The 264,105-nt window shown below is 45.1% G+C and overlaps 7 protein-coding genes and 3 pseudogenes across 11 annotated transcripts; 6 read left to right on the top strand and 4 right to left on the bottom strand.

Annotated features, from left to right (window-relative positions):
• The first annotated feature begins 27,615 nt into the window (after positions 1-27,615).
• On the top strand, positions 27,616-27,713 carry LOC121163827 (annotated as a pseudogene).
• A 47,583-nt stretch (positions 27,714-75,296) lies between these two features.
• On the bottom strand, positions 75,297-97,372 carry LOC121163729 (thrombospondin type-1 domain-containing protein 1-like). Of its 2 annotated transcripts, XM_040991471.1 has the most exons (4): positions 96,959-97,372; positions 92,324-93,292; positions 80,029-80,187; positions 75,297-77,970 (listed from the first exon to the last, which is right to left on the bottom strand). In XM_040991471.1, exons 1-4 carry the CDS (start codon positions 97,014-97,016, stop codon positions 76,598-76,600), a joined length of 2,559 nt encoding a protein of 852 aa, XP_040847405.1. In that variant the 5' UTR covers positions 97,017-97,372; the 3' UTR covers positions 75,297-76,597. The 2 variants fall into 2 exon arrangements, with proteins under 2 accessions (XP_040847405.1, XP_040847406.1); XM_040991472.1 differs by lacking the exon at positions 80,029-80,187.
• Positions 97,373-101,484: 4,112 nt separating this feature from the next.
• LOC121163726 (vacuolar protein-sorting-associated protein 36) lies at positions 101,485-132,311 on the bottom strand. Of its 3 annotated transcripts, none has more exons than XM_040991468.1 (14): positions 132,186-132,311; positions 124,028-124,096; positions 120,267-120,337; positions 115,569-115,683; positions 113,100-113,189; positions 112,478-112,564; positions 109,678-109,710; positions 109,489-109,566; positions 108,717-108,851; positions 107,733-107,798; positions 106,673-106,737; positions 106,170-106,254; positions 105,224-105,300; positions 101,485-105,135 (listed from the first exon to the last, which is right to left on the bottom strand). In XM_040991468.1, the coding sequence occupies exons 1-14, from the start codon at positions 132,279-132,281 to the stop codon at positions 105,042-105,044; spliced, it is 1,161 nt and encodes a 386-aa protein (XP_040847402.1). In that variant the 5' UTR covers positions 132,282-132,311; the 3' UTR covers positions 101,485-105,041. The 3 variants fall into 3 exon arrangements, with proteins under 3 accessions (XP_040847402.1, XP_040847403.1, XP_040847404.1); XM_040991469.1 differs by having other exon boundaries at positions 132,213-132,308; XM_040991470.1 differs by lacking the exon at positions 109,678-109,710 and having other exon boundaries at positions 132,186-132,308.
• On the top strand, positions 118,088-118,223 carry LOC121163728 (annotated as a pseudogene).
• Positions 132,312-137,128: 4,817 nt separating the features above from the next.
• LOC121163725 (cytoskeleton-associated protein 2-like) lies at positions 137,129-148,993 on the top strand. Its single transcript, XM_040991467.1, has 9 exons — positions 137,129-137,198; positions 138,169-138,253; positions 139,334-139,412; positions 139,517-140,355; positions 140,769-140,973; positions 143,791-143,961; positions 145,289-145,355; positions 147,428-147,683; positions 148,500-148,993. Exons 1-9 carry the CDS (start codon positions 137,129-137,131, stop codon positions 148,750-148,752), a joined length of 2,025 nt encoding a protein of 674 aa, XP_040847401.1. The 3' UTR covers positions 148,753-148,993.
• LOC121163808 lies at positions 137,691-137,809 on the top strand (annotated as a pseudogene).
• A 4,906-nt stretch (positions 148,994-153,899) lies between the features above and the next one.
• LOC121163526 (serine/threonine-protein kinase Nek3-like) lies at positions 153,900-173,814 on the top strand. Its single transcript, XM_040991058.1, has 15 exons — positions 153,900-154,051; positions 155,850-155,943; positions 156,023-156,120; positions 157,666-157,749; positions 158,539-158,606; positions 158,710-158,796; positions 160,491-160,545; positions 164,579-164,779; positions 165,556-165,625; positions 166,574-166,620; positions 168,602-168,704; positions 169,943-170,092; positions 170,619-170,764; positions 172,945-173,072; positions 173,514-173,814. Exons 1-15 carry the CDS (start codon positions 153,935-153,937, stop codon positions 173,638-173,640), a joined length of 1,575 nt encoding a protein of 524 aa, XP_040846992.1. The 5' UTR covers positions 153,900-153,934; the 3' UTR covers positions 173,641-173,814.
• A 3,597-nt stretch (positions 173,815-177,411) lies between these two features.
• ALG11 (ALG11 alpha-1,2-mannosyltransferase) lies at positions 177,412-188,252 on the bottom strand. Of its 2 annotated transcripts, none has more exons than XM_040991465.1 (4): positions 188,183-188,252; positions 185,390-185,617; positions 182,165-183,096; positions 177,412-177,795 (listed from the first exon to the last, which is right to left on the bottom strand). In XM_040991465.1, the coding sequence occupies exons 1-4, from the start codon at positions 188,224-188,226 to the stop codon at positions 177,524-177,526; spliced, it is 1,476 nt and encodes a 491-aa protein (XP_040847399.1). In that variant the 5' UTR covers positions 188,227-188,252; the 3' UTR covers positions 177,412-177,523. The 2 variants fall into 2 exon arrangements, with proteins under 2 accessions (XP_040847399.1, XP_040847400.1); XM_040991466.1 differs by having other exon boundaries at positions 182,165-182,970.
• A 237-nt stretch (positions 188,253-188,489) lies between these two features.
• Positions 188,490-249,843, top strand: ATP7B (ATPase copper transporting beta). Its single transcript, XM_040991082.1, has 22 exons — positions 188,490-188,937; positions 189,159-189,265; positions 209,045-210,290; positions 219,383-219,628; positions 221,584-221,747; positions 226,601-226,762; positions 227,631-227,707; positions 229,102-229,276; positions 230,411-230,644; positions 231,104-231,195; positions 234,995-235,122; positions 235,233-235,387; positions 235,579-235,713; positions 238,400-238,594; positions 240,245-240,427; positions 241,475-241,643; positions 242,758-242,901; positions 245,276-245,418; positions 246,587-246,790; positions 246,875-246,992; positions 248,881-248,983; positions 249,478-249,843. The coding sequence occupies exons 1-22, from the start codon at positions 188,490-188,492 to the stop codon at positions 249,752-249,754; spliced, it is 4,905 nt and encodes a 1,634-aa protein (XP_040847016.1). The 3' UTR covers positions 249,755-249,843.
• Positions 249,844-259,447: 9,604 nt separating this feature from the next.
• On the bottom strand, positions 259,448-260,300 carry CCDC70 (coiled-coil domain containing 70). The gene has a single exon (XM_040991057.1). The coding sequence runs from the start codon at positions 260,277-260,279 to the stop codon at positions 259,566-259,568; it is 714 nt and encodes a 237-aa protein (XP_040846991.1). The 5' UTR covers positions 260,280-260,300; the 3' UTR covers positions 259,448-259,565.
• Positions 260,301-264,105: the final 3,805 nt, after the last annotated feature.

Raw genomic sequence — 264,105 nt, 5'->3', positions numbered from 1 at the left:
ATATAGATGAATATATATTGCTTCTAACTCACATTTTATTGATGGATTCCACATAAGTTTCGGATATCATTTCATTTGGTTGTAAACTAAGGGAATATAAACACATACATTACATCACTGTTTGAACATAGTGTGTATTTTTACTAGAAATGGAACTATGGGGCTGATGTTGTGGCCTATCAGATTAAGCTGCTATTTGGCACACTGGCATCTCATATGGCACTGGCTCTTGTCACAGCTGTTTCTCCTCTTATTCCTGCTCCCTGTTAATGTGCCAGGGAAGGCAGTGAAAGACGGCCAAGAGCTTGGGCCGCTGTACCCACATAGGAGATCTTGATGAAGCTCTTGGCCCCTAGCTCTTGATTTCAGCCCAACCCAATCCCATTTGTTGCAGCCATTTGCGGAGTGAGTCAGCAGGTACAGATCTCTCTCTCTCTCTCTCACATTGCCTTTGAAGTAAACAAACAAAAAAGGAACAAAAATGAAACTTTATATTCTACCAAGGGGTATCTAAATCCTGTGGAAACAATTATGCTTCCAGATTGGATAAAGCTCTTGATTATCATCTAAGTCTTAAAGAGTGACTCCTATCTTAAATATTTTTTAAAAGATTAATTTGAAATGCATAATTAGAGAAGGAGACAGAAAAATCTCCCATCTACTATTTTACTTTCCATATAGCTGCAGTGGCTGGGGCTGGGCTAGGCCAGAGCCAGAACCTTGAAACTCCATCTGGGTCTTCCATGTGGGTAGTAGGGATTCAAGTAATTGGGCAATTTCTGCTTCTTTCCCAGGTGCTTTGGGAGAGAATTGGATCGGAAAAGGAGCAGCAGAGACTCAAATTGGAACTCTGATATGGCATGCTAGTGTTACAAGTAGTGGCTCAACCCACTATACAACATCAACCTCAATAGTTCTGTTTTTGTTTGTTTCAGTATTTACTTTTTGAAAAAAGGTTTATTTTTTATTGTGAAAAGTCAGATTTACAGAGAAGGAGAAACAGAGACAAAGATCTTCCTTTCACTGGTTCACTCCCCAAGTGGCGACAACAACTAGAGATGAGCCAATCTTAAGCCAGGAGCCTGCAGCTTCTTCCGGGTCTCCCACACAGGTACAGGGTCCCAAGGCTTTAGACCATCATCCACTGCCTTCTCAGGCCACAAGGGAGCCAGAAGGGAAGTGAAGCAGCCAGGATATGAGCAGCACCCTTTGGGGATTCCAGCACATATAAATCAAGACTTTAGCCACTAGGCCACCACACCATGCACAGCATTTACTTTTAATTCAAATTTAATCAGCTATACATCATTCCACCCCAAACCCAGATTTCCCATGATGAAATCTCTCCATCACCTTACTATTTTTACCCATATTTGACTTTCCATCTCATAAGAAACAGGCAAGTAGCTGCAGGCCTGAACCATGAGCACCCTTCAAAGTTCTGGGTTTGGGGAGCCAGCCTCAAATAGTGGCAGAACCCTGGAAGATGAGACACATCCAAGTTTCATTAGTTTGGATCATTTCTGCTGAGGGACTCATTGTTGCTTCTCTGTCTCTTCCTCCTTTTCTTCCCCATAGATTTCTCTCTTTTCTGGGCTCACATTAGTATAACCGGATTGGAAACAGAGTAGCTGAGACTTGAACCTGCACTAGAGAGTGGGTTGTGAGTGTCCCCTAAGGGTGAACTAATCTGTTGCACAACACTTGCTCCTATCTAAATATTTTTACTGGTATTTTTATATCTTACCTTTCATTGTTAGTTTCATCCCAGGCAACTGATGTGTAACCATGTGGGACACTGATATAAAATGAAAAATGCAAATAGTCAAATACCACTGTGATGTTATAAATTTCACTTTCAGTTCAAATTCTTCTGTAGTTTGTAGACTAGTTGACGTCTATTAACACATATAAGTCAGTTATTTGGAAACATTATGTGTCACTTTTGTGTAGAAATGGACCTTGTATAGTTAATGAGTATCTTCAGCCTGTGAAAAAGCTAAATGAACCCAGATACGTGCTTTTGTTTTTGTGTATGTGGGGTTTTTGTTGTTATTGTGACCATTTTAACAACAACAATAAACCAAGGCTCCCATCCTTGAGTTCACTCTTCCAGTGCCCACAAGAAGCCAGAATTGACCTGTGCCAGACCCTGGAACCAGAAACTCAATATGAATCTCCAAGATGGGTGGCAGGGATCCATTTCTAGGCTTTCACCCGCTGCCTTCCAGCATGCGCATTAGCAGGAAGCTAAAATCAGGGGCGGGGCCAAGACTCTGATATCATCGGGGGATGGTACCCCAGCTGACATTTGAACCACTGCGTCTAATGCCAATTATCCATAAACCTGTTTCTCAATTTTATTTGAAGGCAGAAACAGAAACAGAGAAGGATCTTCGATCAGCTAAACCTTTCCTCTAATGCCTGCAATAGACATAGTTCAGTCAAGTCACTGAAATCAATCCACGTCTTCCACTTGGGTACCAAAACCTCATCTTCTACCTTCAAGGGTGTGTATTAGCAGGAAGCTGAACTGAAAGTAGAGAAGCCAGGACTCAAACTAGGCAATCTGTTAAGTGACACGAGCATCTCAAGTGGTGACTTCATCACGAAGCCAAACATTCAACCACTTGTGACCTTTTTAGAGTGTGTGTGTGTGTGTGTATGCTTGCTTTTAATGTAGCATTTTAAAAATATTTGTTTATTAGAAAGGCTGAGTTTACAGAGAAAGAAAGAGAGACAGAAAGACAAATGGGCAAAATACCTTAGTAGACATTTCTCAAAAGGAGAAATACAAATGGCCAGTAAATATATTTTAAGATGCTCATCATGGGCAGAGTTCAGGTAGGTCTGCTCGGAGTTGTGGGTGTCTGAATCTCCCAGCCATGTGCTTGTGGCTGGGAGGACCAGTGCCAAGCCAAGCTTCCTGCTGGGGATCCTAGCTCCTGGTTCACCGCTTCACAGCAGTGGACAAATCCTGGGTTTGCAGCATCCAGAGTGACAGCCGAGCTGGGCTTCACCCACTTGCTGCCTGGTGGAGACCTCTGGGGTCTCGGGGCTGTGGAATTACTGCCTTGGGACATCCCTGAATAAGGCCACAGTATGTGTATGCGAGGAATGAATCCTGAGGCACATTCAATGACAGGGCCACTGTACTTGCAGGTAAGTGAGGGGACTGAGAACTGGTGGTTTGAAGGGGAGAGATCGGAAGATCTTAATGGGTCAGACTCACACATCAGCCCACATAGAAGTCCAGAGTTGGGTTTGTTAGCATGGAACATTGCTGACCACCACATGTCAGTCCACATGAAATCTGGCTGGAGACCTGTCTAGCAAGGCTGGATTCCAGTACCTGACTGAATGTTGGAACACAGGATGGGTCACATTAGGCAGGGTGATGACACTAACCAGCATGCAAGAGAATCAGATCTAGGGGGTAGATGCTGTGGGGAATATGTGGGCCAAACACTGCTGGGTTTCAAGTCCTGCTGGTTAGCTCAAGAGTAGGGAAGGATATGGGCTAGCTAGATGTGACCATGGAACCTGCCAAAACTCATGAATACAAAGATCAAGGGTAATCTTGGCAGATCCAGGCTGCAGCATTTGCATGTGCGTCCTAAAACAGGGTGTGAGGCAGGCCTGGCTGCAGCATTTACCAGCTCATACAAAGGCCAAGATGGAGAAGGAGACTATGCCGGGCAAGGGCCTAGCACCTGCTGGCATGCATGAGATCTGGGTGTGGGAGTGGCCCTAGTGGGGGAACATGGGCATCTCCCTTAGTGGGTCACAGCTCCCACCGATGAGCACCTGGTCCAGGCCAGGGAGTCAGGCAGGCTGGGCAAGGTAGTTCCAACTGTTGGCTAATATGGGGGTTGGTTTTGGAAAGGGATGACCCGGGCAGGGCCAAGCAAACCTTAGCACACCAGCAAGTGCAGAAACCAGGGTGGAGTGCAGGTCATGCTAGGCTAGGTTGTCACACCTATGGTTTGCATGAGCCAGGAATGGGAGCAGACTGAGCAGGCCAGGTTACAGCACACACCAACAAGAGTTGCCAACTAAGGCAAAACCCTAAGACAGATGAGGGGCTATGCCAAGCTGAATCAGAACAACCACTGGCACACGTGAGACGTATGGCTGAGAATAGACCTGGTTGGGGAGCAAAGGATGCTATGGCTAGGTTGTGCTTTCCATTGATGAGTGCAAAGGCCAGGGTGGGGGCTGCTTTCTAGTCTGGACATGGCTGCAGTGTCCCTCAGTATAAGCATGGGCTGGGTCTGCAGTATGCCAGACTGGGATAGACTCTAGCACTCACTGGTGCTCGTGAGAACCAGGGTAAGTATAAGACAGGCTAGGTCTTTGCCTCTGCTGAGCCAGGTGTGAATGTGTCTGGGTGTAGACAAGGCTTGGCTGGGCTGTGACAACAGTAAAAACCGGAATGCATAAAGGCCATTCAGGAAAGGTACTGTTCCTACTAAGAAAGGAGGTGACTAAGTAGGGCTGGTGTGCAAGATCTGACATTGGGAGTGGTTTTGATGGAGTAGCTTGGCAACTCCTCTGTCAGGACACAGTCCCAAAAGAGTGCAAGAACCAAGAGAGGGAGCAGACACAACCAGTTCAGGGAACAGTATCCACTGGCACATATTTGGCTCAGATCTGTGGCAAGATATGTAGGGCCAATTCATATCACCCGCTGGTGAATCTGAGCACCAAAATGGAGTGTGGGTCATGCTGGGTTGAGCCAGTTCATACAACATAAGCCAGTTGACACTAGGGCCAGGACTGGGGGCCGGCTGAGCAGGGCTAGGCTGTAGCCCTGACCAGCACAAGTTGGAACTGGGGGAGGGCCAGGCCCAGCCAGGCTACAACACCCACTGGCAAATGTTGATGTTAGGCAGGCTGTGCCAGACTAGGCCATAGCACCCAACCAGCACATGCAAGACCCAGCAGAGGAGGCGACAAAGTCAATAAGGGGGATGTCCACTACTCCCACTGGAGAGCGTGAATTGGCATGGGGGCAGACCAGGCCAGGCAAGGCTACAACACCTGTCGCCCTCATGTGAGCTGGATCAGGGGAATGTCAGGCTGGGTTGACTTTTCCTACTGGTACATACATAAGTTAGAATGAGTGTGGGTTGGTTGGGCTTTGCTGCAGCATCAACTGGCAGATTCTGGTATGGGGAGCAAATTCTGTCAAGTTATACTGCAGAACCACCTAGAGAGTGCAAGATCTGGGAGTGGGAGTGGACCCAATAGGGAAACAGTGGGTATCTTCCTCTTAAGTTACTACTCCCACTGGTGAGCATGTGAACCAGGACTGGGGCAGGCATGACTAGTCAGAGAGTGGCATCCACCAGCCCATGTGTGGGCTGGATAATGGGGCTGGTTGAATTGAACTAGGCTTCAGTGACCACTGACAGGTATGAGAGCTGAATGGAATGTGGGACAGACTGGACCACCTCCTGTACATACTGGCAGGCACAGAACCAGTGCAGGAGGTGGGCCTGGTGGGGGTTACTGCAGGTCGCTCGGACTAGGCTGCAGCTCCCACTGGTTTGTGTGAAGGCCGAGTATGTGGTGAACATGATCAGGTTGGACTGCAACACCCGTTGGTTTGTGTAGAAGACAGGGCTGGAGACGAAACTGACCCAGCAATTGAATGTGCAGAAGCCGACTGGGGTGATGGACTATGCTGAACCCTGTATTAGCAAGCACACACAAGAATCAGGTCTGGAATCACTTCAGACAAAGTTTCTCTGGGATCCCCCAAATGAATTGCTGGACTCAGAACCCTAACCATGAAGACAATCGTACGTCCCACAGTCTGAGCGTGGAGTGCATGTGTCAAAGCTGAGCCTCCTCAGTGACTCAAACGGAGCAGTGGACAGCATATCCAGGTGCACATGGAGGATACAGTAGTGCATGGAGCCTGCACAGGACACCTGGTACCATAACAGAGGACAGAACAAATTGATCAACTACCCCAGCCACATGTTAGCAGTGAAAATCTGGGTAAGTGGAGACACTAAGGTAGACTGTATCAATCAGTGGATTTTGAAGAGATTTCATCATGCTTGGAGAGGCGAGATTGGCAGTAATTGGGAACTGTTGAACTACTGAAACCTCATGAACAGGGCCCTCAGAGCATGTCCCACTTCGGCGACCCTGGAGTGGTGTTGGGTGGCTGTCCTGCATTCCAAGGTGCAGAGGAGTTTGGGAGGCAACGTGTGGCTATTCTCCTTTTTTCCCCTTTCCCCAGATACAGGAAAAAACAAAAAAAGAGAGAGAGAATGTGGAAATGTTGGTTTCACCCTCCTTCCTTAAGCCCTTGACCCCAATCACCCTAATCAACTATGTAAAAATCATCAAAAATTTAAAAAATTAATAATTTAAAAAAAGATGCTCACCATCGCTAGCTACCAGGGAAACACAAATCAAAGACCACAATGATATACATCTTACTCTAGTTAGTATGGTTATGATTAAAAAGACAAGAAAGAACAAATGCCAGCGAGGATGTAGAAAAAAATAAATCTCAAATACTTTTGGTGGGAATGAAGATTAGTCTAGTTATTAAGGGGATCAATTTTCTTTGTCTTTATGTGTTGTATTTGTGTGTACATGTACGTTTGCTACATGTGTGGTATTGAAAGAAGTATGTATGCTTGTCTATAAATAAATAAATATAAATATATATATGGATCCATACATGAGGGTATTTTAAAAGCTGTGGAAAATATAACATATATATATATATATATACATACACACATATTTATATAAATTTGTTGATTAATTTGAAAGGCAGAGTTACAGAGAGAGGGAGAAACAGAGTTATCTTCTATCTACTAATTCACTTCCTTAAACGATCAGAACAGCCAGGTCTGGGGAAATTCAAAGCCAGGAGCTACACTCTCACGGGTGGAGGGGTATAAATCACATGGGTGACAGGGTTGCAAGTACCCTGGTTATTTATTCCTGTCTTCTCATAAGTTAAGTAGCTAGGCCTTGAACCAGCACAATAGAATGGATGTCAGGGTGGCAAGAGGTAGTTTAATTCACTGTGGCACAATGTCAATTACTTATCATACCATTTAATAACATTTTCTACAAACTTTTTAAAGTCTCATTGAAAAAAGTATATCTACACACACACACGCAAATACAGATACATGAAGGAATTTTGAAAAGGTCATGGAAGGGGAATAAAGATAAATTTTAGTGCAAAACTTGAAATCCATGTGTAACAAGGATTCTTTTAAAATTACCAACAGTATGTATTATGAAAAGCAGCCAGAACTTGAATGGTCACTCTGACGTTGGATGTCCATGTTGCAAATGACACATTAACCCACTGCCCCACAACACTTTGTCACCTTCATCAAACTTTTTGAACTATCTTTCTTTTCCATTGATTTATAATTTACGTTTTACAATTGGTTCTCCATAGATTTCTGATGTAGATTTATTCAAGTGTGTTTAAATAATTAAAGTATACTGTAGAAGCAAAACATTTTTGAATACAGCTTATTTTTTAGTCAGGTGATCATATTTTAAAAGTTGAATTTTAATGTACATCTATATGTGACTAACTTCAATCTGGCTTTTAAAAGAAAGGAAGCTAATGTTCCTGCTGCACTGGCAGCCCACATGGGAACAAGTTCAAATCCCAGCTCTCTGCTTATGATCTAGCTCTCTGCACATGCCCTGGAAAGCAGTGGAGGATGGCCCAAAGTCTTGGGACCCTGTACCTGAGTGGGAGACCAGAGGAAGTTTTTTGATTTTTTTTTAAAGGTTCATTTGTTTTTACTTAAAAGGGAAATTTACAGAGAAAAGAAGAAACAGAAAGAGCTTTCATCTGCTGCTTCTCTCCCCAAATGGCCAAAATGACCAGAGCTGAGCTGATCTGAAGCCAGGAGACAGGAGCTTCTTCAGGGTCTCCCACAAGAGTGCAGGGTCCCAAGTACTTGGGCCACTCTCCATTGCTTTCTCAGGCCACAAGCAATGAGCTGGATGGGAAGTGGAGCAGCTGGGACAAAAACCCATACCCACCTGAGATCCCAGCACAGAGAGGTGGAGGACCAGCCAGTTGAGCCAATGCCCTGGCCCCAAAATAAATGTATCTTAAAATAATAATAGCAGTCTTTTCCTTTTCAATACAGTAAAGTTTAATATGCAGGTATACTGAAAATTCCTTTAGAGCTCAATCTCAATCTTCACTTTTCTCCACATATATGTATGGGTGCACGTGTCTGTGACTGTATTGTGTATGTATACATATAATTAGTATATATCTATATCTGTTTGATAATATGTATTTATTAATATCCTTATTGGCTTATTTGCATCATATCTTTCTTTGGACACTTCATTCTAGGCCACAGTTCTGAATTCATAGGGACTTGTACTCAAGAATTTAAAATACAAACACAAAAGTTAATTCAAAATTACTACTTTTTGAATACAATAGTTATAATTATGTTACAACCTATGAACTGTTCATTTTTGAAGCATCTGTATATATCATTAATTTGAACTTGTTGGTTCTTTTTAATTTTGTCCTGAGAAAAGCAACTTGTTTTAACCTCTAGATTTAAAAGCCTTATAGAGTTGGAGCTATTTCATAGGTTTCAGGATACAATTCTCTTATCCTGTCTAAAGTCTTGCCTCTCAATTCCTTTTGTCATCTCTTGCCCATGTCATCCATTACTGTCTTTTCCGACCATGATATGATTGAATAGCTAACAGCTTGAGCAGGATCTTCCTTCAGGCACCAGAGTCACATGGTGACAGAGCTTGGAAGCGGAGGCACACTTCCAATCCCAGTAGATCAAATAATTTTTCAGAGGGTCCTGTTGCTTCCTGTTCACTATTTCTTTCTTTTTGCTCCAAATAGAATTCTCTCCTTTACTGGATGAGTCAAGTGGCAACTAGTACGTGGGACACCTGACACTTGCTAAAAAATTCACTGCCACAAAGGGGCACAAATGCACTGACTGGAAGAGGCGTGCCTTTCATGACCAACGTCTGTCAGGAACAATTCAATCTCAGAAAAAGAAAGTCCTCCACAGACCATACAGTAGTTTCAATTTATAAAGTAGTAAAGGCATGCTGTATTCCTATCCTAGGAATAAGTTTCATAAATTCCAACATCTTTCATTCTGTTTTGCTTGGGTGGGTGTTGACAGAACTATCTATGTGCATGTAGAATTGTATATTTAAATATATTTACATGTGCACATTCATAGCCTCTTAATTTGTTTGAACTCACACTTCATTGAGGTTTTCCACATAGGTAACTGCTCCAAAATTATTCTGTTGTCGGCTAACTGATTAAAGAATACAGTCAGAAAGAATGCATCATATTTTTAACCTTTTTGTTTCAGCTACAGCAGAAACCATTTGATCTACATTCACGTGCTTGAGAATTCTTCAAAAAGCTTATGGAAATGAAACACAAAAGGTTAACTATGGTGCAAAATTGCTTTCTTAATGCATTTTCTTTAAACTTTTAATGACTTGTTTTATACAAAGATTTCAAGACTTTCAAAATACATTTCCCAGGTTCTTTGGTTTGTCATTATTTGAGCAGGATGTATTGTTTCCTATTAAAAATGAGGATTCATGTAATGAATAGCTTAGTCTTAAGAAAATTGTCTTCCCAATTTATATAAAACTCCTTAGTACCTTGGCCCCAGGGAATGGAAGACTGTTATTTACAATCTGTTTTTAATTCAAAGTTAGTTATGCGCTATACATTATTCCTGCTCCACCTAAGTTGTGATTTTCAAGTTCTATCTTCTCACTGCTTTCACCCACCACTGCCTATTTTGTCTATGAGATAGGGTCAAACAGCTGTAGGCCTAAGCAGGGGCTCCCTGCAAAATAATACTGGGGTGTGTCGCCTCGCATAGTGGCACAGCTTGGAAGGCGAGGCACACACCCAGGTTCCATTTGAGCATATCACTTCTGGGGGCCCCACAGTCCTCTTGCTACCACTTTCTCCTCTTTCCGCCAAACAGGATTCTCTTTCTTGTTGGACTATTCTAGTGAAAACTAATAAATGGAACACCTGGCAATTTCCTAAGTGACTGTCTGCTATGAGGAGTGCTATGACTGGAACAGGTATGCCTTCACAACCAGGGTTTCCTGTATAATTTGATCTCAAGAAAACAAAGTTCTCCACAATCCTATGCTGAGGAATTTACAGAGTGTAAAGACAATATCCTGTGTTCGCAGGAAATCCTTAAGAGTAAATTTTACTAACTCCAACCATTCTCTTTCTTCCACTGTTATGTTTCTGCCAGTGTTGATAAAATCGTCTATGTATGCATACAGTCACATATCTATGTGTTTTCATATATTAAAATATTTTGTTTGCACTCACCCCTCATTGAAGTTTTCAACACAGGTTATTGTTTCCAAGTCATCCTGATAGGTGCTATGAGATTATAAAATAAAAGTAGATAGAAAGGATGCATGATTTTAACAACTTTCTTGTATGATCACTATAGTAATTCTAGATGCAAAGAGAGCTTAATTCACATATTTTAAGGTCCTTCCGAAGTTTGTGGAAATGAAATAAAAAATTAATTTAATGTAGTGAGAGTTGCAGACTAAGAGGAACAAGTCTACTTGTTGAAGAGGCAAACCTCTCAAAACCAGTGATTCTCACATGCAGTTTGATCTCAGGAAAACGGAAGGGTCTCTACAGCTCCCACTGTGAGAAGACGCAGAATATGTCTAAGACACCCTGTGCTCTTGACACTCCCAAGAGGAAATTTTTACTAATCCCAAACTTTTTCTGCATATTATGTTTCAGCAGATGTTGACATATTATTGTATGTCTATAATTAATCGGTGCAATTACTTGTGTATGTTAATATATTTTAAAATATGCTTTGAACCAACTTTTCACTGTAACTGTTGACACTAATTGAATGCAAATAACCCTTGTCAGGGCTAAGAGAATATAAAAGTCCATAGTCCAGGGCCCGGCGCAATGGCCTAGTGACTAAAGTCCTTGCCTTAAATGCCAGGATCCCATATGGGCGCCGGTTCTAATCCCAACAGCTCCGCTTCCCATCCAGCTCCCTGCCTGTGGCCTGGGAAAGTAGTCGAGGACAGCCCAAAGCTTTGGGGCCCTGCACCCGTGTGGGAGACCTGGAAGAAGTTCCTGGCTCCTGGCTTCAGATCGGCATAGCATCGGCTGTTGCGCTCACTTAGGGAGCGAACCATCGGATGGAAGATCTTCCCCTCTGTCTCCCCTCCTCTCTGTATATCTGACTTTGTAATAAAAAATAAATAAATCTTTAAAAAAAAGTTTATAGTCCAAATAATCAATGATTTTAACTTTATTAGCTCAAATCACTTCACTAATTCTATACTCAAAATGTTCTTTTTTCATAAGTCTAAAACTCCTTCAGAAGATTTGTGGAAATGAAATGAAAAGGTAACTTAGTTCAGTGCAAAATAATTTTGAAATTTATGTATAATTATTAACTAATTGATTGTGGTAACAATTGAAAACTACTTTTACGTATAAAGTTTAAAATATTAAAAAACCACCTTATTCGAATCTCTGAAATCTCATGCTACATCACTATTTCATTATTTTTTCTTTTTTTTTTTAAAGATTTATTTACTTTTATTACAAAATCAGATATACAGAGAGGAGCGACAGAGAGGAAGATCTTCCGTCCGATGATTCACTCCCCAAGTGAGTGCAACAGCTGGTGCTGTGCCAGTGCGGAGCCAGGAGCCAGGAACTTCCTCCAGGTCTCCCACACGGGTGAAGGGTCCCCAATGCTTTTGGCGCCATCCTCAACTGCTCCCCAGGTCACAAGCAGGGAGCTGGATGGGAAGTGGAGCTGCCAGGATTAGAACTGGCACCCTTATGGGATCCTGGCATGTTCAAGGCGAGGACTTTAGCTCTTAGGCCACCACGCCAGGCCCTATTTCAGTATATTTCAATTCTTTAAAAAAAAATTTTTTTTAATAATCTTACTTAGTAGGTTAGGGTAAAAAGGGTCAGGGGCTACAGGAAAGTGGGTAATACCATTGTTTCCATACTATTAATCATCATTTTTCGCCTGTATCTGGGGCTAGGGGAGAAACAAAGGGAAAAGCCCCACCCCAGGTCCCTGATGCAAGTGAGGCATGATCCGAGGGTCCTGCCCAAGTAGTTTTGATAGTTTAACAGGTCTGAATTGCTACCAATCTCGCCGTCCCAATCGCAATGAAACCTATTTAGAATCCACTGGCTGACATAGACGCTTCATGGTTGGGGTTCTGAGACCAGCAGTTCAGTTGGAGGGATCTCCAAAGAAACTTCATCTGAGATGATCCCAAACCTGATTCTTGTGTGAGTTTTCCAGTATATTTCAATTCTTACTAGAAGGGAGGATTTACATGCTAAAAATAAATATCTTAGTTCAAGAACCTGCTTTCTGGCTTATCCATGGTAACATTATTATCTTAGTCAAAGTAAATGATAGACCTATACTTAGAATTTATATCAACTATAGCTAAGTTTACAAGAACACATCACTCTCAATCCAACTAAACTCCAGATTTCCAAACCCTGCCTCTCTATGCTACCTTCACCCTTCATTGCCTTTCCTGCCAATGAGACAGGTTGACCGGTTGCAGGCCAGAGTGCAGCTTCCTGCATGATGACACAGATTTGTGGCACCACCTTCCCATGCTAGCACAACTCTGGAAGCTGAGGCACATGGCCATGCTCCAATACATTAGATCATCTCTGGCAGGGACCCCTGTTTCCTGTTCACTGCTTCATCCAATTTTCTTCCAATGTCAGGCTTCTCCTCAGTGGATTTCTCAGATGGATGCTAATAATTGGGACACCTGACAACTTCCTAAGAGACTGTCAGCTACTAACTGACAATTCTACTGACTGCAAGAGGCATGCCTCGCAAGACCAGTATGTCTCACATACACTTCCATCTCAGGAAAATGCCAAGCTTTCCATAGTGTCAGGACAACATTCTGTGTTCTAAGGATACTCCCAAGAGCAAAGTTCAAAAATCTAACACCTTTTCTTTCATGGTGTTAAGTTTCTTTCAGTGTTGACAGACATGTATGTGTATGTGTTAATTACATTATATTCATATCTTTTAAACTCACCTTTCAGTGAGGTTTTCCACATAGGTCACTGGTTCCAATTCACCCTGAGAAAGGCTAGGAAAAATAAAAGCACATAGTTAGAAAAAATGTACAATTCTCAACTTTCTTGAATCAAATCACTGGTTAATTAAGACACAATCTGATCTTGACTCATACATGTGAAGTACCTTCTCCAAAAGTGTGTGGAAATGAAATGATAAAGTAAGCTAATTGAGTGTAAAATAATTTTGAAATATACATTGTTTTTTCCATTTTATTATTATTTAAAGATTTATTTTGTTATTGCAACATCATATATATATACATATATATATATATATATATATATATATATATATAGAGAGAGAGAGAGAGAGAGAGAGAGAGAGAGAGAGAGAGGAGAGATAGAGAGGAAGATCTTCTGCCCAATGGTTCATTCCCCAAGTGACCGCAATGCCTGGAGCTGCAGCAATCCATAGCCAGGAACCAGGAGCTCTTCCAGGTCTCCCACGTGGGTGCAGGGTCCGAGTGCTTTGAACTGCTCAACTGCTTTCCCAGGCCACAGGCAGGGGTCTGCATGGGAAGCGGGGCTGCCAGGATTAGAACCAGCACCCAAATGGGATCCCAGTGCGTTCAAGGTGAGGACATTAGCCACTAGATCACCACGCCGGAGCCATTATCATCATTATCATCATCATCATCATTATCATTATTATTATTTTGTGACACACTTCCATATGCTTGGGATTTCCCTCACTTCTTGCCTAAATTCCTCCACCCACCAATTTGCCCAAAATTATAATAGTATAGTTCTTCACAAGTAGTCATAAGTTCATTTTTGTGGGCATGAATAATGGCAGAGAGCCTGCATCCTATTGTCATGATATATTTAACAGTTTCAGTGCGAGTCCATCTTTGATCTGGAAATACAGATGCATACTGCCTTGTATCCTCATATCTGGTTATGATAGTCTCATTGCGCAGTTAACTGTATATCCCCTTGAATGAAAATCCAGAAGACAAAATCGCCGACTGCCATTGGAGTATCTGGTCACTGAACACACCACTGTCTCTGTTGCTCCATGTCCATCAGTCTCCAGGTACCGCTCTGCAGTCAGTCTGTCCTCTCCTATTTGCTGCAAATTGCCATCTCTGCTTCAGCCTGGCTAATGACTCTCCATCTGTTTTCATGTGTCCTTTCCCTATTCTGCCATATTGATTCTCTCTCTACATTGTTTCTAATTGCATATTCTATATTAACTTTATAAACTACTTGTATGCCTGTATTTTAATCTTTAAATGTCACTGTCCACAAATCTCTAGTTCCTGCTAGATCACTACTTCAATGTGCTGTTTCACTCCTTACCAGAAGGGAAACTTTATGCCAATAATGAATGTCCTAGTGAAAGAAAACCTGCTTTGAGACTTACACAGCAATCTTTATTATTACCTTAGTCCCTTTAGAATTTATTTCAACACAATCTCAGTTTGTAAGTCCGTATCAATCTCATCTCACCTAAACTCCATATATCCAAACCCTGCCTCTCTTTGCTGCTTTCACCCTTCATTGCTTTCTCCTGCCCATGACAGGTTGAATAGCTGCAGAACTCAGCCAGGGCATCCTGAATGAGGATTCAAATTTAAAGTTCCACACTCCCATGCTTGCAAACTCGGAGTTGAGGCACACAGTCACCCTAAATTAGATCAGATCATATCTGGAAGGGTGCCTGTATCCTGTCCAATGCGTCATCCTTTGTGCTCCAAATGACAGCCTACTCTCTGGCTATTATAGAGAACACTAACAAATAAGACACCTAACAACTTCCTAAGAGACTGTTAACTAGAGTGACAACCCACTACCTAGATGAGGCATGCCACAAACAAACAGTTGTCTCATGGATAGTTCCATCACGGGGAGGTAAGAAGTTTTACACAGTTGTATCATGAGAAATGTTTGACACCATCAGGACAACACCCTGTGTTCTAAGCAAACTCCCAAGATAAAGTTTAATAATCTCAAACCCTTTTTCTACTCTTACGGTATTAAGTTAACTTTAGTGTGGACTGACATGTTTATATACATGTTAATTACATTATATATGTATATATATATGAACTGCCGTATACACATATCATTTAACTCTGAACTCACCATTCATTGATGTTTTCAACATGGGTCACTGACTCCAATTTGTGCTGAGAAGGGCTAGGAAAGATTTTTTTAAAAAGTACATAGTTAGAAAGGATGCACAAGTCATAACAAACTTTCTTGGATTAAATGACTGGTTAATCAAGATGCAAACTGATCTTGAGTCATACGTGTAAAGTGCCTTCCAAACGTTTGTGGAAATGTGAAGATATGTTAAGTTAAATGAAAGCAAAAAATTTTGAAATCCATACATTGATTTGAATTGAATTGCCTATACTGATTTTCCAGGGCTTCTCTATGCTTGGATTTTCTTTTTTTTTTTTTTGTCACTTTCCAAAAGACTCGGGAAATTCTTGCTACATCACTATTTCACAGTCATCTAGAGAGTGACATTTTAAGGGCTAATGATGATATCAGGCTTCAAGAACCTGCTTTTCGTACTTGGTATGAATTCAATGTCTAATTATTCAGCTTCCATACATACATCATCATCCGATATTGGAAATGGTGCATGAACCACCTGATCTACTTTTAATCCAGCTCCCTGCTTATGGTGTTGGAGAGCAGAAGAAGATGGTGCAAAGCCTTGGGACCCAGTACACTATTGGATGTCCCAGAAGAAGTTCCTACTCCTGCCTACAGATTGGCTCAACGTTGGCTGTTGCAAGCAGTTAAGGAGTGAGCCAGTGCACAGATATCATTCTCTCTCTGTCTCATTCTCTCCATAAATCTCAATTATCTTTCTAATAAAAATTAATATATATTTTTAAAAAGACACTTGTTTTCCAACTTGCAAAACATTCTTTAGTATTACCTTAGACCAGTAAATGATAGACCTATATTTAGATCTTATTTCAACTGATATTCAGTTCACAAATACACAACACTCTTCACCTCACCAAAACTACTGATTTCCAAACCCTGCCCCTCCAGGCTACTTTCACCCTTCTTTGCCTTTCCTGCCCATGAGACAACACGCAATAGCTGCAGGTCTGAGTGGGATTTCTCCAAAATGCTATGGGCCTAAGGCATCACCCTCACCTGGTGACACACTCTGGCAGCTGAGGCACATGGCATGCTCCATTACATCAGATCATGTAATCACCCCATTACATCAGGGGTGGAAGGTCCACCCCTTTCCTGCCCACTGCTTCATCCTTAGTGCCCCTTGTAGGGGTCTCCTCCACAGTAGAATGCTCAGGTAGACACTAAATGCATGGGACACCTGACAACATCCTGAGAGACTGTTGGCTACTAACCAACAGTGACAAATCTACTCACTGGAAGAGGCATGGCTTGCAAGACCAGTGTGTCTCATGGATAGTCTCTTCTCAGGAAAATACCCACTTTTCCAAGGTGTGGAGAAAACACCCTGTGTTCTAAGGAGACTCCCAAGAGTAAAGTTCAAAAATCTCAACTGCTTTTCCTTCTCTGGTGGCATTATGTTTCTTTCAGTGTCGACAGACATGTCTATGGATGTGCTAATTCTATTAGGAACTCACCATTCAGTGAAGTTTTCGACATAAGTCACTGGCTCCAATTTCTCCAGAGAAGGGCTAAGTAAAAAAAAAAAATACATAGTTAGAAAGGATGCACAGTTCTCAGTAGATCTTCTTGGATCAAATCTCTGGTTACTCTACACATGAACAGATTCTGATTCATATGTCTGATGTGCCATTCCCAAAGTTTGTGGAATGATAATGTACATTATTTGAGTGTAAGACAATTTTGAAACCCATACATTGATTCAAATTGAATTTTCTATACTGACTTTCCAAGATTTCTCTGGAAATTTATGCCTGGATTTCCAATCTTTAAATGTCACTTTCCAAAAATCTCTGCAAGGGCTTGAACATCACTATTTCAAAGCCAACCAGAATGTGGCATTTTACATGCTAACAATGAAAATCTAGGTTCAAGCATGAAGGCCCAATGGCTACATATTCAGCTTCCATGCACCAGCATCTGATATGGGCAACAGCGTATGTTCCAGTTGCTCTACCTCCCATCCAGCTCCCTGCTTGTGGTGTTGGAGAGCAGAAGAAGATGGTGCAAAGCCTTGGGACCCAGTACACTATTGGATGTCCCAGAAGAAGTTCCTACTCTTGCCTACAGATTGGCTCAACTCTGGCTGTTGCGAGCAGTTAAGGAGTGAGCCAGTGCACAGATATCCTTCTCTCTCTGTCTCATTCTCTCCATAAATCTCAAATATCTTTCTAATAAAAATTAATATATATTTTTAAAAAGACACTTGTTTTCCAACTTGCAAAACATTCTTTAGTATTACCTTAGACCAGTAAATGATAGACCTATATTTAGATCTTATTTCAACTGATATTCAGTTCACAAATACACAACACTCTTCACCTCACCAAAACTACCGATTTTCAAACCCTGCCCCTCCAGGCTACTTTCACCCTTCTTTGCCTTTCCTGCGCATGAGACAACACACAATAAGCTGCAGGTCTGAGTGGGATTTCTCCAAAATGCTATGGGCCTAAGGCATCACCCTCCCATGGTGACACACTCTGGCAGCTGAGGCACATGGCATGCTCCATTACATCAGATCATCTCTGGGGTGGAAGGTCCACCCCTTTCCTGCCCACTGCTTCATCCTTAGTGCCCCTTGTAGGGGTCTCCTCCACAGTAGAATGCTCAGGTAGACACTAATGCATGGGACACCTGACAACATCCTGAGAGACTGTTGGCTACTAACCAACAGTGACAAATCTACTCACTGAAAGAGGCATGGCTTGCAAGACCAGTGTGTCTCATGGATAGTCCCTTCTCAGGAAAATACCCACTTTTCCAAGGTGTGGAGAAAACACCCTGTGTTCTAAGGAGACTCCCAAGAGTAAAGTTCAAAAATCTCAACTGCTTTTCCTTCTCTGGTGGCATTATGTTTCTTTCAGTGTCGACAGACATGTCTATGGATGTGCTAATTCTATTAGGAACTCACCATTCAGTGAAGTTTTCGACATAAGTCACTGGCTCCAATTTCTCCAGAGAAGGGCTAAGTAAAAAAAAAAAAATACATTGTTAGAAAGGATGCACAATTCTCAGTAGATCTTCTTGGTACAAATGTCCAGTTACTCTACACATGAACAGATTGGCTCATATGTCTGAGATGCTTTCGCAAAGGGTAATGACAAGATAAGTTAATTGAATGTTAGATAGTTTTGAAATGCATACATTGTTCTAATTGAATATACTGTTCTCACTTTATAATCTACTTTATGCCTGTATTTGTTAAACATCTCTGCACAAATCTCTGGATGTTCTTGCTAGATCATAATTCAGTTCTTTCTTTTACTCCTTATCAGAGGGGAGAGTTTATGCCAATAATGAATGTCTCAGTTCAGGAAAACCTGATTTCAGATTTACATTCAATGTCTTATTACTATTGCTTTTAATTTTATATTTTTGGATAATCTTTACATAGTTGATAGGGCACAAAGAGTCAAGGGCTATATTAAAGTGTGTAAGACAATTGTTTCCACTTATTATTTTTTTCTGTATCTGTGGTATGGAGAGACATAAAGAGAGAGAGAAGCCCCACCCATCCTCACCCTCATCCGAGGTCCCCAATATGAGGCATGCTCTGAGGGTCCTGTTCAAATTGTTTTAATAGTTCAACTGTTCTGATTTGCTGCCAATCTCACTATATCAAGCACAATGAAATCTCTCCAGAAGCCACTGGTTGACATAGTGCACCTTAGAGTCTCCATTTGCACAGATTTTCACTGCCAACACACAGCTGGGTTAGTTGATTGATTTGTTCTGTTCTCCGTCCTCTATTGTGGGACCAGGTGTTCTCTTCAGGTTTCGATAGACTGCCATATCCTCCACGTGCAACTGGACATGCTGTTCACTGCTCCGACTAAGCATCTGAGGTGGCTCAGCTTTGACACATGCATTTAATGGTCAGACCACAGAACCTCAACTTCTCTTCATGGTTGGTATTCTGAGATCAGCAGTTTAGTTGGAGGGATCCAAAGACACTTCATCTGAGATGATCCCTACCTGATTCTTGTGTGTGCTTGCCAGTACAGGGTCTGGCACAGTCTGTTGCCCCAGTCAGCCTTTGCACATGCAGATGGTTATAATTGCTAGATCAGTTCTGTTTCCAGTTGTGTCTTCCACATGAACCAATGGGTGTTGCAGTCCAGCCCGATTCTGCCCAGCATACACTTGGTCCTCACACAAACCAGTTGGAGCTGCAGCCTAGTCAGCGTGACCTGTAATAACCCCCACTGTGCCCTTTTTTCTTTAGAATTTATTTGAACTCAAATTCAGTGCACAAGTGCATATCTCTCTCATGCCACCAAAACTCCAGATTTCCAAGTCTGTCTCTTCTTGCTACTTGTACCCTTCATTGGCTTTCCTGCCTGTGATACAAGGTGGAATATCTACAGGCCTGCATGGGGCTTCCTGCGTAATGACACAGGTTTACGGCACCACCCTCCTATGGTGACACCACTCTGTAGGCTAAGGCACACAGCCACGCTATATTAGATCAAATCATCTCTGGGAGGGGAAAACTGTTTCTCGTGCGGTGCTTCATAATTTTTGTCCCAAATGGGGAGGTCTCCTCCTCTTTTGGTTATTATAGTGAATACTAAAATAAATGGGACTCCTGACTGCTTCCTAAGCCATTGTCGGCTATTAAGAGTGACAAATCAATTGACTGGAAGAGGCAATCCGTGCATGACCAGTTTCATCTCAGAAAGTACAAAGTCTTCCACAGATCCTAGAGCAACAAGATTTATAACTTTTCAGACATCCTGTGTTCCTAAGATACTCCTCTCAAGAGTAAATTTTATTCATCCCAGATTCTGTCCTTCATTCTTTGTATCTCGTTTCAGTGTGTTTTGATAGCAATATCTATATGTGTGTAGAATTACCTCTATGTATATACTTGTGTATATTTATCATATAGCATTTACTTGAACTCATGCTTTATGAAGGTTGCTCACAATTACAGACTCCAATTCACCCTTATAAGAGCTTAGAGATTACGAAACAGAAACATACAGTCAGAAAACACATAGGATTTTAAATTTTTACGATCAAGTCACTACAGCTATTCTAGATACAAATTGATTTTTTAAAATGTATTTGATGGTCTCATGAAAATTTGTTGAAATGAAAATGAAAGTTAATTTAGTACAAAGTAACTTTGAAATCCACCCATTATTTTTAATGGGTTATAGTTTGCATCACAGCTTTGCAAGACCTAAATAGATATGCATTAAGTAAGTTGTATTTATTTGAAATGCTGAATTACACACAAAGAGAAAGAGAGAAGGATGGGGAGAGACAGAGATGATCTTCTATATGCTGATTCACTCCTCAGACGGCCAAAACAACCAGATCTAGGTCAGGCTGAGCCAGGAGCCAGACTTTCATCTAGGTCTCCCTCAGTGGAGGCAAGGCCCAAAGATATGGGTCATCGCCTAAATGGATAAGAACTGGAGCAAACGGGACACAGACCAGTGCCTGTAGACATGATAGTGTTGCAGGTGGTGGTTTAGCCCACTATACCATGTAGAAATACTGTCCCTGGATTTCTACATATTTAATTACCACTTTCCAAACATTTTTTTGGAATTTCCTTAGTATGATAACAACTGAATGTGAATTGTTAATTCATATTAGCTTTATATACCAACATCTCAGTTCTGAAAAAGAATGCTTCCAGACTTACGTAAAACTATTGTCTTGGTACCAATGATGACAGGCTTTTACTTAGAATTTATTTAAAAATTTTCAGTTTATAGAGACACGTCATTATTACCTTACCAATATCCTGATTTTCATTCTCTCCTCCATCTTCTCACTACTTTAACTCACCACTGTCTTTTCTGTGCCTGAGGTATCACTAAGAAGCTGCACGGCTTCAGCTGGGGCTGCCTGCATAATGCCACAGGTTCATGCCACTATCTTTGGTGGCGCACTCTGGGAGCTGAGGCATATGGTCACTTTGCACGTGATCAGATCATGTCTGGGAGGAGAGTCCCCTGTATCCCATCCAATGCTTCATTCTTTGTGCTAAATGGGAGTCTCCTTATCATTGGGCTATTACAGTGATACTAATAAATGTGACTCCTGACAAGATCCTAAGAGACTGTTGACTATTAACAGTAATGAAAGCTTTCTTTGATCCTATCTTGAGAAACTTTAGCACAGTCAGGACAACACCCTGTATTCTAAGGATAATCCCAAGATAAAGTTTAGTACTCTTGACCCCTTTTTCTTCTGTTGCAGTATTAGGTTTCCTACAGTGTGGACAGACAAGTTTATATATATATATAAAATACATATGTATGTGTATATATATAAAATATGCATATCTACTGAACTCACCATTCATGGAGGTTTTCAACATAAGTCACTGGCTCCAATTTCTCCAGAGAAGGGCTAAGTAAAATAAAAGCACATAGTTAGAAAGGATGCACAGTTCTCAGTAGACTTTCTTGCATTAAACCTGTAGTTACTTTAGACACTAGCTGAACTCAATTCATATGTCTGATGTGCCATTCCCAAAGTTTGTGAAAATCAAATGATTAAGTAAGTTAAGTACAAAACAATTTTGAAACCCATACATTGATTCAAATTGAATTTTCTATACTGACTTTCCAAGATTTCTCTGGAAATTTATGCCTGGATTTCCAATCTTTAAATGTCACTTTCCAAAAATCTCTGCAAGGGCTTGAACATCACTATTTCAAAGCCAACCAGAATGTGGCATTTTACATGCTAACAATGAAAATCTAGGTTCAAGCATGAAGGCCCAATGGCTACATATTCAGTTTCCATGCACCAGCATCTGATATGGGCAACAGTGTATGTTCCAGTTGCTCTACCTCCCATCCAGCTCCCTGCTTATGGTGTTGGAGAGTAGAAGAAGATGGTGCAAAGCCTTGGGACCCAGTACACTATTGGATGTCCCAGAAGAAGTTCCTGGCTCCTGGCTACAGATTGGCTCAACGATGGCTGTTGCAAGCAGTTAAGGAGTGAGCCAGTGCACAGATATCCTTCTCTCTCTGTCTCATTCTCTCCATAAATCTCAACTATCTTTCTAATAAAAATTAATATATATTTTTAAAAAGACACTTGTTTTCCAACTTGCATAACATTCTTTTAGTATTACCTTAGACCAGTAAATGATAGACCTATATTTAGATCTTATTTCAACTGATATTCAGTTCACAAATACTCTTCACCTCACCAAAACTACCGATTTCCAAACCCTGCCCCTCCAGGCTACTTTCACCCTTCTTTGCCTTTCCTGCCCATGAGACAACACGCAATAGCTGCAGGTCTGAGTGGGATTTCTCCAAAATGCTATGGGCCTAAGGCATCACCCTCCCATGGTGACACACTCTGGCAGCTGAGGCACATGGCATGCTCCATTACATCAGATCATCTCTGGGAAGGTCCACCCCTTTCCTGCCCACTGCTTCATCCTTAGTGCCCCCTGTAGGGGTCTCCTCCACAGTAGAATGCTCAGGTAGACACCAATGCATGGGACACCTGACAACATCCTGAGAGACTGTTGGCTACTAACCAACAGTGACAAATCTACTCACTGGAAGAGGCATGGCTTGCAAGACCAGTGTGTCTCATGGATAGTCCCTTCTCAGGAAAATACCCACTTTTCCAAGGTGTGGAGAAAACACCCTGTGTTCTAAGGAGACTCCCAAGAGTAAAGTTCAAAAATCTCAACTGCTTTTCCTTCTCTGGTGGTATTGTTTCTGTCAGTGTCAGCAGACATGTCTGTGGATGTGCTAATTCTATTAGGAACTCACCATTCAGTGAAGTTTTCAACATAAGTCACTGGCTCCAATTTCTCCAGAGAAGGGCTAAGTAAAAAAAAAAAATACATAGTTAGAAAGGATGCACAATTCTCTATACTAAGAGTGACAAATGTACTGACTAGAAGAGGCATGCCTCAGAGGACCAATGTGTCTCATGGGTAGTTGTATCTCCGAAAATGCAAGTTTTCCAAAGTGTAGGGAAAACATCCTGTGTTCTAAGCATACTCCCAAGAGTTAAGTCTAAATATCCCAACTGCTTCTGTTTCCCTCATGGCATTACATTTCTTTCAGTGTCTGCAGACATGTCTATGTATGTGTTAATTACATTTTATAGGCTTATATATGTTATTTATATGTATCAATACACACATATATGTTCTATTGTATATTCATATCTTTTAAATTCTGAACTCACCGTACATTGGCATTTTTCACGTTGGCCTTTGGCTCCAATTTGCCCAGAGAAGGGCTAAGTATAATAAAAACACACAGTTAGAAAGAATGCACAATTCTCAGTAGATTTTCTTGGATAAAATACAGTTACTCTAGCTACAAATTTATCTTGACTCATACGTCTGAGGCGCCTTTCCAAGATTTGTGCAAATGTAATGATAAGGTGAGTTAATTGAGTGTAATATTTTTTGAAATGCACACATTGTTTCAAATTGAATATTATATACTAACTTTATAAACTACTCTATGCCTGGATTTCTTTAAATATCACTTTCCACAAATCTCTGGAAGTTCTTGCCAGATCACTATTTTAAAGTGTTGTTTTACTCTCTACCAGAAAGGAGACCACCCCTGTTTTTTTTTTCTTTTTGCCAATAATGAATGTCTTAGTTCAAAAAAACCTGCTTTGATATTTACATAAAATTCTTTATCATTATCTTAGTGTCTTTACAATTTGTTTGAACTCAAATTCAGTGCACAAGTACACATCACTCTCACACCACCAAAACTCCAGTTCCAATTCTGCCTTCCTTCTTGCTGCTTCTACCCTTCATTGGTTTTTCCCACCTATGGGGCAAAATGTCATAGCTACAGGCCTGAGAGGGTCTTCCTGTGTCCACTAATGGGTCCATGGCCTACTGCCTACCCAGGAACATTATCAAGAAGCTGTATTGAAAGCAGATCAAATGGGATTGGAACTGGCAGGCCAAACTTGTGACAGGCCGGTGTCACAAGATACACTTTAACCTGCTATGCCACATTGTTGATTCCCAGTATCATTTCATCTGTTTTTAGCTCTCATTTCATTGTTTTGTACAGATAAGTTAAATGATGAGGATTAATTCATGTGTGACCTAGTAGATTATAAACTTACCATTTTTGTGTCAGAAAGCCATAGGTACTTATAAACTAGGTGTCTTTGGTCACTGCTTAAACCTAGTGTTACTTTTTAGTAGCTAGACTTTGTTTGTTATAAAACTCCCAGTTATGTGAATATAATAATGCTCTTGATTTAAGTAATCCTATCATTAACTGAGTCCCAACAAGTGATAGCCTTTTCTGCTGGCATTTACACACCACTCCCACCCCACCTAATTCCTTGATCTTGAATTCTTCTTTTGCTTCTTTTCTTTCACCCTTCTTTGTCTTTCCTGTCCTTGAGATGTGGTGAGAAAAGTGTTGGCCGAAGTCAGGGGTTTAATCAATCCAATAGCAAGTTTGGCATTGATCATGGGTCTCTTGAGGATATGAGGACACATCTAGGGTCTATTAGTTTCATTTTTTTCTAGGGCTCATCTGTTTCATGTTCAAGTTTCACTTTGTTTTTTTTACAGAGTGAATATCATCTCCTCCCTGCCCATTTGAATGTTTATATCCTAATCCCTGTAACTCAGAATTAGACCTCATTTGGAAATAGTTATAGCAAGTGTAAGTAGTTAAGATATGGTCCTACTGGAGGACAGTGAGCTCCTAATCCAGTATGACTGATGTCCTCATAAAAAGAAAAAAAGTGTGGACACAGTCACACACAGAAAGTGTGCCTTGTGCAGATGAAGGCAGAGACCTGTGTGGTGAGTCTAATGAAGGAATGCTATGGATTGCAGCAACTGATCAAAGCTAGGAGAGAGGTATAGAACAGATTCATTGTTACAGATCTGGAAAGCAACCAACCTGCATAAGAACCTACACAATTCCATTTACAACTCTAACTTCAGGACTGTTACATAATACATATAAGACACTCAGTTTGTCAAATTTTGTTACAGTAGCTTTAGCAAATGAGTACTGCTCAACCTGCTAGAGTTGCATACATAAGTGATCTGATAGTTTTCCAAGAGTCTTGGCTACCAGTCACCAAGAGGAAGCCTGACTCTTCTGACTGTTCCTCTTTTATTCAATTAGGTGAAAAAAAAAACACATACAAAAGTGGTATTGCCAACATTTTAGAGACAGTTCCCAATACGTATTCATTTGCATATGTTTATATAAGGATATATCTGACCTTTTACTGCTGACTCTGCTGTACTGTGGTAGCTCTTCAATTGGAGCTGGGCTAATGATTAAATTCTATATAACCAAAAACCATGGGAACTCATAGACTTAATTATTTATTTAAAATTATTTATAATTGACCTACAATTTGAAAACTCTAAAAAAATTTGTAAATTCTAAAAAAATTTCACAATTATTTATATATTTGCAAACAAATGTTTCCCCTTTTTGCCCTAAGAAAATAAATTTAATACAGTGGAAATTAAATTCTTAGACCTATAAAATAAACCTTATTACAACAATATATTTTTAATTAACCGTAATAAAATTTTAGTTTCTAAAGTTTACACTCTATGAGCATTTTTTTCTCTACGTGGTTCACTTTTTACATCTAGATCCACAACACAAAAGATTAAATACAGACTCAAGTTATAAATTAACTGTGCGTTGTCATAACCATTTGAAAATGCTCTCCTTCTCAGATGGCAGAAAATAAACTCACCTATTGACATTCTGGCCAGGAATCACCAAAACGTCTGTTAAAGGATTATCATCCCTGCAAAGAAGAAACACACACACAAAGAATAAAATCACATAATTTGGAAAAAAAAAACCAAGTCATCCATAAGAAAGCCTGAATGCGCATGAAGGGAATTAAAGCGACAGATTACAGCCGGGAACTTGCAAGTGTGCTTTCCAGAGTCAGCCTGTGTGTGTGTGTGTGTGTGTGTGTGTGTGTGTGTGTGTGTGTGTGTGTGCTTGCATATGTGTGCGTCCATGTGCATACAAGTAGTTACCAGAAGTAGAGAGGCACAAGAGGATGCAGCAAAATTATGACTATGCACCTTTCCTTTTCTCTCCAGTCTATCATTTTGGTCAATGTTAGATACGTTTGGTAACTAAGAGGGACATGAGTGTGTAGGAATGGGGAGGTCCAGTTGCATAAAAGTTGATAGAAGGTTACAAAGAAAGGAGTGGGTGAAATGCTGGAACAATTACGGTTTAAATGGCAAACATTGATCCCTGGTGGCTATTTAGTTATAGTTAGAAACCAGGAAGTAGATCAGAACCTGCCTAAACTATCTGCATAAGATTTTTTTTATTTCATGATTTTGTAACTTTTTAAATTATTATTAATTACATTGCATTATGTGACACAGTTTCATAGGCTCTGGGATTCTCCCAACCCTTCCCCAAGCCCTCCTCCCATGGTAGATTCCTCCACCTTGTTGCAGGATTATAGTTCAAATTCAGTTGAGATTCTTTCATTGCAAGCATATACCAAGCAAAGAGTCTAGCATCTTATTGTCCAGATACATTCAACAGTTACTTGGGGAGACCATCTCTGGTCTGAAGGCAGAGCTGGCAGAATATCATCCCGATCAATTTAAAGCCACAATATAACATCAACAGCAATTTACAACATTATGGAATTAATTGTCATGGTATTGAGTAACCAATATGTTAAAAAATACAAGTTCTTAACCACATCCTGTGACTACTTCATTGACATTTCGATTTTAGTTTATATACAACCAGCTTTTACACACCTTTAAATGCCTATAGGGTGCTATTCAGCTGTCTCGTGTCTATCCTCATTTTAGTATTTAACAGTCTATAGTGTTGAAGCATAATTCTAATGAACTTGGCATATTTTAGGATAGTCCAAACTGGCTTATAACTCTAGCAAGGCATATGTCAACAGTTGAGGTGTAGAACTGCTTTAGGAGGGGTGTGCAGAGAAATCTTCCATTCCCCAGTGAGGAGTAACCAATCTCTGTGTCCTACCTAGTAAGGTATATGTGAATTCACGCTGACCGTATCCTGTCTGGTTCTAAGCTTTCATTGTTGTTCTCTGTCTGTCTATTCTAATTTTGTTTGTTTGTTTGTTTGTTTGTTTGTTTTGGGGGGGAGGCTCCAGAGCGACCCTGATGGTCATTGCAAGAGAGGATGGGGATCCAAAGTTGGAACTAAGTAAGGACCAGAGAAAGTGCATAAGATTTTATAAATCAAAAACACATTAAGATCAGAATGATTTTCCCTTACTTTTTTCCTAGCATACGTGATTTTTTTTTGAGAGTGCTCGCAGCATATTTACTAAAATTAGAACGATACAGAGATCAGCATGGCCCCTGTGCAAAGATGACACAAATTTGCAGGAAAATTAAATAGTAAATACTTAAAGGTCCAATATAGTCTTTATATTCTTTCTGTATCAGTTGATTCTATAACCAACACCTTGTATTCTTGTGGTACACTTGCTACAACTAATATTGACATATTATCTAAAACCCATATTTGGGGTTCACTCTGTGTTGCATAGTCCTATGGATTTTTCCAGATGCATCATATCAATGTTCTTCATTACAGTATCATACAGAATAATTTCCCTGCCCTTGAAATCCTCCGTCTTCTACCTATTCATCCCTCTACTTGGTCACAAATACCTGGTAATTGCTGATCATTTTTCCTTTTTCTGTACTTCAGCTTTTCCAGAATGTCATATAGTTAGAGTCATATAGTAAGTTAACTTTTTCAGGTTGCCTTCTTTAACTCAGCCATTCGAAGTTTCTCCATATCTTTTCTTGGCTAGATAGCTCATTTATTTTAGTACTGGATAATATTCCCTTGTATGTGCATACCAGTTTTTACATTATTGGAGGATGTGCTGGTTGTTTCCAATTCTTAGCAATTGTGAATAAAGTCACTAGGAATACTTGCGTGTAGGCTTTCATGCAGACACAACTTTTCAACCCAACTGGGTAAATACTTGCGAGTGCAATTGCTGGGTTTTATGGAAAGACTATGGCTTTATAAGAAACAGTAAAAACTGTTTCACAAAGTGCTTGTACTAATTTGCCTTCCAATCTGCAATGAATGAGAATTTCCACTCCTCCACATCTTTGACAACTTGATATTGTCCATGTTTTAGATTTTAGCCATACTAATAGGCAAGGATTAGTATTTGATTGTTGTGTTAATTTGTAATTCTCTATCAATATATGATGTTGTACATCTTTTGATATGCTTACTGGCTATCTGTATGTCTTTTGGGTGAGGTGTCCAAACTGTCTTGGAAAGATGATTCCTTTATCATTACTTAGTGGCCCTGTTATAATTGACAATTTCCTTACTCTAAACTTTGTTTTCTGAAATTAATATAACCATTCTTGCTTTTTCAAAGTTAGTGTTAGCATAAAATACTCTTCTTCCACTCTTTTTTTATTCCATTTGTGTCTTTTACTGAAGCTAGGTTTCTTACAGACAATATATGGTAGGATATTGTTTTGTTATCAATTTTGTCTTACCTTGTACTTTACTTGCTATATTAGATCATACATATTAAAGTGACTATTAATACAGTTCTATTTATAGATCATTCTTCCCACTTCTACGAGGTCATACAAAGGCATTTTGGTATACTAATGAAAATCAAGCCTTCTCAGAAACCAAGTCAGGGTGATTTTCTCTCTTCACAATTTAATTTCCTCATCTTTAAACAAAGACACTTGCAAAATATACTTAGCACCTGCCAACTTCATAAAATCATGTCAAATACCATTTCCCACACAACCTGCCCTCTTCACCAAATGTCATATAATATAAATTAGTAAGTGACAATAGTATAAATGTATCAATACATATTTTCGGTTTTAAATACACAGAAATCCTCATCAAAGTAATATAATCCATTCCCATGATGTCCTGGGAAATCATAGATTCCAATCAACATGACCAATACACAGTGCACTTGTATCCTTCACTAAAAACCAGGAAGGCACTTGGCAATACTGCCTCCGAGGATGGACTTCACTCACAAGCTGCCCTGACTGCAACCAGGCTGACAGAGGTTTTCTGAACCACTTTGGGAAGGCAAGCCCAACTGAAAGAAGAGTCCTTGATAACTCAGTGGCCTTTGTTCTTGTGCACAGATCATGTACAGATCATGACTTATTTCCCAGGTAATATTCTAAATGCTTCACATATAATCATTCTTACAATAATCCTGTAGTCTATAGTATTATTATCCCCACTTGCCAGATGAAAGCCATCAGCCTCGTAGAAGGTGAACAACTTGCCCATTGTCACCAGGCTACAAGAAGTAGACATGAGATTGGAAAATTCTTTTCCATAATACTTTCCTGACTTCCAATGTTTATGTAAGTCTGGGAAATTGATTATACATCTGTTTTTTAAAGATGCTTATTTGTAAGGCAGAATATGTCTGTGAGAGAGAAACAAAGAGAGAGGTCTTAGATCTGCCCGTTTACTGCTCAAAAGTCCACAATAGCCAGGCGCTGTCCAGGCCAGAGCCAGGAGCTTCATCCGAATCTCTCATGGTGGATTCAAGGATCAAGTACTTGGGCTATCCTCTGCTGCTTTCTGTGCTTTAGCAGGAAGCCAGATCAGAAGTGGAGCAGCCAACTCTTGAACTCATATCCAAATGGGTTCATGAGCTGCAGGAGGTGAATTAGCCCACTACACCACAAAACCAGGACATATTTATTTTGTAAATACTATGAATTTCTAAGAGAAAACCAGAATATGCTGGGGCTTTTGACTTATTTGACCACAAACCTGTTTCTGACAAAAGTGCAAGAAACACATTTCAGAAACATCCTATTAAATTGTATTTATTTGTCCTTGGGCCCGGCGCAGTGGCCTAGTGGCTAAAGTCCTCGCCTTGAACATGCTGGGACCCCATATGGGTGCCGGTTCTAATCCTGGCAGCTCCACTTCCCATCCAGTTCCCTGCTTGTGTTCAGTTGAGGGTGGCCCAAAGCCTTGGGACCCTGCAACCATGTGGGAGACCTGGAAGAGGTTCCTGGTTCCCAGCTTCGGATAAACACAGAACTGGCCGCTGTGGTCGCTTGGGGAGTGAATCATCGGACGGAAGATCTTCCTCTTTGTCTCTCCTCCTCTCTGTATATCTGACTTTGTAATAAAATAAATAAATAAAACAAACCAAAAAATTGTATTTATTTGTCCTAACAAACCAGTTTTGAACTTCAAAATCAGGCTCCAAAGCCTGACAGATATGACTATTATATCATCCTTTCAGCCTGTTTGGAAAGCAAGACTGCAGTTTGGATTGCCAAATGCTTTTTGACTGGATTGAGAATCCATAAAATGAATCTTTCAAAGTTTCAAGTTGGTCTTCTGCTATCTTTGAGGCATGGCTTATAGGTCTTAGGAAAAAAATATGACCCTTTACAAAAAGAAAAGTAGCTATAAGATATCTTCTATTTCTCAATAGGAAGAACAACAGGATTGATTGTACATTGATAAATCACGTTAGAGGAAAATGCTCTGACAACCAAATAGATGAGAATATGACTGACTGACACATGCAGCCTCACTGAGTGATTACCAGATTTTCCTGATGTGTCAGGAAGAAGACTGGTCAATATTCACATGTCCCCTCAGATCCAGCTGACATGCCAGGATAGCTTGGGACACCAATCTGCATGGACATAAGACATCCACACACGTTACCTAACCTGCTTTCAGGCAGAACAATATATGAAGCCTCAAATACTAAAAAACGAGAAGCTGCATAGGAGCACAGATGCGACTGTCTCTCTCTCCTATGATACCTGAATAAGTAGGTAATCAGATGCTTTCAAAGGAAGGCTGAGTGTTGTTAACTGTCCCAGACTTACTTACCAGACCCAGTTCTTGAAAAATTTTTTTGGTAACTAGAGTGGCTATAATAGAAGTAGGTGAAGGTTAACTACACCTTTATAGTCATACTGGTAGTCATACTAACCAGATTATAAAGAAAGTAACTTCCAGACCAAATCTACCACACTTATTAGATGTACTACATTTAACAAAGCGTCCAGTAGCATGTAGCCACACACAGTTCATAAGCCCTGATAAACACTGAGTCAGCTTAGGTGTTCCAAGCATCACCTGCCATTCAAAGTTCATTTCCAACACATTTCCAGTATTCAAGAGGCAGACATTATCTTAGCCAGTGGCTCTCCAGCACACAAGGAGCACACAAGGGACAGTCTCTGCTGTCCCTAACGGCAACGCTGTCAGGCCTCAGGTTCATATCCTAGTTCTGCAAGGGTAGGCTGCCTATGTAATACATCCAATTCACAGATTTTGAATTTTTATCCAATTATAACATTTTCACACTAATTTGTAAGCCACTAGTCTCACTAATAAAAAACTATTTGTGACCTTCACTGTGGTCATTGACAACATTTCAGGTTTCAAGACGATTGAAACTCTTGTGGTGTCACCTCTGTGGAATGGCTTCTTGAGGTGAACACGAGCTGACATTCCTTCACGGAGTACCCACCAGTAGGACAGCCACACACCCCAAAGGAAAAGCACGAAGCTAACAGTACATCATATCACACATCTAAACTAATCTTTTTTTAAGGACATTCTAAGCGTAAACTAACAAAATCTTTATAAGGTGAGTTTGACAAATTTCATTTGTATGCAATTTACATTTAGTGAGAAAGAATGCATGTCTTCCATAACACATTAACTAAAGTCAGAAGTTATGTTTAAAATTCAGTACATGTGAATAGTGTTACTTACTTATCATCATTTTGTTGAGATAACCAGCGATACAAAATCTTATTTTTGAATTTCCTCATGATATCGCCATCCGGTTAAATCCAAACAATCCACGGTCTAACAAAAGAAAAAGCACTTGCTTATATCATACTCAACATGGTCTGACATCTGTCATATCTCTCAAATTATAAATTCCAACACAGAAAATATTAGGTATAGATCAGCATTTCTGAATCCATGATCATAGGAAATCTACACTACCGTGCAATTCCATCAATCCTGTAAAACATGTGTTTTGTATTTGCCCTTGGTGTTTCAGTTCAAAAAGTAGAAGAAAACATTTTTTTGAGTACAGATATTTTATTATTTTTAAAAAGATTTATTTTTTTATTTCAAAGTCAGATATACAGAGAACAGAGAGAGTAAGATCTTCCGTCCTATGATTGACTCCCCAAGTGACTACAACAGCCAGCGCTGCACCGATCTGAAGCCAGAAGCCAGGAACTTCCTCCATGTCTCCCATGCAGGTGCAGGGTCCCAAGGCTTTGGGTCATCCTTGACTGCTTTCCCAGCCCACAAGTTGGAAGCTAGATGGGAAGTCGAGCTGCTGGGATTAGAACCGGCGCCCATATAGGATCCTGGAGCATTCAAGGCGAGGACTTTAGCTACTAGGCCACTGCGCCGGACCCGACTACAGATATTTTAAAGATTATCCCCTTACTATACAGATTCCAGAAAGTGAAACAAAACCTGTTTTAATTCAGCATTGGTATCATCATAGTGACCTATGATATCTCTGTCCTGAAATAGACCGTAGAATAAATCAAAGAAGTGGGAGAAAAAGAGATTGACAATTCTTGGAGAGAATTTATTGCATGCAAAAAAATTGGAAGTCACTGGAAAACATGACATTGCCAATCGTGGTGCCAGGTAAAAACAGCACAACATCTACACTGAGGTATCCAAGATGTCCCATAAGCCCATGAACTCTTAGCAAGAAAAGAAAAAAATAATTAGAAGAAATTATTCTATTTTTTAAAGATTTATTTATTTTTATTGCAAAGTCAGAGATATACAGAGAGGAGGAGACAGAGAGGAAGATCTTCTATCAGATGATTCACTCCCCAAGTGAGCACAACAGCCTGAGCTGAGCCAATCCAAAGACAGGAGCCAGGAGCTTCTTCTGGGTCTCCCATGTGGGTGCAGGGTCCCAAGTCTTTGGGCTGTCCTCAACTGCTTTCCCAGGTCACAAGTAGGGAGCTGGATGGGAAGCAGGGCTGTTGGGATTAGAACCGGCGCCCATAAGGGATCCTGATACATGCAAGACTAGGACTTCAGCTACTGGGCCACCATGCCGGGCCCAGGAACAAGTCTTGAAAGGGAAAGTCCAATTTGAGCATAAATGTTGGCTTTGAGTTTTGACCCATGCTACAGCAACTGTAAATTTCATATCACTGAGGGGTGCGAGTACTAGGCAGTCGGAGTGGAGATCCCAAAGCTGTCAGTGTGCTGCCTGGTACTCCAGAGCTCGGAATCGTGGTGAGCCAGGGCGGAGCAGGATTTCCAGACCACCCCCTCCCACCCCTCTGCCAGGGCTCCAAAGAGGCTGGAGACAACAGAACGCTGTACCTCTGTCCTACGTACCCCTACAGGCTTTTCTAAAATAAGTTAAATTTAAGATTTTGATAGAAGTTTTCTGTTCTACTACCTTTCAGAACAATGGCTTCTTTGTATATGTGTGTTTATGTCAGAATTTTCCTTTTCTTATTTTAATACTCTAAAACCCAAGCTTGTTAAGCCAAATCTTTATTCAACTCTTTGAAAGTAAAAATGGTCACTGCTACCTAACCCATATCCATTTAGTTGTTCAGTGGTCCCAAAGGGAAATATTAAGGAGTTTCCCCAGATGATAGAGGAATAAAAAAGTAATGTTCTTCCCACCACTGGCAGAAGGGTCACAAGGCTATCTTACCATCTATGAGCCCAAGTCTCCCAACCAGCCCCTCCTCTCTCCCACCCTTCCTCCCAATCATCACTATAAAGCCTTCATTCCTTTCATTCTTTTGGTAAAGATGAGAGGGTAATATTATCCAATGAAGAAGTAAGGGGTAGAAAGGGGGGGCCCTTACTCAGAGACCCTTACCGCCAAGTCCTTTGCTTGTTGCTGTGAACAGGCAAATGTGGGACTAAGAATTCCGTGGCCATAGCAACACCAAACATTCTTGAGATCATTATGAGGGAGAGACACAATGAGCCTGGTCCCTGCAGAGCTACTCTTACAGATACAGTGGGGGACTATGCCAACACCGAGGACTCCCGAATGATCATCTCAAAGCAGAGACTTGTCTTCTCTGTTCTTCTATGCGTTTCATAAAGAGGATTCCTAAATACATAGGCACTTTTAAAATTAGCTTTATCTGCTTTATGAGTTGGAAAACTCAATTTTGACTATTTTCCCACAAAATGGTCTATAGACTTAATGAAATTTCAATAAAAAATTAAAGTAGGCTTTAAAAATTTGTTTGATACAAATTGACAAATTGTTTCTAAAATTCATGTGGAAATACAAAGGAATTAGAATAAACCAAACAACTTTAAATAAAAACACAACGAACAAAGTTGGAATGGCAAACGTGAATTGATCTGAACACTTTTTACCAAAACAATATAGGACAGACATAAGTAAAAACAAATCAATAAAACATGGGCCTGGGGAAATGACTCAATTGGCTAATCCTTCCTTTAATCTTTCCCTTCCACTAGGATTTTTTTTTTATGGAAGTCAGTCCCTGCTGCTCCACTTCCCATTCAGCTCATGGCATGGGAAAAGCAGCAGAGGCTGCTCCAAAGCCTTGGAACCCTACACCCTCATGGGAGAACCAGAAGCAGCTCTTGGCTCCTGGCTTCAGATCAACTCAGATATGACCATTGCGGCCATTTGGAGAGTGAACCAGAGGATCACAGATCTTTTTGTCTCTCCTCTCTCTGTAAATCTGCCTCTCCATTAAAAATAAACAAATAAATAAATAATAAAACAATCAGAAGGATAACATAGAAAGGTCCAGTGCTATGACAAAGCGGGTGGAGCCACCATTTGTGATGCCAGCATCTCATTGAACAACCAACTCATGCTCTGGCTGTCCCACTTGTGACCTAGCTCCCTGCTGATGACCTGCAAAGGCAGCAAAGGGTGGCTTGCTACCTATGTTGAGGGTCGAGGAGGTTCCCTGGGTCCTGGATCTTGGCTCTTGGCTCCTCGATATGGCCAGGATCAGCACTGACTGTGCAACTATCTAGGGAGCAAATCAGTGGATGAAAAATCTCTCTCTCTAACTCTGATTTTAAAGTAAGTGGATAACATCTTTAAAAAAAAAAAAAAAGAATAACATAAAATATCAAGGAATATACCCACACCAGCAGACAACAAAGATGGAAAGAGAATTAAGCCACACAGGATAGTCTATTCAACAAATGGTGCTTGATTGATTTGAAAATTAACTTTAATACATAATTCTCACCAAACCAAAAACTAACTGATAGTGAACATATAAATAAATATAAGACTTAAAACCAACAAAATGGGGCCTAGCATGATAGTCTAGTGGCTATATACTTATTTTGCATATGCCAGGATCCCATATGGGCATTTGTGTCTTGGCTGCTCCACCTCACTTTCAGCTCCTGCTTGTCACCTGGGCAAGCAGCAGAGGACGGCCCAAAGGCTTGGGACCCTGCACCCACGTGGGAGAGCTGGAAGAGGCTCCTGGCTCCTGGCTTCAGATCAGCTCAGCTCTGACCATTGTAGCCACTTGGGAGTGAATCAATGCATGGAAGCTCTTTCTCTCTTTCTGTAAATTTGATTTTCCAATAAAAATAATTTTTTAATAAATAATAAAATGTCAAAAGAAAAGTGTGGCTTGTCTTAAGCAAAGTTCATCTAGACACAATCCCAAAAACACAATCTATAAAAGAAAATAAATGGGTCAATTGGGTTTCATAAGAATATAAAGCATATATATATATATATATATATATATACACACACACACATATATATATACACATATATGTTTTTAAATTTTTTTTTCTTTCTAAGCAGTTCTAATTTATTGGGGAAATTCAATTTCTTATATAGGATAAGAGATAGCGTCAGGCCAGGAATTTCAGGAATTCCAGGAGGGGAGAAACTAGGAGCCAATTACTAGGAGCATGAGTGCAGAAGCCACCTCCCATAGGCCAGGGGTAGGTGACTGAAATGGCCCTGGCCAATCAGTCTTTCTTTGAAACAATGTGACCCCTGCCCTGGTTCACGTTCAGGGCTCTGTCCTTGGCAACCATCTTGCTCGCCACATGCAACCCAGTGACCTTGACTGTTGGTCGCCATCTTATTGACTTAGTGACCTCTTTGCCTCTGAGCCCTTCAAGAAACTTCACCTGGGGTGACCTCGACTTGACTCATGCATGTCAGCCAGTGCTGAGTCGAGTTTGATCTGTGACCTGCACCAGCCAATGTACGTAAAGGTGGATGCAGCTTGGTCAGTTCTACCACAGCCACATATCTCACACGAATTGATGGTTGCTGTGGCTCAGCTCAGCCAGACCACCTGGTCCTCATGCATATCAGTGGGTGATCTAGTGCAGACTACCCCCAGTAATCCCCACCAGGCCCACCCCCAGCCCTGATTTTTGTGTGTGCTGGCCTCTGCTGTCTCTCAGCTGTCTCTTATAGGCACCAGAGGGTGCTGGAGTCCAGCCCAGTTTGGCCCACTCACAGACCCAACCTACATGAATGTCAATGAGTGCTGGAGCCTTGTCTAGCCTGGTCTGCCCACAACCTGGGTTCTTATACTCACCAGTGGGAGTTGCAATCCATCAGGGAAGTCTCCATAGCTCTCCCACTGGACCCGGTCCCAGCCCTGGGTCTTGCACTTGCTAGCAGATGCTTCAATGCAGTCTGGCATGGTTTACCAGCTGTCTCAGCTCTTGCAACCCAACCCAGCCAGGCGTGGCTCTTACCCTGTCGTAGCTCTTGTGCATGCCAGTGAGTGCTAAGGCTTGCCCTAGCCCAGCCTGTCCCTATATCCAGCCCTCAGAAATGCTGATGAGTGCTGCAGACTTGCCTGGCCTGGCTCGCCCTCAGCCCTAGCTCCCAGATCCCCAAAGAGAGCTGTAGACTAGTAGGGGAGTTCCCCAAGTTCCCTTACCAGGCCTTCTCCCAGCCCTAGATCCCACACATGCTAATTAGGGCAGTAGACCTGCTTGGCACTGTCTGCCTTCAGTCCTGGCCCTTGCAAGCACTGGTGGGTGCTGCAGCCTGGCCCAGCCGGACCACCTCCCAGCCCCAGCCCCTGAGAGTGTTAGATGGGTTTCTGTCAGGTGAGTTTTGTGATCTGACATAGCAGGGCCTGTCAACCCCCCCACCCCAGGCTCTCCTTATAAACCTTCAGGTGCTACAGTCCCACAGAGGTGAGTCCACAAGTCCCCTACAGAATCTGCCCCACCCCCAGGTCCAGCCTGACATGGCTAACCCCTGCCCTGATAGTACCTGCACTCTCAGGCAGGTACTGTGGCCTAGACCAGCCAGGTACACCCCCATCCCCAGATTTTGCAATCACCAGCAGGTGGCAGGTAAGATGTTATTTAGCCTAGCCCAGGTCTCCTACATTGGCAGGGTGCCTTAGCCTGATCCAGACACACACTCCAGTTCCCCCAGCATCACCCCACCAAACCACTTTATCTTAGCTCCCTTGCCTACCTGTGAGTGCAGTAGCTCAAGCCAAACATTCCCTGCCAAACATGCGCTCAGCTGCTCCCACTCCAATACATCCCCGGACCCTTTCCCTACAATCTGTAGCACTCCTACAATCTGAGGGCCAGGGTGGCCTGACCTGGCCTGGAGTCTGTTACTCCCCCACTTATTAAAAGAGAAACAGAAACTGAGAGAGAAAGAGAGAGAGAAGCAACTTTGCTAGCACACCAGAACAGTTAACACAAATTTGTTTTTTTTTTAAGATTTATTTTTATTATTTTTTTATTGGGAAGGTGGATGTACAGAGAGGAGAGACAGAGAGGAAGATCTTCCGTCCGATGATTCACTCCCCAAGTGAGCGCCACGGGTCGATACTATGCCGATCCGAAGCCAGGAGCCTCTGGAAATAACCAGGCCTAGAATCCCCAACAATTTTTGGCTGGTTGTTCTCCCAGTGGTATAACACTTGCCCAGGTACAAAACAAACTAGGCAGTTGTCTACAGCTGTGGGTAACCCAACTTTCTAAACACAAAAAATGTTTAAAAATATATTTCATCAATAAATATTCTTATAGGGCTGGTACTGTGGCATAGCAGGCTGAACCTCTACTCAAGGAGCCAGTATTCCATTTTGGTGCCAGTTCAAGTCTCAGTTGCTCTGCTTCTTATCCAGCTCCTTCTTATGGCCTAGGAAGGCAGCAGAAAATGGCCAAGGCCTTGGGTCCCTGTACACATGTGGGAGACCCAGAGGAATCTTTGTCTCCCAGGTTCGAATCAGTCCAACTCTGGTCATTGCAATCATTTGGAGAGTGAACCAGCAGATGCAAAATCATTCTGTCTCTCCATAACTCTGACTTTCAAGTAAAATAAACTTCATAAGTCATGAGAGAAATGCACATTAAAACCACTATGATAAATCAATACAGAGCTGTTCAAATGTTAACGTTTAAAAAGATTGATCATACCAAATGTTGACAAAGGATAGAGAAGCATTTCTCTATCCTTTGAAAGGAAGACTTATAGAGAGGAGAGAGAAAGATATAGAAACACATATCTTCCATCTACCAGTTCACTCCCCAAATGGCTACAACAAAGCTGAGCTGATATGAAACCAGGGGCCTGGAGCTTCTTCTTAGTCTCCCTCATGGGTTCAGGGGCCCAAGAACTTGAGCCATCCTCCACTGTTTTCCCAGGGCAAAAACAAGGGGCTGGACTGGACTTAAACCAGCACACATATTGGGAACCAGCACTGTAAATGGAAGCTTAGCCTACTAGGCTGGATTGATCAATCTATGTATACATGTATGTATCCATCTACCTTTACTGTTACATTTCTATATTTTAATGTAAATAGACAATTTTTTCTTTTTTGTTTTTTAAAATTGTTTTTTATTCTTTTATTTTGATAATCTATGCATAGTTGATTCGGGCACAAGGAGTCAAAGACTACAGGAAAGTGGGTAACCACTGTTTCCACATTATTGTTATTATTATTTCTTTCTGTATCTGGGGTAAGGAGGGAGATAAAGGGAGAAGCCCCACCCAGCCTCCCACCCCATCCTAGGGTCCCCAATGTGGGGCATGCTCCCAGGGCACTGCTCAAGTGGTTTCGACAGGTCAACAGATCTGAATTGCTGCCAATCTCACCATTCCAAGCACAGCGAAATCTCTCCAGAATCCACTGGCTGACATTGTCCACCTTAGAGTCTCCATTTGCCCAATTTTCACTGCCAACACACGGCTGGGGCAGATGATCCAATTATTCTGTCTTCCATCCTCTATTGTGGTACCAAGTGTCCTACACAGGCTCTGATGGACCGTCATTTTCTCCATGTGCACTTGGATATGCTGTCCAGTGCTCCATCTAGTCTCTTAGGAGGTTCAGCTTTGACATATGCACTTAATGGTCAGACCATGGAACCTGCAGTTCTCTTCATGATCTCACAAGAGATCAGCAGTTCAGCTGGAAGGATTCCCATAGAGGTGTTCCCAGACCTGATTCTTGTGTGTGAATGCCAGTACAGGATCCAGCACAGTCTGTCGCCCAATCAGCTTATGCATATGCAGGTGGTTGCATTTGCTGGGTCAGTTCTGTTTCCACACCTGTCTTCCACATGAAACAATGGGTGTAGCAGTCAAGCCTGATTCACCCAGCACACACTTGGTCCTCTCTCAAACCAGTGGGAGCTGCAGCGCAGTTGGGGTGATTCCCAATAATCCCCACCAGGCCTGCCCCCTACCCTGGTTCCCGTGCTTGCCAGTATGTACAGCAGACTGGTCCAGTTTGTCCCACATCCCATTCAGCTCTTATACATGTCGATGGTCCCTGAAGCCTAGTTCAACCCAACCAGCCCTACTTTCCAGCCTAGCCCATCCCAGCTGGCACCCCGTCCTAGCTGTAACGTGTACTGGTATGTGTTGCAATCGAACCTGAGCTGACCCACACTCTGTTCTGGCGCTTGGATTCACCAGTGGGTGATGTGAACCAGTTTAGCCTGGTCTTCCCCCGACCTATGCCAAATGTATGCTGGTGAGTACCTTTCCCTGGCCTGGTTTGGGTTGCTCTCTATTGCGGTTCTTGTGCTCACCTTCAGGGATTGTGACCTATCAGAGGAGTTGCCCAGGCTCCTCCATCAGGGCCTCTCCCATTGCCAGATCTCGTGCATACCAGTGGGTCCATGAGCCAGCCCTACTTAGTCCACTTCCTGTCCTGGCAGTAAGAATGGCATTTCCTGACTGACCTTCACCCAATTCCAGTTCTTACTGCTGGATGTTTCAGCCCAGCCAAGACTTGTCCATACCCAGACACAGCTCATACATGGCTCAGCAGGGGCAGAGACCTAGTCTAGTCCATCCTACATCTACCCTGGTTCTCCAGAGCAGCAGATGGTGCTGGAGTTTAGCCCAGTTCAGAGCACCCAGCCCCAGTCCACACTTGTCAAGGGATACTGCAGCCATATCCAGACCTGGAATGCAGGCCTCAGTCCAGCCCCCACACTCACCAGTGGGAATCCCAACCCAACCAGGATGTTCTCTTAGCTCCCCAACCAGGCTTGTTCCCAGCCATAGATTACACAAATGCCAGTAGTTGGTCTGACCCAGCTTGGCATAGCCCCTCACCTATCTTAGCTTTTGCCTTAGATGCTGTGGCCTGTCATCCCTGGCTCATGCAAACCAGATAGTGTAAAAGTCTAGCTCAGCATGACCTGTGCTTCATCCTGATTTCTGTTCTTGCTTGTGAGCTAAGATTTGCTTGGCCGTGCCCCATCCACCCACTTCCATAACCAATCCACACATTAGCCAGCCATTGGAGCTACTTTGCCCAGCTTGTCCGACCCCCAGGCCTGGATCATGTGATCATCAGTGAGAGCTGTGACCCACTAAGGGAGTTTCCCAAGTTCCCCCATTTGACCCACTCCCAGACCCAGATCTCATACATGCCAGTGGGTGTTAGGCCAGTGCCCCATATAGGCTGCCTTTCCATTTTGGCCTTGTATGAGCTGGTGAATGTTGCAGCCCGGCCCACCCCACACCCTGTTTTAGGATGCACATTCCCTTGCTGTTGCCTTGACCTGCCCAGACTGTTGATTCCTTTACCCATGAGTGATGGCCAGTTCCATGGTCACACCTAGCTCAGCCCATCACCATTCCAACTCTCGAGTTAACCAGCAGGACTCGTTTTTCCATAGGGTTTGGCCCACACATCTCCCACAGAATCTACCCCTGGATCTGGTTAGCATCATTGACCCTGCCTGATGTGATCCATCCTCTGTTCCAACACTCAGTCAGGTATTGGTACCTAGCACAGCCAGACAGGCCCCCAGCCATAGCTTTTGTGTGGATGGGTGTGTGGTGGTCAGTGATGTTCTGCACAAACAAGCCCATCTCAGGACTCAGGGCTAGTGAATCAGTCTGACCCATACAGATGTTCCAGTTTCTCCCCTCCAAACCACCAGATCTCAAGCCCTTTGCTTACCTGCAAGTACAGTGGCCCTGTTGTTGAATGTCCCTCAGGATTCATTCCTCACCGACCAGCTCTGACATCTCCAGAGCACCTGATCCTTCAGAGCCACACGAAAAGGCCATTCACCCACGCAGTGCCCAGGCCACAGCCTTAGCACCCCACCCTGGCACGACTCAGAGCTCCAAATTCATCCTAGTCTCTCTCCAGCTCGGCCAGAATGGGTCCGAATAGGTCCTCCAGGAAGGACAGGGCATCAGGGCTTGGGGGGCCTACACTCGCCTAAGCCCTGAGAGCCAGGACCCAGCAGAGGGTCAGGGGTGTTGCTACCTGGGCTTGCTGGCACCACCTCGGTGTGGGTTCTGCACGTGAGGTAAGCTTCCGGGCTCCCTCTGACACGGGGTCACGCCAGGGCCCGCGTGGCCCTTAAAAGGCTCTGGTCTTTATGGTGGTCGCAGCGGGCAGCGCTCAGTAGGGGCAAAAGTCGCCCAGGCAGCCTGCGCAGGCCGAGAGCTCCCTCCACAATCATTAAGTCCCCTTGACCCTTAAGACGACAGGGTAGAAGCACAGCTCTCTTTCTGGAGAACCACTGGAAGTATGACTGGAATGCCATAGGATAACTGCTGGAAGCTACTTCCTGGGAATCCTCCGCCTGGTGGCCGGAAGTGGGAGTGCCCCTGGTTCTGGCCTGCTTTGGTCCCGCCCCTGCCATGGCCCCGCCCTGCTGTGCCCCACCCCCGCCGTCTCCGCCCCGCGGGCCCCTCCCCTGGCCCCGCCCCGCCCCTGGCCGTCTCTGCCCCTTGAGCCCCTCCTCTGACCGGCCCCGCCCCTGGCAATCTCCTCCCCGCGAGCCCCTCCCGTGGCCCCGCCCCGCCCCTGGCCGGCCCCGCCCCCGCCGTCTCCGCCCCGTGGCCCCGCCCCTCTCCCCGCCCTGCCCCTGGCCGGCCCCGCCCCACTGTGGCCCCGCCCCTGGCACGCTGCCCGCAGTAGGGGTAGGGGCGGGGCTGGGGAGTGGGCAACTCCTTCCAATCGGTGATGGGCGTTAACCGCCTGCTAAGCTCCAGGCGTTGCAGCGAGCTCCATGGACAAGGTCTGGCCTCTCAGAGAGGCTTTGGTGACCAAGTCACAAGTTACCTCAATGTAAAGACTGCTGGCATGGAGGACCACAGCGCTTTCTACACAGAAGGACAAAAAGTTTCCTAGAAGGTTTCATGATGAGAAGTTTCCATGAGATGGCTCTGGACCCTCTGTGAAGGGCGACTACAGCCCATTTGCTAAAGTCGCATGAGCGATTTCTACGCAGCAGACTTCCAGAAAGAACTTAAAAGGAACAACACCGATGGGTCATGGGTCAGTTAGGAGGCTACTGTGCAGCCGAGCAGACTGATGTCCAGGACCTGAGAACCAGCATGGCAGGAAGGTTCAGCACCAACACAGACTCAGAAGCAACAAAGAAACAAAATCTGGGAACCACTAGCTGGGTGGAGAAGGACACGACGGAGAAAACATGTGTCCTGGGAGTCTTCCTGGCATCGCTGAGTGCTGGGTGCTGACCCTGGAAATAAAGGAGAGTCAGGTGGGGGCAGAAGGAGACATCAGTGGAAGTTTGGAAGATTCTGGGTTTAGGGAACCAAGATAGGAATTTTAGCAAGCCATCCAGTGTATCAACCGGAAGCTCAGAGAAGAAAAAAAAAGAAAAAAGGAGCAGATGCTTGAATGAGTAACTCAGCTATGAGTATCTCAGCTAGTAGACTTGTGAGAGAAGAGAGCAAGAGCCCAAGGGCACAACCACCTGGACTGAGAGACCTAGAGTGTTACATGCTCACGGGACAGCCATGTCTCACAGGATCCTAACTGGGTGGGCATTTGGCACAGTGCTTAGTTGCCACTTGGTTGCCCACATCCCTTCTCGAGAGTGCTTGGGTTAGAGTCTCGCCTCTGCTTCCGATCCCAGGTTCCTACTCATGCACATCCCAACAGCAGGAAAGTGCTCAAATACTTGGGTCCCTGTCACCCATGGAGGAAATTCCTATAGGATACTCGGCACCTGTGATTCTGGTCTGGCTCAACCCTGGCTGCTGCAGCATTTGGAAGGTCTGTGTGTCTCTCTTTCACAATCTGTGCCTTTCACATAAGACACTAAAAAATACATAAAATAAGCCTCATCTGTTGTCTGGAGGCAGTGGAAGAGGCCGTCACGTGGGAAAACAGATAGTTTTGCCTTGCAGGGGATACAGATGCTTGGGGAATCTTTACCTTGAATCTGGTTGAGTATGAAGCAATGGCGAACAGCTGGCACCTGTCATTCTGACTAGCTCTGACATCTCCAGAGCACTGGAGCCTTCCGGGCCACATGAACAGACTGTTCACCCAGTTGCCCCACCCTGGCACGACCTTGGGTGCCGAATTCCGTGGCTCATCCTTGTCCCCCTCCAGCTCTACCAAAATGGGTCTGAATAGGCCTTCAAGGAGGACAGAGAACTGGGCGTTGGGGGGCCTACGCATGCCCAAGCCCTGAGAGCCAGGACCTAACAGAGCACCAGTGAGCGGTGGTCCAGGTGTTGCTGTCTGACCTCACTGCCTTTATGTGGACTCTACACGCGAAGCAGGTTTCTGTAACCCAGGCAGCCAGCTCAGGCTGAGAGTTCTCTACACGTGCACAAAATGCTCTTGACCCTTAAGACGACAGGGTTGAGCTGCAACTCTTTTCCTGGGAAACCTATGGAAGCTCTGGGCAGGTACAGGGCCTTGGAGGAGGAGAGGGCAGTGCCCACTGACTGAACGCCAAGACAACCAAAGGGAGGGAAGTGTCCCTTTGCTTCTCTGCCCAGATCCAGGGAGCAGACTGCAGGCTGTGCTCCCAGAAAAGAACAAGACAGCTGCTTGGAAACCCGGTGAAGACACCTCTTTATCAGCCAGGCATCTGGGGCCCTTATGCCCCTCCCTACATTCATGACTGTGAGAAAAAAAAAAAAATCCTGAAGAAGCCCAAGCCACTTCCCCTAAATGCAGTGGGACACTCTACTTCCTTACTTTTTCATGGGGCATTGCTTTCCTGTCACTTCGCCTCCAGTGAAGATTGTTAAGTTTTGCTTGCTGGCTGGCTGGCTGCTTATTTCTATGCTAAGCTAAGGAAAAGACCCCACAGGGCTTCATCAATCACTTACCTAGCATCTGAAATAGGGCGACACTGCTTGTCCTATCCAGATGAAAGAAGACTTCATGCCATCTGTATTCCTTTCCTCATGTAGAGCCACACCCCTGCAAGGGACCCTTAGCCCTCTGTGGCTCTGCACAAATGGAGGCCCTGTGGCCAGGGCCATTCTGCGGTCCAACCTCCAGAGGGATTATATTATTTAGGTTGGTGATTTTAGGAAACGTGCTTGTTTGGGGCAGCGGAGGCTGTGATCCCCCAACAAGCTGTCTTTACTATCACCTCCCTCTTCTTTTTTAGAGCATGGGCATGAATGCCTCTGTTGAAATGAAACCTGGTGGAGGACTGTCTCTATAAAGAGGCTACCAGATGTGTGTGATCTGAAACTCCCCAACATTGTCAACAATAATGGATTCCAATTCTCCCACTTCCAGCCTATTCCTCCTTGGTGGAGGAAGACTGAGAAGGCTGGGCACGCCCGTGAGTATTCTTCTTGGATCTGAACTGACTCATGTGGCCCCTTGGATGACCCCTCTACATTTCCTAGATGACTCTGTCTCCTGCTTCAGAATCCTAGCATTCAAATGACTCCTCGACCCCCTGCCGCTGAGACCAGAGCAGCCCAGGAGAGGCGAGGGCGCCCTTGGAGCTGTCCTCAGAAGCTCCAGCAATCAGAGAGTTTCAGGCTCTGTCCCCCAATCCCCCCGTTGTCACCAGCACTGGAACTCCTTCCTCTCTATCACTTGGGAGGAAGAGAATCCAAAATCGCCAGAGAGAGGACCCGGAGTGTGCACCCTTGAAGAGCTCCTTGTCTGTAGCTGTCAGGACTTTCCTGTGTGCCCTTGGGAAGAGATCCGCAACCCTCCCAGGGATGTCCCTCTCTTCTCCCACATATCACTGAACAGGTTCCCACCAGCGTGCTCTCCACTTTGATTTGGAACATCAGGAGAGGAATTTGTGTGCCTTTTGCTCTCTTTTCAAGGCATGTACTTGTGAAGAGATAGTTTGGGACCTGCCACTTAAATGTGTAGCATTATATGTGTAGGGATTATAAAAATATGATTTTATGCTACAAGAGGAGGTACTTAGAGATAAGTTTCTGGTTCAGTTTGCCCCAGATAGAAGGAAAAAAAAAAAAAACCCTCCTCAAACCCACGATGACACTTCCCGACGCATGTGAAACATTACAAGTTCTGCCTGGATCAGTTCATCCAGGCGGCTAACACTGTCTATTGCAACCAAGACCTAGAAAAGGAGAGGCAGAAAAGTAAATCTCTGCAGAGAGATTCTGACTGCCTTGAATGCAGCTGCTTTAGGCACAACCCAATGCCAATGGGCTTGCTTTAGCTGTGGAAGCCAAGATACTTCAGATACAAGTGCCCAAAGTTAAATGCAGACTCTTCCAGGACCATGCCCCATCTGCAAAATGGGATCATTGAAAACCACAATGCCCCCAGTAGTGAAAAGAGCTAGGGTCCACAGACCAGATCTTCCCATGCCAGTCTCAGGGCCACTCCAGGTTCCCAACAGCTGGGTTCATCCTGAGAGGTTCTGGGTTTCCCCAATTGGAGGCTCACAGGCAAGTTTCTGCTCGACACTGGGTGATGGGTTTTCTGCCATGTCCTCTTCACCTGGACCTAGGTCCTCAAGAAATGAGACCATGTGGGGCATTATCAGGTCAACTTCTAGAGCTAGCCTCTGGCCTGCTCCTGGGCTGATCTCCACTTTCACCAATCTTTTAAAAAATAACCTCTAAACCCCCTATCTCTCTTTTGAAAAGGGGCATTTTAGCCAAGGTTTGTGCGAGTCCTGCCCGCTGGTGTCCGTGGTTATGTTCCTCTGACTAGAGTAGATGGCACTCTTGCTGAGCAACAACAAATTTGGTTATCGCACCTTTCACAAAAACAGAAAGGGAAAGATGCCAGAAGCAGTTTATTTAAAAAAAAAAAAAGTTAGCAGCACGACTTGATAATGAAGAACAAGTCTGTATCTACAACCTTTTTGCACAGACCACTGGTGCTGGAGACCAAGGTGAAGCTCTGTGGACTAGGGTCCACAGATGGGCAATAGTCCAAGCCCACAGATGTGTGGGCTTCAAAGATACCCTTGAGACTGAACTTGGGTCTCATTATTGCTTCCTGATCATCAAGCATTGGCAGGTTAACATAAATGAGAGTCCAGCTTTCAGCAAATATCATAGTGGATTGAAACTGTTACTTAAAGGAAACGGAATTAAAGTTATGAAAAAGCTTAATAAAATGTTTTATTATTCTTGGGTATAACCTTTGTTTTCCTAAACACAGTATATGTTTTTGAGTGGGCTAAAGTAGGGATAATGTTAAAAAAAAATAAGTCACCAGCAGGGTGAGAAGTTGCCTTCTTTTACCTTTTCCTGATGGATTCATATAAAACAGGTCCAAGAGGCTTGCAGTAAGAAAAGGGCTTCTGTGGGAGAATGGCCACCAACCCCACCCCAATTCTCCCAGAGGGCTCTTAAGTTTAGGGGTTCACGTTTTCTCATTTGTTAAATTACAAAAGTTTACTTTGACTTAAACTTTTGCATGGTCTTTTAAAAGATTTTCTCTGTTAATTTGGAGACATTGAGATTGTGGAATGAACTGAAGCAACTACTGTGTAGGAAAGAGAGTTGTAGAAAACGCTAATGGCATGAGACTTTGTTCTTACAAATGAAAGGCTAAAAAAAAAAAAAAAAAAAACCCCACCCATTTTGACAGAAAAAAAATTGACAGAGAAACTGAAACAATAAGTATGTGGCAAAAGGTTTGTGAAAGTCAAATGCTGTACAAAATTAGTTTGGATGAGACTAAAGGGAAATTTGAAAAGTCAACTCTTCTTAAAAAATAAGATTGCTGGATTCAGTCACATGACGTATGTGACTGTTCTACAAAATAAGTTTGTATTCTGATATCACGTGCTAAGTCTTCCAGCTAAAATTTTTCTGTGTTTTGCAACTTACCTAGGTAACAAAATTTAATACATTTCAAAAATGCTTTATATTTTCTTTTACATTTATTAAGTTTGACTGATTTACATATTTAAGTCTTACAGGCGTTAACTTTATAATCCATAGATTTGATTAAAATACTCAGGTGTAACTTGATTTGGCCAGATGACTTAAACCTGCAATGAGTGTTTTACATCTGATGTTCTAAGCTTTTGACCTTAAGGCTTGCAGATAGAAAACTAAAACTCTGAAAAGATAAGGCTCTCACTTAGAAAGTGTAATTGCTTCATGCCCTGTGTCATACAGAGTGCTCTAAGATGGTCCCTTCCCTGTTATCATTTCTACCCCTGTTGCTATCGAAGTGCCTGGAACAGACACCCTGACACACCACACCAAGGTGGAAAGCTAGATTGCTATCACCAAGACTTCTGAGAGCAACGCACCTACCGATTTACTTCTCTGGAGTCCACTTGCTTCCAGCCTGCAAGCCACTGGAAGGCTTAAGGCTACTCTTTAAGAAAACACCTAATGGAGAAACATTTTCTTATGTGGGCCACATCTTGTCACTTCCTGCAATTGTCTGTGTTCGCAGTTGTGGTTCTTATAACCCTTGCTGTAGGCTTAATCGCAGTCTTCCCAAATGACTGGCAGTGAAAAACTTATTAGCACTTTTTTTGATCTCTTCTGGATAGGATCTTTCTCTGAAATCGCAGTGTCTAACCTTGCTCCCCTTCCATGGAGTCTCCCATACAGCCCATCATGACTCCTTCTAGAACAATAACTTGCTCTGTACCTGTAGCTCAGTGTTGGTAATGCTATGGCCAATCTAATGCAATAGAGGTGATCGTCATCACAACCAGACTCTCAACTGGCTTTGCCCTGGAAAGACTGGAGCATTCTGCCTGCTCATCTCTAGTCTCATTTAGGGCTTTACATAGTTACCTTAAATTTTAAAGGAACTGACATAATTCCTCTTGGATAACCTGCTTCTGCCCCTTGATAGGATTTCTAATAATAATTTGTTGTGTGGTTATATTTGGCCCTTGTATATTAAATTGTCAAGTTTGCTTCTCAGAGAATTAAGTCCATCAAGCATGCAGATAATGCTCCATATGGCAGCCCAAATAAACACGACTTCCACCATGGCAGCCTGGACGGCCTGGACCACGGCTCTCAAGATTCCACATCCCAAGGGCCTCTTTCCTGATGTTGCCCCATGACAGCAGGAAGTAGCCAGACAATGTCGTCGCTCTTACGCCCTATAGCAGTAGGATGTGGGATTAGAAGAAGGGGGACTGAGTCTGGCTTCATGGCCTTGGAAGAGGAGAAGGAAGTGCCCACTGACTAAACACCATCTCACAATTCACTGTGCAAAGCAAGACCTTGGAATTGCCAAGAGAACCAAGGGGAAGGGAGTGTCCCTTCTGCTTCTCTGCCCAGATCTAGGGAGCAACACTCACCAGTTGTGGGGGTCAGGTCTGGGGACAGGTCAGACATAATCATGGAATCCATCCCGTCACCCCCCGCCCCACCCTCCCAATACTCATAGTACTCAGGTTGGGAACAGGCTGGGCTGTTCCCAACTGGAAGATGTGAGAACCAGGACAGGATTTAACACAGACTGAATTGGACCACAACACCAGCCAGTTCACATTAGGGCCTGAATTATGGGCAGGACAGGCTGGACCAGGCTGCAGCCCCCACTGGCAAATGTCAAGATGAGGCAGGCCATGCCAGGCTGGGCCACACCACCCACTAGCACACATAATACTCAGTGGGGGGGGAGGAGTGAGCCCAGTATAGGGGCAGTTCTGGCTCCTCTATCCTGCTGGGGCACTACTCCTGCTGGTAAGCATGAGAACTGGAACCAGGGACAGACCAGGCTGGGCAGGGCTACAACATCCATTGGCCTGCATGTGAGCTGGGTAATGAGGAAAGCCAGGTTGGGCTAAGCAACAATATATATCCACTGGTGCATGAATGAGCCAGAGTTAAGTGCACGCTGGTAGGATTTTTCTGGAAATAGCATCAACTGGCAAGTGCTGGAGCTGGTGATTAGTCCTGTCAAGCTAAATTGCAGAATCACCTGGAAAGTATAAGATCCAGGGCTGGGAGTGGGCCTATTAAGGAAATTGTGGGCATCCCTTTCATGGGCGGTAGCTCCCTTGGTGAACATGAAAACCAATACTGGGGGTGAACCTGGCTGGACAGACAATAGTACCCACCAGCATAAATGTGGCCTGGAAAGTGGAATCAGATGAGCTGAGGTAGGCTGTAGCATGCATTGCTGCATACAAATGCTGAGTGGAATGTGGGACAGGCTGGATCAGTCTGTTGCACACACCATCATATGCAGGAACCAGGATTGGGGTAGACCTGGTAAGGGTTATTGGGGTCACTCTGACTAGGCTGTAGTTCTTGCTGGTACATGTGAGAACTTAGTGTGTGGTGGGAAAGTTTGGTCTGATCACAGTATTCATTGGTTTGCATAGAAATGGGGCTAGAGACAGAAGTGACCCAGCAACTACAAACACCAGTGTGTGTGTGTTTGTGTGTGTAGGTTAGTGTGGGTGACAGATTGAGCTAGACCCTCTACTGGCTGGCACACAGAAGACTCAGGTCTGGGGTCACCTCAGATGAGGTTTTTTTTGGGGACTCCCCTCCAAATGAACCACTGGACTCAGACCTCCAACCATGGGAAAAATCATAGCATCTGTGGTCTGACCATGGAGCGCAAGTGTCAGAACTGGGCCTCCTCAAATACTGATGATGGAGCAGTGGATGGCATGCCTAGATGCACATAGGGGACATGACAACCAGTTCACTGAGGCCTGCAGAGGATGTCTAGTACCGTGTAAGAATAAATCGGACAATTCTCCCAGCCAAGTGTTGACAGCAAGAATCTGGGCAAATGGAGACTCTGCGGTGGACTATGTCATCCAATAAACCTTGGGAAGATTTCCTCATCCTTGGAGCAATGAAATCAATAGCATTTCAGCATTATCAAAACCACTTGAGCAGCACCCTTGGAGCATGCTCCATACAGGGGACCCTGGAATGACATTGGGCGGCCATCTCCCACCCGCAGGTATTAATACAGTTGGGTTGCTGGGTGAGGTTTCTCCCCTTCTCCCCTTCTCTGCCTCCTTCCACCAGGTACAGGAAGAAGAAAAAGAAAATTGGGTACAATGGTCTCATCCACTTTCTCCTATTCCTTAATCCTTTCCACTGTAATCAGTGGTCCACACGGGCATGCATTCCTCTCAATTATTTAAACATCATCAAAAATAAAATTAAAAAAATTAAAAATTTTAAAAAAGAAAGAAGAGACCCTGACAATGCATGGGCACCTGCTCAAAGTCTATAAATATGGTTAATTCTCACTATTAATCACTGCCATTAACAACTGATGATTAACTCACTTCTATTACTAGGATATTTTACAGGTTTTAGGATATATGTGCCAGAAACTGGGGGAAAAAAGGCCACATATTTATTTTACAACACAATACAGATAACTAAGGCTACTAGCACCCTCTATTTTCTTTTGTAATTATTTTATTTTGATAATCTTTACATAGTTGATTAGGGCACAAAGGTTCAAGGACTACAGGAAAGTGGGTAACCATCATTTCCACATTATTGTTATTTTTTTTCCTGTATCTGGGGTAAGGAGGGAGATAAGGGGAGAAGCTCCACCCAGCCTCCCACCCCATCCCAGGGTCCCCAATATGGGGCATGTTCCGAGGGCATTGCTCAAGTGGTTTCCACAGGTCAACAGATCTGAATTGCTGCCAATCTCACCATTCCAAGCACGATGAAATCTCTCCAGAATCCACTGGCTGACATTGTCCACCTTAGAGTCTCCGTTTGCCCAGATTTTCCCTGCCAACACACGGCTGGGTTAGTTGATCAATTTATTCTGTCCTCTGTAGTGGTACCTAGTTTCCTCTGCAGGTTCTGATGTAACAACCTCTATTGAATACTCCAATATTCTACTACTGAATCCTTATGCTATACCTACCATATATATTTTTATACATTAATGAAGCACTTTCTAGGCTCTCCACTTCATTTAGAAGGTTTATTCACATCTCTCTGCACCAAAACCACAATGTTTAACTTAAAATTATAATACTCATGTTTTTAAACTATTTTTTAAAAGATGTGTTTATATAAAGGCAAAGTGTGTGTGTGTGTGTGTGTGTGTGTGTGAGAGAGAGAGAGAGAGAGAGAGAGAGAGAATCTTCTATCCACTGATTCACTCCCCTGATAGGCACAAAAGCCAGATCTTAACCAAGTTAGAGCCAAATCGGGAACTTCATCTGGGTCTCCCACAAGGGTGGCAGGAACACCACTCAGATCATCATTTGCTGTCTTCCTGGTCACATCAGCAGAAAGCTGCATTAGAAGAGGAGATCTGACTGGCACTCCAGCATGCAATGTCTATCTTGCAAACAGCAACATAACCTGCTATTCCACAATATCAGCTCCTGTAATATTTAAGGGTTTTGTAATCCAGAAGGATAGCTCCCCTATTTGGGTGTTATAGTCTCAAATTTCTCTTCCTCCTCATGGATTGTAAGATCAGCTTGCCCAGTATCATAAAACAATCCTCACAAAGTCTTCATTGGAATTGCATTATAATCGTGCATTAATATTGACAAAACTGACATCATTATGATCCCATAAAAACAATGTTGCTATTGGGAAATCACGATGGACACACATTATGAACCTAGAGGGGAGAACAGAGTGGAGGGGAGGGAATGTGGGGAGGGGGAGAGGAGAGCCCACTGCCAACTAAATTGTATCAAAAAACAATAAAAAAATAACGTTACTATTTTAAATAATATCTCTGAAAATCATCTTTTCTAAGTGGTTGTTTTGTTTCTGTACATGGATTCTATATTTGGGAAATTTATCATACTCCTTTACTAATTTTAATTACAAGGGGACATAGAAAATTATGTGAAGGACAATTAAACTATAAGCTAATTTTATTTTTTTATTTGAGAGACAGAAGGAAAAGGCAGGGAGAGAGAAAGAGAGGGATCTCAAATGCCCACAGTAGTGGTTTTCTCCTGAAATCCACCAGTAATTGTTCATAACATACATTTTCATAAATTTTCTGAAGTATACATAGTATCTTATTGTATTACCACCTTGCTTCACTAGATGGAGATATGAGGCATAATAACTACACATACCCTCTAAGAGGAAAAATAATGTGGTATTTTCAATTGATTTGCAGAAAAGTTAATATTTGTATGATATTATCTTCAAAGAGATGATCCTTTATGACATAAATGATTTCCCAGGTAAAACAGTTGCTGGGGACAGTTGATGAGTAGTTCACTAGTTAGCAGTTCAGTGGGCTGGGTGAGTGGACTCTCATTTATTCACTCGCTCATTTACTCATTTTTTTGTTTTTACTACTTATTAACCAAGCACTTTTGTGGCATTTCACGTGCCTGAGGACATCTTCAAGGGCCTGGGGACACAAAGCTAAAGAACACACGATCCCACTTCTCAATGAGCTCATAGCATCCCTCAGTTTGGGGGGAAGGATAGAAACTGAACTGAAATATATTTGAGGTAGAACTATAGAGCAGGTTAACACAAGGTTTAATGGTGATCCCAGTAAAGAAATGGCTATCCATTACTATTGGGAAGCTATGTTTTACATAAATGTTAAGGGATAAATGACTCAGAGACAATCAAGGATGCACAGAATCCAGTAAGCAATGGTTAGGCAAAATGTGTTTGAAACCTGAACCAAGTGAATTGATATGGGGATGGAAAGAAGGAGATAAAAGCAGAAGTTGAGGAGGCAAAACAGGTCCGACTTAACAACTACATGGAACAGAAGGTAAGAGGATGTCTTCTGGGTGATTTGAAACATTGCAAGGTCAGGAAAGAGATTCAACATGGCAAAGGGAGGGTGAACATGATTTTAACAAAGCACCTCTACTCATATCAATTGTAAACTGCCTTCCCACTCTTCCCGTCTTCTTGAGGTCACTCCATTCTCTGTTGACTCTGGCAGGTGAAATTGCTCTTCCTGCCAAATGAGTCAGTCTCAGTCTAGATTTGTGCTGACATGTATGAACTTCCTGTAAAAGAAAGAAACTAACATGGCATATCTCTCTCTTCTTCTTGGAAACAAAACAATTGTTACCTTGAGTGTTCTTAAATTCTGGGATGGAGTACAGCCCTTACTGTAGGCATTTAAACCATTCTACATGTTAATTGCTTAAAAATGGTTTCTATTTTTTTCAATTATTACTTTCACGAAACATTAAGAGGGATGGACGTTTGTTCATATCGGTCAAGACTCCACTTGGGACACCCACATTCTGCGTCAGAGTGCCTGGGTGTCCCATATCTGCTTCAAATTCCATCTTCCTCTGATATGCACCCTAGAAGGCAGCAAGTGATGGCTCAGGTACCTGGGTCGCTGCCACCCACCTGAAGGTGTGCTCTAAGTTCTGACTTATGGCTTCAGCCTGGTCTAGTCCAGGCATTGCAGGTGATCTGGAAGCCACCCAGCAAATGGAAGAGATTTTCTCCTGCCCCATCCCAACCCTCACCTTTAAGATAAATTTTTGAGAATACTTTAGGGTACATTTAAACAAGATGGAAAATCATTAGCAAGGGTGAAGCAGAGAGGTCATAACCCCAGGAAATAGGAGAGGACAGGCCAATGGCAGAGGGATACCTGGAAATCTTTGGATATGGAGAAGCAGCAGAGAATAGAGCAGTGTTGCAGTGACCAGATAACACCAGCGGTGGTTGGCAATTGGCGATAAGAGCTACATCAGTGGCCAGTCAGGAAGCGGAGCTCATTGGGAGCTCAGGAGGTAAACCCAGGCATAGACCTGGCTGTCCTGCTGATTTGCTTGATTCGGCCACAAACAGAAGCAAAGTGGCAGAGCCCAAGCAGGCAGGTGCAGGAACAGGGTAGACTTAACGATGTACCCCACCACTGCCACACTGAATGCCATTTTGTTTACTGAGGAAAAGCCTGTGAAGTGGGCTGGAGGAACAATAGTGAGCTCCACATGCTCTAAGCTGGGAGAGAACCGCATTTGGCTTAACACATTGCATTGGTCCCACAGAGAAAATAGTACTGACTTGGCATCCTACAGGACCACTCACAATAGGTCCACGTAACCCCCAGACCTAACGGCCAACAGGCTCAGGCCAGGCCTCCACAAGTGCCACATTGGAGGCCATTTTGTGTACTAAGGAGCAAGCAGTGGAGAAGAAAAAGGCTATGTGAAGAAACATCAATGAGCTGCACAGGCACTAAGCCAGAAGAGTACTCACTCCCAGCTTAACATATTGCACTGAACTCACAAGGAAAATAGTGTCAATTTAGCATCTTATGGGTTCCACCCAAAATAGGTCCAGGTGATCTTCAGACCCAATGACCAGCAGGTTCCAGTAAGACCAGCACTGTTGACAACCCAATGATTTAGGACAGCTGGTGTCTCCCTAATCCCGGGCACTGCTTGAACCGAGAGCAAGGAAAAGACTGTGCAAGCAATGGTACAGCCACATCACAGGATCACAGGGGTGAAAAGTAGTGATCCAGGAGCTGGGGCAATGGAGACTGTGGTGGAAGCCTGGCACAAGGGCCTAGACCTGAAACTCGCTAGAGGGAATGGTACAAGTGACTGAAAGCAAAGAACCAGACACTAAATGCAATCAGTAATATTGATCTGTAGATCAGTGGCCAACACAGCTTAGAAACCTTCATTAAGGAGAAGAATCTGCTAACCAGAAATACAATGACCAAGAGCAAAAGAAGAGACAGAGGCACAATGAATATTACTGAAGACTCTCCTGCAAAGCAGCAAAATCCTTTGCCAACCTCGGAGTTAATTGAGCAAATGGGGGATAAAGATTTTAAAAACTTGTTATAAAGTTTGTTAACAACAATGAATACATTATAGGAGTTCAAGAAATTTAAGGATATGTCACACAGGAAATAGCAACACTGAAATCAAGCAGAATTATTGGAAATGAAGGACACATGAAAGTCTCCATAATAGAATGAATGAGGCACAAGAGAAGAATCTCAGAGTTGGAATCTACTTCCTTCAACAATGGGGAAACAGCCAAAAAGCTGGAAGAGGAACTGAGTCAAGCTAAGAAAGTAGTCAAGAATTGAGGGTCACTAATAAGAACAGAATATCAGAGTTATGGGAGTTCCAGAAGGTGCAGAAAGATAAGCTAGATTTAAAAATGAATAATAGGGGAAAACTTGCCTAATTTGAAGAAAGAATTGGAAAATAAAATTCAGGAGGGGCACAGAACTCCCAACAGGGCTGATCAAAAGCAATCTTTGCTATGACACATGATAAACTGAGCTCTCTTCAGTTGAACACAGGGAAAAGGTCCTCAAATAGCATGTGGAAAAATCAATTAACATATAGAAGAGCCCCAGTCAGACTCACTCCTGAGCTCTCAGAGGAAATTCTACAGGCCAGATTCTAGGAGAAAAAAAAGTCAGCTGAAAATAACGTACCCAGCAAAGTTTTCCTTTGTTTTTGAAAATGAAATAAAATTCTTCCACAGCAAGAAAAGCTCAAAGAATATGCGTCTTCCCGACCTTCCCTACAGATGATACTTACAAATGTTCTATTGACAGAGAAAAGTAATAGCACTCACCAAAACCAAAGGCAAACATGGAGAATGTCCCAGTAAAACACTAAATCAGAAAATTAACAGCCCCTTGCTAAAATGACAGGAACAAATTACTACCCATCAATATTAACCCTAAATGCAAATGGCTTAAACGCATCAATAAAGTGTCATAGAAAAGCAAACTGGATCAAAAAGCAAAATCTATCTATCTGTTGCCTACAGGGACACATCTCACCAACAAAATAAGGCAGAAACTGAAAGTAAAATGATGGAAAAAGATATTCCAGGCTAATGGAAAAGAAAAATGAATTGGTTGTAGCCATTCTTATATCAGATAATACAGACTTTACCATGAAAAATATTTTAAAAGATGGAGAAGATCTGTTTATTTTCTTCTCTCATTTCTTCATGTTTTTCAAAAGAACAAATTCAAGTGGTTAATAGACTTATGAAAAAAAGTTCTCAGGTTCCCTAGCTGTCAGGGAGTTACAAGTGAAAACCACCTTGAAGTTCCACCTAACTCTGAGATTTGCCTACATTCAGAACTCTATAAATAACACCTCCTGGCATGAATGTTGAAAGAAAGGAACTTTCCTTCACTGTTGGTAGGAGTATAGCCTAGTACAACCACTATAGAAGTTAGTATGGGGCGGGCCCGGTGGCGCAGTGGCACAGTGGTTAAGGTCCTCGCCTTGCACACCTGGGATCCCATGTGGGTGCCGGTTCTAATCCTGGCAGCCCCGCTTCCCATCCAGCTCCCTGCCTGTGACCCGGAAAGGCAGTCAAGGACGGCCCAAAGCTTTGGGACCCTGCACCCGTGTGGGAGACCCAGAAGAGGCTCCTGGCTTCGGATCGGCATAGCATCGACCGTTGCGCTCACTTGGGGAGTGAATCATCGGACGGAAGATCTTCCTCTCTGTCTCTCCTCTCTGTATATCTGCCTTTCCAATAAAAATAAAATAAATCTTTAAAAAAAAAGTTAGTATGGAGAGTACTAAGAGAACTGAAAATAGACCTGCCATATGACCCAGCTCTCCCACTTCTGGAAATATATCTATAGGAAATGAGAAAGAGATCTGTAAGCCTATATTTACAGCAGCACAATCTACAATAGCAAAATCATGGAAGCAATCCAGATGCCCATCAAAAGAGCAGTAGGTAAACTGTGTTACATGACTCCATGGAATACTACCCAGCCATTAAAAAGAATGAAATTCTACCATTTGTAACCAAATGGGCCCAACTAAAAACCACTATGCTCAGTGAAATAAGTCAATCCCAAAAGCACAAACATCATATGTTCTCTCTAATAGATCAATAGCCCTTTCAATACTGTTTTTGCTGCATCTCATAGGTTTTGATGTTTTTGTTTTTATTTTCATTTCTTCAAAATAGTTTCTTTTCTCTTATTAAATTCTTCATTGATCCATAGCTCATAGAGTAGCATTGATTTCTCCAAGAAGGTTTTTTATTTCCTTTTCCATTTCTTTAGCGACACATTGACCATTCAGTAGCACATTATTTAAATTCATGGTGTCGTAGATGTTCTATTTTCTTCCTGTTGTTGATTTTGTTTTATGGCTTTTCATTTAAGGGTATATATAGTAACAGTATCATACAAATGACCATATCCAGATCTAAAGATACAATGCAGTGTGCATCTCTACTCCAAATCAAAGATGAACTTCCAATGAAACTGTTAAGTATATTTTGACAATAGGATGCTGGACTGTCTGTCATTGTCCATATCCACAGTGTCAGAATACACTTAAATAGCAGAATGATGGACTTATGACTGTTTATGTAGAACTATACTAACCAGAGCAGGTTTGCCATGATCCAGTAAATCAGCCCAGACAGTTGCTGCAGGCAGTCAGAGAGCGGCAGAGAGAGAAGAAAAGCTGACATCACCCAGAGCATTTTCCTATAAGCAGAGTAGGGAAATATCACAAAAAAATAAACTTCAAATATCTTGACTTGTTTTTGAAACTCCTGTGTTTTTTAAGGCTATTTTTTGCATGAACTATTTGTTATTTTATATATAATTTAGATATAAGTTATCACTCATATAGTGGCAAAAAAGCCAGAAAGAATTTGTGTATATCTGAGTGTGATCGAGGAATTTTTCCCAACCTCCCTATCCATGCCTTCACTGACCCACATGTCATCTCTGTCTATGTTCTGTATACGTAAATCTGCTTCCAAGTGCTCATATTCCTGCTCCCTGTGTCCAGATTATCTAGCAGCATACAGCGGATAGAGAAGCACTGGGAGTAACTACAGGTAAAATTTGAGGATTAGGATGAATCCAGCAAGCACAGATCACCTACATTTATGGTGCATATCTGAAAAAAATTCAAAAGGTCTAGTCAAAATTGTTTAAAATGTAATGTGAGTATAACAGGTTTATATAGAAAGATCCTTTTCATTTTAATTTTTATTTTTCATGATACAGTTCCACAGGCTAAGAGATTTCCCCTCCCACCCTTCCCCAGCCCCACATCCTTGCCCCTGTTTTCGCCCGTATTGTAACGGTAGTCCAGTCCCTCAGAAGCAGTCACAAACCCCTGCTTCTGCTCTGTAAGCGGATCATGGCACTGTAGGTGTAGATAACGGTAGAAAGTCGCGTATCCCGTTGTTAAGATATGTTTAACAGTTTCATTGTGAGTCCATCTATATCAAAAGGTCTTATTCACAAGGTTCCTTAGAAAATTGGTTGATTCTAGGCCTGGGCATGGAAATTTTAATTGAGCCTGAAGATTGGGTGGCATCAGAAAATAGAGAATTTTTTCAAAACAACATTAGACCCACAATGAGAGAGTATGTTAAAAGGGTTTAAAACCCCACCCAAAGGAACTTCTAAAGGCCAAAGTTGGAACAAGCTGGAAACAAAATGATATTGGATTGTAAGCCAGTAGAACAAAACAAACACTCAAAGCCCACTCACTACACCCTAACACCCAGTCCCAGCTGTGTTTGGCTTAATGGTTTAGTAGTGAAGATGCTCCCATCCCATATCAGGGTAACTGTGTTTGATTCCCAGCTCTGGCTCCCAACTCCAGCTTCCTGCTGCTGCAGAACCTCGGAGGCGGTAGGTGACAGCTGAAGTAGCTGGGCTCTTGCCACCCATGAGGGAGATCCGATTGGGTTGACAACCTCCAGCTTCAGTGAGTCCCAGCCAATGAGGACTGGTTTCGGAAGTAGGGTAGCACATGAGAGCATTCTGACTGGCTGTCCCTACTTCCTCTCCTTTCTTACTCAAAAACTATTGGCTAGCATCACAATAATTGTTGTAGGCAGGATCCACTAGTAAGTCCCCTGGGGTGTTTGGGAGGTGGAGGTGAGTTCAAGGCAAAACAGAATATTAGCACAGACTCAGTGTAACGCCTCCAAGACATAGTTCAGTTACAAAGGGAGATAATAAGCTTGACAGATGGCACCTTAACTAAACAGTCAATGTTAACATCACCAGTGATAAAGTATAACAACATCATGTGCTCCCTGCTATGGTTAGCAGGAAAGGGTACATGACCTCTGTGGCATTCATGCCAACGATCTATGAGCCCCAATCCTAACCATGAAAGAGCTTCTGGAGGTCAGCTTACAAAATACTTACTCGGCTCCGCAATGTTAAGGTCACGAAAGGTAAAAAACGGATCAATTATCTCAGATGGAAGGAGACCAAGGATTTATAACACCTAAATGCAATTGGGATTCTGGATTGCATACAGTACAGATATCCAACAAGAGGGAAAAAAAAAAAAAAACACTGGGAGAAAACTTTCACAATTCAAACAAGGTCTCTAATTTAGTGTTAATCATAATGGCCTCTATCTTACCAGTGTTCCTTGGTTACCAAGGTTTCAGGTTGTTAAACTAGGGTAACATTAGGGAAAGCTGTGTAAACGGGACATTCGAACTTGCTTCGTAAGTTGACATCCTCTCTATCAGCCCAATAGCATTTAAAGTTAAACATCTTTGACTCAAATACTGGCTCTAGCATTTATTGGCTCTGTGAGCTTGTGTGCCTCGGTTTCCTTACGAAACCATGATTGGGACAGTCAATGCTTCAGCCCATCCTGAGAACTGAGGAGTGGCTTGTTTAACCTTCATGTTTGCAAATGACCACTAATCCGCAGCTGTTGAAACAGAGAACCTGAAAAGCAGTCAGAACGTTGTACTTGAGGCATCCGTTTCTTCAGTTCAACGTTCTGACTGAATGCAAAATAATACAGGACTGGAGAACTGTTTCCAGCTTGTGTGGGGTTCCGGGGCTTTTTTCATGGGTATCACACCAAGACGAAAATTACTCACCCAAAAGTGTTGCTGAAGACAGAGAATTCTGAGGCTAGAAGAAAGCTTGACGCCGCAACCTTACCTGTTAGAGGAATCGATAGGAATCATTTTTATTCCAATGCTTCCATAACATCCCCACTGTCTTTTCAGGATTAAAAATATGTCTACCCCATTTCCAAAAAAAAAAAAAAAATTCCTTGTAATAGAGAAATGTATTGTTGAAATTCTCCACCTCTCTCTCTCTAATCCTAGCAACCAGAGAGAATATCCCTGGAATGCTTTGGCAGTTACCAAACAAATCAGCTTGGCAGTCATCATTTCCCTGGATACCCTCCCACGCACCCACACAGGCATTGCTCCTGACCACTGCGGATGTTCCAGGCTCTCTCCGACAGGATCCACGCCTCCTCTCCTCATTGTTGCCTCAGCCCTTCATGGACGCACTGCAGCTAATTAACCAAAGCAGGAATTGAGGTCAGGGAGCCACACCCACAACTCCAACAGCCCCCACCTCTCATGAAGCTCCCCAAGTTCAGCAAGACTTTCCAGAACTCACAGCTCTTGAACATTCCAACTTTTCCCTCTTTTCAAAGTCTTGTTCATCAGAGCCTCCTTAGCAAAACATCTTGCTTTTTGTTTTGTTTTTTAATTTTTCATCCCACCTGGTACAGTTATTAAGTGTTACAGGGAAGTGGAGGCATTTTTTTTTCCCCCCAGACTGGAAATTTTTTCTATAGCTCAAACTCCTGTGGAGTCAAAATTATCCAGAAAACATTCTGGGAGCCCACACAGAGTGGTTTGCTTCCAAAACTACTAGCAGGGCCTGACCACCACATGGTCCAAGGACATTGCATGCTTTCTGTCTCCCTCAGCACTGGTGGCAAGAGAGCTAGGTCAGTGCTTGGTAGGATTATCTGACCCTTTTCTATTGCCTAGAGCTTCACCTAGTTGTTTCAGGCTAAGCCATTTACTGGAAGGTGGCCCCTTAAACACCAAGCTAGAGCCTACCTTGCAGTGACTTTCTTCTCTACCTGGATGAATTCAGCCATCTAAAGTGTTACTCCTATGAGCAGCAACAGAAAAATATGACTTAAATTGTTCCCTGTGGAATTTTCATGTCCACACTTTAAATAGGGTGTCCCACATAGTTTAATGTTTCCTGATGAAGCTTGTTACAAAATTTGAAATGCTCTATGTCTAGAGACTCACCTAGCAGCGTCTGACTCTGTCTCAGCCATCCCAAGCCCACGCTCGTTGGAGTTCTGAGGTCATTCCTTTCTCTCCTTCTCCATTGGTGTGTCTGCCCACTCACTATTACTGATGTGCCTGCCTGTGTACTTTTCAACTACTCTAATCTGATCTAGGCCTGGGAATGAGCTACGTGAGATCATAAACCGTACATAAAACCAGAGTCCATAGCCCCAGTGGGAGGCATGTGAGGTAACCACTCATGTTATTAATATACATGAGCTTTGCATTTGATCCAGAAGAAGTGAAGAAATCTAGAGAGAAATTAAGATGACTCATTGGATGGGGTTCTTGAAAACATCATTTTGTCTGAATGTACATTTTACAATTGGTTCAATATTTGTATAAGCTGTGTAATATTCTAAGAAGGATAAGTCTATCTCTCCACACGTTTCTTATCCTTTCTTTCATCATTTTAAGAAATTATTTATTTATTTTGAAAGTCGAGGTTCCAGAGAGGAAAGGTGGATATAGAGAGATCTTCCATCTGCTGGCTCAGTCTCTAGGTGGCTGTAATGGTTAGCACCTGGCGAGGGTAAAGATGGGAACCAGGAATATTGCGCTGATCTCTCACATGGGAGGCAGGGACACAAACACTTGGGTCACTTTCCGAGGTGACCCAGGGTCTTTTGCAGTGAGCTGGATCAGAAGTGGGGCGTTTAGTGCACCAGGTTGGGCTGCAGCTCCAGCCAGCATGAGCTGGAATGAGAACAGGCTGGGCTGGGCAAAGGCTACAGTACCCACCAGCAAATGCTGAGGTGAGATGGGCCACACCAGACTGGACCACTACACCCACCAGCACACACAAGACTGGACCAGGGTGGAGTGAGCCTGGTAGAGGAGTAGTACGGATTCCCCTGCTGGGCCACTGCTCAGGCTGATGAGTGTGAGAGCTAGAACTGGGGGCAGACCAGGCTGGGCAGGGCTACAACACCTGTTGGCCTACATGTGAATTGGGTTACAGGGAGAGCTAGGCTGGGAAAACTGGTTGTATCCACTGGTACAGGCATGAGGCAGAACAACGGTGGGTGGGTTGGGCTTTGCCACAGCATCAGCTGGCAAGTGCTGGGACTGGGGACAAGTTCTGTTGAGCTAGACTGCAGAAGCACCTGGAGAGAGTGAATGCAATATCTGGGTAAGGGAGTGGATCCAGTGGGGAGGTTGTGGGTTTCTCTTTGATGTGTTGCAACTCCCACTGGTGAACATGAGAACCAGAACTGGGAGCAGGCCTGTCTAGACAGGTAGTGGCACCCGCTGGCATGAGAGTGGAGTCAGTTGGGTTGAGTTAGGCTTCAATGCCCAATGATGTATATGAGATCTCAAGGGAATTTGAGGCAGACTGGACCAGTCCACTGTTGATACTGGCAGGCACAGAAACCAACCAGAGATGGTGAGCTAGTCCAGTGGGGGCTATTGGGGGGTCGCTATGACTGGGCTGCAACTTCCCCTGTGGTATGTGAGGGTTGAGCGTGCATTGGGCAGGGGTGGGCTGCGCCACAGCACCTGTTGGTTTGCTGCATCTGGAAGGCTCTAGAAGAAACTGAGCAACTACTCCAGTGAATTTTGATAGCAAATTTCTGGACCAATGGAAATTTGGAGGTAGACCATGACAGTCAATCAGCCACGGAAGGATTTCCTCATCTTTGGAGCAAAAACATCAGCAGCATCTCAGAACTATCGATACTACGTGAACAGAACCTCACAAAATGCTCCACAATGGAGACCCTGGGATGATACGAGGAGGCAGTTCCTCATCCCCCAGGTAATGCGGTAGTTGGGAGACTGGGCGTGGGTTTCTTCTCTTTTATCACCTCCCTATATGGGGACAAGAGAAAAAGAAAATGTATAAACGATGGTCTGACACACTATTCCCTGATACTTGACCCTTCTCACCCTGATCAACTATGTAAACATCATCAAAAATTAAAACTAATTTAAAATAAAAAGTTAAAAATAAATTTTTTTTAAAAAGTTGAGCAGTCAGGACACCAAGTGATTCCCATACAAGATGCCACTGATTTAGGAGACTACACTGCAACACTGACCCCCCTCTTCTATCATGTTTTTGGAAATATACATCATCATATCTCTTAGTAGGGTCCCTGTTATGCAATGGAACACTTGAACTAATTTCTCCAACTGTAACTTAGTCTTACTCTCTTTTGAGAAGCCAAAGCATAAGATTATACTGTTCTTAAACTGAGCTATATTTCACACAGAATAAATGTACACATCTTCATAGTTTTGACAAATGTATTTACCTTTAGGACCATTACCTAAAGCAAGATACAGAGCACTGAGAGTTCCCTTACGAACTGTCACTCCACCCCACATACCCAAAAACAACAGATGTTCTGATGTCTACCACTTTGGATTCACTTGACCTTGAACTTTATATAAATGGTAACATGCAGTATATACTCTTTCATGTTTTGCTTCTTTTGTTCAGTATAATGTCTGGGAGGTGCAAGCTGTTATGTGTATTAGTGCTTTGCTTATTTTATTGTTGAGTCCGCTGTACAAGTGCATCATGGTTTAACCATTTTTCTGTTGGAATTTGAGTTGTTCAAAGCTCAGGGCCATCGTGAATAATATCCTATGAATATTTGAGTGGTAGGATGAGTCACACAACTGAAGCCATGTAATAGAGCTTGGCACCGTACATATATCTTACATCTATTAATTACTCACTGATGTCATAAGCAGAAAGCAAGACCCCAAAGTGAAAAATGGTGCTAGGAATCTTGGACATCTTTTTGTTTTTCTTCAAAAGCTTCTTTCACTCTTTTTTTTAAAAGATGTATTCATTTTTATTACAAAGTCAGTTATACAGAGAGGAGGAGAGACAGAGAGGAAAATCTTCTGTCCAATGATTCACTCCCCAAGTGAGCGCAACAGCCAGTAATGTGCCGATCCGAAGCCGGGAACCAGGAACCTCTTCCGGGTCTCCCACGCGGGTGCTGGGTCCCAAGGCTTTGGGTCGTCCTCGACTGCTTTCCCGGGCCAAAGGCAGGGAGCTGGATGGGAAGTGGAGCTGCTGGGATTAGAACCAGCGCCCATATGGGATCCTGGCGCGTTCAAGGCGAGGACTTTAGTCGCTAGGCCACAACGCCAGGCCCCGCTTCTTTCACTCTTAAACAACATTTCTTTAAAGATTTATGTTTATTGGAAAGGCAGATATGTAGAGAAGAAATACACAGAGGAAAGTCTTCCATCTGCTGGCTCACTCCTCAAGTAGCTTCAATGGCTGGAGCTGTACCGATCCAAAGCTAGGAACCAGGAGCCTCTTCTGGGAATGAGATTGTGCCAGCATAACATGGCATACTGATTTATATTAAACTTTTTTATTAGTAGGACAAATACAATTTAAGGTAGTGATTAAAAGTATAGTATGTTCGGCCCGGCAAGGTGGCGCAAGTGGTTAAGGTCCTCGCCTTGCACGCCCGGGATCCCATATGGGCGCCGGTTCTATCCCGGCGGCCCTGCTTCCCTTCCAGCTCCCTGCCTGTGGCCCGGGAAAGCAGTCAAGGACGGCCCAAAGCTTTGGGACCCTGCACCCGTGTGGGACACCCAGAAGAGGCTCCTGGCTTCGGATCGGCATAGCATCGGCCGTTGCGCTCACTTAGGGAGTGAATCATGGGACGGAAGGTCTTCCTCTCTGTCTCTCCTCCTCTCTGTCTCTCCGCCTTTCCAATTAAAAAAATAATAATAATACTAAAAAATAAATCTTTTTAAAAAAGTATAGTATGTAAATATATGTATCAGGTAACCTAGTCATTTATCAACTATTTTAACAATACTATTACAAACTATATGTAAAACTATTATAATAATTGTAGGTATTATTTGTTTTTCAATGGTGGATAGTACAGTGTGTATATATTTGATCACCACAAACATTACTCACACATTACACTATGATATTAAGACAGCTCCCATGTCCCTAGGCAACAAGAAGTTGTCATTTCTGTTATAGTTTTATGGGACCACCATTATAAATGCAGACTACTGTGGGTAAAATATTTTGCCAAACATGAATATACTCATGAAGACTGTCTTCTGTGGATATATATTTAGCATAGCAGTTAAGACTGAGACAACTAAATCCCATTGAATTTATGGGTTCTAGGCCCAGCTCTGCTCTTGAATGCCCTGGCAAGCAGCAGGCAATGGTTCAAGCACCTGTGTCCTGTCTCCCACATGAGTGACCCAGAGGGAGTCCCTGATTCCTGATTTCAGTCTGGCTCAGCCCTAGCAGGCTCAAGACTCTGTGTGTGTTTTTCCTAACCCCTCTTCTCTCTGTCTCTCTGCCCTTTAAATAAATAAAACTTAAAGACTATCTTCTTTTTAATTCATGTATCATTATCTATAAATATGAATCATTATGTTTAAATATGAATCCTCAAAATCCCATTGTTATCTTTTAAAAAGTCAAGAAGAAAATTCTTGTGATAGTGCAATATTTAAAACTGTCAGCAGGGAACCCATAGCAAGTTCCCAATGCCCCTCCTATTCGAGAAAACATTTTTGTACTGCTCTAATAAAATTTTAATCCCCCCCTCCAGGTATAAAAACTAAGCTGAATTTAATGAGTGATGATGCTGTGCTTCAGATTGAGAAAGCAAGAGAATTGCCTTACAAGTCTCTTAACAATGGATGGCTTCAAACAGCCAAAGTCCAACCAACATGAGACATAGTTTTGCTAGGACTTCCTTGGGCAACAAGTTATAGCAAAGATGAGAACATCTGGACTGAGCAATGGTAGAGCAGAAACAGATGGAGGCCCCTGGGAGCAGAGCTCTGAGCTGTGGCTCTGATGTTGAGAGCTGCCTTTTCCATAGTACTTTTCTTGTTTTCCCAGTAAAAACAGTCTGTCTCTATCTAATTACTTTACAACATAGTTGTTGTAGAGTGGTCCAAGAAAAACGAATATTTGTCTCATGGGATGCTACAGTAATAAAATGTTCGATGTCACTATAAATATCAGTAAGGATTATATCATTGACATTTTGCCAGAAACTCTTTTGTTGGATTTTGAGTGCAGTGTAGTATTTGGCTTACTATTTCCTACTTGCTCTCTTCAACCGCTACTCCATCAGTTGTCCACACATCATTGGAGAGTGCCTTGTTCAAGGCCTGCCTACTTCTTGCTTCTTGTTTTAATGTCCTGTGAGGCAGCAAATGATGGCCCAAGGACTTGGGTTCCTGCCACCCATTTGGGGGACCCAGATGCAAATCCCTGGCTCTAGACTTCTGCCTGGCCCTCCTTCAGTTGGAAGGAAACTCACTACAATAGAACTCATATGTACAATAGAGCTTGGGTTGAAATTGTGGCTCAGCTGTTCACTAAATGTGCCCAGGAGACAACAAGTTATTTAACTTCTCTTTTAGCTCATTTTCCTTATCTGTAAAATGAGACTCATATCTTAAAAGGCTTGAGCTGAGAGTTGAGTTCATACATGTTCATACATATTCCAAACCACATCAGCACATAATAGGCACTGAGTGTTAGCTGTTTTCACTGTAGTCTTGTGGCAAATCTCTGTTCAGACTGATCCTTCCTAGATCATGAAGTTTTTGTCTTTCCTTTAGATGGGCAGTAGGCTAGGATATTGTCTGTGGCTCACACACCAGTGGATAGGATGTGGGATGAGTTGAGGCCAACAAGTGCATGAGTCCTTCCTCTGCCACAGTGACTGTTGGGTACCCTTGAGCAAATCCTTACTCTTTAGGCCTTCAATGGTTCTGCAAATTCCATAAAGTACCACGTGCCTATGCATCAGAGAAGATGCATAGAAAGCTCATAGTGAATGTTCTTATTATCAAGGGGGCACCCACAAATATTTAAAAGCTCTGGATAACTCATCTTAGTGAGTCCTTCTTTCTAAAATCTTTCCCAGGTTTAGCTGTAAATGAAGTCCATGACATAGTCTAGGTAGAGAAGCATACCCACCAGCTCTGAAAGCTTGATTAAAGCTTTGAAGGCTGCATCCCACGTTCTCCCTTCTGGTCTGCTTCATCTAAAGCAATGTCTCTGCTCCAGCGGTTCTCACAGATTTGGGGAATGAATGAAGCCGAATAATAGGAAGTCCTTTGGACTGTGGACAACCATATTGCATAGACCATGTCAGGAAAAGAATTCAGGGGCAGGTGTTGTGAAGCAGTGGGTTAGGCTGCCCCTGGAACTGCCAGACTCCTGAGTCCCTGGTTTAAGTCTTGGTTACTCCATGCTTCCTGCTGAGGTCCCTGGGAGGCAGCAAATCGTGGATCAGGTACTTAGGTTTCTGGAACCCACGTGGGAGACCCAGATGAAGCTCCTTATTCTCAGCTTCTGCCTGGCACAGCTCTAGTTACCACAGGCATTTAGGGAGAGATACAGCAGATGGAAGATTTCATTCCCTGTCATTTTGCCTTTCAAATAAATCAAACTTTTGCTTGTAACAATTAGTCAGGCTAGTAGAGTTTTTGTCTAAAACTCTTCTGCAAGCTGGAATTGGTGCTCAAACAACTGAACATATTGTTTTAAAATGGTTATCTCCAAGAGGATGAGGTTTACGTTAGTAGATATTCAGTCTTTTTGTATGCTTCAAGTACAGATCTTTGTTAAACTTCCCTCACTGAGTAAATTCCTAGATGCTTACTCAGGACTGACGTTTTTCTTACACCATCATCTGGCACCCATGCTAACACCACTTACACCTTTCAGCTGTCAACAGTACAAAGTGCGATGCCCAGCTGGCCTGAGGAACTAATTAAAGCTGTATCTGATGGAGTAGCTGGAGCCATTTGACATTCACCGAATAGGTATGTACAGAGCACCTACAGTGAGTATAATGAGCAATACCAAAATGTCTCAAACAGATGTTTCCTTTTTCTTTTCAGTCCTTATTTTACAAAGAGAATCTGGGCATAGCAAATAAGACATCATTTTTTTTTTAACCTTTTACTACTTAGGTAAACTTTTTGGATGCTACAGCACCCAAATGCAAAGGCCAAGTCAGGTGAGGGACTATGCCAAACCGGGTCAGAACAGCCACTGGCAAGTGTAAGATCTGTGATTGGGAACAGGCTTGGTTGTAGAGCAAAGGGGACACCCTGGCTGGGTTGTGGTTTCCCACTGGTGAGCACTAGGGCCAGAGTGGGGACTGTGATCTGATCTGGACATGGCTGCATTGTCGCTTGCCACAAGTGTGGACTGGGTCTGGGGTGCCAGACTGGGCTAGACTCCAGCACCCACTGGTGCTTGTGATAACCAGGGTGGGTGTAGGATGGGCTAAATCTTTGCCCCTGCTGAGCCAGGAATGAGCTGTGTCTCTGTGTGGACCAGGCTTGGCTGGGCTGTGACACCCAACAATAAAAACTGGAATGGTTTGAAGGCCAGTCAGAAAAGGCCACTGTTCCTGCTAGGACCAAAGGTGGACTAAGTAGGGCTGGTCATTGGACCCACCAGAGGGTGCACGATCTGGCATTGGGAGAGGATCTGATGGAGTAGCTTGGGGAACTGCTGTGTCAGGACACAGTCCCTGCAGGTAAGCGCAAGAACCAAGAGAGGGAGCAGACCAGACCTGGCCAGGTAATGGTACCCACCGGCATACATTTGGCACCGGTCTGGGGCGAGCCAGCCTAGGCCAGTTTACATCACCCACTGGTAAATCTGCATGCCAGAATGGAGTGTGCTTTGGGCTGGGATCAGTAGCAACACATGCCAGTTCACGTGAGGGCCAGGACGGGGGCTAGCTGGGCTGGCTGGGATGGGCTAGCCTGTATCCCCATGAGTGTAAGCTGGAACTGGGTGATGGGCCAGGCCTGGCCAGGCCAAGCTCCAGCACCAGTAGTAAATGCCAAGGTGAGGCAGGCCATGTTGCACTGGGCCGCAGCACCCAGCCAGCATACATGGAACCCAGAGGGAAGGGGATGAACATGGTAGGGATGCTGCATGGGGCTTCCCTGCTGGACTGACACTCCCACTGGGGAGCAAGCAGACCAGGCTGAAAAGGGCTACAACACCTGTTAGCTTGCATGTGAACTGGATCAGGGGAAAGTCAGGCTGGCTTGCCTCTTCTACTGGTGCATGCATGAGCCAGAGTGGGTGGGGGTGGTTGGGCTTTGCCATAGCATCAGCTGGCAGATGCTGGCATGATTGGCTAATTCTGTTAAGCTAAACTGCAGAACCACCTGGAGAGTGCAAGATCCAGGAGTGGGAGTGGGCCCATTAGGGAAGCAGTGGTTGCTTCCTTCTTGGGTTGCCACTCTGTCTGGTGAGCATAAGAACCAGTATTAGGGGCAGGCATGGCTAGTCAGAGAGTGGCACACACTGGCACATGTGTGGGCTGGATAGTGAGGCTGGTTGGATTGAACTAGGCTTCAGTGACCATCAACATTTATGAGAGCTGAATGGGATGTGGAACAGACTGGACTAGTCTACCGTACATACTGGCAACCATGGGGAGCAGGGTGGGGGTGGAACCAGTGGGGATTATTGTGGGTTGCTCTGACGAGGCTGTAACTCCCCCTGGTTAGTATGAGGGCCGACTATGTGTTGGGCAGGATTGGGCTGGGCTCCAAAACCCATTGGATTGTGTAAAAGATGGGATTAGAGGCAGAACTGACCTAGCAATTGCATAAGGTCATAAGCCAATTGCATAAGGTACATAAGCCAATTGAGGCAACAGATTATGCTGAACCCTGTATTGGCAAGCACACACAAGCATCAAGTGTGGGATCACCTCAGATGAAGTTTCTATGAGGATCCCCCCCCCAACTGAGCTGCTGGACTCAGAACCCCAAACATAGAATTTCAGGTTCTATGGTCTGACTATGGAGTGCTTGTGTCAGAGCTGGGCCTGCTCTGTGGCTCAGATGGAGCAGTGGACAGCATATCCAGGTGCACATGGAGGATATGGCAGCACACTGGAACCTGCAGAGGACAACTGATACCATAACAGAGGACGGAGTGCAGAACAAATTGATCGACTACTCCAGCCAAGCGTCAGCAGTGAATATCTGGGCAAATAGAGACTCTAAGTTGGACTGTGTCAGCCAGTGGATTTGGGACAGATTTCATCGTGCTTGGAGTGGCGAGACTGGCAGTAATTCAGGACTGGCAAACTATCAAAAGCACGTGTCCTGGACCCTTGGAGCATGGTGTCTTATGATACTAATTCTACACCTCATCCTAATTGAATAAATTTTAAGCTCTACTTTGACAATCTGCAAAATATGTGGCAAGGATATGGCACAGCAGTTAATACGCCACTTGACTCTGTTTGCCTTTGTAGCACAGTGGATTAAGCTGCTACCTGCAACACCTGCATTCTATATGGGTGCCAGTTTGAGTCCCCGCTGCTTTAGCTCTGATCCAGATTCAAAAAGAAGATGTTCCTTGTGATACCCGCAGCCTAGGTTGGGGCTGCCTGGGCTCGAGTCTCAGCTTTATTTACTTATTTTTTAAGATTTATTTATTTTCGGGCCCGGCAAGGTGGCGCAAGTGGTTAAGGTCTTCGCCTTGCACGCCAGGATCCCATATGGGCGCCGGTTCTATCCATCCAGCTCCCTGCCTGTGGCCCGGGAGAGCAGTCAAGGACGGTCCAAAGCTTTGGGACCCTGCACCGGCGTGGGAGACCCAGAAGAGGCTCCTGGCTTCGGATCGGCATAGCATCAGCTGTTGCGCTCACTTGGGGAGTGAATCATCGGACAGAAGATCTTCCTCTCTGTCTCTCCTCCTCTCTGTATATCCGCCTTTCCAATAAAAAAATAATAAAAATAAATCTTAAAAAAATCTTTTTAAAAGAATGGACATGAGCAAGGCTGACCAAGAACTAAGAATATCCACGTAGAACCGATTAAAAAGAAGGCTTCATGTTAGACTGATGACCCCCGTAATCTTCATTTGGGCCTTTGAGGACGTCCAACGAAGCAAGCAAACAAATCAACCAACAGATGATCACAGGAGACTTCCATGCAGGCCTTGATGGCTCCTCTGGCCAATTATTGCTTTTTTGTTTTATTTTGGTTTGGTTTTTTTTTTTTTTTTTTTTGTCTGAGGTTAACCACCTTGCTAGCAGTGCAGCTGAGGACTGCAGTGGAAGAGAACTACCTCACACTCCTCCGTCTTCTCTTCCTTCCAACAGTTTGAGTCCTCACTATCTGTGATCTTACGCTGGGGTTAAGGCTCCTCTCATTCAGCATTCTCCCAAAGACCGTGCCTTCCAAGAAGTATCAAAACCATTTATCTCCTTGTTCTCCATTTTTACCCTTCCCCTGGGTAATAGCCCCTAAACATGGAAGTGTTACACCTTCCATGTTCATTAACACTCATTTTAATTGAGTGCTAGGAGAGGAAATGAATAAGTGTTCTCAGCTACGCCTTAAAACTTTAGCAAAAGTATTGTGCTAGTCCCATTTTACCTTCAGAAAGCAGAGGCTCAAGCGATTAAGCAACTCACTTAAAATGACACAGCCAGAAAGGGAAGGGCCAATATTAAATTAGATTCCTTCCACCACACGAAATTACTCCTTTTTGTCTAACCCATGACTCAGTGTGATGTGGAGAAACGAGAAACACAGCACACAAAAACTCAGAGTATTACATAGGTATGTTGTCCTTTGTGTTTAAAAAGGAGAATGCAACGTTATTTTATGGAGCAATGCATCCAATACAAAATAAGAAATTAATATATAATTAATTAATATATTTAATTAATATATAATTAAATATAATAAGACAGCAGCTTGTCAGTTCAGTTGGGTGGAGTAGAGCTCGAGGAGGGAAAAGTGTTAAGAAGAGCAGGGTTATTACTGGATAATCATGGCTAGGGCGCGGCGCCCCAAGCATTCCAGCTCTAACAAATCCACTTAGGGAGCACTTTAACCTCAAAGAGGAAGGACAGACTCAGGAGGGTAGGGGATGTGATGGAGACTGTCAGGAGGATAAAGCACCTTGTCTACTGGGAGGTGATATATATGTGCAGTAATTAAGTGACCATTGTGTATCAGATTACATAACCTCAAGACATTTTCACCCTTCTCCCGGGTAATAGCCCCTAAAAAATTAGCAGCAAGGTGGATTAGAAGTGGAGCAACCAGGACTTGAACCAGTAACCATATGGGATGCAGGCAGCAGCTTTACCTGCTATGCGAGTCCTGAAAAGGTAGAAATTAAAATCTCCTAGGAACACATCCTCATCATTTCTTTAGGATTTATTTTAATTGGAAGGATAGATTAAATTTATGAAGAAAAGGAGAGACCAAGATCTTCATCCACTGGTTCACTCTCCAAATGGTCACAACAGCTGGAGCTGGGCTGATCTGAATCCAGGAGCCAGGAGCTTCTGAGTCTTCCATGTGGGTGTAAGGTTCCAAGATTTTAGGCCATACTCTACTGCTTTCCTAGGCCATAAGTAGGAAGCTGGATGGGAAGTGGAGCAGCCAGGACCAAACTGGCAATCGTAGAATCCCAGCACTTACAAGGTGAGGATTTAGCCATTAAGCCATTGTGCCAGACCCTCATCATCATGTTTTAACAGCTAAAGTGTTAGGTAGAATTATTCTAATATAACAGATGGTCATTTATTCCACAAATTGTTATTGAGTTCCTAGCCTTTGTCAGTGCTGGGGCTAGAACCTAGGGACATATGTTGAAAAATACAATTGTTGGGGTTGTCACATTGGCTCAATTAGCTAATCCTTCATCTCCAAATAACAGCATTCCATATGAGCTCCGGTTTGTGACCCAGTTACTCCACTTCCCATTCAGCTCCCTGCTTGTGGCCTGGAAAAGCAGTGGAGGATGGCCCAATGCATTGTGACCTTGCATCTATAAGGGAGACCCAGAGGAGGCTTCTGGCTCCTGGCTTTGGATCAGCCCAGTTTCAGCCATTGAGGCCATTTGAGGATTGAAGTGGCAGATGGAATATCTTCTCTGTCTCTTCTTGTCTTTGCAAAATTTGCATTCCTTTCCAATAATAATAATTTTTTTAGAAAAAGGAATATACAATTGTGTCTACTGCTTATTTTCCAAAGACAATGCTGACATATTTCCGTTTTCTAAGGATATGGGCTAAATTAGCCTAACTTTAACATGTAAAGATTAACCCTGGGTTAGAGCCCTGGAAAACTGGGGCTCTAGGCAGATGGTGACTGAGTTCAGTGGTGCTCTTAGTTCCTTTGATATCCACTGAAATGCATAATATACTAGGGAACATAACTATATAGAAAATCTCTCTACATCCCTCTACATTTCCCTCTAAATCCCACCTTTCCATAGCTGCGTTGGTCTCAGTCTAACATTGAAACCTGGAATGAGTGAGCACATACTCAAACGCTGGCACAAAAGCCTGTGAACTTGGAGAGAGAACAAAGCTTTTTCATATGATAAACAATGAGCATGAGATTAAAAAGCTTCGTTTCCTCTTCTTCGCATCAGCAAATACCAGTTGTCAGCACTGAGTAACCTACCCCTCCTGTTCCTGAGAGATAGGGCTATTCTTACAGCCTCTCATTGGTGTCATAGCTTTCACATGAAATGGTAGAAATGAAATGGCAATGCAAGAAAGGTTTTTTTTTAAGGATTTGTTTTATTTGAAAGGCAGAGGTACAGAAAGGAGAGAGAGATCATCCACTTTCTGATTCACTCCCCAAATAGCTGAATGGCTGGAGCTGAACCAATCTGAAGCCAGGATCCAGGAAATTTTTTCTGGGACTCCCATATAGGTACAGGGACCTAGTGACTTGAGTCACCCTATGTTGTTTTTCCAGGCTGTGAGCAGGGAGCTGGATCAGAATGGAGCAGCCAGGACATGAGATGCCACATGGGATGCTGGTGCCATAGGCATATGCTTTTCTACTATGCCATAGCACCACCCCACAAGAAACTTCTACAAGTATGACTTTTGTATTTGTGAGTTCCACCCCACCCCTACATATTTAATTCTGCTATCTCCAACAGTCTCTGAAACCTCACCATGTCTGATATCCTAAAAAATTCTCAAAGAAGAAAAAATACAATGCAAAAGACAGGGCTAGAGTGGTAGATAGTGAGGTCATCATGAGAACGAAGGGGAAATGCATGTATCCAAAGCCATGGAGGTGATTCATCAAGGGAAGGACCCGAAGGAGGTACGCAAGAATGTATAGTGCCCACATGGGCCATGATGTTAGACTTCTGGGGAAAGAGCCCAGTCTCTAGGCAAAGCATCACACAAGACCAGGCCTCACAGATCATCCATCAGTGGGAAGCTTCCTTTGGGAAAAGCCAAGAGACCTTTCTTTTTGTCTTTTTTTTCTTTTTGATTTCTTGCTGCAAGAGGAGCCAGCTTTCTCCTGGAGTTGCTGCTTTTGAGAGCCTCACACAGGCTACAGCAGGGTGCACCAGCCCACGTCCCACGCCAGCGTCTGCTGGGGTCCTTTGAGCCCCTAAGCCCTTCCTGCAGAACAGGGAAGGCGGAGTCAGCAAACAGATGGGATCCTATGTTTCTAGGAAGACCTTTCTTCTCCTCTTCTCCCCTCTTCATCTCTTTGTTCTAATTAAATCATGTATCAAAGAGAAATTCCCACATTGTGTAAATAATGCGATGAAGGCCTGTTTGCAAACACACAGGCATGAATGTTGGGACAGCAATCACCACGCTGCTGGTCCAGGGACCCACAGTGGCTTCCTGGGGCTGGGCTGTGTCCCAGTCAGCACCCACCTCCCATGTCCCAACTGGATCCTTTCACAAAACATTTTCACTACCACGATGGCTAAGGCCTTCATTTGATTCATTACCAGAAAAACCAGCTTTTTTATGCTATTTATCCAAAGCCAAATTAACTCACACAATTAAAGTCACCTAGACTTTGTGTTTCACTAAAAGCATTGATGCGATCAGAGCCAACTCTGGGCTGAAAAAGCTCAAAGCTTTTCTGGAATATTCTGCAGCATCATCATTTCTAGGTAGTTTAGTAGTCAAATGGATATTGTTCATTTATCAGCCAAATAGAATACCTGTTCAATACTGCAACTATAAGTGTTAAGTCCTAAATATGTATAACTCGATAAATTATAATTCATAATTGTGATACCAACTTAACACTAGCTGATGCTCTCGGATTTCTGCTTCAAATTGGAAACTTCATGCAATCTTCAAAGCATATCCCACTCACCAAGTCCTATCTTGGTCATCTCTCATAGCCACCCTGCATACCACACCCTCCATTTGTTTTTGTTTAACTTTTATTATCATTGTTATTAGTAGTAAGTCAATAAAAACAGGATAACAAAGCGAAAAGTTCAGGATAAATAACCACTTCCTCACAAATTAAAACACACGGGCATGCACACACACACACGCACACAGACACACACACACCCTCCTGCACGTAGGCTACTTCCTCCCCACCTTTCGTCTGATTGTCCCAACAGGTACACAAAGCTGTCCACAGGACAGTGTGTGTTTGTGGCGGACACTGAGCCGTGGGCCTTCAGCTGTGCAGGGTCCTGGGTTATTTCTTACTCTAGATCACCAGCTTCTCCACACTCAACGTGCTGGTGGTTTCATCCTCTTCGTTGGATCCAAAGTAACCTGGGAGGTCCAGCATCCTCTGCTCAGCCTCGGTGAGGCCAAAGGATGTGTTGTCATAGAAGGCAAACTCAGGCTGAGTTGGGAAGCTCTGACACTTGTCCTTCCTGCACTGTGAAGGGCTCAGTGGGCTGACCCTCTGGTAGCCATCTCTGGGGCGGGTGGGGGAGGACTGCTTCCTTGAGAGACTCCTGTGACTGGGGGATGGTCCTCTCCGGGCCCTGTGTGGCTCTGTTCTCTCAACCCCTGTCTGGCGGTGGTCACCCAGCTCTGGTTTCCTTGAAGGCTGGCCCATGGCATAGCATTTAGGAAGTGGACTTAAGGGGCCACTGCTGCCTCCTGCACCTTGCAGAGCATCCTGTTTCTCAGGAAGTGGGTGGGCCCCTCGACTCTGAGGCCGGGATCTGTCCTCTGCCTGGTCCCAGGGCCGCATCCTAGAACCGTAGGCACTGGGGACCTGGCGTGGGGTGAGCGTGGACATGCTCCTCTCCCTGAACGGCCGGGCCTGCTTGGCTTCGTGAAAACTAGCTGTCCTTCGGAAGTGAGAATTCCTGGGATGGCTCCTGTCTGCGGGTGGCCCTCTGACACCCACATGCCTGATCTGGGACTTGCGGATCAAGGTCTGGCTGGGGCTTATGGCACAAGCGGTCTGGGACACGCCTCGATCCAGCCTGGAGGGAGGTCTCTCCCCAGTACTGACCGCAGGCTGCTCAGCAAAGGGGGATTTGATGCGGAACTTGTTGGCAGCAGCTTCTTCCGGGCTTTCTAAGTCTAAGGGGGTGCCAGCAGCAGCCTCAACAGCCGTGTCCGTCAAGGGACTCTGAGATACATGGTACACTTTGGTGGTCTCTGTCAGCCCTTTCTTCTTCATCTCCTTCAACTGCTGCTGGGCCAGACGGTAACTAAACAGAGGCGGGATGATCTTCTGGGCGTTGGATTGGAAGCTCTCGCTGCCAGAGGCGTCATCCTCGGGAGATGCGGGCACGCTGCGCCGGTAGGTCAGGGGGATACCCATGTCACCAGGGCTCCCCGCGTGCCCATCGCCCCCATCCGAGAAGCTGCCCCGTGTCTCGCTTAACTCGCAGATGTTCTCTTCGTCCGAATTCTTCCGGAAGCCAGCAGAGCGGAGGGAGTTGTGTCGGGCAGGGGTGCTGCACTTGGCCGGGCGGCCGAATCTCCTCCACAGCGTGATGAGCACGGTGGCCACAATGATGAACATGCATAGCGAGATGCCCGTGACGGTCACCACGTTGTTAGACTTCACTGGACCCTGGGGCTGAAGAGGAGATGAGCTGGAAGGCCGGAGCGCTACAGAGGAAGAAAGGACATGGGATCTCAAGCGTTGCTGAGCTCAGGCGGGAAGAGGAGGGAGGGAAGATGAACTCCTTTGCTAAGTGCCCAAGTCCCTGCATCTCACCCTATTGTCAGCTCTCCTCCCCATCTTACTTTGTGTGTGTCGATGGCTTTCTGCATCCCCTTACCCCTCATCTCTAAGGCAGATAACTTTCATCTTTCCATGCCAATAACACTCCAGCAAACATGGTAAACTCTCCTAAAACCTGCCTAACCATCTGTAAAAAGTGTGGTGAGCAGCAACCTCACGCAGTAACATGCTACAAGAGGAGCCAAATCTTGATATTCCTGGCGGGGAAGGAGTGTGTTGTTGTTCTAATGGGAAGCAGAGCAGCTACAACGAGCAGACTATGCCAATTTTCCATAGGAAAGCTAAAATGGCAGAGATTGTGATGAGGCCTGAGGTCATGGAGCCCAACTGCGGGTTTAAGAGAAGGTGGGTGAACTGAAAAGACATGGAAACATTTCCAACAGGGAGGCTGTCAGGAAAGAAAGGAACTCCAGAGAACCAGTTCTAAGCTTCACCTGCAGAGTTCTTGCTCTTTCTTTTGTTTCATTGCTGCTGGTCTTTGGGAAGATAATAAATGAGTCAGGAATAAAATTCCCCTTGTTGGGTAAATTTAAGCTTAAAAACCAAAAAAGGTGGGTAGCTTAGTACAGAGTCATATCTAGTCCCCTTCCAGGGATAACCACATTAACTGACCTATTTACCCTCCCTCTGCTCCAGAAGTTATCTTTAAAGAGAAAATTGTAATATACCTATAACACAACAATGTCGTGCAGCAGATGAGGGCAGCATCCTATATGGATAAGGAAGGAACAGTAAAGAGCGATGAGGATTCATGAAGATAAGAGAGACTCAGAAACCAGCATGGGACAGAACTAAAGAAAGTGATTCAGAGTAGGGCCCAGGCCTAGGAAAGAAAACAAGCAGGCAGACTGAGGGCTTGGTGAAGAGCCTGGGTCTGAAGCTCCAAGAAGGAAAGGAAGGGAGAACCATCTCCGCAAGAGGATGGAAGGCAGTGAGCCGGGCCAGTGATCCAGCTGGGAAGACAAAACAGAAGAGGAGTTCTCTAAGGCCCCGGCTCAGACAGCCAGGGGCCTGCACTTCAGGCTTAAAGGTACTCTGAGATCGAAACTCAGAAGAACACCTAAGCCTCCGAGATCTCAAAGGAACAGGAAACTGAGGGTGATTGTCTCATCTGAAATTATAAAGCAAAAGTGGCAGGACCTGAAAGAAAGACAATCTACAAACCAGGGTCAGAGAAAAGTCAGGGAGGTGAGATGCTGCGTGGGAACAGCCAGGATTACTCATTATCATAACCTACAGGAAATAAACACGACTCAACCCCATGAACTGGAGCAAACCTTACAAAGCCCATGAGTGTCACATCCATAGACCACTCACATCCAACACCCAGGGAGCACTTTTCGCTTCTCCCCTTGCAGCTGCTTAGCAAATCCCAGGAATGGCAGTCCCCAGGAGATAGCATGAAGAAATGTCCCCACCACCTCCTCCTGCTGGACAGGAATGGTAAAATATTAAGGTCTCTCAAAGGGTAAAAAAACGTGTCTGGTCCTCACTTTGACAAATAATGTGGTCCCCTTGGGCTTCAGTGAGACGGCTAGAAGAAAAATTAAGGACAACTTTTTTTCCCCCCAACTTTTGGTGAGGGAAACTAGCAGGAGAAATAACAACCTGAAAACCTTAGGAAGACAGGATCATCTCACTCCATTTTTGCATCTCAAAAAAAATGTTTATGGCTAACTTTAATTTGCATTTATTTCTTGTCACTTCCCCATCTTCTCCAGTTTTAAATATAATCCTTTCAATGACAAGATACTCTCTCAGCTACACCCATCTTAGAAATTCTAACAAGCTTAAGGGCAATGCAGCCAGCAATCATCAAAAGGCATGAATGAGCCCACTGGACTCAGACTGGTGATGGGTTCATTGGTCCTTCAGCTGGGGGCCTCGAAGTGCAGACTGCTGAAGGAAGCAAGGATACCTACCAGCACACTCCTCCAGGGAGCACAGAGAAGTCTCCAAGGACGGTCCAGGACAGCCGGGTCTGGAGGGGAAGGAGGTGAGACACACCCGACGACGCTCTCTGACACCATCCCCACATGTGGTGCTACACTGGCTCCATGGCTGCCACAGTCCCCAAGTCTCTGCAAGGACACAAGTCACGTTTTTAGTGCTACTTCATTTGAGAAAATCTAACTTCCCCCAAATGAAGCAGCAAAACTCAAAGCTCAGGCTGTGAATAGTCAGAAAGTAACAGCAGCTCCCAGATGCAGATGGCTGGAAAGAGCATTACTCTCAGTCTTAAAGCAGTGCTACAAAATCTACAAAATTTCAACCTTCTTAGCACCCGTTAGCAAGATGAGGAAAGAGGGCAACTGACTAGTTTGGAATATAAAGACGGGCTTCTCTGAGGAAAGATGGTATGTGACACGGTTCATCTGGAGCACATAACACGTTGCTAAGAATCTACCTACAGCTATAATTGTAAGGAGTTATTCAAATATCCCACCCTGCCTGGCGCTATTGCTTCTTCCTCACAGCTCACGAAATTCGTGCCAATCTAGTCGTCCACCAAGCAGATGTAACCTGGCATTTCACCTGAGAATCCCACCCACAATCTCCCAACCCCGCCCACTCACCAATCATCCCTAGACATTCTCCCCACCTCCTTGCTGTTCTCCCATCACCTCCATCCTGTTGCTGCCCCCATTGCATCTGGTGTTTTCAGCTCAGGATGAAGAACCAGGTTGCGGGAATTAGCTGTGCGTAACAATGTAAAAACTAGAACTCTTTAAAAAAAATTATTTATTGGAAAGTCAGATATACAGAGAGGAGGATCTTCCATCTGATGATTCACTCCCCAAGTGAGCGCAACAGCCGATGCTATGCTGATCCAAAGCCAGGATCCAGGAGCTTCTTCCAGGTCTCCCACACGGGTACAGAGTCCCAAGGCTTTGGTCTGTGTTTGACTGCTTTTCCAGGCCACAAGCAGGGAGCTGGATGGGAAGTGGAGCTGCTGGGATTAGAACCGGCGCCCAAATGGGATCCCGGGGTGTTCAAGGCAAGGACTTTAGCTGCTAGGCCACGCTGCCGGGCCCTAGAACTCTGTTTTAAAGAACTAACAGTAATGGATTGTTAAAATCCTCACATAAACTAAAATGGGGATGTAGAACCCAGAGGAGCAACACATATCCATGGAATTTGCACAGACCTGCAGATTCTCCTCTGGGGATCTCTTCAAAGGCTCAAAAGACAGCCTAAGGGCACGTGCAAAACCAGACAAAGTCTCCTCATGGCAGAAACCTGAGCAGGGAAGGCACAGCACTAAGGACCAGACTCAGCCAAACCCTCCTCCCCATCTCTTCTACGGGCAAAAGCCTTAATCTCCAGGGAAAAAACAGAAAATCCAGATACCAGTTATTGCCAGGGAGTAGAAAAAAGGAAAAACTTCGTCACCCTTGAACCAAAAATTCCCTATGCCCAGACTAGTTGAGATCATCTACCCTTAGGGAAAGGCAAAATCATTCTGAGACTGAGGGACCTAGACTGAAGCTGAGCCAGGAAGAAAAAATGCTCGCCTTCTACTCCAGACTAGCAAATAACAAATAATAAATAATAACATACTACTGTTACGGGAGCAGTCATAGATGGGCTGAAAACTCTGTCATGCAAGCTTAAGTCCAAAGCAAAGGGGGGGACAGAGCAAGGGGAAAAGAGAAACCTATCCATCCAATGGCTTCCCTAAACACAAAGCAACACCTGATTTTTATTTTTTTTTAAAGATTTATTTATTTCTATTGGAAAGGTAGATACAGAAAGAGGAGAGACAGAAAGATGTTCCACCCAATGATTCACTCCCCAAGTGACCACAACGGCTGGTGCTGTACCGATCCAAAGCCAGGAGCCAGGAACTTCCTCCAGGTCTCCCAGGCAGGTACAGGGGCCCAAGGCTTTGGGCCATCCTCAACTGCTTTCCCAGGTTACAAGCAGGGAGCTAGATGAGAAGTGGAGTGGCCGGGGTTAGAACCGGTGCCCATAAGGGATCCTGGCACGTTCAAGGCGAGGACTTTTAGCTGCTGGGCCACGCCACCAGGCCCAACACCTGATTTTTAAATCTTCAATGCACTGAGGGCAGCCATAGCAATGGGAAAAATCCAAATATGGCTCAGTTCCTTATTATACTATCCCATTACTCACAGAAAAGATCAACAGAAAACAAGAGTATGCCCACTGCTAGGTATAAACCATAAGACTGCTAGGTATAAACCATAAGACCTCTGTGTCTGTAATTCTAAGCAGGATGTCTAACTCTCAACTGAAAATTATGAGACACATGCAGAAACAAAGAATAAACAGCACATCATCAAAAGATAAAGCAATCAAGATAACCAGTCCCAGACATTAGAATTATTAGACAATTTCAAGAATTATAGTTAATATGTTAAAGATTTTAGTAGAAAAAGGTCAACAGGATGCATAAAGAGATAAGCGATTGCATCAGAGAGCTGTAATCTAAACAGCTGAATGGAAATGTTAGAATTTTTAAAATATAATAGCATTCCTGAAGAATATCTTTTACAGGCTCATTAACAGACTTGACACAGGCACAAAGATAAAGAAGACGCTGGCCCAGTGCAGTAGCCTAGCAGCTAAAAGTCCTTGCCTTGCATGCACCGGGATCCCATATGGGCATCAGTTCTAATCCCAGCAGCCCCACATCCATCCAGCTCCCTGCCTGTGGCCTAGGGAAGCAGTCGAGGACGGCCCAAAGCCTTGGAACCCTGCAACCACGTGGGAGACCCGGAAGAAGCTCCTGGCTTCAGATAGGCTCAGTTCCAGTCATTGTGGCTGCTTGGGGGAATCACAGACAAAAGATCTTCCTCTCTGTATATCCTACTCTCTGTATATCTAACTTTGCAATAAAAAAACAAAATAAATCTTAAAAAAAAAGAAGACCCAAGAGCTGTGGGAGAATATTAAATAGCATCTCATATTATAGCTGGAATCTCTGGAGAAAAAGAGAAAAAGAAAAAATATCTGATCAGATACCCAGCAACTCTCTACAATTAATGAGAGAAACCAAACTACAGATCCAAGATGCGCAGAAAACTCCAAGAAGGATAAATACAAAAAAAGCAAACAACGTGGACTCATCATTTACAAAAGGCAAACAGAACATCTTGAAGGGTGTACCAGGAGGATGGATGTAGAAATGGAGCATATGTCGGGGAACAAAGGTGAGAATGACAACTGACTTCTCATTAGAGACTATGGGAAAGGCTGCAATTGTAGCACAGTGGGTTAGGCAACTTGTTAAGCCACCACTTGCAATGCCAGCATCCCATACTGAAATGCTGGTTTGAGTCCCAGCTGCTCTGCTCCCATCCAGTTCCCTGCTAATGTGCCTGGGAAGGCAGCAGATGTACTTGGGCCTGTGCCACCCATATGGGAGCTCCAGACAGTTTCTGGACCCCAGCTTCTGTCTGGCTAGATTGTATTGCTGCTGTCTTTTGTGAGAGTAAGCCAAAATATCAATGACCTCTTCTGGTATTTTCCTCTCTCTGTCATTCAGACATTCAAATAAATAAACAAATCTTTTTCTAAAATCTACATAAGAAACCCAGTGCAACAGCTTAGTGGCTAAGAGTCCTTAACTTGCATGCATCTGGATCCCACAACAGCATTGGTACTTATCCCAACTGCCCCACTTCCCTTCGTGTTCTCTGCTTGTGGCCTGGGAAAGTAGTAGAGGATGATCCAAAGCCTTGGGACCCTGCACCTGCATGGGAGACCCTGAAAAATTTCCTGGATACTGGCTTTGGATCAGCTCACTCTAGCCATTGCGGCCACCTGGGGGGTGAACCAGCAGACAAAAGACCTTTCTTTCTGTCTCTCATTCCCTCTGTATATCTGTCTTTCCAGTATAAATAATCTTTCAAAAATAATAATAAAATAATTTTTAAAACCTATGCAAGCATATCTCAAGTGCTGCAGAAAATCTTCCAACCCAGAATTCCACATTAAAAAAAATACCTTTCAAAAATGAGTAAAGAAGAAATACGTTTCCAACCAAAACTGTGAGAATTACCATGAAAGTCTTCACAACAAAGAATGTAATGTTTAAAGAATTCCCTCATTGAGAAGGCATACGATGCCAGACACAAAACTGTATCTAATCAAAGAAATAAGGAGTGTTACAAACAGTACATCTAAAAGTAAATGTAATTGTCACTTTTTAAAATGCTGGTAACATATTAGGTTGTGCATTTGCATGGCGCAGAGTGCAGTGTTTCAGCACACCAGCATGCCCAGTTCCCAATCCTGCATCCATGTCTGGATCCTGTGAGCTCCTTTCCTCCAACTCTTTATGCAGTAAAATGTATTACTATAAACCATATTCACTTCACTGGTTTTGCATCACTAGGACCCCTGTCTCAGTGTTTTTTTAGTTTTAAGTGCTCTAAAATATAACTGACAATCTAAAGCAGAACTATCACTATGTATTATCTGTTTAATCATATGTATAATAATTATATAAAGGAGGAATAAACAAGAGCATGTTATTCAAAATTCCTTATGTAAAGTAGTATACCGGCTGAAAGCACCAAACAGCATCATGTATATAACTTGGGATCTTGGGAGGAAAAAAAGAAAAGGACAGAAAAAAATCCCTAAAACACATATGTTATACATTCCAGGAAGACCATTAAAGATGTATTTTATAATAAACTAGCAGTATTGACAAAATAAATCCTAAAGATATTCACTAGCTCTAAAGAATATGGAAAAACAAGCAAAGAATAGAATGGCACAAATATAAATCCATAAAAATAAATCTTGATCCAACTAAATATAATTAATCTAAACATACCAATTAAAAGAGATTGTCAGAGTAGCTAGAAAGCATGATTTAACTGCATCCTGGGTTTTTTTAAATTTTTTTTTAGATTTACTTATTTATTTTTATTAGAAAGGCAGATATACAGAGAGGAGGAGAGACAGAGAAGAAGATCCTCCGTCTGTTGATTTACTCCCCAAGCAGTCACAATGGCTGGAGCTGAGCCAATCCGAAGCCAGGAGCCAAGAGGTTCTTCCAGGTCTCCCACATGGGTTCAGGGTCCCAAGGCTTTCAGCTGTCCTTGACTGCCTTCCCAAGTCTTAAGCAGGGAGCTGGAAGGGAAGCAAGGCTCCTGGTATATGAACTAGTGCCCACATTGGATCCCAGCATGTGCAAGGTGAGGACTTTAGTCACTAGGCTACCATGCAGGGTCCATTCTGGTTTTGTTTGTTTGTTTCTGTTTTTTTTTTTTTTAATCGCTTCTGTATAAAAAAACTTTTGTAATTTAAATATTCATTTCTCTGAATTCAGGAGTTTAGTTCCTAAAGCCTTATGTTAATGATACCAAGATGGTGCAAACAACCTAATTATGCTGTTTAAAAGTGGAGCCTTTTGGGCCTGGTGCAACAGACTAGTGGCTAAGGTCTTCACCTTGCACTTGCCAGGATCCCATATGGGCACTGGTTCTAATCCCAGCAGCACCACTTCCCATCCAGCTCCCTGCTTGTGGCCTAGGGAAGCAGTCGAGGAGGCCCAAAGCCTTGGAACCCTGCACCCACGTGGGAGACCTGAAAGCAGCTCCGAGTTCCTGGCTTCTGATTCGCTCAGCTCTGGCAGTTGTGACTGCTTGGGTAATGAATCATCAGATGGAGGATCATCCTGTCGGTCTCTCTTCTTCTCTGAATATCTGACTTTCCAATAAAACTTTTTTTTTAAAGTGGGGCCTTTCAAAGAATTTACATTGCATTAGGTTACAAGGTTGGGAACCTGATGATTAGTTCCTGGTGGTTTCATTAGAGACTGCACAGATATGGATATGAACATATATGAACATGACAAGGGGGAGCAATCCAGCGAGGACAGCGACAATTCTAAATGTAGATACACCTGATACCAGAACTCCAAAATACATGCAAATCCCTCCTAGAACAGCTAATGCTATTGTTAAATGCACGTGTCTATTCCAAACAGATATGCAACTATCACCAAATAGAACTGAACAGTCCCCTATTTAAAAAAGAATTATAGTTTTTATCAGCACCTGTTCAACCTCAAGACCCATCAGGACCTGCCAATTACAGGTATCAAAATATCTTCTGCAGAAAAGTCTCTCTTCTCATGCTGCTAAGGAAATAACAGAGCTCTACAAACAGGGAAAGTGGGTAGAGGAGATGCATTCTCTAGTGAGCCAAGTGGTGCAATCTTTGGAGTGAGTCATGGAATATGAGTCCTTTATAGCAATTAAAATTCTCCAGGGATTTTCTCAAGCATAGGATCATTACAAGCCAGGATCCTGGAGCAGCATCAACTGAGGTGTGGTAACTATGTTCCATCCGGAGGTCCAACTGAACACAATATTGGTTCTGTGCCTCCCGGATCACACTGCAGCTCCTCATGAGGCAGAACAATGGGCTGGCTTTGTCCTCATGGCTTCCAAACTGTGCAGACATTCAGCCCTCAGCGTTTGAAAAGCTCTGGGGTTCTCATGTTAAAAACTCTTTGAGTTAAAGTATCCTGATTTATTTCTGGAAAATCTACTGGGAATTACACATTAAGTCAATGTACAATTCAACCTTCTCTTATACTCATAATTAAGACTATAAAAGGTAGGACTGTAAAAGAATTGTTTTGTTATTCTTTCTGAACTACTCTTTTGTTTTACATAAATATAAATATGATTTATTTAAATACATGAAACCACCTGCCAAACTAAAAACAGAGATTCTATCAGCAGGGACCAGAAAACAAATTCAATTTTTGATAAAAATATGAATCCTAATATCCCCCAAAATTTCATTTTAAAATGCTAAGTGTGTTTGTGCCTTGAAAGTAAACCTCATAGCTTGCAGGATAATTAATAATAAGAGCATTTAAATTAATGTTTTCTTTCTCATTGTTTCTAAATCAAATTAACCATACAGGAAGTCACTCAAATGAAGCAATGATCAAATTTAATGGGGAACAAAGAAGTCCTTAGGTGATCCCTGATGAGATCTGACCCCTGAAGATCTCTGCTGGTAACTCTGAAACACTTGGCACCCATGAGAACTCCTTAAGCAATTCTATGTGTTAAGAGATGAGGGGCAAAACGACCAATGTGAGTACTTGTTGAGTCTTTTGTTTGGTCCTGTTCAGGAGTCCATGCATGCACCCACACCAACGGAACAAACCTGTCTGGCCAGGTCAAAAGTCTCTCAGGCCACTCACTACAGAACTCATTAATGCTGAGAGAGCAAGCTTCACCTGGAATGTGGAAAGGGAGATTTGTTTCTGCCCCAAGACTTCATTAGACATCTCCTGAAGACCAAGATACGTTCATGAACACAGAAGAAAATCCACCATGCCCAGACTGTAATAGTACGGAGATCTGGGATAAGCAGTTCAGATATTCTTTGCACAAAGCAAAGCTCATCACTGAATAAATTGTGTTCATGCCTGGAGTAGTGGACTCTCAGGTGGTTACAGAAGCACAAAGTGAACGAATACGTCAAGAAGGAAAATAACAGAATCTTTTTTATGGAATTTAAAATCATTAGAGGCCAGTACCATAATGCAGCACATTGAGCCACCACTTGAAATGCCAACACCCCTTACAGGCACCTGTTCATGTCTCGGCTGCTCCATTTCCAATCCAGCTTCCTGCTAATAGCCCAGGAAAAGCAGCAGATTTGGCTCCACTGCCACCCACATGACAGACCTGCAGGAAGTTCCTGGATTCAGCCTGGCCAGGCCCCAGCCGTTGTAGCTATCTTGGAAGAGAACTAGCAGAAAGACAACTCATCTATCTCTTTTTTGCCTCTTTCACCCCCCTTCTCTCTAATTCTGATTTTCAAATACATGATTGTATATATATATATATATATATTTTTTTTTTGCAAATGCCTCATATATATTTTTTCAAAAGCATTATATTGTTAATTACATGGGTTACCAGTGAACTGTGTTCTAGAACTGCGGTAAAAGCAAAGGTCAAGTTAGTCTACTTGTGTTCTGGATCTACACTTCAACATCACTGATACTGGATAAGTTACTCATCTTTTCGTCCCTCTATTTCTTCACCATAAAACTGACAACCTACTATCATTAGAGCTAAGGGACTGAACACTGATAAACCACGCAGGACAGTGCCTGGTGCAAAACGATCACTGTGTAAGTATTTACCCCACTAGGTGGGATAAGCATCCAGATCATTATGCACGTGCTCCAAGTTACTCTTCATGTAATATCCTAAGATCCTGAGACAAGTTTGAAGAAAAGCACAAATATATAAAATACACTCATTCCATTTTTTAAAGAAACTAATCAGAGATCCCCTGGCTCATGCTAGCCGTGCGAGGTTTCTGAATGACATCAATTTGCAAAAAGAGACCATTTTTACTGGTCAGAGCTATCCATGTACACAGTAAAGAACTCAATTCAGTGATAAATTTAAATACAGGCTTAGTCTGTCTTATCTGGAATGCTTGGGACCAAAGAAGTGCTTAGCATTTCCAATTTTTAAAATATTTGTGGATACCGGAGGAGACATCTTGTGGAAGGGACCCAAGTTTCAACACAAAACGCATGTGAGTTGCAATTACAACACACATGCATACTTTCTGGTTCTATGCAATAGTTTTAGTGTGTTTACATTCAGTCACACAAGGTCAGGCGTGGAATTCTCCAATGGTGATGTCACACTAGCATGTGCCAGTTTTGGAGCATTCTGGATTTCTGGATTAGGGATATTAAACTGAGTCTAACAAAGCAAAGGAAGGCAGAGTTGGAGCCGCTGTCTCCCTGCCACATGGAGGCTCTGTGGTCTCCAGGCAAGTGCAATTTCTCTGGTTCTTGCTCCTTGCCCTGCTGTGTGGCTGCGTGCATGAGGAAGCCATATGGGAAGCCCTCAGCCATTCCACAGTGTGAACATGCAGAGGACCACTCCCCTTCTGCTCCTTTCCACAGCTCCTGCCGCTGCCACAGGAGCTGCTAAGGGAAAACCCCTGGATTTATAGACACCGGATGGAAAGAAGGGCCAGCTTGGGGAACCAAGAAGGTGGCTCCCTGGCCTTCAAACATCTTTACACTGAACGGCCTGGCATTCTGGGCTTCCTTTGGGTCATTTCCAATAAATCTGGTCAGATGGTTTCTCCCTGAACAAGTGCCTTCTTTTGAAAAGTCAAGAATATACTGGATGATATTTAAATCCTTTTTGTTGTTGTTATTGTTTGAGAGAAAGAAAATTTCCCCCAAAACTGATCCACTCTGCAAATGACTGCAACATCCTGGACTGAGCCATGCTTTAAGCCAGGAGCCAGGAATTCAATCTGGGTCTCCCTTGTGGGTGGCAGGAAGCCAGTGACTCGTGCCACCACTTCCTGCCTCCCAGGGTGACATTAGCAGGAAGATAGAATCAGTAACTGGGCTGGTCCTGAAACCCAAGCACTCAGATATGAGGTACGAACATCCGAAGTATCGTGTTACTGCTATACCAAAGGCCTCCTTCAATCTTGGATAAGTAAATTAGTTCCATCTAATTGTTCTCCTACTAATAAATGCTTGAGATTAGCAAGACGTGAGTTTCTAACTTTCATAAACAAGTAGTGAGCACCCACTGATTTAACAGCCATAGTAGGTAGACCAAACAAAGCCTATATAAAGCTCTGAGGCAACATGAACAGGGTTTTGCTGCCAAATAAGCTTTCTCAATTTGCATAGGTGGAAGGGAGTGGGGAGACATTCATTAAACAAACAACAACAGAAGTGAGAAAATACCATGAAAAGGAATTCAAGATGCTGCACTGGCTTACAGCACAGAAAGTTAACCAGAGAGTTAAGGGAGAGCAACTCAAAAGAAGACATGGTGGTCACATTAACATTACTGGGGGCAAGGCAGGAGGTGGGTGTCCTGGGCCCTAGAGCAGAGCTGAAGATAGTAGAGAGGCAGCCCAGGCTGACCATGAAGGGCCCACAACTTCACACCCTCACACCCAGAGAAGTGGCAGAAAGCTGTTAAGCAGGGGAGTAGCCTCAGCCAGCCTGCATTTTCAACATTCCCTCTGATTGTGCACCCAAGGGACAAGGAAAAACCATCCCACAGTGTGACCATAGAGCTCTGGTAAGGGATGATGGAGGACACAAATCAAGTGTTGTCAGTGGAACCAGGGAGGAACAGAGAGACTCCAGCATGGAAGAGGTCGGAAGGAAGAGACTCCTGGGATTCTGGTTTGAATGTTGATTTTGGTGGTGAAGTCCTATACCAAGGAAGCTTAGGGGTAGAGATTATGAGTTCTATTCTGGACCTGTTGCTTCGGAGGTGCTTGGGAGACACAGGAGAGATGCCAGCTATTGAATAGGGCTTGGATGCAGGGGAAGACTGGGGCAGAGATGCCTTTCTGGAGTCTGCATCAAGACAGTCATCAGCATGAGTCGGGGTATGCAAAGAGCTCGAATTACAGACAACCAACACTTCAGAGATGTGTGGAGGCAAGAAGCATAGTAGACAGTGAAGGGGCAGCCAAGGGAGTTGGGAGGTAAACCCAGAGCCAAGGTCAGCGACGCCACAACCTGAGAAGGGGCCCTGGATTTGGGGGAAGCTGAGACTCATTCACTAGCTGCTCTAGTGAGAGTATTTGTAAGCTGGGTGGGAGCCAGCTTGCGGTAGGCTGAGGTGACTGTGATGCAAGGAAATGAACCCCACCCAAAGCATAAGCAAGGACTTCAAGCCACTGTGCTAAAAAAGGAAAAAGAGAACAAGTACAGGGAAATCTCAGAGAAACTATGTTTGGGTGTGGTTTTTTCTTTTGCTTTTACATAGAATTAAGCACATTTCAAAGCTGATGAGAATGTGCTGGAAGCAGGGGTCAGACCAAAAGCTGAGAGGGCGGATACTGATGAACAGCTTCCTGAACTGAGCAGAGGGGCCAAGTGTCACAGTGCAGGGAACAGGTTATCACATATCAGAGGAATGGCACAGCTCTCCTGGACACAGGAAAGGAGTGGGATAGCATGGCTCTAATGCCCGGAAGCTCAGTGATCTGGTGGGCGAGACTCTCCTCCCAAATGGCTTCCAGCTGCTCCACTGGGTGGGTGGCAAGAGCAACTTTGAGACTAAGTAGATAGCAGCAGATGGATGAGAGAGGGGCAAGAACTGCGGTTAAGAGGAGCATGAACCTGCACACTGGGAAGCATGCAGGCCCAGCTGAGAACCAAAACATGATCTGTTCTCAGTGGTGCAAGTGAGTGTGCCTGGGTGTGACCTCGCCGTGCAGACTCAGCAGCAGGGGTGAAGTGGGTGGCTGGCAGATGACTGGATCCATGAGGAGCAGCGGTGTGGCCTGGCAAGTGCACTGAACGGACAAGATGGCAAAGGAGTTTAGGATGTGAGTAGGAGGCTGGTTACAAGGGACAGGTCATGGAATCTAGGCTGGAGAGAGCAGTGAGTGTAGGCAGGGCAGTGAACACTGGAGGGCAGAAGGGAGAAGCTGAAACAAAAGGCCCTCTAGGGAAAGGAAGTGGGTACATTTGCAACAAGGAATTCTGGCGATTACAGACAACAGTGACAGGTTGGGGCTGCCAAGAGGCTGTGGACTTTGTGAAGATCAGACCGGCAGGTGGTACAGACCATCTTGGTCAAGTTAGAATGCTTGCTAAAGGTAGCCCACACTGCGGCAAAGGGAAATGCGAGGAGCTGCAGAATCATCAGATCCAACAAGGCAGGACACAAATGCAGAATCGCAAAACATCAGAAAGCCTGCTATGACATCTCACGAGCACAGCTTCATTCCTGTCATGAACAACTTAAGAGAAAAATCATCATGCTCAGCTAAGAGCAGGTAGAAGTTACTAAGCACAAGTCAGGATTTAGCTTTGACTTCCCAAGTCACTACCTTATGATGTCCTACTGGGATGTTTATCCTACACTAACAGCTGCTACTTCCTGGGTACCAGGACACCATGCGAATAAGGTGACATTTTCTTCTAGTCCATCTCCACAGCTCTCTGAGGGAGTTCCTTTCATTATTCCTATTTTACTGATGGGGAAACTGAGGCTTGAAGAAATTCAGTAAGTGGATCTCTTTCACAATATGTTTACTTTTTTCAGACAGAGACAATAATGCTAAATTAGTACATCATGGGCAATGACTATCAAAAGGACAGCAGAGTTCACCTAAGTTCTAAAACAACTGGTGACATGAGGACATCCACTTGATTTTTAAATGCTGAAAAATCTCAGTACTCACCTATATTTCTCTGAATGAGCATGCACTCCTTTTCCTTTGCAGAAAGCTGGCTTTTTCTTGATGCGCCAAACTCAAAGCAGTATTTGTTTTTCCCCACATCAAACAACGTGCAATTGAACGCGGTTCTCCTCTCTCCCAGTGGCAGGCTGTTCTGAGCCAGCTGGACGGTCCCCTCCCCTGGGCGCCTGGGGGCCTCCTTGAACACAGCCATCACTCCTTGGACAAAGATGCACGGTGGCGGCAGCACCATGACCTCCACCACAGACTCGCATGTGAGTTCTGGCGCCATGACTAGGTTGTATCCAAACTTCTGGGCCAGGTCAATGGGCCCTGTGGTGGCCATGACCGAGTCCCTGCCAAGCAGTTTCAGCACCACGGTAACATATGCTTCTGGCCCCACTGGTGCACAGCCAAACTCAACCCACTGGCCCTGTGCGAGTCCCGTCCTTTTGCTGGTTTTTATCTCCAGTGGCTGTCCGGGACCCGTTCTTGTCTCAGGAAGGCTATTGGCGAAGGTTACATCCACCAAGACATTGGGCTGGTCCACAGGAAAGGGGCACAGGGGCTGACTGGTAGAGAAGCCCACCTGGAAGGTGCCTTCTGCTGCCCAGGATGTCCTGTTTAAGTCAATGTGAAAGATGGGCCACTCCACCTTCAGCAAGGCACCTCTCTCCCACCACGGGAAGGGAGTGCTGTTGTCTGTCACTTCTGGAGCCATTGTCAGGAACCAGTAGTCACCAGCCTCCTTGAAGCAGAAGCATTCAAACTCCAGCGTTCCCTGGGACTGGTTGGTCAGGAGGGACTTGGTAGTAACAGTCTGATTGGTGCTGGCTTCCCAAAGCAGGACAGACACATTCCTTAGGGTGCCATTACCCTCATCAAAGTACCGGAAATCCACAGACACCGTGCTGTTGCTCAGGGCTACATGGCCTGGTTCTCTCAAGAAGAGATATTCAGCTTCACCAAGAACTGAAATGAGATAGTCAGGGTTGGCTTTGAAAGTTGCACTGGAAGAGCACTACCCATGACATCGATTTTTTTAAAGATCTACTTACTTATTTGAAAGTTACAGAAGGAGAGGGAGAGAGATATTTTTATCTGCCAAGTCACTCCCCAGATGGGCACAAAGGCCAGCAGTAGGGAAGGCTGAAGCTTATCCTGGTTTTTCCCATGGATAGCAGGTATCCGTACTCTTAGGCCATCTTTCTCTGCTTTTCCCAAGCCGTTAGCAGGGAGATGCATCAGAAGCAGAGCAGCTGCGACACCAACAGACACCACATGGGGTGCCAGCATTGCAGGTGGCAGCCTTACGTGCTATGCCGCAATGCCGACCCCATTTCAGACATGTGAGAAGTTGGAATTGGGATAAGAATGACATAAAATGATATACAGGTCCTGGGAACTGGACATTACTCTTTTCTTTGTTTTCTCACAATCACTCTTGCTTCTGGCTGAAATATTCAAGTGATAAGCACTGCTGTGAAGTCACAGTGTTCAACAGTGTAATCCATCTGTAATGAAAATCTACAAAGATGGAGCAATTGATAATTTTCAGAGTTAAAAATTTAAGACCTGGTCTGGCCTTGTGGCATAGCAGGTAAAGTTGTGTTATTTGGCACCAGCATCCCATATGGGCACCAGTTCATGTCCTGGTTGCTCTGCTAACAGCCTGGGAAAAGGAGATGGCCCAAGTGTTTGTGCCCCTGACACCAACATGGGAGACCTGCACGACGGGATGGCTTGGCCCAGCTCTGACTGATACAGCCTTCTAGTGAGTGAACTATCTCCCTTTCTTTGTAAATATGATTTTCAAATAAATTAATAAATCTTTAAGAAAAAATGCAATACTTTCCATTTCTTATTTTAATCATACTTTGGTGTTTAGGTATTTAGAGGAAATGGATACATGGAGTAAAGGCTGAGAAATCTCGTTTTGAATAACACAAATTGGTCTAGGTTATTTAAAATCCAAAACTCTAAATTGTCTCAAAGTTTTTTCTTTAATATTTGGGATAAGCTTTTAGGAGTTTTGAGCAATAATGGAGCCAATATCCTCAGTTTATGTGAGGCAGACATTTTTAGATGGATAAGAAATGTTGATACTCTGCTTTGAGAGGCTCACCCAGGGTCCACAGTGGACACTTTGGGCTTGGTTTATTTTAAGGGCATTACAGCAACCAGCACTGTCCTAGACACAACAGATGACTGCTAGCCTCCCAAGTATCATTCAGCTGGGATCAATCACATCTTTTCAAGCGAGAGCCTGCACAGCAGCTGAAGTGAATAGTGCAGATCCAGACACACAAGAACCCTTGTTTCTATTTTGAACCCTGTCCAGACACATATCAAAGGAAGCAGAATTTGGCAAGGCAACAGTCAGCTGGCCCACAGCTAGGGTAAGAACTATTCTAGATTTAAAGAACTGTAGCATCCTTTTGGCTTGAAGAATAATGTCAAGTATCTACCGTTCTTGTTAGATATACCACACGCAAAGATGACACACACATCACATATGTTCAAAGGTTCTGGCAGTCATGCTTGCTTATGCTAAATCAATGATTATTAGACTCAACACATGCATATATTGGCACATGTATGTTCTCAATCAGTAAAGCAGTTTACCTATTTCATATGAAGGCGAGGTGAAACAAAACATAAAATTTAGATAAACCCAAATGCCCAATCACCATTTGCTTGGAATCCATAATAGCAAGAGGCTGTTTTTCTCCCCACCTAGGACGAATGCAAATCTCGAGATAATTCCCTTTTGGATGAAGACAACTCGAGGTTGGGGAAGGTCCCAATGCTGGGGGAGTCTGTGGGCTGGCTCAGGGCTGACCTGATACTGTTCATGGCTAAAGAGACTCCAGTGGTCACCACAGCCCATGGAAGCAGTTATAACTGAGTACAAAGTCACAGCTGTTCAATTCTGAAGGAGGGCAGAGTGACCACGTGGCACATCTTAAGATAAACCACTTAATTATCCAAAGATCTAGTATGAATGACAGGGACTGTCACTGAGGCAGATGAGATTCAGATTTGGTGGAGAGTCAATCCATAAGCACCCCATTTCTAGTTGGAAATAGAGAACAAAGATGTGGTGAAAAATGGGCTCTAGCAGCAGACAGGAGGTGCGTGCTGAAGGTCGATGTTGTCACTTTAACCTAGAGCCCTTATCGCCACAGACGAGATCACGTCCTCACACAGAGAACTACCATTTGGCCCCACGAACCTGATGACTTGCATAAAATTTTCTTTCCCTTTATATGTCTGCTATCCCCTTTCTTTTAAAATTTTATTTATCTGAGAGGAGAGCATAGAGAGAAAGTTACTGGGTAAAAGGTATGGAAGATGCTGCTTCATTTAGCTGGCTCTTCCACTGGTATTCATCAGTAGTTTATGTATTGCGTTATAACAGTCCATCAGTTTTGAAAAAAATTTCTACTACCATATCATTAACTGCTTAAATAACTACAAAAGATATGCAAATTGTAAAAGATGGTTCATTTTGCATGTTATTTTAGCATAAGGATTAAGAGAGTAGTCTGAAAACACACAACCAGTAGGTATTACAGGCAGACTGGTTTAAAAGATATCCTAGCAGCAAAACTTTCTGATCAAGCAAAATCATATATAGAACTCCATCATTTAAAATGTCATTATGGGACCCCGGGTGATAGCCTAGTGGCTAAATCCTTGCCTTCAACTGCTAGGATCCCATATAGGTCTTAGTGTGTATTCTGGCTGCTCCACTTCCCATCCAGCTCCCTGCTTGTGCTCTGGGAAGGCAATAGAGGACAGCCCAAAGCCTCAGGACCTTGCACCTGCATGGGAGACCTGGAAGAAGCTTCTGGCTTCGGGTCAGCTCAGCTCCAGCCACTGCATCCTCTTGGGGAGTTAACCAGGGGAGGAAAGATGTTTCTCTCTGTATATCTGCCTTTCCAATAAAAATATAAAATAAATATTTTTAAAAATATCATTGTGTGTGTGAGTGTTTAATACAGAATTATTGGGAAATCAATAAAAGATAACTCTGGATAACATGCTTCTCTGCACTTTGCTAAAATCAGAGTAAGGTTTGCTTTTAATTTTTAAGAGTAAAAAAAATATTTAGGACCCACTGCAATGACTCAATTGGCTAATCCTCTCCCTTCAAGTACCAGGATCCCATATTGGCACTGGTTCATGTCATAATTGCTCCACTTCCCATCCAGCTCCCTGCCTGTGGCCTGCGAAAGCAGGAAAGGATGGATCAAAGTCTTGGGACCCTGCACCCACATGCAAGACCCAGAAGAAGCCCCTGGCTCCTGGCTTTGGATCAGCTTAGGTCCAGCTGTTGTAGCCACTTGGGGAGTGAACCAGCAGACAGATCTTTCTCTCTGTCTCTCCTCTTTATAAATCTGTCTTCCCAGTAAAAATAAGTCAATCTTTGAAAAGAAAAAATAAATTGAAATTTGAATGAAACATACAAAACTGGGGAAGCACATTAGGCTTACAAAGACCACAGTGTCAATGCCCCGCACCGCAGACCCTGCCCTGAAGCTGCCTGTAGGGTCCTGGAGTTCAGTGCATGGAAACTTCCCTTGTAGGTTTCACTGCCAAAACCCACTGCCAACCTACACTCAGGATACTCACCGTAGTCACAGAGCACCACCAACAGCAGATTGGAAAAATCTTGCAACATTGGTTTCATTCTGATCAGCAAAATCCCAGGTCTTTAGTCTCCTCATGTCCTTCTTCTCACATCCAAATTGTGATTTTCTTCTTGATCTCCAAAACACCTGAAAGCAGAACTTCAGACATGATGATGCTGTTCAATGCGATTCATAAAATCATGAAATGACAAAGCCATTCTGGGAACTCAGACTTCCCAGGAGACACTGAAAGGAAATTCTTCAGAACATGAACTTTCCCTGTGGGTGAACAAGTTTCTCTTGCTCCATTCCAGCTTACCTGTCGAGAACATTCAGGTGTGCCCAACCTGGAGCTAATCTTTGCATAATGCCAAGGTTTATCTGTACAACACACCCTTAAGTGAATTTATTGTTATTTACTTAATTGCATCAAAACTAGTAGTTAATACGGATGAAACATTTTCACACATTCAGCTGCTCAGCACTTTGCATGATGAGTCAGGCCAACTCTCACTTAGCATCACGCAGTATGTAGACCAAACCCTCACTGCTTCCCATCTTCCACAAACGGGCTATTACCACTTCCTTGCACAATTGGTGCATTATCTAGATGTCTTTGACATTCTGAGGAGCCACATCCAAATGATGAAATCTTTGGGGAAAAAATACCCGGAATATTATACTAAACATTAACTCCATGTGGTCCTGACTTTCATGACAGATTAACAGCAACTGTCACCTTCTATCAGTCTTCCACTAGTTGCAGCTAGCATTCATGGGGAGACAGGGTCTTCCTGCAGCCATCTCCCCAGGGCGCCTGGGAGGGCAGGAAGGCTTTGTTAGCTTTAAGTTCAAAATGACTTGCGGGAAGAGACCTCTGCTTTGATATAAATAGAATAACACGCAAGGAATTTGAGCCAGTTTTTAAAAACTAGAGTCCGCAAAAAGACATGAAGTTGCTGCTCCCAACACCTGAACCCCCCCCCCCATGGAAGTGTCCGGTTTCAGTCCCAGTGACTCTGCATCCAATCCAGTTTCCCCGCTAACGTGCTTCCCACTGCGAAACAGATGACAGCTCAAGCCGCTGGGTGGCTGCCTCGTAGGTGGGAGACTCAGCTCGAAGTTCAGGCTCTAGGCTTTAGCCTGGCCCAGTCCCGGGTGTTGATGGCATCTAGGGAGTCAATCAGTGGACAGTAGAACTCTGTCTCCCAGTTTTTCAAATAAAGTGAGAAATATTTCTTCAAAAAGACAACTATAATACATTTTCTTAATGTTTACAGTTCCCTGTACTGTTCATTCTTAATGTAGTTTTAACAAGCAACTATACTGTTTTCCAAATACATGTTACATTCTCTACACGAGAACAGAAATTCATGAAATTAAGAGGATTGGTTGAAATAAGCCACAATATACTGGGAAGGAAACTGGTGTGTCTCTATTAACTCTCCTTGGGTCAGTAAGAGTTGGTTCCACAAAGGAAACACTGTATTTCCTGAAAGGAAGACAGGGATTTGAAGTAATCAGGCAGGTGATTAGGGATCCTCTGCTGAACAAATGAAAAAGAAAACTCTTGTTTGGGGAGAAACAGCCCCCTGCACCTGAATGGCATAAGTCAGCCAGAGCCAACAGGTGAAGCCCTGGCATCAACCCATCCTCACAGGTAAGCATGACCACTTCCTTTAAGTCACTGATACACAGTGGCGCAAGGAGAAGCCAGCTCCCCACCTGCTTCCCCATGATAACCATGTATTTTTTTTTAAGTTGATCTACTGGCCCACACTCCAGTTGCCTAAGATGACTGGAACTGGACAGAAGCCAGGCACTCCATGCAGGTCTCCCATGATGGTGACAGACACCCAACTGAGTTATGCCAGGGCCAGGGATCGAACCCAGGCACTCGAAAGTAGGAGGCAGGCATTTCACCCACTATGCCAAGGCCCACGCCAACAAATCTGATTCCCTCAACCACAGTGGATTTTGTAACTTTAACACAGTCTTCTCATGAAAATGAGCAGTAAAATGGACTTGAACTATCATCTATATTCTAAGCTGGATAGCAACAGAATTACAGAATAAATCAGACTATAAATTATTATCCTAATTTGAATACCATAATCTTAACATTTCGCTTTAATTCGATTGTCTACCTTGCTTGTGAATTTTCTTTCAACAAGTTGTACCCAATGCCCTGCCTATCTATACACAATGCATCACAGAGTATCATTTTAAACAGTCAAGAACTTACACACACTGAAAGATACCTGTGCTTTGGCTCGGCCTTGGTTGAGGCATCCCAAGTGCTCGCAGCCCTTCTTCAACGCTTGCCAACTCCGGCCCTGGCACACAGCTCCCTTCCCCACACCGCTTGTATCCCAATGTAATACTTCGTCTTTCAAGCAACAACGCCTGGTATTCGCGGTCCCAAAACTTTGGTTCAGTGCCGCTCACGGCCCACTCAGCCTCCTGGCAACACCTGCTCCCGGACAGCCGGTGGCGCAGACGGGGAGTCCGCAGCGCGCCCTCGGGCTGCGGAGAGGTGGCAGGGACCCGCGGCGGCAGAAGGCTCTCCTTACCTCTCGAGACGCCGGGCCGGGTGACGGGACCCAACGCCCAGTGCCAGGCGCAGCGGAGGCCTCAGGGCCGGCGAGGCTGCGCGCCCAGCATCCCGCGTCCGCGGACTGCGCGCCCCGCCCGAGCCCGCCTCCGCCTCCGCTGGCTGCGCGGCGAGGGCGGGGGTCATTCCGGACCCGCCCCCGCCCCTTCGGGGCCGCGCATCCTTTCCTGCCCGCCTCCAGAGCACTGGGCCGGGAAGCCCGCAGGAAACGCGGCGGCCGGCGGTGGGGAGACCCGAGCGGGCGGTGCGGGGTGCGCTAGCGACCTCCGGCGCGCCCCAGCCCGACCTCACTTCCCCAGGGTCGCTTTCTGATCTAGACCCCGCAAAGTGGCCTAATGCGTTAGGAACTGTAAACTTGTCTTCCGCAGAGCCACGGAAATTTCAGTAGGAACAGGTAAAAATGTTTCTTCCTCTTTTTTTATTTTTTTCTTTTCTTTCCTAGGAGCCAGAAATAGGTCCATTGAGTCAATCACAAGGAAGCATGTGAAAACTGCTCCGCAAGTGTGAAAGCTGCCCTCCTCAAAGACTGCGGGAGGAGCGAGTTCCGCCGGGCTCCACAGCCTGTTCTTGCCGCAGGGAGGTGCTGTCAGGTTCGCCCCAGCCGTCGGGCGACAGACCCCACGAAGAGACAGCTCCTGTGCTGTAAGGGACACTGGAGCCGAGGGCCTCCCGCGAGGCGGCCACCGGAGCACTTTGGAGAGTCCTGTCGGCTGGCATGTGAGTTACTTCTGCGGTTTACACTTGTCAAGGCTCAGGAAGCTCACTGCCTTTCACTGTGATTTTCAACTTTTTTCACTCACTTAACAACATGCTGTTGGCAGGTGCCTTAAACCCGTCACTTTATCTTTTAAAAGATAACCCAAGTGTTCGATTCTAACTATTAAAGACACCTTATTTTCCTAAGTTCCCATTTTGTCAGATAGGAACTAAGTAAATTCATCTAATGTTCCAAAGAAGCTTTAAGGCTATTATCCAGTTTTATTGCCAGCATAATTGTCTGGCACTAACCATTCATCAACGTAAGTCGGGATTTCTTGACAAACGCCTGCCACGGGGCTACCTCCCTGACGTTTTCAGTTTTGAGTGAGCCTGGAGCTGATTCAGATCTGCACAGATGCAGGGCAGTCTGTGTTGTCTGTGGCAAAGCCCCTGTGGGACCTAGCCCTGCCCTGGGTGGCCTGCTTTCCCCCCGGTTTCCCCCAGTGTGGTAACCAAGTGCACCGACCTTTCAGACACACTTGTTCCTTCCAAAGTCTCCAGGGGTGAAAGGACTCAAGTCCATTTCCAAGTGGTTATATCCATATGCCTGGCCGTTTTCAAAATAACTTTATTGAGCTGCTTGGTCACTTTTGTCTGAATTAGAATTCTTGCCAAACTGTATCATTAATGTCTTTATTGATACAATTTAACCTTTTCTAATAAAACCAAGAAAAAATCCAAAAGAGGAGTGACATGCCTTTGTCAGTACTGAACTATCGCGAATCCGGCTTTCAGACACCTTGCATTCTTTCTGGGTCAGATCCTCTGTCTTTGCATAGATCTTTTCAAAAGATCTTTTACTATTGCCCTCACAAAGTCTCTGAGATGAGTTATAAGGGCTCAGGATAGCGTTATCAGGAAACAAGGAAAATGAGTGACCTAGTCTTCCTCTACAGAACAGAACAGACTCTTGTGTGTGTGTGTGTTTGATCTAGTTGTCCTGGAGTGATTCCCTGAGCACAGATAAGGCAGGGGGCCTGGAACTCCAGTAAGACGAGCCCATGGTTGAGGGTGTCTCTTGAGAGGGGGGGAGAGGACAGACAGGTTTGCCTATCAGTCCTGACACTATGCAGTGCTAGCATCCAAACTCTCAGTTCAATCACCTCCCACGTGGCACAAGAAACCTTCCACATGGGCAGAGCTGAGAATTCAAAAAAAGCATTACAGGACAGTCTTTGAACTTAAAAGAAATCCACTTTCTCTGTTTTCTTTGGGCTTCAAAATGATCATTAAAGCAATCAAGTATATAGGATGACAGACAGTAACTCCTACAGACTGTGGAAACAGCTGTGTACTGGACACATTCTTTTCTAGAGCAAGTGAATCTGATTTGGGTTAGTTGGGGTGAGGTGGGTAAGAATGTGAGAAGCAGTGAAAGGAAGTCTGGACAGCCAAGGGCAGATGTGTCCAGGAACAGGAAGTCTCTCTTAGACTCTTCCGTGACCCCATGCCTTCCACTGTCTCTCGGTCCTTGTGTGCCCAGTTTATAAGGCTCTTGCTGTCCACCACACCTTTCCAGAACTCTCCAGCAGAACTGAAAGCTCCTCTCTCCTTTTCACAGCATGGCACCTGGAACCCTTCTACGTGCACACTTCTTTCCATCTTCAGTACAGGTTGCTCACGTGGCTGTTTCCCCGACCACGTCAACCCTGCAAAGTCTACATTATGCAAAAAAGTGTGTTTTCCCTTCGTAAACGGAATTGAATGTGAGCTAAGGTGGGATCAAGTGGAGCCAGGTTGTAAATAGGCATATATACTGGAATTTGCTAATTCAGTACACACTGATTGAACGCCGACTGTGTGCCAGGCCCTGTTCCATGCTCCAAGAATGCATCCAACACACCCAACAAAAATCTCTGCCCTTGTGGAGGCTTACTTCACATTGATCATAAGGGATGAAGTCAGGAACAGATTCACAAAAATTCAACCCTCACTCCAACATACACTTACATATGTAATTATGAATACTGGATTTATTGTATGTACAATGTATTCATGCCTATGTTTCATCCCATGAAGATACAAACAGTAAGACTATGAAAAGAACTTCACTGGCAACTTTGTAAGAGATTGTCAAAGATCATTTTTGCATGTGCTCGAGTTTGTCCCTGGACAGTCTTTAAGCTGTGAGTCCACTATTCCAAAATGAAGCTCTGAGACGCTGGGCAGGAGGAGCCACTGTGGTTATCCAAGCATGAGGGTGAGGTGAGTCCACAGTCTGTCAGGCTGGTGACAGGGAACAAGACACAGCACATTCACACGAGCACATGAAGTCACAGCAAGAATTAACACAGAAAGCAGGGCATGACTCATTTCACATCCTTTAAAGATAATGAAAATAGAACCTGACACCATAAATATTTATAAGCAACTCTTAGTATAAAATCTAAAAGTTCTTAATGTATATGCCGAGTGTGGCTATCACTTTCATAGGTGTTTCAGAGTGTTTAAAAAGAACACTAAGTCAAGAAAAACCACTTTAAAACTTTGTAATTATTTTATTCTATAGACATTAACCAATCATTTAACCCTGAAAACAATCTTCACTTTACACAATGTAAAAAATTTTCTCTTATCAGCAAATGAATAGAAATATTCCATACCATAAAGCTACCAAGAGATTCATATTTCTAAGAATAAAGTTAGGGAAACAAAAATAATAATTATAGCAGTGATAAGCACCAAGACAGAACTTTTTTGCATTTAGGGCCTGATTGGTTGCATCTGAACATAACTCTACTAATAGAGGACCAAAATAACACCTTTAGTTAGCAAAGAAAAAGAAGGACAAAAATTCATTAAGACACCTGGAAATAGTGAGGAATGTTTACTTTAAGCATAAAATTTTTTAAAAAGAATAAAATAATAAAGTGAATCGTACTTGTTTTTAAATCAATGTGACATTTGCAAAATAAATTCATGTGCCACATTTCTGTATGTTTAATTTATTTTACACAGTTCTGACTGCTGTTTCTATGTTACATAAACAAGTACAAGAACACGTTATGTATGCCTGCTGCAGTGAATCCACGCCATCAGAGCCAGATCGGCAGCTCCAACAGTCCTACTCACCATATTCCCAATTGGTGAAATGTTTATTTTTCTAGTGTTTAAAGCCTTAACCAGATGAGATAGGACATACGAGGGCAGTGTGCACGTGTGTGCAGGTTTTCCAGGGCAGGGAGAGTAAGGAACCTGGACAAAGACAAGACAGACAGGTTTGTGCAACTCTCACCCCTCAAAAACTTGAGCAGCCAGATGCTGGTTACCCACAAAATAAACCAGAGGCTAAACTGAATAGTCAGAGATGGGTGTGGGAAATGAGGACTAAAGCAGGATGCCTGGGAACACCAGAGGGCATGGTGCAGCAACAGACGCTTTCCCGGCCAGGATCAGGGACTGGCATGCCCTGGGTGGGTGGCTGAGGGCCCTGGTGCTTCTGCAGTGGCCATCTGTGGGAGTGAGACCATCTGGGGAACCGGGAATGCAAGCCTGGGCTGTCTGTGCCAGGTCCTGGTGGCTCTCCTAGCATGGATACTGCCCGTTCCACAGGCTCGGCTAAAACCACCACTTCCCTTCCGCTTCCAAAGGGGTGTCCTCTTCCATTCCACAGGTCCCCGCTTTGTTCCCTGAGTTTGAGTTGACGCCGACCTGGAACACGCCACACAGCAAGTCACACATGAAGTCGGATGGGCCACCCAAACAGTACACAGGCAACATGAGTTGTGTGCTGTCATCTCAAGAACACTTCACTGAGGTGTTTTATCCACACAATCTCTAATGTGGAGGGCAAAGAAGAAAAAATACTACTGGAATATGACAGAAAGATTTTTTTTAAAAAATTTAAGTGCTGAAACTCCTTAAGGGAGGAGGAAAGGAGTCATATTATTTTTCATATTCTATTTCTCATCCTTGGCTTTGAGGTAAAAGAACGCTGTGGTTGCCTGGGACCCAGTACATGTAGAACAGTCCTAGGGCATTCCTGAGCTGCCCACCTCCCAAATTTGTAATCCTAACTTTGGGCATGTTGATGCAGCTCTTTAACTCAGTTTCAAAATCCACAGCATTTTTTAAAAACATGACAACAGTTGCATTCTTCAAATGCCAACCGTGAAATCAGCATTTTTCTTAAAAAATGAAAAACTAGTTGGAATAAAAATATGAAATTCAAATAAAATTCTCTTTTTAAAAGGCGTTTTAGTTGGTCTGGTGAAGACATGCTATGACTGCCTCTGAAATACAGCCCTAGGAGGAACCCCTGTGGCAATCGGCAGGTGGGCATTCTGGTCAGGTTTTTAACCTGTAGTAGATATGACTTGTTTCATAAAAATCCCCCCAATTGGGCACAACAGACACAGAGAAAAACTTCATTTACATTTCAGTGAATTTTAGTCACACTGGAATAATAACCTGTCTAAGCATGCAGCTTCTCTTTTTCTTTACCCAAGGTCAAGATAAAATCCATCATCTTTCAAGTCTGAGGATTCTGCACAACTACAGTATAATTTTAAGTCCATGTTGGCATTCCTACTCTGTATTTTATTATGTGCATCTTCCTGGGCCATACGAGTCAAGGAGAAATTTAAAAAGTTATAGATTAGATTATGAAACTCTAAGAAATCCTCAGCCCATGGGTGCCTATCTTAGCTAACTTCATACAACCTCTACATGATGCAAGTACATGAAGAAAGGTGTTTCAGACACACAGCCCTTAGCTCTGAGTCATGAACAAATTTGGGTAAAATCGCAAGCCTTCCACTGAGTCATCTCGGCAAAGATGGCCCATTTTTTCTGCAAGCAGCAACCTGGGAACAAGAAGAAACAAAGGCAGTTACCTCATTGTCCAGGGACACGGACCCCAATGTAATGATGCAGGGCGAGCAGCTAACCCACCTTTCCTTGGCCAGGAGCACAGACATCCCCACGAGCTTAGCAAACTCTTCTGAGGTGAGGGATCCCTTTTCTGAGACCTGACGGGAACACAGGTGAAGTGTGAGTGAGGAGACCTAACCGGCTTCTGGCCTTAGGCCGCATGTCTTTCAGCAGATGCCAGAAATGATGTATTGCATTTTCCACTAAAATTCCACAGTCACTGTACAACTTAAGTCTTAATCAATGTTTAAATCTACAAATCTGAAGGACCTAGAACCAAGGTAGTGAGGTCTAAAATATCAAAATACAACTCCTGTGTGAAGCCTACAAAGTATCATTCAATACCCTGAAAAGAACATGTAATCAACTCTGACTGCATCTCACACGCCCCAGGGAAGGGAGCAAACGCAGGGCTAGCATAAGATACATCATAGAAGCTATAACATAGTCTTGAGGCTTGCATCCAACTTCAAATGAGTTATTCAAATTACATACTTTCATCATGGGACTATTTCAAGTATCCCAACGATTAATATTGGCTGTTTGGGCAATATTCTGTTGGGCAGAAAACTGATGCTTTTCATATTTTCTGAGCAATTATTTCACAGAACAACTTGTGCTGTTTAAAAATGCTACTTATGTAGGTGTTACTAAAATTGAAAGTTCAATTGTGTATCATTTCTAATTAATAAAGTTATAAATCTGTTCTCAACACTGAGCTTCAACAGAAAAGAAAACACCTCACCAATTTAGCTGTCCTGACTTAGGTTAATTAAAACTACCAATAAGTTTCACAAAACTTTGAATGTACAATTTTGCTGAATACACCTTCATCGCTAGTGCCAGCCCATATTTAATTGGGCCTCTGAATGTTAACTTTTTAGTGACGGGGAAGGCAAAAGGAAATCCTGTTTCTCAAGTTGCTAAGCTCTGATGACTTCACGGCAAGGAAGCGGGGCTCACATACCGTCTCCAGGGCTGAGGCCAGCATTTCCTCCTCCTTGTGGGACTGGAGCTCGATGACCATGACGCCACTGTCAAAAACTCGGAGCCTGAAAACCGCAGATACCAAAGCCGGTCAGCTGGGATGTCTGCTGCCGAAGAGAGGCACTTAGTTCTTACTTTCTTCTATGCTCACGTTTGGGAGCAACAGGGACACAAGACATAGCAACCACAAGCAACTACACAAAACCAAAAAGCTCGAGAGTAAATGAGAAACTAGAATCTGCACAATGAAAAGAGTACAGCTTGCTACTCTCTTGTCAGTAAAAGGAAGATAGAAGTCACAGCCGAACCCCATGCTTCCAAGTCCTCCGAGACCAACACGGAAGGCCGTAGGGAGCCCGATCACTCTGGCCTCCAGAGAGGAGTCCCCTGCTGTCCTCTCCAAAGGGTGAATCTGGCTGTGCTCCCCTGCCTGTCCAATGTGGGAGTGTAGCTAAGAGGGCTAACCTCGGGCGCTTCCTTTACCTGAGAGGTAATTTCAGCGATTCCAGCATCTTGCAGGCATTCACTAAATCTTCTGGTGACAGCAACTAATGGGGGAAAAAAAGTTCCACTGCAAATCAATAAAGCAATTCTACAAAGCTGTCAAAACCACTAAAACAAAAAGAGGAAATCAAAACACCATCCATGAAGGAAGCGTTATACAGAAATGACCCAATTACTACAGGATCCTAAGATTTGTATTCATGAAAGCAGTGCCATCCAAAGGAATATAATAAAGTCACATTTTTTTAACAAGTGAAATTAATTTGAACATTTTTCAATTAATTCAATAAAATCAGTGTAAGAATCATATAATTAGTATAAAATGAGCCATGAGATATGAAGCATTGCTTTGGACAACGTCTTCTAAGGCAGTGTGCATTCTACACTTCCAGCACATCTCAGTCTGGATTCACCACATTAAATCTGGCTGGCGGGTACCTTTTGGCAGCACAGCTCAAGGAATCAGATCAGGGCAGTGGTGGGGAACACGGCATGGAATCACAGAGGACGGTCCCAAGCCCTGTCTTTTGCCTGGCCTTGGTCAAGTTGCTGAATCTAAGCATCTACTGCCTCACCCCCCAATTATTCTCCAGAAGAGAATAGGCAAAGCAGCCATCTCGCCCAGTTACTGGCAGGATAAATGAAGTATCACATGAGGGGTGTGAAGGGGGCCAGAGCACTCCGTTCACTCTGCAGGATCTACAGGGTCACGTGCATACAGGGCTTTGTGTCTGAGCTCATGCATCACAGTGCATACACACAGCAGAAAAGCCTGGGGTCTCGATCTGAGCGCTTCTTTCCAGATAAGGGAGGGTAAGTGAGCCACTCAGGGTCACTCTGCGAGGCACCGACAGAAGGAGGACACCACCCATCTCCCAGATCCCAGGGCCCTGTTCTTTTCCCCTGCACCACACGGTGTCTCAAAGTAGCATCACATTCATAACCCCTTCTCAGACTGCAACTAGCCACTACAGGAGAATTTCCATGACACTGCAAGGAAGTCTAGATTTAGTTTAAAAAGCAATGATTCTAAGCTTACTTCCATTCCTCGAGCCCGGTTCACTAAGCAGTACACCTCCGTGAGTGACATTATTCCCCCTCGTTCCTAATAAAATATAAAATTTGCAAATAGTGTTAGAATTAGAAACAGCATTTTTTTTTAAAAGTTTTATATACATACACAGTGTTTCCATCCATTGGTTCACCCCTCAAATGCCGCAACAGCCAGGCACGGATCAGGCCGAAGCCAGGAACCTGGAGCTGGACTGGGGTCTCCCACGGGGGTGGCAGGGATTTAAGCTCCTGGCTCATCTGCTGCTTCCCCTCAGGGTGTGATCAGCAGCAGGCTGAGTGGGAAACACAGGCAGGACTTCATCCCAGGCACCCTTACACAGGGTGCAGGCCTCCTAAACCAGCCCTACGATACCTGCCCCTATTTTTAGTGTTTTGGGTGTGAAACGGGCTTATGGTTGTGTTTAAACCAGTCTTTATTATAGTTGCTGAAATATTTGCAGCTAAAATGATGGAATGTGTTCTAAAAATGATTTTGAGTGGAGACTGATTTATAGGTAAAACTAGATGATGGGCACATGGATTCATTATATTATTTATTTTGGTATATGTTTGAAATTTGTCTTTAATGCCAGAGCCTTAATAAAGTTTTGACTGGTGGGATGCTGAAAGGCTAGATGAATCTGTATTCTGAAATTATTAACAGTATGCTATATTAAAGACTAGCTGCAGCATGAAAATACAGCTACAGAAAGAACATACATACACAACTTTTTGAAGACAAGAAAAAGTTCACATTAAATAGAGTTAGAAAGCTATAAATATCAGAAATGGAAACTAGAATTCACTTAGAAGATTACAAAGATTCACTGATATGACTATACTGAACTAATTTATTATTCTTAAAACATGTTGTTTGATAATAACCACATCAGGCAGAGTTCCGCTGCTGAGATTTCTGAGGACTCAGCCATGACTGCAGTTTCCAAGTGCACTGAAGTTTGGTTCTCACCTCCAAAGGTGCCTGCAGTATCCCGGCCAGCTGTTTAGCCAGCTGCATGTGGTACTGTGTGCCGGAGCCGTAAGTTTCCCTGGTCACTGGGTTAGCTATTCCCATGCTCAGTAAATAGGATTTAAACCTGATGGTCTAAAAGAAGAAAGAAGAAAATTCACCAAAAAATTGTCACAATTTATCTCTCCACCTACACATATGAAATCCTTCCATCATGAATTCAAATCTGCTCATTCATTTTTACATACACTCATTTCTTCTATTGTATTTCTGTACCGTGAGCTATAAGGGACCCAATTTCCAGAAGTTCCTTGCAAAAATAGTTCTTGCTTCTTCTGTCTTGGTCTCTTATTTTGTAAGTTGGATGGGAAAAGAGATTAGATACTACCTAAGCTAAAATTACTGCCAGTCATATGACAAAATCAAAAACTTAGAAAGCAAAAGGGCTCTGACCACAGTATAAACAAATTTAATGAGACACAGTCATACAGATATATGAAACATCCAGTCTTTTTACATTCGATCTCTCTCTTTTTACACTCCAAGGAAAGCCAATGAAATAACCTTTAACCCTACTACAAATAAATGGATTTTTATGGCTCATAATTTTTTCTTTAACTTCTTGTAAATATATCCTCAAACTCTTAAAAAGGAAAAATAAAACTACAACATCACAGTAAGAAAGCAAACTGGCAAACCCCAGGACACTACACTACTCTGCACTACTTCTGTGTGTAGTTTCTAATGCTTTTAGAAAAAGGAACCAACTTACTTCATCTTCTGTGATGTCACCTTGTTTGTCTTTAATTTTATTAGCAATTGATTTTGATAACTCCACCATTTCCTTAGCCTGTCCAAAGAAAAGCACAGAAAAAAGAAATGTCCCCAAAGAATCAGTTAACGTATATTTTCCAAGATGGATCATGAACGGTATACACTTAAAGAGGCAGAAATGATATACCTTGATCATTAGCTTGCTGAGGTCTTCAAAAGCCTGAAACGAGAAATAAGTTTCTGTTGGAAGACTTTAAAGCTATAAAGTACCATTTGTGTTTTTCTGTGTGGGAAAAATACATGAAATTTTTCTTATAAATACCAATGTAGTAATATATTTATTCCAGTAGTGAATCTCTTATTGTAAAAATTCAGTTTAGTAAACCATAAATATTCTAAAACAATGGCAAAAATCCCTTCAAGTTTTCAAAGAGAAAAATGGCTATTATTGATTAATCATTCAGAAAATGAATAGTATTTGAGATGATAAAAAAAAAAATCTTTGGCCAGTACTGTGGTTAAGCCTCCCCTTCAACACTGGCATTTCAGATGTGCGCCACTGTGAGTCTCAGCTGCTCCACTTCTGATCCAGCTCCCCGCCAATGCTCCTGAGCACCTGTTCTCGACCTGCAAGACCCAGATGGAGCTCCAGACTCCTGGCTTTGGCTGGCCCTGGCCGTTATGGACATGTGTGGCAAGCACCAGCACATGAAAGATATCTTTTTCCATAATGCTGTTTTACAAGTAAACAAATCTTAAAAAAACAAAACAAAACAAAAAACAATTTCTTTTACTGGTTTTTACTAAAATCATTTGCTCATGGGAGGTCAAGAATCCAAAGTGCTAGAAAGCTTTCCTGGTCTCCCATCTGAGCTCAGGGACTTCCGAGCTGGTATGTCCAGAGATTGCTTTCCTGGTGGAGAACAGAGTAGGTGGCTGCAGGAGGACTTCCTAGGCACAATGCGGGCTTTAATAGCAGGTATGATTTAACTGAAAATAGCAGGCTCTACCTTGGAATTGAAACACTTTCTACTTAGAGCTTTGACTATAACTCCAGAAAAGCTCTCCTAGGACCAACAAGTGATTCTAAAGAATAGCCATCAATTGTTCGGTTTTCTACAATAAATATCCAATTCAAAGGCATCTTCAAACTGAATCAGTCTGTCCACACAGACCATCTGCAACAGGCTCTGTTAGAACAGTGCCCTGCAAGAGTCCAAGCACAGCTCACCAAGGCTAACGCTGAACAAAGGGGAGCGAGCACACACCTAACAGGAATTTCCTCAGATAAACAAAAGGCCTAACCCTGGGTTCTTATCAGCAACAGCCAGCAGATGCAGGAAGCCCTTTGTGGGAAACTGTGGGCACCAGCTCTAAAACGAAGCCTGTTACAGCGCTGAAGGAGAGGGCAAATCACACAGCAACCTAGCTTTCCCAAAGAGAGCGAGCGTTTACACGCTTAGATTTATTTTTACTCTGAACATGTAACAAGCACCTCAACCGATAAGCAGTTTCATGTTTTACATGGAAAATTGCTTCAATTTTTTACATTTTCATTGAAAATGCATGCTATAATAGTGAGCCCATACATAACACATAAGTTAGTCCTATATAGACATAAAAAAAGAAATCTTCTGGTGCCTTGGGGTTATTTATAAAATATCAAATAATAACAAAATGCAATTTTCCACACATCAGTAATTACCCTAAAATTTGGAATTAGCCAACCATCAGGAAAAAAATGGGCAGAGAAGCTGGCAGCGGAGTCCAGTGGCACTGCCTGCGATGCTGGCATCCCATAGAGCACTGGTTTGAGCCGCAGCTGTTCTGCCTCTGGTCCAGCTCCCTGCTCCTGCACCTGACAGAGCTGCACCAGATGGCCCCGTGCAACGGCCCCCACCCAGGCGAGGCGTTCAAATGGAGTCCTAGGCTCCTGGCTTACCTCTCCTAAAAACAATCAAAACTTACCTACAATAAAAATTACAGCAAAATAAATTCCCGTGTTCCTTATATAATTCTATCTACAGAATCTTCGGTCCCTCTAACCACAGCCAAAGTAAAATCTCACTCCAATTTAGAGAAAAATGCCATTTGTTGAAAAACTGAAGACGACTGATGACAACATTTCTTTTCAGTCCTTCGGTTATTCGTTTCAGTAACTATTACTACATTCTTGAATTTCTGGTTTCAGTACTCTTAGTTCTGTGCCTTTGTATGTCCCAGTCTCTCCCCAGCTGCTGGCCGCTTTGAATTCCCGGCTCCTGCTGTACTCAAGCCTTCCCTGTAATGTGCTCTCACTGCAGCACACCAAGTACAGACCCTGGCTGCTTGCCTGCCTCTAGCTGGGGGCATCACTGCCGTTCCAGCAGCATCCTGGGCTGGGCCCAGCACACAGCAGAAAGCAAATCAGTCATCTGAATGAGACACGCAACAATGCAGAGTTCTTTCAGCCACGGCCTCAGTGAAACTTACACTGAAATAAACTAAGGAAGACATTTTGAACATATCATCAAGTTAGAATGAGTAGCATTTATGAAAGAAATAAGTGCAGACACCTCTGCCACCCCCAAAAGTCTCAACACAAAGTGAGGTGACAAGGTGGCTGTTGTAAGTGCTCAGAAACAGCACCTCTTGTGACTGTAGGATGCAGTGTACTGTGAAGCTGCCCCTGGTTCCAATCCAGCCAGTCGCTCTAGGTCAGTTTCTTCTCTTCTAGTACCAAAGTACTGGAATTTTAGGGGAACAGAAGATTCTTAGAAGACGGTGGCTACGGTGACATAGCTTCCGCATCTCTCTGTAGCACAGCATGAAAACCAACAGGGCAAGCGGTGACTATCGGTACCTGCACCATCCCATCTCAGTGCTTGGGTCGACATCAACAAAGTATTTTACAAATTATAGAACAGAATTGGTCACAGCTATATCTAAAAGAACAAATACGAGGGTTTAAAAAAAATGGCTGAGCAGTTCGCATGTCTAAGGGATACCTCAGAAATGTTTTTGTCAGTCTCTTTTCTTTTTTCTTCCAGTTTCCTTTCAATGCCCACAATTCCTACTGCCCTTATTCTTCCTGGCTGGAAAACAAAAAGTAGAAAATAAAACATACAAAACAGAAAGGAAATAGTGTCTCGTCACCCGCCGCATTGTATTTTCAATGGTGGGAAAGGACCCACAGTGAACCGAGGGGAAGCAGCACACAATGACACCGACACTTCCTTCCAGAACACGGCTCTGCTGCCGGCTGTGCACCGTGACCTCCACATCATGAAAGAGAAACGCAATCTATACTAAACGGCATATAGGCTGGTTTTTTTTCTTTTTTAAGTGTTAGATATAAATTAAATTTCCTGTTGACTTCTGTTCTTTGGTAGGTTATCATGTACCAGGTAAGTACAGTCTTAAAGTATAAATGTACTTAAAATGTTGGTACTTGCCAACTTTTAGCCATGTGAGAGCCTGTCTGCAGTGGAAAACTGAATCAGACGAGGTGCTACGACTCAAAGTACCATTGGTCTGTTTGGGAGATAGTTCTATAGTTAGAGTCTTATTTCTGCTGATGTCAGTGCAAAGTCGAAAAATACTAGATTAGCAAACAGTCTTTAAACCTACCTGGGGGCCTCGTCCTGTCTGTAACGACTGGGAAACCGGCATAGTCTCCCATCTTCTCTGTATCATTTCTTCTGATAAACGCCTGTGAAACTTATACAAATACAGAAAATTTAAGTGAGACCACTTGGTGGTGGCATGTTTGTATGAATCACTGTTTACATTTCTTCAGCATAAAGATCTGTTCAGTCATTTGCAAAAAGCCTAAGATTCCCACAGACATCAAAGGAAATCAAAGGAAGTTCTTTTCTTGGAACAACCTCACAAATCAAAAGAAAGGGAAAAAAAGGAACAGATCTTCTGTATAAAGAGAGTTATTCTCAACAAAGGGATGAATGACAATGGAATAAATACTTATTTTAAATAATCTCGCATATGTGGGTTATTTTCAATCTGTAGTAAAACATACACAATGCCAGGAAAAATACACGCCCATTTTCCATGAAGGCAATACAGAATAATTTGTCCGGTTAAAATCTGAAGTCAAAATCTAGAGCCAAAACATGCCTATTTGCAAAAGGTAACCAAACATATTTTTAATTTGCCATAAGAATGATCTAGTCAGGGGCCCAGTGCAGTAGCCTAGTGGCTAAAGTCCTCGCCTTGCATGCAACAGGATCTCATATGGGTGCCAGTCCTAATCCCAGCAGAGCTACTTCCCTTTCAGCTCCCTGCTTGTGGCGTGGGAAGGCAGTGGAGGACGGCCCAAAGCTTTGGGACCCTGCACCTGTGAAGGGTCAGATGAAGACCTAGAAGAAGCTCCTCGCTCCTGGCTTCAAATTGGTTTAGCACCGACCGCTGTGGCTACTTGGAGAGTGAACCAGCAGATGGAAGATCTTTCTGTCTCTCCTGCTCTCTGGACATCTGACTTTCCAATAAAAATAAATAAATCTTTAAAACAAATGATGTAGAGCCCGGCACTATAGTGTAATGATTAAGGTCCTCACCTTGAGCATGCCGGGATCCCATATGGGCGCCAGTTCTAATCCCGGCAGCCCCACTTCCCATCCAGCTCCCTGCTTGTGACCCGGGAAAGCAGTCGAAGACGGCCCAAAGCCTTTGGGACCCTGCACCCGCGTGGGAGACCTGGAAAGAAGTTCCTGGCTTCTGGCTTCGGATCGGCGCAGCACCAGCCGTTGCGCTCACTTGGGGAGTGAATCAGTGGACAGAAGATCTTCCTCTCTGTCTCTCCTCCTCTCTGTACATCTGCCTTTCCAATAAAAATAAATAAATCTTAAAAAAAAAAGGTCAGGAGGTACTAATGAGTCATTGAGTTCCTGCTATCCACATAGAAAAAAAAAAAAGATTTAGTCAGGCCTGGCTTGATGGCTTAGTGGCTAAATCCTCACCTTGCATGCTCCAGGATCCCATATGAGCGCCGGTTCTAATCCCAGCAGCCCTGCTTGCCATCAAGCTCCCTGCTTGTGGCCTGGGAAAGTAGTTGAGGACAGCCCAAACTCTTGGGACCCTGCACCCAAGTGGGAGACCCAAAAGAAGCTCCTGGCTCCTGGCTTCAGATCAGCTTAGCTCAGGCTGTTGCGGCTACTTGGGGGTGAACCAGCGGACAGAAGCTCTTCCTCTCTGTATCTCTTCTCTACATATCTGCCTTTCCAATAAAAATACAAAATAAATCTTAAAAAAAAAAAAGAATAACTTCAGTGAGTCACTTATTTTTGCTTGGTAGCTACCATGGGAGAAGCACTGAATGAAGTGCTATAGAAAAGAATACAAAGATAATAACGACCGGATGGGGAAAGAACACACAGTTGCAAATGTCTTGAGAATGCTTACAAGGGATTTGTTAGGTAGGATATTTACATCACTGTGCTACAGAATAAGTACTTAAGGGATTAAATTTGTATGGCGTTCATAAGACAAGCTGCCAAGTTAATGCTAGTGAGCTTTCCAATGCAGCAATAAACATTTCCCTGCATTGTCCAGGCATACTTAAAAATTTGGGGAAAATGAAATTGAAAGATTGCAAAATATTTTGAAACCCATGCACACTTTGTTCATAGTACACATTTCTCAGAAGCTTTCTGTAGCACCTTTGTATGCATGGATTTCAAAGTATTTTCAACAAAATGAATTTATGTTATAATTCTGTTTTCCAGAAAATTTTCTGAGTACTGAGTTCTCTGTCCCTTTAGTTCAGCTATTCCTTTGAAAATCCTACTAGCAGCTAGGTAGCATGACTGAGCACACTCCCGGACACAGCTCCCCCTGTGACAACACCCTTCTGCTTCCCATTCCCAACCAAACCCAGAGTTCATATTCTCCACTTTCCTTCATAAGGTTTAAGATACAACATAAATCTAATTTGAAAAATATAGTAAGACTTGGTATGTTGTTTAATCCTGTTTTATCACATTAACAAATGACAACAAAAACAGGTGTGTTTGTGCTCACACATGCACACATGTGGGTGTGTCTGTACAACTGCACTCCAGTTTCCCCCATCCAGGGACTCACCTCAATCTGACCATGCTCCTTGAAGGAGAGCTTGATGTAGGAGTTCTTGCTGCTCTGGAATGGGCCCGGTTCTTTGCTGGAAGGAGCTGGGTGAAGATGAACCACTATCTTGGCACTTAAGGAAGAGCAAATATCAGAGACTTAACTGCCTGTCAGACACCACCAATTCCGTACTCATTAAGTTAATATGTTTTCATATTCATGCAGAAACAAGGAGCATCCTGAAAAGCATAGTTTTAACTTTGCATCAACTGTAATGAAGCTTTCAGAAGCTTCTCTTTCCAACTTCTCAGTTATTAACCCCCAAAGTTTAAGTTACTTTATCAATTCAGTTCAAAATATGGTTTTAGAAAATAAGTTCAAAATAAAATGCAAAATTTTTAAAGGCTTAGGATTATGATTTTCCACATACACGTCATCCCAAGGTTAGGAGGGGCCTAAAATTTCTGCCAAAGTTAACTTACCTTAGTCATTTGAAAAGTAAGATGTGAAAACTTATCTAGACACCTGGCCAGCTGATGTTTTGTTAAAACTCCATCCAAAACCAACATTCTACAGAGTCATCTGTTTGAAAACACCCCTCAGTCAACACCATGATCCAGAAAGATAACCAATCACAAAAACACGTCTCAGAACCTGCTGCTTGAGGAACACTAAGCTACCGTTATCTTTAGGACTGCTATTATCTTTCACATTATTAAAAATACCATTGTGTTTGTTCAGCATTACAAGTCTGCTTTCCTCTCTTTTTTCCAATCTCTTCAATAAACAGTCCTCCATAAAGATGAGCAAAATGAAATGGTCACAATATCCCCGTTCCGTAGTTTAGGATGTATTCTTTGTGGTCATTTTATAACTGCACACATGATTTAATTTTGCTTTGCCTTGTCTGGGCCCCTCGGGCTGTCTGAGTATCACTGAAAAACTGAAACACCAGAGGTTGAGCTTAGTCAGATGGGCCAAGGCTTTGGTTGTGAACTGAGGCCAACCGTGCGAAGGCTTCTTCGATTCTTTATGGTGAGCATTTTCAAGTCAGGTATGCAAATGCAAGGGCACTTCAAAACAGATTGCAGAAATGAATTAGAAGATGGCGCAGGAGTGAAGCCACCGCTTGGGGTACCCACGTCTAACACGTAGTGCCTGGATCAAGTTACGGTCAGTATGTGTCCCAACAGCTTCCAGCTACCGTGCACCGTGGGGGGCAGCAAGTGATGGCTCAGGTACCTGGATTCCTAGCACCTACAAGGGAGAGTGGGATGGCCTTCTAAGCTCTCGGCTTTGGCCTGGTCCAGCCCTGGCTCTGTGGGAATTTAGAGAATATACCAACAGATATGAGACTCATGTCTGACTCCATCTTTCAAACAAAATGAAAATAAGTAAGTTAAAAAATTTTTTTTTAAATAACTTTACTTTGGTGCAAAATATTTTTTAAATTCATGCTTAATTTTTTGTTTTGCTTTGTTCTGTTTTATCGTTTAAAAAAAAAAAAGACTCCAGGGCCCGGTGCAGTAGCCTAGCAGCTAAAGTCCTTACCTCGTACGTGCCAGGATCCCTTATGGGCACCAGTTCTAACCCTGGCAGCCTCGCTTCCCATCCAGCTCCCTGCTTGTGGCCTGGGACAGCAGTTGAGGATGGCCCAAAGCCTTGGAACCCTGCACCTGCGTGGGGGACCCGGGGGAGGCTCCTGGCTCTTGGCTTCAGATCAGCTCCAGCTGTTGCAGTCACTTGGTGCGTGAATCAGTAGACATATGATCTTCCTCTCTGTCTCTCTTCCTCTCTGTATATCTGACTTTCCAATTAAAAAAAAAAAAAAAAAAAAGCCTTCTCCCTGAATTGAAATACCTTCATAAATGGCACAAGCAGATGCACAGGACTGAAACAGATCTTCAACAGTGCAAGAAGTTATGACAATTATGGAAAACTGACAGCAAAAGTATTTTTGCAGTCTGTGAAGTCAGAAACCTAGCCCTACTCTGATATTCTCTCAAAAGAAACCCAACGAAAAGCTGACTGCCTACAAAACAAAGTAACTTCCAAAGCAGGTGCTCAAAAGCCAGGCCAATTTTGCATATTTTTATTAAATCATTCAGTTACCATATTTCATTGGCTTAAAATAATGAATTCAGAGAATATTAACAGATAAAACCAAATTCATATTCGTTAAATCAGTGTGATAAAGTAACTGCTTAATGGGAAAAGTGGGAACTAAATAGAACATTTGAGAAAAGTTAAACCGGCATATTACAACGGAGTTGTTTTAAAAAGACCCTAATTTGAACGTAAATATTCTAAATCGTTTGTTATTCTGGTCCAGAGTAGAACACAGAAGATGAAAAATTCAATGATCTGCTATGCCCATACAGCTTTACATTCTAGAAATGATAAAGGGAAAACATAAGTAATAGGAATACCCTACTCTAAAAATCTATGGCTCACTGGGGCCTGCGCGAGGGATGCACCGGAGAGAGGCGGGAACCGGCAGCGCCACGACCCGCAGTGACAGTGTGAACTCTCCCGCCAGAAAAACATGAACAAGCAGAGCGACTCGGTTAACGGAAAGCGCCGAGATGACGGGCTTTCCGCTGCCACCCGCAAGCAGAGGGACTCGGGATCACGCGGCAAAAGCAGAAAAACGAGAAGGAGGAACCCAAGTAGCCTGTGGCTTCGTGTCCAACTCTCTTGCCATCCGCCTGAGTGCCTGCAGCCAGTCCCACCTGCTCGCGTGTCCTGCACTGCAGCGCTGATGGCATTTCCCTTGCCGCGAGTCTGTAGTGGGTCCCTGTTGTGCTTCATTGTCCTCAGGTAGCCTCTCCCCCCGCCACTCTGGGGAGGTTGCCTCTTCCCAGTGTTTTTTATTCCTGTAGGGGCACACTCCAAAGTATTAAAAGCAGCTTTATTTAAAAAAAAAAAAAAAGACCTATGGCTCATTGATCTATTTAAAATGTTGGTTGGTAGGCTATTGGTTGTGACGCAATGGGTTAAGCCATCAATTACAATGCCAGCATCCAATAGCAGTGAGCCAGTCCAAGTCCTGACTGTCCTTCTTATTATTCTTTTTTTTTAAAAAAAGATTTATCCATTTTTATTGGAAAGTCAGATTTACAGAGAAGTAAAGACAGAGAAATATCTTCCATCTGCTTTCCTACCCAAAATGGCTGCAATGGCCAGAGTTGAGTCAACTGGAAGTCAGGAGCCAGAGTCACCTCTGGTCTCCCATGTCGGTACAGGGTCCCAAGGATTTGGGTCATTCTCTACTGTTTTCCCAGGCCACAAGGAGGGAGCTGAACGGGAAGTGGAGCATCTGGGACATAAACCAACACTCACAGGGGATGCTGCACTTGGAGATAGAGGATTAGCCAGTTGAGCCACTGACCCAGCCTTCCCGCCTCCCCAGCCAACTCTCCCATCTCTGATCCAGGTTCATGCTAATGTGCCAGGGAAGGCAGAAGACAATGGTCCAAGTACTTAGGCCCCAGACACTGATGTGGGAGACCGAGATGGAATTCCTGGCTCCTTGCTTCAGCCTGCTCCAACCCCAGTTATACCATTTGGAGAGTAAACCAGTATAGATGGAAATTACTTCCTCATTCTCTCTCTCTCTCTCTCTCTCTCTCTGTCCGTTTCTCTCTGATATTCTGTCCTCCAAGTAAGTAAGTAAATAAATAAATCTCTTTTAGAAAGTAATGGTTATGGGCTGGCATTGTGTGTAACAGTTTAAGTTCCAGCTGCGCTACTTCCAGTCCAACTCCCTGTCAATGTGCCTGGGAAAGAAGCAGAAGACAACCCGAGTGCTTGGGCTCCTGCAATCACTTGGGAGATCCAAATGAAGCCTCTGGCTCCTGGCTTCAGCCTGGCCCAGCCCTAGCCATTGCAGCCATTTGGGGAATAAGCCAGTGGGTGGAACAACAATCTCTCTCACTCAGTTGCTCTCTCTCACCCTAACTCTGCTTTTCAAATAAATAATCAAATCTTTTTAAAAATTATTAGTTTACTTCATGTCAATAAGCAATCATTTACAGTATGTGTAATATTGTTGTTGAGGCCTGCATGCCACTTCCAGGGAAGTTCCATACTGTTTCACTCCCATTCAAGTGTTAAACCATGCTGCACGCTAGGCCTTTCAGAAAAACAACTCCATGCTAATATTCTTTGCTGACAAAATACTTCAAACATCAACACTCCAGTGCACGTCTAAACCCAAGTCTTTACAGCACAATGGCCACAGCTCCTGCTGCCTCTGGAATTACTGCAAATTTATGTTTATTATCTGGTCTAATAATTATCTGTCTCCTATTACCTATAAATGCCCCATTTTGTACAGTAACTAGCATGAAAAACTATCTAATCCCACTATCTAACTCAAACTTGAGAACTAAACTGGATGATCAGCCAAAAGTAAGAACAAAGCTATTTTTCTCAGATGGTTCACTTCTGACTTTATGTATGGAATGACAGACACGCAGACATGCAAAACATCTGTGGAAATACAAACAGTGACAGCGGGACTTGTGTATGTTAACCCAACAATAGTCAGTAAGCTTTAGTGCTTTACTGATGCTTTTACGGCTGACTTCAGACACCAAGGAAAAGAACATCCAAGAAAAGTTAGGTGGGAAAATAACCTTCAGAAGCCTTCCGACTATCAGTGGGACAGGAGGAGTTTTCTTGTGAATGAAGCCTGAGCCAGGCAGAGCTCACCTCTTCCCAATGCCAGCCGCTTGTTCCTCAATGAACACAATCTGAGAAAGAGGAATGGCCATGCAGCACTCCTAGGGTAGAGAACAAGAGCCACAACACTCGTCAGCGCAGCAGGTGCCATTTGACTGTAAGGTGCGTGATAAAAATAACCTTATTCTAGGGCCCGGCGCGGTGACGCAGTGGTTGGGGTCCTTGCCTTGCACGCCCGGGATCCCATATGGGAGCCGGTTCTATCCCGACAGCCCCGCTTCCCATCCAGCTCCCTGCCTGTGGCCTAGGAAAGCAGTCAAGGACGGCCCAAAGCTTTGGGACCCTGCACCCGCGTGGGAGAATCGGAAGAGGCTCCTGGCTTCGGATCGGCATAGCATCGGCCGTTGCAGCTCACTTAGGGAGTGAATCATCGGACGGAAAATCTTCCTCTCTGTCTCTCCTCTCTGTATATCCGCCTTTCCAGTAAAAAAATAATAAAAATAAATCTTTAAAGAAAATAACCTTATTCTATTCCCTGAAGGAGCTAAAAAATTAAATTAAATTAAAAAAAAAACACTGAGGAGTCATTTTTCTGTGTGTGGGAACACATTAAGTTAAAAAGTAGCTGTCACTACTTTGTGTTTATAGCAGGCATATTTTCTAAAAGCTATATTTACATGTAACATTTCCCCATATAGAAAAACAATAGGCAAATCAAAACAATTTTAAGAAGCACATTAATGGGTGATTTCTCTATGATTTTCCATACTTGACCCATACACACACATACACACAAGTTAATAGGAAATAATGTTGTGTCCCTTTATGAAAAACTATGTGATACATGCAATTTTCAAGTTACTGAATATAACTGGGGTATAACAGGTCTTAAGCATGTGTAAAAATTGGCCTCTTTATATGATATTCAAAAAGTTATGCTAAGATTTATCACGGTCAAAGGACAACTCGTCATCCCTCAAAAGCTGTCTTTCCTAGATGTCCATCACATGACCACCAGGGGAGTGAGTCTCAACCTTCACGGTTGAGGGGCTGGTGTTGCGGCAGCCATCACACTGCCACGTGTGACACCAGCATCCCGCATCAGAGCATCGGTGTGAGTCTCGGTTACTTCACTCCAATGCAGCGCTCTGCTAGCCTGCCTTGGAAAGCAACAGAGGATGGTCCCTCTGCGAGAACCACATGGAGTTCTGGGTTGTTGCATTTGGCCTGGTCCTGCTCTTGCTGTTGCAGCTACCTGGGAAATGAACCAGTATTTCTCCTCCTCTGAAACTCTGCATTTCAGATCCTAAAATAATACATAAATCTTTAAAAATATATATAAAATAGTTAAAACAACACCTCAGTGGTGGGCCTTTGACAATGGTTAGGATGCCGTCTAGGATACCAGCATCTCTTAGTGAATCCAGCTCTGCTTCCAGTTCCAGTTTCCTGCTCACGTACACCATGGGGGCAGTGGGGAATGGTTCAAGCAAATGAGTCCTGGCCACTCTTGTAGGTGATACAGACGGAGCTCTTCGTTCCTGCCTCTGGCTGTTACGAACCAATGAATAGAAGATGTCTTTTTTTCAAAATACAGATACATATTTTTTAAATCATAGAGTTAAATTTAAGGGGCCAGTACAATAGCATAGCAGGCAAAGCCAATATGTGCAGTGCCAGTACCCCCATATGGCTGCTGGTTAGAGTCCTGCCTGCTCCACTTCCAATTCCGCTCCCTGCTAGTATGCCTGGGAAACAGGAGAGAAAGGCCCAAGTACTTGGGCACCTGCACTTATGTGGGAAACCCAGAAGAAGCTCCTGGCTCCTTGCTTCACCTGGCTCAGTCACAGCCACTGTGGCCATTTAGGGAGTGAACCAGCAGATGGCAGACCTCTCTTATCTCGCTGTCACTCTATAACTCGGCCTTTCAAACAAATGAATAAATCTTTAAAAAAAATTAAAAGTTAACTATTTAAAACAGAAAAATATCATTGATAAAGCAGAGCAACAGAGAGAGAGGGAGGATGCCATATCTTCCATTTGCTGGTTCACTCCCCAGATGCAGGCGGCAGCCAGGACTGAGCCAGGACTGAGCCAGGACTGAGCCAGGACTGAGCCAGGTTGCAGTCAGAAGCGCAGAATTCTATCCTCATCTTCTGCAAGGGTAGCACTGGAGCTACCACCTACTGGCCTCCAGGATGCATTAGCAGGCGGCTGGATCCAAGGGCAAGAACCAAGAATCGAACCAGTGCTCTCACGTGGGATGTGAGCACTCCACGTGGTGGCTTACTCTGCAGTGTCACAATGCCTCCATTCAGTACAACATGCTCAGTGTGAACACTGATGTCCTATGCCGTAGGTCCCTTAGCATTCACTGACTCACCAAAGCAATGTCCAGTCCTATGAGTTCCATGCACGTTAAGTGTCCTGTATTCCAATTTTCATCTTTTATATCATATTTTCGCTGTGCTTTTTCTGTGTGTAATTATATTTAGATATACAAATACCACTACATTACAACTGCCCTCAGCATTCAGTAGAATAACATACTGCACAGACTTACAGCCTGGGAGCAGGTGGGAAGTAGGCTATCCAGTCACGGCTGTGGGTATGCAGCCCATGTGTGCACAACACAGCCTAACCATGCGTTTCTCAGAACCTACCCCTATGGTTAAACGAGGCAGAGAGTAAGCCAACATTAGTAATCTAAGACATTATCAAATAAGCAGTAATCATCCCAAAAGGGGCAAAAATTGGCTCTCAGAACAAAAAAACTCAAACACTGCAATGGTTGGTGGCCTTCCAAAAGGCCATAATAGAATATGTAGTTATCTGTGGGATTAAAATTTCATGGGAGAAGAAGTGACTAGGAAAATAAAAACATGAAAGAGACTTCATTTTACCAGCAACACAAAAATTACTATATCATACTTTTTAAGTTAAAGCTTTTTAGAATAAGGATATCAACTCTCTTCACATAACCCACTCTTATTTTGTGGTAATTTTAAAAAAAAAAAATGGAGAGCAGGGAGGGGGTTCTCTTCCTTGGTGACTCGAGGCAGAGCGCAGCGTTGAGGCAAAGCGGGTGTTTCTGCAGTTGCCACTCTGAGCCTCGACAGTAACGGTGGGCCAGGTTGTCTGAAGGATTCTTTGCCTCTCACAGGAGAATTATTCCTCGCCTGGAAGCAGGATGCTCGGGCGTGATGAAGCAATGTTTGATTAGTATTTTACAGGGGGCCAAGCACAATTCTCAAGCCAGTAACTACAGACTTTTCTGGATCTGACTGAGGGACAACACCCTCCCTCCTCTTTGTATTTCACTGAGTCCACACAGGACACATTCTTTGAAAAAAAGAAAAAAATGTTTTTTAAAATCATGACTTAAGGGAAAGAGAGAGAGAATGGGACAGATAGATTGCCATTCACTGGTTCATTCCCCAAATACCCATAACAGCCAGAGGGGGAATAGGGAGCTAGGAACTCAGCCCAGGTGTCCTGGGCAGGTGGCAGGAGCTCAGTGGTCAGGTCATCATCTGCCTTCTCCCACAGTGCCCATTAGCAGGGAACTGGAATCAGCAGCCAGAGCTGGGAATTGAACCCAAGTACTCTGATGTGGACTGCAAGTGGCCCACTTACAGCTAGACCAATCATCTGCCCCTCACTTGGCATCCTGAATAGCCAGGTATATGGCATCTACTGCTAGTCTTGCCAAGAGGAGGCCAAAATAGAAAAAGGAAAAACTTCAACGATTCAAAGCCCAGACAAGACAATGAAAACTGAATCTCACTTACATGATTTTTCTGATCTCTCCAAATCAGTCGATGTGTACTAAGAAGGAGGGTCCCAGCATCAAATTTTATCTAGAAAGATCATAACAAAATATTAATATTTCATCCAGTATTGTAGATCTACCATGCTACAAATTGTACAACACTAAATCACATAAACATTTTATATGTACATTTATCACAAATTAAAAACAACTAACAACACACTTCATAAGTCTAAGCTACAAATGCTGCTATAACTGGTTTAGGGAAAACTAAAAACAATCTAGAAGTGTAACAAGAGCTGAGCAGTTAATGAAGTAGCAGATTCACGCAAAGGTTAACGGAAGGATGGGCAGAGCCAGAAGCTTCCACCACCTTTTTCCGGGTCAACAGTCACATCTGTAAATGATGAACTCCAGTTCTTGGAAAACACCAGTAAAAACTGCTGGAGAATCAGGAAGGACTTCATGCCCAAATATGTAAGCTGAAGGGATTTTCTATGTGAACGATAACCTGGAAAGCTAATGTTGGAAGAATGAAGGAAGGCCTGTTAGGGTGTTGGGGGCTTCCTACCAGCTGTACAACAGAACAGCAGTGAGGCAACCCTGCCTGCATTGTTCACCCATCTGCTGGACATCCTTGTGTCCGTTCAGGCTGCAGGCCTGCCATTGGGAGTATCACACCCTTTGAGATAAAAGAGCCTGAAGCAGTGGTATCCCTGGGGTTGCTGGATTTGACAGGAGCTGTGCCATCTGCCAATTTCAATGAAAGTGACATTTACCCTGTGGAGGAATCACTTGCCCAAGCTGTGTCTGAACACACTCCAATGAATGTCAAAGACATGGAGAAGGTCTTGGCACTGGATGTGAACCAGTCCCTACAAGATAGCTATGCCTGAGCCAATACAAAGACAACTGGGAGGAGTGGAGAAGGATAACACAAGCTGACACCAATAGAGTTTTGTTTGCACAAGGACCAAAACAAGAAGCCTTTCTCAGGTTTCCTGGGAACCCCAACCATCCTGTAGAACACAGGTTACAGATGAGATTTTTTCAATAAGTATGCTGCTAAGAAAAGGGGCATCAGCCAGAAGGAACAAGTGTGTGTGATGACCCCTGGTGGCAGCAGAGGCATGGATCAGCACATAGCCACAAACGCCCTGGTAGCTGTAGGAAAGGTCACAAAGAGATGAGGTTATAGCCAACGACCATCAGTTGGGTAGTGCTTGAGTCACTTCTACAGGTCAGGACTGCTGGAAGGGCAGCAGCTGGGAACCAGGCCTGGCCAACTCATCAGGCCTTTGCCAAGGTCACCAACACAACCTTGACAACTTGGACTTGCATAAGAGATCTGTGCTAGCCCTCACAATACAGCCACAGGAGAATAACTGCATGTAGTAGGCAGTAAGGAACTATGGGCACACAGGAAGGGGTTCACCCAGAGTTCCCTGCTCCCCATCCCCACGTGACTGCTGCCTGCCAGCTCCCTGACAAACAGTGGCACCATGAGAATCTGCAGTTACATCCTTGTTGGCACACAGCATGGCATGCTGAGACCTCTGGGATAATCTGTCATGGAGCAAGCCGTGATCCAAGCAAGACGTCAACATAATGCAGACTCCCAGGATGTCTTCAACAAACTGGCAGGTGTGGGGATCACCGTCAGTATTCCAACTCACACTGGTTAAGGGAGAGGTCCCTGCATCCTATAGGAACGCGACCAATGTGGGAACAACCTGCCTAGTAGGCTGCACGCGGCGTGAAGGCCATCCAACCAGGGCTGGCCGCTGCTATGGCAGGGGATAAGCAGATGTGGAATCGGGCTGGACGGTGCTTTCAGATACCAAATTTAAGAGCTGGCAGGTTGACAAGCATGCAGCTCTAAGTGCTTGAGTCAAACAGCCTTCTAGCAGGAGTCACACCGCACCTGCTTAGAAAGGAAGGCACGTGGTCTGCTCTTGCAGATTGTCAACAAAATCCACTGATGGATCAAGAAAGTGTCCTGCTCCATCATGCGACTCTTGGATCATCAGAAATAACTTCACGTCAAGTTCTGTTTACAGCCCAACACACGCCCTGAAGAACGTTAGGTAAGAAGGACGAGACTGTGTGGCAGTTACGGACCTCTAAGACACAACTAACAAGGACAAAAAACAATCTGTAGTATACTACATACAATTTAACATGCAGGTAATGTATGCATGTATACACATCTATACGTAAGTAATAATAAAGTCTGAAAGACATACCCAGCACCACACTAACACTGAGACGTGTGAAGGAATAGGAGAAAAGCAGTAAGTAACACTACATATACTTCACTGTTCTTTCTACAGTTGTTCTTTTAATTTTCAAGTAACATTTAGAGACAGACACAACTACAATAATGGTCACGGGCAGAGATCTGATCAATGGCACTGAGAAAAATGAGTTGCCAGGTAGGAAAAAAAAACACTGGATTTGCTTCTAGCACAGTGCAGCAAAGTGCACATGGGCAGGGTGCATCATGTGTCAGGTCCTTCTGTGAAGAGAAGGGGACACAGAGCTCTTTCCACATGCACGCCCCGAGACTGGACCCGGGGCTGCCTGCAAGCACCAAGGGACGACCTTGAGGGCCCAAATCTGCCAGCACCTTGATCTTGCCCAGGGAACTGTGGGAAATAAACGACTGGCGTCCAAACTACCCAGTCCACAGTGCTGTTAAGGCAGCCCAAGCTAAGACACGCCCAGCATTGACGTCCACCCAGCTCCAGCTCCTGACTCCAGCTCCCTGCTGCTGCAGACCCCGGGGCCACGCATGACAAGGACCTGGGCTCCCACCTCCCCCGTGGAAGGTCTGGGCTGAGCTCCTGGCTCTAGGTTCACCCCGCAAGTCCAACCCCACAACTCTGGGCATTTGGGAAGCTCTCTCTCTCTCTCTCTCCCCCTCTCCTTTCCCCTGCTCTTTCTAGCAAATAAATAAAACAAAAATAGAGCTAAAATACATCAACTAAATTACCAATTGAACATCATTATGTCATTCTTTACAAAATCACAAATTATATACACAGTTTATGCTTAACATATTACAAAATATTCTTGAGGTTAATAGTATGTTTCAAATAATACATACAAACTTATGCAAATTCTCTCTCACACACACACACACACTGTGCCAAAGGCAACTGCTTAACACAATCACTGATTATTCCAGTGTCTTCCATTTTATTATTTTTCTAATAAAACAAATGCATCTCAGGCACACACAACCTTCTGTAAATCTGAAATGCGTACACATTATTTTTTGTTAAATCGGGCACATGAACACATGGGTAAACAATATCACGTAACAGGCAAAGCTGCTGCATATAACGCCCATCCCATCCAAGCGTCAGGTCAAGTCCCGACGACTCTGCTTCCAATCCAGCTCCCTGCTTATGCTCCTGGGAGGGCAGTGGCGGACGGCCCGCTGTTCACCAGAGGCCTGAGGAAGCTCCTGGCTCCGGTCTGGCCCAGCCTTGGCCGTTGTGGCTACTTGGAGAGTGAATCAGCAGGTGTTAGACCCCTCTCGGTCTCGCTCTTTGTAACTCTGCCTTTCAGATAAATAAAATAGAACTTTTTCAAAAATTCAAACACACATAAGTACATGTGTCAATAATGTCCTTGAATAATAAATAAGCCATATACTTTTGACATAATTCTTTATCAGAATAAGGTTTATTACTTATATATTAACATGTATTCAATAATATGGCTAATGAACTGTAATGATGAGAGCTACTGACGCATTTAGCTTAAATACACTCACTGAGAGATTATTCCCTCCCAACACTTAATGCATCAAAGAAAACCCTCAGGGCTTCCATGTTTTCCTCCAAATGAGATGTAAAACACAGACATTCCCTGCACCCAGTTCACAGTCTGATTTCAAATCATTTTTTTCTTCAAAATCAAGCAACAGAATTTAAGATGTTTTAGGGGTGGGCATTTACAAACCTGGCAGTTCTGATGCCCAAGCCTCACAGCAAAGCTGCTTTTCTACCAGCTCCGCGTCCTCACTCCAGCTTCCTGCGAACACAGCCTGCGCAGGCAGCAGCATGGCTCCAGTGGCCGGGTTCCTGCCACCCGCCCCTCCTGCTCCCACCCTGGCCTCACCGGCCATCTGCAGACACTGGGGAGGGGAACCAGCAGCTGGCAGGTCGCTCCCTATCTCTGCCTCTCAAATAAACAAGTCATCTTTTACTCTCCCTTTCCAAAGGCATACAGGCTATTAACTGGAGAGTACATGGCGCTGTACTGAGAATAAGGGTTCTCATTAAGAAACTTGTGCTTTATCTTAGTGAAATCCAAGCCCAAGGATGTAAATTTCACGTTGAAACCACAGTACCTTCCATTGCCATGTGGATGAACACTGGGGCAGACGCAACACACTGCTGCTACGGCTGGAGATTGTGTAATGGCCCCCTGCAGGGTTCCAGCCATTCTGCTGTAGACCTGATGGACAAGCTACAGCTGGCTGGCTTCTTTCTACCACTAGGATGAGCTTTAGCTACTTAAAAATTTGCCAAACTTAGGCAATCACTGAACAAGCCACCTTTTTTTTTTAATTTTTTCACAGTTCTTGTTATAAAATAAAAAACAAAATCATTCCTAACCCAGCAGTTTACACACACAGAGAAGTGTCCTTACGCACGTACACCCCTCAGCAATGAGACCGTGATATTTATAGCTTCACAGCTTTTTTCACTGAGCAATCTATCATTAGCAATCGCCATGCTAATTAGGGCGTGTGGTAATGTAATTAACCCGTCTCTACAGCAGGCTTCCCTGTGTCCGATGGTCACCCACTGGATCCAGTGCTGAGAGGAACATCTAAATGTAGTTATTGTTACACATCCCTGAATCTTTCCCAAGGGTAAATTCCGCAAAGTGAAACAGCTGACAGGGAACGAACACTTTTGTGAATCTACTGGCAGAGGCTGCCAACTCGCCCCCTGACGCATTACTAATCTTCTTAGCATTGTTTCATAATTAGCTGAGGCGAGAGAAGTGGCTGTGCATGGAAACAAATGGCCTGTCTACACTGCTGAATACCACACATTATGCAGGCACGACTGGCCCAGGGAAGCTGTGCCTGCATAGACAAGCAGGCACATACTGATTGGCACCTGAGCGTGACCAGGCCACCGGATCTGCTTGTGCGACCTCAGCCGTGGACCCTCGGTCCCAGTCCCCACATCTTTGGGCTAAGTCGCTGTTTTAAATGTTTCGTCAAGCATCTGGCGGGGTGACTGGTCTCTGCTGATGTGTTACAGCCCCAGGAACAACTGTCCCACCTCCCCTGCTCCACTCTCAGGCTAAGTCATGCTGTCTCATCAACATATTCAGCTCATATACCTGCTGAGCGGAGTGAATGACATCAGAAACATAAAGCATCTGGTCAAGGCGGCTACTTCAATCATTCAGTTCTTAAAGAACGGGTTTTCCACGCACAGTGAGCCAGAAGGCATGCTGTCTGTCAGGGAGAGCGCTGGGACGCAAAGCCCACGAAGGCTTCGTGTTCCCCACAGCCGGCCCTACGCCGAGGTGGCCAGCAAGGCCCTCGGTGCAGGAGGCTGGCTTGAGCAGAGCTGGACAGCAACGCACAGGCTGCCAGGGCCTGCGGCTTCACAGCACTCCCCCGGGAACCAGGCTGACCCTCGCCCTCCCCAGGGACAGCTCAGCAAGTGGCCGAGTGTGTCGGCCTCTCCCTTGAAGAGCTCCAATCCCTGGGGGGTCGGTGCAATGGCAAGCACGTCAGTCCGGCGCTGGCACCCCTTATGTGCATCGGTTTGTGTCCTGGCACTTCCAGTTCCCATCCAGCTTGCTGCTAATGGCCTGGGAAAGCAGTAGAGAATGGCCCACCCAGAAGAGGCTCCTGGCTTCAGATCAGCTCTAGTCATTACAGCCATTTGGGGAGTGACCCAACCAATGAAATATTTCTGTCTTTCCTTCTCTCTGTAAATCTGTCTTTTCGTTGAAAATAAATAAATTTTTGTAAAAAGCGGTGGGCAGCACTCCCACTTGAAAGCGTTTACATTCTCCCACACCGCACTCATCTTCCAGAAGTTAAGAATTTCTGCCTCAAGCATCACAAACTAAGCCCTTCCCTTGATCATTTTTTTTCTGACACCTGCAATATTTGCCTGCTAAAGCAAGCAGTGAACACTTTGAAGGCAAAACAAGGACCTAGTGGCTCTCCCATGCTTCTTTCGCACACAGGCTGTGATTTGAGGGCACTGCAAACACAGTAGGGCCACACCACCTGCCAGGAAAATGTTCCTGGGTTGATTTTTGTGTTCCAAAGAACAAAAGAACAAGGTGCAGGAGACAGAACAGCTGTCCATCACTGTCAGCACTCCCTTCACCCTTACAGCCGGGGCAGAGGCAGGACCAGGGGACAAGGCGTGGGTGCTCAAGGTGTCCTGTGTGAAATATGCTAAAGATGCAAACTAGATGAGAAAGGAAAAAAATAACATCAGCCAGCTGTTGTGGCACAGCACACTAAGCCGCTCCCTGCAGAGCCGGAATCCCCTATGAGCACTAGTTCCAGACCCACCTGCTCTGCTTTCAATCCAGCTCACTGCTAACATGCCTGGAAGAACACCACAAGACAGCCCAAGTGCTTGGGCACCTGCACTGATGCGGGAGACGGGAGGAAACTTAGGGCTCTTGGACTCAGCCTGGCTCAGCCCTGGTCTTTGCGGCCATTTGGAAAGTGAACCAGCGGATGGAAGACCTCTCTCTCGGCCTCTCCCCCCGTCTCTAAAACTCTGCCTTTGCAGTTGATAAACTAAGTCTTTAAGGAAAAACGAAATTTAGCCTGTCACTGCAATCAAAAGATGCAAGGCCTAATTTGAGATCAGGCTAATCCAAGCGCCAGGAGCAGTCAATGAAACAGGGGCAAGCCAGGGCTCCGAGGACAGCAGCCTGACTCCACACGGGGGGACAGACACGCCCGGGGTCCCGGGATGGCTGTGCGCGCCCAGCAGGGCACACAGGTCAGTGCCAGGAACCCAGGGAGCCGGTGACAGCAGCCGGAAACGAAGAATGTGGCCAAACCAGTTCAAAAACAGTTGGTCCACTCCATGCAAGCCAGGCCACGGCGAGGTTTCACCCAACACTTCCTTACACTTCCTCTTCCTTCTCTCCGGAGAGCGAGGGGGCACGGCCTCACTGCAGCACCGAGCACGGGCGCCAGCCCCGTCCACGGAGAACGCACACACTGAAAACCCGAGCCTGCGGACACGGCTCTTCCGGGGACCGGGGGACGAGGGACGGGGACGGGGGACGGGGACGGGGGACGGGGACGGAGACCGGGGGACGGAGACCGGGGGACGGGGACGGGGGACGAGGACCGGGGCCGGGGACCGGGGGACGGGGACGGGGACCGGGGGACGAGGGACGGGGACGGGGGACGAGGACGAGGGCCGGGAACCAGGGGACGGGGACCGGGGGACGGGGAAGGGGACCGGGGGACGAGGGACGGGGACGGGGGACGAGGACTAGGGCCGGGAACCAGGGGACGGGGACCGGGGGACGGGGACGGGGACCGGGGGACGAGGGACGGGGACGGGGGACGAGGACTAGGGCCGGGAACCAGGGGACGGGGACCGGGGGACGGGGACGGGGACGGGGGACGAGGACCGGGGGACGGGGACGGGGACCGGGGGACGGGGACGGGGGACGAGGACCGGGGGACGGGGACGGGGACCGGGGGACGGGGACGGGGGACGAGGACCGGGGGACGGGGACGGGGGACGAGGACCGGGGCCGGGGACCGGGGGACGGGGACGGGGACCGGGGGACGGGGACGGGGCCGAGGACCGGGGGACGGGGACCGGGGTGGCCGGGGGAGGGGGGACGGGGACCGGGGGACGCGGCCGGGGACCGGGGCGGGCCGGGGGACGGGGATCGGGGTGGGCCGGGGACCGGGGGACGGGGACGGGGGACGAGGACCAGGGGACGCGGCCGGGGACCGGGGTGGGCCGGGGGACGGGGATCGGGGTGGGCCGGGGACCGGGGGACGGGGACGGGGACCGGGGTGGACGGCCCCGGAGGCCGGCGGTCAGCGTTGGGCCGTCCCGGGCACGGCGGCCCTGGGCGCCCGCTGCCCTGCGCCGGCCTCTCGCCGAGCAGCCCGGAGCCAGCGGCCGCCCTACCTTCTCCTCGCCGTCGTAAATGCGCACGCCGCGCTGCTGGATCACCAGGGTCTCGTTCATCTCCAGGAGGCCGCTGGTCCACACGAAGCGGTCCATGGCCGCCGCTCGCTCCGCAGCCCGTCCGCGCCGGCGCTCCCCGGGCCGCGAGCCGGCTGTGCGGCGGCGCCCCCTGGCGGCCGGCGGCGAGGGCGCGGCGCCCCTGAAAGACGGGCGAGTAGCGCCCCCAGGCGGCCGTGGTGGGCAGGGCGGCGCGGGAAGCCCCGCCCCAGCCACCGGCTAGACTGCACATCTTCATGAAACGCTGTACATTGTCTTTTCTTCAAATAAGTGTTGATAACACTCATTGTTTTTATACAGCTGCGGCATGTTAAGTAGCACATGCGCTCCGTTTTCTTTCCCTTCTAAGAATGACTTGCATGTGAACATTTCCAGCGCCCCTACAGGCACCATGAGTTAATACCAATAAATAAATAGATCTCCAGTCGTGGAATCTATTGGTTGCTGCGTACAAAGCCCATTTGTGACTTGTGCCTGCATAACCTGAGCCCACTGACTGGGCAACAATCGTAAATGAGCTTGGCCACATGTGTCCCTCCACCGTTGACATGCATATTTGCAATTCAGGATTCTCTGAGAAGACAATCTGCAGACAGATTTAACCCGAGTGCCAGGTAGCCCTTGCTCTGTTAGATGTTCCCGTTCTGTTCATTTTTGCTCACTGGCAGTTGTCTTTTTCATTTGCTGACGAGGCCTTTCCTTAAAGTTTGCTTTTTGTTTATTTTTATTTGAGACACACAGACACATAGAAACGTGGAGAGAATTCTCAAGGAACAGCATTGTAGCACAGCAAGTCGTGCCACCTATAGGCCCCATCAGGGTCTCACAAGGCAAGAACCAACAGGTGTTTTGTTTTGTTCTCCAGGAGACCGGAAACTGCTGAGTCATGTCAAGACAGTTTTCTGCAGACTCATTCAATCAACAAATTGAAAATCCAGCCATCTGTTAAGCACCTACCAGGTGTCTGTGACCCTCCTGGGTGTTTTAACTCTTCTCCGACACTGCCAACAAGAAAGCCAGCAGATTGCTTCTAAACTGGGCAAAAGGAGACCTAGGCTGAGAGAAGTGAGCTATTCCCCTCAAGTGTAACATTTAAGGAGATGCCAAAAAAAAAAATCATTGGGAGAAATGACATTTTTTTTTCTGGTTCCAGTGTTTTTTTCTTCCTTCTTAACATTGTTTACATAACTGAGAAGATGAGCACCCATGTGGGTCTCTAATTAGGGTGGGGAGGGCCAGGTATGGAGGGAGGTGGGTAGGACAAATGTTTTAAATTTTTTTTTCCTCCTGATCCACAGGGAAGAAGGGTGAGAGGGCCATTCCTTGCTATCTAACTATATCAGCACCTGTGTTTTGCAGACGGTCATTGGATGACTCCTGAGACCCCAATGTGGGGAAGAGTGTTCTGCAGGTGTTACTTGAGTGGCTTTGACAGTTCTAAGAAGTTGTTGGTTTCATTGATCCAGGGTTGAAAATCTTTTCCAAGGTCTATTGATTAACAAAGCCCACTTTAGTTTATCCTCTACCCAGACACATGCTGCACAGCTTGGCCAGGAGAGTTGTCCAACCTGTCCTGCATTCCATCCTCTGACAAGGCACTCTGTGTCCTTTGCTGGCCTAGATGAGTTGGTGGCCATGTCCCCTGTGTGCATCTGGACATGCTGTCCACTGCACAGGCGTCAGCACCTGAGGAGGCCCAGTCCCAATACTTGCACTCCAAGTTCAGACAACGCATCTGGACTCCTGGCTCCAGATTGGTGCAGCTCCAGCCATTATGGTCACTTGAGGAGGAGTGAATTATGGGATGGAAAATCTTCCTCTCTATCTCTCCTCCTCTCGATCTATATCAGACTTTGCAATAAAAATAAATAAGTCTTCAAAAAAGGACACAAAGAAAGGGATCTTCCATCCTTTGTTTCACTTCCCAAATGGTCACAACAGCTGGAGCTAGGCCTGTCTGAAGCTGCTCGGTATGAACTTCTTGCCTATCTCCCACACAAGCACTTGGACTGTCTCTGCTTTCCAGGCACATTCAGGGGTGGAGCATCTGGGACTTGAACTGGCTCCCCTAAGAGGCTTAACATTTATGTTACAATGCCAGCCCCAACTTAGTTCTCGTTTTCCACCCCCCCTTTGGCTTATTCTAAATCCTTGTGTTTCCAGTTATGTTTAGAATCTGGATGTCAGCTTCTACAGAGAGACCCTCAAAGGTGCTGATTGGAATGGGATTGGAGAAAAGGGACAATGTAGAAATATGGGCTCTTCTGATTCGTGAGTGTGCTATGTATTTTTTTAGGGTTTCTTTCAATAATGTTTTGTGCTCCCCTATGGAATTTTGTTTTTAGAACCCCCAGACTGTTGATACCCAGGGATTTCTTCTTACTCCAGCCCTACTTGACCTCCCCAGGATCAACGGTGTAGTTTGAGCTCCTCTCTCTTTTCTGGACTTGGGCATCCGCACCTTCCCCCCACAGTCTCCTCAGTGTGCCCTCACCAGCATCCCACCTGCTTCCCCGGACCAGTGGGGCCTGTAGTTCCATGGGCAGCGATGTCAAGGAAGATCTCTCCTGGAAGGAAGCCTTTTTGGGTCTTTTAGAAAATTGCCTGCCGTCCCTAACAAGGGTCACATGATGTTAACTTAAAAATGTTATTCTTGGACTGTAAAACTATGGAGGTTAGGAGAGAATTTTCATGTTGGAAAATCTGTTTTTCAGACTTTTCCACCCCCATCAGCTAGTTGAGGTCTCCCTGTTTTCTAAATCATTTTTTTTATTATGCTCCCTTAAAATTATTGAAGTGAGATTCACATTACATGTAATTAACGCTTTTTAAAGTGAACAGTATACGTACTTAGCTCCAAAGCATCCTCATACCACTCCAAAGGAAAAAAAAAATCCCTGAGCGATTAAGCAGGCAGTCTCTCCTTTGACTACCAAAATGCATCAATCCTTGTGTTTCTGTGAAATCATCTATTCTGGGTATTTTATTTACCGCGTAACCTCACATGTCCGGCTTCTTTCACAAGCATGCGTTAGAGGGTCTTGAGTCTCTTGTTTTAACTGTTCTAATCACAAAAATGTTCCCTGTCCATTAATCCATGGTGACCTGTCTGACAAAACTTAAGAATTAACAATTCTGGGGTGGGTTCCGTGGTGTAGTAGGTGAAGCCTTTACCTGCAATGCCAGCATCCCGTATGGCTGCCAGTTCAAATCCTGGCTGCTCCACTTCTCATCCAGCTCCTTGCTTATGGCCTGGGAAAACAGTGGAGGATGGCTCAAATCCTTGGATCCCTACACCCATGTGGGTGACTCGGAAGAAGCTCCTGGCTTTAAACTAGCCTATCTCCAGCCATTGCAACCTTCTGGGGAGTAAACCAGTAGATGAAAACCTCTCTCTCTCTCTCTCTCTGTTTTCTATAACTCTGCCTTTCAAATAAAAATAAATTTAAAAAATACTGACAGCAGTACTTAACCAATGGTAATATCATAAGAATGACTGATGATGATAGTATGTGGTTGTTTTTTCTCCCAGAGTTAAACATAAGTATAAATTATACTAAAAATGGACTTCAAAAATTATTTTTATTGATAAGGCAGACTTAAAGAAAGAAGAGACAGAAAGATTTTCCATCTGCTGGTTCATTCCTTAAATGGCCACAACAGCTAAAATTGAGCCAATCCAAAGCCAGGAGCCACAAGCTCCTTCTGGGTCTCCTATGTGGGGATAGGATCCCAAGGCTTTGGGCTGTCCTCCACTGCTTTCCCAGGTCACAAGAAGCTGAATGGGAAGTGGAGCAGCTGGGACACGAACTCATATGTGATGCCGGTGCTTGGAGGTGGAGGACTAGCCAGTTGAGCCAACACACCATCTCTAAAATGAGACATTTAACATTTAAGTGAAAAAAAAAAGAACAAAAAACAACTCCATACCAAATTTGTCATGTGCAAGCTGTTACCCTAAGAGATCTGAAGAAAAAAGTGGCAAACTCTGACTGCAGCGTCGGGTTTCTCAGCGCTGGGCAGGGAGGGCTGTGGGGGAAATCTAGGCCTCCCACCTCCGTCCCCAGCCGGGCTGTGCCAGAGCCCAGTCCAGCCGGACAGCGTTCACCAAGCAAGAGGAAGAAACGCCAGCCAGGCCTCTGCCTAACTCCGACTCTCACCCTAAAACCTTGTGGTTGTGAATTATTTAGGTTTCTCTTGTGGGTTGGGTGTCGGTGTGGCTTGCTATTTTTAGGGGAGGAGCACTGAGATTTATAGCAGCACACTAAAAGTGTCTCAAGTAAATGCTATTTATACAACTTTCAGAAAGGGAGGGCGCATCTCAGGTTATGCCTCTTCCTCCTGTCCTCTCCCAGCTCCCCCTTTTTTTGCAGCTGATAACTGTACAGCATACAAGTATTGAAAATGGGGTCTGATGTCCGTTCCCTTTTGCAATCTCGGCAAACGTGGGAAAACTATTTCTGAGCCTGTCACCTCTGAAACCGAGCTATGAAGTTCAAGAAATACACGTGCTTTCGGTACGCAGCTCACTGCTCCTTTTGCAAGAGGCGCGGCCAAACCATACTTGTTTTCCCTCTCCTAGTGGCAAAGGACTTGTCCAACCTCCCACCTCCTTGCGCTGTTTCGTAAGGCTTGAGTACGCCGACTCCTCTGAGGCTGCGCGCCCGGGCTGGAAAACGCCGTTGCAGTTTGAAACCTGCAGGATCGGCTGGCTGTGAACCCGCTCTCGGAAACCGCGGCGCACGCTCCGCCCCCTCGGCGCCCATTGGCCCATTCAATTTACGCCGGCACCAATGGGCGGAGGAGGCGCCCGCGCTGTCATAAACCGGCGCCGGGGGGCGCGGTGCGCGCGGTGCGCAGTGTGAGGCCCGAGCCCGCAGTCTCCAATGAGCACTCCTCCGGTGCCCCGAGACCTGAAGCTGCCCCCGAGTCGGAGGAGCCAGTCCGAATTCAGGGGTGAGGGTCGCGGCGGCCGTACTGCGCGAGCCGCCCTCAGGGGGCAGCGGGCGGGCGGGAGGGCGTGGGGCCAGCCCCGGGCAGGGCCTCCGGTCCTCCAGCCGGCTGTGCGAGGATCCCGGCGGGGCGGCTCTGGGCGGTGGAGAACGAGTCCTCTCGTGCAGGTGCCTCAGGCCGGGACGAGGCTGGGACCCGTGGGCGTTGGGGGTCCCGGGAGTGACTTTTGGGGATCCCGGGAGTGGCGTTGGCGTACGGGAGTGGCTTTTGGGGTTCCCGGGAGTGGCATTTAGGGTCGCGCGAGTGACTTTTGGGGATCCCTGGAGTGGCTTTGAGGGTTCCCGGGAATGAATTTTGGGGTCCCGGGAACGGCTTTTTGGTGTCCCTGAGGGCAGCGGGGACAAGGGTCCACCACGCCTGCGCCATGCCCATCTGTAGGCCAGGGCGCAAGGCTACTGACCAAAGTGGGCCGGCCTCTTCTGATGTTTCCAGTTTATCGCTTCTCAGCCTTTTGGCTAAGATCAAGTGTAGTACCTGATGTTTCCAATTTAACTTCTTCAGCTTTGACTTGGTGACAAATTTGAAGTAGGGCTAAACAAACACTGTCAATTTCTTTGTTCTGCACCTAAGAAAATAAAAAGTAAATTCTCCCCTAAGCCAGTTCTGCTGTTAGAACTGGGCAGTGTAGTGTCTCTTCTCTGCCACTTGATGGTTCCTTGTCAAGCTTGCCTCCTGGTCACATGGAAATTGATTATTTGCCCACACAGTGCAGAAGGAGATTCTTATGCAATAGTGGTTTGGAGGCCTTTTGGTCCCTCTCTCTTATTAATAGAGCTATTTCTCAAAAACAAGACTGTTCAGGGCCATTTTGTGTTCCATGTAAAATGTGATCTGAACAGCAGTTTTTGCAAGAAGAATCTTCACTTAACAGTGTCTGCTGTTTTGACTAACATTGTTCTGTTTTATGTTTTAGAACAAAGGAAACAGAAACTCAAGGAACATTTGTTAAGAAGAAAAACCTTTTTTTCATTGAAGCAGGAAAATCGAATATTATCCAGGTGAGTTCACGTTTTTCATTTTTATTTTATTTTATTTTGGCATCCTTTCTGTGTATACAGTTTTCAAGTCTGTGGGCTGTTTCTCACTTTCAACACATTTCCATGGGACTATTCCATGTCAGGCCACCTCAGTGGCCACATGAGGCAGGTGGCTACGTGACTGGGTGGTGTATACTGTTAGATTATTGTTTTGTATCTAAACTGATGTAGACTATTAAACACACACACACACACAAACACATACTTGTTTTCTGTGAATGTGGTGGCATGGGGATTTCCAAAGTATGGAAATTTGAAGGTTGTTTTGATCTCAATACCCTAGAAAAACCTTGGGATTATTTTGTTTAAGTTTTTCATGTCACATGGTTGTGGCGAAAGCAAAGCTCATGAAATTATGTGGAAGTGGAAAGATGGAAGGTTCCTGCGCTCTGAAATGTTAACCAGCAATAGCATCCTTCTAGACAGGGCTGGAATCTGGGTCTGCCATTATTAGTGCAGCCGTCAGTCAAAATGTGTGATCCCAGCTTGTCCAAACCGCACAGCCAGGTGGGAAAGGCAGTGTAACCAAAACTAGCAACTCATACAAATATCGGAGCTTGTTGATTCTAAATGTTAAATTTTATTTCACGTTTTAACAATCTCTAAGTTTGGGGTCAGTTTTTAGAGTTGATGGCGTGTCTGACTCCTCGCACCGCCACACCATCTCCTCCCCCACTTCACTTTAGAATCACCTAAAAGATTCTCGCAACCTTTACTGGTCAGCCTAAACTTATAAAGGGAGATGAGGCTGAGTTAGAGAGAATATTGCTTTGGATCTGTGATGTAAGTGCAATGCAACCAAGAAATTCTTTATTGTAGTAGAAAAAGCTGTGCGTGGATGTGAGGCATAAAGTTTGGATTTCTTTTGGCAAGGCTGTACAACAATTTTTTTTTCTGTTTAAAAAATCTGTTAGTGCTAAAACTAACCCAATGAAATATTGTTTGATAACTGTGATGTTGGTTAATTATTATTGTCCTCCAGTTTTAGTGAGATGGGAATCTCCTTAGTATAGGATTGATATATTTCTTTTCTTTTTTAAGTTGTGGAAACCAAACAGTGATGATATCTGAGGACCAGATCCAGAAAGGAACTAGAGCTCCGAATCTTAAGGTGAAAATGGTAAGACAGAAATAGAACACTGACGGTTGCTTGCCCCCTTTCCTAAGCTCTTTCTGAAAGAAATGAATCACAACTTACTGATGTGTCTGCAATTATTCTCTTAGGCTGATAAAGAAAATATCAATAGACCTATAAAGAACAAAAATAATGCAGCACAGAACAAGGATGGCATTCCGTTGAAGCCGTCTAATGAACTGAACAGTTCAGCTTCAGCAATTGGTGGGAAACCTTTACATGACGAAAATCAGGCTGTACAGCTACCAGTTAAGGACGACTGCCACAGTCAGCATATGACATTGAGCCAAGCATACCACCTTAAAAACAACAATAAGAAGCCAGTGACTGTGGAAAAGACAAAACAAGATTCTAACATGCCCAAAAAGCCTGTGCTTGGAGCTTACCGTGGCCAAATCGTCCAGTCTAAAGTTAATTCATTCCGGAAACCACACCCTGGCAAAGATGTGAGTTCGACAACAACAAAAACACTCATGAGTGCCATCTCCAAAGTCCCAAAGCCGCAGCCTGTAAACACTAGCAGTGCAACAGTGAAAAGTGAGCAGGTTTCACACAAGACAGCTCAGGGTACGCAGCTGGTACGACCTCCTATCAGAAGTCACCAGATCAAAACCCACCACACCAGGGAACCAGGCGTCGCTAGAAGCTCTGCCAGTGTTACCATCCGCAAAGGGCCTCAGGAGAAACAATCATTACAGTCCAAAGCAGCCTTCCCCAGCATTAAAGCCAGCACTTCTCAGGACATAAGACGAAACCAAGCACAGTCCCGCGGTGTGGTGCCCACGCTGAGGGCGAAGCCTGCTGCAGCTTCCACTACCAAGTTGGTGGAGAAGCCCAAGCCCACAGGCCAGCAGAGACCTGCTGCAAGCGCAAAAGCAGCTGTTAGCAGTAAGGCAGGTCAGCCCAAAGAAACTGCAGAACAGAGAAGGTAAGTAGCTGTCATTCCCGTTATTTGATTATGTTAATTTTCAGTAGGATTTCCCTTTTGGATTTGGTTTGTGATGTCCTTGGACGTGCTGGGTTTTTCGTGTGTTGTGTGGTGTGCGGGATGTCGTGTGTCACGGAACAGCATGATCAGCAGTTAATGTCTTCAGGTGTTTTCTTACGTGGCATTTGGTGACCCATGTGCAGGGTAGTTGGGCAGCACTTTATGCAGCCTCTCCATTTAAAAATGAATTCTTGGGGTCTTTGAGTTGATCTCAGTGTATTCAGTCTTTTCCAACTGCGAACCCCTCGCATGGAAATACTTAAAGACCTGAAGTCCTTTTAAAGTTCTCCATCATTTGTTCGCATTCTCTCCTCAGTGTCACAGTGATGTTTCTGTCCTGCTTCTCCCTGCAGATCTCGTCTGAGTGAGTGGAAAGCTGCTAAGGATAGGGTGCTGAAAAGGCCTCCTAACCCAGGGGTCAAGCAGCCTGAGCCCAAAGAGCAGGAGGAAACCCCAGTCGGGTCCTTCTGGACAACCATGGCAGAAGAGGATGAACAAAGATTATTCACTGACAAAGTGAACAAGACCATTGCCGAGTGCCTCAACCTCATCAGTGCGGTACAGTTTGTTTTGTACAACTTTTGTAGAACATGGTGTAGTTTGAAAATTACCTTTGTAAAGTTTACAAATGATATTGTTCATCTTTTTGACCGAGTAATGTCTGTGATTTGCTGTTGAATTAATGCTGTGAAGTTTTCTCGCTGTAATTGAGTGTAAGATGCACTGCCTTGCTTGTTAGTTGGGAGACTGTTAGTGTTCCATGACTACATTTTGCGTTGAGTTTACGTAAGTTATGTCAGAAGGCTAATTAGGTTGTTGGGTTTTGGTCTTTGGTTTTTGTTTTTTAAAGTTGTATTTATTTGAAAGACAAATTTACAGAGAAGGAGAGACAGGGACACAGAAGTCTTCCATCACTGGTTCACTCATCAAATGACTGTGACTACCAGGGCTGGGCCCAGCTGAAGGCAGCAGGAGCCAGGAGCTTCTTCTGGGTCTCCTGTGGGGGCGGGGCCAGGCACTGGGGCCATCTTCCACTGCATTTCTAGATGCAATAGCAGGGAACTGAATCCGAAGTGAAATAGCCAGGTCTCTAACTGGCGCCATATCAGCTGCTGGTACTGCAGGTGGTGGTTTAAGCCATTATGCCACAGCACTGGCCAAAAAAAAATTTTTTTTAACTTGAGGTACAAATATTGTGAGGTGTTAACATCCAGTGGATGGGGTAGATATTTACTTTCAACTCTAGTTTTTTGGTTTCTTTCCTCTGTTTAACATATTTAAAACATTTTATACTCACATGTTTTACCAAAGGGTAGTTACACAAGTGTTATTAATCATAGTCATTATATGAGCCATTATCACAGATTAAATTCAAATTTGTGAAAATAATTCTCAAAGTTCGTTGCAAGCCAATATCGTTTCTGCCTTGAACTTAATGTAAAATGTTACTATTTGGATTAGAATCCTCTGGAATATTAAAATCAGTTCTAGAATACTTTCATTACTTGGCTGCTCTCTAACTTTGTCTTTGTGACCCATCTATAACAATCCTGAATATAGGATATGACAGATGAGCATCTCTAAACCCTTTGTGGTTCTGAAGACTTGTGAAAACTAGGAAAACTCTGATCCAACTTATTTTTCTGATATAAAGTTTTTGTGTGTGTTTTTTTTTTTTTGCTTTGATGGTATGAGATTTTTTTTTTGACTTGCTGTTTAATTAAATATGCCTTACAAATCCATTCTACATTAATTTTGACCTTCATCTCAAAACCCAGCAAATATGGAGGAAAAAACCCTGTGGCTGTTCTCACTCAGACATTTGATAGATGCTGTGTGGCACAGTGCAGTAAGCTGCTGCTTGTCACGCTGCCATGACCATGACTGAACTGTGGCTCATGACTTCAGCCTGGCCCAAACCAAACCCTTATAGCCATTTGTAGGAGTGAACCAGCAGACAGAAGATCTCTGTCTCTCCCTCTCGTTTCAAATAAATAAAAATAGAACCTTCCTCAAAAATTCTAAAGAAGTTATTGACTTGGAACCATACTGTATATAAGCAGATAAACACCATAACCAAGTGAAGTGGTAGAATACTTTAGAAATGTCCTAGGGGGCCTGGCAGCGTGGCCTAGTGGCTAAAGTCCTTGCCTTGAACGCCCCGTGATCCCATATCGGTGCCGGTTCTAATACCAGCAACTCCACTTCCCATCGAGCTCTTCGCTTGTGGCCTGGAAAGTCGAAGACAGCCCAAAGCCTTGGGACCCTGTACCCGTGTGGGAGACCCGGCTCCTGGCTCCTGGCTTGGGATCAGCATAGCATCAGCCGTTGCGCTCAGTTGGGGAGTGAATCATTGGACTGAAGATCTTTCTCTTCCTCTCTGTCTCTCCTCCTCTCTGTATATCTGACTTTCCAATAAATAAATAAATAAATCTTTAAGAAAAAAATAGATATGTTCCTAGGGGAGTCATGTTCCTGGTGCAGCGGTTAAGTCCCTACCTAGAAGGCCCATGACCCAGATCTGAGTGACTGGGGCAAGTCCTGGCAGCTCTGCTTACAGCCTGGCTTCCTGCTTATGCTCCTGAAAGCAACAGAGGGTGGCCTAGTGCTTGAGTCCCTGCCACCCACTTGGGACAGCCTTGGCTGGTGCAGTCCTCACTGTTGCAGACATTACAGGACTGAACCAGCAGGTAAAAGCTTGCTTTCTGTCTCAAAAATAATAAAAATAAACATTTTGCTAAGTGTTAATGAAAATATAGAATTAAGCAATTAGTTAATTTGGATGCAGAAAGATTTTAAAATCCATATGTAATTTTTTTTAAAGATTTATTTTATTTTTATTACAAAGTCAGATATACAGAGAGGAGGAGAGACAGAGAGGAAGATCTTCAGTCCGATGATTCACTCCCCAAGTGAGTGCAACAGCTGATGCTATGCCGGTTCGAAGCCAGAATCTAGGAATCTCCTCCGAGTATCCAACATGGGTGTAGGGTCCCAAGGTTCTGGGCCATCCTCGGCTGCTTTCCCAGGCCACAAGCAGGAAGCTGGATGGGAAGTGGGGCTGCTGAGATTAGAACCGGCGCCCATATGGGATCCCGGGTGTGTTCAAGGCGAAGACTTTAGCCGCTAGGCCACGCTGCCGGCCCCATACATAATTTTTTGTAATACACATTTTCTGTTAGTTTTTTGAGGATTCCTTATATATATACCAATCTGTGTTTCATTATACTCAAATTGATGATCTGCTTCTTGTTGGTGATTCAAAATAAGTTTCGAGTTAGGATGACTTTGATATTGATAAATTTAGTTTTTATATGTTCATAATTTTCAGGTTAAAAAAAAAAATTCCACGCACTTTATTTTTTGCTGTTTTAGGGATGCCAAAAAGAAGAAATATTGGCCACATTGAATGACTTGATTAAAAATATTCCAGATGCCAAAAAACTCGTTAAATATTGGATTTGTATTGCAAAACTGGAGGCAGACACAAGCTCTGTTGAAGAGATTATTGGAATCTATGAGAAAGCCCTTCTGGCAGGGGCTCAGGTGGGATGAAAGTTTGTCTTTATTTCTACAGTGTAAAAGATACAGAACACATCACAGTATACCTTGATCAAATTGTGGTTTTATTGTATAATTAGTATATTTGGTAGTAAGGTCAAAACCAAGGAATTGGATTACAGAAGCTGTTTTTCAGCCTTCTAAAACTGTTCCTCCTGTACTAGGGATAATCAGACCTTAGTACAAAGGTGGGGAATTCATGGGCCGTGCACAACTTCCAACTTAAAAATTAGGCTGCTATAGATTTCCCGATTTCTGAATCCCACCTTCTGTGTCCTTGGCAGAACCAGACAGTCCACACTCCACCTTAATGCAGGCATACTTCCATAGAAGTTGAAATATGAATTTGCTGAAAGTATTTTTGAGGAATGTCTTAGCTCAACATGTCATTGTATACATTTGCAGTTTGGGACATTTACTGTGAAACTGATTTGAATATCAAGGTTTTTACTGAATATAAAGCAAATAAAACTAAATCACCTTTTACAATGCAGTCAAACTTTGCCAGCCTTGTGACAGAAATCTGCCCATAAGTTTGCCTGAATGTACTTGGCATTTATACACTGTGAAACGGTCCTGCCCACATGAAAATCTGTGGACACAGGAGGCCCTGTGTGCAGGTTAAATCATTGCTCAAGAGTTCCCCTTGGATTGATGACTTTTTGTTTTTTATAGGGAAATGTCTAAAAACGTAATTCCTGTCGTCTAAGACCCTCAGAAATACACTTGGAATTGTTTGTGTTAATAATTCTGAACAATTCCTTCTTGGACTTCCCTTAAGAAAGGTTCGTTCTCAGCAAAACCTATAAATGCTGAACTCGACCTTTCACCTGAATCAAAAATCAAATATTGGACAGATATTCCTGATTGTTCATTACATGTGAAAACACTTTCCCAAAGCATTATTGTATGTGGCAGAATGGATTGGAAGGGAGTGTTAGGTCTCCGCTCGGTGAACCAGAAAGGACGCTGCCTTTCAGACAGCTTCCTGCAGTGTAGTCGGGATGTGTAGTGAGAGCCACTGCTGGGCAGAGGAGGCGGCAACGTGAACAGGAAGATGGGATCCCAGAGCAGAAGGTGGAGAACAGGGATCCAAAAAACTGGAAACACAATGGGAATTCAGGAATGCTAAGTTATCCGGGACTGCTTACTTGACCTTTGAAATAAAGTCATTAAAAAGAAGAAAGAACACTTCTATTTTAAAATAGGAAACCTTAATCACTAGTCTCAGTGCTTAATTTGGAACATCTAGTGGATGTCTGAGAAAATAAAACTAATGGCTCTCCTTTCTTCATTAAAAAACACAATTAAGCCCATGGAAGAGTTGCGGCATGTAATCGCAGACATTCTAACAACGAAAACTCAAGAGGCTAATCTTGGTAAGTTTTCATTTCTTTTCTTTTGGTTCTTTCAAATGAGTTGTGATTTTGTTCATTTGTTTACAAGTTGTTTCCTTTACCCTTTTTAACTTAGTAAATTATGTAAGCTGTTTCTTTCTGTTTATCCATTGCTGTGATAAAGTAGCCTTGTGTATAATAAAGAAAAAATTATAGTTAGGAGTTCTGGGTCAGAATCCAAGTTGTCTTCTGAGGTCCCTACCATGTGATTGGGAGAGGGCTGGTCTGAGTTTGCAGTTCCTGGCTTTGGCCCGACCCAGCCCAGGCTCTTGTGGGTAATTTGGAAAGGGACCTGGCTCTTTGTTTCTCTATCATTCCAAACAAAAATAAAAAATAAGTAATTTTTTAAAAAATTGGGACAGTTAATTGGCTCATCTCTAAAGACTTCACCTATTAAATCCTGTTGTCTGTTCTGTGCTCTAGTAAAGTTCATTCAGGATAGAGATACCAAAGGGATTTATAGCTGTCACATATATAAACTGGAAAACAATTTTTGTTCAAATATGTTGTGTCAACATTAGACAAAAACTCACTTGGGGAGTGAATCATCGGACGGAAGATCTTCCTCTCTGTCTCTCCTCTCTGTATATCTACCTTTACAATAAAAAATAATAAAAAATAAGTCTTAAAAAAAATTAAATCAAGAGACTTTTTCAGCTTAATGGATTCGCCAGTATGGCTCACAGATATTTTCAATCTAATGTGTTTGGTTAGGACTCTTTATCTCCTCAAACTGGTTTTCCATGCCCATTGTCCTCTTCTCCAGAATGGAAATCAAAACAAAAAACAAACAAACAAACAAAACCATAAACCTCCTTTCTAAGGCCTTGTGTGATAGCATCGTGGTTAAAGTCCTCATGTTTAAAGTACCAGGATCCTATATGGGCTCCGATTGTAATCCTGGTGGCCCCAACCCATCCAGCCCCCTGCTTGTGGCCTGGGAAGGCAGTCAAGGACGACCCAATGCCTTGGGACTCTGCATCTGCTTGGGAGACCCGGAAGAGGCTCCTGGGTCCTGGCTTTGGATTGGCTCCACTCCAGCTATTGTGACCGCTTGGGGATTGAACCATGTAATTGAAGATCTTGCTCTCTGTTAGACCTCTCGTCTGTACAACTGCCATTCCAATACAAATAAGGTAAATCTTAAACAACAACTCTCTTCTGGCATCAGAAAAATCAAGAGAAAAAACAATCAAAAGAAATTAGTACCTCCGATTTCTAAGCCAGAGCTTAGAAGGGAGGCCCTTATCTGCATGCTTCTGACTTTCTGACTCAGAAGTATTTTTCCATTAGGCCCTTCCTTTCCTGACCTCTACTCCCTACCTGGCTTAGGTTGCTGCAACAACTTTGTCTTCTTACCATCATAGATCATTCCTTTTTATTCTCTGCTATTCTAGACAGTCTTTCACGTCCACCAAATATTACGTCCTTCTTGCCAGTGAAATTTTTATCAAACTTGTGGTGTACATTCTTGCCCATGCCTGCCTATGTGGGCTCCTCCCTCCCACACTGCCACTGTGCTCATTACCCTAAATTATTAGCACATTGACTCTTTAATGTTATATTAATAGTCCTTTTGGATATCATGCTAAGACTTCTTTCTTGGTTTGTTCCATACTCATTTTTCAAGATTCAGCATAAATACTATTTGTGAGTCCTTCCCTTGCCAGCTCTATGCACCCTGAACACAATTAGTTGTTCTTTCTGTGGGTTCCAATAATCCTTGGTTTTTGTTTCATTTGTAGCAGTTAGTTTTTGTAGTTACTTTTTCCCCCAAATTTTACTTATTTGAAAGGCGGAGAAGCACTATTGGGATTGGAAGCACAGCCAGGACTGGAACCCTGGCACTCCAGGACGAGAGATGGGTATCTTTACCGCTGTGCCAAATGCCCACTCCCAAGACAGTGCTCACTTAGAAGTGATGATTAAGAAATGGCAGTTAGCTTTGGTTCTTTGTTTTGAAAATATGGGTCAAATAAGAAAACCTTTAATGGCTTTTGGTTTTGTTCCTCAAATTTAGCCAACAGCCTAAATTCTCAATGTATTCTCTGTAGGAGGAAAAACTGAAGAGGCTTGTGGAACCAAGGAAGAAACCCAAGAAGACGACACTGAAGAGAAAGGCCTTAAACAGACACCAGTAAAACAGGAGGAGGAGAGCAAACATTACAGCAGTGTGGCATTTGCAGATTGTGAAGAAGAACAAGATGACAAAATGAAAGATTCAGCCAGTGATGTCCTAACCCCCAGTACAGAAGCTGGATCAAGTAGCATAATTAAATACAATGTATCTACCACACCATTCTTGCAAAGGTACACTTTAGAAATGTGTGTGCTGTGACTTGTTTCAGACAGAGATGGTCACTGTGACACTTGGAAATGTCTAAGGTCACTCCAGATTACAACTGTCATTTACTAATATAAAAAGAGCTTTCCAGTAAATTAAATGACCAAATGCCATTAGAACATTTCACCTTTTAAATACTCTATCTGCTTTGCTTTTTTCTAAATACTGCCATTTTGAAAAGGAAACTGTTATATCATTTTACGTATTCTGAGTATATTAGTAATAGGTGCTACTTTGTGGGCATTAGCCATTCTGCAGATACTCAGGCAATCACTGTGTGCGAGCTTTATCAAGGAATGGAAGGGACTAAGTCCCTCACTCCAAGGAGCTTATAGTACCTCTGCCGTTCTGCAAGGGAAACACTCACATGGCTGTAACATGTAAGTGTTAGAATGTTAAAGAGCATAAAAGGTTAAAGCAGAAATGTTAACTTCTGGGATTGGTGCTGTGATATAGCAGGCTAATCCTCTGCCCATGAGCTGGGCGTCCTATATGGGTGCTGGTGTAAGTCCCTGCTGCTCCACTTCCAATCCAGCTCCCTGCTAGTTACCTGGGAAAGATGACTCCTGTGCTTGGGTCCCTGCCACCCAGTGGGAGATCTGGATGAAGTGCCTGGTTCGGGTTTGACTGGTCCAGTCCTGGGGAGCGGCCCAGCAGATGGAAGACCCCGTTCTCTCTGTTGCTCTTTGAAATAAGTCAATAATTAAAAGAAGAACTTAACTTTGTTTTGTAACTCTGGGGATAATTCTGGGTTTTTTTTTTTTTTTTTTTTTTTTTTTCAGTGCAAAAAAGAAGATGCAATTTGATGAAACAAATTCTGTGTTTCAAGAATTGAAGTTTCTGACACCAGTGAGACGTTCCCGACGTATTCAAGAGAAGACCTCAAAATTGCCAGACATGTTAAAAGACCACTATCCTTGTGTGTCACTGGAACAGCTGTCAGAGTTGGGAAATGAAACCGATGCTTTTGTCTACCGCCCCAATGCAGCGCTCTGGCCGATGTACTCAGAGACAAATGCAGCAGAAGAGGAATAAAAGAAGCATGGGTTTGTAGAGTTCCCGAGTATCGTGTGGCTTTGTATTTCCTTTGGTCTAGAGATGGCTAAGTTTTGAAGATCCGAAGTATTCATGACAACTCCTTGACTAACATTTATACTGTAGCAGGCATTGCCTTTATACAGCGGAGACATGATCTTATACCTTGGCAGTCTCAACACTTTGTGTTTAAAATAAAGTCTTGTCAGCTGGTTTGCTGTGCTCTCTGAGCAAATGGAGATTTTATTGTGTTTGATTCTTTACTAAATCTAAATATGGTTGAAATTCATCAGAAAATGTTTTTGAAGAAAATTCTAGTTTTGCACTGACATCTTAGAAAGTTAAATAACCCTCTTTGGTTAGTATATGCTGCATAAACCCAACTCCCTTCAAATATGCTGACACACGGTTGGGCTGTTATTCCACCCAGGTCAGTTCCCCATGCTGTCATGCTTGTTGTGTCTGCTGCCTGTGGTTCTTCACAGTCACACTTCATCAGGGTTGATCTGTATCTGTGGTCTCCTGGCCTCTTCTAAGATCACCAAAAAGGATAAATAACCTGTTCCCAAAAGAAGGTATTTTATAAGAAAAAATAAAGCCTCACTTAAGGGATCATTTGAAAGTTTAATCAGTTCTGTTTATAACCTTCCTATCTAAAACATTAACTTCCATAACTACGTTTTATAATTTATAAGCTATTAGCAAGTATGTATGACTTAATAAATGTCAATCTTGTTGTTATCATTCCTAAAGTAATACTTATACCTGCTTTCTCCTCCATGACTTAACAATGTCACTGCTCAGCCATGGCTCCGTTAACAAAAAAGTTACAGTAAAGTGTTTCTCCTCACAAATAAACCCGCCAATAGAACTGTCTCATATAAGCCTGGGATTGACCATTTCATGGCATCCATCCTCTCCTAACTCTAGAGTTTCAGATAAGTGAATTGTAAAGCTTAGTTTTAAAAACTCTGTGATATGGGTGTGGTTAAAGAGCACATACTTCAAGTCTTATCTATGTTCTTTACATTTGTATTGTATAAATCTACTGTGTCATGTTCCGGAGTGTGATATTTTTATTTTTTGATTGTACCTAATACGGATACAATAAAAAAGTTGTCTATGTGGTTTTGATGACATTTATTTTAACAAATATTTTGTGAAGAAGAATTTACAGCAAATGAATTTGAACTTTCTGTTTGAAGTAAACTAAGATTTTGGCTTTCGACAATTACAACATTACCTTCTTGAAAATAACCATCAAGCTACTTATCGAATTTTATTGATTTTTCCTCCACTTTAATAGAAGGAGCTATTTTATTTAGACTTCATCAATAACCCAAAATATACTACTTTGAAAGAAAATTCAAGCTGTCAACATACTCTCAACTTTTTTTTTTTACATTTTATTATTATTGCTATCATTTTTTTTTTAAAGATTTATTTTTATTATTTTCTTATTGGAAAGGCGGATATACAGAGAGGAGAGACAGAGAGGAAGATCTTCCGTCCGATGATTCACTCCCCAAGTGAGCGCAATGGCCGATACTATGCCGATCCGAAGCCAGGAGCCTCTTCTGGGTCTCCCACACGGGTGCAGGGTCCCAAAGCTTTGGGCCGTCCTCGGACTGCTTTCCTGGGCCACAGGCAGGGAGCTGGAAGGGAAGCGGGGCTGCCGGGATTAGAACCGGCGCCCATATGGGATCCCGGGCGTGCAAGGCGAGGACCTTTAACCACTTGCGCCACCGCGCTGGGCCCTATTGCTATCATTTTATGATACAGTTCCATATACCCTTATCCCCTCCACAATTCCTTCCCCCCCGATCTTGTTCCTTTATATCATTACTAACATATAGTTCTTCATACCTAGTCATATGTCCATCATTGCGGGCATGGACAATGGCACAGAGTCCAGAATCCTATTGTCAAGATATAGTAAACAGTTTCATTCTAAGTCCATCTTTGGAAACAGAAATGCATACCACGGTGCATCCTCACATCTGGATATTAGTCTCCATTTCACAGCTACTGTACATCCCGTCAAAGTCATGATACAAAATCAACAATAGAAAGAAAAATAGAAATTTACAATGCCATGAAGTGAAATGACATGTTACTAGATATGACAGTCTCCATTACACAACTCTATACATCCCCTTAAATGAAGAGCCACAAAACAAAATCAACCTCAGGGAGAAAAAAGAAATTAACAACACCAACAAGTTAATCAACATGCTATTAAATGACTAATGTGTAGCTGAAGAAATGAAAATCAAAAACCTTGAGTAAAATGATGCTACTGTATGATCTACGAGTCATTGGATGATTTAATCAGAAGAAAGTGTTTTGAAGAGCTGAAACCAACAGAAAACCACAAAACCCATGTGATACAGTTTCCGCTGATCTTTGTTGGAGTGTGTCTCCTCCAGACAATAAACCTGGGTTTTGTTTTTTTAATCCAGTCTACTAATCTATGATGTTTGATTGAGTTTAAGCCATTTACATTCAGAATTAAATATACATGGGTGGTACTTTGGTCTTGTCATTTTAGGAATGGGTTGTTCATTGATTTATTCTTCTGTTGTCATTTTACTGGGATTACTCTCAACTTTCTAATATCCAATATCCAAACCAAATGGCTCATTTGTCCATATAGTATAAGTTGAAATACCTCAGTGAATACAAAATATTCCAATTTTATGTTTGGACAAGTCTTTTTAAGGGTGACTTTTTTACATTTAAATTTATTTTTATAAGACATATTAATTTTTGCCAGAAAGGCAGATTTACAGAGAAAAGGGGTGACATTCATCTGCCAGGTCACACCCCAAATGGCTCCAACAGTTAGAGCTGAGCTGGTCAGAAGCCAGGAACTTCTGGATCTTCCAGGTAGGTGGAGGGTCCCAAGGCTTCGGGTCATCCCATGCGGCTTCCTTTCATAGGCAGGGAGCTGGATGGGCAGTAGATCAGTCCGGACAAACTTGCACTCTTATGGGTCTGAACTGACCCAGGCTGGAATCGGGGACTGGTACAGGTCTCCTCTGGGGGTTGGCAGGGACCCAAGCACTTGGGCTTTATCTGCTATATTTCAACCTCTACAGGAGCTGCAAGTTTATGTAGACAGGCCCATGTGGGAGGCCTGTCAGCGGGTAACTCAACCCTGGCCCACCTCCCTTATTTTAAAGTCATGGTTCCCAACCTCACTTCCCCCTGCACTGTTCATTCCCTTTTTGCCACATAAAGGAACGAATGCACACGTTGCAGGCAACAGAAGGGGCAAGTTTGAGGTATACCTTCCACACTTACGATCCTACAGTAAAGTAGTTAGATGTTACACTGAGCACACGTCTTTAACTCGACAGAGGGCGCGTTTTTACTGGAAGGCACTTTTCCTTCCACAGGATTCGCCTTGTTTCAGAGCAACAGCTTTCCCGTGCACAGGCCGGCTACTCCGAAGGACAGCGCCTCCCGCCAGACTCAGGCGGCTTCCTGGGCCGACAACCCGGGAGACGCCCGGCCGGCCCGCCCTCCGGAAGCGCGCCCGGGTCGCTCGGAGCCGGCGTGGAGGCGCGGGGGCCGTGGAGGCGCGGGGGCCGTGGAGGCGCGGGGGCCGTGGAGGCGCGGGGGCCGTGGAGGCGCGGGACGCGGGTGAGCGGCCAGGGCGCGCGTCGGTGGGAAGGAGGCGCGCGTGGTGGGGGTGGTCTCCGGCGTGGGTGCTGGACGACAGTGAAGGCGCCCACACGGCTGAGGGCGAATGAGAGACTCGCTCTGACCATGCCTGGGCCCCAATCGCCGCTCCCGTCCGCCCCTGCAGCCCTCAGGTGTGCGGGGGACGCAGGTGCAGCGCAGGTGGGGCCGGACCCTGCAGAGAGGAAAGGATGGATGAGCCGGTGAGAGGAATGCTTCGTCGCCCGGCTACCGCGGGCGTAGCTGCCGGACCTAGCCTGTGTGTCGCTGGGGGAATCTAGCCTGAAAGCGTTCGCAAATCACTTTATGCTTTTTAATTGTTGTAGGCAATGAGCCGGACCTCAGTCAAAGCCTGGTCAGGGCTTGTAAGGGCCTTCAGGATGTAATATGATACGAACAGGGCCTTGTCGGCACAAAGGGCGGGATCTGGCTTTCAACTAAGAAAAATCTCCTGGCTGTAGTTTAGCAGTCACTCTCAACAGCATGGAGTAAAGGCCCCGAGGGAAGGAACAGGACAGACCCTGTTGAGTCTGCAGCAGCGGCTTCCTTTACAACACTGGTAGGGACTGTGTTTCTTTCACGTGGGTCAAGCTATCCTGACACCTTACCATTGGAGTTACTTTTGCTGACAATGCATCAGATTCGATGGGAAAAAAAATGATTTCTAGACTTTCCAGAGAATTCTGTGGTAAACAGCAATTCAACCTGGAGTTTTTCATGTCACTATATTATATTACAGGTTTTAGTTTGTGATTTCTCTTTACTGGTCATATCCTATATGATTTTTTTAAACTCGTATTTTTAATGTGCACTTAATATTTATTTGAAAGAAGGGGATAGGGAGGGAGATCTTCCAGTCTGCTGGTTCACTCCCCACATGGCCTTAGCTGTTGAGGGGCTGAGCAGAGTTAGCTCGAGAGCACAGAACACTTCCAGAAGTGCAGAGGCCCAAGCACTTGGACCGTCTTCCAGGGCTTTCCCATGCGCCTTAGTAGAAGTGGGATTGGAAGTGGAGCAGCGGGGACTTAGAACTGCTCCCTAGATGGGATGCCAGTGCCGGGTTTGTGGGCTGCAGAATAACGTGCCACATCACACAGCTGACCCTTGTATGATTTTTTTTTTTAATAAAACACCTATTTTGTTTCACTGTCATTTTTCTGCCTGGGCTGCTCAGGAAGAGACCCAAATTACTGGTGTCTTTGCCGTGTCCCAAGGAACTCTATAGGTCAAGGAGCTTTGCAGAAAACCTCTCCTTGCACTTGAAGGGTGAAAAGAAGGTTAGAAGGACCTTGACCTGGAGTTGCTTTTAAGATTTTTAAATTTTTGTTTTGGTTAAATTGCTCAGCATGCAAAAAGGAGAAAAAATTCCTGCCGCATTTGGGGATGGTCACTTTTAGCCTGAACAGGCTGGATTGTGCTTTCTGAAAGTACATGTGCTTCTGCTTTTGATTGTAGATCTGACGGGTCCCTGGAGACCACCCTGGTGGAGCCCAGCATGGATGACTACACCGTCCTGCGCACAATCGGCGAGGGCTCCTTCGGCCGAGCTCTTCTGGTTCGGCGGGAAAGCAGTAGCCAGCTGTTCGCCATGAAGGAGATAAGGCTGCCTAAGGTCAGCACGCTCGGCCATAGTGAACATGTGCTTGTGGTTGCTAAGACACTAATTCTTGAGGCTCAGCATAGGCTTTCTCCTTGTGCAAAAGATACAATCAATTTATTCATTAGCTTTATGAATCTGTAATCATGAAGGACCTAAGAAGGGCCTTGCAGTTAACAGAAGAAAAAAAACCTGGGCTGTATTCAGATAGTGATTATTATTTATTTTATCCCACGGTATAATCAGGAATAATTTCCAATTGTGTCTACTTAACAGTGTAGCAGATCTTTGCCAAAGCAATTCATATGCAGTGTTGATGAGGAAGGTTCATGAAATGTGAAGAACCAAGGTCTGGTCTGCCCACCCTTAGTATCAGGGAAACGGCCCTCTGGAGCACTGGACAAGTTTTATTCCCACTAGTCCTCATTACTACATATCACGGTTGTCCTGTGACACAGTACCTGCTATACTGTCAAACTTGTTTTTTCAAAGATTCATTTATCTACTCGAAAGGCAGAGTGACAGAGAGAAAGGGAGAAACAGAGATTGAGAGACCTTCCATTTGCTGGTTTATTTCCCAAAGGCCTGCACCAGCCAGCGCAGAGCTGATCAGAAATCAGGAGCCAGGGACCCCATCTGGGTGTGTCACATGGGTGCCAAGCATTGTCCGCCGGCTGCCCGGCTGCATTAGCAGGAAGCTGGAGCACAAGTGGGGCAGGGACTTGAACCCAGGCACTTTGGTATGGATGCTGTGCTGAGCTCCCACACCACCGCATTCCTCAGCTTCTTCAGTGACATGCATATTTGTCTGGAAGACTGGAAACAGGTTGCTGTGCCTCGCTTGTGCTTCTGACGAGTTCTGGGTGAGCCTGAGAATGTGCATGTTTAACAAGTCCTTGGTTGGTGTTGCTGCTGCTGCTGTGAGAACATTGTCCCAGAACCTTTTCAGTGGCAAGTTCTGGATGGTCAGGTCATGCAGAATAGAGTTAATCCTTGGGGTAAGCAATAGACAAATCTGGAAACTGACTTTATGTCGCATCTTTGTCCATCTTGGATGCAGTAATGTACTCTTTTCTTTTACCTTGGCTACAGGACTGGTAAAATGTTAGAAATCAAGAAGAGAAAAATTATAGGGAAAAGTACTTCATTTACATTCTGTACATGTAAGAAATGGAAAAAGAATATATAAATCCAGTAAAATGGTCAGCTCTCAGCTTACAAAATATAGCCATAGTTGTCTTGGGGGCTGAGTTGGATAAGTTTAACTTGGGTCCAAGTGCAATTTTATAAAACTACACCTAATGCTGAAATATTATTCATACTGTATTAAATATTATAATATAATTCAATACATAAACATTCATATTGATTAAATTAACATCAATAGTAGATATTAGCATACTTAATGTTAAATAATAGAAATAATCACTTTAAATTATTATGATGCCATTTTAAAATGTAACATTAGGATTGGGTATTGTGGTGCAGCATGTTAAGCTGTCATTTGTGACACTGGCATTCCATAACATAGTAAAAGTTCAAATCTCAGCTGTTCTTTGTACAGTCGCGCTCCCTACTGGGTGATGGCTGAGTTCCTGACACCCATGTGGAAGAACTGGGTGGACTTCCTGACTTGTGGCTTCAGCCTCGCTCAGTCCTAGTTGTTGTGGCCATTTGGAGAGTAAACCAGTGGATGGAAGATAATTCTTTTTTTCTCTCTCTCCCCCTGTCTCCACCACTCTACCTTTAAAATAAGTAAGTCTAAAGATCAAAATGCAATATGAATTGATCATTTATTTTAAATCTCTTTCAGTCTTTCTTTGAGACACAGAATTCTAGAAAGGAGGCTGTTCTGTTGGCCAAAATGAAACACCCAAATATTGTTGCCTTTAAAGAATCATTTGAAGGTGAGTATAAAGTCCCCTGGACCTGTGAATATATCTGTGTCCACTGCAACTTTGCTAAAGACGCTTGCGTTTGTTTTAGCTGAAGGTCATCTGTATATTGTGATGGAATATTGTGATGGAGGGGATCTAATGCAAAAGATTAAGCAGCGAAAGGGGAAGTTATTTCCTGAAGATGTGGTAAGAGATTTGACTTACGTGGTTGGCTGGAGATTCAGAAGTGAATTTTCTCATGACCTTTCTATCAGTTAGTTAAAGCATTGGGATCTGTGGTTACCCAGCACCCTAATTAGAAACATTTTGTTTTAGTGATTTCTCTACTTATTTGAAAGGCAGAGTTACAGAGAGGGAGGGAAAAGCAGAGAGAGATCTTGTAACCTTTGGTTACCCAGTTGGCTGCAACAGCTGGGGCTGAGCCAGGTTGAAGCCAGGAGCCAGGAGCTTTGTCACAGTCTCCTGCATGGGTGTGGAGGCCCAAGCACTTAGGTCATGATGCTGCCTTCCCAGGTTCGTTCACAGGCAACTGGATCAGAAGTGAAGCAGGTATGATTTGAACCTGCAGCTGTCTGTGTCGGCTCCAACAACCGATTGCTTTATCACTGTTACTGAGTAGCGTCCTCAGGAAGTTACCGACCAAAGTATATTTAGACAATGGGGGCCGAGCAGTGGCTCATCATGCTAATCCTCTGCCTGTGGTGCCAGCATCCTATATGGGCACTGGTTCATGTTCTGGCTGCTCCACTACTGACCTAGCTCCTCGCTAATGGCCTGGGAAAGCAGTGGAGGATGGCCCAAGGGCTTGGACTCCTGTGCCCATATGAGAGAGTTGGAAGAAGCTCCTGGCTCCCAGCTTTGGACCATCTCATCAGTGTTTGTGGTGGCCATTTGAGGAGTAAACCAGTAGATGGAAAATCTCCATCTCTCTCTGTCAATGTAATTCTGAGTTGCAAGTGAAATAAATAAGTCTTAAAAAATATTTTTAGAAAGTAAGACCAATATGGTGGCTGTAAATTATGAAAGAATAAGACTTCCATGCCTAAGACAAAATTGTATGACTCATTGTGCCTTGTACTAGATAATTAACTCTTTATTTTAATTGCACTGAAATCTTGTTTTAATCTTATTTTAACTTTTATTTATTATTTGAGATGCAAAGAGAGACGGACAGACAAGAGTCCCATCTGTTTGTTCATTCTCAAAATAGCCACAGTGGCCAGGACCGGGCTTCATCAAAGCCATGGATGGCAGGAGCCCAGTTCCTGCAGCCATCACTAGTGCCCTCACACTGCTGCTGTGGGTCTGTGCTGGTGGGAAGGTGCATCATTCAGCAGGTGACGGATCGAGTCACTGGGTCTCTGCTTCCCACGTGGGAGCCAGAGCTGAAGCTCAGTCCTACCCAGCCCCAGTTACCGGCAATTGGGAGTGAACCGGCAAATGGCAGATCTTTCTTCCCTCCCTCTGATTCTGTTTCTCGCTGTTTCTCTGCCTTTGAAGTAAAAGTAAACCAGTACATAAACTACTGTAACATACATGACGTTTTGAATCCTACTAAAATGGATGTGAGAATCAGGGAGAAATCTGAATTGAACTAAGGTGAGTACAGGGGTTTTGTACTCACATTGTGTTAAAATCTTGGTTAACTATATCCTAGAAGTGATTCTTTGGAATTTTGAATTTGTATTACAAGATATTATAGCCTTGTGGATTTTGCATATTTTCTTGCAGATCCTAAATTGGTTTACACAACTGTGCCTTGGAGTAAATCACATTCACAGGAAACGGGTGCTACACAGAGATATCAAGTCCAAGGTGAGTAGAATATATTTTGGATCTTTAAGAAAATCCACAATAATACGGATTTTTTCTTCTGTTATTCCATTTTTCTTTTGGGGAAATTATTTATTTAAAAAATGTTTTTCAGTTTGGTATTTATTTGTGTACCTTTATTTAATTAAAAAGCTTTCCCTCAACTTTATTAAGATGCAAATAAAAATGCATAGTTACGATGCAAATTGTGATTTTTTAAATGTATGTATGCATTCTGGAATGATGAGATTGAACTAATGAACATATCCATCACCTGCTATACGGACCCTTTTTTTTTGGTGGTAAGAATGTTTAGGATCTATTGGCTTAGCAGTACCAAATACACTGCACATTATTGCCCACTGTTGCTAACTGGGGCTTTGCACCCTTTGAACCAATATAAGCAGAATAAGTTACTGCCTGCAAAGGAGTGATTGCAGTGCTTGTTGGGCTGTATGCTAACGTTCCCAGCTCTCTCAGCCCCATGTTTACTATGTCTACATGCTCTCAGATAGAAAGTAGTTGATGCCTCAGCCTGCCAGGTTGGCGACCCTGACACAGGTTCCCAGTCCGTCGGGGCTGCTGGTAGAACGTCACTGCCGTCCTCCTGTATTCCCAAGCCAGCAGCATGTGCACCTGTCAGGAAGGTACCTGTATCCCTGCAGACTCAGCTAGCAGCTGTTCTATCCTTAACTGCTGAAGGCAGCAGCCTCGCAATGTCAGCCTCATTTTGCCTTTTGTTTGAGTGAAGAAGATATAACCTAAGTTTTTTTGTGTGTGGTTTAAATGCAGAACGTCTTTCTCACCCAAAATGGAAAAGTAAAACTGGGAGATTTTGGATCTGCTCGTCTTCTGTCCAAGTACGTTTTTATCTCTGTTCTCCTGTTGTGGTGACAAGAATCAAACCGGGCTGCGTTTTCAGGGATGTGCTGTGACCATTCTTTGCCTTTCTCTGGTTTTCAGCCCTGTGGCATTGGCTTGCACGTATGTGGGAACACCTTATTATGTGCCTCCAGAAATTTGGGAGAACCTACCTTACAACAATAAAAGGTGAGCAGTGTTCTTGTTTTGTGCTGGGGGAACCCTTTGGAGACTGGCATCATAGTCTACATGGGACACTAGAGTTGGCACCACTTTCAGGCAAATACATGGAGCGTCTAGATGAATGTCAAAGCTCTCTGTTTTAATCAGAATTAAGAACTCATCATAAACACCCAAAGAAAGCCTAACTATTTATAGAAACAGTATGAACTGTATCACTGGTTCCCATACTTTGCTGCTCCTACTTTTTGCACAATGTTTTAATGAATTAATTTTTTAAAAGATTTAGTTAATTTTATTGAAAAGATTCACTCCCCAAACAGTGCCAACAGCTGGAGCTGAGCTGATCTGAAGCCAGGAGCCAGGCGCCTCCTCTGGGTCTCCCATATGATGGCCCAAAGACCTGGGCCATCCTTCGCTGCTTTCCCAGGCCACAAACAGAGAGCTGAAAGGAAAGTGAAGCAACTGGAATACAAACTGGTGCTCATATGGGATGCTGGCACATATAGGTGGAGGATTAGCCTGTTGAGCTACTGTACTGACCATTAATTTTTTAGTTTTTTGAGAGAAAGAGATGGGAAGAGACAGAACTTCCATCTGTTGATTCATTCTCCAAAAGGCTACAATAGCCAGATCTGGACCAAGATCCAGGAACTCCATCTAGTCTCTCATACGTGTGACAGGGTCTCAAGTAACTGGAACATCTTCAGCTGCTTTCCCAGGTGTATTAGCAGAGAGTTGACTCAGAAGTGGAGTAGTCAGGAGCTGAACAGACCCACCCCTATTGGATGCTGACTTTACAAGCAGCAACTTAAGGTGCTGCACCACAATGCCAGTTCCTGCTTCTACTTTAAAAAATTCTAAATCCCAGGTTGCATCTATGGCAGTTAAAGCTTAACATCAGGGGGTGGGAAGTGGGCGTCAACAATTTTTCAAGTGATTCTAGCATGCAAGAACCTTTGTGATGTCACTGAGTTAACCTTTACAGGACTAGGTAACAATCACTTGATGGATGGGTTTAATGATTGCCGGAAGTTGGTCTTTTCTCAAAATCCAGGGATAGCATATGGACACAGCAAATGGGGAACCTGGCTGAGGGCCAGTGGGCCTCTGGGAGTTTTCTGGAGTCCTGAAATTTGAGAAGCTTAAAATTGAAGGAAACAGCAAAAATAAAAAAGAGTGTCCCAGCTGGCACTGTGGTGCTAGAGGTTAAGCTTGCTGCTTGCGGTGTCGGCATCACATTTGAGTGCTGGCTCGTGTTCCAGATGCTCCGCTTCCAGTCTAGCTTCCTGCTCTTGTGCCTGGGGAGGCAGCTGGTGATTGCCCAAGTCCTAGGAACCCTGCTACCCACGTCGGGACTCCTGACTTCAGCCTGCCCCTGCCCTGGCTGTTGTAGCCATTTGGGGAATGACCCAGCAGATACTTGGTCCTCCTGCTCCTGAATCCTCAGACACTGCGGAGAAGATTCCTGAAGCAGCCTGACTGGGAGGGGCGGAAGATGGGGCTCTCTCTGCAATCATAATTCTTAGGATCTAAGTACTAAATCAAGATTACTGCACGTCTTACTTAAATACCTAGGAATTACTGATCATATTCCTCTTTGTCATAAAGGCATGGTGATTTTTCATATCTTAATTTGAAAAGGCATCTCTTTTTGTGCAGTAACTCACAGTCTGCTTGTTCTTGTGTTCTTATGTTCCCAGCGATATCTGGTCCTTGGGATGCATTCTGTATGAACTCTGTACCCTGAAGCATCCGGTGAGTATGCTGTGCAAAACACAACTGGGCGTTTGTGCTTGGTTCTCTCTGACCACATCTGAAGTAATACAGCCAGTTCCATCTGACAGTTTGCTTACTAGGATGAATTCATTATGAAAAGTTGTCTTATGTTGTCATCATTGTCCATGCCAGGAGCCACTGTTGTGATGTCTGCCAATAGGAAATACCTGTTATTTAGTTTCTGTGAGTCTATATTTAGCTTTTCTTTCTTTCTTCTTGCCACATTGTTCCTACTGTTTAAGGTTTTGAGAAAAATACATATGATGCAAAAAGTGTTGTTACTGGCCATTTTTTACACGTACGTCCAGTGGTATTAATTATATTCTCAGCGTTGCATCATCCTCACTAATATCTACTTGGGACCCATCTCTTTCATCCCTAACAGAAACTCTGTACCCACTGAATAATTACTCCTTGTTCCTCTCTCCCCCCAGCTGCTGGTTGCCTCTAGTCTACCCTCTATCTCTGAGTTTGCACATTGTAGATGTGTCATGTAAGTGAGATAATGGACTTTTTGTCCATTTACGTCTGGTTTCTTCCATTGGTGTAGTGTTCTCAATGAGAATTCCATTTGCTTTGGTGCCTGACATCTGGTCCAGTGTGTGTCTACATCATGATTTGTTTGCCTGCCCATTTGTGCACACTCGGGTCGTTTCTGCTTTTTGGCTGTTGAGTATAAAGCTGATGTGAACATAGGTGTACCAGTGTCTGCTAGATTCTCTGATTCCTGTTTTTGAGGAGTATACCCAAGAGTAAAATTGGCTGTATAATGTGATCGTTACATGTGTAGCTTTCCCAGGAACTGCCAGACTTTTTCCAGAATGTCTATACCATGTTTGCACCCACCTTTTTGCAGGTAGATTTTACTTGTCATGTGTGCTGCCTCTATAGTTGAAATATAGGAAAAAAGTTAGCCACATGGTGTTGTTTTTCTAAATAAAAATCTATATTTAAATAATTAAACAGGGGCCAAGTGATGCCTTAGCTAGCTAATCCTCCGCCTGCAGTGCTGGCATCCCACATGGGTGCTGGTCTAGCTCCTACTGCTAATGGCCCGAGAGAGTAGTGGAGGATAGCCCAAAGCTTTGGGCTCGTGTATCTACATGGAACACCAGAAACTCCTGACTCCCAGCTTTGGGCCAGCCCAGCCCTGGCCATTGCCTTTGTAACCATTTGGGGTGTGAACCAGTGGATGGAATCTCTCTCTCTCTCTGTCTCTCCCTCTCTTTTCTCTGTAACTTTGACTTTCAAGTTAAATTAATAAAATTTTTAAAAATTAAACAAAATAGAAGTTACATACCTCATCCTTTTTGTTTACTAATATTTTGTTTCAAAGAACAGCAATTATAGAATTGATTTCTGTTAGTCCTTGCTTTGCATAGAGATAAATTCTCTTCTTTGCTTGTGTAAATGAGCTCTACCAAGCTAATATACAGATGTGTTTGAGAGCCCAGAGCGCTCAGGAGAGTGAATGGTTGAGAAAACTCCATTGGCACCACTAGGTGAAAATAGTGTGAACTGAAGATATGTGCTGTAAATGAGATATCTTTTTTTTTGAACCTGTGGCTTCTCATACAGTTAGAACATGTGAGAGAACCTGTAGGAATGCCCATATGGGATCCTGGCACGTTCAAGGCGAGGACTTTAGCTGCTAGGCCATGCTGCCGGGCCCGGGCATTAATATTTTTAATAGAGGTTACTCTGGAGGAGCTGACATTGTGGCACAATGCGTTAAACCACTTACTGTGACACCGTCATCCCATGTGGGCAGCTGTCCTTGTCTTGGCTCCTCCACTTCAGATCCAGCTCCCTGCTCATGCGTCTAGGGAAACTTGGAAGGTGGCCCAAATGCTTGGGTCCCTGCCACTCACATGGGAGACCTAGAAGAAGCTTCAGGCTCCAGGCTTCAGCATGGCCTAGCCCTGGCTGTTGCACTATTAGGGGAATGAAGCAGTGGATGAAAGACCTCTCTCTCACTCCCCTGCGTCTCAGTGACTCTTCATTTCAAATAAAATCAATTAATTAAAAAAATAATCAAGTAATCCTTATGTGCAGCTTGAGAACTGCTGTTTATTACAAACAAAATTGTTATTTAAATTCTAACATCTTAGGGATATCTTTAAAGATACTTTGCATAAACTTAAATATATTCATTCTTTCTGCTAGCAAGAATACATAGTGTGGCCTATAGGGTCCAGATTATTTAGGACATAGTCTGTCATCTCTTACCTGCTTTAAGGTTAAGTTTTTTTTGTTTGTTTGTTTTTTGTTTCTGTTTTTTTTTTTTTTTTGAGGAGGGTGCAGGTGTATGGCACAGTGTTAGCTTGTTGTTTGGGATACCTATGTCCCATGCTGGAGTGCTTAGGTTTGAGTCTTAGTTCTAGTTCCAATTCTAGCTCCCTGTGAATGCCCACCCTGACAGACAGCGGATGATAGCCCAATGGTTAGGGCTCTGCCACCCATGGGGAGAGTCAGATTTGAGTTCCAGACTCTTCCTACATTCAGCCTGTCCCAGCGCCAGCTCTGGTGGGCATTGAACCGGGAATGGAAGATCTGTCTCTTTCTGTATGGGTCTCTCTGCATTTCAAATAAAGAAATTTTAAGAAATAAACATGTTTTTGAAAGAGTTGTCCCCAAACCTTTAGGAAATGTAGACATGTGATAGAATGGTTTAAAAGCTGGAGGCAAAGCAGACTCAAACTCTCTTTTCATTATGTGAATTTTTCCTCTATTATGTGTGCAGGGTTTTCATATTTTCACTTGTACATTTTAGTAATAGGGTAATACACTTTCAAGGCCACATGCTGACATGTTTTTAAATAAGCATTGCCCAGGCTGACAGCTCATGCATGTTCCAATAAATTTGTTAGACGTGAAAAACTTCTAAGATGCTATTCTACTCTGTCATTTTATATCCCACTTTATTACTTGTCAAAGTTTAATAGCTACTTTAATGGCTTGAATGGTAAGAATTTTGCTGTGGAAATTTAAATCTGAAAAGGTCTAAAGTGCATGCTGTTACAACATGAGCCTTAGTGTTTCTGGAGGAGCATGGAACAAAAGACTATTATGCTTGCTTTATCATTTTTTTTAAAAGTCACAGTATACATATTGATTTTCAAAATATATTAAAAATGCCTGTACAGCACTGATGTTTTACTTAAAAGTAGACAAAGCAGACCCAGATGGGAAGAGTTTCTCAAGGTAGGGGAGTTTCTTACTATTCATGTTGACCTTTCTCCTGAACTACCAGAAGGTTGTAGAATAGTATCTTGTTAAATTTTATATTTTATATGAGGGAGTGAAGGGAGACAGAGCTTCTGTCCACTGGTTCACCCCCCAGAAGACTGCAGCAGCCAGGACCAGGAATTGGAAGGTCAGTGTAGGGCTCCCAGGTGGGTGGCAGGAGCCCCATTTCTTGAACCAACACCTCTATCTACTTCCCAGTATCCACCTGAGCAGGAAGCTGGAGTTGGGAACTAAAAGTGGATGTCAAGCTGAAGCACTCTGTTGTGGCCACTACGCCAAACACCTGCATCTTTAAAAAGAGAGAGAGAGTTATTATTTGAAGATCAGGGTTACCTGGGGAAGGTGTGTGCTGCAGGGAGAGAGAGGGGGAGATTCCATCTAGTGGCTTACTTCTCAAATGGCTGTGACAGCCAGGACTGGGCCAGACTGAAGCCAACAGCTTCCTCCCGGTCTTCTGTATGGGTTCAGGGGCCTAAGCACATAGGCCATCTACTGCTGCATTCCCAGGCACAATGGCAGGGAGCTGGATTGTAAGTGAAGCAGCCGAGACTTGGACCAGCATGCCCAGTGGCAGACAGTGGCTTAACCTGTTTCACCACAACGTGAGCTCTTACAGTAGTATCTTCAGGACATTTCTAGAAAAAAAAAAAAAGGATCCAGCCCCAGGTATATTTATGAACTGAAAATGGTTTATGGGTATTCATTTTCTAATTTCTCATTTTCTTCCCGTTTCTGTATGTAATGTTCAGTTTTTGCTTTTCAGTTTCAGGCAAATAGCTGGAAAAGTCTTATTCTTAAAATATGTGGAGGGTTCATCAAGCCACTGCCGTCCCATTACTCCTACGAGCTGCAGTTTCTGATCAAGCAGATGTTCAAGAGGAATCCCCTGCATCGCCCTTCAGCCACAACACTCCTGTGCAGGGGCTGTCTGGCCCCGCTGGTGCAGGAGTGTCTGCCTCCAGAGGTAGGATGTGTGCCCGCACAGCAACCAGCTGTTTCCCAGGCTTCATTTAAGTGTTTGCTATCTTGTTAACACATTTGCAAGAATGCTTTTAAACTGTTTAATATGGGAACCCTATGAAACACAGTTACAGGTGTATTTTTTAAAATTTTGGGGCGAGGGGGCCCACGCTGTGTTTTAACAAATAAGGCTGCCACCTGCAGCGCTGGCATCCCATGTGGGCACTGGTCGAGACTCAGCGGCTCCATTTCTGATCGAATTTCCTGTTAGTCCACCTGGGAAAGCAGCAGAAGATGGTCCAAGTGCTTGGGCTCCTGCACCCACATGGGAGACCTGGAAGAGGCTCCTGGCTCCGATTTCCATCAGGCTCAGCCCTGGTTATTCTGGCCATTTAAGGAGATGGACCGGTGGAGGAAAGATAATGCTCTCTCTCTAACTCTGCCTTTCAAACAAATAAATAGATCTTTAAAAATTCAAGTGATGCAGAACTGTGTTAAAATACACATTAATGCTTCCTTCCCTTCTTCTTCCTGTGATCCTGTTTTCCAAGTACCAGCTCAGCTGCAGTTTGTGTTGTCTTTCATATCTCTTTTATGTTTATTTATACATAAATACAGCAACAATTTATATTTATCTTTGAGTAAACTACATGTATTTTTAAATGTCATTTTTATTTTTCAAATTTAAATATTGTACTGAAGATGGTTGATAATAACATTGTGACAGTGTCTGCAGAGACGAATATCATAACTTTAAATTCTCAACTTTTTAATGTCTAGGTCATCGCAGAATATGGTGAACAGATATTAGAAGAAACTAAAAAATCTCATAGTGCACCAAGAAAAAATGGTAAGAATTCTGTAAATTTCTTTTCCAATTTAGTTTACTTATTTGAAAGGTAGAAATAGAGACAGAGAGGTCTTTTATCCACTGGTTCATTCCCCAAATGCTCGCAGCGTCCAGGGCTGGGCCAGGCCACAGCTAGGAGGCTGGAGCACAGTCCAGGTGTCCTACACGGGCAGCAGGAACCCAGCACCCACATTAACAGGAAGGTGGCGTGAGGAGCCTGAGGCTGGAGTGGAACTCAAGCACTCTTAGACGGGACACAGGTGTTGTAACTGACATCTTAACTGCTGGGCACAAGAGCAAGTTTTTAAATTTTTTTTTAATATTTATATATTTATTAATCTCAATTCTGGATTAACAGAGACTCTAAGGTAGACTGTGTAATCAGTGGATTCTGGAGAAATTTCATTGTGTTTGGAATGGTGATATTGGCAGCAATTCAGAACTGTTGGACTATCAAAACCACTTGATAGGACCTTCAGAGCATGCCCCACATCAGTGACCTGGGACGGGTGGGAGGCTGGGTGGGGCTTCTCCTTTTATTCTCCCTTTATCCCAGATCTAGAAAAAAAAATTAAAGTAATAATGTGGAAACAATGGTATTACCCACTTCCCAGTAGCCCTTCACCCTCTGTCCTAATCAACTATGTAGAGATTATCAAAATAACAATTTAAAAATATTTATTTATCTGAAAGCCAAGGTGACAGAGGAGGGAGAGATCAAGTGCCCAGAGCTGTTTCTTTAACTCTTAGCGTTTAACGTTAGGAATTGACAGCAGAAATCGCCTCCTTGAACAGGTGCAGTGTGAACTGTGTGATAAAGCTCAGTATCCCTGTTGAGGCTGATGCTTTGGTGCTTTGACTTGTCTCAGGCTGTGTGCTGATCCCGTTAGGGACCTCATCAGGTGGAGCTTCATGTGCTTTCTCTGTCCACTTTTTCTTTTTAATCAGACAGCGGCAGGATCAGGATAGCTTTGGGAAATGAAGCCAGCTCCATGGTAAGTGCTTTTAAATTAGATTTATAAAACATCCATCTGCCAGCAGTAACTGCCCTCATGTGCTTTGGAGTATTTAAAGACTGTAACCCTGGTCCCTGTGATTAAGTAGTTCTTGACTATCACTGCTGAGAGAGAAAAAGAAAGAAAGAGAAAGAGCATAAGAAAGAGAGAGTGAAAGAGAAAGAAAGAGAGAAATAAAGGAAGAGAAAAGAGAGAGGAAGAGAACGAGAAAGAGAAGGAATGAGGAAGAGAAAGAAACAGAAGTACAAAGAGAGCAAAAGAGAAGGATACACACACACATATATATATGTGAAGAGAAAATAAGAGAACAGGAAAGAGAATGAGAATATATATGTATATAAAGAACGAGAAATAAAGAGGAAGACAGAGAAATAGAAAAAGAGGGAGAGATGAAAGAGAGGAGAGAAAGAGAAAGCACCAGGGAGAGACAGAAGTAAAAAGAGATAGAAAGAGAAGATGAACGAGAGAGAAAGAGGACAGAGAAAGAGAGCAAAAGAGAAACAGAGAAAGAGAAAGAAGAGAAGAAAGAAGGAGAGAAAAAGAGAAATGAAGAAAGAAAGAAAAGAAAAAAGAAATGTGACTGACTGTGGCGTGGGCTGTGGCTGCATGGTGATGGGCTGAGTTGGGAATCCCAGCCGGGCCTGCCTGTTCAGACTTCTTGGGCTGTCTGTGTTAATACTGCTTCTTCCCAGCTCTGGGACAGGACTCCTCATCTGGACTGATAGTCTAAGGCCAGGGATATATCAGAGAATGCCTTAAAGGCCAGTTCCTAGGCACGAAGATGGGAGGGTTAGATGGATACTTTAAGGCTTATAGCTGTTGTAGCTTGCGTGGGGAAAAGGGTTCTTGTTTCCATGCCACGTTATAGAAGAATTCTGGTTTCTATGACTAACTTTGGGGAGGAAAGATGTGTGCTGCAGGAGGGCAGAAGGGGGTCAGAGAGATCTTGATTATGAGGCTGCCTCTCAGGGGTCCTTGACGTCCTTTATTCAAAGGAGCATATTGTGTTAAGAGCCCCAGCAATAATAGCTTCATGAAATGTCTGGTTTTAAGATGACAACAAGGGGATGGGCATTGTGGTGCAGCAAGTTAGGGTGCCACCTACAGTGTCAGCATGGCCTGTGAATGCTGACCGTTCCTGCTGAGGTGCCTGGGAACGCAGCAGAAGTGCTTAGGGTGCTGTAAGCACCGGGAGCCCCTGGTACAGTTGCAGACTCCTGGCCTTGGCCTTGGCCTGGCCTTAGATGTCATGGAAGATCTCTGTATTTATTTTCTGTTCTTTTCAAATAAATACTTGAAATATTTTTTAAAAACCTGGGGCCTGGTGTAATGGTCCATTGGCTAAATCCTCCCTCACCTTACAAGCACCAGTATCTCATACGGGCACTGGTTCTAATCCTGGCGGCTCCACTTCCCATCAAGCTCCCTGCTTGTGGCCTGGGAAAACAGTAGAGATGGCCCAAAATCTTGGGACCCTGCACCCATGTGGGAGACCCAGAAGAAGCTTTTGGCTTGGGGAGTAAACCCAGTAAATGGAAGATCTTTGTCTCTGTGAATCTGCCTTGCCAGTAAAAATAAATGTCTTTAAAAAAAAGACTTAGCACAATAAAAAGCTTATGACAACCAGTCCTATTGAAAATTCTTATTACTGTTTCCCTCAATAAATACCTGTCACATAGCTGTTGGTTTTATATATATATCCTTTTCATTTTTACAACAATTTATTTTGCTGGCAGTTAATACATGCAGCTATTAATATCCGTGTATAAGTCTTATGATTGTGAATATATGTGCATATACGTATATAATACACATGCTATATGTGAAAGTTAGCATAAATTGGGGATTTTTTGACTTCATGGTTTTAACTCTCTAACTTTATTTTAAAATTAACTTTGCTTATTTACTTATTTGTAGCAATTCAAACATCATCTGATCTATATTTTTAATCTGTTGAAAGCAACAGGAACAACAAGGTGGAAAATATAGCCACGCTGACATAGAAAACATTAAATATAATTCAGCTGAACATTCAATGAAGAGAGTCAGTCGAGAAGAAAAAGGTTAGTTACACGAACTCTCACCATTGCTTGGGTGGGGAGCTGGCAAGTGTGGAAGGAATGGCAGCTTTCACATTGCTGGGTGTTAGGTATCAAGTGATGGGTAAATATTTGCTTATCCAGTAATTTAATATTACAATAATATTTTATTGACGGGGCGGGCACTGTGACACAGCAGGTTAAGCCAACATTTGGGACGCCCACATTCCTTACGGAGTGCTTGGTTAGAGTTCTTCCCACCCTGCTCCAGTCCAGCTCTCGTGTCTGTGTACCCTGGGAGGCAGCAGACAGGACGCAAGTACCTGAGACCCTGCCGTCCACGTGGGGGACCCACGGGGTGTTTACTGGTTCCTGGCTTGGGCGTGGCTCCACTGGCTGCGGTAGGCATCTAGTGAGTGAGCCTGCGTATAGCAGACAGCGCTCCCCTGCTCCCTGCCGCCTCGCTCTTTCTCTCCCCCTCCCCTATTTCTCTCTTTCTCCTTATTCCCCCCTCTCTGTGTCTCTTTCTCTTGCTGTCAACTCTGCCTTTCAAATAAATCAGCAAATAGAAACTTCTTAAAGAATATATATTCTTTTTAAAAGAGCGAGAACAGTGTCTAGCACTAAAGAGCCATTAAGAAATGCAGTGTCACTGTCGAAAGCACAGGCTGTTGTGGGTCGTGGAGTCCTCCTGGAGTATCCTTGTACATTGCATGACTTGTAACTACATATTATTTTTGAAGTGAAGTCATTTAAAGAAATTAACTTATTTTGAAAGAATTGCAGAGAAAGAGAGGGAGATGCAGAATCTCCGTCCTCTGGTTCATTCCTCCAGATGGTTGCAATGGCCAACACTGGGCCAAGATGAAGCCAGGAGCAAGGAGCCCCACATGTTCTCCCACATGAGTGGCAGGGGCCCAACACTTGGGCCATCTTCTGCCGCATTTGCTGGCTGCATTAGCAAGGAAGCTGGATCTGAAGTGGAACAGCCAGCCAGGAACCGACACTCATAGGGGACACTGGCCTCACGGGAGCTGGCATTGCCTGTCACATCACAACACCGGCCCCCCAGACTCAAGCACTTTAATGATTAGCTTGACCTGTTCACTTTTTTTTTCCCCTCACTTCCTTTGCTACTTCGGTTGGAAAAAGCTTTGTTGCTAGACATGAATTTGGAAAAGAAAGTGTTGCTGAAGTGTGAGAGAGTTTTTGTAGCTGTAGATGAAGAAATAATGGGCTTTGCATTCCTCTCTACGTGTTAGAATCGGACAAGAAGTCAGCGTGGCAGAGGGACACCAGCTCACCCGGTACCCGCAGGCGGCAGTGGGAGAAAAACGCGCCCAGCACAGCTCTGAGGGCCCTGGGAGACGCGGCCATACTCGCTGCCAGTTCACCGGCAGAGGACGACAGAGGTGAGCACGCTGGGCCCTCAGCCTCCCTGCGGGGCTGGTTCCAGGACCCTCCGGAGATGCCAAAAGGTGGACATATTCAGGTCCCTTGTGTAAAATGTAAAGTGTCCTCCCATATACTTGAAATAATCTCTGGATTACTTTGTAATATAGGGCACATGCCACTTAAATAGTTGTTATTCTGTGTTATTGAATGAATCGTGACAAGGGAAAAATGTTTCTTTTTGTTCAATGGTTATTTAAAATACGTATATATTTCTGATGCACAGATGGTAGAATTCACAGGTGCAGAGCAATGACTGTAGGAGATCGAATGTCATTATTTTGTTATAGAACATTCTCTGATAGATATTTGTGCTAAGTGTTTTTTAATGCCACTTTGATGTGTGGAGACACGTGTGAGAACACTACTCATGCCCATCAAGTGAAATCGATCTGAGTAGAGTTCAGGGTAACATTGCCTGCCGTCTGATGGGGAAGACAGGACGTCTTCGTGAATCTGGTGCTCATCTTTCTCTTTTCCCAACAGGTGGCTCTGTGAGAAAGTACAGCGAGCTGAATAGCCGCAAGCAGTGGCTCAAGGAGCCGCCGGGCACCTTGCTGAACCTGCTCAAGAATGCTGATCTCAGCCTGGCGTTTCAGACCTACACCATATACAGACCAGGTAGCTTGTGCGTGCACCTGCGGGAACCCTTGGATGTCTTACAAGTTGTGTATAGCGTCTGTGCCGTCACGCGCCCTCTTACCCATGTTAGTACAGCTCAGCAAGGCAGAGTGTTCATGTTGTGCAGGCACCGCCAAACTCCCACGGAGAACTTTTCTCACCTGCAGACAGTGAAACTCTTCTGCTTAAATGGTACTTCCCCGTTCTCCCTTCTGAGGAACCCAGCAGTTACTTCTCACCATTGTATTCTGAGATGGTCTTGAAATCTTTTCAAGCAGTCTGAAGCTGCAATTAGGGCTACATAGGGCTATGTTACACATGCTTATTATGCGTACATATATATAAAGATTTATTTATTTGAAATCAGAGCAAGAGAGAGAGAGAGAGAGAGAGAGAGAGAGAGAGATCTGTCTATCTTCCATCTACTGAGTCACTCCCCAAATGGCTACAATGGACAGGGCTGAGCCCAGCAAAACACAGGAGCTAAGAACTGCATCTTGGTCCCCCACCTGATGGCAAGGGACCAAGCACTTGGGCTGTCATCCGCTACCTCCCCAAGCTCATTGCTGGGAAGCTGGATTGGAAGCCAAGCAGCCAGTTCTTCAACCAGCATTTCAATGGGGGATGCTGGCATGTCAGTCAGTAGCTTAACCCGCTGTGCCGTAGTGCCACCCTGGCTTCGGATTGGCACAGCATCGGCTGTTGTGCTCACTTGGGGAGTGAATCATTGGATGGAAGATCTTCCTCTCTGTCTCTCCTCCTCTCTGTATATCTGACTTTCCAATAAATAAATTAAAAAAAATAATAAAGTTTTAGTTCACCTAGGCACAATCACTATGTTGAAACGTTTTTAAAATTAGATATTTTGTTTTTATGTCATAGATAGAGAAAGATCTTTCATGTATGGGGTCTCTCCTCAAATGCCCCCCAGTAGCCAGGGTTGGGCCAGGCTGAAGCCAGGAACTCAGTCTAGGTCTCCTGCTTGGGTCACAGCAACACTTGTATACTTGAACTATTACTTTTGCCTCCCAGGGTACACTACTGGAAAGCTGAATCAGAACCACAAAAGCCAAGATTCAAAGCAGGCACTCTGACACAGAGTGTGGGCACCCTAAGCACTTAACCATTGCACCACACACCCCTTCCCTAGGAGCTTTTTATAACATGTGCATGGGGCTAGCACTGTGGCACAGAGAGTGAAGCAGCTGCCTGAGGTGCCACCATCCTGTATGAACACTGGTTTGAGTTCCGGCTGCTTCACTTTCACTATATCTCCCTGTTAATGTGCCTGGTAAAGCAACAGAAGCTGGCCTAAGTACATGGGCTCCTGCCACCCACTTGGGAGACCAGAATAGAGTCCCTGGCTCCTAGGTTCAGCCTGGCCCAGTCCTAACTGTTGTGGCCATTTGGGGAGTAAGCAAGTGGATAGAAGATCTCTTTCTCTCTATGTCTCTCTAACTCTGCCTTTCAAATAAATAAATATTTTAAAAGGAAAAAAAAAAAGCATGCATGTAGGAGCCAGTGCTGTGGCGTGGTAGGTTAAGCCTCTGTTTGGGATGCTGTCATCTTGCATCAGTGTGCTGCCTCGAGCCCTGGCTTCTATGCTTCTCAGCCAACTCTCTGCTAATGCTCCTGGGACAGCAGCAGAGGATGGCCCAAGTTCTTGGGCCCCTGCCACTCATGTGGGAGGCTTGGATGGAGTCCTACGTTCCTGGCTTTGGAATGACCCAGCCTGCTTTCTGTGGCCGTTTAGGAAGTGAACTAGCAGATGACAGATCTCTCTCCCTTCCTCTGTTGCTTTGCCTTTCTAATTCAAAACAAAAAAACATTGTTTTTTTCAAAAGCATGTGGATACCCTTTAATTCATTACTTTTTTTTTCACCCTTCAATGAGAAGGGCGAGGTCAACAGCAGGACTCCCATGTGAGTGAAAGTGGTCCTGGAGCCTGACCCTGCTCTGTTGCCTCCCAGGTTGCACATTAGCAGGAAGGTGGATAGGAAGCAGAGGATCTGAGAACGGAACCAGCTTTCCAGTGTGGAAAGTGGGGGCCCAGGAGGTGACCACAGCGCTTGCCACATTTTGTAATTTCCTCCATATACTGATGCCTCTTGGGCCCTGGTGATGCCAGGCAGCATGCTGAGTGAATGCTGTTTACATCATTTTTTTTTTTCCTGTTAACGATTCCCCTGAGAATTCAGAAGGGTTCTTGAAAGGCCCCCTGTCTGAAGGCACAGACGCGCCGGACAGTGTCGACGGAGGGGACGAGGCTGTCGCGCCAGACCCTGAGAGGTTGGAGCCCTGGCTAGAAGGCGAGGACACGTGCGTTGTGGTGGTCCTGGGGAGTGGGTGGGCCGGGAGATACAAATGAAATTAGACCATGGCAATTGCTGGCTTAGTAGGGCTTGTAATATTCCTGTTCATCATGAAGGAATATTTCTATCTTGCTTTTGTCTGAGAAGGATAGTAAGTTTCGATATAATGACACAACTCCTGGCTGAGCCCTACACATAATGTTTCAGCCTGGACTTGTTACTTTCTTTTTTTTAGGGCTTGTTACTTTTTAAATATACTATATTTTACATTGCCAAAAGTGAAGGGAATCATTTTCGGGAAGATGGTCTTTTCCTGTGTTCACTTGCCTTAGGGAACTCATTTTTCAGAGCTACAAAGATTGCTACAGTAGTCTTATGCTGGCACTCCATTCTCAAATGCTTCCTGCACTCTTAACCTGATGCTAATCATCCGACTGTGTTCCCACAGGGACTTTGAGGAAGATGGGGACAACCCTGATTGGGTGTCAGAGCTGAAGAAGTGTCTGATGCACCAGACCCAAGGGGGCCACTCCACGTCACAGGAAGGAGACACTGTACACGAGGAACTCATGTGAGAATAATCACACTTCTGCAGGCTGTCACGGCAGTCAGCTCCTGGGCTGCGTATCTGCAAGCAGAAAGAAGACTTCAGCAATGCCTAAAGCGATTCCTGATGGATAAAGCACAATCAAAATATGTGTTTTTGGAACTCCTGTGTGTGTTTGATCTCAGGGAAGAAGGCCCAGCAGAATGGGTGAGAGCTTGGTGCTGTGTGGTGTGTTCCTGTTCTGCCTCTCCCCTTTCTTCCTCCTCCATTTTGTGCCCATTTGCCTTAGCATTGGATTTATTCCAGTGTTTTGGAGTTTTGTCATTTTGGAGGCTTTAAGGGCATTTTCTTCTTCCTTTCCTTCCCATCCTGTGCTCTTAACTATCTAACAGATTGTTTGCTTTCTTGGGTCCTCCTCTGTTCTTATGACCTGGGACTCTAGAAGTACACAGGTGGCCTGTAATCATCCCATTAGGCACAGGCTTTGGCACCAAAGTTAAGGTGCAGCTTGGGACACCTGCTTCCTATGCTGGAGCTCAAGGACCAGCTCTGCGTCAGCTTCCAGCTTCCTGCTGATGTGCACCCTGGGAGCACCAGGAATGGCCTAAGGATCCGGGTCTCTGGCACAAATACAGAAGCTCGATTGAGTTTCAGACTCCTAGCTTTAGCCTCGCCCAGTTCAGCTGTTAGGCATTTGGGGGATGAGTCAGGGATGGAAGAGCCATCTCTGTTTCTATACCTTTCAAATAAATTTAAAAAATGTAAAAAAAAAAAAAACCCTTAAAGTGATATAATTTATTATGCAGATGAAAATGTCACTTTCAACTTAAAAAAAAAAGTCACTTTCATATTGTCCAAGTGGGGGTAGAAAATGAAAAGGAAAACTCGTTTTCTTCAGTGATTTCATAACATGATTTTGATTTTATTATTATTTATTTATTTATTATTAGTTCAGAAACTTTGAAGAATCTGAAGATGAGCTGGGAGAGGAAGTTGTAGAATCCCTAGAAAAGCTCGAAATTTTCACAGAGGAAGACAAAGAGGAAGGAAGAGGATTCTAGTTCCTATACGGATGCTGAACAATTAGGAGGAGAGGGGAGAAGTATGCTGAGATGTCAATAAAATGAAGGTTTAGGGAGCGTCTCTACTTCCCTCTCGATCTGTGCTGTTAATGAAGCCCAGCGATCATTAATACCCAGTTAATACACTGGTGTGGTTATTCTGTTTTTAGATATTAATTTATTGGTAAGACTTTAGTTATCCCAAGGCTTTATTAATTTTCCTTTCAGCTTAGACAACAGAACTAATTTTGAGTATAAATATTAATTTTTCACCAAAAATTTTATAGTAAGAACACGTCTAAGTAACTTATGTGAGGGTCTATGTGTGGCATAGAGGATTAAGCCACTACCTGCAGTGCTGGCATCACATATGGGTAACTGCTTAAGTCTCAGCTGTTCCATTTCTGCTCTAGCTCCGTGCTAATATGCCTGGAAAAACAGCAGTGAATGGCCTAACTCTTTGGGCTTTTGCACTCACGTGGGAGATCCAGCAAAACTCCTGCTTTTGGCCTGGGCCAGCTCTGGGAGCTGTACCTATTTGGAGGAGTGAACCAGAAAATGGAACACCTTTCTGTCTTTCTCCCTGTGCTCTTTTATAACTTGGTTTTCAAATTAAAAAAAAATATATATATATATATTCAAATGAAGTACTTTATGCAACAGACAAAATGATGTGGTTCAGGACAGGTGTTTAGCACAGCAGTGAAGCTACTGCTCATTGGAGGCCGTGGTGCAAATCCTTTCTGTGTTCTCCATTACAGCTTCCTAATGCACACCCTGATATGGACAGTGCGTACATTTGAACAATACTGATTCTTCCAATCCATGAACATGGGATGTCTTTCCATTTCTGTTTGTCCTCTTCCATTTCTTTCATCAATGACTGTTTGAAGTTTATTTCAACTTGGTGTGTGATAGCGATCGAAGATTATTCTTTAAATGGTACTAACATGCATGAGTTCTTCAACATTTACATACAGTCCAAGTGAATACTCAGCACAAGATCACTGAAACTGATGCTTCTCCAAAGCCAGTGACAGCCACGGATTTGGGAGTGCGGGGGTGGGGAGGAGGAAGAAGCAGGTAAACAATGGGACCGGGATGGGTGTGGTGAGGAAAATTACAAGGACATAATTTGTTTCTAGAAACCTGAATAACTTATTCTTTGCAGTTATGTAATAGAAGTAACTTTTCGGTTATGCAAAGATTTAAAAAGACACACTTTTATTCATTACAGTCCCAAAGAGTTTAGGTCACATTACATAATTGAAAAACAAATATTTTGGAATCATTTGTAATAGTCTATATCGTGTCCTGGCTGCTCCACTTTTCATCCAGCTCCCTGCTTTGGCCTGGGAAAAGTAGCAAAGGATGATCCAAAGCCTTGGGACCCTGCACCTGCATGGGAGACCCAGAAGCTCCTGGCCTGACTTCAGATCAGCTCAGATGCGGCCATTGTGGCCACTTGGGGAGTGAAACTAGCAGATGAAAGATCCTTTGCTCTTGCTCTCCTTCTTTCTGTGAATCTGCTTTTTCAATCAAAATAAATAAACCTAAAAAAAAATGACTTTACATAATGCCCTGAAAGTTACTAAAATGTATGAAGCACTATATTATCTTGTTTGAAATATGTATTGAGGGTTTTTTTTTAAGATTTATTTATTTTTATTGGAAATTAGACATACAGAGAGAGGAAGATCTTCCGTCCATTGATTCACTCCCTCAAGTAGCAGCCTCGGCTGGAGCTGAGCTGATAAGAAGCCAGGAGCCAGGAGCTTCTTCTGGGTCTCCCACGTGGGTACAGGGTCCCAAAGCTTTGGGCCATCCCTGACTGCTTTCCCAGGTCAAAAGTAGGGAGCTGGAGGGAAAGCGGGAACACTGGAACCAGAATCTGCACCCATATGGAAACCAGGTGTGTGCAGGGCGAGGACTCTAGCCACTCGGCTACCTCACTGGGCCCATATCTTCCTTTTCTAAACCAAATAATCTGCAACACAAAGCTTTGTCGGGATGTCAGGACACCCTGGACCATTTGCTCTGCTACCTTTTGGGCATCCTCAACTGCTTTCCCAGGCCACAAGCAGGGAGCTGGATGGGAAGGGGGCCACCGGGATCAGAACCAGTGCCCATATGGGATTCCAGCATATACAAGGCGAGGACATTAGCTGCTAGGCTACCATGCTGGGCCCTCTTTCCTATTTTCTAACAAGATTCAATAAACAGGATTTGAAAAAAACTTGGATATTTAAATTCAAGATCATTTTTCTTGGTGTTGGTATTGTGGAACAGTGGGTCAAGTCACTGCATGAACTCCTACATCCCACCTGAGTGCTGGTTCAAGTCCTGGTTGCCCCTGTTTCAATCCAGCTTCCTGCTAAGGTGCTTGTGCAAAGCAGCAGCAGATGGCCCCTGCTATGCACGTGGGAGAGCTGTACAGACCTCCAGGCTTCTGGTTTGGGCCAGATGCAAATCCAGCTGCTGCGGCCATCTTGGGAGTGACAGCGGATGGACAAGCTCTCTCTTCCTCCTCATCTTTTGTAATTCTGCCTTTCCAATAAATAAGCATTTAAAAATACATTTTTCCTTAGGTCCCTATTTTTCAGAAAATTGAAAGCAAATTCAGAAACTGAGAGCAAACTTGCTATCCGCTTTTTAATGTGTAAACTGTAAACTCTTCCACTGAAGTAATTTTGCCTTTTTCATTGAAATAAACACCTGTCCATACACATACCACTGAGAACATTGCTCAGGCTGACTTTATTATAATAGGGAATGAGTTTATGAGAAAAAGTATTTACATAGGCTGCTGTAAAGTTTGCTAGCAAGTTTTTCTGATTTGCACAGATAGCCTTATTTAAGTAACTTTTCCACCGATGACAGGAATGTGGTTTCGAACTCCTGGTCAGAAAATCTGCTTACAGACGCCCGGGCATTGCTCCTGATTCGGAGTCTCTCTTCTGCAGACAGGGAAAGAATATGAGCCATCGTGTCAGCATAGCCTTCCTCGGTCTCAGCGAGAAATCCAGTTATGTCTCCTTCATGAGGAACGACAATGTCAAGCTTCGGGCCCCCCGAGTTGTGTGCCAGGATGACTGTGCCAGCTGCCATACACTCCACAATCCCTGAGAAAGAAACGAAATGTAGTCTATGACACTTCTGTACGGGTTCCTAAGAACAAGGATGGGCAGTTAAAATACGTTAAACTCCTGAGAATCTAATTCCACACGTGTATCCCTGAGGCTGACGTTGCGACACAGCACTGAACCCCATGTAGGTCCGGTGCTGGCATGCCATGTGGGTGATGTCTGAGTCCAGGTGCCTGCACTGCTGAACCAGGTTCCTGCTGATGTGCCTGGACAACCAGCAGAGGATGGGTCAAAGGCCTGTCTCCCGTATCTATGTGGGAGACCTGCAGCAAGCCCCAGGCTGCTAGCTTTGGCCAGGCCCAGACCCAGCCACTGGTGGCTTTTTGGGAGTGAACTGGTGAGTGAAAGAACTCTCTCTCTGCCTGTGCCTCTCTCTGTCTAAATCTGAGTTTTCAAACAAAGAACTCTTTTTTTTTTTTTAAGATTTATTTTTATTGGAAAGACAGATATACAGAGAAGAGGAGAGACAAAGATCTTCCATCTGCTGATTCACTCCCCAAGCGACTACAATGGCTGGAGCTGAGCCAATTCGAAGCCAGAAGCTAGGAGCCTCTTCCAGGTCTGCCACGTGGGTGCAGGGACCCAAGATTTGGGCCATCCTTGACTGCTTTCTCAGGCCACAAGCAGGGAGCTGGATGGGAAGTGGAGCTGCTGGGATTAGAACTGGAGTCCATATGGGATCCTGGTGCATGCAAGGCAAGGACTTTAGCCACTAGATTACCGCATCAGGCCAAAGAGTTCATTCTTAAAAACAAACAAACAAAAAACACCTTATATGTTCATAAATCAGCTCATCTAATTTTTTTTGGTACAAAATAAAAGAATTCTGAGTTTTTGACTTTTCAAAGTTTCATAATAGTCCTTCTTTGTTCTTAACTGAACAGCTCAGCAGGGAGGGCATTTGGCCTAGTGGTTATGATGCTGGTGGGCATGCTCACATCCTCTGGACCAGAGTGCTAGGGTTTGATTCCTGGTCCTGGCTCCTGACTCCAGCTGTCTGCTAATGTGGACTGGGGGAGGCAGCAGTGAGTGCTGAAATGGTTGGGTTCCCACCACTCACGTGGCAGAGCCAACACAGTGATTCTCAGCAACCCCCAAACCCCGTTTCCGCATTGGCCCAGCCCAATCCTGGCTGTTGCGGGCCTTTGGGGAGTGGCCTGGAAGCCTGGAGTGGTCTCTCTCCAATAAATAAGCAAACTGAAAAAGGTGCTAGACTTTGATCAGCTCAGAAACACAAAAGAAAGGTATCAAAAGCAAAATCTTAAGATCTTAAGTTATGTTAGTGGGAAAAAGAACTGTAGTTCGCCTTAGTGAGGCACTGCAGATGGACAGTGCTGGTGTACGAGCCTGGATTTCCCCCATATTTCAGAGCACTGTGTGCCCAATAGCAGTGCTGAACTAAATGGAAATAATCATTTACTGCCAAATGACAGGGGGCTTCCGAAAGCCTGTGGAAAATGGGATTAAAGGACAGGTTGACAACAGGTAACACGCATTCCAGGCATTTCCAGGCAGTGTTCGAAGCCCCCTTGGAAACTGAGCAGTTTCCACCTGCTGCTATGCTTCACTCCCCATCTTTCCTTGAACACACCCGAGCCCCTACCAGGTGGGTTCCAAGAGATGCATCAGGTGCTTGCGGAAATGTTTTCAGCGACTCAGAGCTGGCATCCTAGCTGCACAGACGTGTGATCGTTGCTTCTTCCCACACTTTGGAAACAGAAAGCTTTGAAATGCAATAATAAAAATCCTTCCATTCCTGTCTCCTGGCTTGACCTGTCAGATGGCCTCTCCACTGTCCCGTGGTTTCTCCTTCAGGCTTGGAGCAAGCTGAACTCTTGGTCCCTTTGTTGTGCCGGCGGCTGCTCCTGTGGTTGTCACTTCTATCCTGGGGCTGTTGCTTCTGCCCCATATTCTCCTCACTTGCCTAGTTCCTGTCTAATTGTTCTACTTACTGCTCCAGCCCAGCCCTGTTTGAGAATCACATCACCTCCTGGGGAAAGGGACCCTGCCCCATGTGTCCAGGCTTTGTCTGTCCTCATCACCCTGGCTCTCGTCAGCACAGCAGCTGGCACCCTGCGCAGCAGATACTCATGGCTGGGCGCTACAACCCCACAGCTAGAAGCCTCTGAAGGCAAGAGTGCCTTCCATTGCAGACAGACTTCCTGCCTGGAAGCCCAGCACAGGAAGCATGCCCAGTAAGTATCTGTGGAGCGAAGTCCAGGTGGTCAGACCCAGGCAGGAAATTGCTTCGACGGGTGTCTTGTTGAACCTCTGGCATAGTACTGTGCTGCTAACTAAAAACAAGCATAAGTGAAACTGTAGTGCTAATTATACGAAGAAAACTTCATATGATGTTCCTGCTTCCCCCTAAGAACCAGCATTGTGAGGCCAAAGTAGGCACGAGAGAAATACCTGCAACGGGCCGACGCTGTGGCCAATCGTAGGAATACTTAAGTCGAAAACTTACAGTGGGATTTGGCACAGAACAGAGAGGAGGCGACTGAAAGAGTGAGTATAGACAATAAAGGATGAAAGGAATTACTGTGAAAGCCTTAGCTTCTGATGAGCGAAACACTTGTACCTGGGCATCACCTATTGACTCTGATTTGGCCATTCATAAGTTTGATTAGGGTTGGGATTCTGCACCATTACAAAGATGGGGTAAAAGGGAGTAAAGGGCCTAGCATGAAAGTCTATTGGCTAAATTCCTTGCCTTGCATGCACCGGGATCTCCTAAGGGCTCCGGTTTGTGTCCTGGCTGCTCCACTCCCCTTCCAGCTCTCTGCTTGTGGCTTGGGAAAGCAGTAAAAGGTGGCCCTAAGCCTTGGGATCCTGCACCCGTGTGGGAGACCCAGAAGAAGCTCCTGCCTGGCTCTGGCTTCAGATTAGATTAGATCAACTCAGCTCCAGCTGTTGTGGTCACCTGAGTGAACCAGTGGACGGGAAGATCTTTCTGTATCTCCATCTCTGTAAATTAGCCTTTACAATAAAAAATAATAAAAAAAAATCTTAAAAAGATGGGGAGTGAGGGTCTTGGTATGATGGTTCAATTGGCTAATGTTCCCCTTGCAAACACCAGGATCCCATATCAGTGCCAGTCTGTGTCACATATGCTCCACATCCCATCCAGCTCCCTGTTTGTGGCCTTAGAGGGCGGGGGAGAATGGCACAAAACCTTGGGACCCTGTACCCGTGTGGGAGACCAGGAAGTTCCTGGTTTTGGATCAGCTCAGCTCTGGACATTGCAGTCACTTGGGGATTGAACCAGCAGATGGAAGATCTTCCTCTCTGTTTCTCCTCTCTGTAAAACTGTTTCCATTTAAAAAAAAAATCTTAACAAAAAAAGGAAAAGAGAATGGGGTGGCAGGCATCATGCTATTGTAGGAGAACAGGATTCTATACAGAAGTGCCTGCACTTCTGCTAATGTGCCAGGGAGGCAGCAGGTAAGGCCCAAGTCCTTGTTTCTTGCCAGCCACATCAGAAGATTGGATGAAAGTCCTGGTCTGGGCTCTGGCCTGCTGTGAGTGCTATGGGCACCTGGAGAGTCAGCCAGCAGCTGCCTCTTTCTCACTCCTTCCACCCATCACTCTGCTTTTCAAATCAGTCTCTTTTTAAAAATTTTATTATTACTAATATTATTTTAAAGATTTATTTTTATCGGAAAGTAACATGTACAGAGAGAAAGAAGACAGAGAGGAAGATCTTCCATCCATTGATTCACTCCCCAAGCAGCCGCAACAGCTAGAGCCAAGGTGATCTGAGGCCAGAAGCCAGGAACTTCTCCTGGATCTCCCATGTGGGTGCAGGCTCTCAAGGCTTTGGGCTGCCCTTGACTGCTTTCCCAGGCCACAGGCAGGGAGCTGGATGGGAAGTGGAGCAGCCAGGACACATATAGAAGGTGCCTATATGGGATCCTGGGCTTGCAAGGTGAGTATTTAGCCATTGAGGCTTTGTGCTAGGCCCTCAAACCAGTCTTTAAAAAGAGGAAAAAAAACCAAGGCTACCTGGATGCTGCTACCAGTTACTTAACCCTTTGACCAATTTCTAAACTGCTGTGTGCCTCAGTTTCCTTATGTATAAAAATAACTGTAATGCTTAGCAAATAGCATTTTAGGGAGTATTAACATTACATACTATTCATAGAAAAACGATGACCTGCATGCAGCAAGAGGTCAATAGACAGCAGCTGTTATTACGTGTCTTACAGAGTGTCAAATGAGAAAAGCATCCTTGGGAATTACAGGAGAATGAGAGCTTGTCACAGACTTCCAGAAAATTATTATTTTGTCAGAGAAAGCTAGAATCTCATGGCACCACCAAGTTGTTTACCTAGGACAGACTTACCAATCCCAAAATGCTCATTCCACATGGTATGCAGGCCGATTGTTGCTTTGGACAAGTACTTCTTCAGTTCGTCAAATGGGATGTTTACTTTAAATTCCACATCTCCTTGAACGCCTAACTCCTCAGTCAGCTTTCTCAGCTGGTTCACCCTCAGCTCGTCATCCTTGTTCCGGCAGCCTCCAATGAGGACAAGCTTCAGTGCTGCAGGCGACTCTGCCACTTTCTTACTGAGCAACTTAGCAAAAGCTCTGATCTGCAAAGGATGGTTCTTCTCGGGCCGGAACTGCCCGATGGAAACCAGCAGACGCTCTGCAGGCGGCTCTTCCTCGTCCAAGGGAATGTCTAGAAATGTCTGCACGTCACAGGGCGGATAAACAACGCTTGTGCAGTCCCCCACCTTCCAAAGGGACAGGATGTGGTTCAGGGTCCAGGAGGAGTTGACCATGACTGTGTCACTGCATGAGCCAGCAAGCCCATACAGGAAAGCAAACAGGTGGTAGTAGATGAGCTTGGCTTGGCTGAGGACCGGGTTCCGGGTGATAAAGGCTGCGTTGTTGAATCCGACATTCTGATTCCTCACCACGGCCAACATGTCAGTGCTGATGGTGGGGTAGTGAACATAGCTGCCGACTCGGCAACCCCCTAGGTACTTGAAGAGAGGAAGTATGAAAGCATATCCCATGGAATCGATGTAGACGTCAGGGACACACTGCATCAGAGCTTCCCAACCAAGAAAAATGGAGCCAAGACTTTGGCCCAGCAGTGTGAAGTGGGGATATCGGGAATCTTCCACTAGATAGCGTTTCCTTAAGAAAACGAAGCGCACTGGGTGACTCAATCTGATGTTAAACCTTCTGAAGGCGCCTTCTAGTATCTGTTCCCCGGTGACGTTAGTATCCCCAGTATAAACAGCATAAACTGCTTCAGGATATCTAAAACAGAGTATTATAGTAAAGATATCACTAACTTAGGCGAAAACCAAATGAAAAGTTGTAGAAAATTTTCTCATGAACATGAATTTGTTTTTTACATTAAATAATGATTTCCACTGTTTTGCATTAACTGTAGCTGAACTACTGACCCCATGCTTTCATGAACCTACTACAGCTCAATGAAAACAACTAAAATGACCAGTCCTTCATGACTGTGTGTTACGGCATGAATGCTTGTGTCCCCTCACAATTGCTTATATGTTGTCTACTCCCTAGGTCCATGGTGGTGGTCTGAAGGGGAGGGGCCTCTTAATGAGATGAATGGGATTAGCACCATCATGTATTTGGAAGGCACAGTGACTGGGCCCAGAGTGATGGCCTGGAGCCAAATCCTGGCCTTGCATGTGCCTGGATCCCATATGGGTGCCGGTTTGTGTCCCGATTGCTCCACTTCTCATCCAGCTCCCTAAAGTATTATTCTATTTACTAAAGGTAGACAGATACACATAGACAAAATAAGATTGTTGGCATCCCACATGGACACTAGTTTGAGTGTTAGCTGCTCCACTTCCCATCCTGTTAACAGTCTGGTAAGGCAGAAGATGGTCCAAGTGTTTAGGCCCCTGCTACCAATGTGGAAGAACTTCCTGGTTTAGGCATTAATCTGGCCATCCCAGCTGTTGTGGTCATGTGCAGAGTAAACTAGCAGAAGGAAGATCTTGTTTGCTCTCTGTCTCTCCCTCTCTCAGTAACTCTGAAAGAGAGGGTCGTCCTATCTCTTGGTTCGATCTCCAAATTGCCACAGCAAATCTTGATCAGGCCCTGAATTAAGGACTCAATCCAGGGCTCCCATGAGGGTGGTAGAAACCCAACCATTGAGCCATCACTGCTGTCTCCCAGCATCTGTGTTAGCAACCTGATGGTGTCCTCCGGTATCCAACAAGGAGGGACTGTTGACTGATGTCTTCACTGCTAGGACAAATGTCTGGTCAGAAAGAGAAAGTTAATGTACGATTATGAAAACAGTATTAATTAAATTAGGGAAGGCTTCAAGGAAGCTGAATTTAAGCTAGTTTTCAATAGGGTAATCATTTTCCTCACATGATAAAGCAATGATGGAACCTGTATATTACTCTGCATTTTCCTCTGTAAGAATCATGAATATTTTAAAGATGCAAGTGATGGGGATGAGGAAGCCTAACACATCAGATGATGTAATTAAGCTCATCCAACTGTGAATGACATCCCAGTTAGAATCAGTGTATGCATGCTTTCACAGGCATTACAGCTATGTTCCTTCGCTGACTGAAAGCACTCAGGTTCAAAGGGCTCTGCGATACCTGGTACATTCCTGTTCATAAATTAACCTCTTTCGTGTACATTTGCCCAACATGACTGATTCTCCTCATAAAACTCATAAAAATGCATTGTGGCATAGCATGTAAAGCCACTGCCTGTGATGCCAGCATCCCATATGGATGCCAGCTCATGTCTCTGCTTGCTCCACCTCCAGCCCAGCTGCCTGCTAAAAACCTGGGAGAAGTAGCGGAAGACGGCTCAAATGTTGGGCTCCAGCACTCCACGTGGGAGACTTAGCTGAAGCTCCTCACATCAGCTTGGCCCAGCCCTGGCTGGTGTGGCCATCTGGGGAGTCGACCAACAGATTCTTTGCGTAACTAACTTTCAAAATAAATAAATATTTTTAAAACTGCATGTAATTTCCCTGTGTGTTTTTTTTTTTTTTAACCATAGCAACTAAACTGCAATAGGATCTTTTTTTTTTTAAAGATTTATTTTTATTATTATTTTTTTATTGGAAAGGTGGATATACAGAGAGGAGAGACAGAGAGGAAGATCTTCTGTCCGATGATTCACTCCCCAAGTTGAGTGCAACGGCCAATACTATGCCGATCCGAAGCCAGGAGCCTCTTCCGGGTCTCCCACGCGGGTACAGGGTCCCAAAGCTTTGGGCCATCCTCGACTGCCTTCCCGGGCCACAGGCAGGGAGCTGGAAGGGAAGCGGGGCTGCTGGGATAGAACCGGCGCCCATATGGGATCCCAGGTGTGCAAGGCGAGGACCTTAACCACTTGCACCACCGCGCCGGGCCCAACTGCAATAGGATCTTACAAGGGAGTTAAACATATGAAAAAAATATTTTCTTTTTGAAGATTAAGAAAAGAAGCTGGTCATGAACAAAAAAAGGTAAGCAAAGAAAAGGTAAATTTCTGGATAATGGTTAAAAAAAAAAAAGGAAGACAACACAGGAAATTAGTTAGCATGATGCATACCTACTTTTTCTGCAGGGCTCTTAAGGCACACCAAAGAACTCTTTCTCCTCCACCACCGGCATTGCAATAGGGATGAAAAAATGCAATCACCATCTGATTTTTTCCATTTTTGCTTGACACTGATTTTTTCTTTTTCTGAAGTAGCAGTCTGATTATCCACAGGACAACAGCCACACACACACATAAAATGCCACACACAATTAGTCCAGGGACAAACAGTGAATAAAAAAACCTGAAATGAGAGAAAATGGAAGTTGATGTGATGCCTGTTAAAAAACAAGAAAGTTGAAATCTACTCTTGCCTATCTCTTCTATATATTATTAGTAAAGAGAGAATTTTAGTAGCTTGCAAGTTGACTAACACAATAATTACTAAAATGCATTTATTAATTACAGGTTTTTAATGAACATCCAATGTCAAAAGTTTGTAATCTTTAATTCCAGTCTTTCTTCAATTGCATGGTACCATTTTTACTCCTCCCCCCCAAAAATTTTTATTCCATTGATTTGCAAAGTAAAGTGAGACAGAGGCAAAGACAAGAAATTTTGCTTCTGCTGGCTCATTTTCCAGCTGGCCACGATGGCTGAGGATGGACCTGGGGCAGGCTGGAGCCTGGAACTCCATCCAGGTCTCCCCTGAGGGTGGCAGGGGCTCAAGTCCTTGGGCCATCATTTGTTACCTTTCCCCAGGTACATCAGAAGGGGCTTGGATCAGGAGCAGAGGAGCCTGGACCAGTACCTGGTTCTCTAACATAGGATGCCTGCATGGAAGGTAGCGGCTTAATCCATTGGGTCAAGAAGTTAGCCCCAACACGCCAGCAATTTAACATATTTAAATCAGCAGTAAAAATCAACCTTGAGCTACCTTTCTCCTATTCAGTGTGTATGTAACATTTAACAGTATTGTAAAAACCATTTGGCCAGGGCTCAATGAAAGAGTCTTAAGGCTGCATGGGTCCAAGGCCAGCATGTTGAGAAAGTACACCCTAAGGGATGAGTAATTTCTGGAAAGTAAAAAGACCTGCCATTTCCTTGGCATTAGCAATACCCGAGTTCATGGAAAAGCAACACTGTGTAGGACAGTTTGCTTTACAAGGACAAGCATTCAACGCTTGCTTTACAGGTTTTTGGATACAAGCATTTTTGTGACAATTCTTTCAAGTGACTTAGGTGAGAAACACATGCGATGGGATTTCCAAAATGATTTAGAACACCGGGAGAGAACAGGAGGTGGGCAGGCATTTGGTGCTACCATGAAGTCTCCACTAGCGACATCCTTCCACCTGACAGGGGAGAGCCTTGCTTGCACCTAGGCTCCTCTGCGGCTGATCCAGCCTCCTGCTTCTGTGCAACCTGCGTGGCAGGAGATGGCTCCAACATCTTGGGTCCCTGACACCAGCAAGGGAGACCCAGAGTGAGTGCCAGGTTTTTTGCCTGGCCCAGCCTTGGTTTCAGTGGGTATCTGGGCAGTTGAGGCAGCAGATGGAAGATCTCTCTGTGGCAGTCTCGCTCTGTCTTTCGGCCTTTCAAATAAAATGAAAATAAATTAATTTTTAAAAGATCAGACACCCCCCCCCAAAAAAACGATTAAAGTTAAACCAGTTGTTTGACTACCATTTTTACAGCTTCTATAAAAGTTCATTAAGTACCCCATAGTACTTGTGTATCTAAATTACTCTTTAAAGAATTTATCATTTAAAATATGGGCCATTTTACAATGCATACCAATGCTTATATAAAAAGCCTTGACAATTATCATCAACAGTGAATCTTTAATTCAGCAAATATTTAACAATTCTAACGTACAGAGCGCTAGCGAGAGATAATCCACATCGCAGGGGAAGAGGAAGGCTTTGAGCATAGATTTTCTACTTTTGATCTTAGCCAAAAGGCTGAGAAGCAATTGAGCAGATTTCTAGTATTTTAAATAATCATTATAGAATTTAAAGAAGAGATAAAAAAATGAGGATAAAATGCTTTAATTTTGGAGGAAATATGTATATACTAATATTCAGGAAGCTACTGTGTCAATACAGACTTTCAACCTGCGCAAAAAATATGTAGGTGTTAAAAAGAACTTGGTTAGTAGAATATACTAAGGTGTGATTTTCTTAGTAGGGTAAGGCACCATCCAAGGTGGACAAAAATCCGGGCGATTCTTCACTGAAATCTAACAGTGGTTAACGTCAAAACACAGCATGCTTCACGAGTTTTTCTTTTACACAACTATTTAACTTCCCCAGAAGAAACAATACATTATTGTGATAAAACATATGCCCGTGTATCAGGGTTTTTTTTTAAAATATCTATTTCTTACGCCAATTTAAAAAATAAGTCAATAAGACAATCAAGAAACAGAAGAGTCAGCATATACTTTATGCAGAAATGACAGGTGCTAACAAAGGCAGTTTCACTAAGTTCGTGAGAAGCTAAGAGAGAAGGAAGATCCGGGGACTTCTTTGCAATAGAGACACTCTAGGTGGGAAAGAGAGTCAATCGTAAAGAAATACGAAAACTAAGTAGGACTTATGATCACTAGCTGGCCTGTGAAGACGAGAAAGAAAAAGCTGAAGCAACAAGAGGAATTCGAGTCTATAGAAATCAGCAACGCCATGGGCGAAGGAAATGCAGTCAACTGAGGTTTTAATCCCTGGTCAGCTCCAGCGGATCCCAAAGCCCGTTCGCTGGTCTAAGAAAACAAGCTAATGACGTGCACGGCCATCTCCCCGTACGCTTGGGCTTCACGAGACAGGCAAGTCAACTAACACCTGCAACCCCCCCGCCACACGCCGCTCACCTCAACAACTCGCCCACCAGCCAAGCCCCTCTGGCAGCCGCCATGTTGCGCCGACCCCCGAATCAGGAAGCGTTTCTGCGTCCCCTTCGCCTATTGGCTCCTCAGGAACAGTACGCTACTTCCCCCCGCCCTCCCAGGCCGATCGCGTGATCCCATTGGCTTTCAGTGGCAGCTTCCCACGGCCTCCCGGCCAATTAGACTCTATAGAGGCGTAGACGAGTTTTTTTTTTTCTGGCTGGCGCACGCGGGTTCCGCCTCCTGGGGGCCGGAGCGCGGCAGGAGGTGGACCTGGGGGGCGTGGCCTGTGATGGACAGCCGGCGCTCCCGCCTCGGCCCCGCCCACTGGAAGCCCCTGCCCCCGAGGCTCCCTCGTCCCCCAGCCCGGAGCCCGCCGCCCGTTGGGGACCGGAGCGCAGGCTCCCTGCGCGTCGCGGGTCGATTTTCCAGGTGCAGAGTTCACTCCCGCGCCGCGGCGGTGCTCGGGATCGGCGGCACCCAGGAGGTCGGACGGACGCGGAGTTCGCGAAGGGTGCTGCGCCGAGCGGACCCGACGCCACGCCTCGCCGCACCTTTCCCTCAGACGGTAGGCCAGCCTAGGGGGTCTGCCGATACCGCCCCGGCTGCGCGGCTGGCTGGGATCGGGGTCCCAGCACCAAGTCCCGCGCGCACCGACTCGCTGAGGCGGAGAGCCGGGAAGGGAGGACGGGCCCCCGCGCTGCGGTTCCGAACGGGAGAGGATACTGAGGCACCGGCAGGCACCGGCGGGTTCGGGTGCGGGTTCGAGGCCCGGCGTCCCTTAGCGTTCTCATCCCCCCCGTGCGCCCCAGGGCTGGGGCTACGGCTGCGCGCACCTTGGAGTCCTCCCCTGAGTGGATGGGGTTTGCGGATTCCCTGATCCCAGGCCCCTCCAGGGGCCACATGGATGCCTCCCCAGCCCTGCCTGTTAATACCGCGCTTTTTCTCCTTTGCTGAACAGGTGACCTTTGGGCTTTGGGCTGGAACAGGAGAGGAAATCGGTGTCCTCCGGGCGAGATGCCGGAACAGGAGCGACAGGTCTCAGCCGCGGAAGGGGCCGATGAGAAAGTAAGTTTCCTTCGCGTCGGTGCCCCGGCGTGGGCGCACGTGTGGGTCCACCCTCCTCACCTGCTGTCCTGCCTGGGGTCACGGGCGTGCGCCGGGGAGACAAGGCTTTGGAGGGATCGGGGCTTGGGACGCAAGCGCCTTATAGGAAGGGTCAGTCATCAAGGGTCAGTTGTTTGGGGAACAACTGGAAACCAGCGCGGGTCTGTTCCTCTTTGTGCTCTGCGGGGTCTGGTGCTGGAGACGTGTAGTGGTGAAGCTTGCTTACAACAGATTAGTTTCTTAGGCAGCCTGGACCTTTTTACAATACGTCTAGGTCCTGCCATGTTTTTCTTTTGAATCATTCTACTTATGTAAACAGTCATTAAAGCAATCTCTTTAAAATAGAGATGGCAATATATAGCATGAGAGGCACACGTCTTCCACAGTCCTTGTTTTGGGTACAAATGGTTTGTTTCTTGAGTTCAGCAAATATTTGTTGAAACCTACCTTTGGATCACAATGCTGGAAAGTAGAAAGGGCGGTTAAACAAAGGATCGGTAGAGGACTACACGGGTATGCAGGACGTCCTTGGAAATGGAGTGTACAAACTTACTTTGATGCAAAAGGTATTTCAAGTCGTAGCTATGGGGAGGGGGTCATTTGGAAAAAGTTAATAGAAAAGTGCATCTTAGGAAAAAGGTAGGTCTTGGATCTCCCAATGTGATTTTTGCATCAAAATAAAGTTATCTTTGAATGACATTTTTTGTGACCTTTTGGAAAAATCCTAATTCCTGCACACATTGTCTTGTGTGTGTATGTGTTTAAATTTTTCGTTTTTCAAAATGAGATCAAATAGTGTGTATTCTGCAATTCTTTCCCCAGAGCCCACCCCCCCCCCTTTTTTTTTTACTGGAAAGGCAGATACACAGAGAGGAGAGACAGAGGAAGATCTTCCCTCCAATGGTTCACCCCCAAAATGGCCACAATGGCTGGAACTGTGCCAATCCGAAGCCAGGAACTTCTTCCAGGTCTCCCACGTGGGTGCAGAGCCCCAAAGCTTTGGGCCGTCCTGACTGCTTTCCCAGGCCACAGGCAGGGATTTAGAACCGGCACCCATACGGCATCCCGGCATGTTGAAGGCGAGGACCTTAACCACTATGCTATTGCGCTGGGCGCCCCCCAACCCCCTTTTACAAGACCTTTTCAAGGTTCTCTTCTTGAGTGCCGTTTCACTCAGTATAATTTTTATGCAGAGTGGTTGCACCAGAGCTTGCTGTTTGCTGGGGTGGACATTCTCTTTGCTTGCTTATTGTTTCACCCGCATTTTTAGTGATGGCTTGGGGATTTCTTTTGGCCAGACACCCAAGACTGGATTGCTGGGGTGGGGAGTGGGCTCTCCCATTGCTGCAGATTTCTGAAATGAATTCAGCGACAATGCTGAATGCTGTTTCCTGGCCAGGTAGATCAGTGGATGGGCAGAGAAATGATTCAGCAGTTGATTCTGGCTGGGTGATGACTCGGCATTTGAAACCTGAGTATGAAGACAGCACACCCTGGGGAGAGGTGGCTAGTGCCAGGGAGACACTCGGACCCTTGCCCCTGTCCCCACCCAGAGGGAGAATTATTTATCCTTCTAGATGAAGCTCTACCCCACCCCTCCTTGAAACTCCTGTAACTGCTTCTGCCTGCGTTGGCCTCACCCTCTTCTGGATTGTATTGATAAAGTGTCAGCCACAATTGATAACCATGTGCAAGGTGTTGCATTAAGCATTTTCCATCCCTCTATGTGTACCCTCTCATTCAAGCTCTATAAAACTCTTTGTTGAAGGTGTTACTGTCTGGTTATGCCATTCGTTCGGCAAGTGTGTTTTGTTTGTTTTCCTGAGCTTGTGTGCCTCAGGCATTCTTGGTGCTGGGGACTGAGGTGAGATCAGGCCCTCCCCTCAGGGAATTTATGTCCTGGTAGATGTGAGGACAAAGGGTAGACAAACAGTGTTATTTAGGGTCCTGGCAAGTGTGCTGAAGAACATGAAGAAGGATAGGGCAGTGGAGAAGCGCAGGGATGGAAGATTCTTTTAGTTGCTGGCCCTTCTCTGGGGAGGTGGCATCTGACTAGAGAGCTGAGTGAATCACCTTTCTAGGAGTATTGTAGGTGGAGAAACCACAGAGTGTCAAAGTCCTTAGGCCCGAGAGTTACCCTAAGATATATAAGTTGGTCTTTGCCCTGAGTTGGAGGTCACAGACCTTTGAAAAGCTTCAGGACATCTTGAGTCACTCTGAAGTTGACCTTTGGTTATTCTTCACAAGTCTCCTTACTCGTCTGAGTTCATGCTAATGAGGTGGCAGGTAGTTTGCTGGAGAATCCAGTCTTGCAGTTAAGGAGTTGGGACCCAAGAGGGACTGGGGAATGACTTCATTGCCAGTAGCGGTGATCCCAGCACCAGCAGTGACAGTGTAATCAACTCTGCCTGCTGAACTGAACTTGGATACAGACCTTTAATGTTGGGCTTTGGAAGGCTTCTGGCTTGATGAACATCCCCCATCCCCGTAACTTGTCCTGTCTCTCTGAGCTGTATCCTTTATAGTTGACTGGTGATAGTAAATGAAGCACGTTGCTGAGTTCTGTGAGCCCTGCTAGTTAGTGATGCGCCTGAGAGCAGCAGCCAGCTGGTCGGCAGTGCGTGACATGGGTAGCAGAGGCCATCCTGTGGAACTGAGCCGTTGCACCCTGCGATCGTACAGACTCCGGGAAGGTATTACTTTAAGAACTGAATTGTAGGGTACCTAGTTGCCATCCAGAATGTTGGGGAATTAGTTGATATAAAGAAAAGCCCCACACATTTTGTGTCAGAAGTGTTGTGAATGGAAATGATACAGAAGTGACCTTAGCGTATGAGAAACATTGGAAAGAGGAATTAGGGTGGGACTGGGAATATGCTATCATTGCTTCATGGGTGGGGAAACTGAGGCAGAAGCAGTCACTTGCCCAGACTACCTTGCTAATAAGAGGCCGATGAGGATTGAGTCCTAGCCAGGAATGCCTAGCTTTTCTGAGGTACAAATTCTAAAGTAACTTGACACTGGGTCATACTACCTGGTATGATTATTTAAAATAATATAGCTTTTCTCTGCAACTCTGTTTTTTATATTATTTTTTTGTTTAGAGCTGTTTATCTGAAAGGCAGAGCCACACAAAGAACAATCTTTCATTTTTTGGTTCACTTCCCAAATGGCTGCAGTGTCTGGGGCTGGGTCAGGCCAAAGCCAAGGGCACCGTATGGGTCTCCCAGGTGAGTGTCCAGGACTCAGGGGTACTTACAACATCACCTGCTGTCTCTCAGGTGCATGATCAGGGCACCAGGTTAAAAGTGGAGTAGCTGAGACTCAAACCAGTCTCCAGCGGCCACTCCACCCATAAGATGCACATGCCACAGTGTCTGTTGCTATCCCACTACAGTTCTCAAATGAAGAAATTGCAGCATAATTTTCGCATGTTCTTTTCTCTTCAGAAACCTCTCTCAGGCAGCTGTGACCAGGTGACCTGGGTCATTCAACCTTCGGTTCACAAACATTTGGGGCTATCTTCTGTTTGCCTGCTGCTGGGCCAGTCAGGGCAGTGCCAGGATGAGTGGAGGCCAGCCCCAGAGCTCAAGAAGTGCTGGAGCAGAGGGGACTGCATGGTGTGGTCCTCACAAGAGGGTGTCATCTGCCTTGCCTGGGAGGAAGGCACACAGAAAGAACTTGAGGAGGAGGAGGCAGTGTCAGGTGGAGCCTGAAGGGAGACTAGGTGTTGGTTGGATACAGAGGGCAGCACAGAGGGAAGGGCGCGGGGGTGGGAGATTGGGGTGGCAAGACACCAGTATCTACAGAGGTCTGGAGGCTTAGAAATAGGTGCATGTGGGGAGAGGCGAGAGGAATTAGGCAAGGCTGGAAGAGTGCTTGTGGAAGGCTCTGTTTATCAGCCTGAGAGTTGGGAGTCTACCTGAGAACCAGAGAGTCTGAGACCCTCCTCCCAGGTGGGAGGTGACCTTGGGAAGGAGCTGCTGGGAGACCAGGCCACAAGTGATCACGCCCAAGGGCCACTGTTTTTTGCAGTGATTAAATCTGCTTGGGATACCTACATCCCACATCTGAGTCCCACCTACCCCGCCTCCAATGCAGTTTCCTGCTGATGTACATCCTGGGTGGGCAACAGGTGATGGTCCCTGCCACCCATGTGGGCAACCCAAATGGAGTTCCAGGCGCCTTGCTTCCGTCTGGTTCAGCCTGCCTAGTTGGTGCAGGTATTTGCAGAGTAGAATTAATGACAGAAGGTACTTCTGTCTGTCTGTTTAAATGAAGTGAAAATTAAACAAACAAAATGACCCCCTCCCCCACTTGCACAAGACTCTGAGAACTGGAAATTGACTTTTCTACTCTGACTCATTATGTGGAATTGTCTTCTCAGCAGAGAAACTGTTTTGTTCTAAACTTAGAACTTTCTAGAGTGTTAGAAGCCAAGTGTCAGCAAGTATCTACATAACTGGAGTGACAGGATGGGATTTTCCCTGTTGTTTTGCCTGATCATCCTGTCATTTGGAGGGGTGGAAATGGCCTGATGATATGATTGATCAGTGCTCACCAGTACCACAGCACACATATCAAAGTTATGTCCTTATGTGTCATTTTTATTTATAGGAGAAAGTTGGAATTCTTAACCAAGTGATTTCTGAAATGACTGTCACAGTTTTGGTTTGGATTTTTTTTTTTTTAAACTAAGGGGAAAATCTGACCAGATTAAAGGTCATTTGGCAGGAAATCTTTATTGTGATATAAGTTACATAGCAAATACGACTTTTAAAATCCCAGGAATTGTGAAACCTGTTGTTTTCAGATGGTAGCCTTTTTGTTGGAGGAATTTCAGGCAACGGCATCGCTGGTGGTGCCAGCAGCTTCCCGTTTCTGGTGTCAGTTGGACCTTCCGGTGTCTGTCTTGGCCTTTGTCAACGTGATGTGACTCCTACAAGCTTTCTGCTGTTGCCAGAGGCTCACCTTTCCACAGGGGACCTCACTTCTTGCCTCCAAGAGACTGCTTTTCAACTTTCTGCCTGTTCTACTCACTTACAGATTTTTATTTAGACCCATCATAATCTCTTTTTATCTCCTCTGTAGAATCAGCAGCCAGGCCTGACTCCATTTCGAGGTCATCTCCTCTGCCAGTGCTGCCCTTGGTGCCTTCCTCTCTGCCTGCCCGCTAGCCTCTGTTGGCCCTCTCTGCCTGTTAAAGCCCTTTCCCCTTTACCTGGAGTCTCCCACTATATGTTAGACTATTTCTCCCCTTTCTGTCTTAGCCTTGTTGGAATAATAGCCTGCAGTTACTCTTTGCATCCTTCCATTGACATTAAGGGTTTTTTTTTATTTACCAGTTTACTGGCTATAAAGGGAGATTTGTACCTACACCCGGTCTGGTTATAACCATGATAACACAGAGAACACTGCGCGCTCCTGACCCAAGATCCGGAAGCATCCTCAACACTTTGACATCCACTCATCTCTCCTTTTTGCATGACTCACAGGAGCATCCACTGCTAGGCAACTTTGTATTTGTGTATCTCAGCTTTTTATTTATTTATTTATTGGCCAAGTTTTACCATTTATATGTATGTATTGCCCAAATGCTACATTACTTCATTCCTGAGCTGATATATAAATACAACAATGTGATTAATTTTAAAGACCTAGCTTTTCTCATTAGACATGGTTCTTTTTTTTTTTTTTTAAGATTTATTTATGTATTGGAAAGACAGATATACAGAGAGGAGGAGAGACAGAGAGGAAGATCTTCCGTCTGATGATTCATTCCCCAAGTCAGCGCAATGGCTGATGCTATGCCGATCCGAAGCCAGGATCTAGGAGCTTCTTCCGGGCATCCCAGATGGGTGCAGGGTCCCAAAGCTTTGGGCCATCCTTGACTGCTTTCCCAGGCCACAAGCAGGGATCTGGATGGGAAGTGGAGCTGCTGAGATTAGAACTGGTGCTCATATGGGATCCTGGCGCATTCAAGGTGAGGATTTTAGCTGCTAGACCATGTCGCCGGGCCCCTGAAAGAATATCTAAATGGAAACTGGTAGAAAGGCTGTGCTTTTTACAAAAGACAAAAAAATCTGGGTAAATTTTGTTTGAGCCATAACAATTTGTGTGATCAGAACTTGAACTACTAGCTAATGTACTTGGGCAAACAAATATCTAAACAAAGTGTACAGGGTACTTTGCGGCTTTGTATGGGAAAATGCAAGAAGAAACCACAAACCTTAAAGAAGATAAGTTTGGAGAGATGCCTCAAGCATATGGCCCAGTGAACATTTAATAGGAAGACAGATATGGATAGAAGGAGGACAGATGCTATTCATAGTGGGAAAAGAATGGTGTGCATGCATTTCAGAGATCTTTGAAGATACTGTTACCACCACCAGTCCAGAGTGCCAGGACCTTGAGAGCAGAAGGCTTTCAATGGAAGGGCCCAGAATACACCTGGGACTTTGGGGTTGCCTAACCAAAGCTGCTGAAAATCTCTGTTGTCTATATTTCCACACAACACATTTTGGCTATGTCAGGTATAAGTGAAATAAGGTCAGGTGCTCTTGAAGGTACAGACTATAAACCCTGGCACTGTCTTCGTGGCATAAAGTTTATAGGTGTGCAGTGTGCAGGTGTTGCCTCCAGTTAGATTTTGAAAGATGTCTTGGGATACTTCGGGGCCCTAGGCAGATCTGCAGAGAACCCCCACTTATGGAGTGTCCAGGGCCGCCCCTGGAGTGTCTACTAGCCAGGATAGCTATGGGCACCAGACTCTGGCTCATGGGAGGGAGTGGGCAAAGCCAGGGATGCCCAGGGAGTGAAGCCAGGGAGGCAGAGCCTCCACCCCGGAGTGTCCTAGGTGTGGCCTGTAGTCCAGGAAGAGTACTCATGTTGACTGCTTCTTCACCAGGTGTTTAGCTGGGACCAGTTGCTTCTTTGCTGCTTCTCCCTTTTGGAAGGGAAATGTCTGTCATGTCCACTATTGTATTTTAGAAGCAACTTGTTTTGACTTCCCACAGTTAGGGTTGGAGAGCAGTTAGATGAAATACCTTTGACTCAGCCATGTCTGATTTAAATGGCATTTAGATAAGACTTTGGACTTCAGACTTCAGTTGGTGCTACAGCAAGTTAAGACTGGGGGCTACTGAGATCAAATGCACATCTTTTATATGAAAGCAAGATATGAATTTGGAGAGATCAGTGATAGAATGCTATGATTTCAGGATTTTTGTTTCAAGATTTATTTACTTATTTAATTATTGAGAGGCAGAATTGCAGAGAGAATCTTGTTCATCCATTGGTTGACTCCCCAGGTGGCTGCAGCAGTTAGGGCTGGGCCCGGTCAAAGCCAGGAGACAGAAGTGTCAAGTACTTGGACCATCCACTGCTGCTTTTCCCTGTGCATTAGCAGGGACCTGGACCGAAAGAACAGCTGGAACGCTACCAGTACCCATAAGGGAAGCTGGCATTGCAGGCTTAATCCACTGAGCCATAGCACCAACCTTTTGATTTTCAGTTTTCATCTTTTCCAGAGTTCTTGTTGAAACTGAAACCATAATATAATAGTATTAGGAAGTGTGGCATTCAGTAGGTGATTCCATTATCCAGGCAGAGCCCTCAAAAATGGAATCACTGCCCTAATAGCCTTGGGACATGACCAAGGATTTAACTTCTCCCTTCTCTCCCCTCTGATGCCATCTCTGAGGAATAGGCCCTCACCTGAACACTGAACTTGCCAGCTTACATCTAGATAATCTCTTCTCTGTAACTCGAGAAGTTTCTGTTATGTATAATCTATTTTAAAATATAAAAATAATTTCTATGATATGTAGCAGCATATATAGTCTCTGCATTTAATAAAGCAAGAACAGCTTTATTGAGATATAATAGCTTAACAGATGTGTACAAAACAAAACAAAAGCTCTGTACCGTTTAGCTATCACTCCATGACTCCCTGGGCTTAAAGAGCTGCTGATTTACTCTATTGATTTGTCCATGTTGATATAATGTAATGTTTAACCTTTTGTGATTGCTTTTTTTCAGCATAGTGTTCTCAGGGTTCATCTACATTGTTACACGTATCAGTTCTTCGTTTTTAATGCTGCAAAATGTTCCATTGTACAGTTTTGCTATCTACCAACATATTCACCAACATATGGGCATTATTGTTGTTTCCATCTTTTGGCTGTTATGAATAGTGCTGTGCCAGGTTTTATGGACGTGTGATTTCATTTCTCATCAGTGTCTCCAGCATTGGTATTGCAGTGTCATGCTTCACTGAGGACTTGCCTGACTTCCAACCAGGCTGTTCCAGTCTACATTCTGTCCAGCGGTGAGAAGGGTTCTGATTTCTCCCCACCCTCACCGCTAGTTGTCATTATCAGTACATTGTCTCCTCACCGTTTACATTAGAACCGGAGCCTTAAGGTGATAAGTGTGTCAGGAGATGGGACCTTTGCTTGTTGATCAGGCCCTGAGGGCTCTGCCGCTGTGAGTGGGATTTAGCATCCTTACAATAGAGGCTTGAAGGACCTCTTTGCTCTCCCATCGTGGGAGGATACATCTGGACAGTGCTGCGTTTAAAGGCGAGAGCTACCCCACACCATATGCAGGCACTGTGGGCAGCTTGAGGAGACTGAGAGAGGTGGTGTTTCCACTGGACTGCATGCAACTGCCAAGGAATGAATACAGACAGAAGAACCATCCAGGGGCTGTGCCAGGATCCACTCTGGCACTTAAAAGTCTAGAAACCAGGAGGAGTCTGAGTTGAAACTGTTGGGCGGTGAGGTTGGAGGAAAAGGTGTGGTAGCCTGGAAGCTGATCTAGGGAGTAAGGATGGATTACCCTAGGCTATGAGAGGGACAATGTGAGTGCTTGGAAGTGAGGTATGGGAGTGTGTCTTAACTGTCTTGTAATTGCTATCATGTTGTAAGTTTAGCAGGAAGCTGGATCCTCCGTGGGCATGGGATGTTGTCTAGTGGAGTAGAGAGTGAAGAGGTAGAGGACCTAAGGTCTTATACAGGTGAATGTTAGTGAATACAAGTGCACAGCAAGCCTGTACAGGTGTGTGCTCTATCCCATCTCTCAGCTGGGGTGGAACTGATGTGGGTGGCAGTTGGGATGCAAGTGAGCTGTCGGGAACTAAGGACTGTCAACACAGAGTCTCTCACCACCCTAATCCCGTCATACTCCATGCCCTTTTGGCGTAACTATGGGCTCAGCACGGCCCCTGTGATACCTCCCTGGAAATCACGATGTGCACTTTAGGAATTGTACTGCTACACATGGGAAGACTTGCCTCTGGACTAAGTCCAGCTGGGGGCTTTCCAAGGGGAGACTTGGATTCCCACAAGAGAGCTTGGAAAAAAAGACATTTGGAATTTTGCAACAAAGTGCTGGGTTATGAGGCCCATCAGGGAAATTGGACTAAAAAATTAAGAGTGAAATCAAATGAAGTGCTTCTACTTTTTAATAATCCCAGTTTTTCTCTTTTTGGCTCTACCTGGTCTTTTTATAATATAGAAGACTTAAGTATTTTCATTCCAGGCTGTTCCACCCAGTGCATTTTTATTTAAGAACTCTCCAGTAAGCTTGCCTAGGTATTTTTGTTTGTTTATGTTTCCTATTGATAAATTAGAGCTAACCATTTAAATCTTGGAAATCATTCTCCCCCAGTTGTGTAAGAAGTTGAGTGGCTTTCCAAGCCCAGCCTGCCTTCTCTGGCCTGTCTTCCAGAAGCACTTTGGTGTGCAGCAATCCTTCCCACCACCACCCCAAACCTAACATTTGAATAATTTTCTTTTGATGCTTTAATGCTGCCCTCTACTGTTCCTCTCTCCTAACTTGCTGTGAAACTCCTTCGAACAGAATAGGGCTTGTGCTACATATTTGGCTCCCAAGACTCCAAGTAATGGTCATGTAACATTTGCTTCTGCTGTGAAGGATGGGCTGGGGAGTCCTAACTATGGGTGCATGTGCTGTTTGTGCTACTCACAGTCAGTGCTTGAGAAGCTTGTGGGCCACTGCTTTCCAGTGTGCAGCTTAGTGTCAGGTTGCGCTTTCATGTCCTGTCATGGCATCTGGGACAGTCCTTGCCTATCTCGCCAGGGCTGGCCCTAGGGCTTTTTTCTGGGAAGCCCAGCCCTTGTGAGCCCGTTGAGTTGAGCAGGTAATCTTCATGAGTACTGAAGTGTTTTAGCTGGATGTGCTTCTGTTAAATGGGGTGGATATCCTAGGGGGTCAGGGAAACCTGAGCTGCCCTTCACCCTGGGGCCTGGCCTTCTCAGGTTGCCCAGGGATTGTTTAGGACACCAAATGGGGATTTGGATTTCTTTCTTTTTTTTTTTTTTTTTTTACATAGAACTTGAAAGATTGAGAAGCTGCTGAATGGCAAAGAAATCAGATGAATTTTATTCTGGAAAATGGCTCATGAAATTTGCACATATGAAAAATAAAGTAATGTGGTGCAGGGAGACCCTTGGTGACTAATTTTAGAAGAAATGGGAGCGAATAATAGAATTTGGGCTTGCATTGTGATAAGGGAGCAAAATGTGAAATTCTACATGGGAAGTACACTCTAATCTGTATAGTTCAACTAGTTTCAAATATGCATATATATGAATATTCATTATGTATATCATACATATATATATTCACTTTTATTTATTTGAAATGCAGAGTGACAGAAAAAGTGAGAGATCTTTCATCTGCTTTTTTGGTTCTTAAGTGACCACAGCAGCCAGCCTGGGCCAGGCTGAAACCAGGAGCCAGGGACTCCATTCAGGTCTCCCTTGTGGGAAGCAGGGACCATCATCTTGAACCATCATCTGTTCTCTCTCAGAATGCATTAGCAGAAAGCCTGATCAAAAACAGAAGAGGCAGGTTTCCAACTGGCATTCTGGCCTGGGGTGTTGAACATCTGTTACCTGCTCGTTACCATGTTAGGTGTGGGAGCAGCTCATGTGTAGAAGCCTTATGTCCCAGGAGTTTGCTGTGTTTTCAGACCTGAACACGGCTAGACATCAGTAACTGGTATGGTCTGATTTGATTGCAGCCTTGGGGACAAAGATGTCTCCCCTGAGAATGGTAAAGGGAGAGCCCTGCCCTGGGCTGGTTGGAGGCAACTGTGCAAAGAGCAGAACTTGAAGGATAAAGAGGATTAGGCAGGAAGTTGGAGGCAGGCATGAGCAAGGAGGATAGTCTGCCAGGAAGACTGGCTTGCATGTTGGCTATTTCATAGCTCCCCTGTGTTCTGTGGAAACAAAGGCACGTGCAGTTTTCTCTCTTAAACTTGCTTTTTTCATTCTTCAGTCTTGGAGTATGTGGCACCAAGTGCTCTGTCTGCCAGTCTGGAAATGACAGGTGTCATCTCCAGGCCTCACTTCGTGTCACTTCTGTGAGCTGTTGGTCATGAAGCTTGGAGGTCCTCCTCATTTGTTGAAGCTCTATTTTAATTTTCCCTGCCCCTTGGTAAGCCCTGCAAATGCCCCTTCCTCTGAGTCTTCATTGTAGTTACTACTCAAACTCTATCTCTAGATTACAGATAAATCTTACAAAACCTCAGCTTAAAAGCTTCCAGTGATTATTATCTGCAGGAAAAGGCCTAGCCTTCTTGGCCTTTCCAAACCTAGTGCCAGCCCTTTCTAGTTATGTTCCAGAAGTAGTTTGACATAAAGTATTGAAACTTTCCCTTATTGGTGGAACTAACAGGATAAAGTATTTAAAACTGTTTGGACATATGATCCCGATATAGTTATTAGGCAGCACACAAGAGCCATTTGTAATGAACCTGTAGCACCAAGGAGGATTTAAAATATGTTCAATAGCTCCTATTTTAAAAGGCAGCAGAAAGATAAAAGACAGTTTAGGGATGACTTTGACCTAAAGTGGCTAAAGTTTGAAAACATTTTAGTGCTAAGCAAGATAAGCTTATCTGGGAAACTCACTTATATTGCTCAGTTAATGGGAGTTGGTCACAGGGCATGTGGAGGTGCCAGTAGATTCTATCAGGGAGCAGGAATTGCAGATAAAACTTGGTAATCTCAAGGAAGCACTCGGGTGTATCAGATGGGCCTGCTGCCTCCTTCAGAGCCGATTGCTGAGTTTAAGGCCCTAGTCCCTTAGCATCAAATGTGCTTTTCCTTTGTGAGGGACTGGTTCAAATGCTGTGTTCTTGGAAATTGAGGCAGGTTCTGTTTTTGGAGTAGTGCTTGGAAGGTAAGATTCCAGCTAGAACCTTCTGGAGGAGTTGGCCACTTTTGGTGTTCCAGCAGTGGTAGCAAAAAGTGGTCAGATCCCTGTGGAGTAAATTGACAGCAGTTAGGTAAGATAAAGGGCCTCGTGGACCAGTGAGGAGCAGGAGACGTGGAGAGCAGGGATCATCTGGGGTAGGTGATGGATTCCCTCAATGACCGTGAGGATCCATGTTCCTTTTTAAAAAATTATATTTATTTGAAAGGCAGAGGGACAGAAACACAGATATATCTTATCTTCTGGTTCACTTCCCAAATTCCTGTAAGAACCAGGACAAGATGAGGCTGAATCTGGGAGCCCAGAACTCAGTCTTGATCTTTCACATGTTTTGCAGGGACACATGTACTTGAACCATCATTTGCTGAAATGGAGGAGACGAGACTGGAGCCAAGACTCTTGAATAAGGGTTTTTTTTGTTTTTATTTCTAACTGACTACACTGAGTCCCTAGTGTGGGCATTGCACATGCAGTTGTGGCGGGAGGTGTGTCCAGGGTTAGTGACTGACTGAGCTCTTCCTCCCACAGGGATAAAGTCACCTTCTCTAAGCTGGAGGGCTGGGATAGGACAGGGGGTGGGAGGGAGGCCAAGCAACTGGCTCACTTCATGGATTGCAACCTTGCTATGTGTCTCCTGTTAATCCTTCTATGGAGCAACAGGTAGCTGGAGAAGCCTGAATTGTGCCTTAGTTCCTGGCTGTTGGGCCTCAAAAAAATGAATGTGGCTTGTTAACCAGTGAGCTTGTGCAGTTGGTTCTTCCTGAAGTCAAGCCCGTGGTCCAAGGGAAAGTAGAGCTATAGACAGTATGGACTTTTCTTATGCCTTCTTGAACATGCAAGTCCTGGTGCCTGGGAAATACTTCTTGGACCGAATATTTGGCCCCCGGCCAGTCTTGGATGTCTGGGAGAGGCAGCTGAAGTTATTTTAAGAAAATGCTCACAGTCTTGCAATAAAAGGAAGAGGCCTAATTTCCCCTTCCCCGGAGACAGGGTTTCTGGGAGTGCACATGGCTAAACTTTACTTTGGGAGTTGAGTTAATCCTGGCTTCATAGATACAGGTAGCAAAGGAGGAGTGTGTATGTGTGTGTGTAGGCCATGTGCAAAATCGTTGTATGCAATGTGATGAGTGAGAGTGTGCCAGTTGGTGGGATGGGCATGGTAAACAAAAGCAAATAGATATGTTGTGGTGTGCCACCCGCTCAAGTTCCTGAAGCCTGCTGCCAGACTAAAAACCCGCTGGGCAACTGGCCACCTCGGGGGCGGAAGGGTGCCTGCCCCCGCCCTCCCGCTAATGAGGACGTCTTGGAAGCATTTCCTTCTAACACCCGGCTAAGCAGGCCGGAGAAGGTGAAGCGCTTTAGTAGGAAGTGAAGGTGTGTCTGGGACATAATGGAGGATACTGGGGGTGAGGTGCCCCAGAGCCACAAGCAGTCCTTCCTGGCAGCTCTGGGTGACCCCGAAGTGATCCCACTGTCTGTCCGGTGCTCGGGTGGACCACTGTCTTTGGAAGAGGAAGGCTCTCTCTCATCAGGGAAAGCGGAATCTCCACAGAGGGTTTGGGATGGAACCAAACCAGGTTCTAACCAGGTCAGTGCAATTGCAGAGAGGCTGAAAAGCCAGAGGTTCTTGGCCGCCATTCTCATCAGCAGAGGCTTCTCCTGGTGTCTCCTGTTGGGGTTCAGGTTGATGTAGCTGCAGTGAAGGATGGGCCTTCTTTCCTATTTTCAGGGTGTTTTGTAAGCCTCTGTGAAGTGTAGATTTTTCCAAAATGCAAGCTAGATGTAAGTAGGTTTTTTTCTCCTTTTTAATTTTTTTAAATGTTTACCTTATATCACTAACCTGGAAATTTAACTAAATGAACTTTTTGCCAGTGTTGCTGCAAAGTGAAGCTGTTTTTTTCATGCAAATAAGTTTTGTTAATCCCCTGGTGAGTTTGTAGGCCCTTCTTGACAGTGGCACCTTTAAGTGGCATTGCCAAGTAAAGCTGGTGGTCTGTCTGAGGTTTATTTCATAGACACACAAGGTGAAAAAAGTACTTTGAAGGCATCTGATAGTTAATCCGCAAAGGAAAGTTTCCTCAAGTACTTTGCCTTCTTTAAGACTTGTTCCTATGTTCCTTGTGTAAAAAGTCCCCAAAACCACAGGAAGATTTTTTTTTTGAAGAGGTTTCTGAAATATGGATACGTTGAAGTCACCTGATGCTTGGATATTGAAGACAGAAACTTCTTTTGAGTATTTAAATATCCTGCATTTTGTTATGAAGTGTTTTTAACTAGTGTATAAATAGGTACTTAAGATACCTATCTTAAGATATTAAATATATTTTGTCTGTGAATCTGTGGAAAATTCCAAGAGACTGTTTAAAAATTTCTTCCCAGGGAAGTTTAGTCACAGGAGGTGTAGAATTATGTTAGTGGCTGCCAGTTTGAGAAACTTTTACAAGAAGTTGAGGGGTCAAAGTTTTTTGGTGGGGAAGAGGCAAGATGATAACCATACTACAGACTCCTTGGACTGGGAACCTCAGTGGCTGTGCTTCTAAAATACATTTCTTTGAACTGAATTAAACCAGTAATTAAAATAACATGTTTTACTTGAGTGAAAAAGTATTTAATGTGGCTTTTCATATCTTGCCCATGTGTGTAATATATGATCAACATTTGCATTTTTAGCCAAATCTTCAAGAGTAGTAACATATGAAACATTTTCCAGAGGGAAATGCTTGAAAACATTTCTTTAAAACGTTGAAACTATTGCCTTACATATTGCAGCCTTTGTGTGAGGTTTGGGAATGGATGACCAATGTTAGTGCTGTTTAATGCTGTGTGGTAAGGAAGCAACCTGAACTGGCTAGGGGAGCCCCTTCAGAAAGGAGGGCTGGAGATGGGGCCTTGGTCGGGCAAAGAGCTATACTCATGTGGGTGACAGGAGCCAAACACTTGAACCTTCAGCTGCTGCCTTTCCAGGTGTATTAGCAGGGAGCTGGATCTGGAGGGGAGTAACTGGGACTTCAGTCAGCACTCACATGGCATGCTGGTGTCGTGTAGGATGGCTTAGCCCACCACACCACAATGAGGACCCTCTAATTCAAACATTTAACAGGACCCTGCAGAGGACAGCTGGTACCACAACAGAGGACAGAGGAAAGAACAAATCTATCAACTACCCAGCCATGTGTTGACAGTTAAATTCTGGGCAAACGGAGACTCTAAGGTAGACTATGTCAGCCAGTGGATTTGAGATTTCATTGTGCTTGGAATGGCAAGATTGGCAGCAATTCAGAACTGTTGAACTATTTAAACCATTTGAACAGTGCCCTCGGAGCATGCCCTACATTGGGGACCCTGGGATGGTTGGGAGGCTAGGTAGGCTTCTTCTTTTATCTTTCCCCTCACCCCACATACAGAAGAAAAAATAATAATGTGGAAACAGTGGTTTTACCCACTTTCCTCTAGCCTTTGACTCTTTGTGCCCTAATCAACTATGTAAAGATCATCAAAATAAAATAATAATAAAAAATTTTGAACTATAATTTTTAGAATATGGTAATAAATGTGCATTGTACACTGTTGTACAGTGAAAATAGCTTTCTCTTTGTTATTTCCCAGCTGATCCTTTCTGCTGCCCAAACCTCCTTAAACTTTGTACTGGTTTCTTAAGCGTTCTCCTAGAACTAATCCATGTCTGTGCAGGTGTCCCTTTGTGCCCTGTTCTCTTGATTTACACAGATTGTGTTAGCAAACTTTGATGGACTTGTCTTGGTGTCAATCTCCATGAGCTGTGTATACCCCCTTGTGTTCAAACCCTGTGTAATTCTGTTCCACACCAACTTACTTGCTCAGCCTATTGACTGACTTTGGCCAATGAGAATTTGTATTGCTGTCTGCACAGTGGACCTTATACTCTGGGAATGCTTGCCATTGTGACACTCCTCAGAACCTACGAAGCCGTCATCTATGAGGTCTTCACCTAATAATATAGCAAGTTACACAGATAAGAACCAGAGCCACCAGCTGTCAGCCAATATCAATTTGGTGATCATGTGATGAATGAAAGATTTTGTTGAAAGTACAACTGCCAGCCCCATTCAGGCTGCCCCAAATGATGCTGTATGTAGCAGAGATGAGCTTTGTTCAAATTAGGAAACTGAGCTGCTGTTATAAGCCACTAACTTTGCATCATCACACAGCAATAGGTAACTGAAACACATACCAAATATACTATACATGCTGTGCCTTTTCTTTTTAACTTTAATAATATTTCAGATATCAGTCTAATTCATTTTGTACAGAGCTACCTCATTGACTGTAAGAGCTGGATAGTATTTTGTTGTATAACTGTGTAGTTATCTTCTTACTGGTTATTTCCCCAATTTCTGGCATTTAATATCTTAACATGTTTTCTTTTGCATGTGAACAATGTATTTATTGGAAAATCCCTAGAAGTAGTATTTCTGGTTCAAAGAGTATATGAATTTGTAATTTTAATAGGTATTGCCCTCTAGAGAAGTTCTGTTCCCACTACCTGTGTAGGAGGGACCTGCTCTGTCCAAAGGGGACAGCCTGACTGGTTGTAATGTTCCATTTCCTTGAACATTTTAATTATTTAAAATCTATTTGAATTTTCTTTTGATGAAGTGTCCTGTTTCCGTGAAATGGTTGATCATTTTTGTCTTTGGAGGAGCCCTACAATGTTAAAGAAATGAACTCTTTTTTTTTTAAGATTTATTTTATTTCTATTGCAAAGTCAGATATAGAGAGGAGGAGAAACAGAGAGAAGATCTTCAGTCTGATGATTCACTCCCCAAGTGACCGCATCAACTGGTGCTACACCGATCTGAGGCCAGGAAGCAGGAACCTCCTCTAAGTCTCCCACGCGGGTGCAGGGTCCCAAGGCTTTGGGCCGTCCTCAACTGCTTTCCTAGGCCACAAGCAGGGAGCTGGATGGGAAGTGGAGCTGCCAGGATTAGAACTGGTGCCCATATGGGATCCTGGTGTGTTCAAGGCAAGGACTTTAGCTGCTAGGCCACGCCGCCAGGCCCAAGAAGTGAACTCTTAATGTGTGCTCTCTAAAGCAGACTTCCCCCTCATTTTATTATTTAGCTTTTGACTTGGTTCTAGTAATTTTTTTCCTTATTCAGTCAATTATGTCCTTACTTTTGTAACCTTTGGATTTTCTTGGTTTTGTTTTGTTTGATGTATTTAGATTTTTCCTATTGTTTTCCTATTTTTTCTAATATTTTATTATTTTCTTTTCTACAATCTTTGATCTACCTAAAAACTCTTGACCTAGATAAAAAATTTTTAAAGTAGGTTTTTGAAGAGAGCAACCAGTTGTTCATTAGTATGGTTTCCCGTACCATCCTTATATACTACATTCCATCATTCCATATTTATACTACAGATAATTTCAGTATATTTTTTATTTATCCCATTAATTACATAATTATCCCCCCTTTAAAAAAATCTGCTATCTTAGGAGATACTATTGTAAATATTTTTTTAAATTTGTATTTATTTTGAGTATAGCTCCCATCTACTAGCTTATCCCCTAGTAATGGATTTCCATGGCAGGTCTGGGTTTAAACTGAGAAGCAGAAACTCAGTCATGGTCTGTGACCTAGGTGGTAGGTACCGTCACTTGAGCCATCACTGCTTCTTTTCAGGGTGTGTGTTCCCGGAAGTTGGAATTAGAAGCTAAAGCCAGAAGTTAAACCTAGGCATATCAGTGTGGAATGTACCCATCCCAGTTGGTGTCTTTTTTTAAAAGATTTATTTATTTTTATTGGAAAGACAGATTAATAGAGATAAGGAGAGAGAAAGATCTTTTATCTACTGTTTCACTCCCCCCAAGTGGCTATAATGGCTAGATCTGAACCTATCCCCAGTCAGGAGTTTCTTCCAGGTCTCCCAGGTGGATTCAGGGTCCCGAGACATTGGGCTATCCTCTACTGCTTCCCCAGGCCACAGGCAGGGAGCTGGATGGGAGGTGGAGTAGTCAGGTCATGAATCAGTGCCTGTAAGGGATCCTGGCACATTAAAGGTGAGAATTTAGCCACTGAGTCATTGCACCGGGCCCCAATTAGTGTCATTAAATGCTAGAACAATGCTTCCCTCTACTGTGAATGTTGAGGAAAAAACACTGCAGTTCCAAAATTATTAATCCCGGAATAGCTTATAGTTTCCTTTGTGAATCCCAAAATGAACATTTATAGTTTTCATTTTAAACATTTAGAAAAGTGAGCTGCCATTGTAAGCCACTGCCTTTGATTTGTCATTCAGCAGTAGATAGCTTGAAATATACCTGAAGCTGCTCAAAAAGTCACCATTGGAAAGGTGTGTGTCTGATGCACAGGGGTGTGGAGATCAAGCCAGTTACTGAGATCTATCTGAAGATAGTTAAGGTTGTATCTGAATAGGGAGAAACAAGCTTTTAATCATGTGTCATAAAGCTCTGTTTCCAAATTTTTGAAGTATGATAGAACTGGTATAAAAATTGTATGTGATTAGGAGAGTGCAAGGCCAGAAGCCCATGGAAGACAGATTTGGTCTCCTTAACAGAATGGCTGAGACCGACTGTTATGTGTAGGAATGAGGAAGTATTGCTCTACCTGTGGTGGATTAAGAAAACAAACCCATTAAGTGTGGCGATGCACCTGAAATTCTAGGTTATGACATTTGCCCTACCGGAACATGTTGTGGGGCTTGTGGGAGGGCAGTGATGCTCAGCCCAGGGCAGCCTGTAGAAATCCTTGTTAAACTGATCCCCTGCACTCCCGGCTTTTCCCTCCTCACCCTTGTCCCAACCACTGTTGCTCATTTTCCATCACTCAGAGAGCTGACCTCCAGATCTTTCCATGTAGGCACATGGTCTGTGTGGGTTGCCAGCATTTCAGGCCTAGAAGGTCAGCATTTAGAGCCTGAGCCTGAGCCCAAAGGTAGCTAAATACATTTAGTCCCTGCCAGGAGAATCAGATAGATATGCATAAAAAGAGACCTGGAATGAAGGGGTTTCCTCTCTGGGATTTGCATTTCATCAGGACTGCCAGAGTTTGAGCTGAAAGGACCAAGCCCTGCCAGGGAGGTCTTAGCTGGGGTTGGGCAGACTCTCCTACTGTCTGTACCTTTTCATGTAGGTTCCTGTGTTCTCTGCCATCGTCTGTACCAGCCACACTGTGTTCTGTGTTTAAAACTGCACTAGGTCTTCTGTCTGTCCTTTAGAAATCCTTTAGAAGTTAGCTGGGTAAGAAAGACATTTCACTAAGATGGGTAGAGTTAACTTTTAGGTTCAGAGTCACAGAAAGTTGGAGCTCAGAGGAATTACAGGAGCCTGTTTGATGTGTGATTTCTTCAGTTTTCTCTGAATATTATGCTCTTATCCCTGTGGAGTGTTTTAACATTGACATTGTTTTCCCATGTTCTCAGTGCCAGGCATGCTGAAATGTGATACAAAATATTTAGTGTTAAGTATAAGAATGTTATTTCTTTTTCTTTTAGATTTTATCCAAGTTGGCTCTGCCCACTCATACCTGGGAAGCAGCAATGAAGCAGCGTTTTGCCTTTGACAATGTTGGTTTTGAAGATACTCTGGATGACATGTGCCCTTCCCCAACGACCACTGGCACAATCAGGATTTTGGGCATGACTTGCCAGTCATGTGTGAAATCCATTGAAGGCAGGATTTCTAGTTTGAAAGGTATCGTGAGCATTAAGGTTTCCCTGGAACAAGGAAATGCAACTGTGAAATACGTACCATCACTCATGAGCTTGCAGCAGATTTGTCATCATGTTGGGGACATGGGCTTTGAGGCCAGTATCACAGAAGGGAAGGCCGCATCTTGGCCCTCCAGGTCTTTGCCTCCTCAGGAGGCTGTGGTCAAGCTGAGGGTGGAGGGTATGACCTGCCAGTCCTGTGTCAGCTCCATCGAAGGCAAGATTGGGAAACTGCAAGGTGTAGTAAGAGTCAGAGTCTCCCTTGGCAACCAGGAGGCAGTCATCACATACCAGCCTTACCTTATCCAACCCGAAGATCTCAGGGACCATGTAATTGACATGGGATTTGAAGCTGCCATCAAGAACAAAATGACTCCCTTAAGCTTGGGACCAATTGATATTGCACGGCTGCAAAGAGCTAACCTCAAGAGACCTCCAGTTTCTACAAACCAGAATTGTAATAATTCTGAAACCTCAGGAATTATTATTCCAGGAAACGCTGGAAGCCAGGGTGCCACCCTGAACCTGAGAGTAGATGGAATGCGCTGTAAGTCTTGTGTCTTGAACATTGAAGAAAATATAGGCCAACTTCCTGGGGTTCAAAATATCCAAGTGTCCTTGGAGAACAGAACTGCGCAAGTATGGTATGACCCTTCCCGTGTCACCCCGGTGTCTCTGCAGAAGGCCATTGAAGCACTTCCACCTGGCAACTTCAAAGTTTTTCTTTCAGATGGAGCAGAAGTGAGTGGGATGGAGAATAGGACTTCCAGTGGTCATTCTCTTGACTCCCCCCAGAGAAACCAGGTACAGGGTGCATGCAGTACCGTGATGCTCACCATTGCTGGCATGACCTGTATGTCCTGTGCCCAGTCCATCGAAGGTGTGATCTCCCAGCGGGAAGGGGTGCAGCGAATATCAATCTCTTTGGCTGAAGGGACTGGGACAGTTTTCTATGAGCCCTCTGTAATAAGCCCAGAAGAGATTAGAGCTGCTGTGGAAGACATGGGATTTGAGGCTTCAGTCGTTCCTGGTATGTAGCTGATGTTTGTTACAAGCATGTCCAGGGCTCACCTTTTCTCTCTGTATTGTAACCAGTTTCAGGCCTGCTCACTGCTTTAGCAAGTTCACAATTGAGTAAAATTTGGCAATCTTTTATCTTATGTTTAAATTTGTCAGAATAGAGGGAATGGATTTTGCAATGTTTTTGACTCTCATGTATCTGGGACTTAATGCCAGACTCCTCAGACTTGAGCTTTTCTAAGAGAATTCTGAGTTTGTATCTTAAAAATCAGCACTGTGGGAGCACCAGGCCCTTTGTAGCCAACGAACCCCTATTACTCCCTAAGAGTTCTCTGCTAATTAATGTGAACTAATAAAAGCAACAGAGCATTGGGCTCAGCACTAAGAGAGTACTCTGGGAAAAGGGGCTATTGAGTCAGGAGTTAACTATGGATTCCTTTGCTTTCTTTGTGAGGTTAACTGTCTTCAGAATACAAGGTCCTGTGTCATGCCACTAGACAAATTCCAGAATGGTGATGTTCCCTGCTCTCCCTTAGCCCTGGTGGCCTTTCCTTGGGCTTTCCTATAAATGTGAGGGTAGACACAGGTGAATTTCTTTCTTTTTTTTTTTTTACCTTTTTTAACATTTTATTATTATTATTATCATTTTATTATACAGTTCCATATTCTCTTATCCCCTCCCCAACTCCCTCCCCCCCACCTAGTTCCTCTATATCATTACTAACATATAGTTCTTCTTACACAGTCATATATCCATCATAGATGCAGGTGAATTTTAAACAGAGGAAGCCTGGGTCAGACTCCTAAAATGAAGACTAGTCTGGTGTTAGGGTGCAGTATGCCTAGAGGCAGTGATGCCATGTGGTACTGAGTGAGAGATGATGTGGGGCTGGAGAGCAAGAAGTGGATATGAAAGACATACAGGAGGTCAGATCTGCCCAGCACGGGCTCAGGTTAAGGAATGTGTGTGGCGGGGGAGTCCCGGAGGAAGGACAGAGCCTTGAGGGGGACTCCCCACCGAGATGCTGGAGGACTGTGCAGGCTGGAGATGCAAGTCTTGGTGTAGGAGGTGTCCAGGCAGAGTGTGGAAAAAGAGCAGCAGGTGGAGGAGGCATGTGCAGAGGGGGAACCTCTCTCAGACTCCAGAAGTTACAGGGGGGCTGCCGAGGCTCGGCTGTCTCAACACTGCTGACCTGCATTGTGGGGAGGACGGTGGGAGTGAAGACGGCCAGCAGCTGGGGGCAGGGAGAATTTGGAGGGCAATAGCCAGGGAGAAGTGGCTGAGTGCCAGAGGCCGAGTTTGGAGCTCAAAAAGGGTGTGTGGAGTTGGCGATGAGGAAAGACATGGACATTGTCACTTGGTGCCCTCTTATAACAGCTCAAGAAGAAGCTGTCCTTTTTATTAGACACATCACAAACCTCTGCACAAACGTTTGATTTTACTATATATTTTTTAAAGATTTATTTATTTTTATTGCAAAGTCAGATATATAGAGAGGAGGAGAGACAGAGAAGATCTTCCATCCATTGATTCACTTCCCAAGTGGCTGCAATGGTTGGAGCTGAACCAAATCAAAGCCAGGAGCCAGGAGCCTCTTCCGGATCTCCCATACGGGTGCAGGATCCCAAGGCTTTGAGCTGTCGTTGACTGCTTTCCCAGGCCACAAGCAGGGAGCTGGATGGGAAGCAGGGCTGCCAGGATTAGAACTGGCACTCATATGGGATCCTGGCGCATTCAAGGCGAGGACTTTAGCCGCTAGGGCACGCCACCAGGCCCTGCTTTTACTGTCTTTAACTTCAGAACTAAGCCCCCTGCACAGATGTTCAATTAATTAATTAATTTTTACTTCATGGTCAATCAGGTGCTGGTAAAGATAATTCTGTGAGTTACTATAATCAGTTTTTCAAAGCAAGCCATTGTTCATTCTTCATTAGTAGCCATTAGGTGACAGACAGACAGGACTCCAAGGACAAGGCACATGTGGTTACCTACTAATTAATAATACATTCCCACTAATATTTCTGTTTCTACAATTTATCACTTAATGGGAGAAATACATTAAAAGGGGAAAAGTGTAAAGATCCAAGACGAAATTTCAAACATTAAATCCCCCTTCAACTGCAGGCTCTACAACCCCATAAACTGTCAAACAATAATTAAAAGCGTGTCTCTATAATACTAAAAAATCACCCCCAAATTCCTCTAGTTAAAAAAAATTATAAAAGTGAATAAAAAAAAAAAAAGCTAAATTTTCTATGCTCTAAAGAGTTGCAAAGCCAGGCTAACCTTTAGGGTCACAGTAACTATTTTTTTCCATAGCAATTTCAGCTCATACTCCCATCACCTCCATTAGTTTATAAGATTCTTACCAGGCCATTTTCCAGAAGGCATGCTAAATGTCTGGACCAGATTTCAGGGCAGTGAGTAGACATATAATAAGATGTCCAGGGCTTAATTGTACTCCTGTTTGTGGTTAAAGGCCCACCCACCAAGACATTATCAGCAACATTAGCTCCCAAGCTCTCATCGGTTGTCAAACCATCTCACAGGGACAAACAACAATGCCTCAATAAGTTACAGAATTCTTAGTGGGGTGCTTTTTTGTCCATGCATAAAGGGAGTGAGACTGTGTTGAAGTGATTGGTTGGAGAGACATCCGTCCGGCCTTACTCCTCGTGGCCCTGCCAACAGGAGAGCTGTTCTCTTCACACCTTCGTGTCATCCACATCCACTGCACGGACCCCAGTAGATGAGAGGCTGAGGATCAGGAAGCAAGGAATGCTTTTTTGTGAGAAACAACTCTGGATGGAACCGTCTTTGAAGTGTGTTGCCCCTGTCCATCCCTGTGGACCTGTGGGCTGGCCCAGGATGTGGCCTGCCTTAGCAGCTTTGGGTCTGTGGGAAGGAGGTGAGTGGCAGGCCCACCACCAGGAAGAGCTGCTTCTGGCTCCAGCTTTTTCACATGCCATTCTTTTTGTGCCCCTTGAGATAAAATTTACATCCTTGACAGGTTCACTGCATTGTGACTCTTCCCTGCCTTCCCTCTGTACACACAGCACACCCTCTGTTGAAGGGAGTGGGGAAGTCTTATGCAGTGGCTCAGCCACATTCTTTGTCTTTTGTACCAGGTTTCAGGAAGGAGACTTTTTTTTTTCTAAAGCAAAAATCAATACAGAAAATATAATAGGACAAAAGAAATGCCGTGTATGATCCATATCTGTATTTGTGTGAGATTAAGTCTTAGAACAGTACAGTCAAGCAATGGGTATTGGAAACAAACACTAAATTACATAATACAGAATAAATATATTTGACTGATTAAACCAAAGGAGGAAAAAAGTGATTATTTTGGGGGGATGGGGCAGAAACATGAAATTACAATTAGCTCAAGAGGTACTTAGAGTATCAGATTTAGCAAATAAAGATTTGACATCCACTTCCATTTGAATTTTGGATAAATAATAATAAATGTTTTATACTGTAAATGTCCTGTGTAATATTTGACATATACTATTACTAAAAATTATCTAAAAATCAGGTTATGTGGGTGTCCTTTTTTTTTTAAAGATTTTTATTTATTTTTATTGAAAAGTCAGATATATAGAGAGTAAGAACTGCCATCCGTTGATTCACTCCCTAATTGGCCATAATGGCTGGAACTGAGCCTCTTCTGGGTCTCCCACGTGGGGGCAGGGTCCCAAGGCTTTGGGTCATCCTCAACTGCTTTCCCAGGCCACAAGCAGGGAGCTGGATGGGAAGTGGAGCTACTGGGATTAGAGCTTGTGCCCATAAGGGATTCCTGTGTGTGCAATGCAAGGACTTTACCTGCTAGGCTACTATGCTGTATTTTTTTTTTTAAAGATTTATTTCTTTTTATTTTAAAGTCAGATTTATAGAGAGAAGGACAGACAAAGATCTTCCATCTGCTGGTTCACTCCCCAATTAGCCACAATAATTGGAACTGTCCCAATCTGAAGCCAGGAGCTTCCTCAAGGTCTCCCATGTGGGTTCAGAATCCTAGGTCTTTGAGCTATTCTCCACTGCTTTCTTAGGCCACAAGCAGGGAGCTGGATGGGAAGTGGAACATATTGGACAAGAACTGGTACCTATGTGTGATCCTGGCAAGGTGAGGATTTAACCACTAGACTGTTGCACTGAACCCACGTGTCCTGTATTTTGTCTGGCAACTTTAATTTAGGATAAACCATTAGTGCACAGGTAACTATCTTCTTTTTCCAATTTGGAAAGCAGAGTTATAGGCAGATCTTCCACCACAGTTTCAAGCCCCGAATGCCCCTAACAGTCGGGTTTTTGCCAGGCAGAAAGTGGGAGTCACAACCTTCATCTGAGTCTTCCACAAAGGGTGACAGAGACCCAATTACTTGAGCCATCACCCACTGTCTCCAGGTCTAGAGTGTTTGTGCAAAGGAGCTACCAGAACCTGGTGGCTTAGGTTTCCTGCTAGGAACCAGACCTTGTGGGCCCAGGAAGAAAGAGCCCATTTGTGGGAGCTGGGGGTCTCTGTAGATAGATGGGCAAACAGCTTGGTTTTGATCCTTTTCTGCCCTACAGGTTCCTGTTTGTTACCTCCCATGGGCCAAATTGAATCAGATCTCAGTTGGCAAGAGGGCCTGGGAACAGTGTGTTTAGGGTTGGCCCTCTGTGATAGCTCAACCAGGAGAAGAGGAACAGTTTGAGAGCAGGCAGACCAATGGCAGCTACTGGATTTTACTTAACTAAAACTACAGTTAGACCTGCTTTTACCTAGGAGAGAGCTCTGCATTTGTTTATTGGTTTACATGGTGAATATTTTTTTGAGTGAGTGCGTGAATGAATACAGAATTGTAGTGAAAGGGGAGGTGGGCCAACCATCATGACAAACAGATGATGTCACCCATTGATGTATTCATCATTCATCATTCCTTCATCCGGCCATGTCCTGAGGGTCTGCCGAGTCCCTGATGTTGTGTGAAGTGCACCTTCCCGTGTGTGGTTCACACTCACAAGGCAAAGCAGGTCACAGAAACTCATCAACCAGGAAGTGTTAGGCTAAAATCAACAAGGAAAAAATAAAGTGCTCGGGCTTCAGAAATGAGGAAATGTTGCATCTGTCAGTGGGGTTGATGGTAGACGTGGTATTGGATCTGGACTGGGGTGGTACTGTTTCATCAGGTTTGGGCAGGTCTGTGCACCAGAGAGATAAACACTGCTGCAGGCAGGAGTCTGCTGGGTGCACTACATGGCAGAGAGGGAACATCAGGTGTGAGTGACAGGAGCTCAGAAAGGCCAGGATCAGTGGTTCAAAACCACTTCTTGCTTCCTTCAGTCCTGAAAGAGGTCCTCAACTGGTGTCTCTGCTTTCTGCCTGTCAGCTCTGTAGTCTGTGCCTTACCCAGCATTCAGAGCTGTTTACTATTGCTTTGCTGATACCCTCCCATTTCACATTGTAAAAGGGGAAGTCCTGTGTGGCATAATAAGTTAGACTGCTGCCTGCAGTGCCGGCTTCCCATAGGGGTGCTGGGTTGAGGCCCAGCTGCTCTATGTCTGATCCAGCTGCCCGCTCATGCCCTGGGAAAAGCAACAGAGGGAAGAATAAGCGTTTGGGATCTGCACTCAAAGTAGGAGACCTGGATGAAGCCACAGCCTAGCCCAGCCCTTACTGTTGTAGATATTTATGGAGTAAACGAGCAGACCAGACAGAAGATTTCTCTATCTTTTCCTCTGCTACTGCTTTTTGTATAAACAGAGTACATCTTAAAACAAACAGAGACCAGAGGTAAAGTCTTTCAGAAGTCTGGAAGCTTCCTCCCTCACACACTAACTTTCTCTGCCCCTATCTTCCCCGTATCAGGCTTTCTTTTTGTACCCTGTGCCCACTCTGTAATCCTCATGGCCCACTTCCTTATTTTCAGCTGAGGTCCTACAGACTTTGCTAAATATGTTTCCTTGTATTTAGCAGTGTGTAGGTTTGTGCTGTATATTGACCTGTAGCCTCCTCTGCAGTCTGTGCTTCATCACAAGCAGATCTTTACATCTGTGAGAGTGTCTGCAGTCTCACCTTTAGGAGCTACGTAGCATTTGATCACAGGGACCTCCTGTTGTTTCTTCAGTTTCTTCCAGCCACTGCTCCCATCTAGTCTGTGTATATGTGATTATAAATAACATTGATGGGTTAACATTGAGGCTAAATCGAGGCATTTACCTAATTACTAAAAAATTAGGCTCTGTTGGGCCCAGCACAGTAAGCTAGTAGAGAAATCCTTGACTTGCATCCTCCGGGATCCCTCCATTTGGGGTGACTGTTCATGTCCCGACTGTTCCATTTGCCATCCAGCTCCTTGCTTGTGGCCTGGGAAAGCAGTTGAGGACAACCCAAAACCTTGGGACCCTGCACTTGCAGGGGAGACCTGGAAGAAGCTCCTGGCTCCTGGCTTTGGATAGGCTCAGCTCCAGCCATTGCGGCCAGTTGGGGAATGAACCAGTGGATGGAAGATCTTTCTCTCTGTCATTCTTTCTCTCTGTATATATCTGCCTTTTTAAGTTAAAAAAAAAAATCTGTTAAGTGCCAAGCAGTTTAGGTCACAATTTTTGATAATAGCAAACTGACTTTCAAAAGCAAAATTGAGGTTGATATTGTGGTAGAGCAGGTAAAGCTGCTGCTTGCAATGCCAGTGTCCCTTATGGGTGCCTGTTGTGTCCTGGTAGCTTCAGTCTGATTCAGCTCCCTATTAATGGCCTGGAAAAAGCAGTGGAAGATGGTCCAAGTGCTTGGGTCAGTGCGCCTCCTACACACATACAGGAGACCCAAATGAAGCTTCTGGCTTCTGCTTGGCTTCACCCTGGAAATTGTAGTCACTTGGGGAATGAACAAACAGATGGAAGAGCTCTCCCTTTCTCTTTCTCACATGCTCTCTCTCCTTCTCCCTCTTCCTATAACTCTGACTTCCAAATAAATAAATAAATATAAAAGTAGAAGTTGAATTCCCATGCTTGCATAGCCACTTGTCACATTAGCATAAATTGAGAAAGGATCCAGTATCATTGCTTTGTAAGGATTTTGTGATTGTTTTCAACTTTAATACTCTCCAGGAAGTCTAGAATTTAGCTGGATTTTAGATAAAGACACAGGTAAATCCAGCAGGCAGCTGAAGGGCTGAGAAAGGGAAGGTTGAACATGTGCACAAGAGTAATGGGTAGGGGAGGAGGGGTGTTTGAAGCTCATAGCCACAAAATAGATTTTTCAACTTTGAGATCTAAAGAAAGAATCATTTTGAACAACAACAAAGTCCGCAGAGTGAACCTGGGTAATGTGATAATCTCTGTATCGGGAAGGAGGGGTTCTGAAAGGCCACTGTGTGGAGGAGGTCTGTGCCAGAGGGGTTGACGGTGCGCTTGGCTTGGTGATGGAGTCAGTGGGCTTTCGCATTTGAGTATGATAATGAGGCCAAATTACAACTGAAAAAAAGATCTGTTTATTTTCCTTTAAAGTCATAGTTACAGAGAGAGATAGCCCATCTGTTGGTTCACTTCTCAAATAGCTGCAATGGCCAGAGCTGGGGTGGTCCAAAGCCAGGAGCTTCTTTTGGGTATCTCACATGGGCACAGGGACCCGAGGTCTTGATCCATCCTCCATTACCTCCCCAGGCCATTAGCAGGTAGCTGGATCAGAAATAGAAGGGTCAGTCAGAAACTGGTGCCATAGGTGAAGTGTTAGCCTATTATGTCACCATATTGGCTCCTGTGATTATTATTATTATTTTAATTTATTTTTATTTACTTGAAAGATATGATTTCAGATAAGGGCTGAGGCTCTGGCAGGCTGAAGCCGGAAGCCAGGGGCTTTTTTTGGATCTTCCATGTAAATGGCCTGGCCCCAAGCACTTGGACCGTCTTCCACTAATATTCCCAGCCTATTAGCAGGGATCTGAATTGGAAGTAGAGCCCATTTAAGATGCTGGCATTGCCAGTGGCGGCTTTACTTGCTGCACCATCTCATTGTCTCTATGCATCTTATTCTGAGTAAATTATGCATTAGAGAGACAGGCAGACAATGTGGTACTGGCAAAAGGGTAGATAAGGTCAATGAGCCTAGAAATAAGTGCCGACCTATGTGGCTTCCCTGATCTATGACAAAAGTGCCACAGGGACACAGAGGGCAGCAAAAGTGCCACAGGGACTGGGTCTTTTCAGCCTGTGGTGCTGGATGATTGGGATAACCATTCACATAGTCAGCTGGAAAGAGATTCACCTTAACTCTTACCTCAGCACAGATATACAATGGGAATGTGTCAAAGAGTTGAATGTGGATGCTGGTTAAAATAGTTGAGCGTTTAGAAGATAGTACCATGAATATTTTCCCAGTGTTTGGGTGTGCAGTCTGTTAAGGTAGCATAAAAAGTGCTAGTTTCTTTATTAAAAGGCTGGCACATTAGGCTTTATTAACATTAAGAACTTCTTTTGATCAAGATACCATTAGGAAAAAGAACACAAACCACAGCCTGGGAGGAGCTGTTTGCAGTGTGTACAAACGACAAGGCATTCATATCTTGAGTATATCTAGAACTTCTACAAACAACAATAAAAGGGCAGGCCAACCCATAATGGTGTGATTTTCATGGGGAAGAAATGTAATCTGTGCCAACTAGAATGTAGTTGTTGCAAAAGGGCTGGACTCTGGAGTAAGCAGACATTTCTTAGACACGAATGTCACTATTTGGAGGCTAATGAACTGCTTGTGACTCATTTCCTCATCTCTGAGGTGGAGATACACAGTCACCATGTAGGGTCACTGTAAGAATTAAAGGAGATCATACACATAAGTGCTTAGCAGAATGCCTGTGAGTTATCACTGCTGTCATCGCTATCTAAGTTGAACATTTGACCTATTCTTTGTAATCATTCTTGAAATCCTGTTATATTGTCGGGTATCTGTGAATGTATACCTCTGTCTTATTATGGGGATATTCAGAAATACACTGACCCCACTGTGGCTTTCCTAGGAGCTTTAATCTAAATGTCTGGCTTGTACCTCCTGGTTCTGAAAAGAAATAATACTATTCTTTGTTCTTCTAATTTGAGTTATTTCTGATATTTTATCCTAGAAAGTGACTCAGCCAGCCTTGCTGTTGAGAGTTCCACCGTGCAAACTAAAAATGCTGCACCTGTGTCCGTGTCAGAGCTTGCTGTCCCCAATGGGGAGCACCCTGAAAACCAACACCCTGGCCGCTCATCAAAGTCCCCATCGTCCACATCAACAGTGGCTCCACAAAAATGCTTTATACAGATCAGAGGCATGACCTGTGCATCCTGTGTATCTAACATCGAAAGAAATCTTCAGAAAGAAGCTGGTAAGAGAGCTACACCCTTGTGGAACTTGGCAATGCTGCGTAGAGGCTGTCGGTCCTCCCTACTTCTTTAACTGTGTTTCTCAACAGCCCCGATAGTTGGTCACAAGTCCATCATATGCCATTACAGATCTTTGTCTGAAGTTCTTGAGCTGTTGGCATTCTTTTTTTTTTTTTTAAAGATTTATTTTCATTTTCATTGGAAAGTCAGATATACAGAGAGGAGGAGAGATAGAGAGGAAGATCTTCTGTCCAACGATTCACTTCCCAAGTGGCTGCAACGGCTGCAGCTAGGAGCCTGGATGCTCTTCTGGGTCTCCCACATGGGTGCAGGGTCCCAAAGCTTTGGACTGCCCTTGACTGCTTTCCCAGGCCACAAGCAGGGAGCTGGATGGGAAGCAGGACCACCAAGACACAAACCAGAGCCCATATGGGATCCTGCCATGTGCAAGCCAAGGACTTTAGCCATTAGGCTCTATGCTTGGCCTGAGCTGTTAACATTCTTGGCTAGATGATATCTCCAAGTTAGCCATGACAAGTCCAATTTAAAGGCAGAGTCTCTGGTTAGTCTTTTCAGTTAACTCTTCCCCATATTATCGTATATTTTCTTCCTTCCTTCCTTTCTATAAAATGAGTAAATTATTTACATTTTGTGGAGGACTTTCAATTTCGATTAGTTGTCCTATTGTGCTTGTAAACCATAGAGGATTGTAAAATTGTCAAGGTTTTGTCTTCCAAACTGTATTTCTAATACTGTCTCTTTGTTTTCCTCTTTGGAAAAAAAAAAGGCTTACTTATTTGTTTGAAATGCAGACCATGTGTATGTGTGTTTATGTGTGTGTGAATGGGAGAGAGAGAATGACAGGGGCCTGGGAGGAGAGAGTAACAGGGAGAGATACCTCCTATCTGTTGGTTTATTTCCCAAATGGCCACATTGAGGAGAATGAAGGCAGGAGCTTGGAACTCCTGCTGGGTTTCCCATGTGGGTGATAGGGGCCTAAGTACTTGGGTTATCTTGTTCTGCTTTCCCAGGCACATTAGCAGGGAGCTGAATTGGAAGTGGAGCAACCAGGACTTAAACCAGCACGCAGATGTGATGTGGTGTCACAGGTGGCAGCTTAAAGCGCTGTGCCTTGACACCAGCCCCCAGCACTGTCCCCTAAACCTGAAAGTTCAACCAAAGTCTTATCTTAATCTTTTGCTTGGTATGTATCTACCTTTCATGCTCTTTGCTTCCTCACCTCCCTACGCTATTAGAATCAGCTAAATTCAGGGGTGATGTTCTTCCAGCTTCTTGTTCTTTATGCACTATAGCTTCAGTTAACCTATAATCTTTTAGTGCCCATGCTTCTGTGCTGACTTTCATGCCTCATTTTATCCCTCCTGCCGTACTGTCTAAAGTAGATCATGCCTGTCATTTAACTCTCTTAAACTAACATAATAGTATAACCAAGGTAGTCTGTGAGATTTCTGTTTTTTTTTTTACTCCTCAAAAACCATTAGAAACTGAAAAGGGATAAGGAGAACCTCTTTTGAAAAATTTCAGGTTTGGAGAGAAAAGTACGTTATCTCCTTTCTGTGACGCTAGGTGATAGCAGCAGACAATATCCAGTGCCTGGATTTATTTTGGGATCTTCTAGCGATTTACTCTGCTGGCTACATCACATCACCCAGATCGAGTGTGCCAGAGTCTGGTCCAGCAAGATCCTTAGGTGACCTATTTGACTCGTACAGTTTGGAGAGTATTGCTCTAGAAATAATTCTCAAACCTGACCATGTATTAGATTCACTTTGGCAATTTTCAAAAAATATGTCTGATCAATTGGTCTGGGTTAGGGGTCATGTATTGTGATTGGTTTCAGAACCATTTTTCTCGAGGTGTCTTTATTAGGTTCTGTTGGCCACACCCTCTCTGGGGCCTTGCCCAGAGTGCTATAACCATGACCTTTTGGTTTCAGGTGTTCTATCTGTGCTCGTTGCATTGATGGCGGGAAAAGCTGAAATCAAGTACAACCCGGAAGTCATCCAGCCCTCCGGGATAGCTCAGCTCATCCAGGACCTTGGCTTTGAGGCTACAGTCATGGAGGACATCACAGGCTCAGATGGTGACATCGAGTTGATCGTAAGTATCCTTACTACCTGAGAGAATGCAGGCTTTGGAAAGTTTACAGCTGACTTCTAACAGTGGCCATCTTTGTCATCAGTAAATTTTCCACCCATTGTGGATATAACCCATTTTTGCTGGTGAGTGTTGTTTGGCTTTGCTTTGAGTCTTAACACCAATGATCACTTTATTTTATGTAGGAAGGGCAGTTTATTTCAAAAAATCAGAGGAGGGAATTCGGTCATGTACAGTCAAGAGTATTCAAGAAGAAGCAATTGAGACTGTGTTGTAGTTTGGGGGCAGTTGAATTTGAACACAGCCATTCATGCCTGAAAAGCAGCTAGAACACCTGCAGGTGTCTCCTAAGGCAGAGGAGTCCATGTGGTGCTGAACCCCATGAACAGGAGTGAGTGTGGCATGGCAGTTTAAATACCACTTGGGACTCCTGCCTTCTGTGTCGCTGTGGCTCGGTTTGAGTCTGGCTCTGCTTCCAGTTCCAGCTCCGTGCTGACATGTATCCCAAGAGGCAGGCAGCAGTGATGGCCTAAATTATTCTGTCCCTGCCACCCATTTGAGAGACCCAAATTGTGTCTCTGAATCTGGCTGCAGAATCAGTCTCCTGGTTCCAGCCAGCCCCAACCCTTACTGTTGGGGCATTTGGGGAGTAAGACAACAGGTGGGAGATGTCTCCATTGTCTGTTTCATTATAAATAAGTGTGTAATACATATAAACAGATGAAGTGGGCTTGTTTGTAGGCACAAAGTGATTAATGACCCCAAAGTACCCAGTCTAAGGTGAATGCCCTAGGTGTTGCTGTTGCCAGCATGTTCTGGGTGGGGAAGTGTTGTTTCTGTTGTCCCATAGTTACTAGCTTCAAATAACAACAATTATTGTTGAGAACAGCCTGTCATTTAGTACTAACACCATGCTGTTTCAAAAGCACTTTTTGTACAAAGAAAGCTCTTCTGTGTAAATAAAGAGGGACTTAGAAGAAACTCTCAAAGCATTGAGTAATCCTGCTTCGCTGAGGTAAAAGGGACTTGTGCGCTTAGTCACTGCCATTAGTGTGAGTAAATGTTTGAAGAAAGAATGTCAGGACAGGAGTAGCACATTGAGGTCCCATAAACCACAGTGCCTGTAGTGTATGCCTTTCTGTGCCGAGGGACAAAGTCAGCACTCGGACCATCCCTGCTGCAGCCTGTAGGTCCCCATGCAGACATCTCTGCCTGCTCAGGTACTGTGTGCAGAACTGGAATTAAGCATGTTGTTGCAAAAGGTGAAAAACTATTCCATTGTGGTGTGTTCTGATTTTCAAAAATGATAAACATCAATAGCTATGCTGTCCTCATGTGCTGACAGACCTTTCATGTGATCTTTGGTGTTTCATTAATTTGTTACTGATAGAAGAGAGAACAGCGTGATTTACCTAAGCCAGATTCCAGGAATGGCACATCACACCTCTGGTTCCTTTTGTCTCCTGGCAGAAAGTACAGCATGGCGTGGCAGAAGTGGGGTAGGCTCAGGCTAGGTCTGAATTCTGGCTGTGGCCTTGTCTGTGATGACTCATGAGGTGGACAGCAGTGGCTCACAGCAGGCCCAAGAGCCAGGCTCTCTGGGTTGCTGCTGCAGCCCTGCCCCTTGCTGGGTGTGTTTGTTTGGGAAGTTAGCTCTGAGGCACTGTTGTTTTGAGACCTGCCTCATAGGAGTGGTGTGAGCAGTTCAGTCACTAGGAGAGCACCTGGCACATGGTAAGAGCACAGTCAATGCTACCTGTTCATATTATTCTTGTTAAAAAGCAAAGGATAGGTCAGAAGCACCATTGGTCTGTTCTCAGACTCAGAGATTCTACGAAGTTTGCCTGATGGTCCTCACTTCCCTGTCTTGTCTTTGGGTCCCCAGCCAAGTGGAATGCACATTGATCACAGAGGAGTACCTCTGTTCTTCCTCAGGTCCTGATGGTACCCTCTGTGTGGTCTGGGATTACTTTTGGGAGGCAGTTCCTGTCATGTCATCCCAGCAATGTTCATTGCCAGTCAGTGGGTCTGTATTGCCGTGTGGTTAGTAATGGGCTGGGGGCCCAGCTGTCACTGTGGACTTGCCTCTTCCTCTTGCACGTCTTGTGCACAGTCAAGATTGGCTGTTGATGGGTGCCTGAGCACCTCATGCTATCTGCCCCATGTTTCCCACTCTGTTACTCTTGTCTTTAACCATCAGCACCCTCTCCATGTTTTGGGATCCCCTCAGATTGCATGTCTCTGACAGAATCTTCTTCCTAAATATTTTCCTCCTGTTGGTAAACGCAGTAAGGTGTTGTCACCCTGGGAGCTGTTGCTGCAGCCTGGACCACAGCAGCACTTGGCAGGGTGGGAGTCTTGCAGCAGTTACAAGGGTTGAGCAGAGGTGCATGTCCTACCCTTGAAGGCAGTGATCTCGGTGTTGCTGGTCAGACAGCTGTGAGAGGACAGACACTTACAGAAGCCCCACACTATTAGAGCCAGAAGTCACACCTAGGGCTGTGGTTGTCTGCTTAGTGATCGGCCGCCTCCTCCTGTGCTTGGATTAGGCAAGAACTATTCTTTATATCCCAGAAGCTGCTGAGGGGTGCCAGCGGTGGCACTAACGTGAAACATTTACCTGATATGTTAGACAAGAGCAGAGCTGAATGATACAACTCTGTTGTAGCATTACCCAAAAATACACCCTGTACCATCTGTGAGGTGTTAGTGCAATCTGCTCCAGGGTGCATGTGGTCTGGAACATAGCAAGCTTGTTGCTGTCCTGCACTATTTGAGCAGGACATGGAGAGGGTCCGGACATGTCCGGCAGGACAGCAACAAGCTTGCTATGTTCCAGACCACATAGATGGTTTTGCATTCTAAAAAATAAAGCATTAAAAGGGCCAGCATTGTGATACCACATGTTAAGCTCCTATCCACAGTACTGGCACCCATATAGGTACCAGCCTGACCCAGCTCCCTACTAATCTGCTTGGAAAGGCAGCCGAAGATGGCCCAAATGTTTGGAATCTGCACCAATATGGGAGACCCAGAAGAAGCTCCTGAATCCTGGTTCTGGTCTGGCCCATTCTGGCCATCATGGTCATCTGGGGAGAGAATCAACAGATAATTGGTCTCTGTCTCTCCCTGCCTCTGTAACTCAGCCATTCAAATAAATGTATAAATAGAGCCGGGTCATGTAGCAGGTCATTTTTCAGTTCTCTTGGTACTCGCTGCGCTGGTTTCTATAGTGGTTATACTAGCCTATACTCACAGTATCGGTGAAGGAGGGTACCTTTCTTTTTACATCCACATCAGCAGGTGTTCTTAGTAGAGTTCTCAATGTAGGCCAGTCTCATTGGTGTTAGGTAGAACCTCAGTTTGGTTTTCATTTGTATTTCCCTGATAGCTGGGAAGCCTGAGCATTTCTTCATATGTCTATTAGCCTTTTGAATTTGTTCTTTTGAAAAACATCAGTTCATTTCCTTAGCCCATTTCTTGTTTGTTTTGCAGTTGTTTCTGAAGCTCTTTGTAAATCCTGCATATTAGTCCCCTATTGGTTGTGTAGTGTGCAAAGCTTTTCTCCCATTCTGTTGGTTGCTTCTTTTGCATTTTTTGATCATTTCCTTTGCCAAACAGAAGCTTCTTAGTTTGATATAGTCCCATTTGCAAAATATGAGTTCAGTAGCTCTTTTAATAACCTTGGGTCTGTTCTGATATTTTCACATATTTTCTTGGGTTCTGGGCCACATTTGGAAAGCCACCATGATTTCAGGGTCCTGCCTGAATGCAAAAAAATGTCTGCATCAGTAAGAATGTCTTTGAACCCAGGCATCCCTACCCTTCCAGGCCTACTGCCTCCCATTCCAGGGATTCCTCCAGGAAAATGTCCATCCCCTCTGGGAAACCATGGGAGCAGAGCCACACTGAGCTCCTAGCTGCCCTCTGACTTCTTGCTCCTGCTGGGCTCTGGAGTGTTCCTGTTGGACCTACTCAACCCTGTTCTTTGTTCATATTTGTTTCTGATGTCATACTTTTCTGGACCCTTGGTTTACAGGCAAGGGAAGATCAGGGGCTGCTTATTCCCAGTGATCCAGAAGTCTGTGTGCTTTCTCTTACCAATTGCAGCATTGAAATGCAGTAGGTTTTATTGCAGTGGCTCTGTCACAATCTCGGATAGCAGCATTCAGCTTCTGCAGTTTGATGATGACCCTGGATGTCTTGGCCAAGAGTTAGTTTGACGGCATCTGTGAGAGTCAGTGACGTTCTGATGTTGATCATTATTTAGGGCTTCAATGGCAGCCTCTCTTCTACTGCCTAATCATCTCAATTTTCTCTGCATTTTCAACTCCCATTTCTTGAGGGGTACCAGTGTCTAGTTCAGTTATACCTTCGTTGTCCATTTCTAGATCACTTTCTTCACTTGATATCTTCTCATCTTTGTTTTCCTCTTCCTTATGGCTATTTTTTCTTTCTTTGTGTTTTCTGGTTTGACTTTGTGAGAAACAGGTGACACTTCTTTCCTACCCTAAGCCGTACTGATCTACTTTCTCAGGAAGTGCATTTCCTCAATGTACAGAAAGCTCAGATCCTGCTTACACAGTTTCACAAAGGTCCAAAGCTTGCTCACTGTTGTGGATCTGTGGTGAGGAGGCAGCAGATGTGGCCCGAGGCCGCTGTGGCCTGATTCCAGGCAGGAGCAGTGGCTCAGCATGACTGTGTAAAAGAGGAAGGACTGAGAATCTTGTACATGGAGTTTGGAGGTGGGAATCCAGAGTTTTGGGCAGGGTTCTGGGAGGGGTGCAGGCCATGACTCCCCAGCGTGCTTTGAGCAGGCTCTCTCAATCCTGAGTGGGTTTTGTCCTGTGTTTCAGATCACAGGGATGACGTGTGCTTCCTGTGTTCACAACATAGAGTCCAGGCTCACAAGGATGAATGGCATCACCTACGCCTCTGTGGCCCTCGCCACCAGTAAAGCCCACGTGAAGTTTGATCCAGAAATTATTGGTCCAAGGGATATTGTGAAACTTATTGAGGTAGGCATTCCTTGAAAAAATTATACCCACCTTTGTAAAAATAGCAATATGCAGTCATTGAAGAAAAATGAGGAAGTATAGCTAAGTAAAATGAAGGCGTGAAATGCACCTGAAGTCCTTCAACTTTCCCATGTGAAATAACTTGAGGGTGGGCATTTGGCTTAGCACTGAAGATACCCACATCTCATATTCAGTGTCTGAGTTCATTACCCATCTCTAGCTCCTGACTCTGTGTTCTGCTAATGCAAACCGTGGGAAGCAGTGAGTGGGTTGCTGCAACCCAAGGGGTAAAGCTGACTGGCTTTCATGACTCCCCTTCTGGATCTGGGAGTCAGACATCCTAAACAATGCCTTTACTGCTGTGCCAGCTGCTCATCCCCCAACGCAGGAAACTTCCGACTGGAAGAATTCCAGATACCTGAATGAATGAAGAAGCTGAAGGTTGAGAGTTCAATACTTTGCTCAAAGCCACAGCATTATTGGAAGATCTCAATCTGATTATCTATCTCTTGCCTTTTGAATAAATAAAATAAAACTTAAATGAAAGCATACATTTAAAAAAAAAAACCCTTGAATTTCAGAGTTACCACTGTTTAGCTTTGGAGTCTGGTAGAGTGACCTCAGAATCCATGGCCTTGGCCAACAGAGGGAACAGGCCAAGGGGCCACCTCTTCAGGGGTGATGCAGTCTCTAATTATGGATGGGTACAGAATCTCTGAGCAGGATTTGTGAGGTAATCTAGGTACACCTACATTCCTGTGACCTCTTTTAGATTCGTGTTCTAATTTCTAAAGCTGTGAGGTACTTTCTACCAATGATTGTTTTAACTAAGAACCTTCCTCCTTGTTTCTTGCTCCTCTCGTTTTAGGAGATTGGCTTTCAAGCTTCCCTGGCCCAGAGAAACCCCAATGCTCATCACTTGGACCACAAAGTGGAGATAAAGCAGTAGGTAGAACACAGAGGATAACCAAGTGTCTCCGTGTCCGTGGATCCAAGTGCATGGCACATGCTGTGCAAATGCCCCCGGCTTGTCAGTGTCCCCACTGCCCTTGACTTGGCTGGGACCTTTGTACCCTCCTAATGGTAACCCTCAGAAATGGTGTTGTCCAGTAGAAGTTTCTGTGATGATGTCAGCTTCTACATCTGCCTATTGTCAGGTGCAGTTAGTGAGCACTTGCACTGCACCTCATGTAACTGTGTAACAAGTTTTAAAGTTTTATGTAATTTTAATTCAACCACAGATGTGTACCATTCAGATTGGGAAGGCAGGAATATAGGCTTCTTTTTCAGTATTTGCTTGGATTCTATAACTACAATTTAAGGCCAGGAATCATGGCTAAAGAAAGGGAGATGGACTTGGAGGAGGTCTGGAATAACTTTGTTTCAGGGGTCACTTATTCATTCAGCAACCTTAAAGGTTGCTGTTGTAACTAGCCTTTGTGCCAAGTGCTGGGGCTGAATAGAATGTCATCCCCAACTTAAAAGGGCATGTAGTCTGACATGGAAAGTATGAGTGAACCAGTGACAGGTAGGTTCTAGAAGGTTTAGGAAACTTTGAAGTGGAGGATGCAAAATCTGAGCATCCGAGAATGAGTAGAAGTTAATTGAGCTGAAGGAGATGGGATTGGAGGAGGAAGAGGGGAAGGGCTCCAGGAAGCCTCTGTTGCTTGGCATGATTAGTGTGCTGGGGTGCAAAGGGACCGGCGGAAGAGGCATCTGGAAAGCAGTGACTCTCCGGGAGCCTTGAGCAGGCAGCAGCCAAGCAGTGCAGGCCAGTGGCTCGCAGGCAATGCTAACGTTCATGAGAGCTGCCTCAGTCACTTGGTTGAAATTTCCTGGCAGCTATAGCTAGTAGGAGACCTCAGCTGTCACTCCTGACTTTTGGACTTCGGTTTCACTCTTCCCACTGACTCAATTTTAAAAGTAATTGTTTAGAAGTTGAATGTTTAAAATTGAATGGAACATTTATTTTACCAATAAAATCCTACTTTTATCTGGTTCCTTCTTGGAGGTTCTATGGGATTGCATTTTGAATAGAGAGTTGTGGAGTGAGAATAAAATCCTACTGTATCTGGTTCCTTCTTGGAGGTTCTATGTGATTACATTTTGAGTAGAGAGTTGTGGAGTGAGAATGTTAAAACTCTTTGGGACTTCCATTGGCTCACATATAAATTGAGGGTAACCTGTCAGCTGTGTGAAGGCGAGGGCTGGGCCTAATCTTCTCCAGAATACCCTCGTAGCCTGGTGCAGGCCTTTTATGTTTCTGCATTTTAACCCTAAGTAGTTTGTCTCAAGTGTGATAAAAGAGGCCTGGCCTGATTGATACAATTGCTTTCCAGGTGGAAGAAGTCTTTCCTGTGCAGCCTGGTGTTTGGCATCCCTGTTATGGGGTTAATGATCTACATGTTGATACCCAGCAATGGGACCCACGAGTCTATGATCCTGGACCACAACATCATTGGAGGACTGTCCATTCTAAACCTCATCTTCTTTATCTTGTGTACCTTTGTCCAGGTGTGTATTGGAAAGTTGAGCAAAACTCTACCCTCTGTATCTGTGTGTGACCAGTGGAAACTGCCCCAGATAATTGCTGCTTTTCCTCCCTACCTTATGACTAGTGAGGGGACAGGGGTGGTATGGCCTTCAGCATGGGGGACAAGAAGGGCCTGGTTTCACTGTGTTGCGTAGTTGTTTGTAACTCCAGCTGAACAATAGCCCTGCCTGCTGCAGGGAATGAGTGAACCTGTATGGCTCCAGTTTGCTCATTGCTTAGTTTAGTTTACCTTTGCTTTAGAAGCAGCAGCCAGCTCAAACTAGAGTTCATGCTTCTCCTGGAGCAGCATAGGTTCTTTATCTTTGAGTAAATAATAATCCAAGAGAGATGGCTGTCACGGAGTGTGTACTGTAGTAGTACAAACTCTACAGTACAGATAATAAGGAACACTAGTTGCATTTCTGTTGGGAAGTGTGCCCTCTGTGTCTGTATTGTGGAATATAAACTCCTGACTTCATGTTGGAACATGCAGGACTATTTGGGGGCAAGAATTTGTGGGCTATTTTTTTTCTCCCTATGTTTTCGTTTTAATTGCCAGTATAACATTGTGAGAAGTTCAAGCCATATTGAAGTATAACAAAAAAGCAGGAAGACTCACCTCTAGCCCAGTCTTACTACAGTTACTACAGTTTTATTACTTGTTGGGCATGTGTCTTTCCAGGTCTTCATTTATAGATAGAACACACATGTGGGCATGTATATGTCCACCACATAATGCAGACACAGGCTGACACACTGATACACTGACTTAACCATTTGTGGTGAGCAGTTCATGGCAGTGGTCATAGTTGAACACATTCTCTTCAGGGACTGTGTGGCATGGTCCACAGCAAAATGAACCCTGTGTCTTCCCATCATCCTCCTGTTGACGGACATTGCCGTTAATTGCTCTGGGTTGATTTCTGCTGATTGCTTGCACTCCCTTGATTGATCATCCATGGTCAGTAGTCCTCTGAATCAGAAACATTGTCACAGAGGAAAAAGTGTCATCGAGATTAGGAACAAACTTAGAGTATTTGTCATCCTGAGGGCCCATGCTTGTTCCTGAAACTCCCTGCCTTGCTTGTTGGTAGCCTTTGTTCTTTGTCTTCCAGTTCCTCGGCGGGTGGTACTTCTATGTGCAGGCCTACAAATCTCTGAGACACAGGTCGGCCAACATGGATGTGCTCATTGTACTGGCCACCACCGTCGCTTACGTCTACTCCCTGGTCATCCTGGTGGTTGCAGTTGCTGAGCAAGCGGATAGGAGCCCGGTGACGTTTTTTGACACCCCACCCATGCTGTTCGTGTTCATTGCCCTGGGGCGGTGGCTGGAGCACGTGGCAAAGGTAACTGCAGCTCTGGTTAAGAGTTGTTCTTTGAGTGATACGAATTCCAGTTGATCTGAGCACCGTGTTTAGAATTACTAATTGTACATGGTCTAGAGAACTCTTTAAGGAATATGAAACGTCTATGTGATTAGCTTCTCTGCTTACTAATCTCTGAATTAGTTGCTACTTCTGTAATCCCAGCTAATCTGATTAATTATTAAAACTTTTGTTCAGGTGCACTGTGTCAGGGAAAGAACCCTGGGCTTTAGGTAAGAGCCCACACCGTGTCTCAGTGCACCACTGAGTGTTAGCTTGACTTCATCGGTCCACAAAGCCATCGTTAAAACTCTGCATTAAACCTAGCATTGTGATGTGTTCTATAAGAGAGGGGTATGGATTATACAACAAATTAAAGTTGAACCTAAAAAAAAAAAATACAAATAGGAACATTTTTTCCCCATTTTGGTTATTTCCTAGAGCAAAACCTCAGAAGCCCTGGCCAAACTCATGTCACTCCAAGCCACAGAGGCCACCGTTGTGACCCTTGGTAATGACAATCTCATCATCAGGTGGGTTTTGTTCATCTGAAGTGCCCGAAGTTAATTTCTGTCAGCCTGGGTAACAGGCATCGAACTCCCATTGTGTAGTTGCACTAGACCTTGTGAGGGCTGGGTGCAGACACAGGGAGAGCCCACCCTTCAGTGTTCTGTGAACAAGAGCAAGAGTTGGAGCTGGAGGTGGGCCGTAGGCTAAGTGACAGACCCCTCGAGGGCTGTCCTGCAAGGGTCTCCATGGCTGGTGCACAGCGGTCTTTGGCAAGTAATTGAGGCAGTGACTGAGGATATGGGAAGCAATGCTGACTAGTGCAGGCACCTCTGATTTTCTTTATTCTCTAGATGCTGGTTTTTAAATCACAGAGACAGTTTTAGTGATGACTTGGTGTCTACCAGACACTTCTCAGCTGTTCACACACATTGTCTGATTTAATCCTGATGCCCCTCCTATAAGTGGGTGCTGTCTTTCTCTATGTTTGGAGTAGGAAGAGTGTGCAGGTCTGTGAGACGAGGCAGCTTGTCCAGGCCATGGTGGGCCCGTGGCAGAGCTGGGATCAGGCCCAGAGCCTTCCTTGAGCTAGCATGCAGCACCATGCCTGCCCTCGGGACTGCCTCCCACCCTTGACCGCCTTGGTGGCTTTGCCGTATTCTGTGCCTTGACTCATTTTATTTTGTCTATGAATTAACAACATGAGTGTTTCTGAGATGTGGAAATGTTCAGGGGGAAGCAAATCATCCTGCAGCTGCGCTTGTTCTGACTTATGTCTTTCCCACTCATCTTGCTAGACTGCTTTTCAGGGTGAGGTGCTCTTGTTGGCATGAGCTGCAGTTGTGTGTAACTGCTCCAGTGAGCTGAACACCAGCAGACAGACGTCTTTGCCTGAAGGCACAAACCAGCTGAAAGGTGAAGGCATGTGAGCTGACCCTGCCCCAACAGTTGTTTTCCAAAGATGGTGACTCAGATTGAGTTCCTCCTGCTGTCACAACAAGGTGGCACCATTTTTCAAGCTGGCAGTCAGAAGACCAGAGTCCATTCTGGCTGTCTCCTGTGAGCTGTGTGGCTGGGGTGCATCTGACGATTAATGCCTGTCTTGCACACTTCAGGGTATTCATTCCTGCCTGCCTCCCGACAAGATGCTTGTGGCCCTCAGTCACTCCCTCCCTGGGCCATTGGCCTCCCTTAAGGGGTATAGATGTGCTGTAATATGGAGTGGGCTGTGTGCCAGGCTGCCCAGTCCCTTTGTCTCCTGCATTGCTCTCCTATGTGAGCCTCTGCCCATGTAGAGAGGTCAGTGGTGCCCACTGTGCTCACTGGAGTTGCCCACATCAGCTGGCTTGTCACAGCAAGGTTCTGGCCTTTCCTCCCCGAGGCCTTTGCCGGGATACCTGCCCTTCCTCTTTACCCCAGTCTGGGGGCTGAGCACATCTGTAGTGTGTTATTCTTCCCCTTGCTGTTGCTACTCTGTCTCCCCTGTGGGATTTCTTCATTCTCTGCACTTAATCATGGCTACTCCTTGGGGGTTTAGTATTGACCCCTTTGTTGTTGTGGGGAACAAGCTGTGGCTGGAATGGAGCATCTCTGCAGTGCTCTGAGTGACCGGGTATGCAGGCCTTTCCCAATTCTACCTCTGGGTCCTGAGATTTCCCCCACCACCCACAGCCTTTCTTTTGGGGATTCCCAGCAACTGAGGCCCAGCCCAGTGCATCTTGCCCTTATCTGCTTCCCTGCTGTGTTCCACATCGTCCTCTTCTCCCAGTGCCTGTGGGTTTTGGGCATGCCAGATCCTCAGGGACAGCCTGGGGTCCTCTGTGGCACCTCTGCTTCCAAGCTCAGAACCCTTGAGTGCTGCTGCACCTTCAGGGCGCGATTGCTGCTGCAGCTGTTCAGGCCACCTTGAACTTCTCCCTAAAGCAGTCATCTCCTTGCCGGCCTGCTTCCAGCCTTATCTCCTTCAAAATGTTCTTCTCATATTCAAACTAGTGACCTTTCAGAAAGCACAAAATCAGTTTTATGTAGGATCTCCCAAAAGTTCACAGAAAATGCATGTTATGAAAAAAATTTTAATGCATTTTCCGCAAACTATTCTGAAGTTACTTCTATTACTCTGTAGCAGAAGATGCTTCAACAATTACCAGTTGTCCTGAGAATGAACTTCCTCTTTCTTCATTTCTTGAAGGATTGATTTGTTTGTTTGAAAGATCAACTCACCCAAACACAGAGAATGCTCCTCCATCTACTGGTTTGTTCCTCAAATGGACAGAAAAACTGTGATTGGGCCAAGCCAAAGCTAGGAGCCAGGAATTGCATCCTGATCTCCCACGTGGTGGCAGAAACCCAAGTACTTGGACCACCATCCCAGGCATGTTAGCAGGGAGCTGAATTAGAAGTGAAATAGCCAGGATTCAGACTGATGCTCTGATATGGGATGTAGTATTGCAAGCAGATCGATCCCTTGTGCCTGAATGCCTGGCCCCGGTGTTCCTTTAGAGGACAGTGAGATTAGCATCTTCTGAGCTCAGCCCTTCAATATAGCCTCTCTGTGCCATTGAAGAATCCCAGAAAGCTCTCCTGCCTATAGATTCCCCCTTGCCTGACTCCTGGTCCTCAGGTCGTGGCTTGATGTCAAGACAGATCTTCCATCCGCTGACTCACTCCCCAAGTGGCCACAATAGTTGGATCTGAAGCCAGGAACCAGTTTCTTCTGGATCTCCCACACAGGTGCAAGGTCACAAGGCTTTCCCAGGCCATAGGCAGGGAGCTGGATGGGAAGAGGAGCAGCTGGGTTATAAACCAGCACCCATATGTGTTCCCAGCGCATGCAAAGTGAGGACTTTAGCCACTAGGCTACCACGCCAGGCCCATCTACTCTCATATGTTAAAGACAAATACTGCACGCATGCATGGGCTTGACATTAAAAGACTTGCATGTCTTGGTCCCCACTTTCCCGCTTGAGGGTTTTCTGTTCCTATGTAATTAGGGTGGGAAGTAAAATCACCGAATTTATCAAACACAGTGGCTATTGTAGGTTTTCTGCTTGCCAGTTTATAATTACTGAGGAGGGAAAGCGAGGATGAAAGTGAGGCTCACAGCTGCTGGCAGAAACTTCAATCTGAAGAGTCACTAAGGGGAAAACCCCCAAACCCTGTCTTTGAGTTAAGGTTATTACTACTCAGTATTCTGGGGCGGAGGCAGGCAGACCTTAGCTCCTGAAGAACAGGTACTCTGGGCAGTAAATACAGAAGGAGACATGTTAACTGCCGTAAAGGACCATTCACCTTAAATTAAGTTGCTCCGAGGTAGAAAGATGTTAACTCAGATCAGAGATGAAGTCCCACGTCAGATTAAGCAGAGATCAGTATTACTAAAGATTTCTTAGAAGGGAACCCTTCGAGGATGTCCACATTATGCATCTTTCCTTTAACCCTCTCTGAGGGTTACATGAGGTTTTGCTGGAGGCAGGATCTGCCCTGTTGTCCTGGCACCTTTTGTTTCTGAAGGGCAGTGGGTGGTCTTCCTGCACAGGCTTCTCCTGCCCTTGGTGGTGAATCTCTAGGGTGCACGGAGGAGGCCTCGGAAGGGCCCTGGACCCAACACAGTGTAAATGTGTGTAAACAGTAGTTATGCCATTATTTAGGGAATAATGGTGAAGAAAAAAAGCCTTTACATGTTTACTACAGACACAGCATTTTTCTTTTGTTTGTTTGTTTTCAGTCCACAGTTGGCTAAGGGTTCCAGGGTTGTGGAACCATCAGGTACGGAGCTAGGGAGCTGTGAGTTGCCATGTGTGTTGACTTGAGTGATGTTCATTGCAGAGAGGAGCAGGTACCCATGGAGCTGGTACAGCGCGGTGATATCATCAAGGTTGTCCCCGGAGGGAAGTTCCCAGTGGATGGGAAGGTCCTAGAAGGCAACACCATGGCTGATGAATCCCTTATCACAGGTGAAGTGGCTTGTTTCATGCTTGCTTTGGTTATGTCATGGCAGCTGTCGGGCCATGCGAATGTTGAATGGGTCTGGCAAGTGACGGGTGTCCCTTTCCTCGGCCTCCAGGAGAAGCCATGCCCGTCACTAAGAAGCCAGGGAGCATCGTGATCGCTGGATCTATAAATGCACATGGTTCTGTACTTATTACAGCCACCCATGTGGGCAACGATACCACTTTGGCTCAGATTGTGAAATTGGTAGAAGAGGCTCAGATGTCAAAGGTAAAGGAAAACGTAAAATATCAACCTGTTCCCTCACTTTAGAAATTATGTAGAGTGTTATAGAATCAGGCACAACCTGAGTAGAGATTGATTAGTAAACGTGGAGAGAGAACCTTAATCCTTACCCGTACTTGTGTTTTATTTCTTCCTGAATCGTAATTCCCCATGATCTTGTTCTTTTATTTTCATAGGCACCGATTCAGCAATTGGCTGACCGGTTCAGTGGATATTTTGTTCCATTTATAATCATCATTTCAACCTTGACGTTGGTGGCATGGATTATAATCGGTTTTATCGATTTTGGTGTTGTTCAGAAATACTTTCCTGTAAGTTAAATGCCTTGGGCAAAATGATTGTTGTGTTTAAAAGAATCCATTACAATTAATCCTGTGTTAATTCCTCGGGTTCACTGAGCTTTAATTATTTGTTACATTTTTATGTGCTTGCTTCACTTATTGGCAGCAAAGTCTAAGTCATAATAAGACAGTCCCTCTATTTCTGCAGGTTTTTGTTAAAGTTGTCCTTTGCTCTCTCATGAAGTAATTTTCCACAGGCATCAGCTGGCTCAGGCTGTAACATTCAGAGCATTTATAGTGTGTAGAACTGGCCATTTTTGAGATTATTAGGCAAGTCTCTTTATAGTCTTGATGGCTTGGCAGAAGATTGTTCTTGTTCCTTAGATCCACCAATGCCATCTTAAGCATCCTAGCCTCCCAAGCTATACTAGTAGCTTTTTAATAATATTTATTAATATTACATGTGAGCAATGAATTGAATGGTTTTGAGTTTTAAGTGAATGAAAGGCACTGTCTTTTGCAAAATATTGTTTCATCAAACTTCAAAAGAAGCAAGTTGAGTCTAGCAGCTAAAGTCCTCTCCTTGAACACTCCAGGATCCCATATGGGCACTGGTTTTAATCCTGGCTGCCCTGCTTCCCATCCAGCTCCCTGCTTGTGGCCTGGGAAAGCAGTCCAGGATGGCCCAAAACCTTGGGACCCTGCACCTGTGTGGGAGACCTGGAGGAAGTTCCTGGCTCCTGGCTTTGGATCGGCACAGCACCGGCCATTGCAGTCACTTGGGAGTGAATCATTGGACGGAAGATATTTCTCTGTCTTTCCTCCTTACTATATATATCTGCCTTTCCAATAAAAATAAATAAATCTTTAAAAAAAAAGGGTGATGATTGAATATATAATCCATTCATTAGAAAAGTTATCTATTCAAGAAATTAAAACTGTATGCATCAACATGGGACAGCATTTTCCCCTATCCCATACCTAGTCTGCTGTAATGCGTACATTACCAAAGAGCCATAGGATAAAAACTGTAAATGTGAAATAGATTATTTTTCTCTATAGAAAATTTCTGTATACATCATATATTCTTGAGTTGTACATGATTGACATTTTCTCGCTCAAATTTCCTGTCTTAAATTTTAAAAATTACCCACTTAAATGTTTTCTAACCTCTGAGGAAGCCTTCGTGCTTTCGGTGTAACGTGTGGATATGTTCCTTGAATTTGCCAGTGACCATTGATTGGCTATGACTATGAGAAGATTCAGTCCTAAATGAGTTGGAAAATACGGCCTTTGCTCTGCCATGCTTCTCTGTCTTACTTTGGCTTCCTTTGTTTTTATCTACATTATCAGGGAAGATGCTGGCAAATGAGGTACTGCATATTCCTTTAAGGCACTGTCATTCCTCTGCTGCACAAAAGCATTTGTAGGGAAAGGTTCATGTTTACTTCTAGAAGTCTACCCAGTCCCACCAGAATACCAGCTGCTGTTTAGACCAAAGTTACTGGATTCTAAATCACATGATCTTTATTTCTAAACATCACATTGTATCTTAAACATCATGTTTCTACATAAACACAGTTATTCCCTTGAGACATAACTGATCTTTTAATAAAAAGCCTTATTTAGAACCCTTGCCTTTAAAAATCAAAGAATAAAGAGTAGTTGGAATCTAAAGAGATTGTGATCTGTTTGCTTTGATTTAGAAAGCATACTTTTTATTCTAATTAAGAGAATGCAATATCTCTGGATTGTTGTCCATAGCCAGCAGTCATTTTGAAAAATAAATCAAAGAATCTCAAAAATCTGAGAATGCAAATGATACTTGCCACCAAGTATCAGGAAGTAGACCCACATTTTGTTTATGTACTTTGGGTTTACAAAGAAAACAATAGTGAAAAATATAGAGAAGAAAATAAAGATGGTTTCAAATCATATCCCAAGAAGTAACCAGTTTTCTACTTTGGTGCATATTTTTCCCAGTATTTGTTGAAATGTCGTGTGTACATTTGGAACATAGAGTTTTGCATGAGTAAATCACAGTATATGCTTTTAAAATTCTGCTACATATCTGATATCCTCCAACAATTGCATAATATTTTATTACTCACTGTTAGTTAACCAGTTCTCTGTTGGTTGTTTTCAGTTGTTTGCAACTGTAAGAACAAAATACTATGATAAGTATATTTGTATGCTTTCCCACTTATATGATTGTTTCCCTAGAATATATTTCTTATAGATAAATTATAGCTAAAGCTTTTATAATGAAAAAATAATAATGCAATAATAATGATTTTCTTCATGTACCATGTGTGTTTGTATATTTATTTGTGTATTTCCTGGTTTAATCCTTAGTGCAGCCTGTGATCTGGATATAATCATTACCATTTTGTGTGGAAGGGGACTGGGCACCAAGCACCAGGAGAAGGAACTGCCTGGCCTGACTTCAAGATGTGTGTCCTTTATCCTGTCGGGGATTGTGGTTCTGCTCCTGCAGTGCCTGTTGGAAGGGAGCCTGTGGGATCGATGTTGAGAGCTAAGCTTGTAGAGCAGTGAAGTGAACTGGACCACTAAAGAAGTGCGGAATGTGATGATGTGTCCTAAACCCCAGCACGGCATACCCACTCCGTCCCCTCTCCCCACCAAAATGCTCTTTTGTGATTAGCATTGAGTGCAGATCCTCAGTGGACTCACTGCCTGCCTCTCCTCTTTTCAGAAGCCCCACAAGCGCATCTCCCAGACAGAGGTCATCCTCCGGTTTGCGTTCCAGACGTCCATCACAGTGCTGTGCATTGCCTGCCCCTGTTCCCTGGGGCTGGCCACGCCCACGGCGGTCATGGTGGGCACTGGGGTGGCCGCCCAGAATGGCGTGCTCATCAAGGGAGGCAAGCCTCTGGAGATGGCCCACAAGGTGAGTCCTTGGTCTGGCTCTCCCACCTGCCTGTGGAGGCTTTAAAAATTCTTCTTCATAGATAGTTACTTACTTAGTCTTTGTGATAGGTGCTTGCTATTCTCATTTTACAAATGAGAAAACGGCAGCAGGGGGTGTTAGATGACTTGCTACAATGCCTGCAGCTAGCAAGAATTCACAGCCTCATCATAGTCAAACAGAAAAGTGCTCACTCTGCATCTTTGGGATTAGTCATGAGGAGTGGATTACAGAACCACAGCTACCACTGCAGCTGGTCTTTGGGCCAGCATGCCACCCCTGACCTTCCGCCTCAGGTTTATTTATTCATGGTGAACAGTCGTGTGTGGGCCCTGTGCTAGGTTTTGGAGATGGTCGAGATTGAGCGCGTACAATTAATATCAATGGAGTATGCCAACAATGAATGCTGGGGGTCACAGGAGAGCGGACGGTATCAGGAGGACACTGAGAGAGGCCTGGCCTAGACCCGGGAGTTACATGGTGCAACAGGTGGTCAGGGAAAGGCGTCGGGAGGGCATAGTGAGTGAGAGTCAGCCAGATGACAGAAGAATGTTCCAGCAATGGGGAACAGTGAGAGGACCTGGGAGGCTGTGTTGCTTGCTCTACGACAGGCACCATAAAATCAGGGGTGAGTTTTCTCTCCACCGTTGTTCCCCCCTCCAAGCCTTCAGCTCAGTGCCTGACATGTCAGAAGCACTCAGGTTATTTGCTGAGTAAATAGAAAACGGGATAAAGTCACCAAGAGAGATGGAAAAGGAAAAAAACATGAGATGAGGCTGTTGAGGGGGCGCAGATTGCAAAGGGCTGGAAGGCTCGGTAAAGGAGTCTGAACTTGACCTTGAGAATGACAAACTAAGAGGGGTGTGGGGCGCCTCTGTGACTAGGTTGCTGTTGGGAATGTGTCTCTGGCTGTAGTGGGAAGGAAGGACCTGTGGAGGGAGATCAGTCACTCGTGTCAAGGACAGGTCTGGCATGTGGGGTTGGTAACAGGAAGCTGGATATACTGTTTACAAACACGCAAGAGCCACACTCCCAGCAGAACAACCTGCTGGCTTTAGATAGGGTTTGGGAAAGTGTGCAGTTCAGGGAGCATGAGGTTTGTGGAGTCACTGGCCTCTGGCCACGGAGCAGCAGGTCTGAGCGTGGCTGCCGCCAGTGGGCTGGCCACACATGTGGAGATGGCACAAAGCTGCCATTGACCTGGTGTTGCAGGCTGAAAACTGACTCCCCGGTCACTTGCTGTGATTTGTGGCAGTGGCTCAGGCACTTGGCGTGGGAGGCTTCATTCGAGCCGAGGTGGGCAGGAGAGCACGCCGAGGGGACTCCACAGGTAGCAGCGCACGGAAGTCAGCAGGACCTGGCCTGCCTTGAGGAGTGGCTGCTGCTCTTGTCCCGGAGACTGCCTGGTCAGGGTTATGCCCTGTGGGGGTGTCTGGGTAGTTTTTGTAGTTGGAGCTGTTGAACCAGTGTTGACTGCAGAGGGTTTGGTGCGGAAGGTACCAGGGAAGTTTCCTTGTTTGTCCAAGGTTGGCCTGAGTGAAGAAGTTCTGCTTCAAGGCTCTGCAGACTCTGAAAGTTTTTTTCCATCTTTTTTTTTTTTGTGTGTGTGTATGCATATCTTTGGTTTTGCAGATTAAAACTGTGATGTTTGACAAAACTGGCACCATTACCCACGGGGTCCCCAAAGTCATGCGGGTCCTGCTGCTCGTCGACAAGGCCACACTACCCCTCAGGAAGGTTCTGGCTGTGGTGGGGACTGCGGAGGCCAGTAGTGAACACCCCTTGGGTGTGGCAGTCACCAAATACTGTAAAGAGGTAGGTTGACCCCGTATTGCTCCCTCTGCCCCGCGCACCCCCAGCCTCCTGGGAGCCTCAGCAGGCTGTTCTAGAGCAGGTGGAGAGAGGGCCAAAGACTCTCGTTCCAGCTACTTGCTGAGCATCTGGGCTCAGGACACCAAAATGCAGGAGACCTGCACTCTGCCCTCTGGAAGCCTGCAGCCTGGGGGTGAGATAGGTGGCTAGAAACTCAGCTCCAGTCAGTGCCTGTCGCTAGGGGAATCACATGGGCATGTTGGAGTGAGAGAGCAAGACACGCGCTCCACTTCAGGGAGAGGAGCCTGCGAGGGAAGCCGTAGTGACCACAGCTTTGCCCTCCTTAGTTCTGTCTACACGAAAGGACCTTTTTGTTTTAAGTGTCTTCCATCAGAATATACAGGGAGTAGAATGTGCTAGAATTTTTCCCTGACAAATTTTAAATGACCTTAAGTAAATTCTGTTATTACTAAAAATAAAAAGGTGATCTAGATATGTTGAAAAAAGTTGGCAACCCTACCTGGACCCTTTTGCATTTCATCCTTTGAAAGGGATTAAACAGGCCATGTTCCATGTCAGCACTCCTGACCTGTTGGGCAGAGTTCCACTGCCCCTAATCACCTGTCATTTGTCGTTTTACCATCTGTTGTCCTTTTTCTGGGCATGTGGCCTTCATCCTCAGGCAGCTGGGTTACCACCAATTCCATCACTTCTGTGCAGTCTTTCCCGTTTGGTGGCTGTGGCCCTGGGATGGGAGGTGTTCACTGTGAACTGCCTTTCCTGTCTGCTGTGTGAGCCTTATGCTTGGCAGAGTCTGAGCAGCCTAATTGTGTTCAACTTAATAATGGTCATACCTTTATCACAGGAGAGAAAAATAATTGCTGAGTTAACCCTTGCTCTCCTAACCTTCCCTCTCATTCTCCTTTCCTTCCTTTCTTTCTCATTTCCTGCTCTGTGGTGCCCTCTCACTCCTCACCTTGGCTCTCTGGCCTACTTCCCTTCTGCTTTGCCCTGTGATCTGCCTCCTCTCCCATCTTCCGCCCTTCCCAGGAACTTGGAACTGAGACCTTGGGATACTGCACAGACTTCCAGGCCGTGCCAGGCTGTGGAATTGGCTGCAAAGTTAGCAGTGTGGAAGGCCTTCTGGCTCGCGGTGAACGCTCGCCGAATGAACCAGCTGGACACGTGAATGGGCTTGGCTCCATTCCTGAGGAAAAAGGTATCAGTGCTTCTGTTTCTCTGCCACTGGATCTGTGAGTGGCTGGTCCTGCCTGGGTCAGAGTGGAGACAAGCCAGGCCACAGGGGACAGCAGCATGCCAGGCCTGCCTGTGGGACACCCCTCCTGGGGAGAGAGGTGGCTCGGGGCCAGGCACCCCTCACCTGCATCCCTGGGTTTCTCAGTACACCTGAGTTTCGATACTGCTCCAGTGTGTGATGTAAGTTTATTGAGTGTTGTCCTAGCTGATGTATAATTTTGGTTTTTCTCTTGGTTACTTCAAATTGATCATACTGGCTGTAAGCTACAAAGCAGACTGGTAGTAATTCTGCTTTTGTTCTTCCTGTCTCTCTCTCTCTCTCATGTAGTCTAAGACTGATGGGATGTGTAGTGTTACAGTGGTGGCAGAAAAAGCCAGGGGAACACTCAGTTCAGGCCCTCGAGGGACACTGCTTGGACTGGCCACTACCTTTCTTGGTTTAAGGAAACCTTGGTAGCCATCAGTTTGAGTGGGTAGAAAACAATCAGAACTTTAAAACTTTGGTCCTAGTATTTTTTCCCTAGGGCATGTTGACAGATGAGTGATGTTAGAAGCCACCTGCCCCTGTGAGGAATCTCAAGCCCAGGATGACCATCCTCTGAGTCAGTGCACAGACTCCTCCACCAGTGACACTTGCTACTAGAGAGTGGCAGGTGAGAGGATCCTGTCATTGACCTGGACTTGTATGAGGATTTGTTGATTCAGCATGGGTCATCTGAACCAAACAATCCTGAGTCTGATCAGCCCTTTTGCCTTGAATCTGCTCAAATCCCGGGTAAAGAACAGTCAGCAGAAAACACTAACACTGAAGGCAAATACGGACACCAGTGGTGCTCAGTGTGTTTCTAACTTTTTCACACATAGAGTGTGTACTATTATGTGCCCCACTTGAACTCACACCCATGTGTTCTTCACGTCGGTTTCACTCCAGGTTCTAGGATAGTGTTACATGAGGCACTTACTGGGTTACAGTTTTTCAGAATGGTTAAATAGCTTGCAGCTGAGAAGATTCACTGGCTATTGGTTCATGGTGAAACTGGGGCTGTTTGGGAGTAACTGTGGTATCTTTGCAATAGTTGCTACCTCCCAGACTTTCTCTGTGCTGATCGGAAACCGCGAGTGGATGAGGCGCAATGGCTTAACCATCTCCAGTGACATCAGCGACGCCATGACAGACCACGAGATGAAAGGACAGACAGCCATCCTGGTGGCGATTGATGGTATCTCTCCTCTCCCGCCTTTCTTCTGCTCAGAAGTACGATGTCCTGGGCAAGGGCAAACCGACAAAGGGCCACTGTCTACAACTTTTAAATTCCGTTTAATGAATCTTGCTCTCTGTTTATTTTTTGTCTGTTTTCCAGAAGGTGGTCTTGGTATCTTTTCACTTGATTCCCAGTCCTAAGGTCCTTTCTCTCACCCCCTCTCCCTCTTGCCACGGCCAACTCTGCTCTGTCATTGCCCTCTTATTCTTGGACTTCTTCTAAAAAACAAAGATTATTTATTTGAAAGGCAGAATTAGAGATAGTGAGGGAGATACAAGGAGAGAGAGAGAGAGACAGAGAGAGATCTTCCATCTGTGAATTTATTCCCTAAATGGATACAATGGCCAGAAGCTTCCTCTGAGGTCTCCGAATGAGTACAGAGGCCTGAGCATTTGGACCATCATGTTGGCTGCTGTGTCAGTCATATTAGTAGGGAGTGGGGTCAGAAATGGAGCACCTGGAACTCTAATCAGCGCCCATTTGGGATGCTGGCATCACAGGTGGCAGTTTTACCTGCTATACTACAGCACTGGCCCCTTACTCTTGGAATTCTAAACCCTTAACCATCCTTGCTTCTGTCATCATCCTTCCAGAGTCACCCTTCTCACTTGTTGCTGCAAACAGAACAGAAATTCACTTCCCAAAAGACCCTGAATAACGAGCTCTCTGCAGCTTGTCCTGGTCCAGCTTCTTAGATTGGTGCACACAGAACTTCACAGGTCTCTGTGTATGTGTACCTTAGCACTCCAGGATTCTCATCTCAGCTTTGCATTGTTAGTGTCACTACAATTGTGCACAAATAAGAAATAATGAACAACACTTTATTTTGGATGCCCCAGGCAGAGATCACACCAAAATCAACATGAGAGGAGTCGTGTCCTATCACACATTGTTCACATGCTCCCATTCACGCCTCTGTTTAAAACCCTCCTGCTTTTGTGTCTAAAGAGCCACTCAGACACGGCTTCCACGGGAGGAGACAAGAAAGAAGGATTATTTTCTAATTTGGAAATTGATCTCTTTAAAGTGATGCTTGTTATATTTCTCTTTAAGAAAAAAAAAAGCAGCATTTATTTATTTGAAAGAAAGAGTGCCAGAGTGAGGGAGAGACAGAGATCACCCATCTGCTGGTTCACTCCCCAGGTGACCACAGGGGTGGGGCTGGACCGGCTGTAGCCAGGAGCCCAGGACTCTACCCAGGTCAACTCCTGGGTAGCAGAGACCTCAGCATTTAGACCATCTTCCCCTGCTTCTCCAGATACATTACCAGGGAGTTAAATTGGAAGAAGAGCAGACCATACTTGTGCTGGCACTTGTGTATGGGATGCTAACATTGTAAGGGACAGCTCAACCCCCTTTGTCCCAAACCAGCCCCTGATCCTCATTTTTTTAAAGATTTATTTTTATTGCAAAGTCAGATATACAGAGAGGAGGAGAGACAGAGAGGAAGATCTTCTGTCCGATGATTCACTCCCTAAGTGACTGCAATGGCCAGTGCTGCTCCAATCCGAAGCCAGGAGTCAGGAGCTTCTTCCAGGTCTCCCACACAGGTGTAGGGTCCCAAGGCTTTGGGCCATCCTAGACTGCTTTCCCAGGCCACGAGCAGGGAGCTGGATGGGAAGCAGGGCAGCCAGGATTAGAACCAGCACCCATATGGAATCCTGGAGTGTTCAAGGCGAGGACTTGAGCCACTAGGTCACTGCTCTGGGCCCATCCTCATATTTTAATAGCTAGTATGTATTGAGTTCTTGTTTTGGGTCAGGTAGCTTTGTTGCTTGTAGGAAATTGGGAAGATTCAGAGCAGGGGCGTAAGTGCATCTGGGGAGTCACTGCCCGGCCTGTTCTTGTGCGCTTCTCCCGTTCCAGCTGCCTGCTAATGTGCAGCCTGAGAAACAGCAGGTGGGAGCTGAAGCATGTGGGTCCCTGCCACTAACATGGCACGCCTAGAGTGGGATTCGGGCTCCTAGCTTCAGCCGGGCCCATTCCTGACTGCTGGGAGGTATTTGAGGAGTGAAGCAATGGATGGAATATTTTGTTCTGTCTTTGTCTGTTTCCCTCCTTATAAAATAAATAAAACCAAATCAAAAATTTTGCAAGAAAAAAAAAAACAGAAAAGGGAAGACATTCATGATTGTATCCCTCAGAAAGCCACTGTGAGCGTTATGGTTTGCCAGCCATGCTTCTGAATGCCTCTGTAAGAGCACAGTGTTTTTCAAGAGAATTAAAACCACAGCATGGTGCATACACTGGGCCACTCTGGTCTTTTTAAGTGATGACAGCTCTTCCTGCCACAGCACTGTGCTCTGTCGCTGACTGGGTTCGTTTGCTGCAGGTGTGCTGTGCGGCATGATCGCCATTGCAGATTCTGTCAAGCCTGAGGCCGCCCTGGCCGTGCACACGCTGAAAAGCATGGGTGTGGACGTGGTTCTGATCACAGGGGACAACCACAAGACAGCCAGAGCCATCGCCACGCAGGTACAGCCCAGGGCTGGAGGGCCTCTTCCCCCCTTTAAACTCAAGAAATGACGATCAGCTCACAGGAATCGTGCAGGGACAAACATCAGTGCCAGTGCCTCAGGCACCGATTCTGTTTCTGATGTTTGGCCTGGCTGGAGATTTCCTCCTTGTACCCCGCAGAAGCTGGCAGCTGGTGGGCCTTGGACCAGCAGCACACCTGGGAAGAGCGCCACCAGGGTTCTCTGTCTTCCAGAAAGGGCCAGGCTTGAGGGCCAGCATAGACACTTCCTGACCCTCCTATTCAGGGACTGTCTGCCTCTCAGCTCCCCTCACCCGCATACCCGAGGCCAATGAGCTGCTCCTGGCAGGTCTTCTGCCAGCCTGATCTGATGGCAGTGCTGCGGAGAGCTGCTGGAGAGCGCTGGCTCGCGAATGGGTTCCTGCACCTCCTGCCACCTCTGCCCACGGGTGTGGAAAGCCATTTGCTTCTCAGGGAAGCAGCAGTACCCCTGATAAGCATGACCTTGCTTGCTTCGTGGTGGACTTGCTGAGTTTTTCCAGGTTAAAACTTGTTCTTCCATTTGACAAGCACTTATTAAACACCACACCCCGTGACTGACAGGCACAGTGCCAGGCAGAAAAGAGTGAAGAGGGCCTGTGGTCCTGCATGGAGGGTGGGCAGTTCCCTGGGAGCCCCTCACCTCCCAGGCTGCAGGGGAGGGGGACCTAGTCAGCCATGAGGCCTTCCCAGGATAGCACAAGCTGCGGGAGCAGCCCCTGGGCATCTGGAGAAGCAGGGGGCCTGGAGAAGCCAACAGTTGCTGGATGGTACTGTGTCACCAGCTGCGGGCCACAGGGCTGAGGCCACACCCAGGGGCAGGTGGGAAGGTGGAACCCTGAAAGCCCAGAGTCGCTCCCTAGGGAGGAGGATGGGGCTGCTGAAGGACTAGAAGCAGGAAGAGTGACGCGACCAGAGATGGCAGGACAGCGGGTGGCTGTTTGCAATACCAGGACAGGGAGTTGGGTGGGGGCAGGGCAGACACTTGCCCATGTCCTGCCGGCTGTGATTGGCGCGCAGTGTGGGACCTGCCAGCATAGGGGAGTCGGGGACTGTGGTGACTCACGGGCTTCAGTTAGTGCTCAAGGTCTTGTCCCAGTCCCAAGTGCTGTTTTCCTTTTCTTTCAGGTTGGCATCAACAAAGTCTTTGCGGAGGTGCTACCTTCTCACAAAGTGGCCAAGGTCCAGGAGCTCCAGGGCGAGGGGAAGAGGGTTGCCATGGTGGGAGACGGTGTCAATGACTCCCCAGCCCTGGCACAGGCTGACGTGGGCATCGCCATCGGCACTGGCACCGACGTTGCCATCGAGGCGGCTGATGTTGTCCTCATCAGAGTAAGTTGAGCCCCACCCAGGCCGTTGGGGTGGCGAGGGCCACAAGACGTCCCCTCCCTCACTAAGCACATGCCTCTCCCGCAGAATGACTTGCTCGACGTGGTGGCCAGCATTCACCTTTCCAAGAGGACCGTCCGGAGGATACGAGTCAATCTGGTGCTGGCGCTTATCTATAACCTAGTTGGGATACCTGTCGCGGCAGGTAAGGGCAACTTTCCCCTGTAGCGTCACCTTTATTCCCAGCTGAGACCAGAAACATTCTCTTTGCTGAATCCCAGCTAATGTGGGTGAGGACACCCCCTTGCTGGCGGGCCAACTAGAATCGTGTGAGTGAGTGAGTGATGTATCTCTTTAAGGCAGAGTTAGAGGAGGGAGGGAGAGATGAGTGCATCTTCCATCCATTGGTTTGTTCCTGCAGATGGTTGCCACAGCTGGGGCTGGGCTAGGCCAAGCCAGGAGAAACTCCATCTGAGTCTCCCATGTGGGTGGCAGGGGCTCAAGTCCCTGGTCAACTACCTGCTGCTTTCGCAGTGACTTTAGTAGTGAGCTGGATCAAAAATGGAGCAGCTGGGACTTAAACCAGCACCTACATGGCATGGCAGCCTTTCAGGTGCAGCTTAATGTGCTATGCAAAGCCCAAGTCCTCTGGAAGTATTTTAGAAGGGTGATGTGTTGCACACCTTGCTTCATTCCCATCAAAAAAGTTGATGGAAAAACACGTTTTAATTTGATTCCATTTTCCATTGACTTTGTAAGAATCCCCTGCCCCTTCATTTACCCTGGCCCTTTCTAAAAAGGCCAGGTGAGATGCTTGACTGTTCTCTCCCACAGCCTGATTTTCTGATCTGTTTGTGAGGACATGGTCTGAAAAAGAATATTGGAAGTTTTGGGTTACCCATCACATGCGAGGCACAGTGATGGGTGTTTTAGAGCCTTCTCTTCCACACGAATCCCACCCAGACTGCACCCTGAGTCACAGACATGATCACAGGCAGAAAACAGCCATGGTTCTTGTATCTTCCCCTCCTGCCTTCCCCCCCTCAGATCCTGTGCAACCAGCCATGGAAAATTCCAGACCCCTCTGCAAGGCAGCATTCCTCCATGGGCTAAGGAGACTTGACATTTTATTTTCCACTGAAAGAATGTTTTAAATGTTTACCTATTTGAGAAGCAATGAGACAGAGAGATGGACAGAGTCCGTCTTCTGCAGAGTCACACATCAGATGCTCACAGTGGCCAAGATCCTGGGGCAAAATTTAGGTCACCATGTGAATGTTGGAGATCCAATTACTGACGTCTGGCTGCTGCCTCCCCAGGGGTATGTTAGCAGGAAACTGGGCCTCGGAGTAGACCGAGGGCTCAAACACAGGCTGAAGTGGAATGCAGGCTCCCCCCGCCCCCAGCATCTCTAGGGCATCCACTAGCATCCACTAGGCCAGATACCTGCCCCGCCCTGAAGTTGTTGGATATGGCATCTTTCCTCTGTCATGTGTGTCCGAGGGCTTTATAGTGACTCGTCCAACAGCAATTGACAAGTCCCCTGTAACTTTCTGTGCCCAGTGAATTATGCAGGCCGCTTTCTTTGCCCAGGGCCAACTCACAGGCTGAGTGCCCGCCCCTCTGAGAGTTGCCCATCCCAGGCTGGCATCTCCTGACTCTCTCCTGGCATCTGATTGATCTCCCTTGGAGAAGGTGCCATGAAGTTGTGGAGGCCGGATGATATGTGCAATAGAGTGCTGACCTCAGTGGGACTGTAGCTGCAGGCCAGCCAGCTCCAGGGCCTGCTGCTGCACTGCCTCTCCCCCTGGCCTGCCCCTCTTTGCCTGTGGGTGCCTGCTTCTTTGCAGCTCTCCCCAGAATGGGTGATGGGGACGCTCATGTGTACTGTTGTGAGAACGGCAGAGAGGGCAGGGGAAAGCCAGGACCTCGCCACAGTGCAGCCTTCCGGGACAGCTTAGCTACCCACAGCACGAAGTTGTCTGAACACCCCGAGGCAGAGTCTATAGGGGAGCTGGGGCTGCTGGCCTTGGCCCAGGGCCTCCCCTGGCTCCACCCCAGGTAGTGTTGTGATTATGTGTCCTCCCTTCCAGGTATCTTCATGCCCATCGGCATCGTGCTGCAGCCGTGGATGGGCTCGGCAGCCATGGCGGCCTCCTCCGTGTCTGTGGTGCTCTCTTCTCTGCAGCTCAAGTGGTGAGCCCCCCCAGGCCCATTCCCTCTCCCCACACTTGAGACACTGGTGCCTTTCCTGGGGTACAGATGTGCATGCCTGCTCCCTATCTACACTCCTGAGGGAGTGTCTCGGGAATGTCAGAACACTAACAAGGCATGTTCTGCCTGATAGTCACCATGCCCTGGCCGGCTTCACTCAAGGGCCGTTTCTGTGATGTCACACAAACCCAGGTCCCTGTGCCGGATCAGGCTGGCTTCTTGATAAGGCTGCTCTTATTTGTGCATCCACTTGGCAGCACGGCAGCCTGTTCAGTGTACACAGAAAGTCTCCCAACAGGGTGAACCTGCCCTAACACCCAGCAGTGTGCTGCTCTTTCCCTATCAGCCTGGGGTGAGGGTTTGGGGACTGCCCCTGCGTGCCATTGGTGGACCGAGGTAAGCGGCTCCGCTGGGCTTCGAGCACTCAAGGCTAAGATCTGCAATGACTGAGCTGCTCTGAAACCCTTGCTTTGCAGCTACAAGAAGCCTGACCTAGAGAGGTATGAGGCCCAGGCCCATGGGCGCATGAAGCCCCTGAGTGCATCCCAGGTCAGTGTGCACGTCGGCATGGATGACCGGCGGCGCGGCGACTCACCCAAGCCCACATCCTGGGACCAGGTCAGCTATGTCAGCCAGGTGTCTCTGTCCTCCTTGACATCTGATAGGCTGTCTCGGCACAACCCCACAGTGGACGCTGGTGGGGACAAGTGGTCTCTGCTCCTAAACGACGGGGATGAGGAGCAGTACATCTGACAGCCCCGGGCAGAGGGCTCCAGCTCCTTGGGGCCTGGGCGAGTCTCCACGGGGACTCATGGCCCCTCGCTGTGGTTGACCTAAACAGACATAGCACCAGTAGGCAGCATCAGGGTGGGCCAAGCTTGCCTGTGGCCTTGGATGGCTTTTCTAGCCATCTCACCTTGCATCACATGGCCTTGCACAGCTGAGGCTGAGCGTCCACCTGGATAGGATCACCCTGCCTGGGTCCCGCTGGGCCGGGGGCTTTGTTGGGTGATTGGCCTGGACTCGAGACAGGGCAGAGTCCATCCTCCTCACAGACGTGGCCTCTGCTCTCAGGCATGACTGCTGCTGTTGAAAAACAAGCTCATCAGGAACAAAAAACCCAAAAAACCCAGCTGGGGCCCTCCCAGGAACTTCCATAAACGTGCTCCTGAGCCCTTTTCCTGTCTCCATTTCTGACACCCCGGCTTACCTCAAGGGCACCTGTTGTTTCCTGTGGCTCAGTGTCTGTCCTTTATGTTCTGTGTACTTGGCATAAGGGTGCACCCCAAAGTCCCACCTCAGCCATTATCTCTAGGGCAGGACTTGTGTCTTCATGGTCCCTGTAGCCACAGCTCTCGGGCAGTTCTACAAACTTGCCCATGTGTGTATCCTCTGGAATCAGCTTGTTCTCTCTCTCGGGCAGTCCTACAGACATGCAATTTTGTGTGTCCCTACCCAACTTACGGTGCTTTGAAGCAGGTGCCCCCTGCCAGGGACCTCCCCACGTGGGCCTTGGAGCTTCACTCGCATGGTCTTTGTGTGCCCGGCAGTTCAGAGTCCAGTAGAAAGTCCATGCCCGGGGCTGCCTGGCAACATGTGGTTGGAGGGAATGGGGTTGCCCAGTACCAGGAGGGCACCATACTTTGTGAACCTGCTCTCTGCACATTGATCAGGCCCCTTAGGACAGGAATGGCTGCAGTTTCCCAAAGGCTGTGTGTCCCTGCCTGTGAGTATGTGTCATCAGAGGGACAGAAATGCCTCCAGGATGAGAGATTCTGTGACAGACCACTGGGGAGCAGCCTAGGAAAAGCTAGCCGAGTCCTGGGTGCAGCCCCGTGTCACACACCAGACGATTCTAGTTTGTTATTAAGGGTCAGCAGTTCGTCAAGGGTGGTATTAGCGCTTACAGCAGATAGCTCTGACCGCCCAGCAAGCCAGCCTTTTTGATCTCATTTCCCAGGCAGGGAAACAAACCTATCTGCTAGTGTTGAGTGTATCATGGCTGTCACCTCCGAGGGCCTGGCTTAGTCCTGTGCTCAGACCCGCACCTGGGGAGAGTAAGCAAGGAAAAGGTCTTTCTCCCCGAGGAACAGATGTGATGGGTGACGTGCAGGTGTCAGTTATGTCAGCTTCAAGAGCACTTCGTCAGTGGCCATCCCTCCTTCCTCTCACGTGTGAGGTGGTCATAGCCAAGGTCTATCTCCCGCAGTCCAAGCGCAGGGTCTCTGTTGTGTTTTCACTGTTTTCAGCCCTGTCCCAGGCCCTTCCTGCTGTGTGTCCCCAGTCCAGTCCTCCCTTCGTTTTAGCCTCAGAGAACATTGGTTTTCCACAAGGCCAATCATTGTCTTAAACATCTAATCGTAATGATTTTTTTTTAAAGCTTTTAGGACCATAGGCATCATGTTCCTATATAGATGTTGAAATATTTATATAACTGTACAGAAAATAACCTTTTATAGATGTTCAAAATAAAAGATATTTTTTTTGGTTGTAACAATTTCTACTTCAAACACTTTCCATATGATATTAGAATAAAAGTTTATTTTTCTTCATCTGAAAGGCTGCCTCTGGGGGCTCTGTCTGTGAGTGGAGAGCCAAGCTCTGGCTTAGCCCAGTGCCTTGTGAAGCAGCCAGTGGGCACGGGCCTTGCAGAGCAGGGGACGTGAGGGTGTCCTGCGCCCAGGTGAATGGCCTCCCCAGCACTGGCTCCAGCGGCTTGCCTCGCTGTGGCCCACCTCTGTGGTGCCCTGAGAAGAGAGAACTGCCCCACCATGCTGGCTGGCTTGAATTACACCAGTTGCAATCAGTCATCTGTGTCTGCAGCTTGTACATTATAGAGTCACTCAACCTCAGATTAGAAATAATTCCAGGGGAAAAAACATTCCAGGAAGTTGCAAGAAGCAAGATGTGAATGTGCTGTGTACTAACTTATCTGACGTGTGTGTGTGTGTGTGTGTGTGTGTGTGTGTGTGTGTGTGAAGTGTTGTGTAGGCACTGATTGGGCATTATAAATAACCAAGAGGTGATTGAAAGGCACGAAGGTAAATGCCAATGGTGTGCTATCTGAGTAAGAGCCTTGGCCATCCTCCAGTGTTGGTAGCTGGGAAAGGGTGCTAGAGCCAACGCAAGGGCGACACTGCTCATCCTCTGCATGAGGGCCTCTGTCTGTACAAGGCTGTTCTCAGACACTCCTTCCCCAGGATGCCTCTTCTGGATTCCTCGACCCAGAGGAGTGGTGAGGTAAATGCAAAGATCTAGACCAAGGTGCTCCCTGGGGAAAGTTTTCAGAGCATCTTGAGGAAGCAGGGGGCCCTAAGCAAGTGACAGTGTGATTTGTCATCCAAGAGAACAAAGAGGCGCTGTTACTAGCTGGGCCTGGACAGCTGGTCTGAGCCAGGGCTTCCTAGGCAAGCTCGCACATGTGGGCATCTTCCTTAACAAGGCAGATGGTGTGAAGTCATCTTTAAAACGAATTATCTACTGGAGGATTTGGCCCCAATTGTCACCTGCAGACAAGCTTGCAGAAGCACTCATCAGTTGCATTATGATACATTTGTGTCCTGACAGCAGCCTTTGTTGAAGTGTTGAAGTGATGCTCTCGGGTTTGGTGTGACCCCTTGGCCAGCCCTGGCTTGTGCCACATACAGGGGGCAGTGCAGTGTCTGCCTCAGGGGATCACGGGCCCAGGGATGCTCTCTTCCTGTGCCTCAGGGAAGGAAGGGTTGACAGACCTCACAGGAGAATCTTTTTTTAAAACATTATTTATTTTGAGGGCATGATGCAATGGCTCAATGGCTAAATTCTCACCTTGTACATGCTGGGATTCCATATGGGTGCCGGTTTGTGTACCAGCTGCTCCACTTCCCTGCTTGTGGCCTGCGAAAGCAGCAGAGGATGGCCCAAAGCCTTGGAACCCTGCACCTGCGTGGGAGACCCAGAAAAGGCTCCTGGCTCCTGGCTTTGGATTGTCTCAGCTCCAGCCATTGCAGCCACTTGGGGAGTGAATCAGTGGACAGAAGTTCTTTCTCTCTGTCTTACCCCTTCTCTGTATAAATCTGATTTGGCTTTCCAATAAAAGTAAATAAATCATTAAAAAGTTATTTATTTGAAAGGCAAAGCAACAGAGCTAGCAAGTGAGCATCCATCCACCTTGTCTGTCTCCATAAATGGCCACAACAATGAGGTGTGGGCCAGGCCAAAACCAGGAGCTCCATCGTTGTCTCCCACATACGTGGCAGAGGCCACCTGCTGCTGCTCTCCTTTCAAACTCGGTAGTAGGAAGTTGGGTCGAAAGTCGGTTGGACTGACACTGAAATAGGATCCCAGCCGCAGGCAGCAGCTTAGCCGGCTGTAGTGCAATGTCTGAGATTTGGTTTCTTCAGGAGAAAGCTGCCCATCCCCTTGCTAGGGTTCCCATCTATCTGTTACTGATGCATTTTTTCCCCACTCTTTAAGACCTTAATAAAGGACTATGATGAGGTTACTGTTTTAATAAATGAACATGATTCTGATTTTTGGGGTCAAGCACTGTGGCACAGCAAGTTAAGCCGCCTCCTGCAGTGCCAGCATCTCATGTGAGCACTGGTTTAGGCCTGGCTGCACCACTTCTGAACCAGTTCCCTGGTGATATGCCTGGGAAAGCAGCAGAAGATGGCTCAAGTCCTGAGCCAACCAACTGCCACCAACATGGGAGACCCTGGATGGAGTTCCAGGCTTCTGGCTTCAGCCTGGACCAGAACTAGCCATTGTAGCCATTTGGGGATGAACCAGTGGATGGAAAAGCCCTTTCCTCTTTTTTAAAATTTATTTTTAACTGTTGTTTTTTTTAAAATGATCATTACAGAGGTGGGAAATGGGGATTGCAGACCCACGTGGACCTCTGGCAGGGATGGGAGGAGGGGAGAGAGATGTGCCTGCAGTTGACAGCGGTGGGGGAGGGGAGAGGGGAGATGGGGAGGGGAGAGAATACGCAGCTCCTTGTTGTCAGACTACACAGTACGGGGAACGAATATGGTTTATTGACATCACCTCGCCTTTCTTTCTTTCCCTCTCTCTCTAACTCTGCCTTTCAGATAAATAACTAATCTTAAGCAAAAACTAATTCTGGGGCCAGCGCTGTGGTATAGTGGCATAAGCTGCTACCTACAGTGCCAGCATCCCATATGGGCACTGGCTCATGTCCCGGCTGTTCCACTTCTGATCCAGCTCTCTACTAATGTGCCTGGGAAAGCAGCAGAAGATAGTCTGAGTCCTTGGGCCCCTGCACCTACGTGGGACACCCAAAAGAAGCTCTTGGTTCCTGGCTTTTGACCGGCCCAGTTCTAGCTATTGGGGTGTGAACCAGTGGATGAAGACTTCTCTCTCTCTCTCTCTCTCTCTCTCTCTCTCTCTCTCTCTCACTCACTCTCTCTGTAACTGCCTTTCCAATAAATAAAACACATCTTGAAAAATGATGGTGATTCTAGTTATTTTTTTTAAATGGCACTGGAAGTTGACATGTCCAAAAAGCATAGCTCTCCAAGTCATTCTGCAAGTTCACTAAGGAGCTGAAATTAATAAAGGTGACTTTTATTTTAAGAAAACCCAGCATAGATCAAAACCAGCCAAATAGTCTAATTAAAGGGAAAGATTGAACCACAGGAAGATTTTTTTTTTCCTTCAAAAAATTTATGTCAGTATCTTGGTAACTGGATTCTATAATGTTTATGAATTCTTGAGCTAAAACAGTTTTGAGTTTCCTGCACCGTGTTGTCAGTTGTGTCTTTCGGCCAGGCCTGTTCCCAGGTTCCCCAGGCGTGTGGGAAAGGGGAGTTGCTATTGAGAAATCCTGGGTGGCTCTAGGAATGAAGCCACCCCGCTTTATTCATTCCTGAACTCAGCTTGGGCAGGGACATCAACACCACTGTTTGACTCCATTCCAGAAAGGAGATGTCTGCCCGTCCGCTGTTTTCGCTTTGTGTGAGGACAATGATGGCGGTTGAAATTACAGGATAGAATATGAGAAGGTTAAGTAGTGCTGTGAAATCCCAGAGCTGCTTTCATTCTATTCAGGAAAGATGAATAAACAGATGTAAAAACACCTAAGGACTACCATGAAAACAAGAGTTGATGGAAGCTCATCTTTTTTTCTGAATTGGAATTGGCTGTGAAGTCTTAACCTCAACATCGTAACGACTTTTAAAATGTTAAACATACAGAAATAGGGTAGGCAGATGCACCCCTGTAGTGTCCCATGGCAACCTCAAGGGAGTCTCCCTCCCCTCCTGCCAGCATGACTGTGGCAGGGCACCCCCTGGTGGAGGAACCATCTCAGGACATGGAGAAAACCTTGCTGTCCCCACAACTGAGTCCCAGGATGCACCTGCTGTGAACTGATGGCCCTGAGTCCAGCGAGATCATGTGATGCAACATTCAACTGCCGGGTTGCCATGAGGTGTGGCTGCCTCCCTCTCTCACCTTACATGTCCTGTGCAGCTGTTATGGCATGCTTTCCCATTTCCTAAGCCAGGCCCTGGGGTCACCGAGCCAACTGCTGGGGCTTTCAGATCCACATGGCTCCACCCCCAAAGCACATCCTCATCTTGTGCTCCCAAAGTGGCTTCCTGGCACCCCTGGCCAGAAGAGGCTCAGCTCCTGACATGTGTTGGGCCCCCCATAGAAGGGGCAGCACAGGGGGCCTCCAACAGGACCATGTGGTTTGTTTCATGAGCCACCAAGTATCCCTGACCAAGACAACTTCCCAGCTGAGCCCAGTTTCTCTCTGCCAGGTTCTCTTGCATCTAGAGATGCAAATGCATGTGATTGTGAGAGCACTAAGAAGGGGAAGAGAACCTGAAGGCTGGTCCTGGCCTGTGGATGCCTCTGTGCCTAATACCTGTCCCAGGCTACTTCAGGAAGTTCTTGGAAAGGAATTTAAAGGTAAGCTGACTTGGACATAAAGCATTTTATAATCCATGCACATGCCTACCTGTGCCCCAGCCTTCCAGGGCCCCTCACAACTGATTTATCTATACGAGTACATCCTGCAAGGGTCCGAGGTTTTGTTTAAAGATTTGCTTATTTTTATTGGAAAGGCAGATTTACAGAGAGAAGAAGAGACACAGAGAAATATTTCCAATCCACTAGTTCACTTCCCACATGGCTGCAGTGGCCAATGCTGAGCTGATTGAAAGCCAGGAGATTCTTCTGGATGTCCCTTGTGGGTACAGGGTCCCAGGGCTTTGGACCATCTTCCACTGCTTTCCCAGGCCACAAGCAGAGAGCTGAATTGGAAGTGGAGCAGTGGTAACATGAACCAGTGCCAGAGACCAGCTCCAGCCAGGTTCGGAGCTCAGGAAGAGTGCGTGGAGTTGGTGATAAAGAAAGACATGGACACTGTCACTTGGTGCCCTCTCGCAACAGTTCAAGAAGCTGTCCTTTTTTATTTACTCAGACACATCACAAACCTCTACACAAACAACTAATTGTTCTATTTTTACTCCAAGACTAAGGGGCATGCACAGACATTTGGTCATTCTGTCTGTACCTCAGGGCTAAGCAGGTGCCCCTAAAGATAATTCTACAAAATACTGTATTCATATTCTTCAAAGCAAGCCATTATTCATTCTTCAGTAGTAGTCGTGGAGCGACAGCCATGACTCCAAGGCCACGGCACATGTGATTACCTGCTAATCAGTAATGCATTCCTACCACGTTTCTATTTCTACAGTTTACCCATTATTTAATGGGAAAAAATATGTTACAAGGAAAAAACATAAAAATCCAAGACAAAAATTTCAGATGTTAAATTCCCCCTACAACTATAGGTTCTACAACCCCATAAACTATCAATAATTAGAAGCATATTTCTTTAATAAAAGCATCCTTAATTCCTCTAGCTAAAAATTATGAAAGTGGCTCCAAAGAAACTGCAAACACAGGCTAGCCTTTGGAACCACAGTAACTATGTTTATTGCCATGGCCGTTTCAGTTCTCACTCCCATCACTTGCATTAATATTTAGGATATTTATCAAGCCCTTTCCCAGAAGGTGTGCTACATGTCTGGGCCAGATTCTGAGGCAATGGTTAAGTACCCAATAAGGTGTCCAGAAATGGCATGGGCTTAATTGTGCTCCCATGTGTAAATTGTCAAAGGCCCACTCACCAAGATATTATCAGTTATATTAACTCTCCAGCTCACATTGGTTGCAGGATTAACGCAGGAAGTAGAAGACCCTTCGGCCATGACCTGCCTCCTCCCCTGTGTCTAGGAGCCCACCCCTGGCATCTAGGGACTCCCTGTGGCTGCTGTGCCCAGCTGGGATGTCCCTAGGTGACGTCTTCATCAGTAGGCATCGTGTTCCATCGTGGTGTCCCACCTGCTGCTCTCCCAGGGGTCTTCCCGCCAGACACCTCTGCCTCCCTAGCATTTGGCCAGTTTTGCTGATATGATCTCCACCCCCTGCTGTTCTGTAAGTTTCACAGAGCCAGGAAACAACTGACTTCCAGACTTCCATAGTCTCAGCAAGGCACTGTGGCAGATGGATGAATACATGGGTGATGACATAATTGCTGAATAAATGACGTAACCAGTGTGTGTGCAGGGTGTGGCTTCTTGCTGGATGGCAGTGCACGAGGAGCAACCTTGGCTGAGCTCAGAGGACCTGTTCACCTTAGCAGAGAAGGGGTGTTTATAGTCTTGCATATCCCAGACTATACTTGTCACTTCTCCCCCAAACCCTCCTCCTCTTCCTGTTTCTTGGCTTTCTCTTGGTGACAGGCATAGCCACCCCCTCATTGTGTTGGAATGCACCTACTTGTCACTGAGCCACCTGCCTTTCCTGCATGGCTCATGTCCAGTCCATCCCCTGCCAATGGCCTCTGCCAGCCCCCGGGACTCCTCGTCCCAAGCATCTCACTGCTTCCCAGGGGAGGGCACCCAGACTCTTCCATCACCTGCTGAATGATCTGTGTCTCCCCTGCCGGCTCCTGTACCCACTCACTTTGCAGACATGCATCTCCACCCCCAAGGCCCAACAAGTCTCTTGGAGACCTTGTCAACACACAGGGCCTGATTCCACAGAGCAGAGTGGGGCCTGTGTTGAGCTCTGGCAGGCTCAATGCTAAGGCCAGTGCTGTTAATCTGTCGATCATGGGGAGCAACCAGATGATGTTCCTAAAGCTTAAAGCTGCCACTCCCTCCCTTGACACTCCATTGTGGGTCCCTGTGGCTTCTGCCAGGAGCCCAGCACGTTGTATCCCCCTCAACAGTCCCGTCGTGTCTGCAGCTTTCCCCATCGCTTGTCTACATTGTTCCCTCTGCCTGCCTTCTAATCTCTCAGTCCTGTTAGGTTCCTCTACCCAGTGCCGCCTCCAGGAAACCTCACCAGATCCCTCTCCACTCACCCTTGGCTCACAGTGGGGGCTAAAAGGCACCAACGAACACTATGGCTCTGTCTCCTCCATCACTGCCTCGCAGTGCACCTGTTCACCTGCCATCTTCTCACCTGCACCTAAGAGGACCTGAGAATGTCCACAGCTGTTTGCCAGGGAAGGATGCAGGGAGGGATGCCTCTCTTCTGGGCAGCACCTCGAACCCACCATCAAGGGGTGGCTGTGTTTCTGGGGCATCCTTTCAGATGCTGTTAAGGGGACCGCTTTGATCCACTGCACATTCCCAGCTCCTGCCCTAGCTGGGGTTATTTCTTTGATCTTGAGGACACTTGTGGGTCATGTGATTTTGTCTCCGGCAGGACCCCCTACGCCTGTGGAGTCAGCTGCTTCTCCTGTACAGACACCTTCCATTAGAGCGCCCCCTGTTGGACAGATCTTGAGGGTGGGCCAGGCATTCTCTGTGGGACTTGATGCTCAACCCCAGGTCTGGCACTCCTCATGATTATGGAAGTCTTGACCTGGAAACCCTGGGGAGCTGGGCCTGTGACCAAGGATCATACTGTTCCCACAGCTCTAGGCTCCCATGCCTCTGAAACCCAGAGGCCTGGCAGGGCCTGGTGTCATCTAGACTTCACTGCTACAGGGTTGGGTGCCAGGAATGGTCTCCTAATCGAGGGAGCTTTGTAGAGTCCCTTGTTCTTACCATCTCTCCACCACCACAACTCACAGGGAAATCCCAAACCTTTTTAAAGCTCCTCCAGGGTTGCTGCCATGATCAGGCAAGGGACTGTCCCCTGTGTCCCCTGTGGGCCCTCTACCTGGGTCATGTTAGGTGCAGCCTATAGGGTTCCAGTCCTAGCCCTTCCTTCCATTTGCTCCTAGCTGGGCCATGTGCAGTCTCTGCTTCTCCAGTTCTCTGTGTGCCCATCTGTGTAAGGGTTCACATGCAAAGAACCACAGTGACTATGCAGGTGCTCAACCCAACCCTGACCCATCCACCCACTGACCGACAGTGGGGAACCACAGCAGCCCACCTCCCTTGAAGAGTTGGTTTCCCTAGCCTCTTCTCAGGACTTTATTAGATTGTTCCAAGCAAGGAGCCCAGCGCCTGTCTACCCCTCCGGTGCATGGGGCCACCCTGGGCTTTAGGACTAGCCGGAAGGGTGTGTGTGTGCTCCGGCTCTGGCCCTGCTATGCCCTCGCCCTAGAGACCTTGAGCAATTGTTGCCCACCATTGCCGTCAGGAAGCTCTTCACCCAGCATCTGCGCCCCGGCCCCCTGGCCACCACCTTCCACCCAGAAGGCCCTTTCTTGCTCCCACAGCGCGTTCTCCTCCTCCCAGAGGGATTTCTTGTCTTCCCAGAGGGCTTTCTCCTCCTCCAGTAGCTCGCTCTCCTCCACCCACAGCGCCTTCTCCTCCTCCCATAGGGCTTTATCCTCCTGGAGCAAGTTCCGGTCTCTTTCCCACAAGGCATTGTCCTCTTTCCAGAAGACCTTGTCCTCCTTCCAGAAAGTGTGATACTTTCTCCAAAAGGTCTTCTCCTCTTCCCGGAAAGATTTCTCCACTTCCCAGAAGTTTTTCTCTTCTTTCCAGAAGGTTTTCTCCTCTTCCCAGAAAGGTTTCTCCTCTTCCCAGAAGCCCAAGATTTGACCCTGGAAAGCACGGATCTTGCCCCGGAAACTCCACATCTGCTCCCTGAAGTCTTGAATTTTCTCATGGAACAGTTTCATCTCAGCCAGGAAAGCCTTTTCCTCCTGAAGCTTGCGGATTAGCTTCTTCCTGTGAACACTGGCAGAGGAGGCCGCCAGTGGGCAGAAGCGAGCAAGGGCCACCTTGCCCACCTTGAAGGGAAACATCTTCCTGAAGAGCCAGAATGGGGAGGGCCAGGAGCGGGCAGCTGTCATGGAGGCCAGGGCTGTCGGCCAAGTCCAGGTTAGCTGGGCCAACCCTGTGGGACACCAGAGAGAAGACGGCCGTGAGTGCCATGTGTCAGGGGAGGACCTGATCGTATCTCTCTTGGTGGTTACCCCTTTCCATCAATGCCCCAACCCCATGGTGTTAATGAGGGACAAGCTTTGGGACATGGTGGGCTGCCCTGGCTTGGGGCACATGGGAAGGGCATTGGTTTCCCCTCTGTGCTTTCTGGCCCCGCTCAGGGCCCTCACCAAGCCTCTGAGGGAGATTTTCTTGGCTTACCTTGTGGGAACAGGGGGTGGGGAAGAAGGAAGACACTTAGCTGCTGTGTGTGTGTGTGTGTGTGTGTGTGCATTTAGGGGATCCCATGAGGTGTCAGGAACTACACAATGGCAGCTGGCTGCGTTCCCACCCATAAGGTCAGAAAATCAGGAACCTGGGGGCTCATCCTTGACACCTTCCTCACCCTCACCAAACTTCATCAACCATCAGACCCAGCAGCAAGGTCCTTAAGACTTCTTTTAACCATGTCCATACTGCATCTCTGGCCACAGCCAGTTCTGGCCAGGATGCCAGTAACCATCCACCTGATTCCCTGGCATTGTTCTGACCCCTCCATCCACTCCTTTCACTGTAGCCCCAGGGAAGCTTCCCAGACTGTGTTTCATATGACATTACTTCTGTTTTCAGACCTTTCAGACCCCGAAGCTCTGAGATTGGAGCCGAAGACCTTCACAAGGTCCTCTGTGCCTGACCCCTGCTTGCCTCTCCCTGAACTTCCCCACTTAGTCACCAGTCCACTCCAGATCTGAGCTTCCTAACAGACAACCAGGAGTCCCCTTGCCCCTTACCTCTTCTTCCTGTTGTGTGCTGGAATTCCTGCCCATCCCCTCCCCAGTGGGAGCTATTCAGAAGCTGCAGAGTTTCTCACCATGTCCCCAAGGCTACTGTCTCTTCACATTCCTATTGTTACTTGTCAGCCTGACAAAATGGGTGTGGCCATATTTCCCTTGCTACCTCTTAGTAGGAAGCTAGACACAGAGGGAGGATTTAGATAAGCTGGTTAACTGAATTTTGGAACTTTGATTTTCTATGTTGTATTATGGCTCTCTGTCTGGAGAGGACTTTCCAATCTCCCAAGCTCCCTTCCATGCTGTGTTGGTCTCTCTCTGGACAGCTTTGCTTACTCTTAGGTTAGTTAGTGTGGAGAGCCCTGCAGCCTCAGCTAAGAAGTTACCTCCTCCAAGCAGCCTGTTCTAATCCCCTCACCTGCGTGTCTGGCTCTCCTGCCCCACCAGGAACACCTCATCTTGTGTCTCTGTATACAACACAATATCCGGCACCCATAGCAGATGGTCAGAAGATGTCGATGGAATAGGTGGCAGCTTTCTGGTTTAGAATGTTGGGTAAAATTCATTGCCAGGTTCTCCTCCTCCAGTTTCTATTGCATTATCTTTGTGAAACAAATCAAGATACCACCATATCAGACAGGTGGATGTGTATTTTGGTATAAAGCATAATATAAAAGTGTAGATGTGAACCTATTAGATATAAAAGCTTGCCTTAAAAAAAAACACCCCTCATCTTGTTGATGACTTTAAGAGGTGGAACTTAATTGTTCCAGGGAAATGTCCTAAATGGCTTGCTGCTTAGAATAAACACAGTATCCTCTACAGCCCACAGTTACTTACTGCTTAGTTGTCTCCCAGAGGGACAGCAGTAGCCCTCCAGCAACAGGCAGGCATTGTCGGTCAAATTCCTCCAGGGATGCTTTTTCACAGATTTATCCCACCACTGCACTGCTGCCAGTGACCACTTAGGGCCCTCTTGATTCTCGCTCTCAGGATGGGGAGGGCCCAGATGGGGCCCCAGACAAGAAACTCTGACAGACAAAAGACTTAGGAAAGAAGAGAGTGCTGGGAAGCTTCAAGACCCTCAGCCATCTTCAATCCTTGACGTCACTCAAAGGGTTGGGCTGTTGATGACTCACAAATGACTGTGACCTCAGATTCCATCTGGATTGTCTCTGTGAACCCTGGGGGTCACATGTCAGAGACGTCCTTTCCTCCTATCAAATATCTCTGCTTGCCTTTGGCTGTTAGTTTTTGTTGTTATTTAAGGTTGAGAGAGAAAGAGAAAGATCATCCACTCTCTGTTTTACTACCACTCTCTGTTTTACTGGGTTAGGCCAGGCCGTAGCTAGGAGCCAGGAGCCAGGAACTCCGTCTGGGTCTGCCATATGGGTGACAGTGTCCCAAGTGCATGAGCCATCATTTGCTGCCCTCCCACGAGAGTGCAGGGGTACATATGAGCAGGAAGCTGTACTGGCAGTGGAAGAGGTCTCAAACCTAGCAACCTGCCATGGGATGCAGGGATCCTTAACAGTGGCTTAACAACTGTCACTGTGCCACTCCATCCAGTTCTCCCACAGGAGAGGCAGGAGCCCATGCACTCGGGCCGTCACCTGATGCTTCCGCAGCTGGTTATCTGGGAGCTGGATCACAAGCATCAGGAACTCAAAGCAACACTGATACGGAGTGCCAGCATTGCAAGCAAACACTTAACCCAGGTGCTGCTTGAATGAACTAAATGATGGCAGGTTCAACAGCAGTATTATGCGAATGAACGGTGTGGTGGAGGGGGTAGGGAGCAGGAGTACAAAACAGGTTCCTTTATGCAAATTTAGAGAGATCCCAGGACATATTATTAATAAGAAGACCGGGGGCTCGGCACAATAGCCTAGCAGCTAAAGTCCTAACCTTGTATGCACTAGGATACCATATGGGCGCCGGTTCTGATCCTGGTGGACCTGCTTCCCATCCAGCTCCCTGCTTGTGGCCTGGGAAAGCAGCAGAGGATGGCGCAAAGCCTTGGGAGACCTGGAAGAGGCTCCTGGCTTCAGATTGGCTCAGCTCTGTTGTGGCCACTTGGGGAGTGAATCAGTGGATGGAAGATCTTCCTCTCTGTGAGTGCATTTCCAGAAAGTCTTAGTTTTAAAGCATCTATTCTAAAAAACAGATCAAAAACTCCTTAAGTCAGGAAAAAAAAAAACCATGCACACGGCCCACATGCATTGCACACAGTACCTATGCAGAGGAAGGTGTGGTGAAGTGACTGAAGGGTGCAATGCTTTTGATGCACAGACACGCTTTGGCTTACAGTGGCGTCACCTCCTGATAAATCCACCATAAAACTGAAAACACCAGAAGTCAAGAAAATACTATATACAGCTGACCTGCCACTCACAAGGCTTAGAAGCACAGTTCACTGCAGAGTTGAATATTCCCCCTCGGGACTGAGGGGCTAGGCTGAAGCCAGGAACCAGGAGCTTTATCCAGGGCTCCCGTGTGTACAGCAGGGGTCTCTGCTTTTCCTAGATCATAAGCAGGGAGCTGGATCAGAAGAGGAGCGATCAGGACATGAACAGGTGCCCGCATGGGATGCCAGCAGGGCAGATAGCAGCTTTACCCATTATGCCATAGTGCTAATCCCTACATCTTAGTTTTGAATATTATTTCCTAAGAAGAGAAGTTAAGGCTCCACTGATAAAGGGCTGCTTTGGGGTAGAGAGAGTGGAATATAAATGAATTCAGGATAAATGTTTCCAGGAAATTAGAAAGATTTCATGTCAAAAGGAGGTAAGAGGGGCAAGTGTCGGCACGGGGGTTAGGACCTGGACTACGTGCATCCCACATCCAAGTGCCGGGATTCAAGTCCAGCTCGACTTTGCTTCTGAGTTCAGCTTCCTATTTCAAACACTACACAATGGCTGGAGCTGAGCCAATCCGAAGCCAGGAGCAAGGAACTCTTCCTGGT

This window comes from Ochotona curzoniae, unplaced genomic scaffold (genome assembly GCF_017591425.1).
Source record: "Ochotona curzoniae isolate NIBS_2020 unplaced genomic scaffold, NIBS_Ocur_1.0 contig_64, whole genome shotgun sequence".
Taxonomy (NCBI): Eukaryota; Metazoa; Chordata; class Mammalia; order Lagomorpha; family Ochotonidae; genus Ochotona; species Ochotona curzoniae.
This window is presented reverse-complemented; position numbering and strand designations above follow the sequence as displayed.

What these genes read in the sequence shown, in the direction of transcription:
- LOC121163729 (XM_040991471.1), bottom strand. Translation starts at nt 97,016, where the DNA reads ATGAAACCAATGTTGCAAGATTTTTCCAATCTGCTGTTGGTGGTGCTC. An exon ending in GGTGGTGCTCTGTGACTACG is followed by an intron (nt 93,293 to 96,958) that starts GTGAGTATCCTG and finishes ATCTCATTTCAG; the next exon opens with TTCTTGGTGAAGCTGAATAT. An exon ending in GCTCATTCAGAGAAATATAG is followed by an intron (nt 80,188 to 92,323) that starts GTGAGTACTGAG and finishes GTGTCCTTGCAG; the next exon opens with AGACTTGGGGACTGTGGCAG.
- LOC121163726 (XM_040991468.1), bottom strand. Translation starts at nt 132,281, where the DNA reads ATGGACCGCTTCGTGTGGACCAGCGGCCTCCTGGAGATGAACGAGACC. An exon ending in TTTACGACGGCGAGGAGAAG is followed by an intron (nt 124,097 to 132,185) that starts GTAGGGCGGCCG and finishes TGATCTTTCTAG; the next exon opens with ATAAAATTTGATGCTGGGAC. An exon ending in AGGAGCATGGTCAGATTGAG is followed by an intron (nt 113,190 to 115,568) that starts GTGAGTCCCTGG and finishes TATTTGTATAAG; the next exon opens with TTTCACAGGCGTTTATCAGA.
- LOC121163725 (XM_040991467.1), top strand. Translation starts at nt 137,129, where the DNA reads ATGAGCACTCCTCCGGTGCCCCGAGACCTGAAGCTGCCCCCGAGTCGG. An exon ending in GAGCCAGTCCGAATTCAGGG is followed by an intron (nt 137,199 to 138,168) that starts GTGAGGGTCGCG and finishes TTTATGTTTTAG; the next exon opens with AACAAAGGAAACAGAAACTC. An exon ending in ACCACACCATTCTTGCAAAG is followed by an intron (nt 147,684 to 148,499) that starts GTACACTTTAGA and finishes TTTTTTTTTCAG; the next exon opens with TGCAAAAAAGAAGATGCAAT.
- LOC121163526 (XM_040991058.1), top strand. Translation starts at nt 153,935, where the DNA reads ATGGATGACTACACCGTCCTGCGCACAATCGGCGAGGGCTCCTTCGGC. An exon ending in AGGAGATAAGGCTGCCTAAG is followed by an intron (nt 154,052 to 155,849) that starts GTCAGCACGCTC and finishes AATCTCTTTCAG; the next exon opens with TCTTTCTTTGAGACACAGAA. An exon ending in GAAATGAAGCCAGCTCCATG is followed by an intron (nt 166,621 to 168,601) that starts GTAAGTGCTTTT and finishes ATCTGTTGAAAG; the next exon opens with CAACAGGAACAACAAGGTGG.
- ALG11 (XM_040991465.1), bottom strand. Translation starts at nt 188,226, where the DNA reads ATGGCGGCTGCCAGAGGGGCTTGGCTGGTGGGCGAGTTGTTGAG. An exon ending in CTGGTGGGCGAGTTGTTGAG is followed by an intron (nt 185,618 to 188,182) that starts GTGAGCGGCGTG and finishes CTCTCATTTCAG; the next exon opens with GTTTTTTTATTCACTGTTTG. An exon ending in GAATGAGCATTTTGGGATTG is followed by an intron (nt 177,796 to 182,164) that starts GTAAGTCTGTCC and finishes TTTCTTTCTCAG; the next exon opens with GGATTGTGGAGTGTATGGCA.
- ATP7B (XM_040991082.1), top strand. Translation starts at nt 188,490, where the DNA reads ATGGACAGCCGGCGCTCCCGCCTCGGCCCCGCCCACTGGAAGCCCCTG. An exon ending in AAATCTTCAGAAAGAAGCTG is followed by an intron (nt 219,629 to 221,583) that starts GTAAGAGAGCTA and finishes TTTTGGTTTCAG; the next exon opens with GTGTTCTATCTGTGCTCGTT. An exon ending in CACAAAGTGGAGATAAAGCA is followed by an intron (nt 227,708 to 229,101) that starts GTAGGTAGAACA and finishes ATTGCTTTCCAG; the next exon opens with GTGGAAGAAGTCTTTCCTGT.
- CCDC70 (XM_040991057.1), bottom strand. Translation starts at nt 260,279, where the DNA reads ATGACAGCTGCCCGCTCCTGGCCCTCCCCATTCTGGCTCTTCAGGAAG.